This window comes from Gobius niger (assembly GCF_951799975.1).
Source record: "Gobius niger genome assembly, chromosome: 8".
In the NCBI taxonomy this organism is placed as follows: domain Eukaryota; kingdom Metazoa; phylum Chordata; class Actinopteri; order Gobiiformes; family Gobiidae; genus Gobius; species Gobius niger.
Window position 1 is genome coordinate 17044990 of NC_136859.1, and position 282326 is coordinate 17327315.

The window sequence follows — 282326 nt, forward strand, 5'->3', positions numbered from 1 at the left end:
CAGGTGCAAAAAGTTTGGACACGCTCCTGTAGATAAGATATGATGAGACAAGATAAGAGATATAGGACTTTACTGATCTCAAAATGGAGAAATTGTTGTTTGTTACAGCAGCTTTGACAGGAGGTGCAAATAGGCAGAGAAAATAAATGTGCAATCAAAGAAGAACAAGGTAATGTGCAAACAAGTTATAGTAAATAAAGGTATTTTCAAATAAATACAAATAAAAGCAACTTTAAAAAGCGGGGGACCAAATATTAAATAAAAGTCGTGGTCGTAGTTTTAGTCTAAAATGTAATTACATTTTAGTCGAGATTTAGTCAAAAAATCTTTTCAATTTTAGTCTAGCTTTAGTCGACTAAAATTGCATGTCAATTTTCTCGACTAAATTTAAGACTAATCTAGTCGGCTTTGCTTTTATAATATGTATTTTAATCATATTTAATCTTGTTCCTCTGCTTCATGGAGCTGCTCCCACATGAACAAATCTCAGAGCTGATCCTTTGGCAGTGACTGTAAATGATCTGAGGCTCTTTCAAACTGGCAATAGAAGTTTGGATGATTTTAGTCTCTCTTTTTCAATTTTATTTAGTCTTATTTTAGTCGACTAATATATCTGGACATTTTAATCATAGTTTTAGTCTCATGAAAAACTTTTAATTTAGTTTTAGTCCAATTTTAGCTGTCAAAAATATCACTTTGACTAAAATTAAGATTCAACATTTTAGTCGACGAAATTAACACTGTCGTGGAGAGAAAAAAGTCACTGTCAAAGTTGTCTTTGCAAAGTTAACAGTCAAAGTGCAGGTGATAAAGTGACACTGATTGCTGCAGATACAGAGGTTATTGCACATGAATCACTGTTCAGCAGAATGGTTCAGTCTGACGAGGACCTGCAGGAGCGCTCTTTACCCCTGCTCAGTCTTCTTGACCCCGTACGTCTGAGAAACACTGCCACGCACCAAAGGCACTGAGTTTTCTGCTGAGGAGAAAGTCTATCATCAGCCATCAAGCCTCGTCTCGTCTTTTGACTCCAAGGTTTCATTGACAGAGAAGGGGAATTTCGGGGCAGGCTGAAGAAAGTGTCCTCTTTTGTTAAGGTTAAGGTTTACTTTATTGTCTCCGTAGGGAAATTTGTCCTCTGCATTTGACCCATCCGTGTGTGTGGCCAGGCTGATGGTCAGAATCCCCTGGCTGGAGGATTCACCTATTGTACATGTTTTGCCGACACGGGCTGAACAAGCAAACTCCACACAGTCCAGGCGGGAATCGAACCCGAGACCGTCTGTGTTTTTGGAAGACACTGAGCAAAGAGATCTTTTCAAACAGCTCCTCTTCTCTGCCCCAAAGCTGCTGCCTCTGTCAGTCAAAGAGCAAAGACTCCAGGCCTCGGCAATTATGGCATTTTTTTGGATGACATCAGACCAGAAAATGAATGATTTCATTTCGCTGTCAATTTTTTTTTTTGGATCTAGCGGAGGATGCACAACCTGTAATAGAGCGTGTCAAAACAGAGTGGGAGAATTGTTTGGACGTTCACATGAGCAGCTGCTTCGAGGTGACTCCTGGCACAGTGTAGTAGGAGTTTGCCAGTTAATAATGACCACTGTTCGGCACTTGTAGAAAGGTAGTGCCGAGGACCACCCAAAGACTTTAAGAGCATCTCTGTGCCTTCAGCTGTCTCCGAGTCTCTATTTATCGCCACACACACGCCAAACCCCACCACATCCACGACTGGTTTGGCGGTGCCACCTTTACATTTGACCAAAAATAACCAGTGGTGCCAGTGCTAGACTCAACCAAACCAAAATAACCGGGGCTTAATGACAAACCGTGCTAAAAATTACTATGTATTGAGCAACAGATGTTTGACCATGAACTTACAGTAAAAAAGACAAAGAGCACTTACTGGCAGAACAAAAAGTTGGACAAAAAAGTAAGAATTCCCATCACTCTACATGGAAGAATTTAGAAAAATAGATGAATGGAAGTAAGATAGGTATTATATCCTATCCATAACAGTCAATTACACTTTGGCAGTGAACAGACACTGAGTCATTTGTTATAGAGTGTCTGCAAAAAGATCCTGTGGTTCTTCGAAGGGCTGCCATTTTATCCAGAGCTCTCTTCATCTGAGCCTCTATACTTCACCAATGTCTTCACAAGTGTGCAACCTCTGTGTTATCTGGGCCAGCTGGATGGAAGAAGGTGAACTGTATGAAAATCCAGTTCACTTTATTACTGGACAAAATGTTTTGAAGCAGAGAGCAATAGAGAAGTAACAGATTTAGTAGAGTAGTGGTATGGGCAGTAGTGGCAGCAGAGTTATTATGTGAGTAGAAGAAGCATAAAAAATGTGACAAAAATGTGACAAAAATGTGACAAAAAAGCAACAAAAAAGCAATAAAAATGTGACAAAAAAAGCAACAAAAATGTGACAAAAAGTATAAAAAATTTGACAAAAAGTATAAAAAATGTGACAAAAAGTATAAAAAATGTGACAAAAATGTGACAAAAAAGTGTAAAAAATGTGACAAAAAAGTATAAAAAATGTGACAAAAATGAGACAAAAAAGTGTCAAAAATGTGTCAAAAAGCAACAAAAAAGCAACAAAAATGTGACAAAAATGCGTCAAAAAAGCAACAAAAATGTGTCAAAAAAGCAACAAAAATGAAACAAAAATGTGACAAAAATGTGACAAAAATGTGACAAAAAAGCAACAAAAATGTGACAAAAAAGTGTCAAAAAAGTGACCAAAATGTGACAAAAAGCAAAAAAAAAGCAATAAAAAATTTGACAAAAAAAGCAACAAAAATGTGACAAAAAAGCAACAAAAAAGCAACAAAAATGTGACAAAAAAGTGACCAAAATGTGACAAAAAAGCAACAAAAAAGCAATAAAAATGTGACAAAAACTATAAAAAATGTGACAAAAAGTATAAAAAATGTGACAAAAAGCAACAAAAAAGCAACAAAAATGTGACAAAAAAAGCAACAAAAATGTAACAAAAAAGCAACAAAAATGTGACAAAAATGTGTCAAAAAAGCAACAAAAATGTGACAAAAAAGCAACAAAAATGTGACAAAAATGTGACAAAAATGCGACAAAAATGTGACAAAAAAGCAACAAAAATGTGACAAAAAAGCAACAAAAAAGTGACAAAAAAGTGACAAAAAAGCAACAAAAAAGTGACAAAAATGTGACAAAAATGTGTCAAAAAAGCAACAAAAATGTGACAAAAAAGCAACAAAAAAAGCGACAAAAATTTGACAACACAACGAAAAAAGTTAGGATCAGTTTTGCAGGCCTTAGCTTTCGAATAAGGCATTACAGTGGCTCTCCAGTCCTGAAGCTTTTAGATTTGGCTTCTTCCAAACTAGAGAAAATGCACTTGGCTAAGAGGTTAAAGTGATATTCTGTATGTTTAGATGTTTTACAAAATCTAAATCTGAGGTAACATACAAAAATCCTTCCCTTTGCTGATTTCAGACACATTTATCAGAATGCAGGGACACCACCAATGATGACCAATGAGACGAGCTTTCCTGTGAAGCAGCTTCTCAGGTCCAATCACGAGGGAAGGGGGCGGGAGCTTGATTTTGAAAATTCTGTTTCTTCTCTCCTCATTTTCCAAACTGGCTTTCTGGTCCACACTCACTCTTTCCTCACTTTGCAAACTTACAGACTATCACTTTAAGTCGGGGCAGTGCACGAGACACATCCAAACACGCCCTGCCCGGTTGGAGCCATCACCTTGTTTGCATCCATTGTCCCGCATTCACAGACACATACAAGTGCACACCATTAAAAAGAAAAAAACACTGAATCAAAATTGAGGATTTCACCCAAAAAGCAAATCATCAGTGTTATCAGATTTCGATTCAGGCTTTCAGTGGGAGGAAAAAGTGAGTACACCTCAAACAATGTGGTCTGATCTTTATTAAAATCACAAGAATGAGTAAACAGTGTCTGCTTCAAATACCACCCTAACATTTACATTTGATCATATTTGTATTGGCCATAACAAGTAAACATTCACAGGACAGCATGGAATAAGTGAGTACACCATCTGGCTAAGGAGGCTCCAAGAGCTAATTAGACAAGTTTATGCAGACATTTAGTCAGTTGTGAGCCAACCTGAAGTCCAATCACTGAGGTGTGGCTTAAAGCTTCTCTTGCCACTGAAAAACACACACTAGTTAAGAATTGTCTCTTGTTGAGAAGCATTGTCTGATGTGCACCATGCCTCGCTCTAAAGAGCTCTCTGAAAACCAAGATCAAGACTTTTTCTTCCCACTGTGTATAGCCATATATCCTGCTATACCCACATGTTTTCCCATCCAAGGGTAATCAAATCAGCTTCGAAGACCAGCTGAGATTAGGCATTCACAAGTTGGCATTACCCAAATCAAACGGCGACGGATCAGACTGTGCAATAATTGCCGAAACATGGAACACAAATTGTGTTAGTGTGTAAATCCCTGCTTACTCCCGTTTCCTTTTCAATTAGCCCCTGATCCAATTAGAGGAGCATTGAAACCCGCCGTCCCGTCACAGTCAGGGCTGATGTCTGACGCAGCAATGCTTTCTGCAGATATATATACACAGTAAAGAGGGAACATTGGCGCTTTAGACAAGCAGGGATTTGGAATGAAATGACACACTTTCAAGTTGTCACCGGTCATTGACTTGTCGGGACAGTTGGACGCAATGTTCCTGATTTTATCATTGTATGTTGTTTGCATTCAGTGTATTTTTTTTATTGCTGCATCTGTTACTATTAGAGGTGCTACTCAATAAATATTTTTAATCTAGTTAATTATGGCCTTTGTAATGAATTAATGGTTATTAATTGCATTTAAGCCTCATTTATTAAGGCTTATGAAAGGCTGTATTTTTATTTTAGAGATATATTATAGATGTATCTTTGTATTTTCCTACATTTTGACTTATTTGAAGTGGAGATGTGAGGCCTGTGTGGTCTTTCAAACACTTCAAAGACAATAGCAGTCTTGATTGATTTATTTTGGAGAATGATTATGTTTTGTCAGATTATGTCAGCTTAACTGTGTGTATAAACAAGTTTGACGGTTACATTGTTTTTGGCTTTACGCCGTGTTCGTCCCTAAGCAACGTCTGCAGGAAAAGGGAAACTGAAAGAGTGTCTGTGCCGCTGAAGTATAGAGTGATTACGATTACTATTTTTAATCGCACTAAACCTTATGTAATTAATCAATCGTAGTTAATAAAAAAAAAAAAGCCATATTTACATTGTTTCTAAGACTCACAATGGGAAAAACAAGTCTCCAGTCGACTTTCGTGACTGGAATCATGTGCAGGATTAGGCCTAACTATATAAACCAACCTTAACTAAACAGAGAAGTTGATCAGCAGTGTAAACCTTCCACAGTGTTCATCCTTTTCTAACTTACTACCACAAATAAAAGCACACAATCCCAGTGAACAGAAGAAAGTCTGTTTACGGGTCCAATAAAGAAGTCCCTGGGGGGGTCTTGACCTTGGAGTTGACCTTGAGCTGCAGTGAACATGTGTGGGTGCAAACACGTCTGTGAGATTATAAAGTTATGTTTCCCACTTTGAAATTATGAAGTGAGGAGCGAGTGTTTCGAGAAGAGGACTGAATATGTAGGATGTATGTGTAATGTATGTGTTTTTTATGAGGTTAGATCAGCAGCGTAGGACGGTTTTGGGGCCAAGTGGGTGTTTTGTTTTGTTGGGGTTGTTTTGCTGTGGAGACATTTTGCTGATTGCGAGTGATCTCATGCAGGAAGCAACAATTCCCAAAGTGAAGAGGCTCTCACCAAAAGACAAAATGTTTCAATTCATCGGCCCAGGTTCTCTGCCAAAAACCTACAAGGATGAACGCACAAGGCTGAAGAACACATGAGAAACTGATACATTAGACAAAATTCTGAAAACAAAAATCTGCATTGCATTAGGTACATGTTGTGCTCTCGGTCTCTCGTCATTTGGGCTGTGTTTCTCAATAAGCTGAAGATGTTTCACCTTTTATCAGGTCATAACTTTACAATATGTTACAAATGTTACAATAACTTGAATTCAGACTTTCATTTCCTGCTTGATTTTGTCTTTTGGGTTGAGATTGATTTAAAGTGGGCATAGACAGTCAGAGCTTTTACCTCACAGCAACAAGCTTGTGGGTTTGATTCCCAGACTTTGCAATGCCAGTTTGCTCCAGTAATGTTCTCTTTCTGCAAACAGTTCATGTCTTAGTGGTAGGTTGTTGTTGTTGCGTCACCCGAGACCTGCTGCCAAAGGTCACAGGCAGCTCAGGTCAATTCAACAGATTTCTTGAATGAGAGTCACACTCGATGACCCTCAGAGTAATCTCACAGGAGCAATTGCAGGTTGTAGTAATTGTCGCACACAGTTCATTCATAAAAACAATGATAATGATGCTTTATTGTGATACTGAAGTATTTTCCATTTGGCTTCGGAGGTTATGAGGAAGTATTGGTAAATGTCATGACATGGCACGATGGCACTGACCTATATCACCCTCGAAGTTCAGTGTTTGTTGACCTTATCTCTGCAGAGCAATCCACAGTGTCATTTGGAACCCTGAAAAAACACAGCTGCTTTATGTATTTTGGGGGAGTTTTTTCCAGGTTTTTCCAATAAAACATAAAATCACATTCTCTCAGAACAGGAGACAAATCCTGATAAACGTTGGGCCTTTGCTGTCCAGGGTGCGACACTGCGTAACTCTTTGTGTCCTGAACTGAAACAGGACCTAGATCTGGGGGCTTTTAGAAAATGAACTGAAGCGTGTTTTAAAGAGGGACCAAAATCACTTTTAGATTGGATTGAAATGCACTACCTTTGTGTCATGTCAGAAATAAAGCTGAAGTAACTTGTGCCCCTAGAGGCCATAAGTGCCACAGCAGGTGTCGCAGCATGTTGCATTTTTTTTACTCATTATTTGTCTGTGAGAGTAAATACTACACTGATGGAAAAGATAAAGGGTGAGGGATATTGTACATCCACTTACTCAATGGAGATCATTTTTTTTCACTGTAACTTGGCTGTAAATACTGCTTAAGTGGCACCAGCCCACAGTTAGCTTTGCCCGTTAGCCTGTTAGCTTCTTCTTCATGAGTCCATTAGTGTGTATTGTGGCTCCGACCCGGTGGCTTTCTGGCCAGAGACACCAGGGGGAGATGAAAGACCCCCCAATCACAATCAACTTGAATTACCCCAAGAGGGACTAAGTAAAGGATTTATTAAGGTAAACAAGTTAGTACTGCTTTTATTATATTGTAATTGCCTATTTTTGTGAAGACTTAAATAATCTAAAAGCCCTTCATTGGACGGGTACTGCAAACTAGCTTTATAAATAGATGAGGAAAATAGAATCCATCTGTATGTGTGGAGAATGTGAAACAATGACTTTCACTGATCCTTGAATCAACAAACCTAAAGCGAACTCGGCTCCAGTCCATGTGCATGACTCAGTGTGAAAACCTCCTGGGACATTCCCTCTGTCCATTGAAGTCAGGAGCCCCGCTGCAGCTTCCCTCTGCACTTGGCACTTCCTGTCCCATTGAGAAATGTATAGGGATCTCCACATGATGTTGCCCTGCTGCAGCCTGGCACAGGGGTATAAAGAAGTTTATCACAAAGAACTTCTGTATATCCAGCCTTTGGCCTAAAACAATGTCTCAAGAATCATTGCACTTTATCCTCAACCTTAAATGTTTCTACCCTGTAGCTTAACCTGTTCATCTATGAGCTGCCAATGAGGCCAGGTCGAGGATAGGATGCAACCAAAGACAAAACATACAAATACATTATACAGGAAAAAAAAAGTAAATATGTCCTTAGCTATTGTATGTTTTCGACGTATTTTGAAAGAGCAGATTAAGCCATGGTTCTCACGCGTTGCAAGCATGAATAAAATGGTAAATGTAAAAACAATATAGATAAGCATCTGTTCAATAGTTTGATTTAAGAAAAATGCATTTATATCATATAGAGTATCTAAAATATGAAACATGAACATTGTAGTCCAAGCTTGTATTGGTGGTTAGGCATCTATTACAATAACATCCTGAAGGTAGGACGTACCTGTTACAAACTATCTGCTGAAGTTGCCAGTGGTATCTTTTGGACAGAGACAGGGCGGCGGATCGGGGCACTTCTCAGCAGTTAAACTCGACACACTGTGGCCATTGAGTTGGCCCAGTGCTCTGGATAAAGTTAGGATTGTTTGTCAGCGGCCTGTAATGCCAGGAATGCTCCGCGCGGCTGCCTCTGCTGCTGCTGCCACTGTCTGCTCACTTTATTTTGCCTCTTTGGTCCTGCTGCGGTGACTATCCCCACGCACTGGAGATCTGGAGTTAAATAACAGATACCATTCCCTCTGGTTACTTTAGGGGCTGCATATCCCAGGCACACACTGCTCACCTGAGTCAGCTCACCTGCAGGCCTCCTTCTGACCACCTCCTGCACTTGTGCCCAGTATGACTTCACAGCTCTTTAAAACAAAGGTGTAGACAGTAAGAAAATGTTCAGTCATAGAACAAATGACTCCATTAGAACGACAAAACAGAAAACCTGACTTTCTGACCCCCTCAAAAAAAGATACTAAGCTGAGGCAGTATTGTCCGCCTGCTCCGATCTTGCACCTCAGGGACATGTGTTTCCTGTTTGCACCATGAGGATGATCTCAGCTCCGCCGAGTCATGTGCTCCTAAAATACAGTTTAATAAAAAACATCTACATCTCCTGATCAGGTCATCCCGCTCCTACGGACTGCTCCCTTTGCCACAAACCTACGCGTCCCTTCATAGAAACATAGCATGGATCGTTTGCTTAATCAGCTTGTGTCACTAAATTTTTCCACATTTCTTAGAAACATAACAATGAAGCAAACAGCTACCCCAACACAGAACAATGACACCGTGCCAGGTCAAGCTCATGTGGAATTTGTCATCAGTGCAATTCATCTTTCCTGTTTGGAGTTGTATCTGTATAACTTGTTTGTCAACTAGAAAATTGCCAGTTTGTGTCAAACACATGAATTCTGCAGATGTTCACTCTCATTGGTTCAACATGGGCGACTGATTGGCCAAATATACTAACATTGTCTATAAGCATTGGGCAAAGTCATATACGTTAGCCTGAGGAATCCCATAATCCTTACTGAGAGATTCCGCCAATTCTTTGTGATAAAAATATTTAAATTTACATTGAAGGGGCTAGATGCAAGTTGGCCATTCTATGCTCACTACTGCCACCTCAGGTCATACGTGTAACTGCACCTTCTATATTAAGCTCGTGCATGAGGCACTTCGGACACGAATTAACAACCTTTTGAGCGACAGTGCAGGATTTTAGAGGCAGTTGTGGTGAACAGGTCTGGGCTCATTCTACACCTCAGGACATTGTTGGAACATGTAGGGGGAGGAAAATACATAATTTCAAAATGTTTAAACTCTGTATAGTCCCTTTAATTTCTACTGTCAATATTAGGCCAATACAACTTCCTATATTTCCGTTTTCCGTTGCCCATGTTGACATACACTTTCACTACATGGCCAAAAAGAAAGTAATCACTTGGATCTAACTAACTGTCATGATCTTGCTGTAGTTGGTCAGGCCCATAGAAACACATCAGCGGACTACCTGAACTTCCTGAATAACCATCAAAGGATTTTTTTTTCTACTTTCCTGATGGCACGGGCATATTCCAAGATGGCAATGTGAGGTAGAAGTGACCCTGGGTGGTTTCGGGGTCAATTTATGCTTTGTAGGGCTTTGGTGTATTGTGTGTGCATTCATGGTACAGCCTACTGTAACAACGTAACTGTAACAATGTATCTTTTGCAGACTGTAACTTACACAACAATGACAATGCACCAGGCTCACATCATGAAAGAGTGGCTCTGGAGCATAATTTTCCCACATGGATTGGCCACCACAGACCAAAGATCTTAACCTCATTGAGAATCTTGCACTCTCCCATCATCAACACAAGATCTTGGTGAAAAATGAAGGCATCACTGTATCGAATGTGTGTCATAATTAAAGCTAAAAGGCGGCCCAGCCAAATATTAGAGCCTGTGATCTTTCTTTGCGGCGACTGTTTTGTTCAGGCAGTCTCCAATGTATTACAGTTTCATTGCCTGGTCCATGTTTCTGCACCTTTGCCACCGAGCCGCCTCTACAATGGTGCTGTTCCTGGTATACTTTTTTGTTCCTGACTGTTCCTGAGAACGGGGTTTCCAAGAGCGAACATGGGTCCAAGAACAGGCCAGCCTTTGTGAACAGCTACAGTGTCAGAGAAGAAAGAGTGGTCAGTGTACCTGAGCAAAGCCTCCTCATAGTTCATGTCCTGAGATCGTAATGGATCCGAGTAGACGTTTCACCAAATCCGACTATGCATTTCAATAGCGCCAATCCACGGGCTCACGGGTCTACACCAACAAAGGGTACGGGGTACGGGGTACAGACATCCCCTTGGGTACACAAGAACTTACTGGCAGGGACTTGGAGAGATTTCAGATTTAAAAAGTTGAACCCGGACAGTGTTATTTTACGGTAAACTGTATAAACTTGATAGTGTTTTAGGTGTTTTATTTGATCACTTTCTAAATAATCGGAAGCACCCTTGATGTAGGGACCACTCGGAAAATATAAATGAAAGGCCTGAGGGTAAAAAAGTTGGGAATCACTGGTCTAGACAACAACCACGCTCCCATCTCAACTCCAAATGTAAAATGCCATAACATCATAGGCAGAAAAATGACCACAAAACAAAGGCTGTAATTTTGTTGTTTTTTAATGTCACAAAATTGAATGCTTCTGTTGGAAAAGCGAGACAGTAATCTACCATACACAGCAGATGTTTGAGAACTTGTCCAGCTCGGATTTAGGCACTTGGAAAAATACATCACACTTGCTTTGAGAATAACAAATACATCTTTGGTCCAGTAAGTAATCAAAAAGCCAGTGTGAAAATACCAGCTACGTCATTATTACTTCCAAAATGTACTTCTGTAAGAAAGGTTCATCAAGACATTCACACTTAAATAGAATGCAGTCGCTACATCTCAGAAATGACCAGCAATCTCACAGATGTTTTGCGAGTGTCGATCAGGAACGACATTATGACCACGTGCCTGTTACTACGTGAAGGAAATCCCATCGTTTTCAAATACCGGGTTTTATTCATTCATCTATATAGACTGCTGTAGGTGCTTGGATTCACTATATAGTTTAGACCAGTGGTTCTCAACTGGTGTGGCATCACGACACAAATACGACTTAAACTGGGGAAATGTAATGTCAAGTATTACTCGGAAATTCATGTTGAATATGCATTAAATACGCCAAAGCTGAAATTATGATTCAGACTCATGCACCTTTTCTGCAAATGAATATTAAAAGAAAACCACTGGGAGACACATCCCACAGCTTTGGAGCTTGATGTTCAGACCCGGTTGTTTAGCCAATCACCAATTGTCTCTTACCAAACTTAATCCTTGCCCATTTTCTCTCAATTTAAAACATTATTTAAGAGGACATGCAGCTCACTTAATGTTCTTATATCGAATAAGCCAGTGGTTCTCAAACTTACCACCAGCACTAAGCCTGTGCTAAACCAGTTCCAGGCAAAAACAGACCTGAAGTGGGACTAAATAATACACAAACCAGATCTAAATAGGGAAATTTTGAATGCAACACTAAAGCATCAATTGAAACTGTTTGAGAACCACTGGACACTGGCTATATCCCAACCATTATAAACATGTCAAAGGTCACAATGTCACGCCTGATCTGTGTAGGACGGCTCAATCAGATGCACAGCAGTACAAGATTGTTTCATTCCAGTCACATTTGGCAACTTTTTGGTTGTTGTTTATGGTCCATTTTTTCACAGTCTCTTCAGCTACAGGGCAGCCATGTTTGATATGAGTTAGCACATGTCGCCACCTGCGGCGAGTGCACGTGTGCAATATAATAGTTACTGAAGTTGATGTCCTGCACGTATGGCGCCGGTTGGTAGTAACACGTGACATTGGTGACAGTGGGTATCGCGTTTTGCTCGGCTAATACCCTCAGTGCTAACATTGAGATGAGGTTGAGAGTTTGTCTCCGCTCGTGGCCCATCAAGCAAACAGTGCTCTCGTTCACCACCTGGTGCAGCGTCATCAGGCACTCGTAGCGCTTGTGCTCCATCCCCGCAAAGTGGTTCTGGAGATACGTCTCTAGTTTCCTCTGCTGTTCGCCAATATCAGGGAAGTCAATGAAAAACCGCGAGCACATGTAACGCTGCATTTGCTTCATGTCCGTTTCAGAGACCGGCCTAAAACCCCGAACCAGCAGGTGGCAGTATTTCAACAAACCACCACCACGGATTTCCTCAGGACTCCTCGTGGCTATGATTCGTTGACAAAGGTGCTCGATGGCAGCTCCGAAGTCCCCATAGACGCTCTCCCCGATAACGGTGGGATGGAAGCTCTCTGACATGGCTGTTTCAGAGCAGCGGTCAAACAAAAGCAGAGAGTCGAGGCAAATCTGGAAAGAGTCCACGCTAAACTCAAACTGACGTCGCAAGGAGTCCACGAATTTAAGCTCCACGTTTTTGCCGGTGTTGTTGGACAGAGAGATGAGGCTCCACCGATCGGTGTCGTTGCAGACTTTGACCAGTTTTTGCACATAAGCCTCTTTCAGGGTGAGAGCCGATATCCGCTCCTTACAGACGCCCGGAGGTAAAAAGTCTAGCAGACAATCCAACACAACGTCCTTCACGAGTTGAAAAGCCTGGTCGTCCTTGAGTGAGACCCCAAAGATAAGGTCCAGGTCCTTATAGCCACGTCCGGAGTCCTGGTGTAGGACATGGCTGGCCGCGGAGCCGTTCAGCCTCACGTCCTTGACACAGACGCCCTTCTCCTGCAGCCGCGCCCTCACCACCTGAAGACACAATCAAACAAGGGAAGATATTGAATTATCTCAGATTAAACAGTTATGGCAAGATAATAAAAAGCTTTGTTAGTGAAATGCGTAAACGTAAACCCATAAGTAGCACCAATGCTAAGAGCAATTAGCCTGATGGAGGCTAATAATGTGAATGCTGCCAGGTCACTCAGCTCCCTGAAAGCTGTGACACGTGTTTAACCTCATTCTCATGAAGAAATTGGAAAGAAGTAGGAAAGTAGGGAATATGTTTAGACCACAACTCACAATTATAGATGTTCAGTTGTTTTTTGTTGTTTCTTTAAACAGGAAAAATGAGGAACAATGCCTTTTAGGGAAGGCCTATTTATGGGTTTCAATCACATGACCTCTTCTTGTCATAGATGATGTGAAAAATAACTTCTTTGTGACTAACAAATAACTGCAATAGGCAGGATTGCAGTTCAAGGACATGTCTGGGCATTCACATAAAGCAGAACTAAGTGACTCATGCCCCTAGAGGCCATAAGCAGCACTGCAGGTGTCGTAGAATGTTACAGTTTTTTGCTCATTAATTGTCCTTAAGAGTAAATACTACGCTGACAGAAAAGACAAAGGGAGAGAAGGATATTGTACATTCAATAACACAATGGAGATCATTTTCACTCAAACCTGGCTTTAAATACTGTTTAATTGGTGCTAGCCCACAGTTAGCTTTGCCCGTTAGCTTCTTCTTCGTGATTCCATTAGTGTGTATTGCGCCTCCGATCCAGTGCAGGGAAAGCTGCAATGATGGTTTTCTGGCCAGAGACACCGGGGGAGATGAAAGACCCCCCAATCATCCCATTAAGACTTATATTATTCCCAGAGGGACGATGGAATGGCTTTATTAAGGTAAACAAGTGACCTAAGTTTAATAGTTGCAGATAAAGCTGTTCTAACGCAGCAATAGTAAATCAGCAAAATTATGCTGATTCTGAAATAAATGAAAAAATCTCAAGGTGAGCATGAAATAGTCAATATTCAGTGAAGCCGCATCAATAAGGATTGAACACAAGCTCAGAGCTTTCATCAAAGGACTGTCGGCCGTGTCCAAGTACAGATCACACAGGAGCGCTCTTATCGGGACTCTGCGATAAGATTAACATTTTTGTAAATATGAGAGGCCTTTGGAAAAGAGGAGCTTCAGAGGGTTTAGGTGTTTAAGCCATGGGGTCAGTGGGGTCAGCACTGGGGTCGTCCTGTCACACTGACCTGGGCACCGTCTCTCCTCCATGTGAACTCAATGGACCAATACGTAGTCATCAATGCAATCACAAGATATATTTTAGTGGTGTCTATTTTGAGCTTGTCACCTAAACCTCCTGTAGTTACTCAGTTATACGTCATCAGTTCCATCAATGCATCTTATGCTTTGTATACTGGAAAATTAAACATATCTGTGCCATTTGTGCTACAGACAAGAAAAGCAGAAAAAGGTTATACGTGTTTATTAAGCAAATGGTTCTACTGCAATGACAAGACGAGGCATACTAAGCATAAAACACAGGCAAAAAGGAGAAAAAAATTATAAAAGAAAAAGCGAGACATTTATTTTTTTACTGAAACTCTGCTGATAATATTTGAGATTTAATAAAGTGCAACACGATCATAAATACAGGTTACAACTTAAAGCGCACCTGGACCAATATCACTCTACATTATTATATGAGAACTGTAACAATACCACATGGAATACATGCCCTAAACCAGAGGTCCCCATAGTGGGGGTCAGGACACCCTGGGGGGTCACAGGACACTGAAGTGGGGGTCGCAAGATGATTTTGAGACAATAGTTTATACATTTCTGACATTGAACTTGATAGCATATTTTATTATTATATTAAGCCAAATATCAAAATACAGTCTCCAAACTAACATAATTAAACCAGATTTGAAATGTTTTGCACCTTAAATTATTATAAATGATAATTCCATTTTGCAAAAGAGGTCCTGAGTTTTAGTTGAGTGACTTCGCAGAAAACTGAAAGGTTTGGGAACCCCTGCCCTAAACAATAGTAAAGGTAGTCTGAGAAAGTACAAGCCATTAAATCTATGAAGATTGATACAAACATAATGGTTTCTAATTTGAATGAGTTCTAAAACTGTAAGGCCTAAACCATAACTATTGCTGCACAATGTGAAATGGTACCTGTTGCACACTTTAGCTGAACAAGCACACACCTAAATCTCCTGGCTGGCCCTGGTCAGATTAGTGACCCTCTCTCCCATGGTGATCAGATAACCAGCCAGGGCTATTTATACATACTGGGTCAGGAAACTGACAAATAAGCAAGGAAGGGCATCAGAGTTAAAATGTACTTATTTATTTATTCATGGACATATATTTATTGGAGGATCAACCCCATGAGATGAATCATCTTGTTTTCAAAGGGGTCCTTGAAATAAATGTATTAGTGTGGAGATGATAGCATATTGCTTGTGCTGAGGTAACTTTCACCACCTAAAACCACAGATATGTCTGAACTGGCTCTAATTGTTAGAAATGCACCTCTTGCCTTCAGTTGGAAAGTACATAAAGTATAATTAGAGGTACAAAGTGATCTGACAATGCAGTCACGTCTGTAGGCTGTAATACAATTAAGGTTGTTAAACATTTACAGCTCAGTTGCAAGACACTCACATCCCCATCTCATGTCCTAACTGGAGAGTCTCGCTTCAGGAATATGCTACATGATGAGCTCAGATCTCAGAACAGAAAGAAAATCTATAGAAATTACCCCTGTCAATGGCTCAGACTTGGTTTAAGTTTCTCCGCAACCAAAAGCATGGGTTTCTAGGCCTCGAGTCCCTGCTCTGCTCTGCTGGCATATCAAAACATATTACCTGACGACGGAAACTGTTCTGCATGCTCATTTGAAATTTCCATCATGGTTTTGGGATGCAGAGCCAAGCTTGCAGAGTGGGGGACCACAGTGGGAGCAGAATATGACCACGTCAAAATGTATGAGTGGCTGGAAATGTGGTGGGTATATAGTATCTGCTGAATCCATTTGAAAAGCAAGCGGGGGGGATGTAATGTCTTGAGAATGTGGACAGGGGAGAGACGCATGCCCTAAGATGGAAAATGTCCATCTCTCTGAAATGACTCATGCATTGATGAGCTATACATGTATGGCTAATAAAGACTGAAAAGTAAAGTAAAAAAACAGGCTGTAAACTAATTTCTCACATACAGTTATACAGTATTGAAAGAAAGTAGTACAGTCAGGTAAAAAAAAAAAAAAAAAAAACTTTTATATAGGCCTATATATAGTTTGATTCAGTCGCTTTATGAGCATGTGAGGGACCCTTTCACTCAAGTCTAAAACCAATGTTGTACAACCACAAAAAGTGTATCTAATCTACAAGCTGAGGGCTCATTCAAGCCATGATCCAAAGTGATGACACAGGCTATAGTTAGTACCTGAACAATCTGCCGGGGCTGCACGGACAGAGTGGGGAAGTTCCCTCGTCCATGAATGGGTATCGCCTCTCCAAGAATCGAGTCCAGCCGCTGCACCTGATCCCACGACAGCACGCAGAACCGCCGGCTGGGATCCAAGGCTTCGCCGCAAGACATGACGACTTTACAGGATCACCACACAAAAAAAAAAAATCAAACTCTGTTGAAAGTAGGAAAGTAGTGCAGCTCTTCCTCTCGAGGTCTGGAGTGAGATATATTCCTGTGTTTGTGGAAATTAGATTGTTTTAGCGGAGTGAGGTGAGACCGGAGTGGGATGAGACGCTCCACTGACGCAGCGCGCAGCTCAAATCCGGTCACTTTGCAAAGAAGTGATTCATAAGGACCGGAGGGTTTAAAGACGCCTGGAGCGTGCGTGCTGATTGGCTACTGTGTTTGGTCATTGATTATGGACGCCTGGAGGAACAGCCTTCTTGTGACGTAGGCTGACAGCGTCCTGCCTTGGTCACGCTCCGCGACGCTGGCCAAAACCGGACTAAACGGTGCGCACTAATGAAGTAAGTAAGCAGGCCACTTGATGGGCTGTTTCTTTATCTATGTTTTATTTTATTTTACTTTAGCTATGCTGGCAATCATAATAGCAGCAGTAGATGATCTGGTAAAGACTATAAATTAGGCTACTTCCGGTAAGTTATATGACACATAAGACACAATTTTTGCTAACACAAAGTTAACACAATTATGGTAAATGGTCTCAATTTATATAGCGCTTTTCCACCTACATTAGGCACTCACGGCGCTTTACAGCAAGGATCCACTCACCCATTCATATCTCATTCATACACCAGTGTACGCAGACACTGGGGGCAATGTGGGTGAAGTGTCTTGCCCAAGGACACAACGACAATGTGCACTTTCAGGAGGTGGGATTCGAACCCCCGACCTTCCGATCATGAGACGACCCTCTCTACCATCTGCGCCACTGTCGCCATTATATTCAACATTTTGCTTAAGATTGTACCCAGCTTTCTTAAGTTTGGCCATGTGATGTGTGTAGTTTCTTTTCCTAAATTTTAAACTGTTGCCGTGCCGACCACGTTAAGTCAATGGGAAATGCTGCTCTGTAACTTTACCTTCATCTATGTCACTTCCTGTCAGCAGCTTAAAAAATAAAAAAAATAACTTTTCTGCTCATTAAAATAGCTGCTTCACTGAAATAAAGTGATAATTATGCAGCTGAAATCCTCAAAAGCATTAAAACCTGTCATATGCACTTTAACGCCCCCACCTCAGTCTTCTGTGAAAATAGATAGTTTGAAGGGTGTTATTTTCTCAGGTGTGCGCAGGTTTTTCACATACACCCTGCCTACAACAATGGACCAATCATGACACAGCCATATACTATGCTAATCCTATTGCACAATGTAATCAAAACATTTGTAAAGCCTAAGGACATAAAGTAAACAAAGAAACTAGACACTCCAGCACAGGCAAAGGGCACAAAATTGAGAATAAGAGAATGAGAATAGTCGCCTACACCACTGCCACATTTTTCCCTTCACTATCCCCTTGCCTTTGTTGTTTGCTTTGGGAGGAGCAAAGACTACAATAAACATTGTTACAATCTGATATGTTACATCTCTTTGACATTTAGGCCTTGTACAAATAGACCGGGACTAAAGCTTCATTAGACACTATTATACTCAGAAAGTTTCCAACAGCTTTAATGAAAGCTTGCACCCAAACGCAGACATTACTCACAAAAGCAGACGTTACTATTTCCCTGAAAGAGCTTAAGATCCCATGCAATCGTGACAGGGTGCTATTTGCTGAAAACAGGCAAAATCCTTAGAAACTTCCTCTTTCTTATCAGCAATCTGCTTTGAAAATCATCTTCATGCGTCATTGTTTCTGAAATCCCAAACAGTTATGGTGTTGGCATTGGCGCAGCAGTGATGTGTTTACGAGATAGACTTGTCCTTTTTATTTTGCGATTGACCTTTAGAGGCTGCACAATAAAATAGGGCTGAAAGATCAGTTTCTTGTCACTTACTTCGTGTTTCCCTCATCAGACAAATGGACTTTATTTTGTTCTGATGCCGTTACTGCGGCAGGTACTGCTCTCAGGTTGCCAGGCGTCCACATCCAGCCAGGTTTCCAGTGCAGTGTCTATATATACGGTATATATAAGTACAGATAATGGATTGCATTTAGTATTCAAGATTTTAATTTGATGTCATGAGCTCAGGCTGTGGCTTACACGTGCATGGGGCAGAAAGGATAGTTCCTTTTTTCTGGAAAATATCTAAAATAATAACTTCATGTGTGCTGGAAGAGAAGAAAAATAAACTTTATACCAGTTTTGCTTGCTGTGGATGGGCTCATTAACTACAGAGATATTAAATCTCACAGTTCAGCCTTCTGCAGTAAGCTACTTCAGAAAAATATAATCATCAATAAACCTTTTTCTGTGACGCACTGGCACCATGTCAGGAGCACACACTTATTTGACCTTTATTTAACCAGGAAAGTCCCTCTGAGATTAACAATCTCTTTAACAGGGGAGTCCTGGCTCCAGATGGGAACCTATTGTACATGTTTGGTGGTAGGAAACCTACGCAGACACGAGCGGAACATGCAAACTCCACACAGAAAGGCCCTAGCCAGTATACACCACAAGGATGAGCTCCCCAATGGTAGGAAATCAGTTGTTTATGCACTCGAGTCTAGCACAGAGGGGTGCAACAGGATATACATCGAGCATCTCCACCAGAGAGAGGAGTATAGAATGTGAGAGGCCCTCAACAGACATGAAGGACAGATGATTTCCCGGACTTGGTTTGGCTCGAGACCACGTCCAGGGCCCCCTCCAGTGATGTCATTTCAGCATCTATATCTGTCAGCTGAGAGGGTCACCAAAAACGGCCAAAAGTCCAGGTGACCTGTTTAAACCTTTCAAGATGGAATTAAAGAACAAGGAACATTTGTTTTTAGATATCTGCTTTTGTCAATATCAAAGTTTATCTTGCTTATTTCCTGACATGGGCTGTGCCTCTGTTGACATCCTGTTAAAGCTGTAGCATCTACACTGTGAGTCTAGTAGGTGCGGTGGAATATGCAGTATTGAAACACACCTTAAACAAATTACACATTAGGAGGATTTTCTCCTCTGTCAAGGAGCAACGAAGAGTAACCAAATGAAATTACAAAAGCAAATGAGTGGAGTCTTACTCATTATGTTTTGTGTATTTAGAGGATGACAAGAAAGACCACAGATTACTCTGACTTGTTACGTGGCTGGCTCATCTGTGGCACGGTGGGACAGCGCTCGTTCTTCAAATCTAAAACGTCTTTCTGTGTGGAGTTCTCCCCATGTCTGCACAGGTTTTCTGCGAGTACTCTGGCTTCCCCTACCACTAAAAACATGTACAATAGGCCCGAATGAACATAGTGTGTGAGTGAGTGGTTGGTGGTGGTTGGAGGAGCCGATGGCACAGACTAGTAACCTCGCTTCCGTCAGTCTACCCCAGGGGGCAGCTGTGGCTTACTACCACCGAGTATGGCACGAATGAATAATGAGTGTAGAATGAATGAGTGTAGCGCTGTGAGAAACTTGTAGCGCACTTGTAACTTGGCAATACAGGCTTGTAAAGGGCAATACAAGTGTAAGCCACTATTATCATTTTAAATTGGAGACCAAACATATTTTCTCTCAGCTAAAGCAGCCACATCTGTGACTTCTCCATGAAAAAAAAAAAAACTTCCCCCATTCCTGAGTGAGCCCTCTCAGACATGATATGACCAAGTGCCGGCTAAATTTAGAGAGTGCATCATGTGTGACTTTAGGACAGCGACATAGCGATAGTTGAAATCGTCAGGCAGCTGCAGCTATTTTCTCAGTGTTGCTGTGACCAGGTTGACTTGACCAGAGTGGGGGCACGAGCGCTGCTGCTGCTGCGTTTGATAAGACGAGCGTTTACTTTCCCGGATCAAGAATCTTATGGACACAGCGGTGGAACAATTGCACAACCTTTCCTGACGTCACTTTCTGCTTGATCAGTGACAAGCGGCGTCAAGTGCTCCTGGAAAATGTCTCCACACCAAAACACGCCTTGAACAACATGAGCCCACTGACGGCACACGTGAAGAGTTTGAATTTACAATCTAAAGCCACACATATGGTCTGTTTACTTAATGGCACACATGTCCAAAGGGCAGCATTGGGACGAGGCAGAGTTTATAGTATTTGGCCTTTCCAGCTTTGTGAAGCGGTTTAGCCAAGTGCACATCTACAGTGGTCCAGGTTTTTATTACTTTGGCGGGACAATGCCAGTGATATAGATAATGTGCAGTTTTAAAGTGTTTCCAACATAAGTGAGAAATTCCTTTGACCTCTAACTCGCACATGGCCCATTAGTACAGTATGCCAGGAATGGGCCATGTGCGTTCTATCTCACTGTGTAATAAACCTCATGAAAAAGTAAAACCAGGAGAAATTAGGTAAAACGTCAGCTAAATTATCTGAATAAATGGGAAGTATATCCTTTCAAATGCAGTTAGCAAAGTTACTCAAGGTTAAGATAAAAAAAAGTACTTATGTTTGCACTTTCTTCATGAGGCCTGTGCTCTAGTGTCAGTGTGAAGCTACAGTGCATTTGGCATTAAATGAGGTCTGTATTTTCACTGACACAACAAATACTGAAATGTATTATTTAGCTTTTACAATTGCCAGAAGGCGTGATCAAATTAAACAATCATAAAATGGTAAAAGAATTGGCTTGAACAGCTCCCTTGCGCTTTCAAAGTGAGAGGGGAAGACCTTTTTAGTCGTGCGCTCTTGTTTCATTCCCATAAATACTGCAGCTTCCCCCACAGGCCCAGAGGAACGCGGTACAGGGGCGAGAAAGAGTAGGCCATGTCAGGGAGAACTTATGACAGTTCACTAGTAACCTTTGCTTCACAGATACGCCCTCAGAGCAGGCCTGTTGAGGTCATGATTCAGATTCATTGCAAAAAAAGGGGGCAAGTAGCTCGGGGTGCACTGTCTGCCATTCAGTCAGACTTAAAAACAAAGACGCAAAGTTACATAAGTTTAAAAAAAGAAAAAAAAAGAAAAGAAAAGTCGGCACTATAACTTTTAAGAGCTGTGATAAATGTATGATTAAGTTTAACAATGTATCATTATAAATATTTCAGAGCCAGTGTTTCATGTCTGATGGCTTGAGGCGCTTTTATATATAAATCAACATTAGACAACAATGATGATGGTATCAGTTTATTTCGTAAGTTTTACATAAGAGTAGATTTTGTGCTGCATATAAATTAAAGCAAACATTGTCCTGGAGCTTTATTGCACCATTTCCTCTCATTATGTGACTGTCTTATGACGGCAAACATGATAAGGATTTTTACCTCCACTGGCCTCTAAACAGAAATATGTCTGGTCATGTCCTATAGTGACTCAGCAGCAGCCTGTCCCCCGCCCCTTACCACTTTATTGTGCATGAAATGGGCCACTGCTGTCTCAAGTTCAGGAGCTGTTTCATTGTGTAACATAGATATTGCTTCCCAGGATTTTTCTTTCTTTTTTTCTTCTACTTTTTTTTTCTTTTCTTCTACAACATGCCCATTTTGTGTCCGATATGGAGAGAATCACAGTGTTTGCCAAGTGATGGTTCTTGTGGGCTCATGTTGTTCATATTCAGGTTTCCACAGTTCTTAATTTCCACGTAGCCAATATGACTGGAGCAATAAAAGTTTCTATTACATAAGAACCGTGCTTACATTTTACAGTAATGATAGGATTGCCTGTGCTCAGATTCCCTAGACGTTATGGCAGAACAATAGGCCCTACATCGCCCAATTACATTATTAGTAATAATAATTATGGCAATATTATTATTATATCGCTTAAAGGCACAATACATTGTAAAATCACTGAGGTTTTCCATCCGATTGAGATTTACACATCTACAAAAACGCATGGAAAGGTCAGGCTAAAGTCCAAACTTAATTTTAAAAGAACGAATGTCAAAATAGTTCAGTAAAATATTGAAAGAAAATAGTTTCTCCAATATTCAAGGCAGTTATAATTTTCCATTTATAATTATTGTTCATATCATCGCGGCCCAACTTAAAGGTAGAATATGTTTGAGTTTTAAAAAAAATATTTCATACATGAGGTAAACATGTTCAAATCAAACATTGGTTCAATTGTGATGTTGATTTAGTCACAACTGCAGAACCAGGGCTCGGCTGTGGCTAAAGGGAATCCGTACCTGGAACCCTCCACACGTGAAGCCCCTCTAGGTGTAGCCTATAGGTTATGGGGCGAATCACCTGTGGACCCCAGTTACCTAATGTAACTACGGTTCTATGAATAAGTTGTGAAGCCCTTTTGGGAGAAATGCAAAAATGTGCTTAAAGGGACTATAAGGAGTTTAAAAATGTTAAAATTAGGTATGTTCCTCCCCCTACATGTTCCAGCCATGTCCTAATGTGTAGAATGAGCTCAGACCTGTTCACCACAACTGCCTCTAAAATCCTGTACGGTCACTCAAAAATGTGTCACTTCGGCCGAATTGCCGTCATGCGCGAGCTTAATATAGAAGGTGCAGTTACACATATGGCCTGAGGTGGCAGTAGTGAGTATAAAATGGCGAACTTGCTTCCAGCCCCTTTAAGTTACAATGTTGTTTAAACAATTTGTTTAAAACACTACTAGTACTACTACAGAGGCACTACTAGTATTTTATAATAACTTAAGAGGGGGTATTATGCTTTTTTCAATCACATAGCACCAGTCTTTATCACACTACAATGATGAAGAAACCTTCTGTTGGTCTGTAAATGCAGTAAATTAGAATAACTGCCTTGTATAAAATTGCTCTCTCAAAATGGCTGTAGTGAATGTCTTGAAATAGGCCTCTGTCTCTTTAAGAACCTCTGACCCTTTCCGCCACGCCCACGTGGTTGGTGACTCGGCTGGTGACGAAAGCTTGGAGGCGTCTCCAGGAGGTGGGGGCGTTCCTAGGAGGACTCAGGCAAACCTATCCCTAAAATGGCCGCCCTCAGAGTTTTTACAGATTACTCATAAATACGTGAATGCGCCATGGCAACACTTTAACGAGGGAATGACATATAACATAATATAAAGCTTGAATAAGCCATAATACCCCCCCTTTAAGAAGAAGTATTTTATCTACACTTTTACCTCTTACTGTAATTGATTAATTCTATGTTTATGTTTTTATTGATTGTATTTGTTTTCTTATATTTATGCAACTGTGAAGCACTTTGAATTGCCTTGTGTATGAATTGTGCTCTACAAATAAACTTGCCTTGCCTTAAGTATAACATCAAGTAAATCAGTTTGTACATTTCCTTGTATTAAAATGACCAGTCCAGCATCTGTGGCCCTGAAGAACAAGCTCTGCCAGCTGTTATTAAGAAATGATTTGTAATGGAGGAAATTTGAGTGCTGTAAGGAACAGGACGAAGGTGTATGAAGCCGACTCTAAATATACAGGATTGCCACCTCGTGACATCAGCAGGTGGAACAGAGAGTTTGAGCTATTAAGAAGCAGACTGAATATGCACGATTTCCCATAAATCTGAATGAAACAAAACACAGTTACGTCTGTTTGACATAATATAGGATAATCTTTTAGACATAAATATGGAGGTTTAACCTGGAGAGAGAAACAAATACATGTTACACCTGGTGAAATGTAAATTGTTTCAGTGTATATATATTATTGTTTTAATCAATGATTGGACCCCAGGAAACTAATGGGGATCCTATCAATAAAGATAAACAAAACAGTCAAATAAAGTCATGGATGAGCTGTGTGCATGTCTGCAAATATAGTAATGAGCACTGTGACGTGTACAGTCTCTCTTCTATATTCAGCCTGTCGTTCTGTCCTATAAAATAAACCTAATATAATAAATAATGAACGTATAACAGCAGTTCAAAGATTTTGTGTGTGTAACAGTTGTGTACTCAAAGATAAGCACGTTTTAGCCGTTTAATCGCCTAAAACCAAACAAATCCACCCATGTGTCTTTAGTAGAATCATCCATGTGGATAACTGAGGGCTGTCTCCTGTCTGAGCATTATGGTTATTATGGCACAGGCGAGCTGTTCAGTTAGAGAAAACATGTTACTTTATTACCTTATAATGCTCAACAATACACAAATGTGTCTCAATCACACGTTGCCTTTGCACATAACAATAATATGGCAGATTTCAGCTGCAGTATTTAGTGTGTGAAAATTATTATTTTTTAGTGTATAGCAGAAACTCACAAAAATATAACTGGAAAGTGTTCACTGAAATCAGATTTGTCGTTAAATTAAGTTTTGTAATGACGCCAACCTTCAAAAACAAGTTTATTTCAGTTACATTCTACAAACGTGTTACAGTACAAGCACTGCTTGTACCTCCACCAAACTTCTAAGGCTTCAGGATTGTTAAATGAGAGTAAAGAGCATCTTTTTGATCTTGCAAAAGAAAAAAGAAAATACTATATTTTGTTCAGCCAGCAATATTTACTCACACAGCGACCTCTAGTGGCGACAAAAGGTGCTTGGAAAAAGATCATGTTTCAGAAAGTGAATAACAGGGTGACCGCCATGAACAGACACATGTTGCTGAGGCCACTTCAGTCTCCTCAATATTGCTTTTCCTTCTCCGCTCATAACGTCGACAATATAAACTGTAGAATAATAAATGATTATAACAAATCTCCCTTCTGGTGCTTAGAATATAAAATAAACAATAGTAATACATCCACTGCAATCCATGATCCAGCAGGCCGCAGCAATCGGGACAAAAACAAGAAGCGTAATGAATTCAATTTTTACCCACGTAAAATTAAAACGTTTCTATATCTTTAATAAAATGAATGGACACTGAACATACAAAGTAAAAAAAAAGGTCAATAGTGACATCTCTGTGTACAGTATTCACCTCCCCTGCTCTACATCACAGCACATGCCAGTTAAGGACTAAATAACTTATTCCTGTCTTCATTTGAGACATTTGCATAAGTTAAGAGTTGTCTGGTTTTATGGCTCGAGGTTAAGTAAAAGTCTGGGCACAATGACAGAGTTTGGGTAGATTGCTGTATTGTGCTGATTATATTACTAAGATTTATTTGTTCAGCATCTAGGACAAGGACAGAACCTGTCAACAAACACTTCAATCACAAATGTAACAGTAACAGTCTACCTAGTCCACCTCAGATCGGACTTTCACATCTCAAAGTTATGTGGGTCAGAGTTTCTCTTGGAGGGATATTCTTTTTGGACGTTTTCCATGGCTGGTGAACTTCAACTGAGTGACATCAACCCATCTCTAAAAGCTATATTTAAGGGAGAGGGATGAACCCATCTTCCCGTGTGTCACTCAGAGCCATGTTGGCACGAGTGAGTGAAGGGGAAGGCGATGCCAAACGGAAAGCTGGGTTGATTGAGTGTAAAGAGTCCTTCCTGCTCCGGCCACACGTGGTGCACGAGTTGCCTGCAGACTCAGGAATCGCGCGTCGTGGGCAGACCGCAGGCGCTCGAGGCGGGCCCATCGAACCAGGTACTTCCAAGCCCAGAGGAGTCGTCTTTGAAGGTCCCACGGGGCACACCGCGTGAAAGTCAGAAGAGTACAGCATCCTCTCCAGCACATCCTTAGTGCTCTGCGTGCACTGTGACAAAGACAAACGTGGCGTCAATAAAAAGCATTAATGCCCTCAGATAACGAATATTTTAGATTATCAGATTAGTGGGAGGTGGAGCAGATGAGTGCTGCCAAGATAGAAAATGGAGGAGTGTTAATGAGTTTGAGAGGAACAAAAGAAAGCTGATTTTTGTACGAGAAGTGATTAATTTCTTGGTTCGTCCATGTGTTACAATTAAAATGGTGCTCTCTCGACAGTCACCGCATGCACAAGAATCCCATCAAGAGTCACAGAGGCAATTTTCAGAAATGCAGTGGCTGTGAAAGTGGAATGAGTTGTAAAAAAGCATGCACAAACAAAAACAGCCAGAGTCACAGTTGAAACAGATCACACATCCCATAAAAGACAAAGTGATTTTAATTAAGAAATTAGTAGCGTAACTCCAACCCTAGCAGCAACAAAAAGAGATTAATGAGGGCAGAGTCGATGACAGCTGGTGAGAGGTGATGGTGGGACCCTACTCTTACCATGAACCAACAGGGGGCGCCCTCAGGCTGTGCAGGACAGAGAGAAGTCCTGACAGTTCCCCTCCTGGAGAATGAACCAATACAGCACATGCCGCGTTAAGTCCTCCATCTGACATTACTGTTGTAGGCATTAGCAATTACAGCGGCCAAATAACAGAATACAGTAAACATGTACCTTACTTCACACTTAAACTGTATATACAAATGAAAAAGTAAACATTGTGAACACAAAAAATCTTTAAAAGCTGTATATGGTAAATTTCCGTCATATGCATAGATATTCCTAAGCACAACTACGTAAGAGCAAACTCAGTAGTACAGCAACCCAGATGAACATGCAGCAACACCACACAAAATGTTACCACTAGACTTATTAAGTGGAAATGGTTCTACAAATTGGTCCTCATTTCATTTGCTGTTGATACTACGCACCTCAAACATAACCTAGAAAGATAACAGCATTTGGCAATGAGACTTTTCCACAGATAAGTGGAAGTGAAGGCTAGAGGACACTGGGAATAAGCTGAAAAAACACACTTCATCCTACCATGTTTGTGTCATTCTTGGCTGTGAACGGAGGCAGCTCGATCTCTGCAGTGTGCGAGGCAGCGGCCGCCTCTTCAGGAGGCACAAAACCTCTTCTGTCAATCAAACTGAAGATGAAAACGGAAATTAATGCAGAAAACAGATTTCAAATCATTTTAAACAGGCATTTGACTTAGATTCATAGTTTTTACAGTTGTGAATGAAACACAGCGTAGAGCCGTTACTCCATTTGAAGTGCATTAGAAGCAAATACACTGGAAATATAAGTGCAGTTCATTCTAGAGTTAATAGCCAAGACAATATTTCAGCACAATTGAAAAAAAAGAGAAAAAGACTTGGGTTTCCTCATTACACTGTAGTATAATTACTTAAAATATATGTTCATAACAAAAAAAGAAACAAAGTGTGACTTCTCGAGCGTAAATGTAGAAAGCCTTTAGAGAGGTACTTGTAAAGAGGTACTTGTAAAGAGCTACTGGTAGTTCCCCAGTACGTGGAGAGCCCTGTCATAGAGGACACTGTTCTGAATGTTTGAATGTGTTCTGATGTAGATTAATGTGGTCACATACTCTGGTCATCCTGACAACGTTCCAAAGAGCGACACACACATTTTTGAATAATCATGAATGACTTCATGGGATAAAGATAAGTGATATAACAGTACAACTACTGGTATTAAATAAAATATGCATCAAAGAAGTGTCTTACCTTGGAGGCATTGGGCCACACAGCGTGGCGCAGCAGTTTATTATGATACTGCTGTAAGTGTATGGGTTCCCAGAGTCCTCTGTACTTCGTTTACTCGACCATGAGCCTTTTATCTGCGGCAGCACAAGCAAAACGAGTCAGACACTGGTTTCAGAATCCCTAGATATTATATTCAAACTTACATCTTCATTTGTTGTAAGGTTGGAGGCCACCAAGTATGTATGGAAGCCTGACAGGCCCAATATAGACCACACAGAAAAAAAACAAATGACCAACTCCACCACAGTAGACAAATGGTTAAGGAATTGTTACACTGGCTACGTGTGTGGTATTATGTAATTATCATCCAAATAAACAATAAAAATAAACATTGAAATCTTCAGTGTCCAGTCACTGACACTGGTCCAGTCACATGAGGCAGCAGATTTACTGCTGAAAGACCAAGTGCCTGAAAGCGCAGTTAAACTGTGATCCTCTTAAGTGGCTTAAGAGCAGGAGCACAACACGGTCTGACCATCTCAAAGACAACACTGAACTGCACTACACATGGTTAAACACATCAGGAGTGAGACAATGGTAAAGGATATCTGGCAGGGCTCTCCTGAATGGCTTGAATAAGGCTTTTGCCAGACTGAGAACCTGAAAAAAGACAAACAATCAATGGTCCTTGTGAATAATAACACAACTGCCATGAGAGAGAAAACTTACGAAGAGTAAGGTGAGTGATGACGCAGCCAAAGATGAAAGACGTCAGAAAAGACAGGGAGATGATGAAACTGTAGAAAAAGCGGTAATTGCGTTTGCCCACACAGTTTCCAACCCAAGGGCAGTGATGGTCAAATCGCTCTGAGGGTTAAAACACAAATATGGTCCGAGGTGAGGACAGACAAGAACAACAATGCATTACCCAATACATTCACGTTGTGTTCACCGCTTTCCTTATAAAAAATTAACTACTTTTGAGGTTTTTTTTTGCCTATTGCTGTAAACTATGCCATTAATTCATCTGCTGTTACCTGTCATTTATATTGCATATACATTAAAAAAAAAACGTTCTGTTCTTACTCTGCAAAGAGTTAGAGGAGGCTTTCAAGGCATGACTGACTCACCAACACAGTTGTCACACAGACTGCAGTGCGAGGTCCGTGGAGGCCGGAACATTTTACATGTGAAGCAATATTTGAGCTTCACCACCTGCTGGTTAATGAGGATCTCCTTGGTCCGAGGAGGGGGTCGATATGAAGAGGAGCCTGAGGTATCTTAAAATAGAGACGTACAGAGACGTCACTGAGGCATGTTCAGTTCAAACAAAATGTAAATGCAAGGCCCTCGGAGGTCCCTGTCTGCTGATGCACTATGCCTCACCTATCTGCTTTTCAATGTCTGCAGCTTCATCTGGTGTGGCCCTGGGGAGGATCCCGGGGTCTGTAAAGCTTGTCCTGAGCAAGGACAGTATCACAAACATACAAAGGACCCCTCCGATCACAGGTATGAAGACGGTCAGATGCTCCACGAGGAACGGGCAACTGTACGTAGAACAAGGACAGACATGTTCAGTGTATATTACGGTATTATAAACATTGTACTGTGGAAAGGTTTGTCATTAAACACACGTAAGCAGCACTTACTCAAATGCAAAGAACAGGCCACACGTGACAACAATAAGGCCCAAAGTGAGAGGAAGAACTCCGCTATGACTGGACAAGATGATGCGTCCATCGCAGAAAAAGCGATTCTTTCCAGGAAAAACTTCCCATTTCCTCCGCGGCCGCTGCGCTTTGGTCTCGGGGTGGCTCTGGGCGGACTGCGGGGACACGGACAGCGCTCTGGGGTCGATCTGCTGGTACTCACAGCTCTTCATCTCCGCTACGAGGCAATGGACGAGTGAACTTCAAACTTTTTGTAGATTCACAACGATTTTACAGGAACTAAATGTTTTGTCAGTGTCTCAGACAAATGGACTTCTCTCATTTTAGTTGACCACCATGAAGCTAACGTTAGCTAGCTACCGAGACAGTACAGCCATTCTCCATAATCGTGTTTAATAAGCCACATCTTCTTCATCGTTGACGCCGCATTGTCCATCATTCTGTGTGGGAATTATTGCTTCTTTGAACTCGTCGCATTCATCTTTGATTGTCGTTTCGTCTGGAGCCACGAAGCCGTAGCTACTTTGCGACTGCTTACGTCGTTCCCCTTTTACAATATTTGGCTACGTCACGACGAGCTCCTCGTGACGTTCTACTCACGTGAGAAATTCTCAAATTCATTTATTATGGCCTATGAATGTATCACATGTACATGGGGTGTAGTGGTCATCATGGAGCCAACAATAATATATTACATGTATCTACTACAGTTCAGATGAAAACCGAATTTGACCCGTATTTTAGATTTTGTATTGTTAAAATATGGGCATAAGACATATGGCATGCGGAAAAAAACAGACACACAATCTGTATCAATACATTGTTTTGGTATACATCCCATATTTTACAAAATTACAATACATTAGGTTCATAGTGCAAAGTATGCTATACAAACATGCAGCCTTAGTTGCTTTTCAATGATCCTAAATGTACAATTGAGGCAAGAATGAGGCATCATGTACTCAACAGCAAATATACAGAAACAAGTAGATATGTACAAACATGTTGATTTAGATTTATTGCAAAATTGTCTTTCCTAGTGCAGTTTTATTTAGTGCTCCGAGCAATGACATCAAGTCCAGGGCAAAAAGTTACAGTGCATTACCAAACCCAGCAACCAATAAGAGAGAAAATATCCCAAAATGCATTTAGTAATGGAAGAGCAGGTACTGAAGTTTAGCAGCAATGCTACAATGGGATTCTCAGCCGTGTGTTTGCATCCGTTATGATGATGGCTTTGCAGCTGCACACTGGGAGTGGAAGTTTTTCTTCTATGAAGCAGTGGCTCATTCAGCAGTAACAGATGAGCACTTATCCAGAATGGCACAGGAGATGAAGATGCCATGAACCTGGTAAGGACCTCATGGGAAACACACAATTAAAAAAAATTAGAGTACAGTCTAATTGGCCAACTGCATAAATTAAATGTTTTCTTACCTGCACATGCATGCACAGTGTACCAAACACTAGTAATACACTGGCGTGAACCACATACACAAAAACCCTGGGGTTGAAAAATCCTGGCATTGGTTTCTCAAGTCCTTTATTTTCATTTGTTTCCCAAAGTCCAAGTCTAAGACACAGCTCTGGGTTTGCCTGAACATATGCATATGCTGCCATAATTCCAAGAGTAGCCATTGGTAAGGCCAAAATAAAGTTTGGTATTTGCTTCAGTTCAAAATAGCGGAGAAACCCTACATCCCAGTAAACATCTTGAATATGAGAGTAGAGCATTGGTAGAGGCCTCATACACCAGAGCGGTGGAGGACTGTTATCATCTGGTACTCGATAGCCTTTCCTCTCAGCGAGTAAGAGCAGAGCAGGGGGAATGCGCTCTAATGAGACCGACGGTGTGCAAAACGTCCTATAGCCATAGTACTGGAAAGCAACAAATGGGAAAGCTATGGTGGCAGTGCCTAATAAGGAGGTGAGCACCAGACGAAAAATAACAAAACTGTAATGAAAGACTTTGGCATGACCTTTTGCTGTTGTTCGATAAAACCGAATCTGGGAAAGGGCATATAAAGATGGAAGATAAAGCAGGAATCCTATGTTTACTAGTCCATTGGATCGTGCTGCTGTGGCTATGCTGAGTGCCAAGCAGGCTCTGAGTGTGAATCCTTTCTCCAAAAGATATAATCCCCCAAAAGTGAGAGCTGCAAAAAGACTTTCAGAGTAGCCAGCAGTCATGAAAACATTAGCTGGAGTGATACAGTAGAGGAGACTGGAAAGCAGAGCGAGACGCTTGTCCTGCAAAACAATTCTACCAAGTGCATACAAGGCCACCACACTTAGTAAGAAGAGAGTCGTGTTTCCAAGAGCAACGGCCACGAGCAGTCGTCCGCGCACAGTCAGCCAGCTGCTCAAGGGCCAGAGTACGGTCTCAGCTAAGCCTCTGAGAATGACTGGGAAAAGGGGGAAAAAAGCAAAATTATGTTCAAACAAGTATCCCTTCTCAGCAATGAAGAGATAATGTTCAGCATCCCAGCGTGAGAGCCCACTAAAAAGCCAGTCCACTGAAGAGTCCAGATAGAGAGACTCTTCCATCTGAGGGGGCCTGAACGCATCTGCGTCATGATCAGGGATGGCAGCATTCAGAACGGCCTACAGAGAAACAACACTGTCAAGTAAAGTCAACAAAATACACTTATTACTGTTGTTTTAGTGGATACATTGTTGTAATGTCTTCCAGGGACCCCAAGCTACTTGTAAATATGGGGGAGTTCATTACAAGTAGCTGCTGCTGGCAATGCAGCAACTTGGGGAGGGTCTCAAGGAGTCAAAGTACAAAGTAAATGTGATCAGGTGCATTTGTGCATTCACTAAATAACAAATCATTATTTTGACTGCATTTCTGTGGTCACGCTTCCTCTCTTTCCTCACTCTACAATCTAAGGATCTGAGGATGTTCACACTGCCATTAAATGTGAACATCCTCAACCTAAAAACTAGGTTTCACAATATATTTCCGCGTTACTCCGAGAACATGCCTTCAACCACAAAACCTATTTTTTCTCTCTCAAAGTGTGACAATCGACATAGCAGCCAATCAGAGAGCAGCATTTTTCTGATTGGCTCTTTTGCAAGACCCCGGTGTGACATCTATGAACAGTACACCCCGCCTGCGCTAGATTACACCCCGGTTATATATTTGGATAGATTATACTCCGGGTGCATTATGGCCCAGATAAAACCCCCATTAAAGCCACACTGCAGAACATGAGAACATTGTAGCTTTAATTCTGTTCTGATGTTCCGCAGTGCACGTGAGCATCACCTCATCTGACATCTTTGTGAGGAGGTCACTTTGGGAACCACTGGATGCCATGTCGCTTGTCACACTTTAAGGGCACGTTCACACGGAGAGAACACTGAGAGCGCAGATTTACATTGACATTGCGGACTTTCACATTGAGAGGCAGTTCTTAGATGTGAGAGCGCAGGCAAGGAAAGAGAGGAAGCGTGGTTAAAAAAAAATGACATTGCAAGAACAAAACAGCATCACACACTTGAGCTATTGGCTTCCTCTCTCTTAAAACTGGCAAATATTACGCCATAGCAAGTCACATTTTTTGTAGGATATGCAAAGCGCAACGTGGGTGGGGGGAAATCAAATAGTAGCAATTTTATGAACATGCCATTGTATTTCATAATTCCTAAGCTACACTAACTCAGGGGTTTGTATACCAAGGGGACAAGAAAACTCAAATTGGCGAAACTTACTTGCAAGAACAACGTTGTACATCTTGATACTGCGGCAAACTGAAGGACAGCTTTTACATCCATAGTCATTGTTTAGAAAGACAAAATCCGGAAAAGCCGGTTCTAATAGGCCCAAGCATTATCGCTGCTATAAAACAGTGTGCAGTAGATTACTGTTCTCCACAAAGCATAGCAACTAAATATTTGACAGTGTGAGTCAGACAGAAATGATCCCCCCACACGCATCGGGGAAAAATAAACAAACGTGAAAACAATACGTACGAATAACCTCTCTTCCACCGCAGCGCTCGTGAAACACTTTTACTTCCGGTATTATTGCGACGGTTATTTCAAAATAAAACACTGCAAGTTTCCCCAGCAGATGGCGCTCAGAAACACAAATATGAACAATCTTCATTATGGAAACCAGAGCCCAATTGTGTTGTGTGGAACCGTTCTCCCTACACTGTGTGAAGCGCTCACTTGTCATGTGAAAAGTGCTTTACAAATACAGTTCCATTGATTCCAATTCTATATTTTTCCAGTCATCTCTTCTTGACAGAACACAACCATCAAACAGCTTAAGAAGATTTCATGTACATTTATTTTTACCACGTGGAACATATAGTATAAAGATTTCATACTGAATAAATGGTATTCATTGAGCCAAAAGGGAAGGGGAGGAATTTACATGTTGTCTCAGCTACATAGTTTGAAATACAAATATGCAGAATCCATGACTGGAGAAAAAAATGTCAAATGCGTTCATCTAATTTATTGTTGTACCAGTGTCTGCTGTTCTACAGAGCTGTGAAGAGTCCATTAAGTGTCTAATCAGGGACTGGAGGCCATGGATCAAACTCTTAGCAGCCTTTATCCCTCACCAATACAAGTGTGAGAATAGTGACACAGACAGAGACAGACGAAATAAATGTAATGTACAACATTATATATACACCACAGCAACGCTGTATTTGAAGCTGAAAACCAGTCCCAGAAGGTGATTTCTTTTCATAAGGGTGTTCATACAATCAAGGGATAAGAGGAGGTAAGGGTGTTGTAGGTTCTTGATACTTTGGGGAAGAAAGCCATTTTCTGTTTAACACCAAACTAAATAGACCTCAGAATTCTAGTAGAGCTGCATCACCAGCTTGTGTGTGAAACTTATTACAGAATGCTTACACTCAAGAGCAGTACGGTACAGAAAATGTCCTACAATCTACTGCACACTGCACAGGCCTCCCCAAGAAGACGGTCTATGGACAGCTTGATTTTTACCGTTAGCTGGCTGGACTCCAAACTACAGCAACTTTAACCAGTAGGTCACTTGTCAGTCTGCTCCACCTGTGAACATTACCCAGTCAGACTCACTGTACCCTCAAAGGGACAACTAGGGCACACTGCGTCTCCCAAACTCGCTGTAAACGAGACAGCAACTTTGGTTACAGTTTTTGTTTTTCAGCTATTTATTTATTAATTCATTTATCAGTTATAAAAGTACTTTTCCCCCAAGTGCAGAACAATCTCCCAACTGTAGCGCTTCGCTGTGTCATCCAGTTGGCAATGCATTGCAAGTATTGTCAATGTCTGGGCATTTTCTTGAAAGTCAATTACCACAGAACTGATTAACTTCCTTGAGCAAGGGCAGCCAGAGGAGAGCTCAGAGTTTGGGGATCTTAATTGTTTTTATAAATTAAAACAGTTATTTTCTTTGCCCCGTTGCTTACACTTGTCAGGTTAGCAGGAGAGAAGGACAGGGCAAAAGCCTGAAAAGGAGCCACAGCTCCCTACAGCTGTCATGACTGGCCAATCAAAAATAGTACATCACAGATAACATTGGACACCAGAGAGTTCATAAGAGGAGACACAGAAAGGTCAAGGAGCCGAGACTCATGTAGTGTGAACTCCGGGTGGTTCTCCTCCACCTTAGCCAAGGCGTGCAGAGCCCGCGCTGCTCGACGCATCATATCCGGGCTTGTAGGCTCGAAGTGCATCCCCTGTAGGTGTAGTAAAGAGCTCTGGCTCTGCTGCAGCTGTGTGGCTGCAAGACTGTCCTCAAGAAAGCCCAATAGGTTGCCCACACTGCCCTTCTGAACAGCAACTGCTCTTGCTGCTAGTGTGTCACCCTGAGCCAGATTTGCCAATAAAACTACTGCCATCTCCCTACAAACTGCCACCTTTCGGTCACCTATTAGTCGCACTAAGTTCCCAAACAGCTTCTCTAACCGACTAAATGGTGCAGTGGCCAGGATGAGGTCCACATTGTTGTCTTGAATGCTAAGTTTGCTTAGTGTCTCCAGTACTAGTCTATGAGGTGACAAAGCACTATGAGAGCCCAATGTGGGGAATGGGTCCTGGGCCTCAGCTGAAGGGCAGACTGCCCAGTGAAGAAGGCCATCCAATAAGGGCAAACAGATGCTCTCAGAGTAGACAGACAGGTCTAACTGACCTGAGATATTTGCCAAAGTAACCAGTGTATTTTCTCTGAGGAGCTCTAAACAGTCCCACCACCATTCATCTCTCTGGCCCGATCCCTCTTCCGAATCTTCCTCCTTTTCATATGTAAGTGGGGCCTGTTTACGCTCAGGATGTCTGTGATGAAGCAGGATCAGACGCCCCAGCATAAGAAGCAGTCCTGGGTGCTTTGACATTTCATGGTCATTACCAGGGACAAATGATAGGCTTCGAATAATATTTGAAATACAAATGCAGCGCCTCGCTAAGGAGTCTTGCCAGTTGTTGATGGTGACAAGAGGACCCTCGTCTTTACTGTGAGGTTCGTCTTCCAAGATAGTACCCGTCTGCTTTGACAGTTGTGGTAACTCACTGGCCAGGAGAAGACTAGATTTGGCATTTTGTTGTTGACCAATATCCTTTGCAACAGCAGGTGACTCAGAATCAACATTGCCATCGTTTGTGTTGGGACACTGCTTCTTTTCTATGCCAGTTTCCTCTGAAATCTTCGACGTTTGCTTAAGTTCTCCTCCATCCTTTGGCATTTCACCCCCCACTGCTACAAAACTTTCTTTTAGATCGTCTTCAAGGATTCGTCTTTTGAACAGACTTTGAGGCACAGGCATTCGTTCTCGAGGCGACAAGAATTCCTTGCGTGGTTCAAAGTGCGTCTGGATGTGTTCAGTTGAGTCTCCACCTCCAGCACTCCAATGAAGCAAGCCACTGTTGAACTCTTGCACTTTGCCATGGTTATTGGACTGGGCAGCAGAAAATTGGTCTTTTTTTCGTACCACTTTTAGAGGGAATTTATCAAACTTGCTTGCCTGTTTGGGTCTTTCATTTTCTAGTGAAGACTGAACAAAGCTTGCCTGTAGTGATGAGACCTTGCTCCTTCTCTCATCATTTTCAGGTTGTTCTTGACCTAAATACTCAAGGCATTGTTGCAGATTTTCCTCTTTTACATGAACTTGACCCTCACTCTCCTGTTCTTCATCCTCCGACTCTTCCTCCTCCTCATCCTCCACGTCCTCTGTCTGGAACTCCATTTCTGTGTTGTCCACATCTTCTTTCAGGGCATCAGGATCAAGTAGCGTCCTCTGACCAGGGTCTCCAACCTCATACTCCCGCAGTATGCCAAAAATTTCAATGAGGCAACGTCTGAAATACTCCACCACAAGCTCAAGTAGACCAGGCAACTGGAAGAGAGAGGGAAAGGAGCACCATAAGACACTCAGAAATGTCAAAGGGGTTTGAGCTGGATAGAACAATTCTTACCGTATTGAGATCGAAAGTAGTAATACTACCGTCGTCATACAGGAGAATGTTGATGGTATCTAAGGCCCAAGTACTTTCGGCTAACAGACCGGACTTAAGAGACATCATAACTTTCCATGCTTCTGGTGTTCCTACAAAGCAATCACACGGCAAAGTTAGGGACAAATCTAAGATTTTGTTTAAAAGCCGCATAGGTCAAGCTGATATAAAGTAACTAAAAATGATGTTGGAGAGAAAAAAAGGACATACCAATATCTTTCATGGTTAGTCTTCGCCTTGGTTTTAGAATGGGCTGGGAAGCTTCTATAGAGCCCTGGGGAAAAGGCATATCTCTTCTTATTAAAGGCGATTGCACTGAAGGGGGCACTATATGAGATGCAGGTACAGGGGGGCCAGCTTTCTGCATCTTCATGACTCCGTGCATATACTGAGTTTTATTTGGCGACACGCCGCTGTCCATGCTTCGGGGCATAGATGCTGGACTGGAAACCTGTGGAATGTGGTTCTGCACACCCTGAGGCGGCTGATAGTTGGACTGCGCAGAACGGGACATGGGCTGTCCTGGCCCTGAAGGACCATAGGGAGGCTGTCGTGGGCCCATCTGACCACTCCATTGGCCATCATGATTCATCCGCTGTTCAGTCATCATGTCTTCGGAGCGGTTCATGCCAGCATAACTGTGCCCTTGTGGGGGGCCCCCAGGACCTCCCTGTCGATTGGGGTAGTTCTGATAGTTCATGTCCCGTGGCCCTTGCCACATGCCACCTTCAGGGCCTGGCTGCATCATTTGAGGAGGCATATTGGGCTGAGCATTGGGCCCTGTGGCCCCCTGCATCCGTTCACGGCCATAGGTAAAAGGGAATTGATTGCCTGGACCAGGTGGGCGGCGGTCCGGTCCTGAGTACGGCCCACTGGCACCATACTGATTGTAGGGCTCCTGCTGTCCTGAAGATGGAGCAGATGAGCCTCCTTGCTGTTGCTGCGATGGCGGCTGACCGCTGGGGTAGGGTGCATTGTAGTCTGCTTCATGACGCTTTGACGGCGGGTAGCCACCTTCAACAGGACGCTTGTAGCTCTGCAGACACAAATACAGAAAGAGTGTTTAGTCAGTGACTAATGTTGAATAGTTCAATACAACAATAACAAAAAGTCACCTGTTGTTGTGGGTACATTCCTGGCTGTTGATTAGGGTAAGAGCCAGTAGGGGGCGTTCCCTGTCCAGGATACTGATTACCATAGGAATCATGCCTGTAAACATAATGTGTCAGCAGCACTAGAAAGCATTCTACATCATCTAGTATTACAATAAATAAGATTTAATGCAGAAACAAATAATTTGTTGTACAAAGTAATGCAAATGTATTAAATAAAGAAGTACCATTTTCATTGATTTAAAGTATTAAACATGTTGGTAAAAAGGCTCAAATAAATTTGATTTTGTTTTATATAGTGCACACGTTTGAACTAAAATCATACTTTTGTTATTAAACATTACATTGCCACAACCCACAATTACTGTAAAAACTAACCGTGGCTGCTGGGGTGGGAAGCGATTTGGCGAATACATCCCTGCGTCGGCATTGGCAGGCATCATCGAGCTTGGCTGAGGTGCACCAGATCCCATGTTGCCTTCTGGGCCCATACCTTGCTCTGGTCTGTGACAACAATAAGCAAAGGTTTGAGATGCACAACATTTAAAAAGGTAGGGTAAGATATGAGATAATAATGTTCAAATCAAATATTGGTTTTACTAATGTCAATTGTGATTGATTTATTCACAATTACAGAAATATTCTACATGATGCAAACAAATGTTAAGTTTACATTTTTGCTTTTGGTTCTCAGGACTATAATCCAAGCCTAGACCTAATCCGTTTCAAATGAATATAATGGTACTCTCCACATCCACAATCTCAGCACCTGTCCCCGAATTAGTGCTGGTGCAGTCTCCAGTAGTTGAAGTCCAGAGACGGACTTCGAAAAGTTCTTTCAAATGATGAATGGCATGTTCACATACAGTGAAACGTTTATGCCCCGATTGTCTCATATGTATCGTTATAAGTGCCTTTTTCAAATCACCAAGAAGACGTCCTACAGCCATTGCCTTTAACAATCAGCAAGCCCGTATTTCAATAAATGCTGCACAGTACAATTTATTTATTTTCATCAATTTAAAAATGTTCTTTATCTACATGTTGTCCCTTTACACCCCGGACACACCGGCCACATTTTCTGCTTCTGCGCGTTCATGACCCGGTTCTGCGTAAACGCATTGACTTTTTGACGCGTTTTGACATCGAACCATTGGCGGTTAAAATATATATATATATTTTTTTGGTGACATCTACGAAGTATCATGAGTTTGGGGTCTTAAAATAAATTGGTTCTATCTGCGTCCCGAGTTGTTCTGAGATCGTTTGGCTTCAACTTTTGAAGTGAAGGCACAGCCAAAAGGTTCTAAACTAGCTAAAACTTGGTCAAATAAATAGATTATTAACTGCTGTTTGATACATTTCTTATTCAACAAAATGTAGCCAAACGAAAGGTTACATAAATAGAGTTGATAATGTTTTTCATATTATTATGAGTCATATTTTCAAAACTAACTCAGGATCAGCTACTTGACTTTCTCCCATTCTTTTGGCTAGTTTCTGTGTTGTATGCTAATGCACGTTACACCTTTGCTTTTAAAGTTCAATCACGTGACAATTTATATTTTTACATATCTAATCCCTTTCTAATTTAACATTAGAAAGTGTTAGACTCTTTCTACATTATGTCCAAGTTAGAAAGTCATTCTTCCTCACAACCAAGAAGCATCATAACAAAATTCCCCACAGAGGCTAACTTTGACAGGCAGTTAGGCCTATTGTTAAAACATCAGTATATGATCCAGAGAGCAGTGTAGAAAGGTATGAATTCTTATTGAAAACTGGCCTTAACTATAAAATACTTGTTAGCAAATGTTTTCAAAGGAAGACAACTTAAGCTTCCATTCATTATTTTCATTGACACATCACCACTAAATACAACAAAACAATCACATGAATTTAAAATATAGATAAAATGTCCTTTTTAGATGAAATAGAAAGCCTGGCCCAACACATACAGAGTGGTCAGAGTGGCATCTCACCCAAAGAGGTGGCATGTGATTGGTCGGTTTAAAAACATAGCAGAAAGAACCATATGTTTTTACCCATAAGAAACTCAAATTATGAACAAAATATATACAGCATACAGATGGGGTCCCAAGAATAAATGAATAAAGCCTTTTACAAACAGTGCACATCATTTATCTGTGTTTTTTGTAGACTGATACTCTCCTGATTATGGTGTACACATGTCAATAAAGCCCATGGTACTTTGGTATTTTGTTTATGAACAAACACGGAGCCTCTAGTCTATAGCTTCATGGGGTTCAGGGGGGCAGTGAGAGGAGCAGCGGATGACGCTTCAACAGAAAATGGCTAACTGGAAAAGTTCTTGACAGTCACAGCAAAAATAATGGGGAGCATAACTAAGCGGAAAAAAGTGAAGCACAAAAAAAGTATAGCTGAAGTTTTACGAGGAGCCCACTCCTCCCAAAGTAGAGACATGCTCTGTCCATCACCAGCAGACCATCGCCTTTCTGGACAAACAGAAGTCTGAGCCGCACTCGGTACTTCAGCGAGGATAGCATCTCCTCATATAAGCAGCTCTTCTCGAATGAGCCGTACAGTAGCCATCTGAACGTGTGTGTTAGGAAAAGGCTTAACTCAATTTTGACAAAAATGTCAGATAGGATCTTAATTCTAAGGAGATGATGTAGTTTATCTGCAAACTGGTATTTCGAGACACAATATGATCTAACCTTCTGTCATAGCCTGGTCCATACGAATACTGTGGTCTGGGCCCCATTGGCATGGAGCCCATTGCTCCAGGTGGTCCTCTGTACGGAGGCTGTTGCTGCTGTGGCTGCTGTTGCTGAGCATCAGTGTTTGGGCCCTGGTTCGCAGGTAGAAACTGCTCACCCACTGGGTGACACAGAGAGAATGTGAGCAAATGAACACACTTACAATAAATATGTAGCAGTCACCATTCACCTTTCCGCATGTTACTGAATGGATCCTTGTTGGGTTCGTAGGGCGCCAAACGTCCTTGCAAATCTGGATTCCCCATACCAGATTGATAGGCCGAGTTAGGAGTCATGTTCCTCCGCGGGAAAGCAGGGTCACTACTTTCAGAGAAAGGGTCTTGCAGGTTAACACTGCTCCTGCAACAGAAGATAAGAGATGGAAGAGATGGAAGAGATGCTTTAATTCAAACCAAACAAAGAGGAGCAGTGGCAGTTTCAACATAATTATTTCAATAGAAACAGAGAACACACCGTGGCCCTGATGGCACTGGAGGCATCTGTGAGTGAGGGGTAGAGGCTGGGGTTGGAGGCTTTAGGTCTCCACCCTCAGCCATTGAGCTGCTGGTGGACTGGGGGGTCTGAGGGCCCTGGAAAGACCCTGACCCAGCTGTGGAGCAGAGGGACGCTTCAGTTTGAAATGAAATGAAAAAAAAAAAAGGAGCAGACAAATACAGTACATGATTTTAGTTTGTTGAAGTGGATTGGGTCATTTCATGTGAGCAACAGACAGGGGTTCATACCTGGAGAAGGTGGCTGAACTTTAGGAGCTTGATTCTTTTTGTTGTCTGAAACAATCTCAGGAGGGGGATCTTCTCCACGTTCAATTTTGCACTCAAAAGCATAAAGACACTGTATGTACTGCTTTTTCAAAGAACTCGCAGCACTACTCGATGTGCCCACATTCAGAGAAGTGGACAGATCACGCCACTTCTTATTCTTGTTGACCTGAACAAAGAATGAATAGCAGTTTACAGAAATGATCACAAATGCATTTTACTCAATGGGTTTAAGAGTTGTATTCACCTGTGTCATGCCTCCAATCTCCTTAACAGACATGTACAATCGGAAGAGGTCCAGAGGTTTGCGCCCAACAGCTGGCAAGTTGGTCATACTCATCGCTTTTTCTTCAGTAAAGGCCAAGAAACGATCAACCCACATTTTCCTCTCTGGTTCCGGTCCTAATTCGTACAGCCGCGTAATCTTCTCTCCAGTTGTGGTTGATGAATTTGATTTCTGTTTAAAATAAAGATTAAATGTTAAGTCGCAACATTACTTGGGGGTCATATCAACAGTGAGAAATGAATGTAGGTCACAGCACCTTGGATTTAGTCTCTGGTTTCGGTGTTCCACTTCCATCTACTTTGTTGTTCATTTTGTTGTTCATTTCAGGACTAGGCGCCATTCCTACAGTTCAACAACATAAATGAAAAATACATTATACTATTTAGAAATATTATAGGGAGCCATATCACCAAGATCTGAGAATGTGGTATGTCACACTTAAAACAATAACCTCAATGTAAGAAAGCCTCCATTTCCTTTTTGCCTTTTGAATTGGACTTTGAATGTTATAAATAATGTTTTCAGCTATTGTAACAAGGTTCATGCACATTTTTCAATGTGAAAACATAATGTGTCATCAGTGACGGTTTAAGTTTTATATTTTATGTTTTATGACTTTTTAAGTCATGGAATTACAAAAGGCCACAGGAACCGGAAGAAGACTATTCAAAATTAAAAACTTTAAAACAGAAACAAGCAACCTACATCGTATCAATTAACAAATGGTTATAATAATAACAACAATAACAATAATAATAATATTATTATCATAAATATCATCAGTATTAGTAGTAGTGTGGGAGTCAATTCTTTACACATGGCCTCCATTTGCAATAAGTGAAATGTGCATTGTACGGATTATGTGTAAAACTATATATTAGATTGTTTCTATATAAATTACAATCATTTATTACTATTCAAATAAATGAACTACAACTAAGTTCCTACTCCAACACTTTGCTGTGGAATTAAAAGGAAAAAAAAGTGCGCCAGACTCTCTTGACTGAGTTCAGAATCCATCCACTCCACTCAAGTTGAGGCAACCGTTGTCACGGTACCACTGTGGTGCACAAAGGCAACGCAAAACGAGACTTTTCCACTGCAGAGCATCACCAAGCACCACCGCACTTCACTCAGGTGTGCACCCTGTGCCCCCCGTGCCTCTGGACGCTCAGAGCCCTGCCCACTGCTCATGGCGCTCAGATTGCCCAGACACATGAACCATGCAACATTTGATACATTGTTGTAATAACTTCTGTAAGCCAGCTGCGCCGCAAGATGCTAAGGCTGTAGCCAACCTGATGCCATCTCGTGCTATTACAAACTGACCTGACCTGCTTTCGAATGCGAATCCTGATCTTCTGATAGAGAGACAACTACCTCCGAAAGTTAAAAAGGATCCAAGGAAGAATGTCTGACCTCTGTTGTGCATCATCAATATTATAAATAACTCGCAAGAGGAGCTGGACTTAAACTCACCTGTTTCAAATTCAAGACCTAAACCCACATTTTCAGCAAATTTAGACATTTTAACGTGTTAAAAAGTCAGACTTTTCAAGACCCTGCAGGAAGCCTGTATTTAAACAATAGTGTATACATATTTCACTCAAACTTACCACTTGCATTATTGGCCATGTTCGGTCCCATGGAATAAGGAGATCCACCTTGAGTATTCATCATCCCAGGCATGTTGTTCATGGCAGGACCGTATGGGGGACCAGACCCCATCATCCCTTGAGACATGTTAGGGTAGCCAGGCATCCTGAATGAAAGAGTAGGAAAAATTGCACATTTCAGTTTATTAACCATTGCTGCGCGTCAGGAGGCCTCACAACACCCCGTATTCCGGCAACACTGGAGAAAGTAGTGTAAAAAAAGTCTGTTGTTAATTTCGTGTGATTTGACTGGATAAAATATTGTTTTTGAAAATGATCAAGACAGGTATAGGTAATAGGAAATGTTAACATTTCTACTGCGCTATTCACTGGGCAAGTGAGAGCATCTTTTACCCACTCGCGCATTTATGCCGATGGACGTTTAGCTCAATCTGCAAATCATCCCAGAATACTGGGGCTTGTATCCTTCAACTATCACAGGTTAACTTTTCACATTACGCTGTCTCATCTTATTCATTAATCCTTTTTTTGCACATGGGTCACTGAAGCACAACCTTTTAAGCACCAGCCATAGCAGCACATCAGCAACCCCCAGGAGGGGCAAGTCAAAGCAGGAAGAGTGTTACCAAGGCACCGCTGGCCATGCTGAGGCAGCGGTGCATCAGCCCAGGCCGCACAGTGCAGTGTGCAATTTGATCCCTGACGCTGGCCCGGCCCAATTTGGTATCGGGCAATCTACCGAATGTCCTGATGGCTTCTGGTGCACACAGGCACTGGGGGCAAAGTGGGTTAAGTGTGGTGTTCAAGGGCACAATGGCATCACTGTCAGGAGCCAGGATCAAACCAACAACCTTTGGATCAATAAGCGAATGCTCTACCAATAGTGCCTGCTGAGTGTGGCATCAACGCATCATAACAACCTTAAAAAAACGAACCTGTTGTGCATGGAATTGGTGCCAGGATGTTGCAGGGCGGCTGGATCCTGGGGCTTTCTGTTCATGCCTGGAGGTGGGCACATTCCTGCTCCAACCTGATGCGACATGTTCCCCATGTTTGGAGCCATGTTAGGGTTTATGTTAGGGGTCATATTGGGGCCGTAAGGTCTTGCCCCCATTTGATTTGGAGGCATTCTTCCAGGAGGTATGCTACCATATGGGGGCCCCCCACCTTGTCCCGCCATGGGGTTCATTGGGCCCATTCCGGGTCCTGGGTAGTTGGCATTGGGAATATAACCAGGCTGTCGTGGATAACCTGAAGCACAAGATAAAAACCTTTAATTAATGAGAACAAATAGAAAGCATTAAATTGATTTTACTGTCAATCCTAAAACAAGTCTCACAAAAATTACATTCATAGAAATTTCAGATTCCCTATGATCACTGTGCCACTGAGGTCTCATTTGCATGAGCAATTAAATTGATATATTTATCTTTTTCACTTCAGAAATGTAATGAACTAGAGTTAAAGGCTCTGAGCAACAAGCTTTCGTCACAGTCCCAGCCCTGACAGGAGGCTGTGCAACGTCAGCTGACTCTCTGCTTCACAGCTATAAATAGCTGCAACCGAACAGTCAGAGGGAGGAACCAGCAAAGGCATGGTATGAAACGAGAACATACACTGTGGTCTGTGGGTTTATTTTATAAAACCAAGTTGTATGCAAGAAATAAAAAGTGGGATCAATACAACACAATAAATTAAAAGACAATGTACAAACCTTGTGGGCCATACTGTCCACTAGATTGCCCATAACCACCCATAGAATTGTTCTGCTGATATGGGCCCATACCCGGATGCATCTGCCCTCCAGAGGACTGGCGAGGCGACAACGCTGAGGCCGACTGGGGGGAGCCGTAAGCTGGCATCTGCGGATTTCTCTGCATAAAACCTTTAATGAGACACAATAAAGTGTTAGTCTGCCATGCAAAGTACAAATTTATGATTGGCTGAAGTTAATAGAAGTATACCTCTTTCTTGGGCCATGGGAGACTGGCTCATTGCCGGATGCAAGCTTCCATCTGATTGCACACTGGATGGTCTTGGGGGCATTTGAGAACCTACAACAATGAATGCAAAATTGATGAGTGTTTGGAGACAAATGAAAACAATTGGCTTCTGGCTAACTTCAGGAAAAACATAATGCCAATAAAGTAAATGTAACTTCTTACATACTCTAATGTGTTTTTTTAAATTATAAGTATACTGTCATTATAAACTAGCGTGAATTGTCTGACGCACCTGGAATATTGGCAGGTGAAAGTGGCCCTGTTCGTGGTGTGCTGGCACTAGCAGGAGAACCAGCTGGGGATGGTGAAGGCCCTCGAATGCCTGGCAGGTGGGGGGAGGTGTGGGGGGAGAAAGGTGACTGAGCGGGGTTGCTCTGCTCTCCTTGGCTGCTTGACACACCTGAAGTGCTCACACCAGGACTCAGGGCACCCTCTGTCCCAGTAGGCAAGTCATCAATGGACCCTGAGAGGTCCTGAAATCCGCAAACACATGTTAGTAAAGTAATGAATAAACAGTATCTAAACCAGTAATTATTGACTTATTAATACAATAAATAAAGTATATTTTAAAGGAATATCATTCCTTGCATAGTATATCCCCCAACTCATCATGACATCCTCAAATTTGACCAGACTGTAGTGGATGGCCCAGAGTACCACCTGTAGAATCTGCAGTACCACTAGTGATACACATGCTGGTTTGAGAAACACATGCACATTTTACATATGACCCCAGAGTCTCTACCCATAAGCTGGCTCGGCATTTAAGAGCATATCTGCTTTATAGAATTAAAGATAATTTCTTCTTCTTCATCTTAGAATCTGAGCCAACAAACATCCAAAGTTTATGATTTAAATTTACAGCATGGCCTCTGTCACGGTAAATCATAAGATGGCACAAGTAGAACTTACCGGAAGGCTTGAGGGACGGCCTTGACTGTCGTCAGTGCCAGATTTAGGTTGAGAAGTTGGAGGGACATTAGACTGAAACGAGTCCTGGGATATTTCCTAAAATGCAACATAAGATAAAGCTCATGTATAGAAAAACTGTAGTCCAAAGAAAAAAGCCCAAAGATCCAACGAAGGCCAGTACCTGCTGCTGTGGAGGAAAGCGCTGATAAGGTGACTGTTGTGCTTGCTGCTGTGACTGGGGACCCTGTGGGTACGCAGGCTGGTTCTGTGGATGAGACGGCTGAGACGGGACCTGTTGTTGCTGTGAGGAGGGTGGCTGAGAGCCTGGAGTGGCGCCCGGGTAGTTGGACTGTGATCCAGGAGGAGCTTGTGAAGTCTGTGGTTGGCTTTGTCCAGGGGTAACTTGCTGTGGGGCATAGGGCGCCTGGCCCGACTGGGAGGCAGGAGCTTGGGAATAAGGAGGCTGAGACTGTGGGGGTCCCTGTGTCTGTGGGGGCATGTGTTGCTGCTGATAGGGCGGCCCACCCTGTGCATTAGGGCCAGATGCTGGAGGGTGTTGCTGCCCTGGGTACGGTGCCTGACCTCCAGGTCCTGGCGGAGGCTGGTTATACGGGGTTTGTTGTGAGTGAGGGCCTTGGCCAGGCTGGCCATAATAAGGTGTTTGACTCTGAGAGCCATAGCTCTGTCCCTGCTGTCCATAAGATCCCATCTAGAAAAATAACAACGCATGAATAAACACGCAAGAACAATTTCACTTAAACATGACAAAAATGTTTGAGAAAGGGTTATTACCTGCCCATAAGGCATGTTTCCCATGCCTCCAGGGGTACGTCCTTGCATTCCCATAGGATATCTCTGTGGTCCCGGAGGGCCATACCCCTGGCCAGGGTATCCTGGCCCTTGTTGGGGACCTGCTGGAGCCCCCTGCTGTGCCTGCTGTCCATACGGACTTCCTGCAACGTATGGCTGTCCCCTCATCTTCGCCATAGGGTCCATGGGACCAGTTGGCTGGACAGGAGAAAAACAAGGAAAAGCAAAAACACACAAAATTACACAACATGAAAACAGTTGGCATCACTCAGGAGCAAAGGGACATCAAACAGTCTTTATTCCCCTTATTTCACCTAGTTTAGTGGTTTCATGAATACATCTACTTTCAAATGGAGGGCAGTGTGCCCAAACTTAAACATATCCCAGCTGTGCTTCCGTTTTGAGTCAGATCCAAGTAGCCTTTTCTCAAAAAAAGATTTCTTGGCTCTGAATGAATGAATGTTGTAACAGAAACAGAAAATAATATGAACTCCTTCACATCGTCTTTTTGAAATCAGAATCATTGCAATTGAACATCTTTAAATGAACCAATATTACTTATGTAATGCTGATGGCCTTCTAACAACTTCTATCAAGCTTTTGCCAAGAGCAAATCAGATGACCTATGTGATTCAGTGAAGCCAAACAAATAAGAGCAGCACATGGCTAATCTGCATAAGCCATAGAGGAAACTCCCTTGGCCTGAGCCATGATGGTAGTAGATTTGTTTGGGAGGAGGATGGCGGGAATAACTACATTGCTGCCAAACACAGCAGCCCATTACATCCTTGCAGGAACAGATTCTAACATTCTCCCCTGACTTCAGTGTTAAACTGAAGTTACATTTCAAGATGGGAATACATTTAAAAAGCTGTGCTGTGTGGTGTCTACTGAGCTCATGTTGGTCTGCTCTTCAGTATTTCATTTTCAGAGTCGATATAGTTTCGTAAAATATAGCATTACAATAGCCCCTTTACATTGGCTCGATTGGGTATTTACCTTTTCTGACCCTGAAGAGTTAATGCTCAGTGCGACTGTTATCAGCAACTGTTGTCTGCATCACATGTAATTATAAATGGCCATGAGCCGCGGCTGAGGAGCCAATCAGATTACAGCTCGCATGTCAACTCAAGACCAACTATCTCCAGGCTTTGACAGCAGGATTTTACCTCCACAATTCAAATCCCACAGCAAAGTGCGCTCACTCCCATCACACCGCGCTGTTTACAGCGGCACGCAGACGGAAATGCTGCACATGAAGAACGAGGAGGAAAAGGCTAGATACAAGATTCATACACGACTGAGATGCTTTGAGGGAAATGTTGACCTCTCAAAACCCTAATGATCCTTGAAGTAAAAAACAAAAAAAGAAAAAAGAAAAAAAAAGATACAACGCATACTCTCGTCACCAATTACCGCGTATCAAGAAGGACCAGTCTATAATGTGATGTCAAATATCCCACTAGACTCACGACTGGCGCACATATCAACATGTATAACCTGCACTGGAGACGAAAGAGTACCGTGTGAAGTGAAAACATTATAAAAGGTTACCAGACGAGCAAGCCAGTCCTTCCCCAACATGCATTTTGCCTCTTTTCAAAGTCGGGCCTTCACAGCTTCCCCTTCGGCGTTTCTTGCCTTTTTAACGGCTAACGTCACCTTTTAACGGCTTTTTAACGGCCCTACGCACGTTAGATTTCGGGTAAAACGGGAAACTTTGAGATAGTTTTGCTGTAAAGGAAAACACACACGAGGCAGCCATTTTAGAGTCTTTGCGAACTAGTATCAGACAATGGCTGGCCTACTACGATATGAAAGCGGCTAAGAGAAGGAAGAGCTAGCAAAAGCCCACAAACAGTAGTATTTGTGTCGCTTTACCTGGTTTCTGTTTAGCGGCTGCCCAGCACTCCCAGGGCTCATGGGTGACGGGTGATGACTTCTTTGTTGCCAGCCTGTATTGCTCCCTCCGTACTGAGCGCTACTGCCCAAGTCCGATCCCTTACTAGCGCCTTCTTGGCTACCGTAGTCGTTTGAGGGATAGTTTGGATACCCCCGCGTTGAGCTGGGTGAAGTTAGTAGCTTATTTAGGGTCGGTGTGGATGTAGGCTGTGGATTTCCAATGTTATATCTCTGATTATTGTAAGAGCCTGCCATAGCGGTGGGTCCTCCCGCTGGTGGCTGCTGTTTAGCTGACTGTCCCCCAGCTGTCGGCGCCTGGTTACTGCGCGGGGAGTTCATGCCGTACGCCTGCCCCGGATACGGAGTCCTGTTCGGGAACGGGCTGTAATTATAGTGGTGGTTTGAAAAGCCATGGTCGTGGGAATTGGGTTGATATGGGTCCATCATATTGCCTTGCTGTGCGACCGGACCCGCAGCAGCTGCCATGCCAGGGCTTTGTTGTCCGCCATGTTGATGAAAAGGCCGACCGTAGTGCTGGCCGTATCCGTACGAAGGTGGCGGAAAAGCTGAGCCGTGGTGGTGTACCAAACCCGGATGGTTATTCCCCTCTGGTCCAATAGAGTCATTCTGGTTATTATTGTTGGCTCTGGGTACGCTCCCGTTGCCGTTCTTCATCTCAGGCTCCCCTCCTCCCCCTGCATTTCCACCGTCGGTCGCGTCCTGCAGATCTCCTCGTCCCGGCGAGCCGCTATCCAAACCCGGCTGTTTCTTGTCCGACTGCTTCTCCCCCGGTACCGACTCCTCTTTCGGGTCTCGATCTGGTCTTTTAAGCTCGGAAGGCTGGCTGTTTAGAGTGGCAGCGCTAGCGACCTGAGCGGCCATGATATCCCCCCCCGCCTCACTCCCTCTCGGCGAGTCACTCACAATCAAAAGCGAGCATTGAATAGAAAGAATTGTTTAAAACCATTTATCCTTCTGTCGATTCATCCCGCCCTTTAAACCGGACCGAATCCGGCCGCCATCCGCTGGTTCCGGGTCCGATAAGGGCTTATAGAAGTGATGGAGGCTCCATACAATACGTAAAGAGCGAGAGAAATTGTTGTGGGAGTTGTGTTACTGAGCCCGGGTTGAGGCAGGGAACGAGCCCAACCAACACGAGGCTCTGCGAGATACAGCCATTTTACTGAGCCGCGCGGGAGCTCGCAAAACACGGACCGGAGTCAACCCACGCGGACTGAACTGTCGTTTCTCACTCTTGAATGTTTTCAACCTCATCACAGTTGTCATCCATTTTTTGTAATGTCCTTATAGGAGTAAGGCGACGCAGTTAAAACACACAATAAAAACGAGGTGTGGGTTCATATATGGCGAAAGTATTGTTTGTTAAATTACTAGATGTGGCATAAATCTCCATTATATTTGAGCATAGATCCTTCAGCAACTTTAAATTGTATGTAGGCTGTGAGTTAAGGCAAAAAAAAACCTTCCTTAAATTGAAGTTAAAATTGGAGTTGTTATTCTTTAAATGTAATTCATGTCAACTTTGAGCCAGCTTTACCACCACAGCAAAGTGCTCATGTTTTTTGACGTCCCCATTTAAAGAAGTAGCTTTTGAAGGAGGCAATGCAAAAAGAAACACTCTTTTCGTTTCTTTTCCAGAGCAGGAGGAAGCCTTGCAGCAAACGAGACTACCAATGTACATTCCCTGTTCTTTCCTCCCCTGCCTGCTCTGCCACCCCCTCTCCTCGCTGTCTGTCTCTCACTCCGGTAGAAGCACTCTACTGTGGGGGATGGGCGCAGACTCCAGCACTCTCTCACCCTGCAACATTGAACTGCGCTCACACAAAAACCACGCTTATCTTGTGACAGAGAACAGATATGGAAATAGTTTTAAAAGTCTTCAAACAGCTTCATACGCGTTCTCACAGCGTGGAGCAGGCGGTTTTAGGACAAGCGCATAGAAGAAGCAGGGGTGATAAAGAGTGTGTATGTGTGCGCTACAGTGGTTTGTATTTGCCCACGACACATTCAGGGCTGCAGAGCGAGATAAAACATGTGTATAGACATAGATTTCGTAAGTAGAACAGCGAGTGTTTGTGGCTCTCTCTTTTTTGTATCACACAACAGCTCGGTAAATTGGTTCTCGTCGTTCTGATAGTTTGCACACACTCACATACCTCTAGGGGGCATGAAGGGAAAAAGACAGGAAGTAGCAGTGAGAAGGCATAGCCACTTGATCACATGCACAAACATAGGAACACAAGTTAACATTCCGCCTGACACACCCCCTAATCACACTCGGAGTGCGCATGTATTTCCAGCGAACTCCAACGCGACTTACGTATAGTTCACTGCAGTGTGCCACGAGATACAACAAAGGGTTAATATAGTTTCCCACAACACATGCGAGCTCATAAAATAGTCCAGCTTTATTATAATAGCCTTGAACTTTTAAAAAATAGCTAAATGCTTGTTCTTAAATTGGAACATTGTGCAGATCCACAGCAACACTGGATAAAAAGGAAGATCGTTATTGCAGCTTTTGCAGAAAGACACTTCCATCAGAGAGACCAGACACAGAGCCAGTTGTGCAGAAACACAGATTTAATGTGGCTTCCTCTCCCCGCCTGACTTAATTTTTCAGCTTTTGGTCGCTTGCAAAAGTCGGAGCAGATTTTTTTGGACATGGGAGAAGAAATTTCAACCACGAGTGCCATCTGCTGGGCGAAAGGTAGATTTATCCTGGGTTTTGCTCTTGGTCAAAGTCATTAACGCTTGGATGTTACCACCTGCAGTAATAGAGGGTATATGTTTAAATCTAAACAAATGAAACAGCAGCAAGTTGAGGGGACTTTCCACTGGTGGTGTTCAGGTTTTAGAATTTGATTATATCATTATCTCAGTTGGAGGGCAGGGGCCAAAATCAACTCTGGGAGATAAACAGTTATTGAAAAAAATCTCTAAAAAGAAATTGACAAATTATTTGGTAGTGATTGGATTCACAAACCTGCCATATTCCTCTTTTGGCTGAAAGTCCTTAGAATTAACCAACACCACTTTTCAACACTTTCATGAGAAACTAATTGGGCTGTAGTTCAATTGTGCTGACAGACAAGGCTTTGAACTTTGTGCCAGTTTTTGTTTCATGTGGATTATCACAGTAACGACTGAATTATATTAGCCATAACCAAACACAAAAGAAATCTGCATTGACAGTTACCATAGTTACCGCCATGAAATTTTCATCTGCCCACTACGTTAATTTTAAATTATAGACTCTAATTTAAAGAATGTGACGTCACATGAACGCAACCTATATGCTGCTGTTGTGATGATGCTAACTGTTGCTTTTTGTGACATTACACACAAAACCTCTACAGAGGGTAGTCTGTGCCCAGAGCATCCGTACTTTTCAATCTGATCAGAACAATCCACTATCTCTACTAGAAAAAATAAAAACATGTTGTATACTTGCCAAAGATTGCCACTCATGCAGACTCCATGCAGTTACCAGGCTGTTACTATGACATCAAACGCAAACCTCCACACTGTAACTAAAAGTACATATGGTATAAATGTGAACACCCTTGCCATATAGCAATTCACTCCCATGTGCAAATCATGCATAATAATAATAATAATGATTTGGTCTAAATGCACGTTTACATATGCTCAATCTCAAAGTTACTCACGCACTACCCACACTCAGTGGTGCTACGTGTAGCTTCTCTGGGTAGACTGACGGAGGTGAGTGTCTCAATCATGAATCCTAGAGGATTTTGATAGATAAATCCTATTGGAATGCTTATGTGATTTAGGAAACAATGCCATAGGAATCATATTAGAATAATATAGGATTCTTTTAATAACACCAAGTGCCACATGATAATTTATTTGATCTTCTAAGAACCATCTGATGAAATTACAAAAAGGCATTAAATCTTACTAGTTATAACTTATGACTAAATGAAGAAACTTAACAAGAGCTACACAATTAAAATGGGATGAGATGTGTCTAGTCTTCAGATTAGCACTTAAAAACTCGTTTGGTATGTTTAACTATTTTGCAAGGCACATTACAGTTCCATCAGTTCTTCTTCAACACTCTTTCTGCTGGTTTCCATATACTTCTCTTGCACTCCAAGTGATCTATAGGGTCAAGTGTTAAGGAAAATCCCATTTCATTCAACCTAAATGAGTAAACATGCATGTTACTATATCATGCAGTCACTTCCTGTGAATCTTTAAAAAAAAAGTCCAGTCACCATGAATCACATGAATGATTAGAAAAGGATACGTGTCAAACTGGAAGTCTGCCCCCACGGCGGCTGACATCATGGCTTGCAGATTTCTCTCCTCCAGATCTCCAAAGCAGTAGCCATTGGCCTTGTCCACAGTTTGCAAAACCTGAATCATGCTTTTTTTGTCCTTTGAAAACAAAGAGAAGTTCCACGACGACATATTAGGCCCGCGAGCCGTCAGGGCAGGTGAAGGGATAATAATTGTACAATAGTGCACAGAACGAGCATGAAGCATTTGCCACCTCTCAAACACTCATCTTTTTGTGCACATATGATAGAAAACTGAATATTGTGCAGCAATTCGCAAAGCAAAGCGTACTGCTGTGTAGGTGTCAGTTTGTAGCCAAGCATCATCTAAGTCTAAACTGATATTTTGTTTGTATTACAATACAACTGTATATCAAAATACACACAAAGATTAACACAATTACCTGTACATTTAGAGGTACAAAGGAGACAAGACTGTAGTCTTGAATGACCTCTGCTAGTTTTTCATTAAGATGTCGAAATTTCTTAAAGAATGGGTCTGAAGCAAGATGGTCAAGAAGATAGGTCAAGTCCATAACTTCTGTATAGAAGTCAAGATTGAAGGCTGTAATAAAAAAATATAATAATTAAATAAAAATAACTAATAAATTGATTATTAATTTAATTATTATTAATAAATTAGACTGTGGAAAATGTATGTTAACTCACCAAGTTTCCCGTATTGCTCAATTATATCCATTTTGGAGAGGACATTGACATGAGGAAGCTCCACATGGAGCATAGTGGACAGAGAGGTGCAGAGCACAGAGATGAACTTAGCAGGGTCAGTGCAGTAATGAGAGTCCACCAAGTGCACAGCTGTCAACTTAGCAGGGGAGAGAAGCAATTCATAATTACGCCATAAAATATGCAATTTAAAGGGGGGAATTATCTTACCCTGAAATTCCACTTCCCCAGCTGTGTAAATATGTCTTTCACAGAACTTTGGTGAGTATATAACTCTACTTGCCCAGGGCAGTCAAACAAAAAGTAACAGTCACTGTGTTTCTTAAGTTTGTTTTCCAGCCAGTCCAGGTTTGCTTGTAAATATTCCATACAGTACAAGAGGCCACCATTAGGTCCAAGTTTTAAACTCTCCATGACATCATCCAGAGTGACCAACTCCGACACATCCACTTCACAAGTGTAGGGCAGACCGTCGTTTGCAGGGTCCATGTTCACCACCACCACTTTCCGTCCCAGACCAGTCAAGAACTGCTGCATCCCTTGGCAGTAAGTCGTTTTGCCTGAACCTGGCGGTCCAATAACTACCTGGCCAAAGCAAACCGAGGGCTTTGGCCCTCTCTGGGAGGACATGCTTTAGTTTTTTGTTGTTTTAATTCACCACGAGTATCTTTAGATGTAGGGAAACAACGTCCAGTCTCATCACCTGTGCGTATCACCAAATAAGCACAAGTCACATGAGCTTTACATGTCACTGCCATACATTTGTTCAGTTAACGTGACAACAGTTCTAGCCAAAAAAAAATGTTTTATTGAGGTTAGGAGTTGCTAGTCAAGCGATTTACCTCTTTCTCTCGTGAAGCGACGATACAATAAAGCACTTCCGGGTTATGAGACGAAACTTCAAAATAGTACAAAGCCATGACGGTTGCAGTTGTTTCACCTAAGATGTATTTTATATTTTGTATTATATTTGATGTAAACTGCTTTATGATGTGTTGCTGCCTCTCGGCCAGGTCACTCTTGTAAATGATTATTTATTTTTTTCCTGGTTAAATAAAGGTTACATAATTAAAAAAAATAAAATATATAAATAAAAAATACATTAAAAAAAAGCATCGATTAAAGTTTAATTATACACATTTATAATCATTTATAATCATTGAGAGGCTATACTCAGAATGGCTAGAATAATACAAATAATAAAATATTATTAAGGACGCTCAAGAAACAGTGACAAAAAGATGTTTTTCCTTTTTTTTATTACAAAAATGTTTAATTCTTAATTCCACAACATGACAACCTTAAAAATAAAAATAATAAAACAAACAAACAAACATTAACCTTTCCGGTCATCTCAAATTTCGCAGGTTTTCTGTATGATTTACTGGTTTTCTCATAGGGCCAATGCTGCCCCCAGGCTGCCAACCTCGGTATTTCATGGTGGTTGTCGGTTGACGTCGTAATAAGGTATCGCCTCTATCTATGTCCTTTGGTTTATCATACACTGTCGTTATGAGAAAATCTGGTTTAGACTTTTTTACTTGATGCAAGAACAGTTTCTCTCCATGATACCTACAAGAAAACAAAGACACCACATTACAAATGTATTTGTTTGTTTAAGACACACACAAAAGGCTTTACTTAATACTTACCCAAATCCTCTTTTGCAGTTGGGATGTTGTCCTTCACTTTCTAATGCTTCAGGAATTCCAATTTGACTGCTTCCTAATCCTTCACCATCCTTCCAACCTTGCTTCTCCATCACACGACGTCCAAAGCCCTGACAGTTTAAACAAAGTAGTGTTTTTCAGCTACTGCTCAAAGTGTGTAGGCTACTCAATGTGGTGAACAATAGGACAGCAAGTTTAACTAAAAAAAAAAGAGTTCAGTGACTAAAGAGAAAATTGGAATACAGTTCAAAAGTTTATTTATTTCTGTAATTCAACTTAAAATGTGGAACTAATGATATTGACTCATTACATGCAAAGTGACATATGTCAAGCCTTTGTTATAATTTTGATGATTATGACTTACAGTCCATTTTCAAAATATTCTAATTTTACGAGATTTTTAATTTGGGTTTTTTACAAGCTGAGCCATAATAATCACAATTATATATTTAAAAAGAAAAAGCCATACATGTATCACTTTGTATGTAATGAGTCTATCATATATTAGTTTCTATTTTTTTTTTCTGAGTTTCACCTGTATTTCCTGTGTTCTACTTGTTGGGTGTCACATCATCAGGAGTGAGCTCTCTAATGATGATGACATTCAGAGGCAGTACTGTAAACTGTACGCACCAGCAAACATGCTGGCATGAACATTTTGAATGTGTACAGACAATGTGAAAATCGCCTTGTTTAAAGCCCACAGCACACCGCTCTATACTGCCCACTTGTGGTGCTGCTATGCTAAAGCTAAATTCCATAAGCTGCAAGTAGCATTCAACAATGCTCTCAGCATTCTAAGTCCCTGAAAGTCCCTCTCTGGACAAGTGCTATTTGTGCAGAATATGACCACAATAAATGCTCTCAAAAGAAATGTTGTATGTTCACAAGGAGATACAATAATAATTGTTCTAATAAGGCCTGACCAAAGCAGTCTCAGATACAGCTCGGTGCTTTGGAGGCACTGGAGAAGTTTTTACATGTTCTTTTATGGACCTTTTTGAGTCTGAAATAAAGATTGATAGCATGAATAAGTTATTTTTACCTTGGTGAACTTTTCAAATCTACCGATAGATTGGCTTCCATCTGGTCCATCTTCAAGCCCATCTCGCAATCTGTTTTCATATCGCATGCGGACAAAGTCACGAGAATCCATGTCACCACCATCTGTAAAAAAATAAGAGACAATAATGTATAACTATAATAATTTAACAAGGGTTATTACTGTAGCATGAGATACCTTTATCATAGTATACGCTCATGTCGACATCCCAGTCATCAGCAGTTTGTTCATCAAAATCTTAAAAGTAAAAAAAAAAGTTACAATCTCTTGAGCAGAATTCCAAGACTACATTATATTATTACAACAACATTTTAGATATTTGAAAATCACGAGGAAGAACCATGTCTGTAATATAGTGGTATATAAGGCATACCTCCCTCCTCCTCCTGCCAGTATTGGGCATCTGTGTAAAACACCAATCCAGACCCTCCTTTCTCCCACTTTAATTCAATTTCTTCTTCAAATAGCCTCTCCTTTGTCCGATCCTGACTGGTTACATCTTCATGTAAAGCCTCATGGCGCTCCCATTCCTCGCAGCAGTCATCATCCTAAATGTAGAGAAGTAAATTACAAAAAATGCATAGAACCATTTTTTTGGTTAAACCCGACTAGTATTTATTCTTGCCCCAACAATTATTTTAAACTCACATCATCAGCATCCGACTGTGGGTCTTCTTCCTTTGTTTCAAGCTCTTCTATATTTCCCTCTTCAGAGTTGTTAATTAGCTTCCTTCTTCTTAAAAGTGAAGGCGCAAAAGTGCCTGGCCCGGATATCTCATGTCCTGCTGCAGTTATTACAGTCTCCTCAGTGGCTTGAGTTGTGTAAGTGTCCTGGTAATGAAACGGCACATTCCCATAACGTCGACTGGAGCCGGTCATGGGAAAAACTAGACCCAGCTTTTTTATAAGGCGTGGAGGAAGGCGACATGACTGAATGAGCTGAAGAAAGACTTTTACCGGCGTGCCGACATTTCCATTTGGCATCAAAGAAGGGGGATTTAATTCACATAAGGTTTTCAGGTCATTGTCTGTGAAATGCTCTGTTAAAGATACCCGGCGACGCTGTTCAGATTTGGTCTTGTAAGGAAAAGACCCTTCACCTGAAAAGAGGGGGAAAAGATAAAGTCACAATGGAAGAGACTCATGTGCGATAGTATCTAAGCGTGAAGAAACTAGGGTAACCACACTAGTACAAATAGTGAGATCAGTTGAGAAATTTGGTGGGATATAGGATGGGCATGAGAAAGAAACGCATAAATTATCAAACTTACATAGTCTAATAGAAAAAGCTAGAGAGACAGAGCCTGCAGATTGTCATTAATCTACACTTGGCCTCAGAGAGACTGGCAGAAGCATGAGGGAAAAGTGTCTCAAAAATGTGAATGTATTGTAAATAGTGGAAATTAATCCTCCAATTTCCAAACAAGAGGGTGAAGTCTCTACCACTGCCCAACCTTCTCTGTGTGAAGCGTTAATGCGACCTGTCACGAACACACATGATGATGGGTTTCAGGTGACATCACAACATTCCAACACAGGGATCAGGCAAAATAGTATTGTTATTATGAAGAACTTGGGTATAGAGTTCGGGAATGTGACGTCATATCGCTAAGCATTATGGGATTAGCAGCAATTGTAAACTAATGGAGATTTTAAAAGTTAAAATACTGGAGTTAGTGTTCACAGTGTTTTTAGCTAATGTTAGTCAATGGAAATGTATGCTAACAGCTGCAAAGATGAACTCTATTGTACAGTGAGATCATAGACTCAATCACGAATATAATTGATCTATTCAACAATTTGTTGATTGTCTTTGGATATTATTTTTGGACAAAAATATCGGCAAAAATATTGTATTGCAAAATTAGAAAATGCAACATTAGTTTGGCAAGACCCCATAATATATTACCAAAAATAGTCTTTCCATCTGACTGAGGTCGACACCTTTTTTGAAAACTCATCCTAATAACAACAAAAAATACATGTTCAGTGGAAAAATTTAGTTCTACATATAATTTTCCTCATTCAGTTCCATTTTAGATTTTATTTAGTCCGATTTAGTGTTTTATTAAGCCTTGTTTTGAGACAATGTGATAAAAAAAAATACATAATTAATTAATTATTATACTATTATAATTAATTATAATTAAATAATAATATTAATAGAGTTCAGGAATGTGATATCATTTCGCTAAGCATTATGGGATTAGCAGCAATTGTAAACTAATGGAGATTTTAAAAGTGTGGTAGATGTATACGGCAGTAACTCAGCAGCTAACGGAGTTGTTCCACCGTTTTTTGTCCACTTTTTATATTGTTTTTAGCTAATTTTAGTCAATGGAAATGTATGCTAACAGCTGCAAAGATGGCGGATCTCCATGGTAACTGTGGAATTAAGGGATATCTTCCGATTGTGGACTGTCCATAGCATTACATACCTTTTTCTTGCGACACCTTAATCTTTTTTATAACACAGCGTCTTGTCAACCAGCTCCCTTTCCCGTCGATCCAGTGATTTCCCGAATACATTTTAAAAAATCTGTCCGCGTCGGCGGCGTGAACGGAAACCACACAGCAGCAGGACTTTACTGCCCTTTTCTGTTGTGGATTGTTCGGCGATTCTTCCTCGCTCGGCGCGGCGGTGCTCGCTGTTTGGCTGCTGTTATCATCCTTTGGTGACTTTTCCGGGTCTTTAAAAACTTCTGGACGGTGGCGAAAGTGAAAACATTTAAATCCGCCACTTTCTATAAATTGGCTAAAATAATTCCTGAGATCTGCGGAGCGAAATACAGGAGGAATGTTGCATATAGCAAAATACACTGAAGGAACCGTTTCGGAATCCGCCATATTTGTTTACTCCTCTGTGACGTCTGAACAGCTAACGTCATTTCCGGTGCTCAGCCGTCCTAAAAAAAAAAAAGTAGTTGCACAAACCAAACCACCCCACGCCCTTTACATTCAAAATAAGGGTAAACTGTTACATTTTTTTGATAAACGGTGGTGTCTGTGCATTAATATTTCCCAAGGTGAAAGCTGAGTAGAATTTCAATATTACTGTCAAATAAAAGTTAGTTTTAATTATGTTTTTCAGTAAAAGGTTTGACTTCCAGTAGTTTTTTTCTTTTTACAGTAATCTGTTCAGTTTCTCTTTGTCCTTTGGTGTCCCTTGTGATGGAATACAATCTTTTGTCGGCATCATGTTGTTTCACCAATTGGAGAATTGGGTCACTTCAGGTAAGTGTCCAGGCCAGTTGGTGTAGTTCAGGGGTGTCCAAAGTGCGGCCCGGGGGCCAAATGCGGCCCTCAGACCAATTTTTGGTGGCCCTCGGCCTTTTTGCTGAATCATCAGAGATAGTCCTTTATATTTGAAATATAATAATTCTACACAATCCTAGCTGAACAACTAACCTTTCACTGTGAGACAGAGCTGGCATGAAGGTTTTGAGCAGAAATAAAGGTGTGGGGCACAATTTAAACCTCTGCTAGTCAAAGGTTATGCGGCACTAACCACCAATCTATGGCCCTTCACCCTGTGCACACTTCAGTATGCGGCCCCACAGGAAAAAAGTTTGGACACCCCTGTTGTAGTTTTATATGTTGTTTCCAGCTTCCAGCTCTCCCACCCTCCACTAGAAAGGTACATTCTAGCAACATTTAATTTCCAGACACCAATATTGAAGCTATATGTAATAACTGATACAGCAAGGGCATTGATTGCTGTAAATCTACTGGCTGCAATCAGTTCACTTTTCAGAATCATTCAGACTCTCCTATTGTAATCTTTTCTTTAAAGAGTGTGGGATGTCATCTCCTTCACATACTCCAAGCAGTGTTCATTTTGACAGCATATTTTAATTTAGTTTTAGTCTTAGTCTTTTGACGAAAATGTAATTCGATTTTAGTCTAGTTTTAGTAAAAAAAAATATCTTCAATTTTAGTCTAGTTTTAGTCGACTAAAATTGCAAGTAAATATAGTCGACTAAATTTAAGACGAATTTAGTCGTCTTTGCATTGATAATATTCATTATAATCATGTTTAATCTTGTTCCTCTGCTTCATGGAGCTGCTCCACATGAACAAAGCTCAGAGCTGATCCTTTGGCAGTGAATTTACATGATATGAGGCTCTTTCAGTCTGTCAATAGAAGTTTGGATGATTTTAGTCTCTCCTTTTCATTTTTATTTAGTCATAATTTAGTCGACTAAAATATCTGGACATTTTAGTCATAGTTTTAGTGTCATGAAAAACGTTTAATTTAGTTTTAGTCCAATTTTAGTCGTCAAAAATAACACTTTGACTAAAATTAAGACTAAATATTTTAGTCGACGAAATTAACACTGACTCCAAGGTATTTAAGGTAAGTTGAATCTTGCTCTACAGTAGTTTCTTTATCATGGTTGCTGAGAGTTTGATATCATTAGACTTGATAAGTTTCCTTCGTTTGAAAGTAGCCTTTGCACATTGGTCAAGACAAAGCTCCATCTGGATGTCATCCGAAAAATTCTTTATAATTTTGAGGAGTCCAGTTTGTTGTTTATCATCTTTGGCAAACGTTTTAAGATCACCCATGTTTAAAAAATAGTAATCTTATTGACTTGAAATCTATTTGTGATCTCATTGAGAAGTATACTCAAAGGTGCCAGGGCCAGGCAGAATGAAAATGGAGACAGAGTCCTCCTGATCATTCCTCTCCTGATATTAATAGATCTTGTTTTAAGTTGCCCTTAAGTTTAAGTTGCTCTTCCTTCTATATTTCTTGGCAATGCATATCCAGCTGTGTGGCACACTGTGAAATCCTTTGTAATTGTATCCACACTGTTGACAGGTTTCTCCTCTTCTTTTGATTGTTCCATGATGGTTTTATTTATTCAGAGTTGGTCCATACATCTATGCTACCTGTTCTGCATCCTTTCTTCCCTGCATGGTGGTATTATTTGTTTCAAGAGTATGTAGGTAGGTTATTCCTTGAGTCATCAATGACAGTATCTTTTGGGTTGTTTCACAATATCGGTGTGCACTGTTGCTAGGTCATTGCGGATACTTTGCGTAAAAGTTGGGAATAGCATAAATTCTGGGAGTCTTCCAGTTATTGCTTTTTTCTGATTTCTTCAGTGTTGATATCCATTGATTTATTTTGGAAGCTGTCAATAACTTCATTCATGTTTTTTCTTTTATGTAGACACTACAGCATTGGTGGAGACAAGATCATGGCCCAAACTTTCAGGTCAGGCTACGTCACAATGGTAAGTGTACACAGAATGGTAAGAAAACCGTATAGAAGTAAAGGGCCAGCACGAGTATCTACTGTACAATTATAGCCTAGATTGTTGTAATATAAATACATGCAGTTTAGCCTACTTTCTGACCACTGTGCAACTACTGAGCTAGAGTTCATTAACCCCCAGGCTAATGCCTTCGTTGGCCTTCACCTCAGACTTTATCATTGTGTTTTGATAGTAATGGGTAATAAAGTACGACTTGTGTGTCTGAACCCTGACATCACATGTCCCATTAACCAAGATTAGTTCATCACATCTTATTTTATTAATGCTGGAATAAGTCTTTGGATCATTAGTGGTTTATTGCTTCTCTGAAATACTGACAAATAATTTGATTATTATTTATTTTCTTTCCTTCTTCATCTGACTGTCACATGTCAAGTTCTAGGGAGAGGGGTGTTATAACACAGAGAGGGCCAGTTTAAATCAAGTGGTACTAATACATCTGAAATTTATTTATTTATTTAGATATTATTTATATTATCTGGACAGCACACACACATTGTGAATGTGCCAGATCATTGCAAAACTGCTCATTTACATTAATTCCATGGCAGAAAAATCTTGAAGGCACGAAATAAATATTTGTGAGGATTGAGAAGAAGAGTAATGGAAAAAAGTAACTGAAACTGACATTTCTGATAAATGTTATTTGGTTGAACGTACATTTAATTCCTTTAATGAAACATAGAAATTGTCAGTATCATATCAAGAACCACCCAAACACAAACGGATAAACTGACGAATTAATAATATTGTATAAGAACATTTCAAGCATGGTACAATGATGTCCGTCATGGCAGCACAGAGGGTTCAATGACCCATGAGGCCAAAGAAAGTGAAGCAGAAAATCAAGCTTTAAGAAAAGCCGTATGTTTATTGTGTCAACTAGAGTTTACATACAACATTGTCATAAAATAAAAATGCTAAATTAATCACTATCGAATTGAAAATGCTATTTGAATGGTCACTATATGCTTAAGCAATAAATCGACTGCTTTTTTATACATATTTATTGGACACATTGCATTTTTATTAAAAAAATAAAACACACACACAAAAATATCCAATCACAGACAATCAGACTCTTATGTGTAAACGTGTGGAATGACCTCAGGTAAAATAGTATTGGACACAATACACAGTAAAGGTAGATCCAGAAAGGCTTGGAACACCAGCTGAAATCTGTCTGCATCAGTTACAGAAGGATTTCTAAACCTCAGACTATGAGCTAGAAGTGGAAATAATATATTATATCACCATTAAAATGACTATGACCACTGCTCTCTGCAAAATTTCTGACAAGGTAATGAACAAAACCGGTGACAAAGGGCCGCCCTGGCAGACACCAACATGCACTGGGAACAGGTCTGACTTACTGCTGGTAGCCTAATGCGAACCAAGCTCCTGCGGCAGTCCAACCGGGAACGGACAGCCCTTTGCTGAGGGCCCCATACCCCATATTCCAGCACACCCCCACAGGGCACTAAAAGGGACACGGTTGTACGCTTTCTCCAGATCCACAAAGAACATGTGAACTGGTTGGGCGAACTCTCACGAACCCTCAAGCACCCGATGAAGGGTATAGAGCTGGTCCAGTGTACCACGACCGGAACGAAAACCACACTGGTCCTCCTGGATCCTAGGTTCGACTATTGGCCGGATCCTCTTCTCCAGCATCCTGGAGTAGATCTTGTTGGGGAGGCTGAGGAGTGTGATCCCTCTGTAGTTGGAGCACACTCTCCAATCCCCCTTCTTCAAGAGAGGGACCACCACCCTGGTCTGCCAATCCAGAGGCACTGTCCTTGACCGACGATGTTCCAGAGACGTGTCAGCCAAGGCAGTCCTACAACATCAGAGACTTAAGCGACGAATCTCTTCCATCCCCAGAGCCTTGCCACAGCGGAGCTTTCTAATCACCTCGGTGACTTCAGCTTGGTTGATGGGCAAGTCCCCCTCTCAGTCCCCATTCGAAGATGTGATGGTGGGATTGAGGAGATCCTTGAAGTACTCCTTCACCACCCGACAACATCCCCAGACGAGGTCAGCAGGCCGAGTACTCTGCACCGGTGTTGGGCCCGTAGGCCGAGACAACAGTGAGAGATCTGTTCCCAACCCGAAGGTGTGTTCACTGAGGTGAACTCCCCACACGACTGTGCTGGGGCAATAAGCATGCCCACCGCCTGTCACTGTGGGTAACGTCAGAGAAGTTACCCCATTTTCTGAACTGCTCTTTGTCTAACCCGTAACCTAGGACCTGTTTGCCATGGGAGACCCGACCAGGGGCATAATGCCCCAGACAACATAGCTCTTAGGATCATTCGGGCGCTCAGACAGCCCCACCACCAGTAAACCAATATAAAGTAACCAATATACAATTTTTTAAACGTACACATTACAAGATCATTTATCCTAAAAATGTAAATCGGAAATGTTTTAGTCGTGATGTATTTCATATAATCCTAAAGTGCCACCCATTGCATCATCTTAAATTTGTCATGCTTTGATTCAGGAGACAGTGGCTGTTCCAATTGGAGGATGAAGGAGTTTTTACAGCCCTGGCTGAGATAAGTGTTTGTCCTCCGTGCCCGTCTCTGACTGCTCCTAGCCCCTATAAACACCAGCCTTATCACAAGCATTTACAACTACGGTGTGTGTCACAGAGCTGTAAGCTTCTGGAGTGCATTGTAGGTCACTGTGCTGTAATGCTCACATCTCCGAACCTGACATCTTTGAGTCTTCACTTTGGAAACATCGTCTTTTACCGATGATTGTCTCAATCACAGAATGATTCAATTATGATTTATTTGGACAGTTCTGAAGAAAATATTGATAAGAAAATTAAATGTATCATTTGTTCACATCACGCATAAGATAATGACGAAATATGACAAACATTTGGTGCCTGGTGCTGCCACTCGTGTCTAGCCTGTAATCATTTTATTGCAGTCATTACGTTTATTGAGTGACCTTGACTCATCAGCACTACTGTTCACCTGCTCTTTCCTGTGGAGTTCAAGAGTTTGTAGAGTCACAAAAATTATACATTGTGTTATTCATGATCAAATAATGAAAAGCCTTTCTGAAATAATGCAAAGGATGTCTACAGCTGCTTACTGTAGGTAATATGCATTCCTTTTGTTTATATCCTCAATCATAAAGTCATTTTCTTATCTGTCACAAACCTTGGTGCCTGGCACAGAAGAGATAATGCATTGGAGTGAACTAATTTGGGTGACTACCTGAACTGTTAGCCATAAATGGGATTCCTCAATTTCATATCAATTAATGTTGGTACAGTATGTACTTCCAAAAAGGCAAGACATTATTAAGACTATTTCAACCAACCGTATATACCTTTAGTTTATGACTGACTCACATTTTTTATAAAGGAGAAGATTATGTCTGTTTTTTTTTAAGGCTCGTAAAGAAAATGTATCCACCGTAAACCGACATTTATTGAACGGAAAATGCAACTTTTCTAAGTTATATTTGACAAGAGTTAACTTGTAGGTCATTGCCCCGTACACTTTGGCCTCTTTCCAGTTTTCCAGGTGTGAGGTGGCATTGTGCATGAGCACATGAGGTCAAGCCCTGAAGTCCTTGGTAGCCTGGTACTGCTTGGGTTAATGACACTTATAATAGATAAGGCCCAACCTTTCGATACAAGCTTTACTCCAGCCGTGTCTTTTCATTGAGAAAACCTTATCTCTTTCCCAGGGTTATTCCATCTGTCACCTGGCAGAGCACATGCTTGTTTTTCACTCTGTGTATTGACAAGTCAAGGTCCAGTAGGCTGGGCCAGAGGGCCTTATAAATATAGACACATCACATTCACCTGACAGACCTCCACAGCCTCAAAATGAATTACAGATGCCACTGCTCGCACAGTTGTGATAGGCTTTCAAATCCTATCCTTTACAATATTCTAAGCCAAATGGACAACAGAAACTCCAATGAAAATTACCATTCCCTTCCTCACAGATGCAACTGTGAGACGCGACGAACGATTGGTCTGAAAAGACCATCTGAGATTTGCAAAGAAGCCTCTGCAGTACTGGTAAAAACAATCCACTTCATGAAGAATTTACCAGCATTTAACCAGCTTCCACCAAATGACCAGTACCTGCTACTTAAGAACTGTTGGTCACCTCTCTTCATCTTGGGCTTGGCTCAGGAGCACGTGGACTTCGATGTGATGGACATGCCTGCAGACAGCATGCTGAAAACGATACTCCTGAACCGAGAGCAGGGGACTGACACAGTGAGGGAACAGCCCACTATGGCCGGTGTCAGCAAACTCAAGTCCTGCTTGAAAAAGTTCTGGGGCTTAGATTTGAGCCCAAAGGAATATGCATATCTTAAAGGAACAACAATATTCAACCCAGGTACGGTGATACAGTTCATTTTTTTTCTAACTAGTTACATGTCCGGATTATTGTACATTGACCTAAACGTTTTTTAATCTTCTCCACAGATGTCCCAGACTTGAAGGCTGGTTTGTTTGTTGAAGGGCTGCAGCAGGAGGCACACCATGCACTGAGTGAAGTGGTGCAGCTCCTGCACACAGGAGACAGGGGGCGCTTTGCTCAGATCCTGCTCACAGCCTCTACTCTGCAGAGCATCACGCCCACTCTCATCACAGAACTCTTCTTCAGACCAGTGCTAGGCCCCACTGAGCTGCTTGATATTATGGTGGACATGCTCTTCTGACAACCTACGGTTTGAGACCTTTGACTGCGAAACAACTTTTCAACTGACCAATGACATTTTTGTACCTTGAGAGCGTTTTGGTTTTATTTTGCTTTTTTAAATAAATATATTTTTGTATTTACTCAGCTTGTATTTACCCTCTGCAGTAGCTTGTATCTATCCAATGGCTGGATTTGTGATGTTGGCACATTTTTGACATCGACAATAGACCTAAAGGCTATAGATTAGAACAAAATCAGTCTTCCTCTGATGGTTACGTTAACCTTTAAGTTTAGAGAGTTGTGCTTAAACACAGATTCAACTTCACTTTAACTCAATTGTGTCATCTGTTGAATAAGACATTGCCATACAGTAATACAAAGAAGGGTTGTGTTAAGTGCAGTAAAAGAGTCACTGTATTTTTTAGAAGAGAGCCAGTGATCCTGACCTGCATGTTGTGCATGCATGAAGAGAAAACAAAATTACCGCCCTATGCTGATTATAGCAAGATTTCTAAACTGCATGTAGACCCACAACTCCGCTGTGGTATGTTGGTTGTGAAACATTGAGTTTTAACATGACACCTCATACAGGTATAACAGGAATGTGTTGGTGGGGGCAGAGCCAAAGGAAATGGGGTTACACACAGCGAACAACCCTTGCAACTTTTGCTCGAGAAGAATTTGCTTTAACGGCATGTTTTCACAACATGAGAAAACGCAAAGGTGTCTTCACTGTCTGTGAAAATAGACAAATAAACTAAACAATGGTTAAACACATTGAAAGGTTTTGAGGTTTAAACAGCCAGTCAAATAAGTAGAGACAGACACATAATGGCTGTAATCTGTCCTAAATGGTTTAATAAGCTAATCTTTCTTTTGCAATAAAAGACAAAGGCAGCCATTGGATTTTATTTCCCTTTTGTCAGAACAGGCCAAACAGGTTCCTTCTGTGGCCAAGAGCGGAAAAAGCCTGCCTCTAACACAGTGACCTCGGGGATATGATGAGCTCAACGGCAATCTGCACAAGCAAAATATTAAGAGCCAAGAGTCTTAAGTAAATAAGATAAACGGTTCAACATACTTTATATCAAGCATGCACAAGTAATATCTCCAGAGAGCCAGAGAGATGGCAGGTTGTAATAGGCTTTCCATGAGGAAACACTCGAATGATCAGGTGTAATGTCGATGGCATCACATTGCAAGGCAAGCATCAAAATGTTTATTTTGTTAAAAAATATAAAGGACCACTCAAAATAAAACTGTGGCCACATGGCGCAAAAGGCCTAAAAACCCAGAGAGTAACAGTTCAATCTGTACATTTAAAATATGGCTTTTCCAGTACAATGCAAAAACAAGGAAGTGTAAATGGCGTTTGTCCACACATACAGTATAGGAACAATGACTTACATAAACAGTCACAAAGACAAGAATGAGGACTGTTGTTATGTTTTGTCATCATTTGTCCAACCCTCCAGCTTGACAGTGAGAGGCAAATAACATTGCACACAAACAAAAAATATTTTGGCTTTCTCCTTTTAAAGTAAAACATTATCCAGCCATCTATGGAGTGATAAAGGACCATATTGTAACAAGTCACTTAATAGACAAACTAGCATAAACAACCACCTACAATGAAAAGTGCAGCGCTCAGTAACAGTTAGATGAGAAGCAGAGGTGCTCCAGACGAGTCTGCTTCAGTGTCGTGATGGTAGTACGGCGAGTAGGCCGTGGTCGTGCTAGAGGTGTATGCTGTTGATGAAACAAAACATGATTAATTGTGCAGCATCAGTTAGAATTTCATTGACAAATATATTACAGTTTTTGTCATAGGCCACTATGACTAGTATTGTATTACTAGCGTTAAACATTTGTAATGTTTAGGCAACAGTGGCTTGACAGGATCCAAAAGCGGTCAGCTCCTGGCTCATACTCGTTCATACCATAGTTGTGTAAGTAAGACACACACAAGTCCTGTCTGTGTATGAATTTAGTGAGTGAGCGTGTGGTGTCTCACTTCCACAAGTCTATACCCCAGGGCAGCTGTGGCTACATAGTATCTTATCACCACAGTGACTGTAAAACGCATTATCCTTTCCTGTCAAGTGCAATAAAAATGTAAGCCATTCTTATATACATTTCCGGCTACAATGGGTACAATTACTTAAGTAAATTTGTTTATGTCTGGACAGGGTTCTATCGAAATGCATTTAAAAGAAAGCACCTCTATAGTATAACTTAACTTCAACAGCCCGGCTAAAGTAAGTGGCTTGCAAAATAAGTAGCATGTGCAAAAGTGGAACAACAGCAGAGTCATTTGTGCATTTTTTTGACTGGCGCAGCATTCTCTAATTTACATATCAGATTTAGGACCCTTCTACAGAAACACACAATTTCAAGTTAAACATTTGGTGCAACGTGTCCACAAATAGCCACATTCCATTTTCCAGCTTGCACTTGTTATTAAGCATCTGTCTGAATAAATTACCTCTTACTTTGCAAGTAAAGCCCCGGGTTACAGTGTTTGCAAACTGCAAAGTTTGGGGAAGTAGCCACAGAAGTTCCCAGGCCGTGATTTGAAAGTTATTGAAGCACAATGACATGTACTTTATTCAAAAACATGTAAGCAGACACCATCCCTTTCTAACAAGCTCTCCGCAGTATAACAAAAAAGGAGGCTACTGCATTAGTAATCCATCTGTAACCCAAGTTTGCTTGGTAAAATTGCATAATAAACCAACAAGACATGATATGGTGTAGAATTAATGCTATGTGATTGGCTGGTGATGCAGGAGGTGTAGCATGACCACACCAGCCGCAGGGCAAAGTGAGGGGCACTGATAGATGGGTGTAAGATGCCAGATGATGGGAGGAGGGAGGCTAATGAATGGGGGAGTGGAATATGCAAAGAAAAGGCAGGAATGCAGGACTTTCGCTGCAAAAGAGTGCTATGACATAGTGGAAAGTAGAGGAGGAGGTGAGAAAAAGCCTGGAGCTACAACAGCACACAAAAGACACCTGCTCACAAGGATGGTATTTATACCTCAATGACCAGGGGAAATACGCAGTGTAACCCTAGCAGCTCAGTCATTACACGATTTTTGGCGCTAATCACCAGTGTTAGTCATTCAGGCTTTAATTAAGAGCTACATTCATTCACACATAGTGGGAGAGAAGCTGCTGAATTATCCTTTGGCCAAACATGTGTATAATCATCATATTAAAGCTGCATGATATTAGAAAACAACAACAACAACAACAATAATAATAATAATTTACAAAACCATATCATTTGTCAAATTTAAACCAAAATAAAAAGTAATTGATAAGTTTTGTTTTTCATTTAAATGTTAAAAAACATTAGAAAGGAGGAAAATCTCAGTCAGATAGAAGGCATGTGGTTATTCAATGTATTGTGAATTCTTGTGATATTGGTATTGTATCACCTAATATTACAATAGTGTGGCAATATACTGTAATGCATTTAATTGCATTTGTTTTAGTGACTGCATTCATAGGTGTTTGTCATCACTTGGAAATCTCTAACCTTGTGCTGCCAGCTGGATTGCTAGATCTTAAAAACATTTCAGATCTCATGAAAGCTGATACACTTGGGCTCAACTCCACTGGTGGTTTAGACCAATTGCATGGCAGTATTGCAGTGAGTGGCAAACAACAAGCAATGTTGTCGATTAACAACTCAGTGATGCTGGAAAAACACAAGGTATAGTGCTAAATTCTTACAAACATGAATAGCATTATTGTTAAATTGCTTCATTGTTTTGATGTTGGCTGTGATTGGCTAATACAAGGTGCACTTGATCCAATCAGCTGCAAAAATAACGCCAACAGTCCGTACTCTTCACGTACAATTTAAACAGGAGCCATCCCAGATTGATATTACTGTGCCAATGGTATTTGCAAAGCACTGCAATATCAATCAGGTTCTTGCCAGGATAGAAAATCCCCACTCACCTTTCCCACTGTAGTGCCTCATTCTCCTTGCCAACTCGTCTGACGGCGTCTCCTCTGACACTTTTACCTCTGGAACTGTAGGCGGATGAGAAACAAATTAAGCTTAGCCCAAACTCATAAAAAGCAGCTTCCGTAGAACGCCACACTCCTCCCGCAAGCCGGACAGCCTCTTCCTCCGGCAGGTATTGTGTTATAACAGACGCAAACCTGTATCAACTTGTCTGAGATTAACCAACCACTATTGGGTCAACTACAGACTGATAGGCATAGCACTATGAGCTGAACAAAGAAGCTCCTGTATGACTCATTAGTAGATCATAAGGAGATATATTTAGCATGTTTCAGTTGAATATGACAATGTAGGTCAGTGTCACTTTTCTTGAGCGGTAACAACAACTTCCATGCATAAGAAGTTTCAGAAAATGTGAGCAGAAGTATGAATCCTTGCCTCACGTTTGAACTGTTAAGCCATTTAATCCATATAAAATAATGTCATGGTAAAATAGGTGAAGCCTTTAGACCAGTGGTTCCCAAAGGCCTCAAAAGGTTGTCAGACACATCAAGCAAATAAAATCTATTAAATTTGAAGTGAGCTTAACCTGATCTGTATTATTAGTACTTAACCTCTCATCCACACTTTCACCAAGTGTATTTTCTCCAGTTCGGGTTTACCAAAATCTATAAACTTCTCGATGCCTATAGTCCAGTGTGACGCCTCATTAGAAAGCTAAGACCTGCATAACTGATCCTAAAGAGTTATTTATGTCATCTCTTATGCTCCGTCCACACCAAACTCGATTTGGGCGTCAAAAACGCGCGTCATGCCCGTTGTTGGACGCCTGTGCTCATTCAAGTCAGGTGTGGACGCAGCATTACTGTTCCTTAAAATGTGGACAGTCTATTTGTCGTTATAGCCTATGATTTTACAGCTATTTGTTGGGACCTTGGGCTAAGACCTCAACCCCTCATCGCTCTAAACTGTGTGTGTGAACTTACAGTCACTGCTGAAGGTGTTGGTCATGGTCTCATTGCCGCTGTCAGGGAGGGTGCCATCGTGGGCCGTCCTGCCATTTGTGCGCTGTCCTGGTGCAGCCGGGTGGCTCTTGTTCCTCTTGCCCTTCCGTGTGCTGATGCGGATGACCCCATGCACCAGTTTGCACTCAGCCTCCTGCTCCTCCAGATTATAGTCCTGAGAAATTTTGTAGATGAGCTCACTAATCTCATTGGTTTTGCGGGAGAACGAGGAGTCAGAGGTGCATTTGGCAAGTTGGTCGATTTGATGCAGGGCGTACAGTTCTAGCAGCTTTTTGGTAATGAGAGAGTCTATGTCTGTGCCCGTGTCACTCGGGTTGTCCAAGTCAAATTCATCGAAAAGGCTTGTGTTGCTCACTGGCCGCTGGCACTCACCTTTGCCCGTTGCTCGGCTCCGTTTTGACTGCGGAACTTGATACTTTACTTTCTGCCCTGCTATGTGCACGTCCCGGTAACGGAAGCTGTCAAACGTGGGCAGTTTGGACACTTTGGTGGGTTTGCTGGACTCCAAAGGCATGCCACAAGTGGGATTTGAAATAGCCACACCATTAGGAGGGTGAGGCTCAGTGTTTGGTTTAGGGTGGTCAGTGGAGCTCTCGTTGACGGGCAGGCACGGCTCACGGCTCCCATAAAAGCCACAAGTCAACACACAGCAAATAAGAGCCTTACAGCTGCTCCAGCCCACAGACGCACAGGAGCCGCAAGTATGCCTACTGCTGCCTGCATTGTCTGCCGAGCCAGGGATGAATCCAATTGTCTCTGATCCTCGTGCAGTCCCATTTCTCGGATGACCACTGCTGCGGCCGTACTTGCTGTCGTAGGGACGGGAGTGGTCAGTGTGGGGGTCATGCCGATAGTCTCCATGGGGGTCTTTGTAGGAGTCCTGGCTGCTCTCCCTGGAAATAGTGCGGGCATGTCTGTTTTTGTCTGGCCTTGAGCTGGAGTTTTTGGGGTGACGAGATGATTGGGGAGCCCCTGTGTAGTGGCCAGTCCCCGAACTATGGCCAGGCATGGCTCAGAGTGCCTGGGGCCTGCAATGGGAAAACATTGAGTCAAATCTCATGTTGCAACATTGGCTGTATTCGAACACAGCATTGCACTGTGCGCACAGCCTGCAATGCGCACGATTAAAAGCATTAACAGGTAAAGAAAAGCACTGATTTGAGTTTGGCCAGCCAATAGGGTCACTTTTCTCGTGCCCAAGTTAGTTTGAATATAGTGGCTCAACTATGCAAAGAAAGTATAAACAAAGGTGTAGTCAAATCCCACAGTTTTCATTTTACTACCAAATGGAGATAAACTTACCGCATATGAAGAAAAGTGAGCGTTGTGTTATTGTCAAACAACGTCTTTGCGAAACCGCGGAAGTCTCCGTAAGAAAATTTGCCTCCACGGCGCCTCAATCCGTGGAAAGATCGGTATTTTGTCCGCCCACAGTTTTCCAGGTGCGTTTACTGTCACAAAAGCAACATCTAGAGCGAAGTTAGCGTTGTGCCTCAAGCGCTTTATTAACTTTACCGTCCTCATTCGCGTCCCCGACGTTTGAGCTCATTCTCTGCCTCGGACTGTGTCGAGTCACCCAATGTTTGGCTTTTACCTGCGGCTACAGCTAATCCCCGACCATGCACCCGCCCACAGGTGAGCGGTGACGTCGAGCAGAGCAGCGCAGGTGAGCGTAGAAGAAGAGAAAAGAGAAAAGAGTAGAAATCTGTATATTATGTTAAAAACACTACCAGGAACGGCATTTGAGTCAAAGAGGAAATTCAAGGTAAATCTATCATGGACAGTCTAAGTCAACATAGCCTTGCAGTGTCATCATTTATTGAGTTGTTGCAAACATTCAAAAAGTAAATAAATAGATCATGTAAAAAGCTAACAACAGAGTTGTATAGCTGCTGTGCCAGCAGGTGCGTTTTCCAAACTATTTTTCATTCTGCCCTATTTTTCCTCTATAGAAGCACTTAATCACACTCTCATTGAATTGAAACAGCAGAGCCACCTGGAGCAAATAAATCAGTAGTAAAGGGGTCTCCTCATTTTACAACTACAAAATATTGAACACCTACAACAATATTAAACCTGTCGAGTACTTAAAAGTTTAGGTTGCTTTTGTGCACTTAACCACAGGCTAGTAGGCTATAGTTTAAACAAAAAGTAGAAATCTTTTTTATGTTGTTAATCACAATTGGACAATACATTTATTATGCTGATACACATTATGTGGATCTACTCACTGCCCACTACATATTAACAATATGTCTAGGCCCACAGGTATTATAGGCCCATATTTATCGGCATAATGATTTTCTAATAACACAAAGCATTTTCTGACTTTATTATTTACACATTGCAGAGGTTTTATCAAAATGCTGTACATGCACAATTCTTATCAGCACATTATGTTACGTTTACAGATTTTCACCGCCGGAGATCTTGCCACCTTTTTGACCTGCATGTCTGTAGGCTCCTGGTCAATGCAGGTGTCACTTGGCAGGTGTTGGGATAGTCCAAGATGTCCTGGGGCTCTGGTGCCACCACTCTCCGCTGAAATGGAGCCAGATGTGCGCCGAGGATCTGTATCTATCTCATATCTGTAGTGGTAACCCTCTAAAACGTCCCGGCAAGCGTCTCTCATTTCAATTATCCACTTTTTCATGCCTTTGCGGTTGAGGTAAAGCACAAAGAGGAACACCATTCCCACAAAGCCAAGCACAAGCCCCAAGAAGACATAGGATGTTTGCAGGGTCAGGTCGGTGATCTCTTCTTGGACAGGAGCTACACAACCAATGGCGTCCTCCCCCAAACCACGGAGCTGGGCATCATTTAGCTTCTTTGGTGAAGAGCACCTCACACTTTCTACATCCACATCTGCTTTAGACTCATTCAGCCAGGTGACAAAGGCGCGGATCTCACAGGAACAAGCGTAAGGATTTTCTCCCAGAAGTATTCGGATGTTTCCGAGCTTCCCCAACTCTTGCAAAGTGTCCGCTTTGAATGTTCTAAAGGCATTGTTGCTCAGATCCAGCAGCTCCAGGAGGTTCATGCCTGAGAATGTGCCACTGTAAACCACCACCAGAGAGTTGTTCCGAAGAAAAAGCTGCTGCAGGTTAGGCAGATGAGAGAACATCCCTGGTGGAAGAAGAGCCAAGTTGTTCCCGGAAAGGTCAAGTCGGAGGAGCCCCCTGAGGCCACCCCACCTCAGGGCTGTGGTGAGATCTGTGAGGGCACTAAAGTTGAAGATAGCACAGCTGAGGTTGAGCTCCTGGAGGGGACTGCCGGGGATGGTCAGAGCCTCCGGGTGGATGAGCGCAAGCTGGTTCCCACTAAGGTCCAGAAAACGCAGGTTGATGAGTGCAGAGAAGCTGCGAGATGCCATTTCAGAAATCCTGAGAAAACAATTGTAAGGTAAGTGAACCCCATGAACTGCGTTTTTACAATAAAAAACAAAAAAGAGGGCATATAAATAAACTGTGAGTGTGTTAAAAACATTCATTAGATTTATTTTATCTTAAGAAATATACACATTACCTATTGTTACTTAAAATGATGTTGGTCACATTGTCCATCTGTGTGAATGAATCAGCCTCAATTCGTTGTATATTATTCCCGGTGACAATGATAGTCCTTGCATACCCCGGAATACTTGGAGGCAATGTTGGAAGATCTGCCGAAACACATTTCACTGAACGAGTAATGGCAAAGCACTCACAGCCGAAAGGACACTCCAGGCTCTGACCACGTCCACAAAAAATAATTCCCAAAAATGTCAATGCCACAAAAATGCACATCTTTAAATCAGACACGTGAGGCAAAATCATTGTAGTCAATCAATATTTACTAATAATGCAACAATAATGTAAGGATACTGCTTGCTACGAACTAATACAGAAAAGAGCTCTCTGGCAACAATCTTTCCTCATCTACTGCTCTCAGGGAATAAAGGATCCTGTAAATTGATGGTGGTAGATATCACGCAGCATCTCCTGGATGAAAAAGGTGTGTGGTTCCCTTAAAGGTACAGAGGACAATTAGGGCTTACGCAGCTACAGACACTCACCACATACTGCCAGGGGAAACAATCACACAGCCCATGTCCCTTTTAAACCACCCCTAGGTAATTGGTAATGATATTGCTTCAAAATCATAGGATCATTGACACAAACCAATCATGAACCAATGAAATACTTAACACTGTGTTTTATTTTTTACATGCTCCCTGTGTGGAGTTTTGCGTGTTCCCCCTGTGCCTGCATACATCGCCTCCGGGTGCTCCGTTTCCCTTTGTGAAACAATAGGCCCGGGTGAATGAGAGTCTGTTTGTGTTTGTGAGTATGAGAGGGGACAACAGATGAAATTAGTCCATGGCTACAACCTGGTGTGCCGTGTTTACATGCACATCTAATTTGAGTTAATTAACTTGCATTGTCCCAACCAAATAAATCAGAATCCCTTTAATGGCCATTGCACAAATGTACAACAAAATTTTAAATGCATGAACCAAATACATAAATAAAAACTACAGCAACGTTTAAGAGTCATTCTCAAATTTCAATAAATGTCGCATTTGTACACAGATTTCAGTACAATGTTTTATTATGACACTATGATTTCGGTCTTTGGGAGCCATATTACCATTCTTGATAATACTGTAATTCATAGCATTCTTATGGGCTTTTATGAAAAAGATGTGCTGAACTACACAATGAAATAAAAATTACTTTTCAAATAATTAAGAGACTCCCGAACAGGGACCGGACACATATATAACACATACAACAAAATAAGAATAAAGTCATAATTTAACTGTAGTGTTGGGTTGTAAATGAATGTTAACAATAAAGGACAACAATTGTTTTCTACTCAAAAAAACTATAACCTTCCTGAAGGCAAAGTCTGGAGTTGAAATATGTAATCAAAACACTAAAACGCTCCGTCAGCATCGTAATTTGGCATTTCAATAATTACAGTCTTTGAGTTATTCTGCTCATTAGTGCAAGTTGAATGTCAGGATAAAAGTGGTGAGGACTCCGCTGAGCATGATGAAAGGCAGCCAAGTCTTGAAAAATGCTGCCCAGCTGAAGGAGACAGAAAGGAGAATGTCTGTGTTAGAGTGCCCCTGAGCACCTAGAATACCCTCTGTCTAAATGAACACACAAGGACATGAGATAAAGGGCCAATCTGTCTCCCTAGGGGCACGCAGCGCCCCCGTCCTGCCTAGGTCCTACTGTCCTCTACAGCGCAGGGAGCCCTGACAGAGGGGTGACCTCCAGTGGTAGCACAGAGGGGAGTGCTGCTGTCAGTGATGAATTATACGACTCACCTTCCCTTTAAAATTGTGTGCTGCTGTGGGAGTATATTTGCAGAGGCAGCACAAACTGTGACGCCAGCTTTCCCTATGTGGGTCAGGGGAGAATAATGAGGGGAATCTCTCTGCCATATGTCTCTTCTTGCCGTAGCAACGCAATCCAGAGTACTGCATCTGAGTACTGATCTTTTTGAGTTTGAAGATGATAATTACTATAAAGCAGGGGTGTCCAAACTTGGGGTGATGTGGTGCTGTGAAACCTTCAACTTGGTGTATGTAGCATAGGTTTAAATTGTTCCCCACACCTTCATTTATGCTTAAAACCTTAATGCCAGCTCATTGTGGCTACAGTACTAGTCTTTGTTTAATTCAGAAGCCAGATCTACTTTAATCATGGTATTATCCTCCTTAGTCCTAGTTCAGACTTGATTGACCCCAAGTTTCGAGCTGGTACAAGTTTGTTATAGACCTCACCTGGCATAGATATGGTAATACTTAAAGGTGCATTATGGAACTTTTAATGCCAAAGAAAAACTTGATATTTGTTTGTAATTCACTTTTGGTGACCCAGTGGCTGTATGTGTGGTTAGCATGGCACTAGGGCTGCACAATATATCGCAAAAAACAAAAACGTGTCCATATCGCAAGGAGCCACAAAATAATACAACATCACTAAAGTCGCTTTCTGACTTAGAGCGACACATTTTTTTGAAAACTCAGCCAAAAACAAACAATGCATTGAACTTATAAGTATGTAAAAGTTCATTTTTTTCTCTAATTTAGTTCAGTTCGGTCTCGTTTGGGTCCTGATGTAGTGTTTCTTAAAGGAATAGGCCACCGTTTTTACACATACTGAGATATGTTCTTACCTGAGCATAGACGGGTTAATGCGTACCTGTCTGGTCTGTGCGTGTGCCCTCAGTCACACAAAACGACCAAAGATGTTGTAAGTATTTGGCCTCCTCCAAACGGGGATGAAGTTGGAAGCTACCACACTCTTTCACGGGCACAAAGACCAGACAGGTACGCATAAACTCGTCTAAGCTCAGGTGAGAACATATCTCAGTATGGAAAAACAGTGGCCTGTTCCTTTAAAGAGAATAGATGCAAGTTGGTCATTTTATGCTCACTACTGCCACCTCAGGTTCTATGCGTAACTGCAGCTTCTATATTAAGCTTGTGCATGACGGCACTTCGGACCCGAAGCAAAAACTTTTTGAGTGACAGTGCCGGATTTTAGATATTTCCAATATCGTGGAGCCCTACATGGCACCATTGGATCACGGTGGCCTCTACAACGCTCTAGGATCATTTGTTTGGCAGGTTTTCTGGTGAGAGGGTCTGTTAGCAGTGAACCTACCAGAAACTCTAACACTATTGATCCTGGAGCCACTGTGATGGGAAGTAAAGGCGCCTTGCTAACCACTCATACAGCCGCTGGGTCACTAAAAGGTCAAATACACAATAATAAACAGTTTTTTCCCCTTAAAAACTTGGGGAAGGTGGGAATTGTAATCTATCTTCTTGCATCTGGCAGAACAGTTATGGATAAGTTGGTTTGTTTGGCTTACCTCACATGTTTTCCGTGAATCAGAGACAATGCACACAGATTGACCATGTTCCAGGATGTACTGTTGTCATAACGCATCAGGTTCAGAGCCAATGCCACGTGGGAGTGGCAGTTATCAAAGCAAAGATTGTGCTTTTGACAATAAGAGAAAATAGACTGGTTACTGTGTGTAATACGTACCAAAAAAAAGCATTGAATTGATCATAATTGTGCTCTTACCGGCCTCGACTTGTACTCCTCTGATGCATCATGAACAGCTTTATCCCATGTAGCTGCACCATTCCCACAGACCTTGTCAACATCTAACTTCCAGTATCTAGAGAAGAGAAGTAGAAGAATACATGACAGGTCAGTTGCACATTTTCACACAAGCAAAAATATCAAATTATGAAATACATACTTTGTCGGTCTCCCAAATCCCATGCTGTCCTCCTGTAAATTCAAATAGGTTTTATTGAGATATAGTTAATTGTTATATATATGAGACTAAAATGCAACTGGAACCAAATTCACAAAATGTGGGTATGAGGAGTGAAGACTGCGGCATTTTGTTATCAGCTAATAAAGATACTCACTGATACATAATATGATCCTGCAAAATCCCGTATTACTCCTGTTGAAGTGCATATGCCCATGTGACCTACGAAGGGGAGCACCCACCTGCAGGAGGAGGCACCACAACAACGTGCACATTATTTTGATTGAGCTAGATAATAACATGACATGTACGGAGAGCTTTTCAAACACGTAACATCGCAAACTAAGCGCTAAAAGCACACTTGGCTAGCATAATCCTGCGTGACTACACACAACGATACGACCAAAGCGTGTCGGTTGGCCGTAGTACAACCAAAGGACCAGTAGCGTCTTACGATAGTAAAGGGATCGGGGTCCAGACGATGCAATAAGGGAAGCGGCAATGCTTTCTATCGCCTTTCAAAAAATCCGCTTGGTAGTTCATCATTATGTCTGTTTCATCCACCTCCGCCATCACTGCTGTGACAGATGAGTGACGCACAGTCGCACGTGCATCGCGTATCGCGTACGCCGCGCACGCAAACTCTACGTGTAGTCTGCTGTTATTTAATATCATCATTAAACACATAACTCACACTATAATTTACCTCACTGTGACTTACTGCCCCCCAACAGCTGCTGGTGTTTCATTTATGGCCTTTTCTAATTATGGCTACAAATCACAATCAGCCTCTGAGACACTGTGGCTGAATTATGGAATTTGGTATAAAATATGACCATGATGAGGAGAAATTAAAGTTCATCAAACATTAATACTACGAAAATGTGACAACTGTTGATTGTGTAGACAATCTGCCTCTACATGGAGCTACGTTCTGTCAATGTGTTTGAATTTCATTTGTGAATAGCAAACTTTAGCTTCAGAATAAAGTGACCTCTGTATTTTAGATACATTTGTATCTAAAATACAGGAAATATATTGTAATAATATTGTAGGAAAATAATCTGAACCATTTCAACAGAAACCCATAGAAATGTTACAAAGATTTATCCTTTAGGAAGTTCTCTTTATACTTACCCAATAATACTATTTAGTTACTATCGATATCAGCATCGTGTTAGGATATTTTGTACAACTAAAAGGAACTAAAAGCAATGATGAAAGTGAGAAATTGTTCCACAGTTTGGGGCACCCTCATTATTTTGAAACGCTCTTTGATAATGGCCTACCCATTAGAAAGAAAACTGGAGTGATCTCAGATTGATATCAGTGTGAATGTTATTGACACTTTATCGATCTGGTTCTTGCCAGTTTAACCTAGAAGTCGGCAAACTGAGTGCAAATTATAAAGCAACGTTCATGCAATAATTTTACCAACAGTTTCATCATGCCAACCAGCATGTGTTCAATATATTTTTATTTTCTTTGTTTACAACAAAGTCTATGAAATAAGAATCTCAAAGAAAATGTAATGAATATACAAAGTAAACTTGAGAAACCCTAGTGTTGCATGTTTTAAGACTCACTCGGTACAAAAGCAAGCGATGGACGGGCGGCTTTCTGTTCTTTTGGCTCAAGTCATTTGTGCCAAAGCAAAACAGAAACCTCATCATGACCAAACCCTTAGAACACAGTTGTTAAATTATATAATTTGTATTTGTATCTCCCGACCAACAGAAGCATTTTGCCCAGTAATTCATTACTGTTTTTTGTTGCTTGTTTAAAACAAATATTCTTTGTAAATAAAAAAATGCGATCATTCCCACGTTTCATGTTGCTCATTTCAACATTTTGACCTCATAATTAAAGATATGCCCTGTAGGCCAAAATTATGTTACAGGAAGCAAAGTAAAAGTAAATCCTTGGCCAGAATGCGGCGATAACCTTTGGTAGAAAACTATTTGCTCAAAGTTTAACGGAAAGTTCATCAAAACACTTCATGGCAACGTTTGGTGACAACAATTACATTTCTGTGACAAGTAAAATATAACCAGATCGATCATAACGGATCATGTGGGTTTGCAGCCTTTTTTTCTTTTTTTTTTAGATCTGTGGGCACTCAACTGTGACTTTCAGCTTCAACACAAAAGCGGAGATAATGCATTCACAAGCTGTCAACTTTGTCAGCAGATCCTACATGGGGGCCGGATAACTGTGGCTTTGACCAGAAAATAGGTCACCAAATGCTGCAGCCAACTTAGGAACTGCATCTCGCAAACATAAACCAGAGCAAATAGGTGATGAACTCCCCCCTCATAGTGATGTGGGAAGTGCTCCTCTTCACCGACCCCTTGTACAAAGGTGCAGAGAACGACTGGGGTGCTGTTGGTGCATTAAATGAGTGAGATGGCTGCTTAGTGTACACCATGTGAATTACTTTCCCCAGTAGACTCCTCTCTTCAGACGAGGGAGGCTGATGCATAGTGCAGAGAGATGTGACACACCTTTCACTCAATGATTAGGGAATTCACAAATCAAACGCTTCAAACACTGCCTTTTAGTGTCTACATCTTCTGTGGACGGCTGCCGTTTGTTTAACTTGGCCGACATTGCACTTGTCCATCTGAGCTGCTTTCATCGTCAGAGCCATCGGGGCCGACCCCTCGAAGTCCTGTGATGCGGTAGCCCATGTGCAGCAGCATTACTTCCAAAGGATCGGCATTCATACGCCGCTGGTTGGCCTGAGCCGCACTCTCCATATCCGTCACTATACGGACGTTTTCACACTCCATCTGGGTTAAAGGATGCAAATGAATTAACATCACATATATAAGACTACCATTTTCTACAATGCTCTTATTCACTCAGTGCATTTTTGGTATTCCTGTTGAAGATGTACCTCAGGTCTGGGAGTCCATAACCGAACAACAGGGTCAATCCCACTGGTGGCAAGGAAGCAGTAGCTGGGGTGTGGCTGTAAACAATTGACTATTGACTCGTCACCCTGCAGGATCCTCACCAAGTTAGTGGTTTCTTTCTCCCAAATGAAGAAAGAACCATCATCTGAGCCACTCACAATGTACTGGCCCTTGCTAAAAAGTAGAACACACAAATTAAGATGCATCAATCCCCGAATTTGAATAATCAGTACTTATCAATATTTTATTTTTAACTGAGCACTGAGCACTATCCATTGTTATGTATCAGTATAACAACAACAAAGCAGTTACAAAGTACCATACCAAGTAATTTACTGCCCTCTAGTGACATGTGTGTAGAATGCCAAGAACATGCCTTCCAAAAAAGTTGGCCTCCTTGATGTCGGTGGTTGTATTGCAGTGACCACAATATCGGTGTTTGTAGTCCAGACTGTGCTCTCTCAACACGATCTCATCTTCTGGAATTGATTCTTTTCGGCTGAACGAGTGGAAACGAATAGAGCTGTTGGCCTTTTTATCTTCTGTGGATTGAAAAGGCAATAGTTAACGTACTACGGTAATAATTTTTTTTCATTCTCACCTGATTCATTTTTTGCAAATAAAGCAGCTTTAATGTCCTTATCAAGGGCATCACATGCACTACTGTGAGCCTGCTCTGGAAATTTCCCTTTAAAGTCATCCAGACACTCCAGAGCCTCAGACACATACTTGAGCTCAAACAGACATCTCGCCAGCCTAAAGTGAGCTTTAAGATGGGCAGGGTTTAGCGTCAGAGCCTTCAAGCAGTCCCTGAGAGCATCATAATGGTCACCATCCCTTATTGAAACACAAAGAGCAGTTAACTTTGGAAGGAAAACATGAGAACGGGCAATGTGAATTAAAGGCCTACCACTTGCGTTTCATGTAGGCCGCAGCTCGGTTACCATACAACATTGCATTGCAACTGGCTTGATGAATACCTAAACTGTACAACTGGATGGCCTGCGTCCACTGCTGCCGTGAAAAAGCATCATTTGCTTGTTGCTTTATTTTCTCCAAGTGAGGGGGAAGCTCTGAACTACAAAATATTTGCATTTAATAAATGGTGCTTCTTCAGGTTAAAAAACAATAACAAGTTACCTAGCATAATTCTCGTTTCCAGAAAATAGGATATGGCTTGTTGGCAGGTGAATACCATTAGATACACCATTAGTCGTCCTGCCATTCTGTAAATCTATACAGAAGATATTGTTGAGAAAAGTGAATGAACTTACCATCAGTTACACAAGCACAAAAAGCAAAAACTGTACCTGTTGAAGGCTGGTACGTCTTTTGAAGAAAGAAGGTGTAAGGTTTCTGTTTAAATGTGAGGTCAAACAAATACACCTGAGAGGAAAAGGAGGGGGAAAAAAACTTTATTTTAGAATTTCCCCCCAAATATTTTATGAGTTTTACAAGTGTTACCTGTTCACCACCCATGTTGACAAGCAGCTCAGTGCCGTCCGGACTGAATGTGACATATGTTGCTACCAGGACCCTGAGGCGGTTATTGTAGTCGGGTAGTTTAACAGGTAAATGACCTGGTATACAGAAATACAAATGTTACTTGTGCAATAACTTGAATACTAGCAAAGATACTAGTTAGAACTCAAATCCCATCACACAGGTCCATATATTGACCTGCAACATAATACTGTCCTGCTCCCTCTGGAATGGGTTTTTTTCTGTCACAAAATGTGTGAACAGCAGCAGATGTGTTCTGAACCATAGATTTTCTGTGTAAGAATGAGGAAGGAAAAAGTTTAAACCTCTAATATCAATGCTGTTGACCAAAAGTAATGAAACCAACCAAACCTATAATTGTGAATCATTCGGATGTCATAGAGGCGCACAAATGGCCCATTAGCCCCCACTGCCAGATAGTTGTTGTCCCGTGGATTAACAGCTAAACATTTAGCTTCCACCAGCTGACCGCAGAACTCTGTCAAGTCAATGAGAACCTCTGAATGTTTGCTGCTCTCCCTCAGATCATACTGTCTGAAAATATTAAATACATTTTTAGGCATCATGCTGAGGAAATGAACAACTATGTAATAGGCTATTTTGTGTTTTCTACCTAATGATGCCATCTTCTGCAGCACTCCAGAAGGTGTTGGGCCACATGGGAGCAGTGGCAATGCGTTTGACTCGGTTTGTATGATCAGAAAACATGTGGATAGTTTCCTTCACAGTCAGGTCATGCACATGAACTTTCGTGTCCGCAGCACCTGTCACCAAAATCCTGTCACCAGAATGAGGAAGGAACTGTACAGAGAAAAAATAAAGACCCAAAAATTCTTAGATTCTGGTCTTTAAAAAAAATTGCTGGGCTGTATAAAATGAACACAATCCTTGATTTGAGAAGGATTTTATGATTTTGTATTCTTCACCTTTACAGAGAATATGTTTGCGGCATGTCCAGTGTGCATAGTTGTGAGCTTCTTGTGTTTGAATGGGTCCCAGATGATAGCATGTTGATCATCGGAGCCCGAAGCCAGAAGGCTGGGGAAAAAAAGAAAGAGGCTGAGCTATTTGGTTTGTAATATGTAACCTGTGCTGAAGAACTTCCAGTTGTGGTGTGTGCTAAATGCTTAAATTGTTTTGATTGTAACAAAGTGGGTGACACTTAAACCTTGCACTGTAAAATGGTACTGGAGTTTACAAACTCTGTCTTAAAGCTGGGGTGCCTGATCTTTTGTTGCTGAAAAGTAAATTTGTTTTTACCACCTCAGGGTTAGTTATAAATATAAACACAGCAAAAGACAGATATTGTTAAATTGTCTTCACCTAATTATTTATTGAGCGATAGAAGATAGATTTTCCCACTCTAAATGAATGATTTTTTTAGGGGTGGTCACCCCTTTTCCACTTTTCCACTGCTCAAAGAGCTGTACAGGGGCTTGAAACGTGCATATAAACAATTTGCTAGAACAATGAGGACATGCAGGAGGGATTGTGAGTGCTAGAAACGAGTTTGGGCAGAATGAAAAAAATGTCAAAGTTTGTGTGGGAAAAATCAGGTACCCCAGCTTTAAGAACAACAGAGTGCTTGATGTGTGTTGTACTTCTGATTAAAGCTTTAGCAAAACAAAGAAGACAGGCTTACTCGCCACGTTCATTCCACTCCAAACAGTTCACACAGCCAGTGTGACCCTACAAACAAAGGACGCTTTTAGTTTAAATAAGAATCTTTACACTAACACTAGTACAGTATTTATTTAAAAGCTTACCTGCAGTTCAGTCTCAAGTCCAAGTCTCTTAATGAACGGATCCGTCACATGATAGAGTCTTTGGAAATTGGATGCTTTTTTATCCTAAAAAATAACAGCGTCTCTGATGATTGAGCAACTTGTGACTTACGAATAAAATGTTATTTTGAGTAAATGTATACACACCCTGATCTGCCGGTGGATAATGTCTCTGGTAATGTTGACAGCAGTCATGGTCTCTACACAAAATCACTTTGGGAAACCTGGGATCATATATTAGGCAACATTTGCAAAGTGTCCTTTGAAACTGGAATAGAAAACGAAGATATATTACTACGCATACTGACTTAATATCTCATGTGTGTCAATAACAGTGATATTAGAGCACAATGTTTTGGAATACGGTTATGAATTTACTATATATTGATAATGATAATATGCATGCTCGTGAAAGTTTTAATAACAATAATACATCCCTCACTTCCTTGAAAGGAACTATTGACCCAGTCCAAGAAGGCAACTTTGTTAGCTACTGCTAGTTGGCTAAATTTTGCTACTTTGGAGCCTTGTCAAAATTAAAATCAAATGCTGCTGCGCCAGACATTACAAAATGTTTTTCTTTGAGAGGCTAGCTGTTTATAAGAGTGTATATCCAACAACACTGTCTGCACCTCTTGTGCATATGGACCTGCGTTTTCCATGTAGCTGGCGTTAGCGCATCATATAGCTAGCTAAACAAAATATTTACTTCACATGACGTTCATGTTGCAATAATTTTTATACAATAAGATGATATATTTAACTTACCTGTTTCCTCGACGTAAAAAGACATGTGTCATAAGCTATCCATTGAATATATGTAAAAAATACTACCTATGTGAGTTTGTTGACAGCTATTTCGCTAATGCCTTCCAGACTTGAACACTGCCCCCTCTGCAAAACTGCGGTTGCCAGATCAGGTCCGCAGTTTTCAGGCTAAAAAACGACCACAAGGAAAATTACTTAATACGAAAAACAGTGTAGGATCCATCGAACTCGTGGTGGCAAAATTATGAGTTTCCGATCTACTTACTAACATTTACTCAATCAATTCTACAGGTTTCAGGTTAATCAGCCGAATCCTTGTCTCATCAATGGTTGTCCTCCTAAATCAGATCAGATCGCATCTTCAACCTGGCAGCCCTGTACAGAACACAACGAAGGCTCAAGTGTATGTGTGAAAATATGAACGAATACATCAACTACGAATTATTTAAATATAGCAAGATGTGAATAATATATATGCACCAAATAAATACATAAATCAATAAATATACATACATGTACATGTAAACATATAACAAGGAATGTTTACGTTCAGTAACTTACATTCATTCATGATTTTCAGTTTTATATTCAGTCTGACTCAGGTTATCCTGACCTGTTTTGTTTTTTTGTTTTGTTTATTTTGTCCGGACAGAGCATGTTAATGAACGCACATGGGATTCGTTCATTCATTCATGCCTATTAACATTGTAGCCAATGCGTTTTGAGTTTACTTTACTGAAATGCTTAATTCCGTTAATTATTTTGCACATCCTACTGTCACAAGATGGCGTCTGCACCAAACGGGTAGCGGCCGGACAGCAGTTGCTATGGGCGTTCTGGAGCAGTGTCTATGTGCTCTGCGATGACTGTCTGCTGCATCTCTGTCCACCAGCGCACGCAGTTGTCGAGGCGAGCGGCGGAACAACAGCGGATGGTACGGATTGTGTTACCAGTCTGTAACCGAGATTTGCTGCATCCTCTGTCTTTGCACACCAAAAGGTAGGTCTTCTGTCAAATTAATATAAATTGTTAATACAATACCATTCCCGAAAATTTGAACGGTTAGATTTAAAGGTCTGTGATAACTTTTGTTTCTAAACAAGCAGCAACGTAGCGCTAGCTTTTTAGCTGTTAGCATGTTCGAGAAACGGATTTGTCATGGATTATTCTACTCGGTTAACGGAGCAGCATAGCATCTTTCAGCAAAATAGGTCGATTAACGCTTTGAAGTGGAAAAGGATGCGGTAGGATCGATCAAATTTATCAGTTTAAAATTTCGCGCATTATGCTCGTGGCTGTTACAACTGACGAAGCTGCTACAAAGGATATGCTGTGGCTGTGGCTTGTGCTGTTTTTTTTTTTTAACTCCTTGTTATTTAATAAGTCCGATTGATGGCCCTTTTTAATGTATCTTCGTGAAATATGATTTAATGTTATGGTTCTCCTACTTCTAGTTCGCCATCAGGGTAAATAAAATGTTCCTGCACATATTATGTAACTGTGCCGCGTGTGTTCATGTTGTTATTTTTGTTACAACTTACGGAAGGCCAGAAGGATGTTTATGTCGTGTTAAAAGACAAATAAGCTTGTTTCACTCAGCTTAACATATTCGCTTTTGCAGTGAAAAGGGTCCTCCACTTCAGAGTTTATGGTTACTACTTGAATTGAGCTTACACATGTTGTCATTAACCTATAAAATGAAATTTCAACAGTGCCAAATGTATTGTTGACTTTGTTTTTGTTTTTGCATGATGCTAGATGAGTGTCTCTATGGAATGACAACATCTCAGAAATATATTGATTCAAATTCAGCAGGTAATATTATTTGTGTAATTTTTCAGAAAACAATTGATTTAGTTGTATTAAAATGATGAATTTATTCAATTTCTTTCTTAAAAACTGTAGCTTTGTTTGCTGACATGGAGTGGCAAACGCCAGCTGTGTCAGAAAAGTTTCAAAGCCGCTTTGGCCGTCGTCCTGGGACTTCAGACAGTGGGGATACTGGTATTGGCACTTCAGTGTCTGACAGTACAGAAGGTAAGGAGTATTTATAACATCCTAATACATATTTGCACCTTTATAGCTTCACTCCAACCAAAGCTGTTATTCTACACATTAACTGTGAGGTCTTCACATCTGTTTTGATGATTGGTATTTATAGAGTAGGTAACATGTTTATGGTACACTCTGGGTCCCCTGCAGACTTTTAGGGGCAGATTAAAGTCCAGACAAATAAGCTCTTAGGCTCTACGGCTCTGGCTTGGTTTATCGGCCAATTAGGAACATGGGGTACAAAGACTCTGTTAAGTGGAAACAGGCCTTGATACATGCATACATTTTACAACTTCCTACCTATCAACTACACTTCCTTGTTTGTTATTTTAATCCAGTAACACTGCTTCGTCCGCATGACTGATTGTTGTTTGCTTTAATGTGTGTTAGTAATGTTCAGATGGATTTCTTCACGCAGACCGTTTTAAAAACTCAATTTTGTTGATGAGAGGCCTGCTGGTGTTGGCAGCGGTACTTTAACTGACAGGGATGCTAGGCAACCTAACAATTACCCCGAACTAAGCCACTGTAATGAGCAGCTAGAGATGATAAAGCATATTTAGTTAGATTAGGGCTTTTAAACCTTTGATTTCAGTGTTATTTCTAAACTGAGTTTGAGTTTCTTTATGTATTGCTTCATAATCCTCACATAGTAGTTATTAAACACTTTGCATTGACAGGAATGTCTTAAACCCAACATTTGTTGTGTGTTTTTGCAGCAGTGTAGCTAAGACTTGTTCTTGCCTGTTTGAATCCCAGAAACCCTTTGCCATTTGCTCATTCAAATACATTTTTTAATTCTATTTATTTCATCTTGCGTGTTAGAGCTTGGAAATAAAATATTTATTGAAGTCTCCCATTCACTTGTTGACTTTGACGGCCCATGTTGTGTGTGACAGGGATGGGAGGGGCAAGGTGCCTAAATAAGCGTGTCCACAGATCACTCTGTAACTTGAGAGGGGGTCTATAAATACCCCTAACCTTTCCTGTGTCTGCCTCTTCGTGTACGTTTGCTCAGAGCTCGGCACGGACCACATCGGCTGTTCGAGGACAGGAGCGTGGGTTTGTTGATCTGTCAGATTTTGGGCTGCCCAGAAATGCACACGATCGTCTCTTGTTATGATTGGAAGTGTGCTGCAGGAGATAGTCAAAATGCTCTTCCTAATTACATGCTTGTTGGCTCGGAGTGAATTACAGGTTTCTGCACTTCAGCAGGTTTCTCAGGTAATGCTGTTATGTAACTTTTGACTTGGGTAGAAGTAATGTTGGCATTTCTGCACCTGATTGTGACTTGATTTGTTTGGGGTGTGAGGTGATGACGTGATCTTATGTTGACCACATTTAAAGACCTAATCTAAATTCATTCCTGCATGAGGTTAAATATAGCATTTTCATTTACTCCGTGGTGACGGCTTAATACCCGAAGTAGGACAATGAAAAAAAATCTTGGTATCATGACACGCAAATACACAAATGACCTGCAGAGATTCACATACACAAATGGCATGAGTACTTCATAGTTTATTAAGTAGACAATCTCTAAATATTGTGTCTTTTTCAGATTTCTGCAGTTCTAGCAGCAGTCCATCCTTTCAGCCGATTCGCAGTCAGGTCCCCATTCCCACTGCACATGTCATGCCATCCACGGCCGGAGCGCCGGCCTCAAAGTCCCAGTCTGGACTCCAGGACGAGGGATTTTCTTCAGATCCTCGCAGGTTTTCATCTGGCTCACGAACCCCCAGTGGTTCTACCTCAAAATCTTCATCTTTGTCCAAATCTGCATCTTCACCAAACTTGGACCTGCCTCTCAGTGTTGTAGCCGAGTCTGTGGTGCCCAAGTCGGACTGCCTAAGTCGCTACAGAAGCCTGGTCAATGGGCTAGACCACTCACTGTTCCCCTCCGATCACACTCGTGTGGACGAGGGCCAGCGCTTTGACACCCCTGCAGTGGAGCCCACTCTGAACCAGTCTGCGCTGCTCGCGGGGCTTTCGTCGGATGTCAGGTTTCGGTTACAGCCCGCTGGGATTAGAGACAGTGCAGACACTGTGTCTGATGTGTACAGAGGAGCAATGGAACACAGCTATAAGGTACTACCGGAGGCACGCCCCGGGATCCCCAGCACTCAAGAATCTGCTAATCGAGTCGGACAGGCCTGTGCTACGGCGTCCTCTTCTGTCTACGGCAACCCATTGGGCCTTCAGACTCAGACTCTGCTGCGGGAGCACTCGACTGCTAAGGGATATGAACCACTGCGACAAGAGCGCTGTAGTGAACTGTCCAGCTGGCAGCAACAGCAACAAAAGCACCAACTGGACAGTCTGCGACTACAAGTCGAGCAAATGCAGGTAAGATTTTCCCTTCTTTAATAACTTCAATAAGTTATAGAGTATTGTATTGTTGGTCATGCTCATGTGATATCACCTCTGGGTGGAAAATCAAACATTTATGTGTTGGATCTCCACCCAAAGGGAAAAGGAAACAAGTGAGAGGTCAGTGAGCTGCAGCTGCTGAATTTGCCAGTTTTTAAACAAATCAAAACAATTGTTGATGCTCTCAGTTTATAGATTTAAAAGAAACTTATGATTTTTTAGATACATGACATTCATTTGCAGCAGATTCCACTGGTGCTGTGGCCCTTTGTAACCATCACACACATCTGTTTGTCTTGCCACAGTTACTGGGAGGTGGAGTTGGTCAGTACCCGTCTTTGTACTCTTCAACTGTGCACTCAGAGTCTGGCAAGTGGGATGCTCTTGTTAAAGCCAGTGAGAGTTTACTGAAGGAGAAGGAGCTTGTCATAGAACGGCAAGTCATTTACTTACTTAATATTCTGTAGATCTATGCTCACGGCGCTCTGCAGACCCATGCAGTATGTGATAACAGTGTTGTGTATTTGTGATACAGACAAAAGCAGCACATGGCCCAGTTGGAACAGAGACTACGGGAGAGTGAACTCCAGGTCCATGGTGCCCTTCTTGGTCGGGGTACGTCCTATGGAGACATGTTAATGCTGAGGCTACAGGTTAGTACGAAAAAGTCTTCAGTTTTTTTACAAAATCAAAATGTAAAATGATGATTATATTTGTATTATGTAATCTCAGGAGGCTCAAAGGGAGAATGCATTTCTCAGGGCACAGTTTGCAGAGCGCACAGACTGTGCTGCTTTGGAAAAGGTAGAGGCAGAGCGCAGACTTGGGGCTGTGGAGGCAGAAACATGCCGCCTCACTGAAAGTCTGAAGGAAACTATTGAAAGGCACACAGAGGAAATGAAGAAACAGGAAGAGAGGGTTTGTGCACATTGCAACACCTACAAAGCAAATGTCACCACTTTCATTTGAAAAGACAAAAATATAATAACATCTTTGATTCATTTTCAAGACATTTCTCATTTATTTGGTTGTATTTTTTGCACCAGATTCGTAGTCGAGACAAACACATCAATACTCTCAAGAAAAAATGTCAAAAGGAAGCAGAGCTGAAGAGGGAGAACCAGCAGAGAATTGAAACTCTGGAGCGGTATCTGGCCGACTTACCCACACTGGAGGACTACCAGAACCAGAACAAGCAGGTGAAGATTGATCGGCTTCACTTCCTCTAGAGCGAGCATTTCAAATACAGTTCTAACGTGTACTGTGTGGTTTGTGTCATTTCAGCTCCAAGAAGCTGAGCAAACTGCAACTGAGCTCCAAGAAAGAGTTAAAGTCATGGAAAACCGTGTTGAAGCAACACACTCTCAGCTACGAGAAAAAGACACCCATTTAGAAGAGCAGAAACGCAGAGAGAGAGACCTGTTAACCACGATTACAGAGTAAGCACGACTGGCCTGAAACCACATCCGCACACTTTTTTCACTTGTGCACAAAGTGACATCATGTGTGTGTCCTTGTTAGTATGCAGCAGCGTGTGCGGCAGGGCCTCGAGGATGGGGCACGGCTCCCTACTCTGGATTTTGATAAACTCCGCGGGGAGAATGGCGCCCTGAGAGAAGAGCAGCAAAGACTGAAAACGGTTTGTGCTTTGTCTGTGTTCTGTTGTATTCATTTTTACTCCTGTGACTTAAAGGAAGTATAAGTGCGAACATAAAAAGCTTTGCATTGTCGGTGTCAAACAGCCAAAAGCGAATTGGAATATTTAATGATTTATTTTTCTTTATTTTTATTTTTTTCATTCTTTAAATAAGCTCTCAGCCGCTCTCAGGTTTCAATCGATGGTCATGGGATTCTTTGTAACTTTTATAATGTGCTCTATTTTTAAGGTGATTGAGAAGCAACACCACATGATGCAACAGCTTGGCTCTCAGATCCAGGTATTAATTTCATGCCTATAAAATCTTTACTTTATATTATGTTGTTTCACACTGAGGTTTGTGTGCAGTCTTTGGAAGAGCAGATGTCCCAAGAAGAGAGCTGCTCCCAGGCCCTTAGAGAAGACGTTCTGGCCAAAGAGCAGAGTTTGTTGGAGCTCCGCACAGCCATGAAAGAAGTGAGTAACTAATCAAAGTAATCTGTCCTTGTTCCTCTGTCAGTTGTCTGTATGAACCTCTGTATTCACTGTTGTATCACAGCTGTCAGCCCACAACCAGGAGCTGATGGAGCAGAATCTGAGCCTCCAGGAGCAGTTGAATGAGCCTGAGCTCAGGGATCCCTCTGCCTGCAGCCTGCAGCCGGCCAGCGCCCGCCTCACCCACCGCCTCCACTCAGAGCTTGCCTCCTGTCTCAGCGACCTTCGCTCACTCTGCAGCATCTTAACCCAGCGTGCACGGGGACAGGACCCAAACCTCTCGCTGCTCCTTGGCCTCCAAAGTAAGAGTTGCAGCAGATATATATAAGCATTCTCGTCGGAGTGTTTCTTATTGTTTCCTGTCTTTAGCCCCTGCACCATCGTCTGAGCAGGATGAGGACTGGACCTGTCCTGAGGTGCTGCAGAAGAAACTAGCTGAAGCTCAACAGCTCCGGCGAGATGTGGAGGAACTTCGCAATGTGATCTTGGACCGCTATGCACAGGACATGGGGGAGAACTGCATTACGCAATAACCTGTCCTCCTGCTTACACAACAGACAAGTGTTCACCACACTTTATCTGAAGCAGCTCCAGTCAGAGTCTTTGAATGTCAAGGAGGACAATTAAATTCTTCAAATGAGGACAGAGGAAAGCCCAAATGATTTAGTTTCTTCTTGTCAGTGGAGCATGTGGCTCATAGACCCTCCCTTCCCCCAATGAGTTCATCTATTTCAGTCCAAGGGCTAATGGAAAATAACTTACCTCCTATACTTGACCCTAATGTTTTGTTTGTGTGTTTTTGATAATTAGTGACACATTAATTGTCCGTTATCAACAGTCTTATTTTATTGTCATCTAAGTGCTTTGTGCGTAGAAGCAGCGAGTCTAATTTATTTAATGCGTATTTCCACTTTTGGGGAAATTATTAGTGGTTGACAATCAACTGGAAGTATTTAATCTTCATCGCTTTTAACTCGCAAAGAGAAAGTTGCCACGCGGTCATTATTTAAAATGACTAACCGTGTAACAAACATAGGACTCTGTACTTTCTAATACCAAAACAGCACTCTTACATAACGCGCTGTACACTAGATTTACTACCAAAGAAACCCTGGTTGAGCGAGTCTGTGAATGTTATGCTTTCTCCGCTGCAGGCCCTGTTCAAAACGAATACCAACAAGTGCCTTTCCTTTACCTTCAGCCGACCAACCGTGAACGGCTGTCTGCAGCGAACTCTTCCAATCTCCCTTTTCTCTGTTTTTGAACTTGTAGTACAGTTTATACATTCCCTGACTTTGAATGTAGTTTGTAAAGGCCCGCACTGCTGTGTACCCTAAGAAACAGTCGGTCGAAATGCTGTTGAATTTGCATCTTGTACAGTGCGTAGTGTAGAGTATGGCAGACAGTTGAGTGATAAAGGCTGACCTGCTGTAGACCGAAGTGTTAAAAGTGACTGAGTAACAGTATTAATCCACAGTGTTATTTATTGGTTCTGTTTGCAATGACAAATCAGCGTGAGAGGCGTCCTTCTGGTTTGTCCTAATGTGATGCTGTAATGATGAGCTAAAAGCGTTTGAGGAAATTTTGCAATTGTTTTGTGAAAAGGTCCCACGAAGTGACTGTATTTTCTATGTTTGTGTGTTTGACACGGGGAGCAGTATTAATGTGGCAGCAGTCTCTAATGTTTTATCTTGAGACTTATTTTATCCCAGGTGTCCGCAGGGTTGGCTGGATCATCCCACAAGCACCTACGTTGATATTTTTCAGCCTAGTTGTACAATAAGCCATTGAAAACTAGACACTTTAATAGGTGACAAAGGGATTTTTATCTGCAAAAATACGATATGCAACATTTTTGAAGCGTTGGATGAATATTGTACAAAACAGGGACACAAGCCATTTCTCATTTCATGGGACCTTTGAACTGAACTAGCACAAGATTTATCTTCAGGCTCCGCATGCCTTAACATCTCCATGTTTTGCTAAAGGGAAAAGATGTTTATATTTTCATACTTTGTTCTTGTTTGAATTTTGACTATTTTAGCAATAAAGAATTACAACAGTTTATTTGCTCTATGCAAATTTTATTTTTTAATTGAAGCCATTTGGCCATCTTTTCACCATGTTTTAGTGACTGGTCTTGTGCGTAAAAGGAGAGCAGTGTTCGCCGTGAGTCCACAGGCCTCAATCGTCTGACTGTCGTCATAGATGTGCAGAGGATGTGAACTGGTGATCTCATAACTGGGCAGATCACACCCTCTGTAACAAACAAATCAGGAATAATCATCTAATCCACTTTAGCATCAATAAAGCTTCACTGTGGAACATAATAAAATAAAAAAAACTAAGACCAGAAAAAATAGAACAATACAATTATTTAATCAAAATAATAAACATGATTAAAAGAAATGTATTATTGTGGATGGTGATAATGAATCCTATAAACTAAAAAAAGGATGAAATGTGCTCCATATCAATGACGTCACTGCTATAATGAGGCTACCGAAAAAAATAATCAACTGTGGGAAAGTGTTATTGAGGAGCCTCACCTGTGTTTGTCCAGGTACTGCCGAATGTGCCCAATCGTCTCTGAGAAGCTCATTCTCAGAATGTACATGCAGCTTCCATCTTCAGACCTTATCTTTAGTGTGGTCACGTTGCCATGAGAGGGAGGAAACTCTGCTTCCACCTGCAAACTGTTTACAAAAACACTTTGTAAGTTGCAGGCTTAGTAAAAAGAAAAAAAAGGTGAAAGATTGAACCAAGTCCGAACTTCATGACTGCATATTAACTAAAACTAAAGATTTTACACTGGGGGTCCTGGATTATTTGCATGGTGTTTTTGGAGGGTCCCGACCTAAAAAGTTTGTGAACTCCTGATGTAAACAACAACCAGAATTAACCAGCTGGTTCACACGCCTTTCAGTAGATGCACTCTTCTTGAGAAAAAATAATCAGGTAGCCTATAGGGCCTTTAAATACAAGTAAATACTTGTCATGTTAGAGGTTGGGCCCTGCACACCAAGCAGCAAGTGAACATTTTGTCCTCAAAGTTCTGTGTTTCTATCATCATAAGAGTTTTTTTTGGCAGATGGATAAAGTATTTTGGGCTTTTGCTGTCTCTAAAATGTGAATGTGTGTTATAAGATATTAGGATCAAAACCATTCATACCTGTCTATCCCAATTATGTTATGTTGAATCTGATACTTTAAGTGCACATTACAGGTTTTAATACTTTTTTAGAAGGAAAACATCATAATTTTCATTTTATTTCAGTGAAGCAGCAATTTTAATGAAGAAATGTTATTTGTATTTTTGAGCTGCTGACAGGAAGTGACATAGATAAAGGTAAAGCTCCATAGCAGTTTGACTCATTTGCCATTGGCTTAACGCGGTTGGCACGGCAACAGTTTACAATGGTTGTCCTCTATGTATGTCACTTCCTGTCCCTGTCCAATAAGGAAGTGAAACTATAAAACGTCACAAAAATGGCCAAACTAAAGAAAGCTGGTTGAATCTTTAGCAAAAGCTTCTGCCATATGCATTTAGATGTATATAGATGTACTGTTCTGTATCGTGGCAATGAATGGAGTCTGCCGCAGTTCTCAAAAACAACTATAGGTCTGCATTTGTTATATACGATGTAAACCTTTTTCTCTATGAAGTTTTGTTTTTTTAGGGTTGCAATAATCAAACTCTTATCAATGGACAATTAATCAGTCTGCTAAAATAATAATCAGTCTCTCATAAAATAATAATCCTGTTAAAAGGTTGGAGAACTCTGCACACACAGTCGCTAAATCACCTCTCCGTTGCCTGCGGCGCTGGTGTATCGACGAGGATCATTGAGTCGCTGCTGAAGGCGTCAGAGGATTCCTAACAAACACATTAAGAAAAACTGCAGCAAAAGTGAACAAGTACAGACAGGACGTGTTGTAGTCCATGTCATTAGTTGAGCACATAGGAACACGGCCAGAAATGCTCTCATTGCAGTCGACCCGGCCTGCTACTGGTTACCTTCGGGACCCTGATGTTCTGGATCTGCCCCATCCTGAGTAAGCCTTGACTCAGATGACCTTTAAAAGAAATGCGAAGAATGAACCCTAAAGCTACATCACGTCTTAAGTTTTCACAATCACATTAACGGTTTTCGTCAGTGTGCAGCTGGGGAAACAAAATGATGTGTTGAACTGCGAAAGAGAGAAGCCACTTTTACCTTACCTTTGTAAAGTTAAAACACTATAAACAAACGTCCTCCTCATGGTGATGTCCCAGCAATGTTCACGAGAGCCCAGTCACAGTACAGGCATGTTTTTAAAGGTACTTTACACCAATGAAAACCCATAATTACATAAAAGCTGGGTTATTATCATATTTATAGACCCTTTCCCTGCCTACATCATCAGTGACATCAGCAGGAGGCAGGAAATAAGCAGTGGAAAGGTGATAAAAGTAAAAAAAATAGCGATAAGTGCAAAGTTACAGCTTTAAATGGCTCCCTGTTGGCGCTGTAAATGTTGTCCAACACAGGTGAACAATGTGTTACCTAATACAATGGAGTGATGTCAAACAATGAAAGGGTCTATTGGGTGAAATGTTACGCAGTGGAGCTTTAAAGGGACTATACAGAGTTTAAAACTGTTAAAATTCTGTATTTTCCTCCCCCTTACATGTTCCAGCAACGTCCTAATGTGTAGAATGAGCCCAGACCTATTCACCACTCAAAAAGGTGCTACTTCGGGTCAGGCACAAGCTTAATATAGAACCTGCAATTACACGTACGACCTGAGGTGGCAGTAGTGAGTATGACACGGCCAACTTGCATCTAGTCTCTTTAAAGCAGACATGTCAAGCTGGCAGCGCACGGGTCAAATCCGGCCGCAAGATGATTTAATTCCTGAGTATGTCAAAAAAAAGTAAGTCTCCGGCCCATTTATATGCAGAGTTATGAATTTTGAAGGAAAAAACCAGAATGCTCATTCCAGCCACTATAGATCAGGATATAAACAACACATTATAGCCAAGTGGTAAATTGACAGTCTGCCCCAGGGCGACAATGACGACAGTGTAGTATGAGAAACGTGTGACCCAGGCTTGTAAAGCGCAATATAAGTGTGAACCATTATTATTACAGTCCCGAGCTTTTGACCAAATCAGCACTATTTTAAAATCACAGCTCAATATTATGCATTTATTGGAAAATTGTTCTCTCTGTAGTATTTTCTTGTATAAATTATATTGCGTTGCCAAGGAAGCTGGATTTGGGCCCACGACCCAAATGAGTTCGACACCCCTGCTTTAAAGGAATGGACGTTGGAAGGAAAATGATCAGGGAGTCGTGATAAGAGAATGCACTATCTACTGTGAGATCAATCAAGTTCCAGTTTATCTTACACCTTTGCAACTCCCCAAACGACCTAGTACTTCATCATCAATTCAAAAACTAGGAAAGTAGAAGTAACTCCGCATTACCCACCGTGGCCAGGTACTGCTTTGGATAAATGTGTTGCTTTTCCATTGTCCCCTTGAATAACATTGCCCAAACCAGGAAATGTTTGTCTCTGTAGCTCGGGGATGAACTGCTCATCCCTCCTGACGTGGACCTACACGATGACGATGCATAACTGTTTTTATGTTTGTCACATTTGTTGAATGGAAAGTCAGGGACACACCTCAAAAGGAACACCATCAGGAAACCTCTCCTGTAGCTCAGATGGAAAATACCCGTCCATCAGATCCTGCATGAACTGCTGTAGGGACAAATCGATTCATATAACTACAAATGCAAGCAAAGTGTGTATTTTTACTACTAACTTGAGTTTTCTGCTCCCGGTATGTCCGAAATGGGCCGTCCGACATCCTGATGCCGTTCTTGTAAAGCCACAGCTCCATTGGTTTCCTGTGAGCCAGCTGAGCACCTGTCGTTGTAGCTTTTACATACGTCTCACCCTCCCCAGCGAGAAGGTTGAGCTCTCGTGTCCTGTCCAGGATGAGGTCAAAGTTTACACAAAACCCTCTGTCCACTGAGTTCTCTGTGAAGAAAATTGTTTAAAAAAAATTGTCACAATGTGATCAACAAACAAAAAAACACCCAACCTGGAGGCGTCCACAGCCTGTTTGAGCAGAAGAGTCCAGAGTCTTCTGCATCTGTGCTTTCAGATCCAACCCAGATCATGTTATAGTCCATCAGAAAGCTCTGTTGGGTAAGGCCAGCTCTCATAGTAAAATCAAAAAGGCTTTTACAGTTAAGATGGCAATTTCACACATTATTCTCACCTCCATTTCATAGACCTGCCGCTGTAACATCATGTACCTTCTCTCAAAAATCTCTACAAAGATGAACAGATTAAGAGTAATTCGTTAGTTGGCTTTATGCAGCTTAAATACATTTATATTTATGTGACTCCTTTTTCCACTGGATTTCTTCTATACTAAAAATCAGAGACTTTCGTTGATCACTTTTTGAAATGATCTTTCAGGTATGGCTGTACTTGGAGTTCAAATGAAAAACCCAATTGGTATGCGAGTCATTAAATGCACCACTTTAAATTTTCACAATGTCAATGAATAAAAGCTCACACACCTTTCTTTACCCTCAGGGCTTCCTCTAACGCTGCGATCCTCTTGTCCTATATTAATATCAATGTGTTAGTTCAGTTTATTTATTTGGTTGTTCCCATTGAATGTTGTTAATATACCTTGCATCTAATCTCTTCTGCCTGAGCCTCCACCCTCTCCTCCAGCTTTTGCATCGCAGGTGACACGAGGTCAGCGCTGCAGGGTTCGCTGCCTGAGAACAGAAAAGCAAAACGATTGATTCTTTCCCAACTGCATGACTATGATTGATTTTGTTTTAATTTAACAAAGCCTACAGTGCACCTTTCTTTTGTGACACGTCGGTGTTGTTAAGAGAGGTCACAGGAAGGTGTTGGTCAGAAATAGAGGAACTGTTGGCAGCAGCTGCAGCCTGAAACTCTGCACATGTCGAGGTAAACAAAATGTATTTCCTCTTTTTGCACTATTGCATTACAAAGCTACATGTCAAAACTTAGCTACCTCTCAACAAATTCCCCCTGGGATGGCCATCAGATTTCCCCCTGTGGTTCAAACACAAACAGTTCAAAGCTGGTGCATCTTAAAATGAGCAGCCTGATAGAGGAATGTGCTTAAAGTGATACTAACCATGGCTGCAGAGGAGTGCGCTTGAGTTTCTTCAGCGTGGACAAAGGTGAACTCATGTTTAAAGACGCAAAACTTGATGAAGAGACCTTGTTTTTCTCTTGCCAAAGTTTGTCTGTCGTCAATGGCAACATGAGCTCATCTATTTCTATTGTAATACCACGTGTGTCCGCTGTGCGCCGCTGTGTGGACCATGTTGTGTACAGACATTCATTATTTTCGGGTCAGAAAAGCAGAGTGGTGGCTGCAGCGTTTCTCACAAACCTATGGAGTGAGTGCGTATCCAGTGTGACAGCCCTTACAAAGCTCCCTCAGTGGTGGTTAGTCTACATGTGAATGCGCCTTTTGTGACCAGTGGCAGCTGGAGCGCAGCGGCCATACTGTCCTGTACAGAGGAACGTAAACGGGGGATGATGCGGAGGCCTGCCCGTCCCGCAGCATCATGCCGTCTTTAACCCAGGGCTGAAGGCAGGGCCGGGCAATGGCGGCACCCATCGCGCATTTCGACGACGACTGGCCGCATGAGGGTGAGCTGGGCCTGCTGCCGAGGCTCGTGGTGCCGCGGAAAGGCTGTGCTCCCGCGGGGGGGGATGCGGAGCTGGAGGAGGATGAGCTCCCTGACGGCGGCCTCTCCCCCGGCGGTGACTGTGGGGGGTTTAGATCCATGGAGGACCTAGTGAAGGATTTTGACGAGAAGTTATCTGTGTGCTTCCAAAATTACAACGCGAAGACGGAGAGCATCGCCCCAGTGACGAAGCTGAGTGAGGACACGCTGCTGGGGAGAGACGAGTGAGTGCCGTGGCCTGCAGCGCTGCCTTCTGCCGCTGCTATTATGTGTTTACACTGGCATTCAATGCTCCAAAACTGTCATAATGATGGGGAATAAGTGTATGACTTCATGGATAGGCCTATAGACATGTTTTTCCACGCGCAAAAACGATAAGCTATTGCAAATCTGTGTTGTTGTTGTTGTCTTCTTCTTCTTCTTCTTTTTCTTCTTCTTCTTCTTCTTCTTCTTCTTCTTCTTCTTCTTCTTCTTCTTCTTCTTCTTCTTCTTCTTCATCTCTTCTCTTCTTCTTCTTCTTCATCTCTTCTTCTTCTTCTTCTTCTTCTGCTTCTTCTGCTTCTTTTTCTTCTTCTGCTTCTTCTTCATCTCTTCTCTTCTTCTTCTTCTTCATCTCTTCTTCTTCTTCTTCTTCTTCTGCTTCTTCTGCTTCTTTTTCTTCTTCTTCTTCTTCTTCTTCTCCTTCATCTCTTCTTCTTCTCTTCTTCTCTTCTTCTTCTTCTTCTTCTCCTTCATCTCTTCTTCTCTTCTTCATCTCTTCTTCTTCTTCTTCTCCTTCATCTCTTCTTCTTCTCTTCTTCTTCTCTTCTTCTTCTCTTCTTCTTCTTCTTCTTCTTCTCCTTCTTCTTCTTCTTCTTCTCCTTCTTCTCCTTCTTCTTCTTCTTCTTCTCTTCTTCTTCTCTTCTTCTTCTTCTTCTTCTCTTCTTCTCTTCTTCTCTTCTTCTTCTTCTTCTTCATCTCTTCTTCTTCTCTTCTTCTTCTTCTCTTCTTCTTCTCTTCTTTTTCTTCTTCTCTTCTTCTTCTCTTCTTCTTCTTCTTCTCTTCTTCTTCTCTTCTTCTCTTCTTCTTCTTCTCTTCTTCTTCTTCTTCTTCTACTTCTTCTTCTTCTTCTTCTTCTTCTTCTTCTTCTTCTTCTTATTATTATTATTATTATTATTATTATTATTATTATCTATATGTCTCTGTAGGTCTGTTATTCCAGGATCAACCTCAACCCCTGTATTATTCAACAGTGCGTTTGTTTCTAACATTTCTGCCAGTCTGTAAAAGTTAAAGTTAAATTGTCATTTCAAACAGGGTATAGTAGTTATAGATATCTCCTACTACAATACCATTACTTGCTACAACATTGTGGAACAGCTCTGATGCTTTTGATGAATTACACTGACATCTCTAATCTCTATTTCCTTAAATTATCCTCATTTCATTACAATCCTTCACTGGTGGGATTATCATAGCATTAAAACTGCTTAATCCGATTGAAGTATATTTTTAGAGGTTTGCCCTAAAAAGTTTCTGCAGAGATTCTTTAATCCTTTGGCATTTGCAGATGTTGATGTGAGTGTCTTCTCTTTCGCAGGATCTGGACTGCTTTAACACAGAGCTACAGCCAGGTGATGCCGGTGGATTGGAAACAGTCCCTGACCTGCTCCCTGCGCACACCAGCATATAACCCAGAGGACCAAACAGTATGACACTTTCTCCACGCGTGATGTGACGATCAAGTCTGAGTTTGAGAAGAGCTTGTGTTTTATTGTTAAAGTTTCGAACCAGAGCTGATATGGGATAAGAGCTAGACATTTTTTCCCCTCAGGTTATCAATCTTACTGTGATAGATACACAAGTTCATTTAATAAGAGCAGATCCCAAGATACAGACGGCATCTCGTCATAGAAGGGGGCGTGGCTTCACCGAGGGGGAAAATAGAATCTTTAGAGAAACACAATTTTCCCTCTTTTTTGCCATTTTCTGGTGGAATATGAACTTATTTTTCACACATAAATAAAGTCAGGTCTAAATCGGGCCCATATGGATGTTTTCTCACAGCAGATTGTGCAGTAGAAGCGAAAAAACGGCCGTTGCAGCAAGCGCTAGCTAACCGTTAGCATTAGCCCGATGCTAACATGTAGCATCAAGTTAGCATTCTCCGTTATTTATGTATTTATGGGCTGTTGAACCACTTTGCTCCTCACCATGTCTTTGTATCTTTATTTAGTAGAAACTATATTCATAATTCAGCATTTGGTACAGTAGTTTTTGAATAATTAGAGAAAATTTACATTTTTTCAAAATTGTTTTCCCCCTTAACTGTTTTCAAAAATGACCATATATGGGCGATTCCAGAGATGCCGTCTGTATCTATGTTTATGTCTCTTCCCGCCCTGCTTTCCTTTAGACCTCTGATGTTTCAAATCTCAGTCATATTATGTCAGGGTTTAGAGATTTTGATTACATTTGTTTTCCCCCGACAGTGTGAGAAGGAGGTCCCATTTGAGGTGTCAGATGAGGAGGAGCTGAGGGAGCAACTGGATATGCACTCAATGATTATCACCAGCCTCACCGACGAGCCGCTCCTAACGGCCGACCAGGTAGCACTTGTTTAATGTCCCCCGTGTTACGACATTAGGTTATTTTAGTCTCTTAACACCCACCTGAACCGAGCACATTTTCTCCAGTTTGGCTTTGCCCAAGTCTAAAAGTCTCTGGAAAAAAAGTGTCAAAATAAAGACGGAAACGAGGATGAAAATGCAACAAAGGGGCGACAAAAGCGTGACAAGAAAGTGATGGAAGAGTGACTAAAATGTGTGATGAAAATGCTACAGAAAAGCTGCAAAAGAGCAACAAAAAAGAAACAAAAAGTGATGAAAATGTGGAAGAAATGTGGCGAAAACAACGCACAAGAGCATAAAAAAAGTGTCAAAAAGCGATGGAAGTGCTACAAAAAAGATGCAGAAATGAAATGATAAAGAACACAAAAAAAAGGTGACGACGGTAGATTTAGAGTTTAAGAAGTTAAATACTCATACCTGTAAATATTGTAGAAAACAAGGGAAATACAAGGTGCTTCCTCATCGGATGCTGGAACTGCGAAGAGTGGCTTGACTACAGTATAACAATATCAATAACTCCTTTGCCTTCACTTGTTCTTTTACCAGCTAAGGGACTAGATGCAAGTTGGTCATTTTATACTCACTACTGCCACCTCAGGTCTTACGCATAGCTGCAGCTTCTATACTAAGCTTGTGCATGACTTTTGAGTGACAGTGCAGGATTTTAGAGGCAGTTGTGGTGAACAGGTCTGAGCTCATTCTACACAATAGGACGTTGCTGGAACATGTAGGGGGAGGAAAATACATAATTTTAACATTTTCAACTCCACATAGTCCCTTTAAGTAATAAACAGATCTGGCTGCTTACACACTTTAGCTTGTTTTTGATGTCTTTTATAGATTCATTTACGTATAACCATCAGTAGCTTTTATTCTGAATTAAAGAACAAAACACAGCATCAAACTAATTCCAATGTGGCTAGTAAATGCAATAGTAGTAGTATTGTTTGAAAAAGATGATCCACAGTGTATTGTGAGCATGAAAAGTTAACGTCAAGCCCTGAGTGTAGGCAATATGAGTACTGAAATGAGTAAGGCGAAGCTCTCTGGACTTTAACCTCTTAACTGAGCACACTTTCAAAAATGAGACGAAAAAGCGACAAATGTAACAAAAGAAGCTACAGAAAAGTGACAAAAACAAGGGCAAAAATGCAACAAAAAAAGTGACAAAAAGGTGATAAAAATGTGGTGAAAACCCAATAAAAAAGCAATGGAAAATGAGGCGTTACACTGGCCAGAAAGCTCACGGATTTGGGTAACGCTGAACTGGAGAAAATATGCTCTGTCAAGGCGGGGGTTAAGAGATTAAAACATAGCATCAGCTCTTGACATCAGCAGGTGGAGTTGAGTGTTTTGAGCTCTTGAGGAGACAGGCTGATGATGCAGGATTACTCAGACACGATTGGGCGAAAGAAAACCTGAATCCAAGCATTTTTTTTTAATAATAAATGGTCAAAAGCTCAAACAAGTCAGTCTAGTAGCATATGGGCTCACAGAAACATTTACTTCACGGCTGCCAACTTCGCTCATGTTTGTCAAAGGCGATGGGGCAGTGTGTGTTGAGCTTGCCCGTAACCAGGCTGTGAATATGGAGCAGCGTGTTAGCGGGCCAAAACAGATCCATCGGCTCGTCCGGTGGGACTTACTGACGGTGTTGTTGTGGCTGTAGGTCATTGAGGAGATCGAGGAGATGATGCAGGAGTCTCCGGACCCGGCGCACAATCCCTCGCAGTCCCACCTCACCCTGCTCTCAATGGATGTCCAGCGCATCACCAGCCCCCAGTACAAAGAGAGTAAGTGAAGTAAACACACATACAAGGACATTTATTTAATACATGTGTTACTGTTAACCTTGATGCTCAGTCATTAATAATAAAAGGGACAAAATAGCTGTAGTAAGTCCCATGAGTAGTTAATATTAGAGCACATGAATCACATGAATAGTGTTTTTTGAAATGAAGACAATAGAGCGTGGGTCTCCAAACTATAGCTCAGAGGGCAATTTATTTGGCCCAAAAAGTTCAAGTTTCCTGCTGAATTGGCCTACATTACTTTAAGGTTGTGCATTTTACTGCTAGTTTCAAAAACACATCACCTCATGTTACTAAGGGCTGTCATTGCTGCGATACCACCCCCTAGTGGCGACTCCAGAAGGTCTGTTATAACAAGGAAACCAATAGGGACTTTACACGTGTCCGAAACAGCTTAAAAGCCTGGCTCCAAAGAGTGTTTCCTCCTGTGACAACTCTGAGGGTAGTATCATATTTGTAAGGCAAGGCAAGGCAAGGCAAGTTTATTTATATGGCACATTTCATGTACTTGACAACTCAATGTGCCTCACAGTAACACCAAACATAGTAAAAATAGAATAAAAAGCATTAAAAACACAATAAAAAGCATTAAAAACACAATGAAAATCAAGAAAACAAATCATTAGTTACAATTACATTAACATTTCAATCTCCATAGGCAGCAGTAAAAAGGTGTCCTTTGTAACCAGACTGTTTTTGGTTACATGGAAATAAATTGATTGAGAGGCCCTGGAGAACTGCAATAAACACAATATTGAAACCGAAAACCTGAACACATGCAAAAAAAAATGCTGCAATTGTTAATACCTTGTGTCAGGGTAAGTGCAGTCGAGCAGGGGTTCCCAAAGCGTTTTTGCACATATAAACAACTCTAGGGATGGGACGATAAACAATAATATCAGTAATTGCGATTAAAAAATAATCGATCACTCAAGATAATCGCTAAATCCATCAGACAACCAGTGCCAGTAAGTTTACCGGGAGTGGGTACGTCTCCATGGAGATGTGACTTAAATCAGCAGTATTTAAGATTTCAGTAGGTTAGTTCCTCATCCAAATCCATTCTTTGATTACCCACTGCAGAGATAGCATTTTCTATATGGAGCTGCTCGTGAGCTGCATGTTTTGTATTGATGACAACAGTATGGTCCAAAATGTCACACTGTGTGCCTTTAAATACTTATGCATGTCTCACTCAATATGACATTTACTGACAATTTACTATTGTCCCATCCCTACTCGGGACCCCCATTATATCAAGTTATTCCCTCTTATGCTACTTTAGGGTTTTAAAAAACAAACACATTAAGAAAGTTAGTATTTAAATTGTTTATTTTAGATATTTGAAAGGATACATAAATGTAAATAGAAATAAAAATGTATGCATGTTCTCTGTGTGTTCCCAAATGTGTGTCTAAATTGAGGGTGTGGGATTCAGCACAACGTCTGTGGATCACTGCACTACACTGTTTTTGTTTCTGTGCAGGAATAAGAGGCTTGACCGTGGCCGAGCTGAACGAGCGTCTGGAGGAGACAGAGTGCGCCATCCGCAGGCTGTCAGAGGAACTGGTGCAGCAGCTGGCGCTCAGGGACGAACAGGACTTCGAGAAAGAAGTGAAGAACAGTTTCATCTCAGCGCTCATCGACGTCCAGAACAGGCAGAAGGAGCACCGTGAGACGCTCAAGAAGAAGAAGAAGCTCAAAGGGGCCGCTGGGACTTCAAACAGCCACGTGGAGAAGTCACTTGGAGCTGTCAGTACCTGCTCTAAACAGTTTACTTACATTTACTCTATCAATCTATCAATCTATCTATCTATCAATCTATCAATCTATCAATCTATCAATCTATCTATCTATCTATCTATCTATCTATCTATCTATCTATCTATCTATCTATCTATCTCTTTCCTTTCTTTCCTTCTTTCTTTCTTTCTTTCTTTCTTTCTTTCTTTCCATCTTTCCAACTTTCTTTCCATCTTTCTTTCTTTCCTTTCTTTTAATCTTTCTTTGTCTTTCTTTCCTTCCTTCCTTCCTTCCTTCCTTCCTTCCTTCCTTCTTTCTTTCCATCTTTCATATAAGGTCAGCGCACAATGTAAATATTGCAGAAAATACCATAAACATTGTTTCCCATCTTGTTCCTCAGGATGTAACAGGAAGAGAGTAGGAAATATTACACAAACTGCAAAAGCCAAAAACTGGAGATGACTCTATAACTACAATAACTGCCTTAAAGGAGTCACAATAACCAGACTATAATATTTATGTCATAATACAGATTACTTTTACTTTTTCCCTTTTACTAATTTCATGTTTTTTCTCTGTGCTTCCTGTTTCCTCAGCGCTTCAGCATGGAGGGTCTTTCTTCTGTCATTCAGAACAGCTTTCGACAAACGTTTAGGGGCGGGTGCCCTGAAAAACAGGTTATTCTCTCTCCTTTTCACTCTTAACCATCAAGTCTGTTTGTAAAATGTCAACTCTCGTGTCTTATGTCCAGCGCTTTGTTCTTTCTCGTAGTACTTGACCACTGTAATACCGTATGCAAAAACAGGACACCCGCCGGCAAATGAAGACTTACAAGTGCTCACCAAAAGTAAGCAAATCAAGTCGTTTTGGAGAAAATTTATCCTAAACTGAAACTGTTCCTGTTGTTTGCAGTTCTGCTCGCAATGAGAGACGACAGCGACAAGGTGCCCAGTCTATTAACAGACTATATTCTCAAAGGTAAAACTGTGTAAATACAATTAGACAATAGAAATATATATGGATGTATTGTTATTCATTCATTGTTGTTGATGTAGCAATGATGACTCTCCTTTCCCATATTAATTACAGTAACACAGCCTCATAATATAAAAGATCTCCTTATGGCTAGTGGCTAAAACATGAAATATAATGTCATTTGTATCATTAACCTCTTAACCCACACCCTGAACCGAGCACAGTTTCTCCAGTTCGGCAATACCCAAATGTAAAAGCTTCTTGAAAAAAAAGAAGACAAAAACGAGGATGAAAATGCTACAAAAAGAGGTGAAAAAGTGACCAAAAACTCAACGAAAATATGACGAAAAGGCAGCAAAAAAGTGACAAGGTGGCAAGACATGGGACAAAAAAGTGACAAAAAGTGACAAAAAATGTGACGAAAAGGCAGCAAGATACTGGCATAAAAAGCGATGAAAAAAACATGGCGGCCTATAGTCTGTAAGCTCCAGTGAAGAAGCTTTTAGATTTGCGTAATGCCGAATTGGAGAAAGTGCACTTGGCGGGTGGTAAAGAAGTTCAATCTTCTAAATATTTGTGGATTGGATTTAGTAAGTTCTAGTAAGTGCACGTGACAACTGCAGGTGAAACTCGGAAAATTAGACTATCGTTCAGAAGTTCATTTATTTCTGTAATTCAACTTAAACTGTGAAACTAAGTTATGATATAGACTCATTAAATCTTTAATTTTGATGATTATGGCTTAATTATCAACATTATAACAAATAAAGGCTTGACATATATCACACTTTGCATGTCATGAGTCTGTATCATATATTAGTTTCACATTTGAAGTTGAATTACAGAAATAAATGAACTTTTTCTCGATATTCTACTTTTCTGAGTTTCACCTGTATATAACTGATTGCTCTCATAACACGTTTAGACATACCTTGTGTTTACAGCATGTACCATATACCACTTCTGACTTTAATCCTTGTCCTAATTTGCCGCTTCCTTACACTTCGCTAGCTCTGGTGTGAGAAATGGACGAAGGTTTGTGATAAGTCCATTGTTTTTAGTACTAGTGTTGTGATGTGGAAGAACTACTCTCCCCGTTGGCCACTACGTGTTATTGCAGTCTGACCCCAAACGCTTCACACACACACACTCCCCCTCACGCGGAACCCCTCCTCCTCTGTCCCACGATGACTGGCAGCAGCTTGGATGATCCCTGTTTCATGTCTAGATATGACCACACAGTGTTGTACGTAGTGTGTGGATGATTTACTGGTTATTGGACGCTTACATTTGTTTTCTGCTCTTTCCCCCCGCAGTGCTTTGCCCGACGTAGACCAGAGCCGCACATTGTCTCCCACTCTGAAGAAGTTGGCAAAGACGAAAAAGATCTGCTGTATATTTTGAAGTATTTTATTTATTTGTGCATGTATTTTAAGTGTTTTGTCTTCCATGTTCATTTGACTGCCATTGTCTTTTGATTCGCCGCTCAGTATTTCGAACATCAGTGTTTTCTGTTTTTAAAAGTATCGTGCGATGATGAATGATACAACTGACAAACATGTGGATTGTAGGGATTATTTAAAAATGAATGGGATGCAAGTGAATGTGCTTGTAAAAGTACTTGATAGTTATCAGGGCAAACGCACCAAGTAAAAGTATAGCGCTCTAATGGAGCTCTTTATACAGTGCACTGCAGTAATTACATATTATCAAACAAGCAGAGGTGGGTAGAGCCAAAATATTTACTCTAAGTATGTAACGTTTCTTTATAATAATTTTAGAAGTGACATTTAGAGACACAAATAATTACTGCAAAAGTGAAAGTACTGATTGAGTATTGACAGTACAAGTAAAAGTCCAGATGTTTTAGTTTTGTAATTCGCCGAACAAAACAAAATGAAGGAAAATCCTGATTTCCAAAGAATACACTCTGACATCAGATAAAACAAATAATTCAATTGATATAATACAAGAACATTATATAAAGTTTAATGAATCTAAACCTTGATAAATTTCCATTGGTCAACATGAAACATTTATTGTTAGAGTTTTCTGAATAAGGGTCCTTATATTTCAAAACAAAGTTACTCAAGTAAAAGTAAAAACTACCGTGTGAAGTGCGTGGAGTAAATGTAACTAAGCTCTACCCACCTCTGGAAGCAAGAATGTAAAACAAAAGTAAATATAGACATAAATTACTCCTCGGTGGGGATGTTGCAATATAAAAACACATATATTGAAATATCTAATTGAATGCACATTTTAAAACCTTTTGAGTTTTGCATAGTATTTTTGAGTTTTATGAATTTATGATGATATAAGAATGTAGTTTGGGCAACAACAAAAAAAGGCGAACTAACTATGCATTTTAGTGAATTAAATTTGACCTCTTTACTGTTTGCATTGTCACAGCAGAAATAATCAGAGTTTCCTGCTGAGAACTGAGCAGCTTTCTATCGACTTTTATACTGCTGTATGTCCTGTTAATACAGACTGCCTTGACCTCAGAGGTTTTTTTTACCTTGTAATAAATGACGTGTTTTCAACAAATGTATTTAACTTTCTCAGTTGTTGTTTTGTACACTATAAATCTATTGTTTACATTTTCCTCAGGAGCCTGTGCCATATTGAAGTATCTGGACTATGTTTTGAGAAACGTCCGGACCAGGTCAGGGATGATCCAGACTGTTTTATAGAGAGCACAGAGAGAGAGATCACAGTTCAGTGATCAATAACATTTAACCATGTGCTTTAAAACCGTCCCCCACACCTTTGATAAGGCTTAGAACCATAAGATGAGATGTTTGCCAATTTATCAAAGAATTTATCTATTTGGCCCTGCACTTTGGGCACCCCTGATCGAGTTTCATGTTGTGGGCCAGAAAATGAACAAATCCTTTTATAACTTGATGTCATTGTTACATAAGAGTTGACCATGTGGTGTCTGTCCTCACTCCAGTTCAATGAGGAGAAACAGATGTGATTCTCTGGAATAACATGCACTTTCTTTTTAATAACAAACACACACACAAAAAAACAGAAACATTTGCTGTTAGTATAAAGTTAATGGGACTTGGAAAATGTGCATCTGTTGATATGATCTGATGATATGCCCTGCAGACACGTGAAAGACGGTCACGGTTGTCTGAACATTGAACCAGTTACATCCATCTTTGTGCCACACTTCTAACACCCCCCCGTAAAACATCTGTGAAGCATTAGTTCTGATAAGACTTCCTCACACAAATATGTGCTGCTCGACTGGCTCAGTGAACAATAACAGAGAGGGTCAGTCCGGCCCCTGGAGCAGCAGCAGTGCTGACTTTAGAACCAAAGCTTAGATCAGTGGAAAGTAGAGAAGTGGTGGAAACATGATGGATGCCAAACAAGCTGCTGTGGTGTTTTGCCTTCTGTTGTTGGGACAGTGCTCACTCCAGCAGACCACCTCAAAGAGAAGAAACGGAAAGAAAGGTAGGAACATTATCCAAATATGACACCTGTCTAAAGGTCCTTCTTTCTTTTTAATTAAGTTTGGAAAGTAATAAGCACATTTATGGCAAATAAATAAACATTGTGCCTTTTCAGATGCAAACAATGGTGCAATAGAAGAAATAAAGAAACAGATAAATGACATCATCCAGGAGCTCAACGTGCTGAAAGAACAGCAGGCTTTACAGACAGGTAACGATTTGGCAAAACATACATGATGATTAATGAAAATCACTTTTATGTAGATGTAAATATAATATACAACTGTGATGCACCTTGTATATTCCACAATTCTTTTAGATTACCAAAGAAGCAAAACAAATAAAAGAATATTGTGTGGACACAGGTGCTGCTTTTTAACACTAACTTCGCTTCTACTTCTCAGTTTGTTTGCGAGGCACGAAGATCCTTGGCAAGTGTTTTCTGTCCGATCAAATTAAGAAGAACTTCCACTCTGCCAGCGACGACTGCATCGCCAAAGGGGGCACTCTGGCCACCCCTCTGAGCTCGGACGAGAACCAGCAGCTTCATGACTACGTGCGCCAGAGCATCGGCCCAGAGGAGCACGTCTGGATCGGCATAAACGACATGATAACTGAGGGGGTTTGGTCCGAAAACACCGGGACTGCCCTGAAATATGCCAACTGGGAGACAGAGATCACCCATCAGCCGGACGGGGCCACGCGCCAAAACTGTGCTGTCATGTCCACAAGATCCAAAGGCAAATGGTTTGACGAGAACTGCAGAGAGGAAAAGGCATCTGTTTGTGAGTTTAACATTGTCTGAGAGTTTGTGTCGATGGGAAATTCTACATAAATGTCCTGACATTGTTTTATCAAATATTTTGCCGTTTTACAGATTTAGAAGCAGCAGTAAAGTAGCTTTCATAAAAAACATTTATCTTTTTAATAATGAGAGTTATTCCTTCTGTAATAACTACTGTCAACATGAATAAACATATTTTTGTATAGCTTTGTTCGTGAACATGCACAGACACTGCATGTGGAGGTCAGCCTAGTATAATTGGGTAATCTACTATATTTATGTAAATCCAAATGGCCCGTTCTTCGATACAAATCATTCTATACTGTAGGCCAATGGTAAAACATGTCTGCTAAGTGATAATAGCAAACTGTCTCATGCGTAATTATACACAATTAAAGAAACCAACAATGATGAGCCATTGATCAAAACATAAAAATCCCATTCTTCGGTCAAATCCGCTCCACGTAAACTTAATCTCTCTGAAATGATTCATTTATTTAATCACAATAGGCTGGCTCATGTCCTCACACATACAGCATATACAACTGAAACACTGAACACACACTGTATGTTAAAATATACGATAATGAATTGAACTAAATCATTTCTAAACTGGTATGCACTCTAAACAAGAACACACACAATTACTAAAGGTTTTACTTCTGCAGCTGTCACCTCAAGTTTAATACACAGTAAACATCTCTCCATTCAAAGGCGATAACAGGCGGCAAAAGGACAAATGTCTCCCCTTCTGTGTAACAGCAGATTTTAACATGTGTTTGTGTCATGCTAAAGAAGATAAAATTACAAAATGGACGTCTAGAAATAATCTTTGGGTTGAGAGCGGGACAGTCGAGACAAAGTTTTGCCTAAATGAACCGAGTCCTCCTGAATCTCAAGTCTCGTCACAAGTCACTGCCCCTGAGTTTTATGTCCAGGTCGAGTCACATGTCCCGGAAATGACTTGGGACTTGAGTCCTGACCTGCCTCCCACCTCAGTCGTCCTGTATGGGCTCTTTACAACCACACATGAAAGCAGCGTGTACCTGAGTGTGGAAGAAGAAGTCCCCTCACGGCGTCAGCTCTCCCCCCTCCGGGTCAAGTCGTGGGCCCAGTGAAGGTGACCGCTCCCCGTCGCTCCCTCCCATCTCATACAGGTCATTGTCCACCATCGGCTGCACGTGGCTGGCAGGCCTTTGCGGCAGTTTAGGTTTTTGCTGTTCAGAAAACTCCTGGTATTCGCCCACCTCCATGTCGCCGCCTGTACCGCTTTCTCTGGCCTCTAGAGGCATCTGTGAGTCCGTATGGCCAGGTTCACTGTCTCCGTAGATGCCCATCTCAGCCCCCTTCCTCAGCAGGTGTGAGTAGACCAGAGTGTCTTCAATGTCCTCATAAACATGATACTCATCCTCCTCATGAGATTTGGGGAAACCGTTCTGTCCAGGCAAGAAACTGGTGCCATTTGGATTATAGATAGAAACTTGATGATTGAGCTTTTTCTTCTTTTTCCTGTTTAAAATGAATGAATACTTCAAAATGCTATTTCACACATTTACATGGTTAACATTTACAAGCATGACTCACCTGATCACCAAACACACCACCACCAGCACCACAATGAAGATGACCAACAGGACAGCCACTATGGCCACTATGATTGTCATCAGCTGATCTGAAAACGATTCAAAGAATTGTGAGTAAAATAGGAACTATAGAAACTCATCAGTGATATTGTTCAGTTGCTAAAATGTGCATCATGTTTTTGTTGTATTTCTTATTTGGAAATGATCACCTATTCCAATATACAGTAGTTCAGAAAATCGAACTAAACAACACTGTAACATTACAAATAAACTGTATATAAGGTCATAGAGGAATAGGCTTCATGGTTTAATATAAATGTTTTCCACTAAAACTTCATGTGACATACTCTTCTTCAGCGTGACCTCGGTGAAGACACTGAAGTCATCTTTCTCAGGCATACAGTTGGACATGTTGAGGTAGAAGCTTTCAGAAACTTTGAGATGATATTCAGGTGGCTCGTCCTCCCTGCGGCTGTACTCCTCCTCCAGGCTGCCCATTTTCTGGACGCGAATGTTGGTGTGGCGGTTGCTGCACTTGGGCTGGTTGAGCTCAGTGAACCTCAGATGTGCTTCCATCTTTGGAGGGACAGTGACGATCCAGGACACAGTGGAGTACGGAGGCATTCCTTTGGGCCAACCAGGAGTAGCCAAAAACAGAGGGGTGTTCTTCCTCGGGGAAACACTAAATATGTATCGCTCTACAGATGTGGAGTTAGTTAAAGTTAGACACATATGGCCAAAGTCTGCAGTTAATCAATACACGTGAAATACTGTACCTGCAATCTCGTCTTTTATACGTGCATGCAGTATCTTAGACGGGACGAGGGTGTTCCCGGCTGTCCCTCTGACAGTGATGGTTATGTTGGCGTGGATTTGGAGTTTATTTATGGACCCGTTGCGGCAGAAAGTTCCAATCGTCGAACCATCATCCTCTGCCATTTCGATAGAGATGCTATCATTGCAGCGCTGGCCCGGTAGCTCCTGAAAGAGAGTGCCAGACGCACAGCCCAGCTCCACTGTCCCATGCTGAGGGGGGCTGAGGGTCCACGTCATGTTGCTCAGTGGGGCAGGGAGGCATTTAGGCAGTGGAGGTATGGAGAGGGATAACTTTTGGCAAGCTCTGGCTTGAGAGCAACCTGTGATAGATAACAATATTTGATTAAAACTAATTTAAATTCACAGATCTGTTCACATCACTTCTGAAGTAAGCTGAAGTATTATGGGACTATGCAAAGGTGAAAGGTCACACATTGTCAGCAGCACAATGAACTAAAACAGGAAATACCCATTTTTTCTGAGGCGGTGATTTGTATGTCCTCTGGGAGGCAGGCCTCAAAAGACAACTGCGTGAAGCTGTTTGGCATTAGTGTCGTCTGATCGATGGGCACTGACTTCTGCTTCATAACACAGCGCGGATTCAACTTCTTCAAGTGCAGAGAAAAACGCAGTCCCCTTAGGTTTACTTCACAGGGCACTACAGAGAAGAAGACAAGACAAAATGTTGAAATGACGCTAACAGATGACGCTTGTTAGTTTATCATTTATGACTCAGTGATGATGCAGCTCCAGAGCGCCCCTAAAACACCTGAAGACACAAAAAGTTACAAAGCCTAATTCTTAGATTTTGTGTTATGACTAGGAGAGTGTGAGTGCACGGGGTTGCAACATAACTGAAATAACATTTAGCAATTCCATTTCCTGTCATAACATGTTTAAAGTAAACGCAGTTTTCCCTGTCATGCTTTCAAATACGTCATTCAGGAGAAATGTCTGTGGGGAAATCAAGTTATTTTTGATTTTTTGTTTATGAGTAAATGCGAAGATCTTTAAATGCTCAAAATATTCAGAGCTAAGCTAATTTTACTTCTTTATTTTTTAATCAAGTTTTACACGCCCTTGTGGACTTAAAGGGACTATAAGAGTTTAAAAATGTTAAAATTATGGATTTTCCTCCCCCTACATGTTCCAGCCATGTCCTAATGTCTATGATGAGCCCAGACCTGTTCACCAGAACTGTCTCTAAAATCCTGTACTGTCACTCAAAAAGTTGTTACTTCGGGTCCGAAGTGCACGAGCTTAATATAGAAGGTGCAGTTACACATATGACCCGAGGTGGCAGTAGTGAGTATAAAACGCCCAACTTGCATCTAGCCCCTTTAAAGCAGTACTAAGTAACGTGTTTACCTTAATAAATCCTTTTCGTAGTCCCTGTGGGGGTAATACAAGTGTTTATGGGATGATTGGAGGGTCTTTCATCTCCCCCTGGTGTCTCTGGCCAGAAAACCATGTTTGCAACTTGACTGCCACCGGTCCGGAGAAAGCAATACACACTAATGAAATCACGAAGAAGAAGCTAACATGCTAACGGGCAAAGCTAACTGCGGGCTAGCGTCACTTTAAACAGTATTTACAGCAAAGTTTGAGTGAAAAAAAATATTTCCATTGTATAATTGGATGCACAGTAACCCTCTCTCCCTTCGCCTTTCCTGTCAGCGTAGTATTTACTCTCCAAGACAATTAATAAGTTAAAATATCGTAACTTTCTACTACACCTGCAGTTGCGCTTATGGCCTCTAGGGGGAAGAGTTACTTAGTACTGCTTTAAAGCCACACTGCGTAAAATGTTACCCAATAATTTTTTTTTAAATACAAGCATTTATTTTATGATGATCATAAATGTACAACCAAACATTTATGAGGCTCACCCCTCCTAAGATGTGACTGTAAACTTTACCGGGAGTGGGTAAGTTTCCAGCTCGTTTCCATGGAGATGTGATGAAAGGGCAGTAGGATTTGAGATTTAAACCGATTGCAGTCATAGCATTTACTGTGTTGAGCTGGTCCTTGGGAGCAACAGTTGTAGTATAGTATAGTTGTATGTAAGTGTACCTTTACATAAATCCTAGTTTAACAGGAATGCAACTTCACTGACAATGGCAATAAAACCTATTCTGATTAAGCAGTATATTTACCCTTTTCATTTCAGAATTATTCATTTAAAAAATCTTCTCTATTCTGATAGAATTTTGCTATTTCATTTCTAGTTCAATTTATTTACTCATACTGTATAAGGTTTTTAGTGTATTATTCTTATTAATGCTTATTATTTTCAAAGCGACTGTGGCTTAATAGAGAGATTTAACTGTTTTATTGATCAACTGTATGTAAAGAGAATTGGCTTGAAAACGTCAGCGCACGAACCTTGAGTATTTTCCCTCGACGTCGACACTCTGAAGTTCATAGAGAGTCCAGGGGAGCCGGCTCTCTTGTGGTCCATCCGACAGTTCCTCAGGGTCATGGTGAAGCCCCCCTCTTTCTGCTTGGGCTGGGCCTCCGTCAGACCCACCAGCTGCGCCGTCCGACTCAATCGGTGGTACTCCACGGCCGCCTCGTCCCTCAGACACAGTGGCTGTGTGATGTTGAACAGCTGAATGGACGCCTTGTGTTTTTCCGGGACCACAAAGTACCACTCCATCACGTCGTTGTCGGGGAAACTGCCGGGATAGTTGGGAGAGAAGAGCTCCAGGGAGGACAGGTCTTGTTGTAAAGACACTGATATTTTGGCAAGAGCTGAAAACATAAGAACAATTAAAAATCATGTATTGGTCAAACGTGTTGACAAAATGGTTAATATTAGGGATGTGACAATATTTGCAATACTGTTATATTGTTTAGTGATTTTTAAATACTTCTTTCTAATATTGTCCCACAAAGATTGACATTTAGGCTTATCCTTATAAATGTAGTTTCACAAGTTTCACAATATTATAGTGGAACATTTTAAGTGGTAAACTTCTGGACCAAGCCTCCAGTACCAGTTTTTTTTTTCTACATTTATTCGATATTATATATGCAGCCACTCCATACTTTTTATCTGACAGCCCCACAGAGATTGAGCAAAGGGTTTTTAGGGATGAAACCCCTATTGTACATACGTATTAACATTTTTAGTGGGAAACTGAAGCACCCTGAAGAACAGACCTCTCCGACACAGGGAGAACAGACCTCTCCTGGCCTGGGAATTGAACCTAGGACCGTCTTGCAGTGAGGTGAGAGCCATGTACACTATAAAATGTATTTACGTAAAGTTGCACTTTCATGTAAGGGTATTGAAAACACAATTACTTTCCAAATACCAAAGGAGCACATCCCAGGACTCAATCATTACATTTTAGCTTCATATTGTGCAACATCAAGAGAGGAATTTTAATGTTTTTCCTCCTAAAATAAAATAAAGATTTAAAACGCCTTATGCCACAGTAGTTAATGCAAACACGGCACATGCGTCACATGATGCTGTGATCTGCTGCTCCTGTGCATTTGCCAAGAGAGTTAAAGAGTTCCTAATTAATGGTGACTCAGTTTATAACAGGCTTTCCAAAAATCATAGTCTACATTTTTGTAATTATACGCCATATTATATATACAGTTAATAGAATGCCTATCAATGTGACAGTATTCTTAAAGTATTCTGAATACAATACTCTGATTAGACAAAGGAACGGAATACTTTATAAAATACATTTCAAGGCAAGTATTCAGTGTTCAGTCACTACATTCAATTTCAAAGTATTCTCCCCAACACTGCATGCTATAATATAGTTATAGTGTATGCATACTAAAGTGTCTTTATCAGTGTAGACAACATGAAGAAATTGCTGTTATTACGCACTTTTCGTTTCCTTTATGATAAGACAATAATGATTGGACTAAAGGAATAGAAAGTTATCATTCGTACGCCACTGGGAGACTCCACAATGTTGCAATGAAATCATAATGTGAGGTTAAAAGCCTGGTAATTATCAGTGGATAAACTAAAACAATTGACTTACATTTGATTTCTTCCCCATTGGCGACGTCAAAGTGAATCTCCTGCGGCTTCTGTTCTGCGGGAAGCTCGAGGGAAAACCTACTGGATCCGAGAGCCTGTGCATTAGTGATGGGGCCAGAGCTGCAGTACATGCCCACCAGAACATTCCCCGAGTCTGGGAAAACCTCGTAGGTAAAGACGTGTTTGTCGGGACAGGACTCAGATGGCTGGATCTGTCTCAAACCGGTCCTGCCAAAGTCTATTCTTGCTGCTTTTGGGGCAGATGCAGTTAGATCCCAGACAAACTTGCGGTTTAAACTCAGTAAAGCATCGTAGTTGGTTGTAGTTTGTATATCACTGCTGCAAGACTTCGTGGTGCAGTCTGGGAAGGAAACAGAATTTGTGGTAAATAAATAAAATCAGGAGAAAAGCTGTGTATCAGTATCAGTATCAGTTCATGCATCGAATAATAAACACTTTTTCATTCATTCAACAAATAAAGCTGATAGAATTTAAATAATATGGTCCTTTACAGAATGGTATTCAGCGTAACTACAAGGAAACAGGACACACACCTCATTTATTATATGGTACAAAGCCAGTACAAACACTGTAAATAACCAGGAAACATGGTTAGTATTTTCTTTCCATCCTGATAATGTGTGCTTTAAAGTAAAGTGCAACCCTATATCATTGTTGCCCTTTATCCTGGTTTAAACATGCGCTGGTTTAGGCCCATAAATGACAGATGTCTGTGGTGCTAAGTGGTGAAAATAATCTGAGAATCGCTGTATTGCAGAATTCAAAACAACAATACCAATAGTCCGAGAGACTTCAACATTGAATGGCCCTTGACGTTTGAGGCACTCCAGCTCCACAGAGACAGGTCCAGTGTTGAATGTCTTCTGTGCATCACATTGTCGCGAGCTTTTGACCCGCGTGCACACCTTGCACCCTGAGCCTGTAGAGGGAGAGCTGCTGAAGGAGAGAGTTGTTCCTCTGTCAGGCGTAATGTCCACCCTCTGCACCTCTGGACAAAGATCAACATTATACAATGCTTTGGTTAGTTTTGATTGAATAATTAAAACTACTGTGTTGTGATGTGCTTCATTTGTAAATTTGTATTTTCAGGAACATTTTTGGTCAGATGTGATGGATTCAGCAAAAAACATTTGCCAGAACACTCTCATTAAACACCATTATATCAGATTAAATCCTTTGCCGGATCCTCCTAAATTTTTCCTGGATCCTTTAACCTGAAAAACTGGAAATTCGGGGATTGCGTCCCCCCAAATGGGGGATTAAATTAAGCACTGCTGACGAGCCTTCATGCTTACTGTGCATCCCCCACTCCCAAAAAAACAAAAGAAAATACCGAGGCTTCCTGAGCTTCTGGTCTACAACAAACTACCATTATGTCACTGTACATTTAACCAAAACCAAAAACTGAAACAACTGTGACACCGGTGATACATGACTCATCTGTGGATTAAGACTCCTCAAATATATGACAGCAAACAGGACAGACTTTAACAACAGCTTTGTAACATAGTAATACGTTCATGACTCCATGACTACACCAGTGAAAAGATCTACTGATTAAATGTGAAAAGAATCAAACACAATATGTTCAATCCTCTCCACAATAAGCAGGTATGAAGATAAATAAAGTAGGCCAACGTGGAATTTATTACCTGAAATCACAAGAGTGAAACACGTCAGCGAGAAGAGGGTCCGTGCGGCGCGTGCTGCCCAGAACATGCTCTTTTTCCGTTTCTTTCGTCTAGTTTATTTCCAAAGGCAGAAATGTGAAGCCGCTGTCATATTTCACAGCTTCTGATTCACGAGGCAAAAGACAACTTTCTGTTCGCCCAAGGAACAGCGCAACACCTCCACTTCCTGTTGAATGACTGGAGCCTCCTGCAGGTAAAAGGCGTGGTTTTTGCAGGTATCGGCCAATCGTGCGATAATGTCCTTGTTTGTTTTGGACTCGACATGTTGTGCTTTGAGTAAGTGACATTATGATCAAGTGTAGCCTATTTAACTCTTTCATTTGACAAAGGCTACTTTTGTCATTAGGGGCTTTGTTACACTGTAGTTATCTGGGCCATTGCATTTTGGGGGAAAATAGCCATTGCCTTATTTATTGTGATGAAGAGGGGAATAAAGTCTATTAATAGGTAGAATTTTCTGGTCAGATTTTAACCTTGGACAAATCACTGCCCAACTTCAGGTTATAACAAAACAATCGCAGACAAAATCTGAACCAATGTTTCTATTTGTTTTATTAATTAAGCAGTTAAACAGGAATACAAATAAGCAAATATATTTCATCTGATATTATAAATCTACAATATTAATAATAGCAAAACTCCGAAGTCACCTTGTTATATTCAGATAAAAACTGTTAACGAGCCTATATAGATATGTTTATGACCACACATTTCAGGTAAAGAGTCCTACACACCAAATAAGGCAAATATTCTAGAAAGATTATAAAATATACAAACACCATTGTGCACAGTTTACTCTGACTAAAGGGAGAAGGCAGGTTTACAAAATACACTGATTTTGGTCCCATATTGACATGTTTTTTTGGCTTTTTATATCAGGCCTACTGCCAAAGCGAACCGTTTGTTCCTCCGGAGCCCAGACACGCGTAATGGCTACAATACTTAAGTATATGGCTGCAGAAGTACCAGACTTATCTTATCTGGGCCTTCTCTGCTCCATGCCGTTGGGCAGAAACCCTGCAATGATGGGCACTGGCCAGATGAGGGCAGCAACGCTCCACACTATAATCACCAGAGTCATGAAACAGGCCACAAGAGTGGACTCTATGGGCTTTCTGTTCAGCCTCCAACTTTTGTCCCCTTTGAGCTCATCCAGGTTGAAATCTACGCAGCAGAAAGTGATCTGATCTCCGGTGTGCTGCCCCCGGGACCTGCCAAACCGCCTGTAGCGGGACATCCCGCAGCCCACGCATAGTCTCAACTCCTGCTGACCCCCGCTGATCGCCAGGTGCTCAATGACCACCGGGGAAATGCCACGGTTGACGGTGGCGGAGAAGAAGGCCCGTCCGTGGTTGTTGGTGGTGTAGACCAGCACGTCACACTGGAAGCCGAAGCTGCTGTCCCAGCGCGCCACCAGGGACGTGGGGAGAAGTCTGTGTACGGTCACGTTGCACTGGTTCGAGGCTGAGGGGTCATTCTCCTCCACGGAGCGCTTGGAGAAGTGCACGTCCACCTCCAGGTTGGCCAGAAACCTGTTAGAAGAGTTTATGGGAGGGAGTAGCAGGTCCTCGTCGCTCCATCCGAGGCAGAGCTGGGCGAGAGCGACCACAGCGCTCACAGCGAGCAGGGTCGCCCCAGTGTTCAGCATGGCACAGGGCGCGTCTCCGCTGCCATGGCGCTGTGTGGAGATGTCGCTCACCAGGCACCAAGTACGGGGAGATGTCCTCCTCCTAGTTCATCTCGGTAGAGTCCTGAGCAGGGCTTTGCGCGAGGAGGCTGAGCTGCCCTGCGTACTTCTCTGTCGCTCGCCACAGGTGTGAGCGCTCAGCATCAAAACACTGAGAATCAGCTACAGGCTGGAGGGAGGGAGCCACCAGCGCGCAGGAACACACCGACACAGCGAGCAGCAAAAAGTGAGCCAGTCAAGCATGAATCTGCTGTAACTATTCTGTATGACCACTGAGAGTGGGTGTGGCTGCTGCTCGCATCACATGGGCACCCAAGATCACAACTCTGTGGCCTGCAAATTAAAAGAGCAGGCAACTGAATGAATACTAGCTGAACGAGTCAATTAACAGTAGGCTGATTCATTCGTGTATTTTTTTCCATTAACAGCCTAAATACTGCATTAACCTATAAGAGCCTACAGTAATTGAGTGATGTATCTTTGGACATCCTAAGACAAACCACAGACCAAATAAAATCCAGCCTATGGCTTTTTATATTTCTACTTAAAACATTTTGCTGCCATATGGGAGGAGGGAATGGTTGCACAATTGCTCTGTAGACACTAGTTGGAGTTATGATTCAAGCAGTGATAAAGATAACCATCAAAAACAACAAATGGTGTAAAATACCTTATTCTTTTTTTACCCATCTAAACACACAGCTTGATATGCACCTGCTTGCAATGATGTTGTGTTTCACTGGAGTGCAGAGTTAATCTCAGGCCTGGACAGAGGAGATTAATTTCTGATTTCATTAATTTGAATTGTGCCATGCAGCCCATAATCCAGCTCAAAGTTACTAGAATCTATGAGGTCATTTTGTATAACCAAAAAGGCAGACACCTTCCATTTATGACAACCACATTGACTTGACATTTGAGAGTAAGCTGACCCATTTGTGTTTCTCTTTTGAAGTTGCTTTGCTCCGAGCCTTAGTTGTTTGCATGTGTTGGTTTACAAAAGCTTTGATGTTTGCCATAGGTTTCCACTCAGTCCAACATCGGCTCATCTGTGTTGTGTTTGTTCATCTGTTCTCCTCTTTCTGTCTGTCCGTGCCTGTTTTTCCACCACCGTGTTGTGCAGCCAGACCCATCGACAAACACATAACACTGGTTAAGTCTGTAGCAGCGGGTGGTTTGGTGTTTTGTACACAGCACCGCTCACTGGTTCAGCTGCCGGGTTCAGATAACTCCTTCCTGAAAAGTATAAAGCAGAAAACACCAAATGAATATCAGGCCATACTCTTTAACCTTTTTCCATTTGGTAACATGGCCAGTGGTGTTTAGTTATTTTTGACTAATGACATAAACAGAATTGTGTTTATCCTTTGTGAAAATTACAGCTGGATAGATATCACTCACTTCTGAAGGACATATTTAAAAAAGTATGTTCTCCTAGGTCTGTATCAACATCTAATGCAATGTGCAAGCTGATATCAACGGCGGTGATAATTCAAAATGTAAATAGGAGTCTCAAAGTAGCAGAGTCACTTTTTTTTTGTCTCTTCACCTAGCAACCACATTTCTGTATCTGACACAGCCATATAGTATCTCTCCTTTCTCCCCTAGATTACAATTACTGATTACTACTTAACTTTTTAATGGTTACGCTTCCAACTCAATGCAAACATGACGCACCAGAAGGGATAATAAGCTATTGACACAATTGGATCATTGACCGCGGGCTAAATGGTGATGAATAATTCTCTTTCATCTTTGCCACGCTGTAACTACGAATGACACTGGCTTTAAATGGTATAATTTGCTGTAGTGGCCTGCCTCTGTGTATTTGATGTGCTGAATCAAAAGCAAACCTCATTAGCTCCTGGAAGACTCATCTCTTTTTTTTCAGTTTTACCCGTAATGAAGACAATGTACGCAACTGCACAATTTTTGGAAAAACGCAATAACCTAGATAACCAAGAACAGGGTTAATGAGTTTTATTACCGTAATGATGAATCTATGGAGACTGATCTAATTGCGACCAAGAAGAAAATTGTGACTTCGACTCTTTGAGATAAATTGTGCTGCACTACTGTAAAAGAGGGTATGCCGGTGATGTCACAGGACAGCAACAGGATAGATTCAGGCATCTCTGAATCGCCCATATATGGTCATGTTTGAAAACAGTTAAAGTGATAGTCTGTAAGTTTCAATATTTTACAAGTTGAACAGATTGTGTATAATTGACCGCCTGGAACATAAGTATTATTAAATCATAGTAGTTTTTTTCAAAAGTCCTTCCCTTTGTTGATTTCAGACACTAATTAGAATCGGATACCACTTTGACCAATGAGACGAGCTTTATTGTGGCTCGTCCAATCAGGGGGGATGAGCTTGATCGTTTACCTCTGAAAATTCTGTTCCTGCTCTCCTCCTTTTGCAAACTAAGAAGTGCTTTCTGGTTAAAGAGGGGAGGAATTTGACTCTATCTCCCCTCACTTTGCAAACGTACGGACTATCACTTTAAGGGGGAAAACAATTTAGAGAAAAATCTAAACTCACCGTAATTATTCCAAAACTACTTTAACAAACACTGAAATATGAATATAGTTTTCTACTAAGTAAAGATACAAAGACATAGAGAGGAGAAACGGGGTTCAACAGCCCATAAATTCATAAATAACAGAGAATGCTGACTTGATGCTTCATGTTAGCATCGGGCTAATGCTAACGGTTAGCTAGCGCTAGCTAAAACTGCTTTTTTCACTTTTACTAAACAATCTGCGGTGACAAAATATCCATATGGGCCCGATTTGCACTTGACTTTATTTATGTGTGATAAATAAGTTCATATTTCACCGGAAAATGGCTAAAAAGAGTGGAAAATTGTGTTTCTCTCAAGATTCTATTTTCCCCCTCGGCGAAGCCACGCCCCCTTCTATGACGAGATGTTGTCTGTATCTATGGCAACAGAAGCCAAATGAGTGTCAGTGCTATGGTGTCAGTGCGGAGTTATTTGTTGAGGGTTTTTTGTTTAGAAATAAAGTTGATCCCAGTGCAAACCCTTAATGTAACTCACTAATATAGTTGTTTTATAATTGAGTCCGATGTAAAGTGACTGTGTGCTCAAAATTTCATGGTGGGCAGAGACAAGAACATGTAAATGAGTTGCCCGTTCATTAATTATGCCACAAAAAATGCAAATTCTTTTGGCAGGAAAATGCAAATGAGACGAAGATAAAAGTGTCTCGCGCATACAAGATTTCTTTTCCCTCTGAAGTGTAGTTTTATATAAGCAACGAGAAGCAAAAAAAACAAATGTCTGGGCATTTTATTATCTTGGCACACTTTACTTTAACTGGTCCATTAATTAGGCTTTGAGGACTGACTTCTGCCGCGCTCAAGTTTAAGTTGGCTCATTAATTGTCTCTCTGTCTCTCGTCAAAATCACAACCAGGACTCATCACCACGGCAACCGGGCAGAGGAGCAGGGCAGTGCTCAATGGGGAGATATGGCAACTATTGAAAACTGTAGATTTTACAAGATCTGGGATGTTTTAGTCATGCTTGATGTCGCCAACATTCAGGCTATAGTATTGAAGCTTTGATCAAATAAAAAAAAAAGTGAAAAAAAAATAGTTTCTGATAGCTGTATGTCAATGTTTCATGTCTGGTGTGGCAAATAGCAAATGAAACTTACTCGATTGCACATTTCCCTGTCTGTTTGCACCCCCTGAGTGTTCTTGAAATCAATAAAGTCCTTGCTATTTTGAAAACTTTTCCTCTCCACAGATGTTTTTGGGTTGAAAACATAAAAACATAAACCGGACCCCATCTCGCTGCAAAGTGAAATCTTCTTTTTGGGCGGGGTGGGAATGATATCACACTTATCAGGCATGTGATTCTCAGCCAGCCGCATGCCTAGACCTCTGCTTTTCTTCCTGGGCTCACAGAGATGAGATGGTGTGAGATTGCATTGGCCTACTTCTCACTGTGAATCACAAAAGGGTCCATGGAGGGCCTGGGCTAGAGACGTCACCCGGATGTGGCCTGGTCAGCTCAGCTCTGGGAGGTCGTTTGTCTCCTGGATCTCTGCCGCTGAAAAGTAATCATCCTGCAAAACAGCGAGAGAGGAGGTGATTATCATCTAATGTTTGTCGATGTGGGAGCCGGAAAGCGGATGCAAGCAGAGAGAAGGCGCTTGATTGGTTGCTATCACATGTGATTTGCTTGAAAAACAACAAGGCACGGTAATACCTGAGAGCCACAAAGGTGCAGTTTTACCCTGTAACTAAGTGAGGAACCTAACATCTATTAAAATGAGAAATTGTGGTGGTGAAGAGGAAAGAGTTTAAAAATCATTTGCTTGGTGTTTTATCTTTATTTTCCTCAGCAATAACCTGGATTTGTTCAGGCAGACATCCCCCCAGGGCATCAAAACTCCATCTGCTCAACCAATAATTCATTGAGTCTAGGCACTTTTCATTTTGGTTGTCAACTATTTTCTAAAATATCACCCCAGGGTAATTCAATTTAACCTTGCAGCACATACAAAAGACATCCTTACTGGTTTCACAATGTAAATATCGTGTGCATAGCTGATTGGAATTACATTTTTCATAAGGAATAATGAATTGCTGTATCACACTTCAGACCTGAGTCTCAGCTGCAGTGTCAAAACCTCATTTCCACCTTCCCTTGACCTCTGCCTTCTCCTTTGCTCCTTTAAGTGTAAAGAGATTAAGAGAACCTGCCTTACTGAACTACCATGCTGCAGCCAGAATAATAACATTAATGTGTGTTACTGCATTATACACAGGCAATGATTATCACATTTGTTTCGAAGGGTTAACTCCTTACCATGCAGAATTCATGTCCACTCGTACGCTCATGTTTTACATGCAGTCCATATAAATCTTTATTTCAATGAGGAATACTTTGAAGATAGGTTTTGACTAAGAATGTTGCTCTGTGAATGTGAGATTCCCCATAGAGAATAAACAGAGAAAACAATTTTCTCTACTTTTCTGTTAGCGTGGTTGAAAAGAATAGGGTTATTGTAGTTGATAGCTCTGATAAATATGTTCCAACTTCTTTCCAAAATGTATTAGTTATGGAACATGTAAAGACGAGGTCGATTTTTTCAGTATTTTTACGGCAAAAGCTGCAATTGGGGTCATGTCAGTAAATTTGGAATTAATTAATTAGATGGATTTTATTTTTATTTTTTTAAATTTAAATTAGAGAAAGTACATTCCAGTAAGCTTTGCATTTAACTTGAATCACTTGGGATGTTGAATTTAATTTGATTTATTTAATTGTTTTTTTTTAGATCCTGAAATATCAGATGTCGTCACGTCTACGTCAGTTTGTCAATAAAGTTTTTTTCAAAGCAATATGGCGCCGCGCATGGATAAGTCGTGAGCAACTGAAACAGGTCAAATGCGCCAAATTATGAAGTAAATGTAACATTTATGACATGAATCGACCCGTACGTTTAAATACGTACCTCACGCGGTTGCGGAGAATATAAATACATTCAGAAAGAAACGGTAGGTGGCAATCTCTTTAGATTCTTGTCGTTTTCGCGTGATTTGGGTTAGAATTAAAGGTATAACTGGATCTATTAAGGTGCATTTTACACATTGTAGTAGCGATGTAGTTGACTTTTGTCCTCTAAATCCTGGAATTAGCGTAATACATAGGCTAAAATCAGGAGGATCCTATCAAGAAGGTCCTGGATGTTGTTTTTGTTGTTTTTTGTCCTAGGTATTTGAGCCAATAAATTAAACGGGTCCTTTTAACTCATTAATATTCATTTGCTTAGTTGACAGGGAAGCTAAGTTGCATCTGTAGTCCCTGAGCAGAGGCAGAGTGACTGGTCTCATGAGAACTGATCCTTCTTACAAAATCTGTAACATGTAAAATACATAGAAAACATCACTAATACAGATAAAACACAACAAATACCTCAGATCTTCTTATGATTGTGTATTATTGCTTTTTCCCCTCAAGTTGGGTGCATTGTGTGTACGAAATGCGCGGTATAAATAAAGTTGCCTTGCCTTGCCATTTACAGGACCAAATACTTGCCAGTGTGGGCATGTATTAGTTTATTATATATTTATTATATATATGCCTGAGTGGGCATGTTTCGGGGAGGATGCCCCTTGGAAGAACTTGGACACCCTGCAGGGTATATATGTCTCGTTTGGACTGGTTACAACTTTGGAATAGCTGGAGGAAGTGTCTGGGGGTGAGGGAAGTCTGTGTGTAACTGTGCTTGCCCAGGGAACACTTAGCAACGGTTTGGAGAAGTTTCACAGATTTTTTTTTTTAACTGAATATGCCCTGGTGGATGAGCCCGGTCACCATAGAAACATGTCTCCGTCTCTCACCTCAGCCCACTCAGTCAGTCACTCCACACACACTGCCTCCAGGAGGAGCGGCTGCTGTGATATCTGCTTATACTCGAGAGGGTTAAGTGAAAAACACATGATCACCTCATAAGCAGGTGGGAGGCACCAGTGGGAGAGGGCCATAGGGCTTTGTACAGGTTCCTGTCATTAAAGTAAGGAAATAGATCCAGTATGTTTAAAGTTTCAAGCCCTGACTACAAACATTGATACACTTAGTCCATTTTTCTGTTTCTCTCACATCAACTTTTTTTTTTTTTCACTTGCTGCTGATGTGATGCGCTTTGATGAAGATATTATGTCAGTAATTGACAAATGTCTGAAAGGGGGTGCTTTGTAATGGGCAAAACCATTAGTTGGATATTCTTTGTCGTCTGTTCAGTTTTCAGGAGTCATTGCCCAATTACTTCTGCCTCATGTCTCACCTATGTCTTATGACTGAGCATTTGTCTTTAAATTTGTCTTTTACAGAGTTTAAAAATGTAAAAAATCAAGTATTTTCCTCCCCCTACATGTTCCAGCCATGTCCTAAGGTACTACACCCAGCCCTATTCACCACAACTACCTCTAAAATCCTGCACTGTCACTCAAAAAGTGGTTACTTGGTTCGAAGTGCCGTCATGCACGAGATTAATACAGAAGGGGAAGTTACAAATATGACCTGAGGTGGCAGTAGTGAGTATACAATGGCCAACTTGCATCCAGCCCCTTTAATAACTCAGGTGTTGTACTGCTGAACGATCTTTGTATGCCTGTTCCTGTCTTGCAACAGAATTAAAGGGAGGATGCTGGATGTTGAAATTGTATAAACATGGCCTGTTTCCCCAGATATGAAGTAATCATATTTAAATCCTAATGTTGATCGTAAAATCTGAATGCACATGTCCCCGATCAAGCCCTAATTAGTGCTAGTGCAGGTCTCTCATTAGTTTTGTCAGGGCTTTCGAATGAGGTTTACTATGCACTTATATCCTGGGATGAATTGTGATTACAATGTTTTTCTTTCCACTTAGATCACATACTACACAGTTTTAATCAATCACAGCCAAATCAAGAACAAAAACCTCACTTTTGGGTTAGCAAAACCCTAAACCTGGAAGCAGTCTGACTCATACTGTTTATTTCTTCAGTTATACAAAGCTTTGTCTGACCTTTTGCTGAAACCCAAGTTTTATTTACCTCATTTACATTTTTATCGGACAGTAGTGTGCACTGTGGGCATGATCAGTCCACGGACAGAAAGGTCTCTCCGTCTCAAACCCAGATAAACGCTCTCTCCGCAAAACCAGGTCAAGCACAGTTGCAAAAGAAAACATACTATAGATATTTCTTGTTACCGTGGAAACTGTTTACATCCTGGTTTGTCTGTGTCTGTGTAAAAGATCATTTATGTCAAATAATGAGTGTGTTGTTAAAACTGCAGTCGAATGTTCAAAGGGAGGTTTTTCTTTTTTTTTTTTTTTTTTTTTTTATATTGTTTTTATTATGCAATTAAAACATTAGCACAATGGCAGGGCAGACAGACATCTGGTCTTCCATCCAAGTAAACAAGAGTAAACAATGTCCCCTAACAATAGGGGGAGGGGAAAGAAAACCAAAATGTACATTCCCCTTCAATTTACAAACACTTTTTTTCTTTATTACATATAAGACAAGGGACATTGACAAGACAAACAATTTAGACAAATAACACAAAAGACTAGACACAAACAAGACGAGAAAAAACAGACAAAAAACAAAAAAAACAAAAAAACAGACGAAAAAAACAAAACAAACAAAAAGAAAAATAACTCATTCATTCACACATTCACACAAAAAACGCACACGTTACACTGGTGGTGCTTCTTTGAATGAACTGTAAAAGAAAAAAAAGGAAAAAAGAAGAAGTTTAGCATTACAAATTAGAATTAGCAACCACTAAAAGGAAAAACAAAAAAAAATGAGTTAATCTGAGCTAGAGTTGGGGCAGTTACAGGGCATCAAATATTGCTTTCCACACAGAGTTGAACTGTTTTTGTTTATTATGATCTACTGACATAGTTTCCTCAATGTTTAAATAATATTTCATTAAGTTTTTCCATTTATCCAACCCTGGGGTATCTGTGCTTTTCCAGTTTTGTAACAGCAGCTTCTTATAGACTAATGAGGAAAGTATTAATTGCCATCCCATAGGATATTTCATTTTTGTCACATTTTGGAGTAAGCAGGCTTCAGGTGTGAATACAAATCTCTGCTTACAGATGTTAGAGAGCCATTTCTCAATATCAAACCAGGTTTTCTTTATTTTGTCACAGTACCAAAATGAGTGAGTTAGCTGGTCATTATTACCGCACTTTAAGCAGGTGGGGGGGGAGGATGCATCAAACTTGTGAATTTTATCCCTACTATAATAAATTCTAGTCATCAATTTATATTGAATCAATCTAAGATTTTCATTGGTTGTGGCTTTATATGTTAGATTTAAGCACTCCTTCCATTTTGTTTTGGCATTGAAGTCCTTTATATCCCTGTCCCAGTTTTCATATATTTTACTTAACAAATCACAGCTGATTACAGCATTGTTGAGATAATCATAAATAACACTTATACATTTTTTCTTTTTCTTACTTTGTTCCAAAAGGGTCTTTATCTTTTCTGGAACATCATTCTCTATATCACAGTTCTCTTTGATCCAATGTTTTAACTGCATATATTTAAATATCTCTGAGTCTTTTAGTTTAAATTTAACCTTCAATGTGTCAAATGTTGATATATTACTTGAGCTAATAATATCTGACAGTGCTTCAATCCCTCCATCCATCCAAGTTTTCCACATTAATTTAGTACCCTGAATTTTAATAGACGGATTATTCCAAATCTTAATATGTGTTGGAGTACCGATCTCCATCCCCAAAATCTGCTTGGTTTTTTTCCACATATTTAAAGTACTGTTGATAACAAAGTTATCAGTCTTTACTTTTTTCTTGGAGAACACGATCGATAATAAAGTGTGTGGTTGTAGTTGATGATTTTCAATATCCAGCCATTGGTCTTCATTAGTGCTATTAATAATACGGTCAATATAAAACATCTGAGCTGCAATCTGATACAGTTCCATATTAGGGAGATTTAACCCTCCTTCCCGTTTGGGGCAAAACAATAGGTTTCTTTTTATTCTTGGGGTTTTTCCAGCCCAAATGAAAGATGAAATTATCGAATTTATTTCCTTGAAAAAGGCTTTTGGTGGTGTCAGCGGAATACACTGAAACAGGTAAATAAACTTAGAAAGCCACATCATCTTTATCAAATTTATTCTACCAATTAGGTTCAACTTAAAATCATTGTAGTTATTGAGGCTATGTTTTAGGTTATTTTTCAGTGTTAAAAAGTTACTCTTGTACAATTGTTTTTTATTTGCACTGATGTAACAACCTAAATATTTAATTTTACAACTTTGTACCTTAAATTGTTTAAATGTCTCTGGGTTTATTCGTTTTTTGCCAGTAGTCAAGATTTCAGTTTTACCCATGTTAATTTTGTAACCGGAGTTTTTTGAGAATTGACTCATTATATTGATTACACTAGGGATTGAAGTGTCCACATTGCTTAGATACAACAACAGATCATCAGCAAATAAGCTTAGTTTATATTCGTTTTTGCCTATAGTAATACCGGTTATGTTATCTGTCTGTCTTATTTTTTCAGCCAGGGGTTCGATAGCCATCGCGAACAGCGCGGGCGATAACGGACAGCCTTGAGCAGTGCCGCGGCTTAACGAAAATGCCTCAGAAAGAACGCCATTAGTATAAACTTGTGCTTTGGGGGCTCTATATACAGTTTTAATCATATCAATAAATTCTGTTGGGAATTCAAATGTTTCAAGTACTTTATACAAATATGACCATTCAAGGCGATCAAATGCTTTTTCCGCATCGACCGCCATCAAAGTCAAATCCATATGATGTTTTTTTGCATATTGTGTTAAAGATATACATGTTCTAACATTAGTTCTAAGATCCCTATTAGGAATAAACCCAGCTTGGTTATGGTGGATGATGCTAGGTAGGATTGGTGCCAATCTATTATTCATTACTTTTGTTATGATTTTCTTGTCACAATTGATTAAACTGATAGGCCTGAAATCCGAAGTCTTATTACACTCACGACCTGGTTTTGGTATCACAGAAATAGTTGAAAGGTACATAGTCTCTGGCAGCTTTTGCTGATAAACAAATGAGTTTACAACTTCCAGGAACAAAGGTCTAATATTTGACCAAAATGTTGAGTAAAACTCAATAGGGAGGCCATCTGTTCCTGGGGCCTTTTTTTCGGGAGATGCCTTAATTGCAGCTTCAATCTCAGAGATTGTAAAGGCTTTCCGAATATCTTCCTTTTGACGATCTGATAGACGCTGTAATTTAACTGATTTAAGAAAGGAATCTGGGTCGTCATTTTTAATCTCTGATGTATACAAGTGTTCATAAAATTGCTTAAATCTTTTATTAATAACATCATTGTTAGTAATAACATCATCTGATTCTTCCTCTTTTAAAGATATAGACCGGGTCTTTGTAACCCTTTTGACCATCGATGCCAGGTATTTACCCGATTTATTAGCTGAAATATAATTAAGCTTATTCGAATTGTGTCTAAAATCGTTAACTTTGTCTATTAGCATAGTGTCCAATTCCATTTTCTTTTCTTGTAATTTATTTTTTATTGTTTGGTCTCCGTTTTTAAGTTGCATTTCCATTAATTTAATGTCCCCTTTTATTTTAGCCATATTTCGCTCAGAACTAGCTTTCCTTTTCGCTACAAAGGCTATCATTACCCCCCTTATATATGCTTTAAAGGAGTCCCATATGGTGCAGATATTTGGCTTATCTTGAGGATCAGGTTGCTCCACATTGGTTGAAATAAAAATATTTATTTGTTCTTTAACATAGGCAATAAATTCCATATCCATTAAGTATTTCCTATTAATTCTCCAGATCCTATGCCGCAGAATGTTTTCCTTCGGAGTCATGGTGCAAACAACTGAAGCATGGTCAGATATCATAATAGTGTCAATTTCACATGATATACAGTTATTAATACCCTCTTGAGACATAAAAAGATAATCCAATCTACTGTAACTATTCTGGGGATTTGAATAATAAGTGTAATCTTTTGAGTTTGGATGTAAGGTCCTCCATATATCTTGAAGAGCATTAACAGAAAGGAATTTCTGTAAATGTTTTGGAACATTGACCTTCCTAGTTTTTGTTGTGCTGTCATGAACACTGAAGATACTATTTAGGTCTCCTCCCATAATTATCACACCTGTTTGTGAACTGTCCAGTCTTGTTTGAATATCCTTTAAAAAAGCCATATTAGAAGCTGGAGGCCTATAAATACTCAAAAGTGTATAAAGTTCCCCAAATAGTTCACATTTGATTATAAGGTATCGACCATATTGGTCCGAATATTGTGACACTAGTTTAAAGGGTATTCTCTTATTAATCAATATCCCAACTCCTCTACTTCTGGATGTATACACTGCCTCAAAGGCCTCCCCCACCCATCTTCTTTTCAGGTACTCTATTTGACCAGCTTTAAAATGGAGTTCTTGGAGAAAGACTATGTCAGCTGACATTTTTTCTAAGTGATAGATAACTTTGTGTTTTTTTGGGCCCTCCTGTAGTCCATTAACATTCCAAGTTACTACTTTAAAAGTGTTTGACATATCTTTTTTTTTCCTTGACTGCATTTTTATTTGATTTTGTATTTACTTTTATATATAAGTGGAATGATATATGCCGACCTGCATAGCCCAACCCCATCTGAGGACTAACTTTACTCAAAGGTAATAGGAAGCACCTGAAAAATTCAAACAGACATTCATCCATCCATACCAACATATAACATAAAAACACATAACATATACCCCCTCCCTCCCCCCTCCCCTCCTCCTTCTTCCCAGGGAACATGCTTTGTTAGAGCTTCAACTCCCAACTCCATTTGACGTGAAAACGATGACTTACAGTTAGTTCAAATAATACCCCCCTCCTTTTAAATAAATAATAGTAAAACAAGCAACTAAAAAAATAATTAAAAAAATGATGATAATAATAATAATAATAATAATGCAAGTGATTCTATAAAAATAAAATAAAAATAATAAAAAAAAATAAAATAAAAAAAAACTGCTGTTACTACAAAAAATGAAAAAAATAAAACAATAATAATACGATATAAGATAAAAAATAAAAAAATACTGAAAATAGTGACGCCCCAAAAATAAGTAATAAAATAAAATAAATAAATACATAATAATAATAGTTAAAAAAATAAAAAATAAAATAAAAATAAAAATAAAAAAACATATAAAAATAAAAAAGAAGAGAAAAAAAACAAACAAATACAGACACACACACAGACACACACATTTAAAAAAAAATATAAAAAAAATAATGACTGATAAAGGAAAAGTAGGCTACAGCCAGAATAAATCTAATCGCAGCAATCTGCTTGGTTTTACATAAACCTGTGTCTATATTCCTTGTTACCTCACGAAGAGGAAAATTGATAAAATAAATAAATGAGTACAAATAGAGAAAAAAAAAAAAAAAAAAGAAATAAGTGAACGTCCACTTGCCCATCTAGCCGTATTAGCACTGTCTCTATTCACATTAGATATGTTAAAGAGGGGGTATTATGCTTTTTTCAGCCACATAGCACCAGTCTATATCACACTACAATGATGACGAAACCTTCTGTTGGTCTGTCAATGCAGTAAATTAGAATAACTGCCTTGTATAAAATTGCTCTTTCAAAATGGCGTAGCAAATGACTTGAAATAGGCCTCTGTCTCTTTAAGAACCTCTGACCCTTTCCGACACGCCCCCTCCACACGCTGTCTGTGGCATCACAACAACACTGCGCTCGTTGTCTGCGTACAGTATTGAAACTACGATCGGTGCATTTTAATTTTTATTGTTGGAAAGGACCTACTGTTTATCACTTTGTGAACAATGGCCACACAGGATATTATTTGGAAACGAACCTTCCACACCGGACGCTTGGAAGGGGCTCTTGCCTGAAAAATAACTGCTGTTTGGAGGCTATCTCTTTGCATCTGCCATGCCCTATGGATCTCTAACTATACCCCCATGGACGACACCAGGATCTGCAGGAGCCCATACGATTCAAAGACGGACATTATCTGTGCAGGTGGACAATGGTTTTTCGAGGTTACCCGTTAGCTTGTTATAATCGACTACAGCTCATTGTTGATGAAAAGTCTGTAATAAACCACAAATGTGTAAAGCCAGGCTCATTGTGTGATCATCGTAAAGGCTGCTTCGAGTAGTTGCCGGTTTTATTGACGTTATTTGTGCATAATATGCTGCCTGTTTTCAATGAATGTTGTGAAGGTGAAGGTTGTTAGCTTGTCGCGGCTAATAGTGCCTTAGCTCCGGGAGAAAACCACTCGGCTACGACTCACTGTTGATGAAATGTGAGCAATAAACTACGAAATCAACAAGCCAGGCTCCGTGTGTCATCATCATAAAGGCTGCTTCAAGCAGTTGCCTGTTTTAGTGACGTTTTCAATGCATAATATGCTGCTTGTATTCAGTGAATTTTCCCGTTAGCTTATCGCGGCTAGCTTGTTAGCTCCGGGAGAAAACCACTCGGCTACGACTCACTGTAGATGAAATGTGAGCAATAAACTACACAATCAACAAGCCAGGCTCCGTGTGTCATCATCATAAAGGCTGCTTCAAGCAGTTGCCTGTTTTAGTGACGTTTTCAATGCATAATATGCTTGTATTCAGTGAATTTTCCCGTTAGCTTATCGCGGCTAGCTTGTTAGCTCCGGGAGAAAGCCACTCGGCTATGACCCATTGTAGATGAAATGTGAGCAATAAACTTCCAAATCAACAAGCCTGGCTCCGTGTGTGATCATTGTTAAACGGTTCTTTATGTGTGTGGTGGTTTTATTGACTTTATGTGTGCATATTTCTCGTTTTCACGTGATGACTCGAGGTTTAGCTTAGCATTAGCTTTCTCCGGAGGCTCTGTGCATCATCAAGGCTCAGCGCAGAACCAGACACTGAAATAAGTGTTCTTGTCACCGGTTTTAATCCTGGGTGTTTCGGTAACAGAAACACTGATGTGTGTCTTTGTAAAAGTCTGCTGTGGCTCCGGTTCACAACACATGGAGCTAATCCTCCATTATGACTCTGTTTACATCTTAGGGCTAGACACTGCGGGGAGGGGGTTCTGCTGAGGAGCAGTGGTTGGTTACTCGGCTGGTGACGAAAGGTCGGAGGCGTATCCTGGAGGTCGAGGGCGTTTCCTGAAGGAATCAGGCGTTTTATCCCTAAAATGGCCGCCATCAGAGTTTCTACAGATTACTCGAAAATACGTGAATGTGCCAAGGCAACACTTCAGGCATGGTTTTAATGAGGGAATGACTTAATAACATGATGTAAAGCTTGAAAAAGTCGATTTTGCATAATAGGCCCCCTTTAACATCCAGTCTCATTTCTTCGGCGGAGGTTTAAGAGTGTTAAGTGCTCTTACCAGGTTCTGTAGGTTCAGGTCATTTTAGACTTGAGTACTTTTTTTTCAGTTCCAGTCTAGCTTTCTCCGGTGAGGTGAAGGTAGTGACGAGGTCTCCATCCTCAACATGCAACGTCGCTGGAAATTTTAGAAATGTCTTAATGTCGATCTTATGCAACTGTTCTCTCAGAGGCCAGAACGCCTTCCTCTTCTCCCGCACCGCTGCTGACATGTCAGGTACCACCTTGAAGTTACAGCCCTGTATTTGTCTGCGGGTTCCTTTCAAAATGTACATCTTCTTCTGATAGTGGTGTAGCTTGAAGATGATAGCGCGCGGGTACACGGTGTCATCTCTCCTGGCACCAACGCGGTGCGCCCGTTCAAAGTCCTCTTCTTTAAGCTCCAGCTTCCACTTTTCCGCAAAAGTTTTAACCAAGAAAGCGGGCATGGGCAAATCCTTTTCGTAACCCTCCAAAACATTCAGCAAGCGCAGGTTGTTCTGGCGATGCCTATTTTCCAGTTGGTCAATGCTATCCAAAGCATCTTGTAGCTTCTTTTCGAGCGCACCTGTACGGCTCTCCTGCGCCTCCACCAAAACACCGTAGTCATGCACGTCTGCCATGGCGCGCTCAAATCGGTTTTCCAAAGCCTCAATCCTCTTCACAGCGGAGTCAAGCAGTGTGTTTGTAGAAGTATTGACTTGCAGTAGCTTATTGAGCTTAGACTCGAGACCATCGAACCTGGCGTTGTAGTCGATGCCTGTTGCTACCGCTGCTGCTTCTGCGCCTGCCATTCTCAGCCGTTGTTGCCTCGTGTGTGGTTTCCCCTTCTTCATAAAGTCGCTTTCCTTCTTTTTATCGCTTCTTTGTTCCCTTCTAGTCAATCGTCTGGGTTTGCTTGTTGTTAGACGTACGTTTTAAGGGTTGGGGGACTTCAAAAAAGACGCATTTTACGCCAAAGTTTCACACGCCGTGAGGAGCTCTTAGCCCTTACGACCTCTCACGCCGCGCATGCTCCCCCCCAAGGGAGGTTTTTCTTATAACAACGGTGGATGATGCATTGATTTTTATTTATTTTTATATACGTAGTATGTATTTGCCTCCACAAAACGATGTGTAATTCTTCATGTATGAGCTGTAAATTGACACTGGCAAATGGAAAAGCAATTTACTGTCTCCAAATGTCAGCCAGTTTAACAAGAACATGCCGTCCACAGGCCACGCATTACCACATCAGACTGAATGTATAATTTCATGTCGAGAAGTCAAGCTGGCGACGAGGTGCGAGAGACACAGACTGTGAAGCAGCAGTTGTTAAAAACAATCCCGTGGGCTGCCTGTCACTCAAATCTTTAGACAAACTGCCTTCATCACTTAGCAAATTCACTTAGAAGATGCACCGGGACAAATACACTGAAGAAAAATGTAAACGCTTTTGTTTTTGGTCCCATTTTTTCCTTGCGCTGAAACCTCCCAGAATCTCCAACTCCCCTGACAACGCGAAACGGAACATGTCTTTTTATTGTAGACAGCCTAAGCCACACCCGCGCAATAGATACAGATGGCATCTTGTCATAGAAGGGGGCGTGGCCTTGCCGAGGGGAAAATAGAATAGAAACACAGTTTTTGAGTCTTTTTAGCCATTTTCTGGTGGAATATGAACTTATTTATCACATACAAATAAAGTCAGGTCTAAATCGGGTCCATATGGATGTTTATTCACAGCAGATTGTTCAGTAGAAGCAAAAAAACGGCAGTCGTAGCACGCGCTAGCATTAGCACGACGCTAACATGTAGCATTATGTTAGCATTCTCCGTTTTTTTAAATGTTTTTTACTTTACTTATGTCTTTTTATCTTTATTTGGTAGAAAACTATGTTCATAATTCAGCATTTTGTAGTTTATTTTAGTAATTTTTGTAGTAATTTTCAAGTAGTTTTTGAATAATTAGAGAAAGTTTAGATTTTTCTCCAAATTGTTTTCCCCTTACAGACGGCATCTCTGGAATCGCCCATATATGGTCATGTTTGAAAACAGTTAAGGGAAAGACAATTTTGAGAAAAATCTAAACTTTCTTTAATTATTCAAAAACTACTTTAGCAAATGCTGAATTATGAATATAGTTTTTTACTAAATGAAGATAAAAAGACATGGGGAGGAGCAAAGTGCTTCAACAGCCCATAAATACATACATAGCGGAAAATGCTAACCTGATGCTACATGCCGTTTTTTTTCCGCTTCTACTGAACAATCTGCTGTGAGAAAATATCCATATAGACCCGATTTACACTTGACTTTACTTATGTGTGATAAATAAGTTCATATTCCACCAGAAAAGATTCTATTTTCCCCTCTCGACGAAGCCACGCCCCCTTCTATGACGAGATGCCGTCTGTATCTATATCTATGTCATCCAGCCTTGATATACCACACCAGTACTGTGGTTATTGTGCCTTGCTGCATATGAGATCACCAAAAATGTAGTTGTTGATCATCTTCATTGTACCATTCTATTGCTTGCTTGTATCCAGGTGAAAGATGGTGACACCTCTGAGCAGCCTCGCCAAGTGTCCCCTCACTCTGCTCAGATGTGGCTCCTTCAGAAAAACTCCTCTCGGTCACTCCGTCCTGTCCCGTGTGACTCGCACCCTCTTCAGCCAGACCGGGGTGTGGTACAATGACTATCGACCCGAGATCCGACAGAAAGTGGAACAATGGTGGCATCCACGAATCATGGAGCAGTGGAGGAAGGATTCACTCGAGGAGGTAGGAGGCTTTCAATCTACAAATGAAGCAAAGGTTCTCAAGAAGACGTCATCTGGACATGTTGCTTGGAGAGAGGATGTTTGGTCTCATTCAACTCCCTTCGTTAGCACTGCACTGATTCTCACACTGGATTAAACTGTACTATACACAATGTGTCCTACCACAACTATGCAGATGACACTCAGATCTATGTGTCACTGACGGCAGGTGAGCATGCGCCTGTAGATACACTCGACCAATACGACCATAATAGTTTCTGCACTGGCTTCTTGTTGATCAGAGAATAGAATATAAAACAGCTCTGCTTGTGTCTTTACATGGTTTCGCACCAAAGTACATCTCTGACATGTTATGCCATATGAACCATCACAGACCCTGAGAACTGCAGGGAGGGGTCTCCTGGTGGTTCCCAGGGTAAGGAACAAAGTTACGTTATGTTAAAGGGATATTTCAGGATTTTTGACATAGGGACTCATTTCCTAGTTATCCAGAGTGATGCTGATTTCTGGAGATATTATTTTTGTAATTCATGCAGTTCTTATATTTGAAGAGTTTTCTTGTGCTAGGCTAGTGCTAGGCTAGTGCATTTCTACGGTAACAGCTAGCCTGCATTAAAAACAGTCTGACACACTCCACAGTGCACCTGAGGCAAATCACTTATAACGCCAGACTAACCATATAAATGTCTGTGTCGATAGAATAATTTTAACCATTTTGCATTTAAAATAACTTATATTTGAGCAGCATCAGCTTCGTGGTTCTAAGCTACGCAGTGGCGGAGTGATCTGCTAGAAAATAGTCCCTCCGATCATTCATGTGATGCAAGGTCAGTTATATTTAAAAAATAATTCTATCGACACAAACATTTATATCGTTAGTCTGGCGTTAACAAGTGATTTGCCTCAGGTGCACTGTGGAGTGTGTCAGACTGTTTTTAATGCAGGCTAGCTGATACCGTAGAAATGCGCTAGCCTTGCACTAGCCTAGCGCCACGAAACTCTTCAAATATAGGAACTGCTTGAATTACAAAAAAAATATCTCCAGATATCAACAACACCCTGGATAACTAGGAAATGAGGGCCTATGTCAAAAATCCTGAAATATCCCTTAAATTTATACTTAAAGCAGCACTAAGTAATGTTTACCTTAATAAATCCCTTTTGTAGTCCCTACAAGTGTTGATGGGATGATTGGGGGGATCTTTCATCTCCCACTGGTGTCTCTAGCCAGAAAACCATCCGAGTCGGAGCCACCAATACACTCTAATGGAATCACGAATATGAAGCTAACAGGCTAACGGGCAAAGCTAACAGTGGGCTAGCCCCACTTTAGCAGTGTTTACAGCTAAATTTGAGCGGAAAATTAGCTCCATTGTGTAATTGAGTTGTGGCACAATGTACAATATCCTTCTCTCCCTTTGTCTTTTCTGTCAGCGTAGTATATTATTCTCATGGACAATTAATGAGTCAAAAAAACACAAAATGCAGTGATGCTTATGGCCTGTTGGGGCATGAGTTACTGTACTTAGTTCTGCTTTAAACACAGTGAGGCTGCGTTTCAGTTTCATGCTGCTAAAATCCAGGCTGAAAACAGATTTTTTTAACCATGACAACTGAAAGTATTTTATATGCACTCTTGCTTTTTACTGTAATTTATTGTTTTTTGTGTTGACGTTTTATGGATTAATTTTTTTCTGCTTTCTTGCAACTCTGAAGCCCTTTGAATTCCCTTGTGTATGAATTGTGCTCTACAAACATTTTCGTGCCTGAATGAATATAACGAATGTATTTACTTTATTATGAGTGGGAGAAAACTTATTCAGAGCTATTTAATCCTGCCACCTCAAAATTAATTATCAGTAAATTACAATGAAAAGACCAAATGAGTTTGAAACAAGAAAAGTATTATTCACTCTATTGGTACAATGGAGCTCTTTAATTTTCTGTTAATGATTGCTAACACGTTTTTTACACCCACTGACTGGAACATTCTTCAGATGCAAAACTGTAGCTTTGTGACAATCCTACCAAATGTTTTCAGTTGTGGCCAAATCTAGACAATTATTGATATTTTGTCACACTTAAGTAATATTCTAGCTTCACCTTCACTGCGCATTACCCGTTAATCGGTCATGTACATTACTGTAATGGACTGTGAGTGCTCATCTTGGGTCATAATATGGGGTAATGGCCTTTTTCCTGTAAAAGTCTGACGATGACAAATTGTTGGCGTCAACCCCAGAGGGTCCTAATTAATATCATTTTATTCATAACTCTAATAACGATTTCCATGACGATACAGTAGCTTGGTCTGTTGCTGCGGTAACTGTGACATCCTCCTCATATGCAGATGGGGCCTAAGTCTGTCTGCAACCAAAGACAGTCTGCATAAAGCTCCTGTCATCTTCAGGTTAATGCGTTCTTTTAAGTCCCGCACCAGAAAACAAAAGTGCCCGTCTTGCGCAATAACAAGGAAAGAATTGAGCTTTTGTTATGCAGGGAAGCTATGTTTTCCAGCAAATCTGACTGACGTGATCTCATTATTTCCAGGGCTCAAACAAGAAGAAGTTTTACGTCCTGTCCATGTTCCCGTACCCGTCTGGGAGACTTCACATGGGTCACGTTCGAGTCTACACCATCAGCGACATGATTGGCCATTTCCAGAGAATGAGAGGGCATCAGGTACAGTCTGTGAGCCTTGGGCTGCACTGTTATGAGCCTCTAATAGACTCATTTCACTGCAACTCACAGAAAACACATTTGCTTTGTTTGCTCGTCATGATTTATTTATTTTATGCATTACTCAACAGCCGTTAGTAATGTCTTGCATTTGTTTTCCGACGCACTTGATCTCATTTCCCTTTGGCTTTTCCCATCAAAGGGATTTTCATAAAAACTGACGAACTGGTTTGAATCCAGATGCCCATCCAGGTACATACTATTTGTTTGTGGTACTATGTTGACAAAAATCTGGCGCACTTTGCACTTTTACACTGTGAAAGCATCAACATGCATAGGAATAGAGTATGGTTTAGGTATTATCCCCATTATCCCCATTGCCCTCATTTTTTTTGCTTTAGACACCTTGACACGGGTATTCTATATGTTATAACTTATGGTATGAGTTATTTAGGACTATTTGCTGCCAGATATTATCAAGAAATGCTTTGAAGGGGAGGTACTTCCAGTGCTCAGTGTTCATTGTTTTGTAAATCAGCTACAATCTGTTTGAAGAGAGTGGAGCTACCCATACATTTACTGATCTACAAGCCGAAATCTCATCTGGTTCTCTGCAGTACATGATTATAGTACGAGCACTTTGACGTTGTAATTGTGGATCCCCAATCCATATCTTTGAGCCGAGCTGTGAGCATGTTATTGATGTTTTCGAACCAAAGTCTTGCAGTTGACTCTGTTTGAGTCCTTTTAAGAGCAACAGACATGAAGCTGTCACCAGAGCAGAGCCTGACACACTCTGTTTTGCCATTATATTTTGTGTCTCTTTGTTTTCTTCACTCTCCCCCAGTGGGTTTACTGTGCTTTTTATTCTTATTCATTTTTTACTTTTGTCTCTAAAGATGAAATGCCTACTGCTTCTGTCAGGTATCCCATTGAACAGAAAACGGTTACCCACGACTTCCTGCCCAGGAGTGCACATTTCTTCAGCATCTGCCACACTTGTTCTGCTTTATGCCCACATACTCCTTTTCTCTTGCTAATTAGGAACAGCTCACTGGCGTTTGGCAAGTTTTTTGTTTTTTGAGACTTTAAGTGAGGGCAAGGTATTGTTCTTCTTGCAGGCAGTACAGTATCACATATACTAGTCTATTCTGATATTCTAACAGGATATTTCAATGTCAGATTGACATGACGGTATGTCCTTATATAAAAAACTATACTCTACATTTTACCCATCCTTCAATGCTGCTGTGGGATTCAACTACACTGTGTTCCAAATTATTATGCAAATGACATTTTTCTAAGATTTTGTAAATTGTCAACTCAAATGAGAGTCAGCATAATTTTCAAGTCTTTAACTGGTAGAGGATCATTTAAATGTGGTTTAAAAAATTTTTGAAAAATTTTTTTTTCAAAATCCACTGTTCCAAGTTATTATGCAACTCATCGTTTCAATAAATTTTTAAGCTTGTATTTAACTGAAAATGGTCATTTGTTGTATTTGTAGCATTAGGAGGTCATATTTACTGAAATCAAAAGCTATTTCAATCAAAAAAATATTAACAGGTCAAGTTATATTGTACCATAGGAGCCCTTGTGTGATAGCAGCTTCAAAATTCTGAAATCTATTAAACTTGTGAGTTTTTGGACAGTTTCTGCTTGGATTTCTTTGCAGGATGTTAGAATAGCCTCCCAGAGCTGCTGTTTGGATGAAAACTGCCTCCCACCCACATAGAAGTTTTTTTTGTTGAGGCTCTAAAGGTTCTCAATAGGGTTGAGGTCAGGGGAGGAGGGGGTCCACATCATGAGTTTCTCTCCTTTTATGCCCATAGCAGCCAGTGATGCAGAGGTTTTCTTTACAGCAGAACATGGTGCGTTGTCATGATGAAGATGATCTTGTTAGGGAAAGCACGGCTCCTCATTTTGTAGAATAGAAGACAGTGGTCAGTCAGAAACTCCACATATTTTTCAGAGGTCATTTTCACACCTTCAGGGATCCTAAAAGGGCCTAAAGGGGCCGACCAGCTCTCTCCCCATGATTCTGGCCCAAAACATAACTCCGCCCCCTCCTTACTGACGTCACAGCCTTGTTGGGACATTGTGGCCATTCACCAACTATCCACTACTCCATTGATTTGACCATCCAGGGTTACACGGCGCTCGTCAGTGAACAAGACTGTTTGAAAATGAGTCCTCATGTATTTATGAGCCACTGCAGCCATTTCTGTTCATAAACATTCAATTAACCGTTTAGGGGAGGCCCGGATAGAAGGTTTATGCACAACTGCTGCCTCTGGAGGGTCCTACACCTTGATGATCGGGGGACTCCAGAGGCACCAGCAGCTTCAAATACCTGTATGCTGCTTTGTAGCATCTGTTCTCTTAATCTGATGTGTTTGTCTGTGTGTGCTCTGAATCATCCACAAATCTCTTATCAGTATGATGATTATGTTTAATCTTTCATACCTAGACCAAGGCATTCAACACTTTCACGCTTTTCATCAGCAGAGAGACCCTTTTTCTTTCCCATATTGCTTGAAAATGATGATCTGCATAATAAAGTGGAACACCCTTTTTCAGTAGTTTTTCCCTTAACTGGGCTTAACCTGAAAACTAATCATCCCAGGTCTCTGAGATTAATGTCAGTGATTCATAGAGCCCCAAGACACAATACCATGCATGAGTTTCATTATTATTGTTTTTTTTTTTTAACCTTTTTGACACAAAAATCCAATTTGCATAATAATTTGGAACGCAGTGTAGACCTTGAGCTGGGCTTGGTCAGGACCACCTAGTTGAAGGATTAGCCCATAATGTGTGAAAAGTTAAAACCATAATTGCAGGACTATCTGACCAAAAAATAATATATTTATTATTATGCACATCTTGGGTAATGACTTTATTGATTTTAATTAGAGTATGAACGTTAAAGTGGTGTCCGCTGGTTTTCTAAACAGGGGAAGCCCATGATATTATACCTAAGCATTGAGGCAGCAGGGGAAAAGTACATAGCACACTCTCAAGACTTTAAAGGTGCATTATGCAACTTTTTAAGTAGACCCGAAAGTTAACATTAGTCCTCATTTCACCCCAACCCTCAAATCAATGGATCCTGGAGCGTAATAGAGGCCACTGTGATGGAAAACAAAGGCGTCATGCAAACCGCACATAGTGTAGCTGCTGCGTCACTGAAAGGTCAAATACGCTCATCATTATTCGATTTATCGCAAAGCCCTATGATCGCGTCTTCTACACAGGTAAAATACGGTTTGTATAATGCAGCAAATGAACATTGTGGAGTTGACATGTTAAAATGATGAAAATGCTAAAAGAGATGGGTCACTATTACTAACGAGTATAACATGATGCTATGATGTCTCAGTCGGCCATGGTCATTGCTAATTAAAAGTGGACAAACAGAAAGGAACAGTAATGAACTCTCGTCAGGTGATTAATGTTCGGAGAAGGGCTGGTCTGATTGGCCGTAAGTTCAATATCTTCAAAAGAGCTGTTTTTTTTATATCTAGAAAGAAGGCATACTAGACGTCTCTTGTGTTATGACCAACATCAGTAATATACAATCAAGTAGTCATAGTGTTTGCCTGATTGGCGTGCTTAGCTTTGTTGTTGGCTGTGTACACATATTAAACAATGATGTGTAAATGATACATGAGCAAAAGATTAGTTGTACAACATTGATCATTGTATCAGTCTTGAATAAATTGCTTTCAAAGAAAAAAAAAATGTGCAAGTGCTGGCAACGCTGCATGTCTTAAGCTCCCACAGATGGAGAGACTGTGTGGGTGGACACTTGTGTGACACCACAATCACAAAATCATTCTGGCAGCGCTCCGGTCCCCTCTTCTCTGTCAGAGCGAGCATGCTGCAGCGGTGAAGGACATGTCTTGTCTCAGGTTCAACTTTCTTCACAGAGATCATAACAAGAACATAATACAGTAAATAAAAGGGACGCACTCCCTCCTCACTCATACTGCAATAGCCTTTGTTACATCAAGCCAGGTAATAGTCGGGACTTGGGATTTACTGTGACATGACGGGGCAGTAATTGGAGCCAGGACAAATGGAAATTTATGCCAGCCACTTCGTACAGGGCAATATTAAATGTCAATCAAAGTGGTATTTTTTGCACTTTGCAGATTTCAGTGGCACACACATATGATTTACTATTTGAATTGAAGGTGTCTTTTATTAACAGCCATGTAAAAGCAGTTTTCTATAAATTCTTTAGATTTACTTATAGTTTTAACCGCATCTAACATCTTACCTTCTCACCTACTATCGGATGTATTTTGAAAATGAAAATACTGGGTGTTCTATTTTCTGTTTTATCCCATGTTTCTATAGAAGCTTAAGTTATAAGGGACATTACGTTATGGCCTTGGGAATGTCTTTGCACTCACACTATGCAATATATATGCCGTGCTGTTGACACATGGCTATTGCTCAGCCTGTTTCCGCGCCGAACAGATCCAGCCGTCTGGTTCCAGCGCAAACCATCGAGCACTTTACAAATGATGCCCAGGCTGTTACCAAGGATACCGGTTCGTTTGAGCATGAGATCCGCTCGAGTCCGCGCGATGATCCTCTCCAGCTCCTCTTGTTTTCCCCCTCTTTACTCGTGCCTCCACTGCCGCGCTTTCATCTCTTTTCCCTCTCACTGAGCAGGAAAACAGATGAAGAAATAAACCGTAAAGAGACTTCATCGGTAGTTTGCTGTGATGTGTGTGATAAAGGGGAGAGGGGGGCGGATACGAACAGCAAGACATTCAGTAGGCTATAGGATTTTAGAATAGCACAAATGTTAGGGTCAGATTTTGAAATTAAAGAAAAATCAAGATTCACTTAATGCATGTTTTAAGCACACAGAGGGACATCAGCCTTTGAGAGAAGAATAAACTAATATAAGAATGACATACTATATTTCAAGTTAGTTCTGAACTAATGGGTCAGCAGGTTTCATATATGATGCATGCACAGTTGATTGTTTTGTTGTTTGAAAAGAATGCTGTAGTTTAGTCAAATTTTATGTTAGTGCAACAAACAAAAGCCACAGTTGGTCTGTACAATGATACAAAAGGACAATAGTGAATTGTCTTCAGGCCAAATAACAATGGGCATTCTGAATAAATATGACATTAGTCTGCCCTCGCACAGGGCACAGGGCCTATGATGGAGCGTAACCCCTCTACCAAATTATTGCAGCTTTCGCAAGTGGCCAATTTCAACAGTTAAAATTGAGATGTAGAACAAAATCTTTTTAATCATGCTCTGAGAGTTGAAAATACCATAGTTACCAAATCGTGGTGCTTTGTTTTTCCTCTCCAATTGGGAAATATTTTTCTGAGCACTTATGCCCGTGAGGGCTCTTTCAGGATTTCATTTTAGCCTTACAAGGAAAAGTGCAAAAATAAATTGTATGCATTTATTCATCGCAGACTGATGCTTATTTATTTGTATTTGTTTGTGCTTGATTTGTCCCAGTAACAAAATATCTATTGTAAAAGAGTACTCTGTATAACTTGATATTTTTACCTTGTAGGTGCTTAATCCGATGGGCTTTGATGCATTTGGGCTGCCGGCAGAAAATGCAGCTATCGAGAGAGGGCTCGATCCTGAGGACTGGACCAGGAAGTATGTTAATAAACAACAAATCCTATTTTCTGCTACTAATTGGGCCTTTCTGTTTTCATAGGAATATTGTGTCTATGCGGGAGCAACTGGACAGCCTTGGACTCTGCTTCAACTGGGATCGGGTAAGAACATTTACAAAACATATAAACACAAACCTCATTTTTAGGGCTTGCCAGTTGCCATTGTGGTCAGTCTTTTTCTGAATGTTTCTAGTCATTTATAGCAAGCACAAATAAGGTTATTGTTCAAGATTTTTTACATATAGGAAAAGGTTTGTTTTTTCTAAATATGAGGCCAGTTATCTTCTATAAAATTGGTCATCCACTAAGAATTTATATAGTTTCAAATTGAGTCTAATGTAGATGTCTTTTGGATTGTGTCTTTTTATTCAAAGCATAAGTTCCTACAGCATAAATCCAGTCATCCAAAGCTACAGATTGTCTACAGTTCATATAAATGTGTTCCAAGTCAAAGAGAAAACATGCCAGCATTTGACTTTTTGTAATATTGTGTTTTCCATTTGTTTGTTTCCCATTGCAGGAAGTGACTACTTGCCTCCCAGACTACTATATGTGGACCCAGTATCTTTTTGTGAAGCTGTTTGAAGCAGGCCTGGCCTATCAGAAAGAGGTACAGTTTGCACGTTCGATCTTCAATGGAACAATGTGTGCCCCGAATGACCGGAGCATCGGAGCTCGTTCTGACTGAGATGAAAGAGATCGATTGATTTAAGCCTTTTAATATTGTGCAGTGAAATCTAGTGACCTTTTTACTTTGTACTGGAAATGTTTCTAGTATCTGACAAAATTAAAATGTTCTGATGAAACATCTATTTTTCCTCCTGACTGTGTTGCGTAATGTTGGAATTGAATTTAGATTGCACTTTATTACTATTATTATGTCCCACCCAGCAGGCTTTTTGCGTTAAGACAGTACAGTAGGAAAGGGGGGTGAGAGGAGGTGAAGGGAGGTTGTCAGCATATTGTCAAGCCTGGAGTTGTCCTTACAACTCTAATTAGTCCAGACTACTCTACATTATGTTGCTGCCTAAGCTAATGTGCTGTAGAAACTTAACACTGTGCCTCCTATAATCACATTTAAGGAAATACATCTTTGACATCCTGCATTCTAGATTGGATGAGAGAAGCTTTTTGCCAGCCTTTTGTCTGTAAAAGCGTGCTTTGCAGTAGATCGATATATTGTGTTATTATCTTCATTTATGAAATGTTCAGGCGGTGGTGAACTGGGACCCTGTAGACCAAACGGTCCTGGCCGATGAGCAGGTGGATGAAAATGGCCGCTCCTGGAGGTCTGGAGCTGTGGTGGAGCAAAAACTGCTCACACAGTGGTTCATCAAAACCACCAACTACGCCAAGGTCTGTACATGCGTTCTTTTGTACATACATGTGTGTGATAAGAATTGTGAATAGTTTTCCAAATGCAAGCTAAAATGAGCCGAGCAGTAGGGCTCTGTGATAGTAATCATGGCTAACACTTCAGTAGCAGCAGCTGCAGCTACCGCGCCTTTCTGGTTGTGCAATCAGACCCCTGGAGACTGTCATTTGTAGGTTTCAACAAGCGCCGAGAGAGAGAAAAGAGAATCGCGGAGAGGGGGGAGGCAGGAGTAATGGTGCTAGGTGCTGGCCAATCTGATGAGAAAACTTCTCTGTTCAAAGGTGAACGAGCTGGCATGAGGGTAAGCACCTGCTTAACCCAAGGCTGTCACGAACATGACATTTCTGTCGTGAATATTGGTTTAATTTGTTTTCCAACTTGCTCGATTATATTATGAGTGATTGCTGTTGTACCTTTTCCAGTTTCCAACTCTGGCTTGCTTTTATACCAAGTGGGTGGAAGTAAAAAGCTGAAAACTAATATTCATTATGTGGCAACAGGAGAATAATGACTTCCATGAGAATATTGCATTTAAATAAGCACACTGTAAAATTGAAGTTAGAAGCTTGGAGACTGTTTGATTCAGTAGCAGATTCATGTCCATATTCCAGAGTAGTTCCATTACTCTGAGTGACCACTGATGATCATAAATGGAGAGGTTTTTGCCCATTTAGTCACTGATATTATCACCATCCACTTCTTGTTGAAATTGAGTTATGGTCAGCCCTCGGCTTCTTGTCGCCGCAGCTTTTCCAAATGCGCCTGTTTGTTCAGATCAGAGGTGTGAGTGGAGGAGGAATCTGCCTGCTGCGACAATGTGTTCTTGCATTTCTAATTTTTGTCGTCAAACAGCGACGTGCAAAGGAAGGGGAAGGTGTAAAAGAGCCGAAGGAGAGACAGATGGAGAGTAGAGGGGACAAAAGACTCTGAATGAAAGTACTGTAATTGGACTGTGATTTCTCGCCTGCGCATTGCCTGTTTGGTGTACTTCACCCTGCTATGGTAAATTAAGTACAGATGGGATTTTCTCAGCAATAATTCATTTCTATGTGGGTTTAGTGTTGCATTGATTTGTTTTCATGAATTACCACTACATAGACTAATGCACATGATACTAAGATGGATTTAAAGACACTCAGGCTCATGTACTGCTAAAAAGTGCAACTAAATTACATCAAATGAAAAATGATGCATTAGAGAGCTATGGCATTGACTTGTATAAAAAACACTTTTTTTTCTGTAGAGGCTTCTGTACATTACCATCAAAGAGTAAACAGATAACCTTAAAACACATTATTGACAGAGGCTGAATAGAGGAACGGACTGTGCAGTTTAGACAGAGCTTCTATCTCGAGTGTCCAGTGTGTCTTGTCTCCACACAATATACAAACATCCACAATCTTCAAGTTTCCATGGAGACTACCGTCCTTGTGGTGCCCTACATAGCCTACTACATCTTTTTGCCAAGAAAGGGAGAAACTTTACTTTCAAAATGCAATTATCTCAGACAGTGGAGCTCTCTTGCACATTCAAAACGCCAGCTCACACCCCGATACACATATGTCACGAGGCTTCTCTAAGCTTTAATACTTTCTGCTCACTCAAAGAGGCCTGAGAGTGTTTGTTTAATATTTAATAACATCTTGGAGCATTTTCTAGTTACACGTTATTTTAAAGGTGAACTTGACCTTTTATTGACCCAGCGGCTTTTGCTTTCCATCACTGTGGCTCCAGGATCAATTGTTTTTAGAGTTTCTCGTAGGTTGTCACTGCTGATTGACCCTTTCACCTGAAAACCTGCAAAATAAAGGGCCATACAGCCAGTGGGTCATAAAAACTCATTTACGAACAAATACCAATTTTATCTTCCCGATAAAAAGTTCCATAATGCACTTTAATTTATAAGTTGCCCAAAATAGCCCAAATAAGACAATGAATAGGATCTTCAAGAATACTGGACTTTACTGAATGTTTCATGTTTACAGTTTATCCACTGTTTGTTCGCCGTGTTTTGTGATGCAGTTTAGTAAGCCGACAAGGAGTAATAGGTTGTGACGGAATAAAAGGGAATCGAGAACTTACAACATTTCTGGCCTAGACCCAGCTGTGGCTTTTTGGCCTCCTCCTAGTTAATATGCATAGCTTTCTTTAATCATGCGAATAACTATTGAGGGAGAGGAGCCGGAAAGGGAGGCAGTGGACTCTTGAATGTGCTGCATTTGTCAGGAAAATGGGGCAAAAAAAGGTCATGAGTTCTATGTGGGCTATATAATGTTTCAAGGTCAATTATTGTACATTATCAATGCACAATGCAGCTTATAAGACTGGAGTCCTTCCCACCTCGTGCTTGAGAGTCATGCCCGGAGACCTCCACGTTTTCCCATTTTTTGTTTCCTGTAGCGTTTCTTGTGACGCCTCCACTGTGCTACAGGTGTGGGGGGTGTTATGGAAAAAAAATGTGCTTTAGTTTGGTCTAAGCAGAATACAAACTGGACAGAAGGTTATACATACAGACTGTATAAGGTCATACGATCAGAGTGGACCAATGGTGTAACAAGTAGTCTTAAACTGTGGAGATGCACAAACACAGCAGACACATAAGGCGCCATGGACAAGGACATCTCCATCGATTAGAAATGATGTAATGTAGAAGGAACAAATGAAGTAATGCTCACTGGATGTAGGTCACTGTATGTAATGGACAAATGCCCAGAAACACATGTGACATGATGAGAGGAATAAACAGTTAATCCAGATTTCTGTAATGAGGGCTCTTGATGCCTCTTCAGTGTGGATTTGTAGAAATGCTGGTCAAAGAGCTGTTTGGTTCCTTTAAAAAAGCTGTTTCCTTCATTGTTGGTAAGAGACTCAACAGTCCATTCAAAGTAATGTGACTGACTTAAAAGAGAGCAGCCAAATGACATAAATGATAAAGAAAAATGGACATAACATAGAAAGCATTGACATTGATTTTCGAAAAATGTGTGAAATGTCTTTGTTTTTTATTAGCCTTTACCAAAACAAAGACTACTCTTCCTGAGGTTCATTCTCTTTATACAAATATTACAAAGTTAAAGCATTATTTATACAACAACACAGTCAATTCAATATTCGAGGTAAGACATAAGAAAACAGCAAGTCAAGTGCATTACAATTAGCAGAGCAACATTAAGTCAGGTTAAATTTTTGACTGATTGCTTTCCTGAGGCAGCATATTCCAGTGTGAGATGGCTCGGTATATAAATGTACTTTTTAGTGCATTAGATCTTGGCAGAGGCAAAGTAAAAGTAGCATTAGAGGCTCGCCTTGTGTTAAAGCCATGTCTGTTACAGGTGGGCTGCAGTTTGGAGAACAGGCTAAAGGGTTTGTGTAAAGTCTAGATTTTATGCAAAGGCGACACAGTTACAGACCGATCTGTCCTTGACTTTCATCCATGACAGTTTTTGATGCATTGCATTAACATTTGTTCGAAAAGGACAACCCGGGGCAGGTCTAGTAGCCTGAGTCTGAGCTATCAGGAGTTTGTCGAGGTGTTTTTTTTGCAGCACTCGACCACACAGCGGGACAATAGCCCAAGAGACATAGAACTAAAGACTGTAATATGAGTTTTTTGGTTTCTATTGTTGTTGTAGCATGTTATTGACCTGGTCCAAGGTAGAGGCAGAAACGTATATACTAGTTGTATATACAGTCATACAGGTCTTACGTAAAGCAGACAACATATCATTTACATAAACACGGTAAAGAAAAGGACCTATAGGCAACTGCCCTGTGGGATTCCGCAGGTTAGGGCTATAGTGTCTGAAAGGGAACCACTGAAGGAAATGCATTGTGTTCTGTCCAAGAAACTGGTGAAATAAATTTGTATTACCAGATATTTAATGTGACATGCATGTTGATCTTCAGATAACATTTTGTTTTCTTCTTCGTTGTCAGTCTCTGTTGGATGCCCTGGCAGATCTTCCCGAGTGGTATGGGGTCAAATCCATGCAGGCCAACTGGATCGGGGAATGCACCGGCTGCAATTTTGATTTCAAGCTGAAGGTGATTGTCACACATTTAGTTTTCATCAGATCACTTTAAGATTTGTTTTTCCTAAAATGTGGCATAATTTTGCTCTTGGGATGTTGATTTACTCCCTTGGTACTTGCTGATTGCTTCTTGTCTGTTTATTGATATGAGCCCCTGCATTTTACAGTAAATAGCCTCACAAATATTGGAATGGCACTTTACCCTCATTAGTTCAGTGGGTAATTAGTGCTTGCTGAATTTGTGACAAGCCACATCTAAAGTCCTTGAAATTCTAAGCTGGATAGATTTAAAGGCTCCCATCAATCTTTTAGGTCTTTCTGTTGCTCTCTTTCCACCCAAAGAGACGCTGCCTTTAACCGAACCAATGTTTTTATATGGAACCATTACAGATAATAACTTCACAGTGTCTGCCCCGGCCTTGTATGTGTGAGCCCATTACTTGGGGTCAAAAGAGGGTTACATCTGTATTGTGTATCAAATTGTTACATAGCTATTTCTCTAAATTGCATATCGAAGACCAATGTCAGATCAGCTTGGGCTAACTCCCCAGCAGGATTGTAAATGTTTTTATGAGGCACCATTTGTCATTCACATTGATACCTGAAGAGGGCGCTCCTTGTCAGTTGTCAGTTTACTACCTGAGGACCTAAGAAGCCGAATTGGGTCGCGAAATTCCAAAAGGTTGTTTTCATTAAGAATTGTTGATTTTCCCAGTTGAATGGGGAGGAGACCGGGGAGAGCCTGTCTGCCTACTGCTCCTCCCCTGAAGCCGTGTTTGGAGCTGCATACCTGGCCATCCTGCCCTCCCACAGACTGCTGCATGGGTCCAGCTCTGTTCGCTCTGCACTGGAAAAAGCCCATCGTCCTGGCAAAGGTGAGTAGAGTTTATTTTGCCTAAGTAAAAATACACAGCGTGACCAAAAACAAGTCGCTACCTTGGGCAGTGCATGTAGCTCAGATGGTAGAATTGATCTCACAACCGCAGGTGTCGATTGTCGTGTCAATGGCACAGATTGGCAGCCTAACGAACTGTTTGTTCTGTCTGTGTCTACCCCAGGGCAGCAGTGGCCATAATTGTAGTGTACCGCATAAGGACTGAATAAATAATGCAATGCAAAGCGAAAAACGGTATATAAAAGTAGTTATTATCATTATCATTATTATTATTATGCATAACTTGTGTGTGGAGTCTGTGTGGAGTTTGCATGTTCTCCCCGGTTTCCCCGACCACTACAAACATGTACAATCGGCCAGGGTGAATGAGGTTGCGTTTGAGTGTTGAGTGGCGTACGATTGATGGAAATTATCCCATGGCTACAATCCGGTGTGGCATGCTCTATTGTTAAAGGAACAGGCCACCATTTTTCCATCCTGAGATATGTTCTGACCTGAGATTAGACGAGTTGATGCTTTGTGCGTGCACTCAGTCACGTAAAAACACCGAACATGTTGTTATCATTTTGCCTCTCCTCCTCTTCTCCTATGGACCCAAACGGGGGGTGAAGTTAGACGCGACCAAGCTCTTCCACGTTTTCCCTCTTTAAATACGATTACGTTTTTTACATGATCGAAATATAGTCACACAAAATTAAATATGTCGATTTTCTAAGCGGATAAAAAGGGGGGTACTTAGCCTTTTGTCCATAGTGTCCACTGTTTTACCTTGAGTGTGTATTGTGTGCTTATGTGGTGTGTCTCTGGGGAGGTGGGTGGGGGGAGTGTGAATGCGACGATGTGTCTGTATTTTTGGAAGGATGAAGGGTGTGAGAGAATGTTTTTAAATCTGTAAAGCACTTTGTGTTACATGACATGTATGAAAAGTGCTATACAAATAAAATTGATTTGATTTGATTTGACTATATTGTAAGGCTAAATAACACCTTAGAAGCACTTTGACTTTACTGCGCGGACGTCGGTGGCCTATTCCTAACGAGCAGGTCCTGTGGTGAGTTTTGATAAAGATTTACACCTTGTCTATCAGGAAAGTTTATTTGCAGATCACAAACACACTTTAATGTAAGTGCCTCGCAAATAAGGATAAAGCAGGATTAATTAAAAGTAAAATGAATGTTATAAAGAAAATAAAGCATTAGAATCAGCATAAGAATCAGTGTAAAATTTAAAAATGAGTGAGAGTGCTGATAAAATGCTTGCTTAACAGAACAATGCTGCTAAACTGAACTATTATTGTCTGAATTTCAACATTATCAGGGGACACAGACTCAGACAGACAGTTCCACATTTTAGTTGCATGAAACTGAAACAGCCTCCCTCTGGGCACCAGACGGGAGACCACTCCCTGAGGCTCTCAAAGGCAGAGATGGTTCATATAGCAGAATATGTCTTAGATGTACTTTGGCACTGCCCATGGGGAGACTTGTGGCAGAACTGCTTTAAACTCTATTCTTTGAGTGATAGGAAGCCACTGAGAGGCCTGAGCACTGGACTAATAAGGTGCTAGTTTTACTAGTAGTCTAACCTGTTGGAGACAAATACGTGGATAAGTCTCTCAAAGTCTAGTCCAGACACTTTCTTTGATACTGGAAATGTTTTTAGTTTGTAAAACCCTGCGGACTAATATATAAGGTCCATTATTAACCCTACATCTCTAACCTGGTTTTTAGATTTTGATAATATCTATTATGTGTTTGAACACATGCACTGCTGTTTGTCAGTGTAATGTTAATTGGGATTCCCCTATGGTCGATTGTTGATGATGAACAGCAGGGCCAACGGGACGATCTTTCAGGTGTGTTTTTGACCTTCCTCTCCTCCCCAGACTCCCTCACTGATGTCACCGCCTACAGCCTGTTCACTGGTCAGGACTTGCCCCTCGTCATCTCAAATAAAGATGCTTTCGATGGCTACCTCGATGCTGTAATTGGTGAGTTGTTTCCTAAACACAAGGCAATTTACAGTGCTTACACTACATAACATACACATACACTACCACACTGCATTACAAGGGGCTGACAGATTTATTGTGTTAATTTTAAACTGCTACTGGTCTTCAACCCGATGATTAGATTTACTTATATGAAATACCTCTGTTTTATTTCACTTTATGTTATATTATCTTATAGGTAATGGCCAGCAGTGTTATGAAATTTAACAAGTTTAAAATGCATCGGGCCTCTAGAAGTGTTTTAGACCAGAACTCGTCATTTTATCAATAATGATGAATCAAGATGAATTTTATTACATGGCTCACATACACTCCATTACATGTTTTACTTTTCTGCTTACTCAGAATTGTCCTCCATCTGAAGTGACAGTATTTTCCATATTGTGCCTTGCTCTTTAATGAATCCGTTTGCGCTCAGCCACACGGTGATGCAGTGGTGAGTAGCCATGTGTATTAGACAGCCTGCACATGCTACCGCAGGGACCTTTAACAAGCTGAAGCGTTGCAGGTTGATGGCCATGGTTTCCGCTTGTTCCCATGGGCTCCAAATGTCCTGAGCAGATGGTAACGGACCACGTGTGTCCCTCTTGTTTGTTTACGCTGTGTCTTTTAGGAATTCCAGACAGCAGTGAAGAAGATTTGTGTTCTGCCCGAGCGCTAAACCTGAAGTGGTCGTCAGTTCTCAAAAGTAATCAAGATGGGACACAAACGTTGATTAATTCTGCAGAGGTTTGCACTCTTTCATTAATACTATGTACTGTTAGCCCGGCTTATGTGTCTCAAATAACTGTATCACTCAGAGCAAACTTTATAACCAGCGTTTGGTGCAGGGGTTAGTTTGCTTTGTAGTGACAGGCAGGCCATTTTTTTTTCTCTTTTCATTATCAAAATATGCCTAGCTTCCCCACTGTGCTCCCTCTCCATCGTAATTTTGTAGTAGAGTGATGGCGGTTCTTTCAAGTTTATAGATTTCTGTTGTGTACAATTGTTTTCATCAAAATCATCTAGCTTGTTACTGTATTTGAAGTTTTCAGGTCTCAGCAGAACTGAGGCTTTCGACTCCATTACCCAGAAGGCCAGAGAGCTTAAAGTGGGTGGTCATCTAACAAGCTCCAAGCTCAGGGACTGGCTCATATCAAGACAGCGATACTGGGGAACACCTATTCCTGTGGTGCATTGTGGATCTTGTGGTCCTGTGGCTGTTCCTGTCACAGAGCTACCAGTTACTCTGCCAAAAATGATGTCATTATCAGGAAAAGGGGCATCACCGCTGGAGTCTGCTCACGACTGGGTCAACTGCAAATGTCCAAGGTGAAGGAACTTAAGATTTTTATATTTCATTTTACTATCATGACGAGCATGTTACATTAGCAGATTGGAAGGGCACTCATTTTCTGATTATTACTTTGTTCTTATGAGGTTATGCAATGAGCAGCATTTGTCACAGCACAAACCTGATGCTGAGATGATGATGGCAGTTACATAATCCCGCTGTGCCTCTATAGGCAAATTTGCAGTGCACAGTGCACCTTGAAAAAGCCTAATTAATTACACACACACAGCCTACACAGTCATGTGTCTGAGAATGATGGAGAACACCGAGTGCCTCCTTAGGCGCAGTCTCCAGGGTCTTTGCTGATGAGGGAATTCCTCTCTGAATAAAAGTAATCACTATCGCTGCACCATGTTGATTAAAACAATGGCCTCGTCAGAGGCAGATGGCAGGAGTCATCAGATTAATCATCAAAATCATTCTTTTTACTACGCAACTATCATTCCTTCTCTGAGCAGTGATTGATGGCTTTAATTGTGAAGACACTGTTATCTGTCGTCTGTCCCTCTTCCATTGTTAAGTGTTGGTGGAAATATGTTCTCACTCGTGGATTATGTTCAATTAAATTTTTACTGAACCCAAGTGACTAGCATGAAGAAAGATGCAACAAACATGATTTTATCTGTCCTTGAAAAAGCCATTTCCTGTATCCTCATCTAGTCTCTGACCCTCTGTACCAGTGTCAAATAACCTGCCAAGTGAAGTCTGCCTCAGAACAGACTGGCAGTGTCTGCAAGGTGCATGTGAGTAGATGCTGTTCCACAAATTGACTGATAACAAGTCTCCAGCAGACGTGCTCATCACAAGCAGTCCAGTGCTTGTGATGAGCAAATGGAGAGTTATTTTCCACGGGACAAGGGCCCATACAGAGTGGGCAGCTGCTTCTTTTTTCCCATCTGTTTGAGAGCCTTTTGGCTCTTTCCGGGTGGTACCAGAAACGGCAAAGGGGTTCAAGTTGATGCAGATTTATGAAGCTAGCTTTTCAGTTCTGTAGTACAGGAGAAGAAAAGTTCTTCATCATTCATTGAATCAATTAAGCCTCCACTATTGTCTTGGGAATTTATGGGTAGAATTTTAGGCATTTGTTATTTTCTTTTTCCTCACACTTGTTATGTAATTTCATGGTAGTTTGGTGAAACAAAGGGCTTTCCGTCAATGGCTGAGGTTTTTGTGATATGAAATAACACCTGGCTCCAAATATTAACCTTGCTACACCTTATCCTTGTTGCTAAGCAACCTCCTTTCCTTACTTCATCAACACTGCCTTATTACAGGGGGATATGATGGGTGGTCAAGAGGCTTTTTGGTTTCACTGTTATTTTAGAGCAAGTGAGACGGGGCTTGAACTATTATTATTTGTGGAAAAAGACATTGCAGATACAATCAACTTTAGTACTTAGGTGTGAGTTATCACGGTTGTAGAGTATGACGTACATATTGAAGTGTTTTTTCTGTGACAACAGAAATTCCAGCTGTAAAACTGTAAAACTTTCAAGTAACTGCATATTTCATTGGCCACTCAAACTATTCAGTTTGTCTTGTTAAAACTTGATCACATGTTCTGAATGTCTATTAAGGCATGTTGTTAAATGTGTCCTTGTGCCTATGAAAGTGGGGCTTGCAGACCAGCTTCACAAACCATGATTGGCTCGGACGTAAAGGGGGCATGAGCTGTTTCTTTCCAACACAAACACAAGCATCAGTCTGCCAGCGTGTTCCCTGTTAGCTCAGCCTGTTAGCCGGGGCACAGAGGGAAAGCTTTGGTGCCAGCCTGGCTTCAGCTGTGTGCTCTGCAGGGACATGACCCTTCCAGCCAGATGGAGATCAACAACTGTCTCACAAAGTCAAAAATTCATCACAAACCCACAGGCCCTTTCCAGACACTAAATGTGACCATTCTTACAGTTGTAGTTTCTCAATGTTGCTTTGCTATTTCACAGATGTAATGGACCAGCGAGGAGGGAGACTGACACCATGGACACATTTGTGGATTCTGCCTGGTATTACTTCAGATACACAGACCCTCGAAACACACAGAGGTACTGAATTATTCTAAATATTAGACACACATTGACATGATAATAATCTCTTGGGGACACACACTGCTCTTCTCTTTGTCCCTTCAAAAATACAACCTTAGTAAAAACTCTTCCAATCCCCGATTATGGCGGCATGGCTGTCTCCTACTGGGATACCAATGATACTGTAAGCCCTGTTAGAGATTAATTTTCCCTTGCCCTGACCTGACCATAATTCTGCTTTGAAAAGAGGAAGGAAGCTTTACCCTTCACTCTTGTAGCCGAGCAGATTATTACACAACAGGGAAAGTAATTACTCTTTTTGTGCGGTACAGGTGGCCCGCTGAGATGCCCTGGCCCCTACTAAATGGCTTCAATTATTTTCAGCTTTTACAGTTTGTAACTTTATCCCCCTCATTCCATATTTCCTGCAAGAAATGGGCCACAGAATGGGAGTGATGGAGTGTGTAAGGTGACGGACAGAGATATGATATCAATGTGGTGTGGCCGTAAAAATCATTATTTGGTGAAAACCTGGTTCTGCCCAGCCCTGTCTGTGTGTGAGTGTGTGGGTGTGTGGGTGTGTGTGTGAGAGGAGATGACTTTTAAGGCGAGATTCCCTGTCTGTGTATTAGATTTAGCCTGCCCTCTAGAGGTTTTGAGTGGTAACATCACCCAAAATAAAACAAAGTTATAGACATTATTTGAAATCAATGTTTACACAATCTCATGTATTAATTCTATGCAGCAAAACGTATAGCGTATAATTCCCATTGTTTTCCATTTTACAACATGCTCTGTAAGTGCATTTGTTTGTTTATGTGACCTTTTTAATGTACGTAAATGCAAATTTAGAGTTTCCACAGATGAAAACAGCTTTCACATGCGTTGTCATTTTTTCCTAGACCATTTGAGCGCCACCTTGCGGATCACTGGCTGCCTGTGGATGTCTACATCGGAGGGAAGGAGCATGCCGTTATGCACTTGTACTACGCTCGCTTTTTCAGTCATTTCTGCAAGGATCAAGGTTTTGTGACTCATAGGTGAGAAAATTAAGAAAATACAACTTCAAATCTAGTCCAATAATTACTCATGTTCAGCCCATTAAACTGATGAGGCCTTTTGTTTCCAGGGAGCCGTTTCGAAAGCTGCTGGTTCAGGGCCTCATCAAAGGACAGACGTTTAAACAGGCAAAAAGTGGGCAATACTTGAAGAGAGAAGAGATCGACTTCACAGGTATGACGCAATCCGCAGGCTGTCTATGGTACTTATGATGATCTATGAACAGTGTCTAAAAATTGCCACGGTGTTGCATTTTGTCTTTTTATGATTCAAATGCATTCACCTTTACTTTGCTGTGAGCTTGTAGATGCACTACATCTATGTAACTGAAGCCACAGACTTTGAAAGCCAGTCTTTTTTAATCATCCTCACACACACAGATGCTGCCAACTTCTTTCCATTGCCTGGTAACAAGAATTGAGTCTGTTGATCCTTGCATTATCAACTTCGACAAACCGGGTCTTGCGAAAAGCCGACAAATTATTACTTTTTTATGATTTATTCACACAAAATGGTGGTGCTATGTTCCTTTCTTTGTAGGCAAGGAGGCTGTTTCTCTGAGCGGGGATGAGCTTGAGATCACATGGGAGAAAATGAGCAAGTCCAAACATAATGGACTCGATCCCCAAGATGTGGTGCAGCAGTATGGGGTGGACACCCTGAGACTCTATATCCTCTACGCTGCGCCGCCTGAACAGGACATCCTCTGGGACGTGAAGAGTAAGTCGATGTCTTCACTTTGTAGTATTGAGTTGAATGTTAAAATCTTTTATGTCTGATGAAGGGCTGAACTGACATTTGAAACTTTGATGTGCCTTTGTCTTATTGCTGTCTTCAGATCCTGCGCACTTCTCAGATTTTGAGGAAGTGCTCAGCTTTAGGCTCTGTATTAGTTCATGGATGTTAGTAAAAATGAGGAGAAACCTGTGATTTTTGCTTGCTAATCATTTTATTTTTTCACATTCATTTTGTTTCTTACTTTCTTGTGTGACTCTGGTTTCCCATACCACTAAAAACATTTGCAATAGTGTCATGTCTCACCCTGTCCTCCCGGGTAAGTAAGCTGGCCGTTCCTGGTTCAAGCAGTACTAAGTAACTCATGCCCCTAGAGGCCATAAGTGCCACTGCAGGTGTTGTAGCATGTTCCTTTTTTTTACTCATGAATTGTCGGTGAGAGTAAATACTACGCTGACAGAAAAGACAAAGGGAGAGAGGGATATTGTACATCCAATTACACAATGGAGATTATTTTATTCACTCAAACTTGGCTGTAAATACTGTTTAATGGCGCTAGCCTGCAGTTAGCTTTGCCCTGTAGCCTGTTAGCTTCTTCTTCGTGGTTCTGTAGTGTGTATTGTGCCTTGCAATTGTGGTTTTCTGGCCAGAGACACCAGGGGGAGATGAAAGACCCCCCAATCATCCCATTAACATCCCCTTAAAGGATTTATTGAGGAAAACAAGTACTGCTTTTAGTGGAGGGACAAATTAGCTTTTTATTTCATACAAATAGGACCACATATTACAGAAAAAATAACCATAATCCAATTGTTTACCACTGCAAATTCTTCTATAGAATACTGTCCTCAATTTTTGCAATCATATGACATTGTGTGAACCCATAATGTGTGTGTTTTTTTAGGATAAATATCAGCTATGGAGGGTATATTTATCCTGTTTTCCTGTATTCTTGCCTCCTCAGCTGACGCGCTCCCTGGTGTTTTGCGATGGCAGTCCCGTCTGTGGCAGTTAGTAACTAAACTGAGGAGTGCTCGGAGCCTCGGAGATCCCCCAAACCCGTCATTACTAATGAAGAAAGGGCAAACAGAGGCCAGAAAGATTTGGCAAAGCAAGAATTATGCCATTCAAGAGGTGTGTGATTGACAAGCCTGTAAATTTCCCTCGATGATTAGAATTGTGCTTTTTATAAAGACTTTTTATCCGTGTGTCACTGTGGGAGGTCAGGAGGTTATAAACTGTGATATATAAGGGGCGTTTATGATTTGTATTGAAACCATAGATTCCTAACAAGCTCTGGCTGTAGCCCGGCAGTATATAGCAGTCAGGTCAATCCAGTGTTAAACATCCATTGGTAACATGAGCCCCCCAGAAAGGGTAAAAAGAGAGGGCATGGAAATTGATTTTAAATCCACTCTGTCTCCCTTCACACTCTTTAAATAGTCTGCTTTGGCTGCCAGGTTTGATTCTGTCCCTGCGCCGCTCAGGGTCATCTTTTAAAGGGCCACAGGCTGTTTGCCCTAAGCTCTCAAAGCCAGTTCTGTCTTTTGATCTATTTCTCAGAAAAGCCTCGGCCATCGACCCTCTGCTCCCTGGGTCCCTTCCCAAATGGGTTATTTTTACCCCAAGGCGAAACGACTTGTCATCTCCTCTAAAGCATTGTTTATGTTTAGTATAGATTTAGAGACGTTCAAAATTACTCTCTGTCAATAGGCGGTAGAGTGCTTGTCTGAAAACCGTAAGATTGGTGGATTGATTCAACAAGTATCGATTGCTCCTGCTTGTTCATTCTGATGTTGTGTCCTTGGGCAAGACATGTCTTCTCCCTTGGCCAAGTATGAGTGTGGGCTGTGAGTGATGGGTGATGGTGGAGGGCTTGTTGTTTGTTGACAGCCTCGCTCCGCCAATCAACCCCATGGCAGCTGTTTCCAGAACACATTCTCATTTAGAGCCTTGATCAGACATGTTTTCTAAATATAAATCCAAGTTGTTGTTATTACATCATAAATAAGCTTGTCGACACAGGTTTATATCCAAACTCTTTGTCATTTTCACAGGTTACTGCCTACTTCACTGAGGACTTCCTGTTCAATGCTGGTATTTCTCGTTTAATGGGCCTGACCAACACTCTGAGCGTAAGGATCTAGGTGCTTAAATACGTCTTTTCTTTTTTTCTACATTAATGCATTGTGTTTTTGATGGTATTTCAGGATGCATCCATCAGGGTTCTGCAACACAGTGTGGAGTTTGAGGAGGCTCTGGCTGTTCTCATTTTGATGACGGCACCTATGGCCCCTCACCTGGCATCTGAGCTCTGGGCAGGTATAATACAGAACAAAAATAATCTTCATACAAGTGCAGAGAACAATAATATAAGTGCTCGGGCCACACAATTTTGCAATAGTATCTAATGGACATTTTTCTTTTACGATTAAAGAAGAACTAAGTAACTTGTTTACCTTAATAAATCCTTTTCGTAGTCCTTCTGGGGGTAATACAAGTGTTAAAGAGGGGGTATTATGCTTTTTTCAATTCCATAGTCTATATAGTCTATATGGTATATAGTCTACCAGTCTATATCACACTACAATGATGACCAAACCTTCTGTTGGTCTGTAAATGCAGTAAATTAGAATAACTGCCTTGTATAAAATTGCTCTCTCAAAATGGCTGTAGCGAATGTCTTGAAATAGGCCTCTGTCTCTTTAAGTCTGTGGCATCAGTGGGGGGGAGGGGGTCCTGCTGAGGAGCAGTGGTTGGTTACTCGGCTGGTGACGAAAGCTCGGAGGCGTTTCCAGGAGGTGGGGGCGTTCCTAGGAGGACTCAGCAAACCTATCCCTAAAATGGCTGCCATCAGAGTTTTTACAGATTACTCAAAAATATGTGAATGTGCCAAGGCAACACTTCAGGCATGTTTTTAATGAGGGAGTGACATAATAACATGATGTAAAGCTTGAAAAGTCGATTTTGCATAATACCCCCCCTTTAATGGGATGATTGGCAGGTCTTTCATTTCCCCCTGGTGTCTCTGGCCAGAAAACCACCCTTGCAACTTTCCCTGCACCGGGTCGGAGGCACAATACACACTAAAAGTATCACAAACAAGAAGCTAACAGGCTAACGGGCAAAGCTAACTATGGGCTAGCGGCACTTAAACAGTATTTACAGCCAAGTTTGAGTGAAAAAAATTATCCTCATTGTGTAATTGGGTTGTGGCACAATGTACAATTTCCCTTTCTCTGTCAGCGTAGTATTTACTCTCAAAGACATTTAATGAATTTCAAAAAACATGCTGCGACACCTGTAGTGGCACTTATGGCCTCTATGGCGTTACTTAGTTCTGCTTTAAAATCTAGATTTGGTTCACTGTGCTTAATTTGGGTGCATTAAAATTTGTGAAAAGACTTAAATATGCACTACTACATTAATATGCATGTCTTACAGCAAATGCTTGTAGAGGCCTAAACTACAGAGTCAGCAGGTTTTATAGTAGCACTTTATGGATATTTTGCTGTTGACAAAGGACATTGAACAGTCTTTGAAATGTGCAGCTGCATCATTCAAATGACTAGTTTCTTTAATTGGTGTTATTTAGTTACCAGCACTTGTTTTAGTAATTGTAAGATAAGATATTTTGACAGGGTCTACATAATTATGAGTCTGATTTTAAGCACTGCTTTCACTTTGTCTTGTTATGGTCTTCCAGTTTTGTTATTATGAGTAGGACGTTGCTTCAGATCACAGAATAATTGCCAAACTCGCACTAGCTAACGATCACAAGTGATGCAACTTCCTGCAAGGGAACAAGTAAAAACTCCTGTTTCTGTTAAATGTCATTATCAAATCACTGCTATTTTTACAAATCAGATTCTCGTTCTATTGAACAAACCACTGGCAGCTGACTCTTAATCTTAAGAGGAAAACAAACAATACAAAGGAACATCGGCGTCACTTTCCTTGCCCCGTGCTATGACCTTGGACATCCCCTGACTGTCGCTGACACACACGAGTTCAGAACTAACGCCTTTGATAACCTTCGGGTTTGCAAAATAGTCAGCAAATAAAAATAGTATATATGTTCTTTTAATTCTGTCAGGTTCCTTTTTTCACAATTAAATTATATTGTATATTCTTTTTTCAGACAACTTTTTACATTTATGATTTGAATCTATATTTATTGGGTAATCAGTGTAGGATTTTCATTAACATATATATATATATATATATATATTTGAGTGTGAATTGTTTTTGTTCTTTCCACATATTTTTGTTGTTGTTGCTGAATCCCGCGTGGCTTGTGGTTCCCTGATGTCATTGCACATTTCACTCTCGCTTGTTATCTGTAAAATATTCGCAGGATAGAGGAAGTTCACATCCTTCCCCTGTCGCCCCTTTTGGGAGGATCTACAAAGGGGGATTAGAGGGATAACCACATTGTCCCATTGTATGCACTTACTGTACATCATTTTCCTTCTAAAAAGAACTCTCACCGTTCTGCACAGAGTGTCAAAATAAACAATAACACTTCACAATTGACACTCATTTGGCATCTGTTGTCAGGCTGTGACATCGTTGGCATTCCCTACTGTATATCTTTAAAATATAGAAATATGATGAAAAAAATAAAACATTTTGTTTTTCCTCCAGGGGTTTGCCAGATAAAGAACCCGCTGAGTCCGTTACTTCAAAAGGGAGATGTGTTGCAACAGCCTTGGCCCACAGTCGACCCTGAATACTTGAAGATCCCGGACTTTGTGAGGGTGACTGTTCTGGTATGTCTAAGCACACAAGGTGACAAATGCACATCTTTACTGATCGACGTAGGGCATGATAATATTCCTCATTTATAAACTTTAATACTAAATTACTCTTTATTCCAGCTTTTACAGCTGCTTTAGGACACTGTATCATTGCTGTATTGCATTGAAAACCTTGTTCAAGCCTAATTTCTGAGAGGAGTCCTCTGCTGGCATAGGAAGGAGTGAAGCAGCTTGACTAAAGCTAAAAGCAATAGCTGCAAGGTTTGAGCAAGGAACATGATGTAATGAAGTCACTTTTACCCCTTTATAGGGCAAGCGACTACTTTTGGTAATTTCCGCACACTTTACATATGGCCTTCCTGCTGCACATCAGTAAGGTAAAGAAGCATGTAGTCCTCACTCAGCCAATCAGAAGAGATCACCCGACATCACAGATCCCACCTCTGCGGCATTTGACCAATCAGCAGAGACCGGTCGCGCTCCCAGCTTCCTGTTTTCTCTGAAGTCTGAAAAAGACCCAAGTCTGGGTAAATTCATTGTACATTTCTTCACATAACTTGAAAACTAACCATGAAACTCACACATTTCATTGGTGAATAATTGTGCTCAGTGATGATATATGTGTTGGTTTTGGAGGAAGTGGAGTGAAATAAGTAAAATTACAGCATGAAAAAGGCAGGCACCATATTTGATCATACGCCCTGTTCACTTAAACCTAAAGTTAATTAGTTTTGTCCATATTTGGACATGCCCGTTGCACCTATTATTCATACTCACAATATTTTCTTGACAAAAGAACCAATAAACTCTAGGAATATGTTATGTTGCTTAAGTTATTTTTTGTAAAATGTTTAGTACCAGCAACCCCGAGACCTGGAACTTCTTTTTGTATATTTTATGTATAAACCTTTGTATATGTTTACCCCTTAAAGCAGTACTAAGTAACTTGTTTACCTTATTAAATCCTTTTCGCAGTCCCCCTGGGGGTAATACAAGTGTTAATGGGATGATTGAAGGGTCTTTATCTCCCCCTGGTGTAATAGAATCACAAGGAATAAACTAACATGCTAACGGGCAAAGCTAATTGCGGGCTAGCGCCACTTTAAACAGTATTTACAGCCAAGTTTGAGTGAAAAAAAATATTTATATTGTGTAATTGGATGAACAATATCCATCTCTCCCTTCACCTTTTCTCTCAGGGTAGTGTTTACTCTCACGGACAATTAATGAGTTAAAAAATCTTGCTATGACACCTGCAGTTGCACTTATGGCCTTTAAGGGCAAGAGTTACTTAGTACTGCTTTAGGGCAATGAACTTTTTTTTTTTACCAGTTTAGGGCAAGGAACCAAGTATGGTAACTTCACCCACATTGTTTTTCTGCATGATAATGAACAATTCTGAAAAATGTTGCAACAGAAGTGGACTTATGTTATGTCCATGAAGCACTCTAAAGTTGAAATTATTTATTTCAAGGAGTGCCCTAGAAAGGGTTAAGCGTTAAAAAGAACAAGTTCCATTAAGATGTGACATCAGAAGGTAGGAGGCAAGTGATTTGAGCTCTTACAAAGGAGGTGGACTGAATATGCAGGATTAGTCAAATGTGTGAATGAAACGACAGCCAACTTCAGGTATGTTAAAACCGCTAAAATTACACTTTCAAGATCTTATTAGTCACTCTCCCCGCATGTTTAAGCTTCCTTTAACATTTTCATTGAAACCGAAGCTTAGGCCCATCATTACTTTCACAGCCTGTAATTTCCAGCTGAGAGCCTATGATTTGTTTTTGGGAGGCTCATGCCTGACCCTGTGTATGCGCTCAATGACAAGTGCAGGTCAATAATTGGAAAAAGGAACTATTTCTGATTCACTGTTACTTTCTCAGTGTCACTCGTTCTATTTATGTTCCCTTTTGCTCAGCCTCAGCAAATGGTAACTTAGTAACGAAATGCAGTATCGAGTGCGTTTAAAAAAATAATAATAATAATTGTGCTGCCTGATGTGCTATTGGTTAGGGCGCTGTGCACATTCCGGGGAACAGGTCGAGTTCATCCTCAATAATATGCCAAATGTCTCTCTGAACTCGTCACCCTTTCGTCCTTATCTGTCATGTCATAAATCCTATAGGCCTAATGACTTACCTGTTTGTATTAGAATTGAATATGGGACAACCAACTCTTACCTCTTCTTTTTATCTTGGTGCCTCTTCTGAGAGCATAACACTGTCTCATACTTCAATTCACATGATCTGGCAGGAATATAACAACAGTCAGCTGACAGGCTCCTGCTGACGCACAAAACCAGTACTGGCAACAAAACAACATGCAATATAACTACAAATGGCTGTAATCCTCCCACGATTACGACTATCTGCCAGTATGGCCTGAGCATTGGGTGAAGCAAGGGCGTTTTACACAATATTTAAAATAAGGAAATGGAGTGCATTGAAATACAGCAGGGTTTCCGGGGGCATTAAAAAGCATTGAATGAATTGTGTCAAAAAGCATTAAATAGGATTCAAACTGGCATTCAATCAATCAATGAATCTTTATTTATAGAGCGCTTTTCATACACAGGTGCATTGCAAAGTGCTTGACATTTAAAAAGACATTAAAAACATTATCGCCCGTCAAACCCTCCCACCCTCCCAATATATACAGTTATCACAATACACTCACACACCTACACCCCCTACCCTTTACTCTACACTCACACACAGAATCAAAATCAAGTACATAAGGCTGACGACCAAGGTGAGGAAACCCCATCAGAGGAGCCGTCCTCTGATGGGACACAAGGGTCCACATAGGAGGTACGGCAGAGACACCACACCTCCACCTGGGCACCTACAGGACAGCACCCACACAGCCACAGCCAGCCACCGCTCCCGAGGCAGAAGGCTCCTTCAGAGGAAACACAGGAGATTCTAAAAATATAAGAAGCAGTATAAAAAAAGTTTAAAAACAAAGTGAAAACCACTAAGAAACTAGAAATAAATATCAAAATATCAGTAAAACACTTTTTTACTAGATATGTTAACCAAAAATACCAAAATGATGGATATTCAGTCGCCATTTTGACTGGAATTTACCACATTGCTCTAAAGTTGCCCGTTTTGTCCAATTCTCTTTCCTCTCTTTGATGAAATGTTGACTTGCTTCTGCCAGTATAAATCCTGTATACAGGCATACGGCACAACAGAGCGGCGGTTAGCACAAAGTACTTTCTCCCGGTGCCCACGCGGGTTTCTGGTTGCTCTTACCACTAAAAACATGTACAATAGACCACGATGAGTGAGCGTGTCTCTGTGAGTGCGGGAAGAGCGGGCGTGGCATGTGTAGAATTCGAATACGTGTTGGTACATTCACAAACTAGTTAAAGAGACTAGATGCAAGTTGATAATTGTATACTCACTACTGCAGGTTCTGTATTAAAGGAACAGGCCACCGTTTATCTATACTGAGATATGTTCATACCTGAGCTTAGACGGGTTGATGTGTACCTGTCTAGTCTTTGTGCTCGTGGAAGAGCATGGTAGCTTCCAACTTCACCCCCGTTTGGAGCTATAGGAATACATTGGGAGAGGCCAAACGCTAACAACATCTTTGGTCGTTTTGCGTGACTGAGCGCACGCACAAAGACCAGACAGGTACGCACCAACTCGTCTAAGCTCAGGTAAGAACAGATCTCAGTATGGAAAAACGGTGGCCTGTTTCTTTAAGCTCGTGCATGGCAGCACTTCAGACCCGAATTAACACCTTTTTGAGTGACAGTGCAGGATTTTAGAGGCAGTTGTGGTGAATAGCTCTGGGCTCATTCTACACATTAGGACATTGCTGGAGCATGTAGGGGGAGGAAAATACATATTTTTTTTACATTTTTAAATTCTATTTAGTCCCTTTAAGTCATAAAGGTATAGCCAAAAAAATAGAAACCATATGTGTGTTCATGCACTGTCTTGATCAAATAAGCAAACAAACAAAACAAACAAGCATAGAAGATATTATTTCAAAGGAAAAGAACTGAAATAATTAAATTACCCTGAGTAAGACGTGCAGTATAATTGTTCTCATATGCAGTAGTGGAATACGTTGTTGGTTTCCTTCAAACTCCTCTGTTGTGGCTTCCCTCAGCACAGTGTGGTTTGGCCTCACTACCTCTATCCTTTAATCACATGTGATTTTGTCTCAAAAGTAAGGCCTTGGCCACAAACAGCGCACAAACGACTCAAAACATGATCCATAAACATACACAGACAAAAGGCCTTGAACCATACCGATGTTCTCATGTACAAAATGCAACTTACACAAACTCTTAGTTATTGTAGCCTTCCCATAACTACCACAAATATTTTTATAACATACACTGAGGGAGGTGGAGGATAGCATTGTGTGGCTTACTGTGATGCCAGTTGGAAACAGCTCAGACGGATAAAATTAGTAACCTTTATCTTTCTATCTTTGCCTCTGCTCCTTAGGTCAACAATAAGGGCTGTGGGAAAGTGACTGTGCCTGTGCAGGTGTCTAAGGATTTGGAGACAGTCCAGAAGCTGGTCTTGGACAGTGAGCTTGGACAGACTCATCTGAGCAAGCGGAAAGTCAAGAAAGTCTTTCTATCTCCAAGGACAGCACTCATTAACTTCCTTACAGATGAATGACTCTAAGGCGTTCACGACTGCTTTCTTTAGGCGACATGGAGCATCTACAGACGGCCGACTTCACTGCTTTTAGAGCTGCATAATGTTGTCAAAATTCAGTTTACTCCAAATCATTTTGGTTTCACTCTTGAAAGGTACAGTACATTATATTGGAAAACAATCTAATGTCAAAACAAGATATATTTTTAAAGATTAATGTAATGGCAAGAAATCCTGTTGGAAAAACTTCTTTACTGGAGCCAAATGGTGCCTCATTTTTCATTTCTCATTTAGTGTCATGGTATAAGGAATATTCACTATTACCCATCCCTACGCCCTCACCCCATAAAGACTATTGTAACTATGTTTAAAACTATTTATATTTTTAATTAAAAGAAAAATGAATTTATCGTGTAGCTTGTTCTTTTCTTTCTCTCCCAGACTCCACTTTAGATGCCAGTCATTGTTGATATCTCTGTATCCCACTTTTGGCTTCACACCTTCTCCCCACCATATGCCTGTTCGCTTGAGTCATTTCTCCTAATCCGGCTTTATCGTTTTTTTTTTTGTCTCTGGCTTCTGCATTTAGCCACTCAGCGACTCTGATTACACACAACACTAAGTGGCTTCATAAAGTTTTCAGACCTGTTCTTTGTCTTACCAAGTAGCATTTTGTAAGTCTAATTATGAAAAAAGAAACTAAAGTTGGATTACATAAGTATCCATTGCATTGTTTTAAATTGGTTAGATTATAGTTGTGCTGCCCATTCATTTCCTATGATGCAGAAAGTTTTTTATAGAGCCTGTACCTATCGACTTTTGGGCATCTGTGCAGCATCACACTATCCTTTGTTGCTTGTTCTCTCCACCTACCTGTTTCTATTGACCTTCTCACCTATAAGGTCAGGCTGATTCAGAGGTACGCTCTCGATCGGTAGAGGACAAATGCCAGTGGCTCTGAAACGGATCCGCGGGGACTGCTCACTGAGCTATCTTTAAGTGCAGTGTGTGAGTCAGCACTCCTCCTATGCTCCAGCCATCCACTACAGATCCCATACTCTTTGATAGTCTTATAATAATATACAATAATGAAGAATCAAGGGAGAGGACAGGCTGGGTTGTATCTCCTGAAATTGCACAGTAGGGAGAACCACGCGCCACTTCTGCACACTCAGCATTTCAAAAAGGAAGTGGTTTTATTTTTTTTTATATCTTGCCATTGTGTGATTGTTGAGTTTCAAGTGGTTCAGTTTTGAGAGACACACGTAGATTTATTTCCATTGCCTAATGTTATTTTCCCCATTTCTTTGCTGTGTTGACAATGGTCAGGTGACAGGAAAAGGGCCCTGGAGACCCACAATAACAGGAAAAGCAAAGCCTATGTATCTTCTAGATTTTGCCACATTGGGAGAAATGTTTCAGACACCTTATATTATTCATTAATATTTATGCTTTTTTGTGCTTATTATACTCTAGTTACTATAAATAATCAATCTTAGAAATTTGCCTCAGCAAAATCAAAAATATCACAAAATTTCTGGTGCTGCAGTTTCCGTGACGACCAGCATAATTGAATAGCCGTCATCTTTATAATGACTCACTTTGGACGAAAGCTCTTTGCGTACAGTATGACACGCTCCGGTTGTCGTTAATGAGTTTTTTAAAAGTTTTTTTTTTAAATCTCTCCTGCTGCTGCTGCTGCTGCTGCTGCTGCTGCTGCTGGTGGTGGAAAAGGGTGGGTCGCCTGTGCCTGCATTCAAGGAAACCGTCCCAGAGTAGTTCCTCCATACAATAATGCTCGGTTCCCACTACTTTCACTGAATGAGCTCATAAAATCAAATACAAGCCTATTTGGTTTTGGGGCAAGAGTAGACAGGTTTTGCAGACTATTTATTTACACAAATCACCACAGCAACCCTCATTCAAGTGGGCAGGCTTGATGTAGGCCACCATAAACAATAATTAGCCTTGGCTTTCACTGCTGTTACCCAAGTGGCACTACTATACTACTACTACCATTACTACTACTACCGAACTATTTGTATTATGCTGTTTTATATTAATGTAACTGTCACTTTTTAGGGTTTGCAGTGCACCTTTGCAGCCCAATGTAGTGTAGATGGAGGTTATACAGATGATTTCACAGCACAGCAACAGCACGGCAACAGAGGTGATTTGAGTGTCACATCTGATCTGTTCTGACATTCAGTTCAAAACATTGAAGATGAAAGGGTGTAAGTGCACCTTCTTTAAACAATTATAAAGAGCTCATAAAGAGTGGAACTGCAAGTGTAATTGTTTTTCCTGTACAACAACATCTCTTTGTTGTTATGACAGTATAAATTAATAAGAGTGGACAAAGCAAATGACTCCTCAAACTCAAGTGGAATATATGCCGCTGAATTTAATTATAAACTAGCCTTCCAATTGCAGAAGGTAATTACACAAATGGCTGTATGAGTTATTTGGTCTAATTAAAGTCTATTTCTTGGAGCCACTTTGGGTTTGTTGTTTTATCATATCTCACAGCAGCATAACACTCAGTGGTGCCTCTTTTGGCCACTTGTGTTTTCCATGCCCTGGAATGCGTGACGTCACTCAATACTGGAAAAATCAATTAAATAATTGTTATTCATAACTAATTACATGGGCGTGTTCGCCAACATCCTGCGCTGTGTCATAAAGCTGTAACCTGCAGCATGTGTAGCCTGTATCTATTATAGAAAACGCTATCTCCATGGCCGCCGCCTGGGCGCCGCCATTTTTATTTCCCATACCGACTTTGAAGCTAAGCAGGGACGGGCCTGGTTAGGACTGGGATGGGAGACCGTTTGGGAACCTGGCGACAGTAGTGAGTGTGTGCGTGGTTGGTGGTGGGGGCTGATGTGCGCAGTGGACTGAATGAATACTGCAACAAATTGTACACCGACGAGCGTCTGGAAAAGCGCTATATAAGACTTGCCATGTTCATTTCCCAAAAATCCGCGGCCGGCCCCCACGTGGCGGTCCCACCGGCCGCGGGCATTGGTCACGGGTCCATATGGACCGCGGTGCTGCTGGCCGAGGACAACCCGCCGTCACAACAACGCGAGTGCCCGAGATCTGACTGCCGTGCGTGTGTGTGTGTATGTGTGCGTGCGCGCATCCTAACAGGGCGCTGTGTGTCATCGTCACTCACCCTAAACTGCAGCTGCAGACGCTCCGCAGGTACAGGTACATCCTCCAAAACACATCTACGCGTCTTTGTTTAAGTCTCTCCTGCAGTGACCGAGGCTGTGGTTCATTACAGATCCAGTGCTGTCATGTCAGAAGCTCAGACAAATGCGTCAGATCCTATCCTGGTCATATTCCGTCTCCAAAGTTTTGTCTCCGAAAAAAAGTACACGCAGAAACACGAGCTTCAAATGAAACGCTCTGCTCCGAGTGCTTCAGCCTCCGTATGCGGAAAGCGAAAGTGAAACCACTTAACGAGCGCATGGCCTGCACTGTTGCTTTTTTTTTTTTAATGTTTTTTTTTTCTTTGCTGCTGTACCATTTCTTCTCTATTTCTTCTTTACATTCTATAAATCGGCTTTGAAAGCATTGCCAATTGTATTATAAGGATATAAATACTGTCTAATAAAAAACAACTTCTTATTTTTTAGATTGCTCCAAACCACGGGTCCTGCACCGTGAACCGAACCGTTAGAGCTGAACCGCTAATATTTCTCCATAAATATTCCACTGTTTCTTCATTTCTATTCCCTGAGTTTTGCAACATATTGTCGATGTAGTTTATAAGAAAGGAGTACGGGTGCAAACACTCCAATTGCAGTTTGTTTGAAATTATTTTTAGCATTCATTATTTTCAACATTTGGAGTGGCCATAGTTTTAGGAATGGGTTGGGAACCACTGGTCTGCTTACTGCGGGTCTACAGCTGTACTGAGTGACGGGTTATAGGGACTATACTGGACATTTCTTTGTAATAACTCATTATCTCTGAATATCAAATGTGGAGACTAGCGAGGCCCGGCCAAAGGCCGGGTCTCAGCTAGTCTATTATAGAAAACGCTATTTCAATGGCCGCCGCCTGGGCGCCGCCATGTTTATTTCCCATACCGACTTTGAAGCTAAGCAGGGAAGTGCCTGGTTAGGACTGGGATGGGAGACCGTTTGGGAACACCAGGAAGCCTGGCGACAGTACTGAGTGCGTGGTTGGTGGTGCTGCTGTCCGAGGACAACCCGCTGTCACAAACACGCGAGTGCACGAGATCTGACTGCCGTGCGTGTGCGCGCATCCACACAGGGCGATGTGTGCGTGTGTGTGCGTGTGTAGGTGTGTGCGTGTGCGTGCGTGCCCAAAACCTGCTCAAACACGAGCCTCTAATCAAACGCGCTGCTCCGACTGATTTATCCTCCGTGTCAGTAACAGCGAAAATGAAACCACTTAACGAGCGCATGGCCTGCACTGCGCAGTTTTTTTTCTTTTTTTTTTCTTTGCTACTGTACCATTTGTTTTCTATTTTGCTTTCACGTATTGTGAGCCCTGTGGTACATTTTACTCTAAAGCAGCTTTGAACGCATTGCCAATTTTATTGTAAGGTTATTAATACTGTCTAACAACGATCATTAGGCTATTTCAGTTCAAAACCTACTCATTCTTTTTTTTTTTTTACACTACCGTGATGCACCAAACCACAGGTCCTGCACCGTGAACCAAACCGTTAAAGCTGAACCCCTAATATTTATCCATAATTATTCCACTGTCTCTTCAATCCTGTTCCCCGAGTTTAGCGAAAATATTGTGTCGTAGTTTATAAGAAAGGAGTACGGGTGCATCAAACACTCCAATTGCAGTTTGTTTGAAATTGCTTTTTGCCTTCATTCTTTTACTCATTTGTAGTGGCCATAGTTTTTGGAATGGGTTGGGAACCACTGGTCTACAGGTGAACTGTGTGACGGGTTGGACATTTCTTTGTAATCACTCACAATCTCAGAATATCAAATGTGGAGACTAGCGAGGCCCGGCCGAAGGCCGGGTCTCAGCTAGTAATGTTAGAAAAGGCGACTGTGTGTAGGAATAAATGAAAGGAGCATATTTTGCATGAGCTCATATTTTAGACTCTAAAGTTTAAGTCCTTTATTTAAAACTTTGTGTTGAACCTTTTTGTCTGGACAAATTATGGAAAACGAATAGCGCTTGTGTGGTCTCTGCCCAGTAAGGCGTTGAGTGTCATATTTTTGTTTTATTTGACATTTACATTTTATTTCAAGACGACACTAGTTCCGCGCTGTCGGTCAGCTCACATGCGCCAAAGCAGTGCGCACTGCGCCTTTAAAAACAAACTGTTTTCAGTGGCAGCTCTCGACCGGTGGCCACGTACGGCAGCGCGCTCCAGTACCCGAGGTCTTCTGTCAAGGCAGCACTGATTTAAGCTGTTTTCTACTTGGATTAATCGACGGAGAGGTTTTATTTTCGAGTCTGGTCAACTTTGTGACGTGTTTTAGTCAGAACAAACTTTTGAATGAATCTTTCCCGGTGGGACTGTAAAGCGGGAGGAGGGAGGGGGCGCTTATAGCGGGTCCAGGATCAGGTCTGGTTTCACACAGGCGGTCTGTTCGAGCGGAGCTGAGCTTGGCACAAAAAGAAGTTGTCCAGTTTGTACTTTTCTACTTGGCACCGCGGATAACGGCGAGAGGAAGAACAAAGTTGCACGAGGACATTGGACTTCTGCCCTCTACAAGGACGATCTATAATTGTGAGCAAGATTTCTAACTGGAGTAATTACAGACTACTTTTGTGTTGAACCTTTTCATACCTGCAAAATGGATAAATACGAGGATTTGGGACTCGAGGCAAGCAAGTTTATTGAGGACTTGAACATGTATGAAGCGTCCAGGGATGGTTTATTCCGAACGAGAAGAGACGCAGGAAATAACCCTGACTTTGAAGAGACTCGGAGGGTCTTTGCCACTAAAATGACAAAAATACACATGCTGAAGCAGCAAGAAGAAATGGCAAAGAACAACCAGGCTTTAAAAATGAACGGGAGTCACAACAGCACGTATTATACCAAAGACCGGCCGCCTATTAACAGCTCCAGACAGTCTGGAGAGGCAGCCGCCAAGCCCCCGATGCTCTCTGCCCCTGCGGCTGCGGGTCAATACGCGCACTTTGACGTGCAGAAACACCAGACCGCGGTTCAACCTGAGCCTCCAGCCTCCAGAGCATACGGCTACGGCAACAATTACGATAACAGAGAGAGCCCTGACCCGCAACCATACCAACAGAGCCCCCCCATGGCCCCCAGCCTAGGAAATGCGTCTCACAGCGCGCCTATTCACCGTCAGCCGGTCGGTCAGGCGACTTCCTGGGCCCCATCGATTGAGGGACAACTTTCCCAAACTTTGTCTGGGGGCAGTAGTGCACCTCAGCCTCCACACGCTGGTCTTCCATTCAGCAATAACCTCTCATCTCAGCACAGCCAGCCCGGAGTCTCACCAGTGAACCACAGTAAAGGATGGGCTGATGATCACCCCAGCTCAGCCAAACCAGAACCCATCCCCACCCTGCCTCTGAGTGCCTTCACGGGAGGAGTGGACTTCAATGTGCGCCACTCCACTCCACAGCAACCCATAACTCTGTGTTCTCCCCCATATCCAGTTTCCAGACCTTCAACCAGCCACAATGGCTCTTCGCGCATGTCCTCAGATGCTCTGAACACTTCGGATGGCATGCCCCCCTCTGTTTTACCTGGCAGCAGAAGTCCCAGTCAAGGGCAAAGTCCGACCCACATGCCTAACAGCGGGCAGTCCGGCATCCCTGAAGCCTCAAAGCCCGGACAAATACCCCGCCAGTCTCCTGTCACTGTACCTCTCGACCAGGGGCCCACAGCAGCCGAAATAAAATTAGAAGCCATCACTCAACGCCTGGAAAAGGAGATGGATACACAACCAAAGCAGGATTACTTTGGTAAGACTTTGTTGTGACCCGACACCAACCAGGGCGAGAATCCTGCCCTCAACAAACACGATTATAAAAAAAATACTGTGCTCCCATTTACATCACATTCAGTCTATTTTACTTTTGTAATAGTTGTAATAGATGAAATTGCGACTTCAATAGGTGCAAAAAGCATATTGCAAAGGCTGCCATCATCTTGTTCTTGTGTAGCCTGTTGCCAGATACTGAAATGCCTTACAATACAAGATACACTGAGTCAACCCTGTGATGTAACGGAGGATAAGTATAAAAAATGGCCCTGAATGCAAAGCTGTATTCAAAGACAGGTCATGACCACGCAGTTCCGCCACTGCTTTCACTCTGCGGATAAGTCAGGAGTGCATCTCTGCTCCCATCAAGGCCCCCTGACGAGCTTGTATTTGTGTTTTGAAGCTAAGGTCACAGTCACGAGAGCAGCGCTTTGAATATTAGACATGTGTGGGAGGGTGCTGTGTAATCAGCGGAGGTTTTTAGTGCTTCACTATATGTCTATTTTTATTTAGGTGATCCCACATAGAGCCCACACACAGTTCCTGAATTAAATTTCCCACCAAGGCCCATCCGCTGAGTCATGCCTCTACGCCAGAGGAACTTGTGTAGGCTAGTTTTCCACATGCAGCATAAGGTAAATTAAAGGAAGTTGACGGAGCATTTGGATCCTTTTTGGGGTTAACCACATTGGTTTCAATTGTCTTGATTGGGTTAGTTAGCTTACCAGTCAGTGAACTCTTTGGATCAGACTCAAACCGGAATAAATCGGGATCAGATTGTTTAAAAAAGGCTGGCATAACCTGTGATTATGTGAAAATCCTTTCCCACGCTCTGGAAAAGTGTAAATAAAGCAATACTTGTGGCATTTATTAGATACAGTAATAGCTAAGATGCTTCATATCAAAAAAAGGGCTAGATTGACAACCAAATTCTGGACTGAACAGCTACCTTATGAAGGCCCTTTTTAACTAGTTAATCTAATAAAATTGGAATGCCTTTTGCAAGTAATATCGAGTGTCTATTATGACTGTAATTTGCCATTTTGCACAGCTGTACGGAGCTAATAGTGCAACAAGTGGAGTGCTGATTGGCAGAAGTGCAGATGGAGGTTCTGGGAAAAGTGGTCTGGTGCCAAACGGCTGCACTGAGGGAGCGCAGAGGAATGTCTGGAGCAGGACAGGGAGGAATTAAGAAACGAGTCTTTAATATACATAGGTCCTGATCAGTTAAGAGTTGCTCGGGGCGCAGCTGAATAGATCAGTGGACAAGCGAAGAGAATCATGGGCATGTTATTGACTAGGACTTGAGCGCGTGAGAGATTTAGACAAGTTCACCCCGGAAGGCGCAGGGCTGGTGGGGCATCTCCGTTATGTGCTTTTTAGACACGCATTGACTCAAGTGTTTAGTGCAGTGTTTACGCAGGACATTAATTTATCCCATCTGGCAGTAAAATATAATCCCAACGTCTTCCCAGGGTTTTTGGCTTCTTCTCTAGTGGTTTTGTGTTAACGTGTTTCAATCGACTTCCTGTTCATTGCAATGTTTGTTCTCAGTATGAGACTAACATGAGAAGACACTGCGCCATTCATTTCATTTAGCAAACTCAAAATTGGTTTCAAACTTGGTTCTCATGCAAGTTGTTTTCTCTGCGTTACAGTGGCATTTGGGGCAGAAAGTAGCCAGTAGAATTTAGTTTTGACAGCTGGAGAAAGAGGGATGTGATGCTTTGCTTCCCTTCCCCCAATCTTACAGGCATGAATCTATAGTCCATGAATAATATAAATATTTTTGGATTATTGGACTAGAGGGTCAAAAGCAGATGTTTTTCCAGTCAAGTGTAGAGAGGAAAGTCAGGTACTTCAGACATGAGGAATATCACTGAACAGTAAACTTAAATAAGCCCTTACCTGTATACAGACGTTACGCTAACTATGTAATATGCGTAAGGCTTAATCTCGGAATATTTGAAATATAGAAAAGCACAATAGCTTGATTATTAATACATTTGTTGCTTCCAAATTATTATGTGAAGCTAATTTACAATTTCAATAGTTTTCAATGGGCATTTGTTGGTTTTGGAGAGGTCGGTTCAAATTATTATTATGTAAACATAATTTCCCTCTGTTTTCTAAAAATACCAAATTGTTTTCTCTAAATCTTTTTTCCAGTCACTGAGGCCTCCGGCGATGTGTCCACACTTAGGACATTACAGGCAGTTGAGTGTTTTTATTTATAGAGCTATTGTATATTGAGAGGAAGCATTTGGAGAACGGCATTAACGTAACGCTGTTTTTGGAGTCAGCGTCCGCGTGATGCTCGTTGGTCACACTGGAAACAGAGGTGCCTTTGTCTGTGCTAAAGGGCTTGATCAGGTCAAATCTATGAGCTGTCACATATTTGTCTGAAGAATGCATGTAATTATAGCACAATTAATTGTGATCAGATTGAAACTGTCATTCGAATGGTTGCTATTAACATGCCATTGCTGTTATTTGCTAAGAACAAAAACATCTACAATTCTGTCTCCCTGGGGTTTTATTAGGTGTAAAACCTGCTTGCTGTAGTTTAGACATGTGAGATTAGATAGTGGTGCTCAACCTTTTCCTCCAGGAGTGGACACATTAGCGCATGAATGATTCGGAGTTTAGCAGTTCATCATTTCAGTTTACTCTGAAAGGTTGATGTGTTTAAAATATAAACAGTGGCCTGAATCTTGTTTTTAAAACTAAAACAATTTGCTTACTACAAGAATATCTAATCGGTTTATAAAAACCTCTTTATCTGTAGACAGACTTCTGTCTGGATAAGTTCATGGTCAGTGGTGACGGCGCTTTGACGTAGTTAAAGTTGCATTGTCGTATATATATATGTATATATATATATATATATATATATATATATATATATATATATAGTTGTGTTTAACAGTGCGAGGATGAGACTCGTCTAGAGCAATTTCAGACTTTACAAAACACTTTCCTTGAAACACAAGACTTGTAATTGGTTTGTTTAATAACGTTAATTAGATCCTTGTTTTCTATTACATTTGCACTACTGATGAAGACATTTAGTAATTTCAAAGACAGAACAACGTGAAAAACATTTCCTCTTTTATTAGCACACATCGCTTCCAGCTTCCAGACTTTGGAGACGTGTTTTATGCCTCTTTTCATTGTTGAGCTGATGTGATGTAAGATGGGTTATTGTGTCCATATGTGTTTCTCCTATTTATTTCAGGCTTGATAATACAATATGCATGAGAACACAGCTCCTTACTCCCTTCTTTGACTTGGCTCTGTTGTGTTGCAGGGCTCTGTGCTAAGTGCAACAAAGCGGTGTATGGAGCGAGCCAGGCCTGTCAGGCCATGGGCGGCCTGTATCATGACAGCTGCTTCACCTGCAGCGCCTGCAGTAAGTACACCTCCACACAATGCACCACCCATTCATTCTTAAAACTTTAATCCTTTGTCCTGCTTTGGTCCTGTGCTGCCAAAGACCCTGTTCTTTTTAGAAGTGCTTCCTTTCTGCACACTCTCTTCCGCCCCGAGCAATACCACACAATTATTCTGGGTTAACTATACTGGTGTTTGGTTTCTGGGTGTGTCAGTCACACCTCCAGGAAAAGTAAAGAAGAAAAATGCTTTGGCTATACCAATTTGAATCTTCGTTTGTGAATTCGTAGTATATTATGCTAAATATCTGTGGCACTGGGATCTCTAAAAACCCTATTCCACACCACCTTTGACCTTTCTCCTCAGAGCTTTGACCGACACCAACACCTCTGTATTTGCTCATGCCCTCCCTCATACGTGATTATTTGTATGAGAGACAGAAAAAGGGTGAACTTTGCATCTTAAAGTGACCAGAGGAGTTTACACACCACATACCTCTCATAGCTGGCCTCATGTGGGGCCAAGGAGGGTTATGCACGCCGCAGCTACCAGCTCCATGGGAATGCCTGTGAGCTGGGGCGGTATGCAGGCATGGCGTCTCGTCCAGTGAGCTGCTAAAGGACACTGGGAGCTGTGTGCCAGAGAGGCCCGACATGACAAAGGGTGTTGCTATTGAGGGAGCACGCACTGCCCACCTCAGTGCGCTCACAATGTTCTAACATTTCATAGTGGTTTCAGATGGAGGGCAGAGGCCTCTCGAACGCACTGTTTTTTATAGATATCAACAACAAATCCACATATGATGAACCTTTAAGTTTTCTTAAGTGATTGGGTGTAAATGAATTAATCAAAATGTTTGCTAACCCTTGTCAGTGTTTGTTTTATGTGGGCCTTTGCTCTGCCCGATCCCGTCAGATCTCGGAAGCTGAGCAGGGAAGGGCCTGGTCGGTCCGTGGATGAGAGACTGTTTGGGAACACCAGTGAATGTACTGAGTGAGTGGTAGTGATCGGAGGGGCCGATGGCACAGACTGGTAGCCTTGCTTCCGTCAGTCTACCCGAGGGCAGCTGTGGCTACAACAGTGGCTTACCACCACAGAGTATGGAGTGAATGAATGATGCAATGTTAAGCGTCTTTGAGTGTCCAGAAAAGCGCTTTATAAAACCAATGCATTGTTATTATTGTTAGTATTTATTTTTATTTGCCCAGTAATAACAGAGATATTAACCATAAACAGATAAAATAAACAATATATTTGCTGTGGTGGAGGTGAGGCATTTTGGTCTTCCAGGCTAAATTTATGCTAAAGCTTAACTTCTGCCATATCTTCCTCCTAAATATTAAACTCTACGCTCTTTAGATTGATGTCACATGAAGGCAACCTATTCAGCCTGTGTCAAGACTGGATCGTTTGTTTCTGCGTCTCACTTGCTTCAGTGTAGTTCCCCTCAGTGTACATAACATCGTGTAGGAGGGGAAGGGCATTCCTGCTGCCTCCAGAAGCCCATGTTCTTCGTTGCAGGGGGTGACTCAGCCGGCGAATCATTGACAAACACTTGAACATTCAACCTAGTGCTGCTGAGATTGAGGAAGTTGATAGAGGAGCTGGTTTACACAATAACTTGTAGAAATAACTTTCAGTAGGCTTGAGAAAGTTTGATAAAAAAAATAAAAAAAACTATCTGTAACCAAGTCCATCATTGGAATGCTTTCATCTGGTCAAGCGTTTTCTATGGCTTTGACTAATCGCCCCAGATGTCGCTCATTTTTGAAATACAGAAATGTTTTTCCTAACGTTTCAATGAGGTATCTCTGACTGAAGGAAAGCAGGGTTGGAGCATCATTGTGAATTCCTGGTTGTGAAAATTGCTATTTTTTCCATATGGGATTATACAAATCAAATTTATGTTTAATTAGAGCCTTGTGTTTCTGCGTGGCCTCTCAGGTGTTTTACATTTTCATGAAGGCGCAGTGTTTTTAGAGGCACCTCTCGAAGTGTCTTCTGTGACTCCTGACTTTAATTAAGCTCTTATCTCCAGCCTAAGCTCTGGGCCTTTCTCCTGGTCTCATTGGAAATAAAGACAGGAATGTGAAAAGAGGGGTGGCCCGCATCTCACAGTCATCCCCTCTTCCCTTATAGGAGGTCTGAAGGTAATTACCTCACATGAAGGTAATAACCTCACATTGTCCGAGTGGCTCCTCTATTATATTTGCCCCAGTCAGTTTTAGACTAGGCTATTTTAGACATTATTATGTTGTGAATGAGGATGATTCTATTGTCAACACGTCTTTCCAAGAATTCAATGAGTTATCTTCTTCTTCCTCTTCTTCTTCCTCCTCTTCTTCCTCCTCTTCTTCTTCCTCTTCTTCTTCCTCCTCTTCTTCTTCCTCTTCTTCTTCCTCCTCTTCTTCCTCCTCTTCTTCTTCCTCTTCTTCTTCCTCCTCTTCTTCCTCCTCTTCTTCTTCTTCCTCCTCTTCTTCTTCCTCTTCTTCTTCCTCTTCTTTCTCTTCCTCCTTCTTCTCCTCCTTCGTTATATGCAAGACATTGTATTCAGTGTGCTTAAATTGATTATTTGATTGTTCATACTTTGTTGACAGTGGTGCATTTGTATTGGTTTATGTGGGCCCAGTAAAAGGCGATTTCTATTGAACTCTATTAGTAAAGCTACTGTGTTGGTTTAATTTAAAGTACAAAGAGGCAGGTATATGAGGCACGAGATAAACCGGGGGCCCATGTTTTCCGCGGTTAACCCCTCGTTGCTCCCCCTCCGTTTGGAAAATGTGTGGAATGTTCCTTCTTCCTGTGGGACCTGAGAAAGCGTAGTTACATAAAGGCCACTATGCCTGTAAGTGCATTGGTGTGTGTTGCGTTTGTGTGAAAAGCCAGATCTCAAATATAAACAGCCACAGACAGACCGGAAGCACGGGAATCACATGGAAAGTACATGTAGTGAGCAGCGGGCCTGGTGTAGCCATGAAATCTAATATAGCAGGTAGTTATATTCGTTGCACCTGTCTTGTAATTGGATTAAATCACCAATTTCCCACGGCATGTTTGGTGCAGATGTGGTCCTGGTTCTGCAGCAACTTGTGTTATATTAAGACTCAAGAAGCACATCTTAAGTCTGCTGAGTTGATGCATATGCAGGATATAATTAATATTGCAAGAGGCTCCATTACCTTCCAATGGCTGCTATTAATCATCATAGTCATTATGCATAAGCGTCGGAAAGACTATTTTCTGTGTCGGGGGAAAATCCTACCTGGAACTAGACTTCCAACAGGCACTGGAAAGGTTTATTATGTAATATTTTTTCACCCTTTAGTGGATGGATTATAATCTAATTACTCTATTTGACTTCACATTGTCATTGTGTTATAGGTCGAAGGCTGAGGGGTAAAGCATTCTATTATGTCGGAGGAAAGGTGTTTTGTGAAGAAGACTTTCTGGTAAGTAGGGTGATATTTTGCATTAATTGTATAGACTCAATGCTTGCTTTATTCTCATCTTTTACTGAACTCTTCATTTTCTTTATGTATTGGCTGTGTGTTGAACCTGACATCTATTTGCCCAAATGTAATTTAGGTCAGGGCGTATGACCCTGTGAACCCCTTTCAGCATCTTATGGTGCCTATTCATATCAGTTTCCTCTGGTGGGTGGCACTGAAAGGAGGTCAGCAACAGGAGACGTGCTTTATTGCATGAGGGCATGTCAGGCCGATCACACTGGGAAGTCAGTTTTGCCAAAGATGATCACATTTAAAGTGCACATGACAGGTTTTAATGCTTTTTAAAAATATGACTTATTTAGATGAATTTGAAGCTACATAGAGGAAGGTAAAGTTCCATACATTTGTTAAGTGATAACGTCATCACTCTACTTCCGGATCCAACGGAGCTTCAGCCGTATTCATTATAATGGGATTTAGCTGATTTTAACCTGCTGTAGAGCCGACTACAAGGCTCTTTCTACACATCCGATCACAAAGAAATATTACTGAATTTTCATTAGTAATGCTTTTCTGGCATTAATTATTCCATACAAATTTTAAATATAAAATATCTTTATTTTACCTGGAGAAATGATGAGCGATATTGTTCGAATCCGGTGGCCTTTTATCTGTTGTTAGTTCAGCAGGAGATTCAGATAAAGTTGTGAACTCTAAACAGTTTGGACCTGGAAGTAGATAATTACTGTGTGTGACGTCACAGTTAACAAGCGTATAGCAGTTTGACTCATTTCCCATTGACTTAACATGGTCGGCACGGCAACGGTTTAAAATCGTTTACCTTTTTCTACGCCACTTCCTGTCCGTGTCCAATAAGGAAGTGAAACTATAAACATCACCAAAATAGTCAAACTAAAGAAAGCTGGGGACAATCTTTAGCAAAACCTTAAATAGTTAACAAAAATGTGTGTCATAGGCACTTTAACCATTTTTGTCAGTATTGACACTAAAGAATATTGTTCTTATTCTTTAATTCCTGTAAAGAATAAAAAATAGGCTGCTACACATCAGTCCAACTTTGGCATTGCTTGTCGGTGATAAGCTATGAAAAAAAAACCACAACCTTCCATCTGTATCAAGTTTAATTTGCTCTTTGCTCACATTTCTCTGCAGCTGCCTTGTCGCTTTGGACTTTCCACATCGAAGCCAAGTACATGGTGGCACATAATAAACTTAGGACCCTGGGTCAAGTACAAATGCCAGCCTCTGAAAACACACCATTTTAACATTCAGAGAAATGTGAAACTAAGGAATGAATAACCTGAGGATTTGAAGAAATGTACAACAGTGTAAAAATAGTCTAAATGAGAAGCTGGTTATGCTACAATGTGGAGAATCGGGTAGTCTACAATAATCATTGCTTCTGCCTATTACTATTTTGGTTGTAATGTAATTCAGTATGTTCAAAAAGCACATTGGGTTCAACAACCAAAATTAAACCATTCATTCATGTGTTCTTGCCTCTAAAAGCACTGCAGTTAGAAGAAGAATCTGCTGCAATATAATGAAACCTAATGTGGTTTTATCTCTTCTTGTCTTAATTGACATCACTGTGGTCTTCTCTTTGTCGAAGTACTCAGGCTTCCAGCAGTCTGCAGACAAGTGCAACGCATGTGGACATCTGATCATGGACATGGTGAGTGTGAGTAACCTTTGCGGCGTGTGGCTTTTGTGTCTGTGTGTTCATTTGTGCGCCGAAATATTCACTGTGGATGGGTTTTCTGTTGCCACATCTGGATAAAGACTTAAGATCGATGTTGGCTCAGTGCTCGCATTCCCTATCCATGATACTTATAGGTCTTTCATCATATAAATGAGTCACACAAGACAGATTAAGGTTTTTTTGTGTGGATGCATTTTTAATAATCATAATAATGAGGGGAAAAGTCTATCTAATGATTATGAATCTTTAAGTCTCTTTCTGAGTGTGGAGTTTGCATTATCTCTGGGTGCTCTGGCTTCTCCTACCTCTAATGATAAATGAATCTAAATATGTAAATTAGGGTGCCGGGACTCCTCTGAAAAAGAGATTTTGGAATCTCAGTGGGCCTGCCGTGGCTTAATAAAGGTTAAAGGAATTTAATGTGCACTTAGATATTAAACTTATCTTGCTTTTACACCGGAGCTTCCTGTGCATGCATGCGTGTGATTCATACAGTGTTGGGGAGTAACGGAATGCAAATTTTGGGTGATTGTATGCTCCCCGTGCGTGCCATGATTTGCCAGTGTTAAAATCTACAGACTGGAGCGGCTGCACATTTGCCACAGCAGATATGTCCTGTTGTCCCGGTGAGCATTAAGCACTTTTTTTTCTTGTGTAATTCTGGGTAAATAAGCAAATTAAGCATTAAAGGAACAGGCCACTGTTTTTCCATACTGTGATGTGTTCTTACCTGAGCTTAGACGAGTTGATGCGTACCTGTCTGGTCTTCCTGTGTGGCTCAGTCACGTAAACACAGCACAGAAGCGTTAGCATTTAGCCTCTCCTAGTCTTCCTCTATAGCTCCAAACGAGGTGAAGATAGAAGCTACCAAGCTCTTCCACGTTATCCCTATTTAAATATGGTCACATGAAGTGCTACAAGATCCAAGTGTAATTACACAAAATTAAACAATGTGGATTTTCTAAGTGGATAAAAAGGGGAACTGTATTGTAAGGCGTAATAATACCAGGAGTACTTCGACATCCGACATCTTTACTGTGCAGGCGCCGAAGTACTCCTGGGATTATTACGCCTTGCAATATAGTTCCCCTTTTATCCGCTTAATAAATCCATATTGTTTAATTTTGTGTAACCATCTTTGGATCGTGTAACACATGTAAAACATGGAAGAGCTTGATAGCTTCTATCTTGACCTCGTTTGGAGCTATAGAGGAGAGGAGGCTCTGTTTACGTGACTGTACAAATGAACTCGTCTGAGCTAAGGTAAGAACATATCTCAGTATGAAAAACGGTGGCCTATTCCTTTAAGCATAAATAAATGTCAGTGCAAATACACTTACACATGTTTTTAATCCCACATCGAGTGTATGAACCACCATATATTGTGTGTTTAAGTGAAAGTATTTAATGTATTCAGAATACAGTACTCTGATTGGCCAGAGTAACAGAATGTGTTACAAAATACATTTTAAGGCAAGTATGTCTGTAACTAAATGCAATTGCAAAGTATTATCCCCAACACTGGTTAATTATTCATCAACAGGAGACAAAAGTAAAATATGGTACTTACTGTATGTTTCTATATTTCATTTGTTTATCACTTACCAGATCCTGCAGGCCCTGGGGAAGTCCTACCATCCTGGTTGTTTCCGCTGTATTATCTGTAACGAGAGTCTGGATGGAGTGCCTTTCACAGTAGACACTGAAAACAAGATCTACTGTGTCAAAGACTATCACAGGTGAGAACAGACCTCGACCAAATCCTAAAAATGTCTGTTCAGTCTGTGCTAAGTTAGTTTAGGATTACATTATTAAACATGTCTTGCTTCAGTCTTGTCTATTATGAATCAAAGCTTATGTTTTTACTGCTACGGGTTGATACGGGGTGGACTCAGTGGACACGTGTAGCCGACACATGAGAAGTGCAGTCAGGGTTATGTGGAGGGGCAGGGGAAAAATCACTGTCTGAAGAGTGGTCTGTCACACCATGTTGACACTACACTCTGTTGGCTCTGGACAAATATAGACTTAGTTTGGGGAAGATTTCAAATACTCCTTATTGTAAAGAGTTCTGTTGGGGTTGTACAATATAACAAACATATCATGATTTAATCCTATAAGCCACAGTTTAGATTTTGACTCACTTGTATTGTCAACAGTGTGAGTGTCTAGCAGATTTTTTTAAAAAGTACTCTGAAGTTTTCTTGGGACATCATCTACAGAGAGAAGCACACGGCCCTCCACTGTCGGCCAACGCTCACATGTCCACACAGATTAAATCAGACAGCCCTTATTGTGAATACAGCTGCGTGTTGACTTTTAACCACAGTCATGCCTATCCACCCTCAAAGGCCTTTTGTTATTCACTCAGAGCTCCAGGTGCCTGCCAGCTGCACACCACTGGCAATAATAAATACATTTACCCCCCTCTCCTTTATTTTTGAAGAAAATGGTCACATAGTTGAAGGAAATCCAGCACATCTGCAAACCTGGCACTGTGTCTGTCCAGTTGAGACTGAGAGTTTTGAATATGGGCAGAAAAAGGGGAAACTTGCTTGTACTTTTAAAATGAGTTTTATGTCTTCTTATTTTTGCAGAGTTCTTGCTCCAAAGTGCGCCTCCTGTAACCAGCCTATCCTGCCTTCAGAGGTAAACTGCAACCGGCGCTTAATTTAATGCTGACCATTTGAGCTGGTAAACTTGGAGGGTGTCATTTATCGAGACAGGAGCTGAATAGAGAGTGTATGCTGGGGGAAAAAAAGCTATTTTGTGAGCATGTTGCACAAAATTTACCATTTTATATTGCCTGTAGCAGAAGTGTTAGGCCCCCAAATCTGATGTGTAAATGAGAGAATGCTGCAAAAAACAACAACAACACACACATGAAATATCGCTTGGCAAATGACCCCCTTAAAGTGATAAAATGTGCAAAATCGACCACATGATCTTGCATTTTGATGTAAAGTATAAGTAATAATATAAATTATTTTTGTAAAGTCCCAACTTCCCGGATCTAAACAACTAATCAGAGTCTAATATCCTCCTGCGTTGACCAATGAGATGAGCTTTCCCTGAGAACCAGCCTCTCAGGTCCAATCAGGAGGGAGGGGGAGGAGCTTTGATCATTTACTTTTGAATATCATGTTCCTGCTCTCCTCATTTTGCAAAATAAAAGGGGTTTTCTGGTTAAAGTGAGGAGGATTTTAATTGTTTACTTTCACATTTCACTCACTCTCTCTCTTCACTCTGCAAACTTATAGACTATCACTTTAATGTGTTGTTATAATTGCTCATGAGCTTATTAATGCTTAGTAAATTCTTAGTTCTTCTTGTAACTAGAACGATGTATACAACACATTTCAAGATAATGAAAAGTAGTAATCTTATAATGTGCTGAACTTGTTCTTTATTTAATATTTAGGGCTCGGATGAAACTGTTCGAGTTGTGTCCATGGATAAAGACTACCACGTGGAGTGCTATCACTGTGAGGTGAGATATTATTTTCTCGATACATATATTTAAAAATGGATGTCGGTCTCTGTTTAGGAGCTTAAAGCATCCAACCATTTGTAACAGTTCTCTCATGTATTTTAACAAACACTGGTATTTTCCTCACTACTTGTAGGACTGCAAAATGGAGCTGAATGATGAGGAGGGTCATCGCTGCTACCCTCTCAAAGGCCGCCTCCTGTGCCACTCCTGCCATATGAAGCATTTAGAGCCCAACAGCGCCTCTGCTGCCCCCGTGGCCTCTTACTAATTGTACTGTAGATGAAGAGTGACACCTGGTGGATGGTTGGGGGTAACAGCCAGACAGTAGTTGGACAGTTCTTTTATGATGGAAAATATATAGTGGACTTAAAGCACTATGTTTTGATACATGTATATGAAGAAGGACTACCCTGGAAGGTGTTTATAGCTATAATGAAGTATTCTCATGCAACCCAAAGCTGCCTTGACAAATATTAGGCTGTTGTTTTGTTTTAATTTTTTTATATATAGTTAAACATGTGCCTTAAAACTTGAGATTCAACCTTTGTGGGTATTTTTTTTTCTATCTTTCTTTTTTGCTCAGTTGGAGGTTAGATTGTTTTGTTTCTAAAGCTGCCATAACGTTGGTGGCCCGAACAATAACAATAATCAAAATATCCACATTTTACTATGCGATTATCAACGACACTCTATAAACATAGTGTGAATTTCAGCACTTAAATATTTTATTTTTACCTGTTATTATGTAGGTAGGCTGTATTGAATTGAAGTTGTGTGAACACACTTGCAAGGACATTTTTTGTATATGCATTTGTGTCTATTTAATTTTGATAAGATTTTGCTGTTTCCTTTCCCTGTTTAATGCACTCTCATACGAATAGCAAACCTTCTACAGTTAAGTAGAATATTTTACCTTAATGACTGTAAAGAATATATTTAATAAACCTGTTGTGCATACCACTGTGTTTGACTTTCTGAATTAGGCGATCATAGATTTGCAAAAGAACTTTCGCTAATCACTGTAGCCAAAGCTATTGACCTTTGTTATTTAACAAAATAATTTATTTGGTTTTATAACTTAAAAAAACAAGAAAAACTATTAGGCTATTAACCTATTTTTGCCCTCTTAAAACACTTCCAGATTAAAGTGAGGCTAACTCAGCCTGTGTTTGGTTTAGTTTCACTTTCGGTTGTTAATGAGCCCTTTAGGTGCGGTCTGAAAAGAGCATTTTATTGGAAGATTTTAAAAGGTTTCGAGCCAGCCAGGAGTCGAACCTAGAATCTTCTGATCCGTAGTCAGACGCGTTATCCATTGCGCCACTGGCCCTATAAAAGCATAACAAGTTATTATTTCTGTAAACGTTGCTCCATAATTAACACGAAGAATTCCTTTAAGGACTTAAACGCGTCGCACGAGCGAAGAGGAGCTGGATGGGAAAATGTTCTAATTTCTGAACAGCTGTGTTATATTTAACCCCATCATAACGCTGAGCCTACCGGGCATACAGAGGCTTACCATTATACACTAGTCTATGATACTGCTTTACTGTTGTAATGAAATATGTAATGAAAGTCAGGATGAGCCATAATAGATGTTGGTGAGCGTTTTCTCTAATCAATGTAATGCTGTATTTGACCGGCAGATGTCAGACTCATGTTAAGAATCGTTACACTTTTCAGGCTGAGATCGACACACTGGCTCAAGAAGTCATTTAATCTGATTAATGTTTCAAACCACGCACACAAGCAGAGAAAAGGCACGTTTTACACGGAGGAAACCCTTTCCATGTGCCAGTCAGGAGACCTGCACAGTTTATTTCATTTGATGACTATGTGTAGCCATTCAATCAGTCCAGTAGATGGCGGTAATGCTCTATTACACATTATGTCCGGAAGAAGAAGACACAGCTTCAACCTTAACCACGCCTCTGAGGTTTACTCCCCCCTGACGTCATGCCAGTCCTCCCTATGCGGGGTTGTGGATGTTACTGGGCACAGCCTGCCTTGCATCGTCCGTGGAGAAAAACGTGCCTTCATCCCGTGTTGTGTCAGTGGTAAACTGACTAACCCCCGCACAGAGACCAGTGTTTTATAACAGCAGCAGAACTGGACAGATCGATGGATCTGTAGAGGATGCATGCACGCGGGTGTTTACACAGGCTTAAAGTGGACACTATTTTCTTTGACCTCATGGAACCAGCACAGAGGCGCTGTCACTTCTGACTGCGGATTTATTCTAATATTCTTACAATACGTTGAGGAATTTCCAAACTCCCCATGGTACTTGAAAGGTCAGTAATAAGCTACGCACAGATGTGGATTTGTTGTGTGGTCATGTGTGCAGGGACATGTGTGTGCATGCTTTGTTTCTATTTGCACAGTATGCATTTTGCACATTTTACAGAATGCACAGCCAGTACATTTCCCAGAGTGTGGTCTTTTGTGTGGAGCAACATTTCTTTTGCGTTTAGTGAGATGGATGGCATTGGGAACACCATGCAGAAGAAGGCTGCAGAGCTCGAACGCCTGGCAGAAGTGCTGGTGACTGGTGAACAGCTAAGGTAAGTCACTTGGTGTTTTATAACCAGTTTCATATTGAGACTGCGGTGCAGCATTACATCTAGAAAAATAATATTTCTACTTGTTATACAAGATACTAGAAAATAATCCTCTTAAACAGATTTATATCTTGGGAAGTTCACAATGAACAAGGATGTGGCCCAAGACAAATCCTAACACAGTTCACAAAAACTCTATGGATTTCTAATGTAAACTATTCTAGTTGAATTGTGTATATCATATTTTCCAAATATCTAAATAAACTTGCATTTATTTTAATAATGCCTAATGTCTTTACTTGCGTAATGTTTTTGACAGACATTGAGCTTAACTCGGTAGATACACTTTTTACTTTACATTTGTGCAGATTTTGTGCACATTGCAAATATTTTTCTTTCTTTCTCTTTTCACTATGTTGAAGTTCATAAAGACAATCCACCAATTTAAACTAACAAATAGACTCTTCTTTTAACGACTTTCAATCCTCCACACAATACTACCACTCTGTATCTGTCTTGTGTCGGTCACATTATATTTTGATCGATTTTGTGCGTGCTGTTTCCCAGGTTGCGTCTTCATGAGGCGAAAGTGATCAAGGACCGGAGGCACCACTTGAGGACTTACCCAAACTGTTTTGTGGCCAAAGAGCTCATTGATTGGCTTCTTGAGCACAAGGAGGCCACAGACAGAGAAACTGCCATTAAGATTATGCAGAAGCTTCTGGACCAGTGCATCATTCACCATGGTGAGACACGGTCACTCTCCCGCACCTTCCTTCTCTTACTCGACACTACTGGGGACCTTCAACTTTCCTTACCTTAATATACCTTTCCCTTCCCATTACCTGCCTTAACAGAAAAGTTAAATAACAGTTTGAAGCTCTAATCATATGTGTCAGTCAGGTTTTGCTAAAGTAATGTTGGACGCCTTGGTTGAACTTTTTACTGCACATGATAATAATAGTATGGAGATGGCCGGTAACTATGATTAACAAGGGATCATGCTTTTTGTAGCACTGTTTACAAACAGAATAATACGAACAATCTCTCCTGGTTATTTACATTTTTTATTTATAGCGGCGTAGGTTTATCATCAACATTTTATGGTAAAATAATGCGTAGGTTGGGAATACAGGTTAAAGCTTAGACATTCTTTGCATAAAAAACTGCCATTCTTGAAAAACACAGAAGAGAAGAGCGTCACCCCATGGCATCAGCAGGTGGGAGGAAAGTGTTTCGAACTTTTGTGAAGGAGCTGGAGTGAAAGTGCAGAATTACTCAACCACAGCTCACAGAGAAGCTCAGGGATGCAACTTTATAGATTGTATTTACATCTTTTTGTTTCTTTTCAGTTTGCGATGAGCACCGTGAGTTTAAAGACCTGAAGCTGTTTTACCGATTCCGCAAGGATGACGGCACATTTCCTTTGGACAGCGAGGCCAAGGTCTTCATGAGAGGACAGCGGCTCTATGAAAAGTAAACACACTTTCTTGTTGTGGTGAAAACATTTACTTTGTGTCAGTTTTTGATGAGATTGTAACTGGACATTTGCCAACGTTTTTGTTATATTTTATCTGTTTATCTGTCGACTTCTCAAACTTTGGAGAAAGAAAAACCTGTTTCAAGACTGAATACGATCATTAAGCGTAGTTAAAATGTTTTCCAGCCAAGTAAGAAAATAATATTAATCATTTGTGAAATCAAAAAAATAGAAGAGATGGTTAAGGATATAAAGAATTGAACATATTTTGTAGTAAAATGTTTAGTCCCTCGGGATCTCTCTCCATTCAGATAAACAATCTATCTGCGCTGTTTACTCTTGACACAGTGTAACTGCTGAGACATGTTTCTTTTCACTATTATGTCCTTAAGTCTCTTCGAAGCTGTTGCATAAGAGGAAGAAACAGTCCGAGAAGTGGCATCTGTGTTTATGTAATCACCCCAGTGAAGGCCACCACAGGGCTGTGACACTGGCCCACTTTAAGCTTTTCAGGAATAAATCTCATCATGGCTCCTGTCTCTGCGATATTAAGAGTTAGCCTTGCCAGAAAGCCTACTGCTCTACATACTGTGTGCCTGTGCTTTTGAAAGATAGGACACATCTAAAAAGCAGGAAAATTGCACCACAAAATAAGAAAGCTGACCTTTTCAGTTTTAATTCGATTTGTCTTACAGCAATAAATCAACAAAACGTTTTTTCTTAACATTTGCAGTAGCTTTAGTGTTTTAATCGTCTTTAAAGCACATGATCATCATAAGGAGACAGCTGCCTCGTGTGTAATCACATGTGAGCGATTCCGTTGGAAAAAACACTGAAAACATTGACAGTCTTTCGTCATAAACATGGATTTTCTTCCCTCATGTTGCATTAACCACTGTTCAATAACTCACTCACTGCTGCGATCTGATTGATGTTTGGACAGTGGTTTCTAAGCAACATTAGCCTAAGGGCGTGTTGTGTAGCCTATAAACCGCTGTTGACGTGCTCCAGTGATCAGAAAACTCGAGGAAATATTTGACATGAGAAAGTGTATTATTACATTTATCTAGCATTATAGGCTGTATTGCATATAGAATACAGTATATATTACTTATTAGTGTTTTACTGTGTGGAAAGGTTATGAAAGCAACAACTTTGGCGGAAATTTACTTTACTTAAGTAAAAGAAACTTTAAATATTAAATAATGCATTAGAGACAGATGAGTTCAAATAAAATCCTGTGGCAATAATGATTAAGAGGAGGCATGTGTCTATTTGTTTTCTATGCATTTGCTTTTCTCTAATCTTCCTGTGTCTGGGCTGATCAGTGACCCAAAAGTTTACAGAGTCACTGTGATGCTGGTCTGCCCTTTTCATCACAGAAAGACACCGATTGCTTTGGTTTTGACATTTTGTCCTTAAAAATTCAGATTTTTGTTATGGAATAATCAAAAAATATATATTTTGCATTGAAAACAGCAAAGTTAAAACCTGCAGACATTTTTTCACCTGCAGAAAACAATTCTGTCCTAAATACTGTCCTAAATATTAGCATATATTATCCTCATCTCAGCTAAAACACAATAAAAGTAGAGAACAGATCTGTGGAACAACAGTTTTGACGTCACAATCCGCAGTTTTATATAACATTTGCAGGATACAGCACTTACAGTATGTGTGTGTTAAATAATGAATAACACCAGTAGCGCCAACACTCCCATTCCCTCCTCACTCCCATCTTCAGCCGACTGCAGAGAATGAAGCTAAACACATTACTGTAGCTCTAACATTCAGATTTGTCTTTCTGAAGTCCTAAGAATTACCCAGCATTGTTCTTTCACAGTTTAATGGTTTAAACAAAACTTCTTCACTCTGCAAATAAGAGAGTCGTCCTTCAACCCAGTGCCCAGCACGCTCTGCGCTGCAGGTCTGGTATTTTCGCTGACTGCACAAGTCTGCTGTGGACATAACCAGGACAGGGCCTGGTCCGACCTAAATTACCATGCTGCTTGCACACTGCCGCATACAGTTATAAATATACAAATTGTAAAACTCTTCTTTGTTTTGATTAAATGGGTCTAACACTAAGTCTCAGTTCAAATCAACACATACTTGCCATAATCAAGGGCTGCTTAAAGGGACTATACGGAGTTTAAAAATGCAATGTCCTAATGTGTTGAATGAGCCCAGACCTATTCACCACAACTGCCTCTAAAATCCTGCACTGTCACTCAAAGTTGTTTATTGGAAAAAATACAGCAATACACATATAGAAAAAATCAGTGATGGAAAATAAGCAAATAATAATGTTCACAATGCATTGTATTTTAGGTAAATGGTTTAGAGGAATTTCAATAATAATTTGTCTCGAGCCGACCGGGGATATATGTTTTTGTAATCGTTGGTTGCTATGATTAAAATCAGTTGAGTAATTTGATTAATTGCACAGCGTTACCTCACACGGTGCAGTTTAAAACAAGCAAATTCATATAATCCTAATGACATGCTCCACCTAGCTAATTATGGGAGATTAGATTACTGTTGCACTCTGTTTGCTTATTCTGTCGTTTTAAAAGATCCACATGATAGACTTCATTGAATATTCATAACATGTTTTTGTTCAGCCCTGTAGTTTGTTTCAGTTCTCGGTTAGTTTAGTTTATTGACCTATGGAGTGGCCTGCTTAAGAGCTGTGCAGTTCAATCCCTGGTCACAGTGACATTTGTTGGATGATTTCTTTTCTCTATCGCTGTGACCTTTAATTCTTGTGTCCTAAAACGTAAGCACAGGCAACTCCTTAAATTCCAACTCCCACAGCTATCTGCAAGGACAGTAAAAAAGTATGTGTCTTAAAATGTAAGCACAGGGAACTCCTTTATTTCCAACTCCCTTGGCTATCTGCAAATACAGGAATGGGTTGATACTTTTTGAGACAGTAGAACATGCACGAACAAGTCCAACAACAGGTTCATGATGGCTCTAAAGTGTTTTTGTTATACCTGCAGTGTCAGCACTTGCACTGGTTTTGCCTTTTTATTGTTGCGTGTCATTTTTTTTAACTTCATTTTCAATATTTAGTTGTATTTGCAGATTTTCCTCTAAATCATTTTCTCAATCACTTATGTGTAAACAGGTTGATGAATACAGAGAACACCCTGTTACAGAGCAGGGAGGAGGAGGGCGGGTCGTTTGAGCGGTCCCTCGTGTCGTCCGAGTTCATCGACTGGTTGCTGCAGGAGGGCGAGACGCCGACCCGAGGGGAGGCTGAGCAACTGGGACGACGCCTGCTCGAGCATGGCATCATCCAGCATGGTGGGTGCACACAAACGTTTTCATTTCATTGAATTCACCGACACTCACTTTTACAACAACACTTTTATGTTGCTACTCTTTGGGTGAATGGAGGAGGTTGCAATAGAAAGGGTTTCTGATGTGGAACAAATGCTAAATCACTGGGAAATATGCTACATTCTTGAATATCTTTTTCCCTGCAGAGTGAAGCCGATACTCTCATGGGTAAGGTTGATGCACATATGGCAGAACAATGTTTTCCGGCTCTGACAATTTGCTGAATGTCTCACTCTCCACCCTTTTCACCCTGTGCCTATCCAATAAAGCCTAAAAGAAAAGACCAGACTTTGTTATGGTGGGGTGGCTCAGTGGCTCAGTGGCAGATTATTCACCCATTCGTTTATAGGCAGGCAGTTATGCTTCAAAGTCTATATCCTGAGGTGAGGCACTTCTCTCAGGCTTGTTTACATACAGTACATGTCGTTAGCCACATATCATAATTGCCTAAGTCACTTTGTATTGTTACAATGGCAATAAGAGAAAACAAAAATGAGTTATGCAATTATGCTATGTGGCTAGCGATGTGTCTCATGTAGGTTCGTTCACATGGCCCGTTCCAACCAATTTAAGTTATAATAACAGTCTCTTATTGTGGCCTAGTTTGAGTTTCCAGGTTCTCTTGTCAGGTCAGTGGACCAAAGTAACATTCTTTCACAAAGTCCTCTTAACCTGGAAAACTGCCTATTCTTAACTACGACCTGTGTTCTAGACAGAAATATCCATCCACGCAATGTTGTCTTTCCTCTCAGTGCTCAGACAAGTTTCACAAGTCCCTAATTCCCACTGAGACGTAGAAAGCATGAAGTCTCTCCCTGAATGTGGTTTCGAACAATCCTCAAAAGTAAGTCATTAAGCCCCATTTTAGTCTGTTAGAAATTACTGTTCCCTCTATATTCTTCATCAAAATCATCAGAATGAATAAACAGTGTCTGCTTAAACTAATACCACCCAAACATTTACATTTGATCCTATTTTTATTGGCCATGAAATGTACACATTCACAGGACAGCGTGGAATAAGTAAGTACACCGCCTGAATCGTGTGAAGAGGAATGGTCCAAGATTCATCCTGATTGTTGTGAGCGTCTAATCTGCAACTACAGGAAAGCAGGTATTGCTGCAAAAGAAGGAGCAGCAGCTATTTAATACAGGGGTTCACTTACTTACTCCATGCATGTTGTGAAATCTCAGGTCTTTCTCCAAAATATCGTGATAAACTTGTGAATTCATTTTTCTATTGATGATAGCAGGTTGTCCAGGCCCTGAGGCAACAAAACAGACCCACACCATGATTCGCCCTGCTCCATACTTCACAGTGAGCATAGTGTAATTTGTCCTCCACTGCTTTTCTGTAGCTGCAGATTAGACGCTCTCAACGATCAGGATGAATCTTGGACCATTCCTCTTCACAAAACTGCTGCAGTTCAGTGAGTTTCAGGCGGTGTACTCACTTATGCCACGCTCTCCTGTGAATGTTTACATGTTATGGCCATTAAAAATATGATCAAATGTAAATGTTTGGGTGGTATTAGTTTAAGCAGAGACTGATTTTTCATTCTTATGATTTTGATTAGATCACAGACCACATTTTCTGACCAATTTACGAAATTGTGAGAAATTGTGAGAAATTCCAAACAGTGTACTCACTTTTTCTTCCCACTGTAATTGTAATGGAGTTTACAATAAAGTGTCTCTCCTTGAACAAACTGCCTCTCATTACATGGGAGCCCTCTCTAAGTTCAGGCCTGTCAGACTGCCAGTAATGCCGTGGTGCGTCTCTGGGGCTTAGGAATGTGTTGCCTTTCTGCAGAGACACACTGCTGTTGTTTGTTGTCACTTGGTTAATGTTGTACAGAGCGAGCTGCTTCCTGCCACACACTCACTAACTGGGAATTGCTCCCATATACAGATGACAAGAGGATCATAACATGTGGGCAATCTGCTGAAAAAAGGTTTCACTGTTCATTTGTTTACAAGGCTTAACAGCCACTGAAAAAGTAACAAGTCTGTCTTTACCCCATCTGTTTCTTCTCGAGATGATTTAGATAATGTGGCTGTTTGGTGTTTGTTCCTTCAACAGTGAACCGCAGTCGAGCAATGGAGATGTAACATTTCTTTAAAGGCTTTATTGGAAGGGACTTTCTGCAAAAATGGTTGTAACCACTTGACTCTCAACAGCGCCGACTTAGCTTTCACACTTAGGTATTCTGATGCTGTGGCTGTTAAGTGTATTTACCAATAGTGACACAGCAGGTAGTTGTACCTGGGCTCCTCTCTGTACCTTTGTTTTGGCTGAATCACACCCAAATTTGTGCCATTTACACTTTACGGGACATGGTTAAAGTAGGAAAGCTAAATATTAAACCTGTGCCCAACTTTTGTGTTGTCATGACATGCCTTTTATGACACATTAGACTTCATTTTTTGCAACAACATTGTAAACACAATTATATTTAAGATTTTGCTTACATTTTTTACCCTGCTTTCTTCAGTTTGACATTTTTTTCCCTTTTTATTAAACATGTGCTAATTGTAGGGAATATAACAGTCCATAGCAAGTCAATGTGCATTTGGTTGAGTAGTAAAAAAAAATACACAGAACAGCGTAAAATGAATGCAAGTGTAAAAATGGTAATAACTGACACAACAAATAAAAAAGAAAATAGATACATGAATCATCCTACTTCCGGTTCAAGGGTCAGTTCATTTATCATGCTGTATTTGATTTAGAAGCTCTATTGCTTTTGCCAATTTCCTAACTTTCCTAACACAGACAGGAAATTACAACAATAGAGGCAAACAATGTTAACCTGTTGCCGTGCAACCACGTTATGTCAATGGGAAATGAGTGAGTCAAGCTGCTATGGAGCTTTACCTCTATCTATGTCATTAACTTAAACATTTGCATAAAAATAACTTTTCTTCCTAACGCCCCTTCCTTAAAGGAGCTATACCTGATTGTACAAAGAAACAGGGTCACTCAAATTTCCAACTGCTATTTTCTGGTCCAAACTCATCTCAAACTTTCCTAATGCATTTACAACATTCAGTTTTAAACCAGGTTTCTCAACTTTCAGGGAGGAAAACTGCCACTTCACTGTAAAAAATGACTACTAGCCTGACATTTTATGACTGTTTAAAAGGATGAGGACATTCATCCATTTTTGGATAAATGTCTGCTTTCACCATATACTAAAGGGCAAGACCAATTTTATTCCAATACAGAAAAAAAAAAAAAATCAAGGATAGTTCCTTTAAAGCCACAGACCGTGTAGAATTTTACCCGATAAATAAAATTAAAATGCAAGGATTTATTTTATGGCAGATCATTTCATCATTGAAAAATACCTCATAAATGAACAAATGTCTCTCCTAGACATGACTGTAACTTTACCAGGAGTGGGCACATCTTCTCCAGCTCGTCTCCATGGAGATGGGACTAAAGTCAGTAAAGTTTGAGATTTAAATAGGTTAGATCCTCATCCAGCTCCACTCTTTGATTACGTACTGCATTTTCTGTGTTGAGCTGGTCATTGGAAGCATGTTTTGTGTTGATGGCAGCAGTACAGTCCAAAATGTTATGCAGTGTACCTTTAAATTGCTGCTTCACTGCCGAATGAAAGTCATGTGATTATTTTTCAAAATGGCCCTTGAAGTTTCTTTGACCGAATGACATGGAAGGAAACTGGTTTTCCAGGACGAATGTGTTTTAAACTTTAATAATGGTTGTAGTGTGTTTTTAATGCTCATGCGTGTTCATGTCAAGACTTGATGAATGATGCCACAGGGAAAATTTCGTCATTTTATCCTCTTTTTTTTTTTTAAAGCATTTTCAGTGTAAATTCAAGTTTTGGGTCCGTTAGACTGAATGACATTGAAACATTTAAACCTGTAATATTTTGTCAATGTACATTTTTTCTTCCTGTTATTATTTGGCATCACTAAAGTATCATAAACTTTATCAATTGCAACAATATCAAGCATTTTATATACATAACTACAATCGCTGTGACTTCAAGACACCTGACCCTTTTTCCAACAGTTACCAGTCGACTAACGGAGATGTAAAAGTTAGCATTCACATTTTTGCAATCAACAGGACTTTCTGCAAATTGTTGTGACCACTTGATGATCCACTGTGCCGACTTTCACACTTAAGTGTTCTGAAGCTGTGGCTGTGAAGTGTATTTAGCGTTAAAAAAGAAAAACACGCACATCCAGTCTGAAATGTGTGCAGGACCAAAGTAGACTACAGAGCTGAAAAAGAAAAAAAGTCCGCACAACTAGGTAGCTCCCAGAAAAAGTATTTAATGATGACTTACACCGTGTAACGTTTCGGGCCTGCGCCCTTCCTCAGACATGAAGGGCCAGAAAAATACTTTTTCTGGGAGCTACCTAGTTCTTTTTCAGCTGTGAAGTGTATTTACCCATTGTGACACAGCAGATAGTTGTACCTGGACTCCTCTCTGTGCCTTTGTTGTTGTTTTGGCCAATTAATGTAAGATCCCAGTCTCCATCACGACTGAAACAATTGTAAAACACTATTGTCACTGATTTCATTGGCCGTATGAGACTGACTGACTACAATGTGCATCAGGTCAGTCAGTCCGTCCACTGTTGGCCCTTTGTCACTTGTATAAAAGGTTTTTGTTTGCTCCACAAAAGCCAGCTCCCAGTGACGTACACGCAGACTGACCCCGACCTTCTTTGCTCTATAGGCAGCCATGGGTTATCTCATTATTCACTCAGGTACAGTCCATTTAACCCAAAGTTAAGTGCCTATGTAATATAGGACATGTTTCCAGACTGTGCTGCCCACTTCCCCTGTCTCTAATACATGTTCACCAGGTCTCCAGCTGTAACACGTTGAAGGTCAGTGCACTTTGAGGCCAGTTTGTTTGTACAACAGGTGATCTCTGCACTGAGGACTGTTTATTTAATACTGCTCGTTTCAATGCGAAGAATTTTTAAGGTCGTCCGCAACTCAAGCTGGGTCAAGTGAGGATAATATCTGAAGCTGCCCTCGCAAAAATCTACTGGAATAGTTTAGATTTAGATACGACTTAGAGAATAACAACCTTTTGTCTTTTCTCATCAGTCACCAACAAGCACCACTTTGTTGACGGGCCCCTGCTGTACCAGTTCAGGATGAATTTTAGGCGGAGGCGGCGGCTGATCGAGCTTCTTCACGAGAGGAGTCGGACCATCCCCGAAAGTCACGACAGTCCCTTCTGTCTACGCAAACAGAACTCAGACGGGAGCAACACCAGCTTCCTCTCAGGTACCAAGGCAATCATCCCATTTGGGAATAGACTGTGCTTTGTTTTGCAGTGTCGACTAGAGCTTATAGACACAGATTAACGCAGGTGATGATAGAAAAGGATTTTTGACAAAGGGCCTCATTTCCTAGTTATCCAGAGAGTTTTTTTAAATTCATGCAGCTCTTATATTTGAAGAGTTTAGTGGCGCTAGACTAGTGCTAAGCTAGTGCATGTCTATGGTAACTAGTAGCCTGCATTAAAAACAGTCTGACCCAAGCACAGTGCACCTGAGGCAAATCACTTATAACACCAGACTACTGATATAAATGTCTGTGTTGACTGAATGATTTTTGAAATATAACCATTTCGCATTTAAAAGAAGTTATATTTGAGCAGCATCAGCTTCGTGGTTGTCAGCTACGCACCGGCGGAGTGATCTGTTCGGTTACCAGATCTACAGTAGTTTGTTTACCTGCGGCCGGCATTACTACACCTGGAATTCGCAAAGGAGCTTTCTACAAATCAGATATGGCAACATTTGGAGGACTACCTGATGATTTTGAAGAGGTTTTTAATGCAGGCTACTAGTTACCATAGACATGCACTAGCCTAGCACTAGCCTAGCATCACTAAACTCTTCAAATATAAGGACTGCATGAATAAAAAGGAAAAGAAAATCTCCACAAACAACACTCTGGATAACTAGGAAATTAGGTCCTATGTTAAAAATCCTGAAATATCCCTTTAAGGAAAGTTTGTATGTTGCGGCATTTATCCAACTTTATTCCAACCTCATTGTCTTGAGTTCAGTTTTGGCCCACTTTTTACACTTTTTCACCCTGTGCTGGCCTGTCCTGACTGTGTTATACCCAAGTGGTTTGGCTGGAGGCTGCAACGCACATGCTAGGTGCTTTGCCAGCCTCAACCTCGTCAGTTCGCCAACACTGAGGCTTGCGGTCTTATTGTTAAAAATAAGATTGTTTTCGCCCATAGGCTTTGTCAGACAGGACAATAGGGGGAAAGGGGGAAACAACATTCAAGAAATTGTCACAACCGGGCCCGCCATCTCTAAGCCTGCTCTGGCTCTGGAAATCAATTTTCCATTAATTTGTCCCATAAACATTAAGAAAATAAATACAATTGACAGCTCGAGTGAATTATTGATACTGATCAGCCATGTGGTAACTCATGATTTTAATTACGATCATGAAACTTTATAAACCAAAGAGTTTTAAAGGAATTTCTCTGTATTTTATCTTAACCTCGCAACCCCCCCATAAACAAGTGCATTTTCTCCAATTAAGCTTTACCCAGATCTAAAGGTTTACAGCCTATTGGCTAGTGTGACATCTCATTTGAAAGCTAAGGCCTACAAAACTCATCTAAATAGATCTTTTTCCTTGCGTTTTTGCCGTGTTGTTGCAACCTTTTTTGACATTTCTTTTCATTACTTTTTATATTGTTCTTTTGTGGCATTTTTGTTGCTTTTTCGTCACTTTTCAGTTACTCTGCTGTTGCTCTTTTGTGGCTTTTTTGTTTCTTTTTCATCGGGTTTTTGCACTTTTCTTTTGCTTTTTTGTCTTTTTATCGCTTTCATCACACATATTTGTCACTTTTCTTTTATTCTTTAGTTGCTTTGTCGTCACGGTTTCGTCACTCTTTTGTAGCGTTTTCATCCTCATTCTCATCTCAGTTGTGATGCTATTTTTCAAGAAGCTTTTATATTTGGTCAAAGCCAAACTGGTGAAACTTAGCTCTGTTCGGGTGGGGGTTAAGAGGTTGATATTTACATTTTTGTAAACAAACACTTTCCTCGTCCCCTTGTGCCAGTGAGTCCGACTCGAGAGATCAAGGTGGCGGTCGGGGTTCGCCGCAGCAGTTTGAGCAGCAGCTGTGGAAGCAGTGGATATTACAGCAGCAGCCCGACGCTCAGCAGCAGCCCACCCGTCCTCTGCAACCCCAAGTCTGGTAAGATCACACAGACCCAAGGAGTGTGTGTCAAAGGTTGCAGTTGGAGGTGAAAACATATATGCTATATTATTGTTTATACACATGATATGGTATAAATAGGATCCTCCACTAAAGGTTTCCTGAGATCAAAGCCGTGCCCTTGACAGAGTTTTCTTTGTAGTGTTAAACATAAACACTCACACACAATGTAGTATAGGAAAAGGAAGGCAAACACAAACTAAGGATTTCTTCTAGGTTTGTCAGTCAAGCTTTATTTGTATCTCATATTAGTAGTTTAATTTACTATGGAAACTAGCGCCAAATCGATGAACACTAAACCCTGCCTGAGTAAATAGTTAGGTTCATGCCTATAAGTAATAATTTTCCTCATGACAGTTACACAAATTTGTGGTAAGATGGAAAGTACAGTTTATTGTTGCCATAAGAAAGCCACATAACTCTGAGTACATACTTAAGACTGGGAGACAGGGCAAAGAGGAAGTTAAAGAAGGCGATGGTTGGCTTTTCAGGAAGTAGGGAGCCCCAGGCCCTAACATGTGACTCACCTCAGCACTTTCCACACATGGTTTCTGCTTCATTCATGTAACTCCACTGCTCTTGAACAAGTCAGCTGCTACAAATATATCGACATAAGTCTAATATGTAAATGTTTTTTTCTTAATCAGTTTTGAAGAGGCAAGTGAGTCCAGAGGAGCTACAGGCACCAGGAGGACCATTTATAAAGAAGACATTCACAGTATGTCACCCACTCACAAACGATGCAGTCACACATCACTCGTGACTTTTAAACTAAGGATCACAACGGAGAACATGTGCAGCACTGTGCCAAATGCAAGAATCATTATATAAAACCACAACCTTTATTCGCGGTCTATAGAAATATCTAATTGTACTAAAATGTTTCCACTTGCATGAGCTCAAATACTAACAGATGCTTGTTGGCATGCTGCACAGTGGGTTCAGAAAGTTTTCAGACATTTAGTTATTATGTTATTTTGTTTTGTATTTGTCTGATAATAAACATATTTATTTTCTTTTGAAAAAAAAATAAAAAATCAAAATGGATGGATGGATGGATGGATAGGATACAATAGAATAGTCATGTATAGATAGATTGATAGTATGGTCATGTATGTATAGCCAGACAGGCAGGCAGACATGTATAGATAGTGAGACTCATGTATAGATGGCGAGAGTCATGTATAGATAGCGAGAGTCATGTATATATATATGGGGAAAGTCATGTATAGATAGCGAGAGTCATGTATATATAGTGAGAGTCATTTAAAGTTCAGAAAAACTATGACAGAGGAACAATCTACAATGGCTGCATTTTCCGTTCTTAATAATAGTTGTGCTGGTCAGTGAAAGTTTAGGTTTGTAATAAATTGCACTTTTTTCTCATGAGACAGGAAGGTACAACTCCTGAATTACCCTGAGTATTGAGGTTTAAGACAAAAAAAGACAATTTTCAGTATCAAACATCAAACAGTATCAGCATAGCAATGATAAATATAGGAGTATGAACACTTTCTGAACCAATATTAGAATGTATGTTTTTGCTTTCAGATCGTGGGTGATGCTGTCGGTTGGGGATTTGTTGTGCGAGGCAGTAAACCCTGTCACGTTCAGGCTGTGGACCCTGGCGGCCCAGCAGCTGCTGCCGGCATGAAGGTAAAACATGCTTACCGGAGTAAACTCGATGAACTACAACCTGCTGTAAATAACAAATGGAGTACTTGCTGCTAAATGCTGCTTTAGACATTACGTAATACACCATCACTACAAGTTTTCCTGCTCGGTTTGAACAATATTTTGCCAGTAGGAGTTTGACCAGTGTCTTTTTACACTGTGTGAAATATAGGAAGTGTCACAATTGATGGATGGGATTAAGGAGAAGTTCGAAGAAAAAAAAAGAAAACAGGGCAAATGAGAAATAAACAATGTCAGGAAAGGGGACAGAATAGGCTCTGAAGCCACAGCTGGCATGTTGGTATGTTAGAAGAGTGGCAGCAAGGAATTCTGGGAATGCAGATAATTGAGCCACTCTTTGGCCACAGCTTCAGAGAGAGGCAGGACTGTGAGTACATGACTGTGACATGTGAATTAAACCATTGATCCAGTCACTCGAGGGGTGTATTTATGTACAGTGGGTTCAGAAAGTTTTACAACCTCTTTAAATTATTTTCATTTCATCATATGTGTTTGTCTTTTTTCTATTGTTAAAAATTCTTCAGCACTGGTGTATTTGTTGCAATTTTAAGCAAAAACATGACTAATGGAAGAAGTTTGTCAAAAAGAGGAAGCTGTAATGCTGTCACTTCTGCTTTGGTTGCTGTCATGTTTTATTGCCATAGAAACAACAGTTGTCCGCTCATAAAAATGAGAGCTTTATGTCCTTGTGAGTGATTATCCGTTAACCTCAAAGTGACCGAGTTATGCGTGTAGCATACGGACTATTAGTACTTTCATTAGGATCATTAGGCTTTATGTGCAGTGGAAATGATCAACCAAACATAAATGAATTTAGGCAACGGCAAGTGCTAAACAGTATTTACTTTAGTTTTTTTACGGAGACGTTATTCCTTGCGCTGACGACATTAGTGTTGTTAGTACTTTTATTGGCATGTCATAAAGTAATGAGGTAAGTTGAGTGGTAGAGCAACATGTTACCATTGCAGTCCAGATAAGAATGACCATTTACACGCTGAACTCAGACGAAAGGTCACAAAAGTATCGCTTCATATAAAAGCTTTCAGACCTTTCACCTTTCCCCTCTATTCTCTATTAAATGCTGATTCAGCCTCAAACTAAGCCCATATGTTAAGGCCTAATGCATCACTCTTGGACTGAGGCTAATGGTCTTGCATAAGGCTTTCGGGAGAGTGGAGTGTGCCATCTGCCTAACATGACAGTGTGAGCACTTTAGTATGCATTTAGAGGGCACATATATATATATATATATATATATATGTATGTATGTGCCCTCTTTATTTATTTATTTTTTAATTTCTAGTGTGTCTTGTATAGGTTTAAGTATCAAAAGCGGGTAAGAAATAAAAAAATCTGTATATTCAAGTTTTATGCTGTTCAAAAGAAAAAAAAAATTAAAGACAACATTTAAATGAGAGGAAAAAATTTGGAAAAACAAGTGGAGAAATGGGGGTAAATTAAAAACAAATGTGGGCATAATCGGAAAAAAAAGTTTAGGTTTAGGGGGAAAAAATAGAACATTTTGGAGAAAAAAACAGGGGAAAATTAGTTAAAAATGGGGGGAAATAAGAAAAACTTTTTTCGCCCTTTCGATGTTAACGGAAGTATCTTGGTTCTGTCACTCAAACAAATGATACAAATGTAAAGAAATTAAATGGAAGGAAAGGGAATAAATTAACATTATTTATCTATTTTATGGTTCTGTGGGACAAATATTTTAGTATATGTATCGGAAAAAGTATCGTTTAGGTATCGGTATCGAAAACCAATATCGTTAAAGTACCGGTATTGAAAAACAACTTACGGAACCGAGCCCTAGTCTTACATATATTGAGCAAATTATGTTTTTCTCCTTGTGCAGTGGTATGTGTTGTCATTATCTGTCAGTTATGTTACATTCACCTTGAAATCCATTATTTTTCTCTTCATTTCGGCATTTAATTGAATTCCAACTTTTTCATTGATTGCTGGGGAAAGGGGAGATTAACTGTTGGTCTCTTTTTCCAGTTAGCTTTCTTTTCTTCAAAAGAACTTCAGCTGCCTTTGTTGTCTGTGGTTTGCTGATTGACTTGGCTTTGGCTTTGCTGCTTACGTCCTCCCCATTTCAACTTTGATGTGTGTAAAATGGAAGATACAACCGATATTAATGATCCACTTTCATGCTTGATGCATAAAAGTGGTTTTGATTTAGTAGTTTATACTACAAACAAAAGGATATGTGGTTTCATACTCTCAATTCAGATATCTCCTCTCTCCATCAGCTGAGTGCAGTGTGCAATAATGCACTCGCAGTCGCAGTCATACTGGCATAGTGTGGTTATTGCCTCATGTGAGTTGAAAATCACTGCCCGTGCGTCCTCTTCTTCCTCTCTGTGTGAGAGAGTCACTTTAACCCGCTCTGTGCAAGGGGCCATTCATCGTGGGCAGCTGGGCCTCAAGCCAAGTCTAACAACCCTCCTGCCTGAAAGGGAACAACTAGAGGGGAGAGTTGGACCAAGTTACAAAATCTCAAGGTTTAAAGGAAACACATGAACAGAAACAAAGAAACGTGTCCAATGCATGTGTCAGAGTTTCTTTTAAACTATAAATAGGCCTGGACACTCCTCTTGTTTATGGTTTTATCTGTTGTTCTGCAGTTGAGATAACACTCCAGAAAAAAACATGCACAGGCAATTACTGAAAGAAAAAAAAGGTGAAGCGCGATCTTTATTCTCTCTTAGGAATATTAGCTGGTACTTATTGCTAGGCTTTGACAGCAAAGTGTTCAAGGTTTACTATATTAACCTTGTCTACAGTATGGGTTTCAAGTGGTGGTAAAATTAGAGTTGTTGCCATAGCGATAGCTCTTGAATGGTCAAAAGTCCTTAAAGGCACACTGCGTAACATTTCGGATCGTACTGTTGCCAGCAATACAAAACTTGCTATTTTTTCATTGGAAATCAAAGAATGGATTTGGATGAGGGTTTAACCTATCTCATGTTTGGCTGCCATTAGTCACCATGGAGACGAGCTGGAGACGGTCCCGCTTCCAGTAAAGTTACAGTCAGGTCTTAGGAGAAGTGACCCTCACACACATTCATTCTGATGAAAATAGCTGTAATAAATTAACTAGTTTTATTCTAATTGATCGGAGAAATGTTGCGTGGTGGGGTTTTAAGGGGAACAAAACATGTATTTGAAACCCATGAATTGGAAAAGTTTCACCCATCTTGGTTCAGCCTGACAGGAGCAGTAGGTTGATCCTCGTGCAGTGTAGAAAGAAGTGGATACATTTCATGTTCGTGTTGCAAAACCAAACCACCGCAGCAGCAGCAGCATCATGTTGCAACATTCACAGCTCACGGCGGGACACAAGTCTTATTTTTATCTGTGCCAGAGCAGTGGTGAAATAACGATAAGGAAGGTGGAGTCCTGGCGTGACACAGGAGTGATTGGAGCATGCTGTACCCTCTGTAACACCCTGATACTCATTGATGAAATAGCAGTTGTGTAAAATATACCTAAACATAGTTAAACCAAAATATCGCAGCTTGCTATATCGAGAATTAGTCGCACTCCTAAATGTATTACTTGTGCCTCATTTTCTTTTGTTTTGTCCCTGCAGGTTTGCCAGTTTGTGGTGTCTGTGAACGGCCTGAGCGTCCTGTCTCATGACTACAGAACAGTGAGCAACCTCATCCTCACTGGACCTCGGACAATTGTTATGGAGGTGATGGAAGAGAATTGAGTTTAAAGACGTTTGGAAAAGGCAAAAAGAGGAACTCGACTCGTCCTGGAAACCAGAGCAACAGTGACTTTGTCTTTGTTCACATTGTTTGGACAAGGCGCATGATGGAGCAAGACTATATTTAACAGTGTGTGAGCTTCGTAAATCATTCTTAGAAGCACAGGACAGTGACGCACAAAAAATTGTTCAAATCTTTGACCAGGTTGCTTTAACCTGGCTGGGAGAGACGTACAACCTTGTCAATTTTGATTTTAAAGAGAATTACAGTGTAGCAGAGATTTCTAAGTATAATGACCACAGCTAAAGACAAACCAGGAAGAATAAATCACATGCAGTCAGTTTTCCTGACGCTGCACTGCCCTCTGCTGGAAAAACAGAAGGATTGTCCAAATACATGTTGAAATGACAACTTCAATTCAAAGATAAGGATTTTTTTTCTTTTCAGACATTACTGACAATTAATAGTTGTATTCAGATTGATTGTTATTTTACAGCTATTAAATTTAAATAGACATAAGCACTTAAGTGGCAAAAGCTTTTATTGGATGCAATTTCTATGTACATAGTACATAACGTGCAATCATGGCATATAAATATAGTCTGAAGAAGTCCTGTTGGATGGATGCATGTATAGTACACATTATATGTTTACTGACTTACTGATCTCAGTATTTTGTCTTATTTGTGTCCTAAGGTTCAGTGCCAAAACTATAATGAAGAGCATTGTGTTTTCTTTTAGACCTAGTAACCCAAAAATATATATTTGCTCCAAATTACAGTCCATGTTTTTGTAAGTATCATTTTTAAACCTCACTGGAAAATGACCTGAGCGTTAATTCTGCGGTGTATTCAGATTTCTAAAAGAGCTTTGCTTCCCTGTCGGACTGCATTTTGAGTAGTTTGAGTAGTGTCAGCACAGAGGAGGAAAGTCTTTTTGTTTGCAAATGTCTGACATGTCCCTTATGTCATCTTGGAGTCATTGTGCCAGTGTTGTAAGCTGTAACATGCATGACTCAAAATCTATGCTCATTTAGCATTAGATTAACTGCCTCGATTTTGTACCTCATATTTCAGAAATTGTAGAACTGAAAAACACACAGTAGTCGACTGGTTTTCTTAAATTGTCCTGAAGTTGTTAGTCTTAACTTCTTACAATTTTGTGCTGGTATTTTATCGAAGGGATTTTTGAAATGAAAAGGAAAGGCATCATAACTTCTTTCTGAACTTCATGTGGCTATAGAGTAGATACAGTTATTACATGTTCATAAGCTATTCTTCCTATACAAACGATTGTGCCTGGGAGCGTTTCCTAAAATGGGTTTGTAAGGAGGACATCGGCTGCACTGGACAAACACACGAATGCCAGAATGTCCAGTGTGGGTTATGAACGATCCTGAACGGGTGTAGCTGGTCCAAGCTGGTGAAAAATGTTCTTTGACTGTTCAACTATACAGACGCATTTGCCTTAACGTTTTTTTGCTGCTAATCTCTCACACTGTTTTATTACAAAATCAATCATCTAGTTCAACCGACAATCAATGTTTGTGTGGAAACCATTTTCAAGAAGGACGAGGGAAAGCAGTAGAATGATGTACGGATGGAATATTTGCATTTATGTTCATGTTTATTGCATACTGAACATGCCGATTTATTAAACCTTTCTGTGGGACTTTGTACTTTTAGACAATAGCGTCACACCATCAGCAGCTAATGTTTGTTTTGATGTTCTAATACATTAAACACAAAAAACTAAACAGATTGAGTGGCCTCTACTTAAACCATATGCTTTTACTGTTGCAGGCAGATTTACACTTGCTCTTAAAGCATCAAGTGTCTCATATAAGATCTGATATAGACTTAATCTTATTTCCACAAAGTGATTATTATAACATAGGTCTGGATGATATGGCTAAAATAAATAATTGTTGTTATTGCTTGGGTACATCTGCAATTTAGACTTCATTATTATTTTTTTTAAAGTAAAGTGTAAGTTAAGTATTTTTCTGGTTTATGGTTTAGACCTAAAGTGTATTGATGTTTTTTCTCGATACAGCTGGACTTGATTTAGACGGCAGGCGATTTCAAGTATTAGGCCTCCCACCTGGTCATTCTCTAAACCTTCAGCCATTTAAATGAAATCGATTCAATACACGTCCTAGCGGTTTGCAGCCGAGTGTGAAGCAGCCGGGATGAGGATCACCTCCAAATCCTAGGCCATGGTTCCGGATAAGGTGGCTTCCCCTCTTCAGGTCGGTGGGGAGTCCTTACCTCAAGTGGAGGAGTTCAAGTATCTCGGGGTCGTGTTCACGAGTGAGGGACGGATGGAGCGTGAGATCGACAGACGGATCGGTGCGGCGTCAGCAGTGATGCGGTCGCTGTATCGGTCTGTCGTGGTGAAGAGGGAGCTGAGTCGGGGGGCAAAACTCTCGATTTACCGATCGATCTACGTTCACTCTCACCTATGGTCATGAGATCTGGGTAATGACCGAAAGGACAAGCGGCCGAAATGAGTTTCCTTCGCAGGGTGGCTGTGCGCATCCTTCGAGATCAGGTGAGGAGCTCAGTTACTCGGGAGGAGCTTGGAGTAGAGTCGCTGCTCCTTCACGTCGAAAGGAGCCAGGCATGTTCTATTGGGACAAGGGCTCGTGGAAGGCCCAGGACACGCTGGTGGGACCATGTCTCTGAGCTGGCCTGGTGTCGCCTCGGGGTCCCCCCAGAACAGCTGGAGGAGGTGTGTGTGGATCAGGAAGTTTGGGCATCTCTGCTGAGACTGTTGCGCCCGCGACACGGCCCCGGATATAGTGGAAGAAAATGGATGGATGGACACATACCATCCAAGATATCCTGACAATTCAACACCCAGTTTAGTAAGAGTTTAGTCCAATGTAAGATCAATTCACTTAAACTGGACGCCAAACAATGTGCTGTTACAAGATTTACTATGTGCTATTGATTTTTTAAAAGGCTCTACAATAATTAACATCTTATTAACCAGGGATTTGATCACAGTTACACATCCTTCTATTATAGCTGTGAGAACATCAGGGTAAAATGATTTCCCAAATGTACACTCAAGACTGTCAGGCCTCAATGAACTCGAGCCTGTGCGTCTCTAACCCGCCCACAGGGGGCAGTGCTACTCCGTGCTACCACTCATGTCGCGTCCAGAAAAGTTTGCGTTGATTCGAGTCATATGTTGTCCTGCTTTGTTTCTAAAGTAGGCCACAGCTTCAGCTCATCCTTTCAAAAGCGGCTGGCTATTGTTATTTTGTTGCTAGTCCCTGCCACGGCAAAATAGAGACATCACCTTCCAAAGTCGTGCGTCATTCAATCTTTAATTTCGATTATTGCGCTATTGTTGAGACCATCTTATCTACTGAATGAGACGCGTGGCTTTCATCTGACCGTCTGCCGTTCATTTGTCTAACGTTGTGCACACGGGGTTTGATTAGCTGATCCTCGTCTTTGTCAGAGAAAAGCCTATATTCAAATTGAGCCATATATGCGCAGGCAGGATATGAGTGTCTGCTCACAAAAGGTAAGGGAGAGTCCATTTTGAAATGTAATAAAATTATACTTATTCAATTAAACTTAACCCTCCAGGCTAGTGGCTCCCAAAGTGGAGTCTGGGGCCCCCGGAGCCTGTCTGAAAAACAAGTAGATTGCAAATATTAGTTTGAACGGAAACTAATATGAATTTGTTATTCCATATGTTAATTTAGTAGAGCAGGTCGTCTTGTGACCAGAGGGTCGGCGGTTCGAACCCCGTAAGTGCACACTATCGTTGTGCCCTTGGGCAAAACACTTTGCCCAAGGACACACCCGCCTTGCTTCCAGCGTCTGCGCACGCTGGAGTGTGAATGAGAGTGTGAATGGGTGACTGGTTCCTTGATGTAAAGCGCTTTGGGTGCCTAAAGCGGGTAGAAAGGTGCTATATAAATGTGACCATTTAAGTCACATGATAGGAAGAAGTGTTTTGGGGGTTCTGGAAATTGTTAAAATTTCAAAACCTGGTAAAAAATAAAAAAAATAAACAGTCCCAAATTGAAGATAGATGTATCAAAGCTTGTACCAAAGCCTTAGGTCATTAAGGATCGAAAACCCCTGTTGGACCAATTAAGACAATGCAGAAAGATTCAGCTATATTATTTTAAGAAAAAACAACAGACCTGTAAATCAAATGCAATGGAGCAATTCCCTGACATGTCATTAATGATTTATGTAGATTTAGTGTTTTTATTTATAGACAAAGCAAGAAGTGAGATAATGGACTGTATTAATTTAAATGATGAGGTGCAGCAACATTTGTGCACATTCTTCTGAAATACATCGCCGCAGGAACACTGGCACCTGCTCCCATTCGAAAGCGGGACATTGCCGCAGTAGCAGTGTGCCCCTCTGCATGCAGGATGCCTTTGGGCTGTGATTACAGTGTTTTAGGTGAATTGCCCCTAACTTCCCTCCCCATGGGCTCAGGGCGAGTCAGGGCAAGACGACACTTTACCCTCTTATTCAAAACGATCCCCATAAGCGCTGTCACCATCAGTAACCTCTGTGAGCCAACAGCAAATTTGCCCTGTAATATTAAAACACTCGATACCTTACTGGGAAAGCTGTTGGACCATTTATATTCATGTCAAAGGAGAAATATTTATTCCCAAAGTGAAGTAAAGGTAATGGGGCTGACATCTCATACTGGCTATAACCCCGAGGTGTTGAATGTCGCTAAAGGATCACATCGCAGAAAGGTGGAAAATGAAAAATGCAATATACTATAGGTGAATGAATGGTTTGTCAAGAAAAAAAGAGAGTTTAGTTTAAGTGCTTGAGCAGATGTCCAGTGTCATGTTTGTAAATTTGAGCAATACCAAAGAAGTTTGAATTTTAAGTTATTAAAGATTATAGCAAAACTCTTTAGAAAAAGCAACTGTTGTCCCGAAAAAGAAGCATGTGGGGGGAAAAATAGACCACAATCATTGCTTTAAAGGAACAGGCCACCGTTTTTATATACTGAGATTATGTTCTTACCTGAGCTTAGACAAGTCCAAGTGATACATACCTGTCTGGTCTTTGTGCTTCATGTGGAAGAGCTTGGTAGCTTCTAACTTCACTCCGTTTGGAGCTATAGGAATATATTGGGAGAGGCCAAATGTTAACAACATCTAATTGCGTGACTGAGGGCACGCACAAAGACCAGACAGGTACGCATCAACTCGTCTAAGCTCAGGCAAGAACATATCTCAGTATGGGAAAATGGTGGCCTTTTCCTTTAAATGGTCAAATTGTGCACATTTTTTATCACGTGTGGTGGACACACAAGACACAAATCTGTATTGATGAACAAACTTGGAGAAATTAAAAAGTTGCAACACATATACATACAGCCCAATCCCTTAAACTACACACATAACTGTTAACTATGAAAGACAGTGACTGCCAGTTAGTGTTTCTTCTAGGTTTGTACAAAATCTCTAACAGAGACAATTTCAGACCGAGTACCAACCATATAGTATTTTTCTCTCTAGGTAAGAGCATGGCTTGACCTAGAATATATGGACTGAACTGCATCGCTGTAATGGAACTAAAAAGATATGGATAAAAGGTTTTATTATTTATTCTAAACGAGGTAAATCGGAAGAAAAATGCCCCAACATTCAAGCACCAATGACCCTACACACCCATCACACAGTCTCTTCAAGGTAATGCCTTCAGGGAGGAGACTGCGCAATCCACGAGCCAGGTCCAGTCGACTGAAAAACAGTTTTATCCACCAGGCTATCAAGAAGCTGAACTCCCTCTCTTCCCTTCCCTCCCTGTGCTTTCATCCCCCGGCCCACACCAAGAGTTTATGAGAACTTCAGAAAAATCTTTTTAATCATTATAATAACTTTCTCGTTCCTCTGCATTTGACCCATCCTCCAGGAATAATGGGTGACTGTTGCAGCGCCTGCGAATCCTGAGCCAGGGATCTTGGTCAGGACAGAGGACATAACTGGAGGATCGGGGGATAGAGCATCCGCAGGACACTCATCCACACCTGGGATCTTCTTGCCCTCATGAATACCTATCTGCTTGTCTTAAACAGAGATATCTAATCCATACTTGACGGAAACAAATCTCCCTGTTGAATAAAGATGAAGAATGCGGCAGAATCCCTTGCCCTGTCCAGAGTGCAGCTGCCTGGGAACAGCCTGGTGCCAGATGAAAAGAGCCCTAATAACCGTGTCAGGTTGGACTAATCAGAGGCCGTGGGGGTCACTGCAGTTTACCAAAGCCTTCACATTATTAACCCCGCACTTGTTATTAACACTCCACTCACACCAAGGAAACTCTCAAGGTGTGCCTGCGCCTCTGTATGCAGCCAAGCAGCTCTGTTTGAACTCAGGTTTGTGCCTTTACAACAAACACTTCTCTGCAACGGAGCGTGGGGTTGAAATGCAGTTCATTGTGCAGCAGAGGAGTTTGGTAATCAGTAACGCTTACTCAAGTCCTTTTACTTCAGTAACAACTTGAGGATTCATTATACTGTACCATTTACAGCTTGATTGATTTTATTACATACTTAAAACACTTTTGTCAATGAGTAAGTTCATAAATGACAAGAGCTTCATATGTTTTGTCTCTCAGATTCCATCAAGTAGTATTTTCACCTATGTCTTTTCTAAACCTGAGCATCTTTGGATGACTACTTTTGATTTCTACGTAATGCTTCTCTTAATTGATTGACCCTTTTGGTCACTACCCACTTCTTTTGTGGAGAATGTGAGTCCTGTGGTTATCTCTGCATGTATGCAGGGCGGGAGGCTTCAGGTGTGGCGCTTGTGAGCGTTCAGGCTGAAGACAAGAGGCGAGGAGGGGGAGGTGTTGACTTACGGTGATGGTTATTGGTTCAGTCAAGTGGGTTTGACTGTGACGGATAGTTGTATAATGATGAAGCTCCTAAAGTTGTCGGTGCGGCACAAGTCTGGAGATGAACACAGGAATAGCCTAGTGTCTGTGAAATGTCACACCGCAGTTAGCTCTGCTTCATAATACAGTCTAGGCTGTGAATCTGTTTAGAAATATAGACATCTGTTTGCTCGGGTTTAAAAATGAAATATGTGATATCGCTGATCTATTACCACATAGATAAGAAGTTACAAAACTCAAGGATTTATTTCCAGGCTTACTGCCAAAAAATCTCTCTGTGTGGCGTCTGCATCTTGTCTTGGCGTTTGACAGCGAGATTTTACTGGTTTCATCTACATTCAACCAATGTAGAGTCAAGGCTGCAAAATTAATTGTAATTAAGATTACTGTCCAAACTCATGAAAACCAACCGAGTAGAAAATGCAATTATAACGGTCATAAAATATTCTGTCTCTATGGGGTCTCATAATGTACATAATGTTTTGGAGTTTAGACCTCTCAAACATGATGTGAAATGCATGTATCATCCTGTATTAGTTCATATTTCAGTGTTGTTCCAGATGTTTAGCTACAATCATGCTGCTTTAGTTTAATGAACGTGTGAATTCAACAACTGTCACTAAAGTCAGTCAGTGTCACAACTGTCGGCTTGTCTATGTTCACAGCAGGTATTTCCCCACAATCCACGACAGGACCAGGTTAGAGTTGATATGTGTTAAGTAAATCACATTTCTGCACCTGAACTGAGCACATTTTCTCCCATTTGGCTTTACCCAAATCTGAAAGCTTCTTGAAAAAAGTAGTGATGTAACAGCGACAAAAATTAGACAAAAACGAGGATGAAAATGTTGCAATAAAGTGGCAAATATGCAACAAACAAAGCAACCAAAGAACAACAATTAAGTGACAAAAAACTGAACGCGACGAAAAAGTGACAAAACTGTGACAAAAAAGTGACAAAAATGTGACGCAAAAGCGACAAAAAGGTGATGAATAGTGACAAAAAAGTGATAAAAATATGATGAAAAAGTGACAAAAAAGTGATATGAATATGATGAAAAAGTGACAAAAAAGTGATAAAAATATGATGAAAAAGTGACAAAAAAGTGATAAAAAAGTGATGAAAAAGTGACAAAATACTGATAAAAATTTGATGAAAAAGTGACAAAAATATGATGAAAAAGTGACAAAAAAGTGACAAAAAAGTGACAATAATGTGACAATAATGTGGCAATAATGTGACAAAAAAGCAATAAAAACGCTACAAAAGAGTAACAGAAAAGTGGCAAAAACACAAGGAAAATGATCAGTTAACATTAGTTTTGTCTAAGCTTTCAAATTACACTGGACTATAGGCTGTAAACTTTTAGATTTGGGTAAAGCTGAACTGGAGAAAATGACCGGCGGCGATTAAGCGGTTAAAGGTGCGCAGGTGGCGACTCATGATCGGAAGGTCAGGGGTTCGATTCCCACCTCCTGAAAGTGTACACTGTCGTTGTGTCCTTGGGCAAGACACTTCACCCACATTGCCCCCAGTGTCTGCGTACATTGGTGTATGAATGAGAGTATGAATGGGTGAGTGGATCCTTGCTGTAAAGCGCTTTGAGTGCCTAATGTAGGTGGAAAAGCACTATATAAGTTGAGACCATTTACCATTATGCAACTTTTCATGTAAAAAAAACAACTTTCTATTAGTGCGTGTTTGAGGTTTTAGTGACCCAGGAGCTGTATGGGTGGTTCGCTCGGCGCCTTTACTTTCCATTAGTGGCTCCAGGGTCAATTGTTTTTAGTTCCTAGTAGGTTTTCACTGCTGACGGACCCACTCACCAGAAAACCTACAAAACAATTGACCCTGGAGTGTTGTAGAGACCATTGTGATGGAAAGTAAAGGCGCCATGCTGACCACTCATACATATGGGTCTCAAAAAGGTAAATATATGTTTTTCCTCAATGAATCCTGCACATGTTGCTGCTATGTGAACTTCTGAGAATCAACCTCTTTCATATTTTACTCAAACTGAGCTATAACTGAGCAATGTATTATGAAACACTATATCCCATAATTAGGCACATATTCTGCTCTCATCATTGACGAAAAGCTCCTCCGAAAAGCACCAACCACCATTTCTTGCACAGAAATGGTGGTTGGTGCTTTTCAATGCAATAATAGTAGCCTGTCATAATTATAGGTGTTATCTACAGGATGCATAGGTTGGATCATTATGGTGCCTTTTCAATGTAACCGGAACCATGCAACAACAGCTAATCAGGCATTGTGGGTTTTCTTAAGTGTAACTTATCTAAATCCTTCAGTCCAGCTGTCCTACTGACCATTTCCTAATTCCTTCTGGAGACAAACCTTAACCTCCAGTCCATGAGGAGCTTTTTTTTTTTGGAAGAAATTGTTTGTTTACTCATGGGGCAGTTGAAAAAGCAAGAAAAAACACCAGGCAGATAACCTTGAAACCCGCAGCATTTTTTTTTTCTCTCTACAGAGACACAAACTTTCAGGAGGTGTGCAGGTGAACCATATGGCGCTGAGGAAAAAGTGACCCATGGATCATCTGCGCCACGTGACTGTTGCATTTATTCAACAGAAGCTGCACAGAGGACGGTGTGGCTTGGAGGAGAAGGAGGAGGATAAGCAACAAGACTGAGGGAAGACGGGAAGCAAAAACATTCACAAGGACAGATGCAATTTGAGCCGAAAGAGCAGATCGAGAGATATAAGCGGTCTTGAAAAAGTGCCATAAAGAAAAAAATCGGGATGACAGCAGCAGCGGCGGCAGCAGCAGCAGCGTGGTTCATCTGTGGGGCATGTCTTTAGCTTTGTTGGCCTAAACATCGGCAGTGAAGAGCTGTCAGAGCAAAGACACCTGGCACCGCAGCCTCCACGAATACAAAGATGTGCAGCAAATCATCACACCCGGCAAGATTGTGTATAATGAGGGTTTTTCTACTGCAACACTGTCTGATTTACTGCTGCACCGTCAGTGTTAGAGCAGGCAACCTTTGGCAGCAACGGCGATGTAAAACAGTAGAAACGCAGCTCCGATGCAGTGTGTAATGGCTAATTAAATAAAACATGAGACCTCATAAGATTTGTCATCCACATTCAGAAACAGGGCCATTTCCAAAAGCAAAGCCATGATAATAAAGGTGTCCAACTGAATACATCATTATACAGTAGAAGAAAGAATTAGAAGAAACTGCATTTCATCCTTAAAAATAATATTAGATAAAACTTTAACCTGTTAATGCTCGGAACAAAATTCAAGCAGAAATTCTGTCAAAGAGAATTTCCTACACAATCTTGGCTTTGTCTTCATGAAGCGGTGAATAAAGCGTCATTGTCTCATTGATTTTGTGTGTGGTCCGTAGCTCGTGTGAAACAGATGAATCCGAGGAGGAGGCAGAGGGACAGGAAGAGATGAAGGCGCTGCAGGAAGAGAGCGCAGCCTGATTATAGTGTTTTGGAATGTGGACAGTTGTTTAGCCAAGGCGTTATGTGTGTGCACTTGTGAAGGGTCTGTGTGTCTGTGTGTGTATGGGGAGCCTCAGGGACACACCTGGAGTAAAGCTATTCAGACTTTAAACCCACGGCCACTGGCACATTTCTCATGCCTCCCATCCATCCACATCACTCCTCATGACTCCAGGCAAGTGGTTCACTGTGGTGCTTTATAAACAGGACGACCACAAAGAGCACTGAGTCCCAGCTCACCACAAACACAACAAGAGTGGATCGGGGGTGACTGAGCCAAATATGTGTGTTATGTGTGCCAATGCCGGGACAAAAATGGTCAAATGTGTTTTTCGACTTCCTTTGGAGTTGATTTACTGAGGATAGCTGATTGTTTACCCACTCTTAAAACAACAAAAACATTCAACAAAAGCTGCACATACAAAATCACACTTTCACAGAAAAAATAAGTGTGTCTGAGTTTTCAATCCATCTTCAACTTCTGTTTCCAAATGGCTACTAAGAGTCAACTCATCTTACAACCGTAGCAAGCACAGAACTGTATTTCTTGCATTTTTGTTATAAAATGTAATAAAGCTTATAAACTGTAGCCCAGGGTTTGGCAAGTTTGTGTGGTGGAGGGTCCGTTTTCATCATCGCCAAATCATCCAAACTCTTCTCGAAAGCTTCTCAACTGCAGAGCAACAGTGTAGCGCCTCATTTGAAAGCTAAGGCCTAACTTTTTGTTGCATTGTTAACGCTCGTTTTTTTGTCTCGTCACTTTTTTCTCGCTCTATAGTCATTTTTTTGTTGTATTATTGATGCTTTTCTGGCATGTTTTAGTCACCCTTTTATTGTGTTTTTGTCGCTTTTTAGTCACTGTGTTGTTATGCTTTTCGATTCCATTTTGATGCTTTTTTTCAAGAAGCTTTCAGATTTGGGTAAAGCCAAACTGGAGAAAATGTGCTTGGTTCAGGTGGGAGTTAAGAGGCTAAAAAACATACTGTGTTTTTACACAAAAACCACCAAAGCAAAAAGATGCTCATCTTCCCCGACTTTGGCAGGTATGTGATCTCGGAATCACTTTACATTAAGTTGTGCTCATTAAGGAATAATAAGCATGAGTAGTCATTTTGATAGGGTAAGGGTTAAGGTTCGGGTTATGTGAAGGGTTGGCTATGAATAAGTGTATTATTAATGGCCTATTAGTATGTTAACAGATGAAAGTACAATAAGGAGTGTGTTAATACTTTACAAGCATATAATTAATGCTTATTAATACTTAACGAGCACACTTTAATATAAAGCGTTACCGTGATCTCTTAGAGTCGTAGTACTATTGATCAAATTAATCTTGGGGGCCAGAGGTTCTGTGCTGGAGGGCCGGATTTGGCCCCCGGGCCTGACATTACCTACCCCAGCTGTCGCCTTTGCTATTTGTTGCCACTTAATGCAATTTCACCGAAAAGGCTGACTACATCGAAACCAAAAACAAGTCTATACATTAAAAAATGAATACAAAAAAACTATCTTCACACCGTTTATGTCTGAGGTAGCATAATAACTATTCAGTGAAAACTTTCTTACAAAGAGCCCTGCGTCATTGTGCCCTGAACATCCAATCCCCAGCGCAGATGGATGCGCGATCAGGCACCTGCTCAGAGCGCACGGGAACGCACGAGTGAAACGACTCCCTATCCAGCGGCGGCACATGGTCAGTGTAAAGAAACCCGAAAGACCAAGTTGAAGCGCACAGGTTTGGTTATGGCTTTCTATTCTCTGCTCTGATGCGCGGGGAGAAGGGTCGGGGGAACAACAGAGGAATAGCTGGAGGGAGGAATGGCTGAATAACAAGCGGAGAAACACCCACTCCGGACTGACCGAATTGTATCCGGACAAGAGTGAGAAGAAAGAGGAGGCAGACGGGCAGAAGGACAGAGGGGAGCAGTGTAGCCACGGCAGAAGCGGCGCTTATGAGGATTTTCACTGGGAATAAAAGGACGCGTGGAACTGATGTTTGGACAGGTATGGTGACGCTTTCCATTCACTGTGTTTCACTTGTGCGGCTGGATAAAGTGCCCAGGTGCGCGCCACGGGGCTTGCATTGATTAAGTCAGATCAATACAGACAAATCTGGACCTGGGGACGGTTTCTGAAATCAACACGACGGAATCAAAGTCCTATTTTTTGTATTTATTTATTGTGTATTAACCGTATAACTTGCTCAACAAAGGTAAACAATTTGAACATGTGCTCGTTGCCATATGGCCTTGGGAAGATATGCTCGTAAATGTTGCTTTTCATTAACTCCTAGTTTGCTCCCAAGTTGCCCTCTGAACTGTGTGAGCTCAGACATGAGGTAAAGTGCACAAAAACGACCCCCATTGGCTCAGTCTGTGTATGTGCTTGGATCTTACAGGCGTTTTCAATGTAAACATCATAGAAAAGAGGTGTAAAAACAGTAAAGAGAAAACATTATTTTGACTTTTTAGTTCTTGTCCAAGTAAATAGGCCCATCTGTCTTATTGCTGCTAAAATCATTGGTTGAGTAAGTACAGATTTGAATGGGTTGAAAATATGCCACACACTTTTGAAAAATGTGCAACAAGTTTGGCACATGTTTTTTTCATATCCCTGGTGAAAACCGATAACGTGGGTATGTAGACATAGGAGGACCAGCAAATGGATTAGATTTGAGAGGGTAAGGAGCTGCCCCTATTAGCCCAAATCTGCACTCACACAGCTATAAGCACTCAGACTATGTCCGCTCTATCCCAGGTCTGTCGATCCCTCTGTCTGGGTCTTGTCCATCTTTCGCAGCTCTTTTGTGAAAAATCTGTTCTTCTTCTTCTGAGACAAAGTGGACCACTGTTTTCCCCCGTTTGTGTAGGCGTGAGCCCTAACCGCGCTCTGTGGTCAGTCTAGACTGTTAGGCTGCTGCTCTGTAATTGTATCAAAGTGGATATAAAACAGAGCGACTGACTCCAGATCAGGGATTAGGGTTTTGAGGCTGTAAGGTGTGTGGTTGATGATCCTGCGTCTAAAAGGCACTTTATACGAGACTGGATGCGGCTTCTAGCAAGTCATGGTTGTGTCTCTTTTCTGTAGGGCTTCACAATTACTGCAGTCAGGCTTAAATTTCAATACCATTAACATATCAATTGGTAATAGACTCTAAAACATCAAAAATAATCAGTCTCGATAATCAGTCTCTATTGGGATTTGTTGGATATAGCTTGCTTACACTTGTTTACTCCTAAACGCATTTGGCTCTTGAATCCACAGTAGTTTCCATTTCAGTCTTGCGTTGTCTTAAAAGTGTACCGTATTTCCCGGACTATAAGTCGCTCCGGAGCATAGGTCGCACCAGCCACCCTGATGCACCGTTGACAAGCCTCTCCCGGCAGCACGTTGTTCAAGCACCCATTGGCAAACTCGTTCCTCTCACTGCGGCCATCAAGCTTTTAGCCCGTGATTAGCTTTTTAAGTTTTCTTCATTGCAGTAAGAGTAACCTTCCTTTTTTTGCCAGTCCCTCACAAGTTTCTCGCTCTGTCAAAACTTACTTTCTGCCACTCGATTACCGTTTTCGACTCCATATTCCACTGCTTGCAGCTTGTAATCTGCAGAATATGATTTTCTTTTTGGGGGTATTTGTGCTCAGTCTTAGCAGATACCTGTATATAAATTATATACTTCGATATATAAGTCGCACCTGAGTACAAGTCGCACCCTCAGCCAAACTATGAAAAAAAAGTGCCACTTATAGTCCCAAAATACGGTACTTCTTTGACTTAAATGACAAATCTAATCCCAATTGCAAAACTCGTCCCGAAAGGAAAAAGATATCTTCCAAAACAGTTCAGCGCCTGCTTTTCTGTGTTTACTCATACCATTTTTCATGTGTTAAGGTCTAGACTGCTGCCCGTGAGGATGCTGTCAGTAGGAAGGATCAGGTGGTGTTTTTGGGCTTCTCTGCTGCTACAAGCCCTGGTTTCCCATTCACCCTCCAATGCGCAGGAGCAGGGTGAGTATTTTAAGGAGGTGCTCTGCTCTTTTTGTGCTGCCGTCGCTCTCCCACATTCACGGTCATCCGATGTCCTCCCATCTGTTTCTCCACTCTCCTTGCACCGCCTCGAGCCTCACCTTTGCTGACCTTCAAAACCCGAAACCCCCTGTCTCTTTCCTCACCTGCGCCCTGTCTTCCACATTACTCCCTGAATATCCTGGCTATCATTCAACCATGGAAACCATGCATTTACGTTGTTTTAGATGATTTCATATGGTGGGCAATATATCTCAATGGCTGATTGGCTTAAAGTAGTAATCTCTTCTGTGTGGTTGAATATTGCTGGAAAAAAACCCAAACCTTAGTTCTCCAACCTGTGGCACAGGAGCAACCAGCTGTTAATGAGTAGCTTTCTATTTCTACAGAAGTTTAATGAGTCGAATACGTTCACTGTCTGGCTTCTGTTTTTTGTCAAGGCATATTTATAGATGCAATTTCCCTTTGTGCAGCACTGAGATATGAACACGTTCAACATTATATGCATTTACAGGTGTTGAGAGGAAACTAAATTCTTCCTTTTATTTCTTTACTTTGAAATACCTCCTTGGCTACCAACCGTCCGGGGTGCACTCCGCCTAAGTCCCATAGTTAACTCGAGTATTTTCAAAGCGTAAGAAACTCTCTGTTGTTTAAAAAAAAAAAAGAAGCTCACAGGGGGGGAGGGAGGAGGGAAACGAGAGTCCCACCGTTTAACTTTATGCAGTTCTTGTCTCATGTAGGGTCGCTGCTCTGTTATAGGGAAAACGATAACTACGGTTATTTGGAGATCACAATTGTTCTTACAAAACAATGCAAAAAATGGGCAAAATGTATTGGTTTGAGAATTGAAAAAGGGCAAACTCTGGTGCATTCGGTTGAGGCGAACAGCTTTGTGGGTTTGAGTCACGGCTCCGACAATTCACTGAAATGCTGTCTCTCTACCCACTCGTCCTCAACTGTCCTTTCTAATGGAGCATAAAGGGGCCAAAAGTCCTCAAAATAAGTGCGAATCATATCAATATATGTTCACTTTTGCAAACAAATGATGTGTCCGATATTGAACAGTTAAACAGTTGCACAGCGTTAACATTTTTTCACAGTTATACATGTTTTTAGTTATGCAGTGGTATGCATAAGTATGGCCCCCCTTTAACTTTTCCACATTTTGCCAAACTATGGACCATAAACATAAATATATTTAATTGAAATTTTATGTGAAAGACACACACTAAGTGACACACAATCGTGAAGTTTATAAATAAAAACTGAGAAGTGTGATATGCAAAAGTGCCGTACTGTCAGATTTGTGCAGTGTCCGACTAACAGTTTCCCTCACCTGAGCTGTAGCTCTCTGTAGTTCATCCAGGGTTATCATAGGCTTCTTGGTAGCAGCTGTGGTCAGTGCTGTCCTTGTTCAGTCAGTAAGTTTAGGAGGATGGCCGGGTCTTGGTAGATTTCCACTGATGCCATATTCTTTCCATTCCTGGATTGTGTATTTAACTGTACTTTGAGAGATGTTCAAAGCTTTGGAAATCTGTATATAACCTAACCCAGCTTTATACTTCTCAATAACTTTATCCAGGACCTGTCTGGTGTGTTCTTGGACTTCATGATGCTTCTGCTCCACAATAGTCTCTTAACAGACCCCTGAGACCATCACAGAGCAGCTGTATTTGAACTGACATTAGATTACACACAGGTAGACTCTACTTAGTCATTGGGTCACCATGTAATCATTCAGAAATCATCAGGCAACTTCTGAAGGCAATTGGTATCACTACAAGGAAAGGGGGCCTGTACTTTTGGAGTGTATTTTTTCCGGCCTTTTGTAGTTGAAGGAAGTCTCTTGGTTCTTTCACCTCAAACAAATGATACAAATGTAAAGATATTAAATGGAAGGAAACGGAAAAAAAATAACATTATTCATCACTTTTATGCTTCTATATGACAAATATTTTAGTATAGGTATCAAAAAAAGTATCATTCAGGTACCGGTATAGAAAACCAAGTATCGTTAAAGTACCCGTATCGGAAAAAAAATGACGGTACCCAAGCCTTTTAATTACACGCATAGGTTTAATAATGACAGCATTATTAACATAAACTTGGTGAAAACATCTGTGATACGGCAATAAATCATTCTGTCTTGTCCTCCACTTCAGTTTTAAACTATATTATGATGTCACATGAGCCTAACCAATCAGAACGGATCACACTCTGGATCATTTTGCGGTGCCAGTTTCGCCCCAGCAGCATGGCGGCTCTCTCCCTCTGCCGCTGCTGCCACGCTTCACAGGAGTTTTAATAAATGTGTTGTACAGACGTGCCTCAAGCCGAGATGATTTGCAGTGCAATGTGCCGCACAATATATATCGCCTCACTTCGGCAAACCTCATTTAATCAAACTGGGCTCGTTCTGCAGGTCTGCTGTGGTTTAAGGTTTGTGGAGGTTTCTGAGCGACTGTCATAAATTTTACTTTTAACTTTGGATAGTAGGCATTATGCTTTGACATGCTGATCAATATTGTTTAAGAAGAAGAGAAAGACTTGGGTTTAGGCCACTGACAGCATAATGGGCTCAGAGAGTTTTCAGACCAGACTTTCTTATTTCTATATAGTTATAGTAGTGATAAACTCAAATCATATGCACTATTTATTCTGGATACAAATTCAAACAGAGTCGAACACCGGTAATATATTAATTTTTGTCATCACTTCAGATTAAGGTGGACTCATCAAGGATTAACAAGAATTAATCTTTTAAGGGTTAAGGTTATGAATAAGCATATTATTTATGGACTATTAGTATGCAGTGGATTACAGTATAATGATCAACCTGTTAATATCTTTATAAGCACATTATTATTAATGTCCTACTAGTATGTTAACAGATAAAAGTATTATAAGCATCTTGATAATGCTTAATAATACCTTATTAATACTTAATGAGAACACCTTAATTTAAAGCATTACCTACCTGCATGTTTGTCTACATTATAATCGGCAGGCCTTGCTGTCTGTGTCTCATTTCATTGGTGCCAATCTTAGTTGTGCATAATAATTTGCTGAGAAAATCCTTGATAGAAGTAAAAGTAATCGTTGTCGGGACATTGGTAGGAGTTTTAGTTGTAGTGATCATCAAAGAGAGATAATTGCTGACTCCGTCCGGCAGACAGGTAACTGAACTTGCGGCGATATGGAGATCTTCAGAGTTCAAATTAGAAGCAAAAGTGGCACTAAGTCCCTAGTGCTTAGTGTCCTTTTGTATGGTTTGGAAACATACTGTAGAAAAAAATAATAAAAATAAATAAGTAGTTGTAGTAATAAACCTCTAGGCACAGCTTTAACTCCTCACTGGAATACAAGTAATAGTAGTAGTAATAATGAAATTTATTTATTTATTTGAATTAGGACAGTACATATTGATCAACATGTCAGCAAAGAGCATCAATGTAAATATGCCGGAGTTCGCACAGTAGCTAATTTTCATCTGTTGTCCTAAGGCAGGTAAGATCAGCAAACATTAACTTAGACAATATACAGAAGAAATATACACAATACATGCAGACATTTCAAGGAAACACACAATCAGCCTCAAAGATGCCCCCAATGCTCCAAAAAGGGACAATCTACCTGTGTGCGTGTAGTTTTCAACCAATATTTCAGAGCACTTTTAAAGGTAAAATAACTGCGACAGTTCCTGACTTGGGTTGGCAGTGTATCCCATGTTTGTGAGCCTCTAATGGACAACACCATTTGACCAAATTTAGTCCCGCACCATTGAACATTACAGTCGCCTCTGGATGATGCTCTGGTAATTACTTGATTACTAGTTTTTTTTACTTCTGCTAGCGGAGGAGGAACGAGACCATTTAAAACTTTAAAAATGAGGCAAGCATCCATAAATATTTTATAGCTGTCAAACTATATTAGCCATATTGTCGTGATAGTAGCAACAGTAATATAAATAATAGCCTAGTTTTAATGTAGTAGTAGTAGTTGTAGTGTAGAAAAAGTAAAGGTTAGTGAAATTGTAATTAACTTACTCAAAACAAGGTTTTCAGGTCTCAGCTGAGTAGGACCTCACTTTAAATTCTGTCTTATTGTTGACTTTGCAAACCCCTCAATATACAGCAATTGCTCCAAAATGAAAAGGCCTTTTATTTCACTCCTCCACAATATTTATTCCCAGGCTTTCTTTGTTCTGTTTCTCTACGTCACTCTCCCTCTGTTTCCTGTTAGGTATTTAACCTTCTCTTTTATTTTATTCCAACTCATTAGCAGTTCTATAGGTCACGCTTTTCATATTAGCCAGACAGAAGCCGTAGGTGAGATAAGGCTTTGCGGTATAAATTAGCATTAGGTTAGATCTCAGAGTTTAGGCGGAGCCGGGCGACCTCACAGGACTGTGCTGCAAAGTCCCCTCAATAAGCACCATGTGATAGCCATTAATTTAGCTCAGGCTGCCCCTTTAAGCTGCAACATCTGCTCAGAGGGGATTTGAGACTACTTTGTGCTCTCCTCATGGAGGATGTTTGTGTATACAACACAACTGCCTGCTGATAAGGACTCCCTCTAACGAAGAGCGGGCCAATTCAAGAACCTTTCCATCAAGAAGCAAACACATATGCGTCACTTGCCAAGGCAAATTTATACAGAGCACAAGTCTCACACAAGGCAATTCAAAAGGCACAGTTGCATAAAGTGACAAGAAAGCAGACGAAATCAATCTATACATCAACATAAACATGTATTACAGTAAAAAGCAGATCAAATACTTTCAGTTGTCTTATGCACGAGTAAAAGAACTGTTTTCAGCCCTGATTTGAACATTGTCAGTGTTGAGGCCTCACATCCCCATGAAGACTGCTCCAAATTTTAGCTGCATAAAACTTAAGCCTCACCGTGTTTATTACGGACTCTGGAAACCCCTCCCTGGTTTATGGCTCTAACATGTCTTTGGTTATTATAATCTGAAGGAGAAAATCTTAGTTATCACAGCCTCTATTTCATTCTTTTTAAATTGGAGATTTCTGTAGTGCTGTGAAATACAGTTTACCCCCTTTGATAAAGGAATTGAATAATTATTTGGGACTTCAGAAAAATGAATATGGCAATTGCCCTATTGTATTCATATAAAGAATGACTGCTTTTGTGAAAGTGGTTTTGTCAGATTTGTGTTTTAGTACCTTTTGTCTGTTGTCTTAACATTGAAGAGTCTGGAGTAAGAAAATGTAAATTTTGTCTCTCTGAGCTCTTTGAGGAGCCGATCTGACCTGGCAGCTTTTGATGCTGCTTTCAAAGCCACAGAGATTGAGAATAGAGGAGCCATTATTTCTACTGTGGACATTTGCCAAAGTTTTAATCAAACTTCTGCAAGTTTTACAAATAAAGTGGACCTCTATGCCATTGGGTTACCTGAGTATTGAGTTCCCAGTTTCCCTGAACAAGTTAGCAGGAAAGCATGTGTGTCTAATCCTACGTGAATCGACTGTGTGCATAGTTAATTATTGGAATTGATTTTGCTGATTGGCTAACAGCTGGGTCAATACTGTACTCCAGGACACAATACAGAAGATTATGTGCTCAGGAACAAATGCAAAAAGGTTTACCCAGTTTCTGTTTTGCCTGCATATGTGAGGGGGCCCTGGTGAATTAGTATGAGTGAGCGTGCTGGCCAATAACGGCGCGTATAATGAACTGTAGAGGGGTAATGATGAGAAACCATTTAACCATAAACAAATAGGTGATGATTTAGAGCGACCTGTTATGAATTAAAAATGATCTGAACCTCTGAGGATGTTACCCAAAGTCTTGACACTGAAGGACCTCCTCAGTGCCTTTGGACAAAAATGAAATATTTGATCATATTTCTGGATGTTTTGGCAACTCAGTGATAAAAAGTATGGCAAGGATTGAAAGAATGATTAATAATGAAACCAATGGACTTATGTTACTTCCTCTTTGGTATTAATTAGACTAAGAAACACGTAGATATCAGACCATGTTAATATGCAGGGTTTTTACATTTTCAGAGGCAGGGATTAAGCATCGACCATCAGTGGATTAGGGCAGCGCTGCGGCACAGCGGTTAGTGCTCTTGCCTCACAGCGAGAGTCTCAGGTTAAATTTGAGGCCGGTGTGAAGATGCATGTTTTCACCTGCATATATTTCCTGCGGTTTCTCCTTCCACTAAAAATATGTAGCTACAAAATGCAGGATCAATGAAAGTGTATTGGTGAGTGTGAGAGTGGGACATGGACGGAAATTTCTGGCTACAATCCAGCGTGCCGCGTTTACATGCATGAGTCCCGTGTGTTCATCAACATGCACTGTCCCAACCAAATAAACTAAATAAATAAACAGACACACATTTAGACGAATAAGCCTGCAGTTTTCCACCCGGCCTCCAGGGCACAGTAGAGGCAATTGGCAAACTCAATAAAACTCCTTTAAAGCAGAACTAACTCGCGCCCCTAGAGGCCATAAGCGCCACTGCAGGTGTGGTAGCAAGTTGCGTTTTTTTTTTACTCATTAATTGTCCGTGATAAATACTGAAAGAAAAGACAAACGGAGAGAGGGGATATTCTACATCCAAATACCCAATGGAGATCATTTTTTTCACTCAAACTTGGCTGTAAATACTGTTTAAGTGGCACTAGCCTGCAGTTAGCTTTGCCCGTTAGCCTGTTAGCTTCTTCTTCGTGGCTCCATTAGTGTGTGTTGGTGAAAGACCCCCCAATTATCCCGTTAACACTTGTATTACCCCCAGACTACGAAAAGGATTTATTAAGGTAAACAAGCTGCTAAGTACTGCTTTGAATCTTGTTGAAAATGCCTGGCTTTCATATTTTGTCACTGGATGAACCCACTGGAACCATAATCCATCTTTGGATGAACCCAATCTTGAGTTCTGTGTCCAGGTCCACATTCCTGCGAACACCTGTTGCTCTGCTCCTGGTTCCAAAACAAAAGCAAAGGTAAACAGTTTGCAAAACGCCTCGTGTTTATTCACTTTATTCCGTTATCTGTCAGAGTGGCTTCCGTCACACCCTCATTAATTTAAGTTTTAGTTAATTAATCTGGTGCACCTGTGTGAGCGCTTCTGTGAATAATTAGGCTAAAAAAAAGAAAGAAGTTTTGGTTGCAGCTTAGCCAAGATAAAGCTCTAGGCAATAGGATAGACAAATTGCCGTTTCTGTAAAGTCTCATTAGTTGATTTGATATGAGACTTTTCTTATTTTTGCTGAACGTTCTTTAAGAAAGCGGGAAAGTATTTCACTGCCTCATTCTATCTTTTTTTCCCCATTCTCCATCCAGACAGAATGAACCTATTTGGCACTGAGCTCGTCTTTCAGCCATCCGGAATATTCTGGCCTTTTCCTACAATACAGTGCACATGGAGTGGGCTCATCCCGCAGACTTCTAATGTTCAGTCGCTCTTTGGAGATTTCATACTTGCGTACACACACAAAGCAGCAGAGATATAAGTGCTACGCAGGTAAGCAGTGAAAAATAGCAGAGCGACATTCAGCCACTGAGAATAAGGAGCAAGTGAAGAGCGAAGGATGCAGGATGAAAGAGGGAAGGAGCGAAGGAAGGAGACAGTTTAAAGCCCGGGATAAAGGGGAGAGAGCTGCTTCTTGTGAGCAGCTGAGGAGATAAAAAACGGCAGAGTGGATTTGGGTTAAGCACAATCTCTGTGAGCTGCGTCGATGTGGTACCAATGAGACGCACTCCGTGACATCAAAAGCGCAAAGAGCTGCATAGGCGCAAAAACACACTCACTCCATGTACAGTAGTTATCTGGTCGTGACGGGAAAGCTTCTACTGTCATCTCTGAAATCCAATGAGCGGGACTACTGTAACCTGAATACGTCACAGCAGGAGTGGCAGTATTGGGTTAATCATAAATGAGGAGGAGGAAACATGGAAAAGTAAAGGCAAAAGTGTGGATGAAGTGAAATTTGTAGGAATGCGCTAAGAGCTTTAAAGGAATAGGCCACTGTTTTTACATATTCTTACCTGAGCTTAGACGAGTTGATACGTACCTGTCGGGTCTTTGTGCCCGTGGAAGAGCATGGTGGCTTCCAACTTCACCCCCGTTTGGAGCTATAGGAATACATTGGGAGAGGCCAAATGCTAACAACATCGACCAGACAGGTACAAATCAACTCATCTAAACTCAGGTAAGAATATTTCAGTATGGAAAAACGGTGGCCTGTTCCTTTAACTGAAAGAGGCAAAGTCAGTTAATTTCGATTTATGTCAAAACGTGCTTCAAATGTGTGTGTCTCTCAGGGTGAAGCTGAGCCGGAGGTGTTGGCGACCAATGCAGGGGCGGATCTAGAAAAAAAATCACGGGGTGTCAAGCAGGGTCAGGGTTCATTTCTGGGGTGGCAACACATTTTACAGTGTTGAATGTTTATAGCGGGCGTTGCTTGATCGCAAGGCAATTTTTCCATTTAGATGCAGGCTGAGCCTCACAAAATTATTTATAAGTAAGGGGTTTCTAACTCAATTAAAATTTAAGCTTATAAAAAAAAAAAAAAAAAGACAAAGAAGCATCACCTGGCTCCTTATTTAGCTATAAAGTTGTTGTAATTCTTTGTCCTGTCAAAAAAGCACTGAGAGTGAGCCTCTGTAAAGCACCCAACTTCTAGAGCGGATGTGACACATTACATCACATCAATGGGGTGGCAGCTGAGGTGGCAAGACCTTTACTAGGGGTGGCAGCTACCCCGTGCCACCCCTCTAGATCCTCCCCTGGACCAGTGCTCCCAAACCCTGGTGTGCATGAATGTAAAACCCTGGTGCCGGTAACCACTGAAGACACACAGACGCATGGAGAAACCTTTTGGATATTTGAGTACCTCTTAACCCTCACCTGAACCGAGCACATTTTCTCCAGTTCAGCTTTACCCAAATCAAAAAAGCGTATTGAAAAAACCTTATAATAGCGATGAAAACAAGGATGAGAAAGCGTCAAAGGAGAGACAAAAATGTGACGAAAATTTAATGAAAAAGCAACAAAAAAACAAAAACATGACAAAAAACGTTGCAAAAATGTGACAAAACCTCCCCAACAATGCGACAAACCAAGTTACACGTTACACTTTGGGTAAAGCTGGAGAAAATGCACTCAGGGGGGTAAGAGGTTAATAAAAATACATCTTGCTTATTGATAGGCTTTAACAGATTTGTATATATAGAGTATACAAAAGGGGACAAACAACCCTTTTTCTTGGCGATGCAATTTTCAAATCACTCAAACTTTGGCGACTGTCGGACTCAGATGTTGCTCTTGGGTCAAAATTGAAGTTGTATTTGGCCCAGGGCGACATCTCGAGAGTTATGGAACCAAGATCTTGGCTATAGCTGCAGAATGAGAGGATTTTTTTGTCATTTAAAGTTGACATTTTACTTGCAGATGCGTTAACCATTTGGGATTAAGGCTGTAATTTCCATATTGTCAGGATTTAAATTTGATCATAATCAGTCCATTTAATAGATGAATGTTCGCTTTAAGAAGTAAATAAAACCACATCGTTAGAGACTCCACACTCCTCTGTCATTCACACAGAGCAGAGGCTGACTAATAGGGGTGGTGGAGGGGAAGAGTAGACAGCAGGTGTCTGTGTTTGAGCATAGCACTGGATTAAAAAAGAAAATCCTTGAATCACAAATACAACGATTTCTCCACATTTCTCATTGCCCAGTCATACACTTGATACTGTATACTGTATAAAACAGCTCAGTCAAGACATTTACTCGAAGACTATGCAGTTGAGGCGTTAAAACGGATTATAAAGCAAGTATTTGATTGGCCTGCCGCCGCTTTGTTCTCCAGCATGTCTTCCCTGGTCTTGCTCTGTTGTTATAATCCATATTTCCAGTTTGCGATGTGCTGACATCTTCAACTCTGCTCCTCGCACCGACTGAGGATGAGATTACTCGCTCCGTACCCCAGATCAGCTCTCATTTAAGCCGCGCTTGACACAGACACGGCTCCGAACAGATTGATGGGTTTGCAATATTTTCATTAAGATTCAGCGACTCAATCCGCAGTATTTACCCCGGTTGCTGTTGCTAAGCACTAGTCACTGAGGCTGAGCCAAAGAGCTTGGGTTTTAGCCTCTGGCAAAGAAGCTCTGCAGACAGGAGCTACTGTGGGGCTCACCAACTCCACAAGTTTTATAAATCAATGATCCTGGTTTTTGTGTGGAGTGTGCCCAATTTATTTAATATGAACAATCTGGAGCTCGCCACAGTTGGAGTGTTTTGTATTGTCGTTGTCCATAATGATCTGAATTTTTCTGAAATTTTGTAAAGAGGGAAAATTGCAATTGGAAAATAATGTGAGTGCTGGTATTACCTCTTTCTCAGCGAACAACAGGCTCCCCTTTTGTAAAAGATGATGTATTCCGGACATCAAAGCCTTCTGGTGGCCATTGTTTTCCGCGCATCCATTAATCATTGTTGCTGTCTGACACTTGTTGACTTTGACGTCTCTGAGAAAGAGAGGGTCACATTGCTGTTAATTGTGGATGGTAAATCAGTGGGGTGTGTGTGTGTGGCTGAGCGGCTTCATTGACATGCAAAGCAAAGATCACTGTATTCAAGGCAATTTTCAGCCTGTTATTAGTATCCCGTCTGCCAACTTAATTCCCCTACTATCAAGCACACATTAAATGATAGGGGAGTCATAATCTACCGGGCGACCCAGCTAACTTTAATTATTCATAGATTCTTATTGTGGAGTGTAATAACGCCACTTCCGCCTTATGCATTTTGAACAATTGAAAGGAAAAAAAAAGTTGCAATGTCAAAAGGCAAAACTTAACTAAAGTTTGACAATAGGGTTTGTAGGAAATATTGGAAACTTTGTTCAAATCAAACATTTATTATAATAAGAATTTGTTTTTTTCAGGTTGTTGAGCCAATCATCCAAAATGAAAGCAGATAAAGCCCCACATTGTGAGTTGCCAAATCCTATGGCTAAAAAACAGTATGCAATCAACCAGCCCAAAAAGAACTCATATCCAGGCACGTGTTCCCATTCAAGTTCAACTCAGTGCCCTCAGGCTTCCTTTAATAAAGCTCAGCGACTATTAGAGCTTTCAAATGGTTTAGGGCATGTCCAAATACTGTGTTTGTGTCCTCACTTCGCTGCAGCAACTCAGGTTTAGCAGTCATTTTTGACATTTGGCTTCTAATACACTGTAATTCACAAGGGTTAGTGAGATCATAGCGTGACTGAAATCATGGGGAAATTTGGTGACAAGTTGTATCAAAATGATTAACCATAGAGTTTGTTGAGAGTTTTTTAAGTATCAAGAAGACTTTTTCCATCAGTGATCAGAGATGTAGATATAAATTATATGGTCCTTTCGGGTACAGTAGAGAAGCACATTTGGCTCTGCTCTCTCAGTTTTTATGATGAGTTGCTTGTTTACTTGACTGCAGCTGTTTTTGTTCTATGCAGTTTGGTGCAGTCCTATTTTGACCTTCTTTTTCACCAACTCCCCATTTTAAAAGATGGACCTCCAAGTGTGTTTGTAAGAGTTTGGACTGCACACAATCCGGCGTATATACACCGAGGCAATGGTTCCTGTCACCATTTTTAACCACTGCAGCCCAGCTTTACTGCTAACCTCAGCCTGCAGGACTACTGCGGTCCATTCATTTCTTTGAAATATTGTATAGATGGAATACACATCACTTCCTTATTGCCTTAAGCCCTTACTTTACCTCAGAGCGGGGTCATGCTTCCTGCTGTGCTGCTTTCTGCTCTCCCTAACACTGAACCGGACTAGTTTGCATGTTTGTTTATAAAATATGTTTTTGGCTTCCCTTATTTCAACAAACGGCGCGCCTCCTAGTGTGCAATGAAACATAGCTTATTGTTGGATCTTGTTTTTTATTACGCCACTTTTGTACTATCATCATTTATGTGGGCTTGGAATTAGCACAGAAAGCAATTTTTCATGTGTTATAAATGATCTTCTGTTGATAAATTATAATTAAACTGTCTTACTAAATTATTAATTGTTCTTTCTGAGCTTTAGTGGACACCCTTTTATCAAATCTTTTCCCATTTTTTGGGGACTGTCACAAGGCTTGTAAACTGAGTTCAGTCTTTGTCATTTCTTGTCAGTAATGATAACGCGACATGACTATGGTGTCAGAGGTTTGACTCCCTGGCTGTGTGGCTGACATTTTCTCCCTGTTTCCTCCGTGTGCTCTAGTTTCCCCACAGACTAACGAACATGTACAAATAAACCCCTGAAAAATTGGGACTATCCTTGTGAAATAACAATTCAAACTCTTATAGATGAACCTGTTTTAGCATTTTACCTCATAAATTCATTATCTGAATATATTCCTATTTTTTTTTTTTAGCTCCAGCTCCCAGGCGTCTCAAGTTCAAAGTGCTCAGCTCCAGCAAACTGCTTGTGACATGGAAGGAGCCCAAGGGAGACTTTGAGAGCTACCTGTTCAGCTACAGCACCTCAGGTAACGTCACCTCACTGTGAGACATACAGTACACACACAGCCCCTCCCTCACACCCCATGATGAGTAAGCCTTTCTGATTTGACACGAGGATCCCATGTATTTAGTGAGTCTGTCAGAAAAAGGATTATGTAATTTTCTCCTTATCAAAACACCGTGAAGGGATTACAGTGTGAGCGATGTGGACGGCTCTACATTTGTTCAGCCCTTCAGCCAAGTTTTGAGACAAGGCACAGTTATTTCTGCACACGTGGGCCCTGTCAGCACTTTACAATGAGCCTGATAGCACCTGCCGCAGCCTGATGGAGTTCAGACAGGGACAGCTTTATGTGGTTAATTTTAAAGGCTCTTACGTAAGTGCTAAATCATGGTATTGTTCTCGACTGTAGAGGAGCCGTTTTCAGACTTTCTATTGTTTTGGATTTATACTTCCTCCAGTAGGATGATATTTTTGTGTCTATACAAACATTTGATTAAAAATAGTATGGCATTGCAAGATTAATGGCAATTTGAAACATCATTATTCATCTCCAGAGAAAATGTGGGGTCTAAAAAATAAGTCTGACAAAGGTAAGTTTGACCGAAACAAGCTTTTGTTGCCCTGCCCGGGTGTCGCCTCCCGGGTGTGCGGCGTCTTCCTTAGCAACTGGTATATAAAACACTAAGTCTGTAGTGTAGACCCCTACAAAAAAAAGGAGAGAAAAAAAAGATACCTGTACTTTAAAGGAACTTGGTACCTTTTAAGTGCCTCTACTATTATTCTTTATCCAATATCCAGAGCAATATTACTCTATGAAGAGACAGTTTCTTTGAGCAAAACCAGTAGTAATTACAGTATAAGTTGTTGTTGGAGAAACCAAATAACTTTCTTTATTGCTGTATTTTTGAGATAAATTACTTTAAATTGTTTATACCGTGTTACCGTGTTATGGTGCCCATCTCCAGACAAACTTGTTCTGAAATGCATGTGATTCTTTTAGCAGTAAATATCTCAGTGTTCCCTCTATAGTTAGTGCTCCTGGAAGTTTAAAAATTGATCTGTAATCAATATTTTTCTCAAATCATTCACCCCTCCAGTATAGCCCAAATCACATTCATTCATTTTAATGCAGCATAAAGTATTATTGGTGTGTATCTGGAAACTACTGTATATACAACAGTCTGGCTCAATATAAGATGATTGTTTTGAGAAGCAGAAGCACCTTTTTGACCTTCACAATTCCTCCAAATGTTTAGTTACATACACTGACTTTGTTTTAGAAACAAAGCTTTAGCCTATGGTGCAGTGGTGCTGCTAAATATGTTTTCCACTCATGACTAATGGAACAAAGAAATTACTCCGAGACATAACCAATATGTATCCTAATAAACACAAAGCAGTAACAATAGATTGGCCCAGTTAGTTTATTATTCTTATATAATGTAATATGAAGTGATTTCTCAAACTTTTGCAAAGATGCTGCAAGAAAAATCATTATGTGTGCGGCTATGCATAGATTACCTCCTTTGTGCTTCATCAGATTGGAGTTGACATGTTGCTTTGTTCTCCATATGAATTTGAAAAAGGAAAAGAACATGGAAAAATACATAATAACAGTTAAATCAGATTGATTGGCAGCCACTAGATCCTAGATTTGAGTCTGTGAACTGGCTGCACTTGCCCCCTGCGACCCTTGAGTGGGATTTATCTGACCACTCGAGCACCGTCATCCGTCATCGCGGGACAGGGGTGTGGAGGAGGCGCACACACACACACACCTTATTGAGAGCCAGATTGATGCAGGGTCACGATTAAAACGGGGCCGATATTGTGACCCGAGGACCTGGCGGGATTAACTGCTGAGGAGAGGGCTCTGCCACATGCTGCTCCTCTGTTTGTGGGGAGCGAGAGTTTATTTTAGGTGAAACTGTCAAAGTCACTTTCATTCGACCTGCAGCCTGTGATTTATGAGCCAAACCAACTGCAAATAAGTGGTACTTGGTATAGTAAAAAGCAACGTGACAACAACAGGCACATAAATATTGTGTCATTTTAGGTTATTACAAAGTTGCAACTGCACTTTTCTGTTGCATTCTTATTCTACCTTTCAATAGGCGGTCAAAACTTTTTACATCCAACATTCACCCAATCAATCACTTTGTTTTTGTATCAGTGGCCGCACTCAGGTAAAACAAGTATCTTGCCCAGGAAAACAACAACAGTTGCACTGGTGAGATGTATAGAACCGCCAACTTTTGGGCCTGTGGGTGAACATTCAGAATCACTGCAAGCAGCAAACCTTTAACTTCTTACCCCCCCGTCCAGCACATTTTCTCCTGTTCGGTTTTACCCAAATCTAGAAGCTTCTCGACTGGAGCTTACAGACTATAGGCCAGTGTAATCATTCTCATTTGCGTTCTGTCCACATTTTTGTCAGATTTTTGAGGATTTTTTGTCATGTTTTTGTTGTGTTCTTCATCACTTCATTAAATGTGTTAAAAGTTGTTAAAATCTTTATTACAATTTAGTCGGAAAAACAGGTCAACATTAAAGCTTTCTAAATAATTTAATATAGACCAAAAATGTAATGATTGATTTTGGGATATGTTCCCTTGATATTTGGAAAGTAACTGTATTCTAAATACTCTCAAATGAAAGTGTAACTTTACCAGAATACTGTTAATTAAAATGAGTATTCTAAATACTTATTCTAAGCACATGTATTTAGTTACTCCCCAACACTGACAAGAATGCACAAAAGATGAGCATGTCATTCCTACTGTACATTATTAAGTTGTCCTTTTCGGACAGCCTAATCTAAAATGTTCCTTATCTAAAATGTGCCTAATCTAAAATGTGCAAAAGGATTCGAGGAAAGATTCGAGATTCAAGATTTTTTTATTTGTCAAACCATGTGAATGATTTGAAATTATAATTCTCTCATCCTTGATTGTGGAGCTGGGGATGGGGGAAGAGGGGTGGGAGGGAGGGTAGGGAGTTCAGCTTCCCGATGGCCTTGTGTATGAAACTGTTCATCAGTCGACTGGAACTGGTCCGTAGAATCCGCAGTCTCCTCCCTGACGGCATTACCTTGAAGAGACTGTGTGATGAGTGCGTACGGTTCCTAGTGATTCTGACGGCTTTGCGGGTGACCCGGGTGGAGTACTTGTCCATAATAGTGAATGTATTGAGCTGCACATTTGATATTGAGCTCACAACTGTCTCAATCATGGCAGGTTGTATTTTGAGTTCATATAACTATAAGTTTGTGTTTTAATGTTTTGTTTATGGTCCAAATACATATTTATTCATTCATTGTTCCTGGACATGTGGAAAATAACTCTCCTGCGAACTGACTCTTGACTTTAAAACATAAATGTTTCCCAAATCGTACAGCTCCACAAAGTCATAATGCAGCTCACATTTTCTCTTGTTTGTCTTCTATAGACGGTCATCAGAAGGAGATTGCTGTCCCCAAAACTGAGCACCGGGTCATAATAACAGACTACAGCCCGTCCACTGATTATTCTGTGAGCGTGATCGCGGTCAGCGGCAGCCTCCGGAGCCGACCACTGCAGGCCACGTTCAAAGGTGGGGCGCTGATTTTAAATGTTATCTTAAAATTACAGTTTTCTATAATATTCAGTTTCAATTTTCTGCTGCTGCCTCAAATGATTTTTTGTTTCTGTCTAACAAGCAGTTTTCCCGCACTATGTAATTTGCTCAGCTCCAATTTCCTCTATGTAACCCTGTTTTTCTCACTTCATTTCTCATCTACATTATGAAAAGGAACATGTTTAGTAATTATCTAGTTCTTTTGCAAACACCATTATTATTGTTGTTATTATTTTTCTTCTTTTGCCACAGCGGAGAAAAACGATGGCAGAGACCAGAGTGAGCCCCAAAAGCTGACAGAAGGAGTGGCGCCGCCGGACGAAGCCAATGAGATTTCTGGAGGTAAGACAAGCTCGGTTTCCAAAAAATCTTCTGCTTTCATAAACATAATCACGAAATAAGTATAAATAAAGACGTATTTAGAGGGTCATTCCGTCTGTTGTCATGGTGATGCTTGAATTCTTCCTGTAGCACCAGATTAATAACAGTCTGAGTCAAACTATCTGGTCGTTGCAAAATCACAAGCGGAAAAATACCAATATCGTGAATCATGGTGATTATAGAGCTCCTCTTTTCAGGCTCACCTTTAACAAGCAGAGAAAATTCCTCGTGTTTCGTGGCAGAATCAAAGTGTAGCATTTTTCTCTGTCGCTTTACGTTGTGTTGGGTTGATTTATGGAAGCGTGGCTGCCAATCTGTGCCACCGCCGCCACTGCGGGTCACCCGGACCGGTATGTTTTTGGAAGGAGAGGATCCGGTGTAACTACCTTCAGTGCCGCCTCCTCGGTGTGTTACTGTTTCAGAGCGTGGTGTCCTGCACTGGTCAGCTCCACCACCTCCTCCTTCCTCTACCTCCTGCGCAGCTCCTTCTTCTCCACAACAGTCTTTCAACAGCTTCTGGAAAGAGTGTAGAAGACGGATATAATCTGTCTTATTCCCCAGTGAACATAACAATAGATACACACTACAAAAAGTAAAGATCAAGCATTGGTTTAAATGACTTTAATTGAGAATATTAATCTTGTTTTGAGCAGTTTTCACTCATTTATACTTATATGTATATTTATTTATTTTTCTTGTTTGATGACATTTCAGATTGGTTCTAAGGTAATCTCGCTTGAAATAAGAAAGTAAAACTGCCAATGGGATAAGACCAATTTTCTTCCCCAATTGGCAAAGAAAATTACCTGAAATAAGGACAAAATGTATTGAAACGAGTCAGAAACATCTCAGAACAAGTGAAATAATCTAGATCACATGCCCTTAACTAGTCAAGACATCTTAAATTTGGATTATTATGCTCAAATTGAGACATTTAAACTAATGTAGTTCATTACTTTTTGCAGTGTCGAAGATTTGTGTGGCTTAGCTGCGAGTCTTGCCCGGATACCTCCTTGTTTGTCCCTTTTTTGTTTCCTGTGGCTCCTCTTGTGGGGGCTCTTGGTGCTTCTTCGGTGTTTCAGAAGAAGAAATGTGTAGGTCTGAAATCTCTTTAGCTCATAAACTAGCTGTTTGTTTGTTTTTAAAAATGTGTGTCCTTCGTAGCTTGTACGGATTCTCTGCAGCAAGAAAAAAATCCATTGAACCTCACAAACGATTCAGTGAAACAATGTGGAACACAATATTACAAATACAGTTTGCAGAAAAAGGCTATATAGTAACTGTACTTTTATTACATGGTACTTCAATACTTTACTTTTCTCTTCCTACTGTGGCTAAAGCTTTGTGATGACATGCAAAAAAGTAATGCAAAGTTCTTCATGTCTGCTTATAAACAATTAATTGTATACATTTATATGGTGTGTCCCTACTTCTATTTGAGTTAAATTTCTTTTAAAGCAACATTACTCTTACGTGAGTCAACATTTTGGCTGCTTTCCTTTGGCAGGGCTTTTGAGTTCGCTCCATAGGTACCGGTTTCTCGGAGGTGACCTTCAGTGATTCAACTTCCGAGATTATAATCACATTCAGACAGCTCTTTCCGACAAAAATAGGCTCAAATTTGTGGGGAAAAGTCTGTGTTTCTTCCCCTCTCTGGGTTTTACTGCCAGCAATATTCATAACCTCATTAAAATAGGCGTGTGGATTACTTTAATGAAGAACTTGAAATCATTCCCTGAGAAAACACAAAGAGCAGTTGTTCAAAGACAAATGTTGGTACATCTGCTGCCTCAGGAAAATAGCCACTCCTGTCTTTCCTAAATTGTAACTTGCAGATTGTTTAACTGTGTGTTGTGGGAATAAGCAGGGGTTACGTTGAGCAGAAACAGACTGTCCTCCCAGCAGCTTGAAAGGAAACTAATTGTCTGTCTGGTGTTAAGCTGCCATTAGCGGAGACTGGCCGTGGGCACACACGGACACTATCGTCAAATAAGTGGGAAAGCTCTGGTTGGAAATCCAATCCGAGGCTCTAAAAGCACATCGTTCAGTTTGGGACGTCTTGCTTTATCTATGTAATCATCTTTCTGACTCAAGGAAAAGAGATAATAGGATTAGCTACTTTATTTCGCAGCTTCAGTGTGATTGAAGCCATGGACTTTTCAGATGACACTACCATTTATACATTGATTTTATCTACAAAAATTAGCTCATTGCGGTTTTTAAAACGTTCTTGTTTGTCTTTTAGTTTATTTATCTCTCTGTTTGGTCTATTTTCAGTAATAGGTGAAGATGGCTCTCTCGTATATTCCCGCAAGATGTTATAAACTAATGTAATTCTGGACAAAATAGATGACTTTATTAGAAGATAAACAGGGCTCCACAGTCATTTTGTAGAATTGGATGTTTGTGTATTTTCCTGGTCAAAGTCGGACAAATCCTATGGGCTCTGTCTGTCGTCGGGAGCGCTTGCATGTTTTCATTGGAAATTGAGCCTAAATAATATTTCCTCAAAGATAATGGTGTTATTTAGACAGCTGCGTGATATTAGAGTGGAGGTCGTCTGGGTGTTTGTGCGGCGCTAGGTGTGTCCATGACTATATTTGTTTCAAATGTGGGTCAGTGCCTGCAGTGATGAAACAGATGGCTGTCCCTCCGTAGCTCAGGTCGTTTAGATCCTGCCCACAGAGTAAATCAGTAGTGGATTCTTCTAATAAAAGCCTCACTCTTGTTTGATATGGAGGATTAGTGAAGGGCGAACAAATTGATTAAGGGGTAGAACCTTTTTTATAAACTTCCTACTCTCTTTGAGCATCACACACTTGAGAGTTTATGATCTCAGACATCCACAAGTTTTGTCCAGAAGTTTTCCATTATATTAAAGATTTTCAAAGCAACTGGACTGGGATGTGTTAAGTTGAGGATGATTCGGATTCTCAGTATTTTTTCAATTCAAACAACTCAGTCCAGTTGATGACTTTTAAAGCAGAACTAAGTAACTTGTTTATCTTAATGAATTATTTTTGTGGTCCCTCTGGGGGGGTGTTAATGGGATAATTGGGGGGTCTTCCATCTCCCCCTGGTGTCTATGGCCAGAAAACCACCTTTGCAACTTTCCCTGCCTCCAGGTCGGAGGCGCAATACACACTAATGGAATCACGAAGAAGCTAACAGGCTAACGGCAAAGCTAACTGTGGGATTGCACCACTTTAGCAGCACTTTCAGCCAAGTTAGAGTGAAAAAAAAAATCTCCATTGTATAATTGGGTTGTGGCACAATGTACAATATCCCTCTCTCCCGTTAGTAGTAATATTTACTCTCACGGACAATTAATGAGTTAAAAAAACAACATGCTACGGCACCTGCAGTGGCGCTTATGGCCTCTAGGGGCATGAGCTACTTAGTTCTGCTTTAAAATTAGAGAATGCACAAAAACGCTCAATCAACTAGGGAAAACAACTGGGGATCTTTAGTCTAAAGGAACCTCCCAACTTCAGCACCTGCCTGTGGAAATCAGCTGATCTGGTCTTTTATCTTTTAATGTCAGCTTTATTTAGTTTGTTTTAAGGTTGCTATTTTCTTGAGTTTAGTGTGAGCTATCGTTGTCCTTGGAGTAACATAATTGCGAGAGAAAAGCCTGACATCAGTGTTAGCAAAAAGGAACATTTACTTACGGCTTTTTTCATCTATCAAAACAGCAGAGTATCTGTTATTTTATTGGATTAAGAAGTTAATTATATTGTAGATAAATATTCCATGCCAACCACTCACTGTCTTTATTTCAGCTAATCAGATATGAGCACCGTGTGGCTTGTTCGTCTGAAGATGTAGCCTTCCGTGCTTGTAACCCCTGGGACGGAGCTGTGAAAGTTGAATGGGAGGCCAATGAGATTCGGTTGATTCAGTGAGAAGCCTGATATCCGTCACCTGCGGAGGGGCTCACACACTCACCTGGAGAGACACTTTCTCTATTTATGGCCAACCCCCATCGCCATCATGATCATTCATCGGAGCGCTGCTGGGGCTGAGGTTGAATTTCAAAGCATGATATGAGTTTGTGCGCGTCTATCTATCATCTCTGTGATCCCAGTGTAATAAAATGTTTGGTGCCAGAGTGCAATGCGGAGTGCTGTGTTATTAGTTAAAGAGAGGGTATTATGTTTTTTTGCGGGTATTTGGTAATAATGCCAAACACATCTCTATCCCTGCTTCTTCGTGGAGGTTGAAGCCTATAGGCCAGTGTAACACCTCATTTGCGTTTTCACCCTCGTTTTCTTCCGTTTTTGATTTTATTTTGATGCTTTTTTCCAAGAGGGTTGTAGATTTGGGTAAAGCCAAACTGGAGAAAATGTGCTCAGTTCAGGTGGGGGTTAAGATGTTAAGATGTATTTCTTTTGCTTGTGATGCTTGTGCTAGGTTGGTGTTCACGAAGGTTAACCTGTTGTGCATGTGCACGGGGGGAAAAAATGCCAAAATAAAATCTGCAATACAATACAATACATTTACATAATTGTGATGGTGTTTTGGTCGCGTTGGAAGCCCATATTAAGAGAAAATTCACAAAAGCAGAAAATAACATTAGGGAAAAGAGATGTTTTGTTGTGCTACTTGCAGAAAGATGTGGACAGTTACAAAATATGGTAAACTTATTCACATTGTTGGGTGGGTATTACACCCATTAGTGCAAATGGACAAAGAAACCCCTATGAATTTGTGTATTAATAATCGAGACAGAATATTATTTTAAACATTTGATGAATAATAAAAATTAAAAAGCTGTGAAAACATTAGATATAATTTGCATTGACAATTACTTGCGTTGCATAAGTTTGTGAATATAGTCACTGTTGCCATGGAGACCCGACATTGTTGGTACTGGCAGGCGTTGTCCATATAGACTAACATTGGTAGCAGTATAAAAAGTGCAGAAAAGAATAATGCAACTGTGAAAAGAACTCTGAATTACCATATGTCATTACGATCCTGAACAACTGGTATGGCATGGTAGGGTAAGTTTTTTATTTAGATAGGGACAGTGCACTATTTAATATTGACCGAAAGGAAAAATGCATTGTACCAGGTTATTGCAAAAATGCTTATTCCCACCTGCAGTCCCTGGGTAGGTTGATGTTACAGTACAAAGCTGATTTTAAACGATGAGCATGGATTTATACATTTTAACATCATTACTGACATACATTTAATTGAAATACGTTTCGGCTGCTCCCTCATCACGCCGTTACTGATCACGAGTTCAAGTTTGATTTTCTAGAAGCTATTTTTTAGTTAAATGCCCAAATGTTTTAAATGCAGTACATGCAATAATCTCTGCTGGCCGTGTGTGGCACTGACCCATTGCGATTACAGAGAAGGCTGATTTAGCAAAAGCGGTTTTATATTTTGGGATGCTGCATTCTCCTCTAGAAATACAATACATAAAATTATACATTTTCACAGAGGAGGTGCAGTGACGCCATGAATTATTTAAAAAAGTAAGCAAACATTCGATGATAACTTAAACTTAACAAGCAGTATAGCCACTTTTCCGCTATAGCTCAATGCGTTCTTACATAGCATGTGCTTCAGGATTAAAGCATTTAGAGTGAGATAAATAGGCTCTAGCACCAAACGTGTAAGAAGCCAGTGATTATTTTTGCCGCTGATGTGAAAATGTCGTCCAAAATTAATCTTAAAAGGTCTGGGGGGGTATTTAGCAGAAAGGTAATTCCACAAATGAAAAGTGAGGTGGCTGAGAAATGACTGCAAATAAAACTTCCTCACAGACATCGCATTGGCCCGACATTCATCTCGCCTCATTTAGTGCTCTTCCCATCGTACATATTGTTTAACATTGAGTGCTGGACCTGAGCCAGATATTAAATAATTGCCCTTTGAAGAGCATTCGGAGAAGTATCCCACTCACAGGCAGCCAATGTGCACTCAGAGACTTGGGCCGGAGCAGCGGACATTGCTCTTTTTTGACATGAATGGGGTCTGGCCAAAACCCCGTCCTTGTCCCCTGTTAAAGGAGGGGCGCTGAACTGATTGTGTAATTGTGGTTAACAGGGTCATTTGTGAGTGACAAGTGCATAATGTGTTGATGACATTTAGACCATTAGGGGCAAGGACTTCTTAAATGCAGAGGTCAATTAGCAAAATTAGCTTCCACTTGTCCCTCATCTTTGCCACTTTGTTTCCACTTACTGTGCTGTGTGTCTGTGTGCGTCTGTGTGCGTCCATATTCTGTTGTTTTTGCAGATCTGTTTTAACATTCTGTAATTACTGCCAATTGTATATACACAGTTTGTTTTACTGTACCTACGCACAGTGCAATAATTATAGACACTATTTGCAGTGTACAATAAAAATGAAAGGCATTCCTCCCCAACTGCAGACTTCTTCCACTTCTCTTTATCTTTGTTGTGCTGTTTTTGGACGTTCTTAAAAGTTTTACATAGATACAGACAGCATCTCTGGAAACGCCCAAATTTGGTCATAGGCTATATGAAAACAGTTAAGGGGCAAAACAATTTGGAGAAAAATCTAAACTTTCTCTAATTATTCAAAAACTACTTTCACAAACGCTGAAATATGAATATAGTTTTCTACTAAATAAAAAGATACAAAGACATGGAGAGGAGCAAAGTGGTTCAATAGACCATAAATACATAAATAACACGAATGCTAACTTGATGCTTCACGTTAGCATTGGGCTAATGCTAGCGGTTAGCTAGCGCTAGCTACAACTGCCGTTTTTTCACTTCTACTGAACAATCTGCTGTGAGAAAATATCTATATGGGCCCGATTTACACTTGACTCTATTTATGTGTGATAAATAAGTTCATATTCCACCAGAAAATGGCTGAAAAGAGTGGAATATTGTGTTTCTCTAAAGATTCTATTTTCCCCCTCGGCGAAGCCACGCCCCCTTTTATGACGAGATGCCGTCTGTTTCTATTGTTGGTAAACTTATTCATTGCCCATGATTCAGAAAGTTACAGCGAACCTCTGTTGAACTGTGAGTGAACATTTTTAATGACTAAAATACAAAAAATACAAACTTGAACTAATTTGAACATTTTCAGCATCAGACTTCAATGTTGTAATAACACTGTAATAAACATAGGGGTGTGAATACTTCCTGAACCCATGGTTTACGTTTAGTTGTCCTCATCTCATCTGAATAAAATCACTTCCCTAATACAGCCTTCTCTTTCAGACGGCTGAAATTAATGACTTTATACCGCTATTTCAATCTGGGCTTGTTCATTTCCCAGAAGAAGACTTTTAAAAATACAAATTTATCATTTATGGAAAGCAGGCGAATCATAACACTGCTTTGCATATATTTCCATGATTTTCCTGTGGCTAATAATAGCTGGTTTAGCTGCAATAAATTCTCTGGTTCTGTTCGTTGGCTCATCCCCCCAGTGCATAGAAACACACATCTGTCAAGCAAAAGTAGCCTGTGTTTAACTTAATGGATGAGAAATGCATGGATTTGTGTTGGCAACGAGGATTTGTGTAGAAAACAATATGTTGCTTGGTACTGCCACAAAACTTGAAGTTTTATGTGCTTTATTTATTTATTTATTTATTTTTTTTAAATTCCTTTATTTAAGATTTAGCAATTTTACATATTCATTTTCAATACAAATAAAGTGCATTTCATTCATATAATACAAAAGGTACAATACAGTTTACAATGTTAAAATGTCCCAAGGAAGTTGTTTTGTAATGTCCAGTGATTGTCTTCTTTTGAGTTCTGTAGAGATTTGTTTACAAACTGTTGAACTGTCTATAAAAGTCTGTGTCGTGGTTAGTTTTGATCGTGTCTTCCATATTTTTATTGCAGCTATAGCGATGACCAGTTGGAATAGTTGAGTTTTATCTGAAGTGAAGTTTTCTTGAAAGAGTCCATAGATCACAGAGTTGTAATTAATTGTGAAAATGAGTCCGATGTTTTGTAGTTGAGTCCAGATTTCTTGAGTTCTATAACAGTCTAAAAACAGATGATCTTGTGTCTCGTCTGCTCTACAGTTCGGCATGGGGCATGTTTTTGTTTTAACGTAGCAGCTCCACGACACTATGGCTCTTACTGGTATTCTGTTGTGGGCCATGAGCCAGAGGGTGTCGCGGATCGACTCATCCGTCCGTTTACACAACAGTTTCTTAATTAATACACAGGATTCATCATCGTTAAGGTGCTTGAAGGACACAGTGCCCGAATACATCACATCACAGATTTTACTATACAACATTTTAGACGTCAGACCATTCCAATCAATGTTAAATTTATCTTTAAATTGTTTGTAAAGCAAATTGTTTGCTTTACAAACAATTGTGTTGCTAAAGTTGAAAAAGTTGAAAAGTTGAAAAGCCCTTCTAGGGACGGACATTGCAAATTAGCCTTGGCTATAAATGTTGTAGTGTGCTACATGTTTATTGTTCACACATGTCCCTATCAAATAAATAAATAAATAAAAAAAGTTGATGGAGTGCTGTAAGTACCAATTGGGGAAGCAAAATTAATCACAATCAAATTACAATCAAATATATCAATTTATAAATTGGAAAGGCTGCAATTATTTTGATGATAATATCTTCTGCTGACAATACATCTGCTCATGAGAGCCGTAATGTTTACAAGAAAAATGCTTCCCCTGTGGTAGAGCTCGACACGCATCAGTCTATCAACAATCAATCAAATTGTTTTGTAAAACCCAATATCACAGCGCGAGCTGCCTCACAGGGCTGCACCAACCAACCAACCAACCAAACCAAACCAAACCAAACCAAACCAAACCAAACCAAACCAAACCAAACCAAACCAAACCAACACACGAAATGCATGATTCTTGTATTAGTTTAGCGATTTACGTATACTGTAGATGTGCACTATGAACTGAATCCCTAAAGCAAAAAGCATCACAATATTTCTTATGATGTCATACACAACATTATGTGATTGCAATTTTCAAAAGTGTTCAGAGTTTGTTTTAAACCCATGCCTCAGAAAATCCAACATTAGGGAAGAAACTGGCCAGAAATGTTAAGTGGGCTTTGGCTTTTAGAGCGAAGCACCCGCAGTGTAAGGAATGGTGCAGGCCAGACAGGGATTTAAGAAGGACAAATAGAAGGAACAGAAAGAGCAAAGCAAACAAAGTCAGGATTGTAGCAATTTCTAGTTCTTGTTTGTCTAAGTAAAGAAAAAAATGTCTCTGTCGTTTTAAGCACACAATCAATGTGCCAATTATTAGAAAAATAGATGCATTTATCTGTGGGTTAAGTTGCGTTAAGTTAGGACCATTGCCCATGAAACCAGTCAGAGCAAATATACTTTGATTTTCATGTTTAAAAATGCTGTTCATAGCCATGACCTTTGCAATAATGAGGACATGGAGCAGACCAGAGTGCTTTACGTCAAAAACCCCAAAAAATACAAACAGTTTATTCAAAATATGTGCCGGCATGTTCAATATATAAAGTGCATAAAACACACCGACAACACAGTGCTAGGTCTTGAAGCCATCCTGAATAGTGTCCTGCCTGGGATCAGCGTGTGCCCATTGAGGGGGAACAGAGCAGGTCGATGGATTATCAGCAGGCTGTGGCAGAGACAGGTCCCACTGTCCCAGTGTGAGGGACACAGCTCGGATTTACGCCTAAATAACCTCATGCTCCTTAAGAAGTACAGATAAACACGGGGCCCCTCGAACCCGCGGGCGACAGCGGCGAATATCAACATTTTGAGTCTGTTGTTCGAAGAGGCTCTGAGCGTCAGGTGTATCAGACCATTCTGTGACTGAATAAACAACCCCATAGACAAATGTTTTTGATTTGAGCTTTTGGTGCACTCCTTGGATAATATTTGTTTTGGGGAAGGAAAAAAAAAACTCGTCTCCTTTAGGCAGCGCTGAACAAAGATGTGACGTTATATCAACAACGGCTTCATGAGGCAACGTTCTTTCTCCTCAATGCATTCAGTTGTAAACTGGAAAATTGGCTGAAAAACTGGTATTCATTTCAGGCAAGAAGATAGAGTTCATATTCATTTTTAGCTTGAGCTTTTCTTATGCGTTAATATGCCCAGACTGACTCAGCATAAGCTCTGGCAAAATGGGAAAGTATAAATGCAGTGAGCACTCTTTTGGAAAGCCTCCTGAATACAAAAGTAACTTATAGCTGTAGCAAAAACAGCTATAAGCTATAATTTATTTGTGCAATCAACTTTCTGATAAGATATTTTAAATACATAAACAACTGCACTCTGTGTGGCACAAATTGTAATTTTAATTTGCCTGAAAATTAATTGGTTCTTTTCAGGTTGTGAGTTAGGATGCATTACATTTTCGCTCGTGAAAAAATTTCCTCTCAATTTAATCCATCTTGTGATGCCGCTGGGGCGACTTGCAGGAGCAGCGGGCAACTGCAGTGCAGACTTTTTTTTTGTCAAGGGAACCTCGGATTTGAGCATATTCTGCATTTTTTTCCAAGGTTTTAACTTAAGAAAAGTAGGAATTTAGAATGCCATGTCGGACTGTGGCTTTGTAAAACTATTCACATGCCCGTCGATTCACTTGCAGTATAATAATAGCATTGTGTGGGGGGGGTGCCAGAGCCTGCACCCATTTATCTGAATGCCTGTCACTGACTTTGCTCCTGAGGCTGGGACACAATCACAGCGGCCAAGGGGGAAATACTAAGAGTTAACCTGAGACTGGAATGACAGTGCTCTGTGTGATCTCCAGCTAAACAGAGGTCAGCAATAAATCAAGACTAGACAAAGCCACCGTTAATGAGCAAAGGGAAGAAACAACCCAGTAACCAACACTTTTTGTTCCGACAAACCTCATTGTATAAAGTTTATATTCTCCTTTGTTATGTTTATTCTACTATCAGCACTCTGCACTTCAAAAACAGCCCAGTTATTGACTTTGCAGATCTATATGTTTGTCTTGGCAGCGCGTTCTTCTGTAATGACTTTGTCTTGCTTAAGAAAACCACATTGGCTTTGTGTCTTGATGTGCTCTATTTGTGTGCGCACGATCAATAACCGATACTTGGCATAGAGTTGGATCAGGAACTATGTATTATTTCTTATTTCTTTGTATATATTTGACATGTGATATGAAAACAAAAAAAGGTTTACACATTAGTTTATATATAGATGCTGAGTTATGTTTTTGGAGATTCTTTTCAATATTCTATTTAATGTAATATTGTAGTCTACATTGTTTTATTGTCCCAGACTGCTACATAATATCGTGCATTTGTGGATGTACGTCTCTCAGTGCTGTGCCTGAAGCTGCAGCCGTTCGCCAGTGGCATCCTTTAGTGGCAGGCACCTTCTAATAACCAATGCTTTGCTCCCTCACACAACTTAATTCAATTGTCTCGGAGCTTTTCCCACAGCACGGCAGATTGCTCTGTGGGCTGTGGGTTGTAAAATGTGGCTGCTCGCTCGCCGGCACCAGGTGGACAGTCTGTCGAATCACGCGCGGCCATGCCAATTAGGACTGGGGCGCGGCCAATTGTGTGTTCACATCTAAATAGGTCTGCGGATGGCAATGCCTTCTCTGATCTCGCGCTTCTATGCAAATCAGGTTCATGTGCAGTTCAGCCAGTGCCTTATGTTTCCTCTGCAATATTGCAATTTAAGAATGTGCAATAAAATAGAAATGGAGCACAAAATGAAGAGCAAACATCCTGCGGGCTCTTCAGAATCACAATTGCGAAAACTGATTTTATTAAGGCCATATAACAGCATCTGCAAACAAGGCAATATCCTTTAAGCACGAGGTGTATAAAACCTGGCAACCCGATACAAGCATAGTTTGAAATGGGATTCTTGTGTTAGGAGATAATTTTCCAGCCATCTCTCAAAAATTAAAGTGCATATGACACATTAGACCCAAATTTTGCTAAAACATAAATAACACGATTATGTTTAAGATTTAGTTAAATATTGTACCCAGCTTTCTTTAGTTTGGTCATTTTTCTGATGTTTATAGTTTCACTTCCTTATTGGATATGAACAGGAAGTGACATAGAGGAAGGAAAACAATTTTAAACTGTTGCCGTGCCAACCATGTTAAGTCAATAGATACAGACGGCATCGTGTCATAGAAGGGGGCGTGGCTTCACCGAGGGGGAAAATATAATCTTTTGGGAACACAAGTTTTCACTCTTTTTAGCCATTTTCTGGTGAAATATTAACTTATTTATCACATACTAATAAAGTCAATCTAATCAAGTGTAAATCGGGTCCATATGGATATTTTCTCATCGCAGATTATTCAGTAGAAGAGAAAAAAAGCCGGATATAGGACATGAAGCATCCTGTTAGCATTCTCCGTTATTTATGTATTTATGTGCTGTTGAACCTCTTTGCCCCTCCCCATGTCTTTGTATCTTTTTTTAGTAGAAAACTATATTCATAATTCAGCATTTGTTAAAGTAGTTTTTAAGAGAACGTTAAGATTTTTCTCCAAATTGTTTTCCCCCTAAACTGTTTTCAACCATGACCATATGTGGGAGACTCCAGAGATGCCGTCTGTATCTATACGTTTGTTAAGTAGTGATTTATTTGCTCTACTTCCGGCCCTATTCACTATGATGGGATTTAGCAGATTGTAACCTGCTGTAGAGCTGACTACAAGGATCTTTTTAAACACATGATCACAAAGAAATATTACATGTACTCTGGATTTTAATTAGTAATGCTTTTCTGGCATTAATTATCAAATTATTTTTTCCATACACAGTCAAGGCTTATTTCAGATGCAAAAATATCTGCATTTTACTGGAGAAATTGTGAGCTATATTGTTCGAATTAGGTGTAGCAGTTGTTGGCCTTTTATCTGTTGTTATTTCAGCAGGAGATTCAGATGAAAAAAGCAAAAACACATCCAATCTGTGAGTGAGAGGTAGGACATGGCCACACTGCAGACCCTCCAGAATATCCTGAAGGACAGTTCCTCTCTTCTGCACACCTTCATGACTCAGGCCCCCTCCATTGGACACCAGCTCAGGCACCGAAGACCATATGCAGCCCAGAAGATATATTGCTGTTTTTTTTCTATTATAATTGACACATTTCAGGTTGAACATTTTGTTCTTTCCTGCTATGTCAATGTTTAATGAACCTAAACCTAAAAACACTGATAAAATATTTTGTATATAATTGGAAATAAATTCAGGCGTCAAGGGGCTAATTATTGTGTGTGATGTCACACTTCACAAACGTATGGGAAATGAGTCAGACTGCTATGGAACTATACCTTCTTCAATGTTACTTCCTGTCAGCAGCGTAAAAATTCAAATAAAAATAACTTTGCTGCCCAACATTTCTTCATTAAAATAGCTGCTTCACTGAAATAAAATGATAATTATGCAACTGATAACTTGAAACTGACGTTATCCTTCTAAATAACTCATATTTTCAAAAGCATTAAAACCTGTCATATGCACTTGGACTCATGCGCAAAATATGAACTATGGACGAAATATTGCTTCTTCAGAATAAGTGCAATTTCGAATACCCAAATTTGGGATTAGATTTTTGTGAAGCTCTTGCGTCATTTTCTTAAACGGTGATCAAATTGTAACTCATCATGAAATTGTGTTTAAAAGTAGGTCAGTTATTTTCTGGCGCTAGTGGGAAAAGGATCCTGAGAGCCAGTGTGTTTCCAGGCCTTCCCATCAATCTGCTGTTAACTTAGTATTTGCCAGTGAGCTGTAATTAGCTGCAATTACTGAGCCTCTAATTCTGTGTTAGCTATCTGTATCTCTGCTTTTCCCCACTGCTCTATAACCCCCTCTTTGTCAGATCGCTGATTGTTTGTCCCACTGTAAAATGCTAATACCGTAAGTGACTTTCAATCGCTCAGTAGACCCGGCTCCTCATGCGCGCTGTTTGTTTGTCTATTTGAGTTCTGTGGGAGAGCCGTCTCTGTGTTGGGGCTTCTATTTGAAATCCTAAATCTTAGAGTTGCTTTAAAGGTCGTGGTCGTGCTGGTTTGTTTTTGGCTTCTCACTCTTTTCCCTCTTTCTGAACTTCTCAACTACGATATGACACAAAGTGCTTCTGTTCTCTTTCAAGGAGCAAGCCAAACATTCAATACACCAACTTTTATGTTTTGTATTCGGAGAAAGTTTCCTCAAAGACTATGAAATGTGTCCTGAATTTGTATCAGCAGCTACAGTGTGTTACTCGGTACATTATTTTACAGCGTGACGGTGCTCGTCTCTTTATGTTTTATCTTAATTTTGAACAAATTTATGCATAGGAGCTGAATTTCTAGAGTCAGCAGTCTCCTTGTCTCCTTGCAGCATGTTCGGTTTTGTTCATTAGGAGCGCTGTAAATAAAGATGTATGACTTGAATGCTTGTTCGCTTTTGGGTGTCATCTTGAGCTGATGAGAACTTTTTTTTTAACAAGACAAATGAGTCGACCTGAGACAGAGAGGTGATCTCAAAGTGTAAAAGCATTTTGCGATATCTCTGTCATTCATCGCCTCTACATTAAGCTTTAAAGGACTAATGTAACCCGTTTTTTCTTTAGGCGTAATGGACTTGGTTTATTCTTAAAAACTCTATTTGCATGCACATATACAATAGGTATTCATGCCATGTTTGCTCATTCATATAAATAAGGTTATTGCTGAAAAGTTGGACATTTATTTAGACAGAAATAGTCCTCTATTTATTCCTATGTTATTATGCGGAAGATGTTCGAATTATTCTACTGTATTCTTGAAGCAGTGCTACTTGTTAGCTTAATAAATCCTTTTCGTAGTCCCTCTGGGGGTGATACAAGTGTTAATGGGGTGATTGGGGGGGGTCTTTCATCTCCCCCTGGCGTCTCTGACCAGAAAGCCACAATTGCAACTTGGCTGCATAGGCATAGGAGGCCCCAATACACACTAATAGAATTACGAAGAAGAAGCCAAAAGGCTAACGGGTAAAGCTAGCTGCAAGCTAGCGCCACTTAAGCAGTATTACAGCCAAATTTAAGCGAATTGTATGATCTCCAATTAATGAGTAAAAAAAAACGCAACATGCTACGACGCCTGCAGTGGCGCTTATGGCCTCTAGGGGCATGTGTGGGCATGGCACCACAGACCTGCACTGTGAAGAATGCTCAAAGACACTACAAACTACAGTATAAGTGAGTGCAATGGGCAGGTCTTAACCCCCCACCCGTCTTAACCAAGTGGATTTTCTCCAGTTTGGCTTTACCCAAATCTAAAAGCTTTGCAACTGGAGAGCAACAGCTTAATGCCTCATTTGAAGGCTAAGACCTACAAAAGTGATAGTAACCTTTTAACCGCTGTCGCTGCGTTTTTGTCACATTTACATCTACTTGTCCTCCGGTTCATTGAAATCTCCCCCATCTTTTTTTTTTTTACCTCTAGCGGACCAGTTTATGTGCCGCACTGAAGCGATTGCCGACATCGTGATCCTCGTTGACGGCTCGTGGAGCATCGGTCGACTCAACTTTCGCCTGGTGCGAATGTTCCTGGAAAACCTGGTCCATGCTTTCGACGTGCAATTTGACAAAACACGGATAGGTCAGACATTGCTTTTGTTCTTACCACTAACTAATGGCGTATTCTGTATTTGGTGAAGTACTGCATAGTTCTTGTGCTACTTTACATTTCAGGTCTGGCCCAGTACAGCGGAGACCCTAGAATAGAGTGGCATCTGAACACCTTCACCACTAAAGATGCCGTTTTAGATGCTGTCAAGAATTTACCGTACAAAGGAGGAAACACTCTTACTGGTAGAGACTTTCATTTCATTTCTTGCCATTTTTTGAAACTACCAGTCTGACCCAGCTCTGCATTTTCTCCCAATCACTCTCCTGACAATATCTCCTGTATTTTCTAGGCCTCGCTCTGACCTACATCTTGGAAAACTGCTTTAAACCGGAGTCTGGCTCTCGAGTCGGCGTGCCTAAGATTGGGATCCTCATTACGGACGGGAAGTCTCAGGACGATGTTGTACCTCCGGCTGAAAGTCTGCGAGATGCTGGAGTCGAGCTGTTCGCCATTGGTAAGAGATTTTCTCACAGTTTGTAATTTGTCATCAACTCAACAGTGCTTCTCAAACTGTTCACACCAGGTAGACGCCTAAGAAAGACGAGATCTGAGCTCGGGCTGAATCAGGCCTAACATATAACTAAAGTATGACCACAGACTCAACTCACAACAGTCAACAGACGACACAAGAAACATTTGTGGAAAATAAACTGTAGTTCTGCACAATATGAGGAAAAAAGTGCAATATTTGATATACTAACCTCTTAACCCCCACCTTAACTGAGCATATTTTCTCCAGTTTGGCTTTACCCAAATCTTAAAGCTTCTCGACTGTAGAGTTCTTACAGCCTATAGGCCAATGTAACACCTCATTTGAAAGGTAAGGCCGACAAAACTGACTTTTTTGTCACCATGTTTATGTCCAGTTTGAAAAGTTTTTTGTCATGTTTTCATAGTTTTTTTCATCATATTTTTGTCTCCTTTTTGTGATGTTTTTGTCAGTTTTTCTGTCTCTTTTTTGTTGTGTTATCGTAGTTTTTTCATCATGTTTTCGTTTCTCTTTTGTCGTGTTTTTGTCATTTTGTTTTCGTCTCTTTTATGTTGTGTTTTTGTAATTATTGGTTGTGTTTTCAGTTTTTTCATCATGTTTTTGACGTTTGTTTGTCGTGTTTTCATAGTTTTTCAGCGTTTTTTTGTCATGTTTTTGTCGTATTTTTGTCTCTTTTGTCGCGTTTTTGTAGTTTTTTTGTCATATGTTCATCTCCTTTGTCGTGTTTTCGTTGCTTGTTTATTGTGTTACTGTTGTGCTTCCGGGACATTTTTGTCACTCTTTTGTTGCTTTTTGGACGCTTCACTTTTTTCCGTCCAGTAAAATTGTCTCCAAATCCCCATGTACCACCAGAGGAACACACTGGTCCAGTAAAATACCCAAACTTGTCATTTCAGGTGTTAAAAATGCCGATGAGAATGAGTTGCGCTCCATCGCCTCTGAGCCCGACGACACTCATGTTTACAACGTGGCCGATTTCAATGTCATGAGTTCGATTGTGGCGGGACTGACCAGGACTGTGTGCGAACAAGTGGAGCTGCAAGACAAGGATATTAAATTAAGTGAGAGAAACTTAACACGGAGACATATGCATTGCATTATTTCTTTTTATTGAGTTTTAATCTTCCTGCAGAATTTGTACCAGAGCCGGTGGGGCCGCCTTTAGACCTGGAAACATCAGAGGTCACGGCCCGCAGCTTCCGGGTGTCCTGGAGGCACGCTCCTGGAAATGTCGAGAAATACAGAGTCGTGTATTCTGCTCAGGAAGGAGAGCTTCAGGAGGTACAAGGGATTTTTTCTGTCAAAACTAAGTGAATGGCAGTGCTTTTTGATGCTTATAATGCTATCTATGGCCCCTGCTTGATAGACTGACCACATATAGCCACACTGCGAAACTTTTCACACAATAAACAGAATAAAATGCAACATGCAGACATTATTAATGTTGAAAAATACCTAAAAACACGTGTGCGCTTCACCTCTCCTAAGACCTGGATTGGGGACGTCTCCAGCTCGTCTCCATGGAGATGTTGACAAAAAGGCAACCAAATATGAGATTTAAAAACATTAGGTCCTCATCTAAATCCATTGTTTGATTATCACTGCAAAGGTCTTTCAGAAAATGTTTTCTATTGCTGGCAACAGATGAGTCCTAAAGTGTGCCTTTACAGCAGTACTGAGTAGCTCATGCCCATAAGCGCCACTGTAGGTGTTGTAGCATGTTGCGTTTTTTTACTCATTAATTATCCGTGAGAGTAAATACTACGCTGATAGAAAAGACAAAGGGAGAGAAGGATATTGTACATCCAATTACACAATGGAGATCATTTTTTCACTCAAACTTGGCTGTAAATACTGTTTAAGTGGCGCTAGCCCACAGTTAGCTTTACCCGTTAGCCTGCTTCTTCTTCGTGATTCCATTAGTGTATATTGGTGCCTCGGACCCGGTGGCAACGAAGTTGCAATTGTGGTTTTCTGGCCAGAGACACCAGGGGGAGATGAAAGACACCCCCAATCATATCAGTAACATTTGTATTACCCCCAGAAGGACTACGAAAAGAAGTTACTTAGTACTGCTTTAAGATGGACAAATGATCTTTTTGTGAATAGCTGGCTGACTATATATATCCATAAGAATTGGGTTTTTAACTTAAAATTGGGAGCACCCATCTATATTTGAAATCAATAGCTTTTAAGATCATTTTAAGCTTCTTAAATGAGGAGAAATGTCCACAACACTGTACTTACCCAGTACAGATGACTGCTTAACTTTTGTCTATGATGGAAAACTCCTGTTCTGCTGACTTACACTGACATTGACTTAAGGGTTGTAAAGTAAAAGTACAGCATTGGATTGAAACAAAAGCGTAAAATGGTAAATGCATGCAGTCATTTAAAGTTTGTAACTTTTTAAACTTTTATACCAGCTCCACTGTGTATTGCGTAGCTTCAGTAGTGGAGTATATAAAAATCTTTCCATTGTGCGACGTTAAAATGTTATAGCTTTATAGCAACATAGCAGGATATTTGGTAAATCAACCCTCCCTGCAAAAAAACATGTGGAATGCATTACATTGTTTTTTCAGCATATTTGATTGTCCCAAAATACAAATGAAAAACAAAAAAAGGTCTTAAATTTTTAATGACTCCACATAACAGATAGGGGTGGCTTTAGGTCGTGGATGTGCGCCGCTTTTCCATTATACTCGCTGCATGAGTGGGAATTATATGAGCCTGGTGTGAGGTTGAGCTCAGTCTTTCCTTCAGACTTGCTGGGATCATTCATCTTTGTTTCACGATCATCTATCTATTCATGAATCCCCTCAGCCCCTATACAAACCAGCAGGTAATTAAACCTCGAGACCAGAAATACTTGTCCACGCACCTGTTTGATTTTCCACTTACTTTTACCAACTATTAATCTTCTGTTAAATCGTTACGTAGAAGGCCTCACAGGAGCCTGCATGTGGTCTGACCTTTCCAGGAGGCTCGAAATAAGTATTAACTGTCTCCTAGCTGTCATCTATAAGCTTGTGGAGTCAAAAGTAATATCAGTTTGGGGCATTTTTATTAATATTACCAAAATGTATTTTTAATTTTATGGCTTCAAGATTCATTACAATACAGCCAAGATCATGAGACCTTAATCTTCCTGTGTCTTTATAAGATTTTATTGTGTTACCTGATTACCCTGTATTTAGACGTCTATACACAAGATCTGAAGGGGATTTCAATCAGTGGTTCCTAACCAGAGGTGTCCTCAAGTGCACCCCTTGGTGTACTTGAGGACTTAGCAGGGAGCACTTGGAACTATTTCAGATTTAAAAAGAAAGTGAGACTGAACGTTATTTTTTAAAGCTAAAATGTATAGTTTGAGGAGTATTTTAGATTTATGTGGAAGACAAGATTTTTTTTTACTTCGGAATAGTCCTGTTAAGCTTTCTAAATAAAGTGCAACAACTTGAGGGAGAGGGTACACAGAGTACCACTAAAGGGTCTGCAAAACAAAAACAAAAAAGGTTGCGAAACAATGATTTAATTGTTGTGTTTGTTTAGCCTCGTCATCTTCATTTTTAATGTTTTTTTTCAAATGTTGATGTTTGTGGACGTGTTTAAAAATATGAGCTTTTGACTTAGTTTGCGATACAAAAAAATATCCTGGTATCTCGCTATATTAACGGGTGCTTGTTTAGAATTAATAAGGTATTAATAAGCATTAGTAATCTGTCTAGTGTTATGGGCTAGGATTAGGATTAGGTTTAAGATTCATATTAGGGTTTAGATTAGGGTGAGTAGGGTTAGTTGGGTTTAGGATTAGGATTAAGGTAGGGTTAGGGGTAAGATTGGGGTTAGGGATAGTGTTAGGTTTAGAGTTAAGGGTTAGGGTTAGGATTAGGGTAAGGAACAGGGTAGGCCATGAATAAACATATTATTTGATATGAGCATGGTAGTTGATGATAGTATAATGAGCCACTTATTAATATAGTTAAAAGCATGTTTTTAAGGCCTATTAAGTACTAATTATTATTAACACCTTAATCATACTAAACAAGCCCCCCTTGGTATAAAGTGTTACCAAAATCCCAATTAGATATTTTTTCTGAAACCGTTGAGCCCGACTGAATCGTTCTAATATTTACATATTAGGAGTTTCTTCTGTCCCTTTACATCAGGGCCAGTTTGCTTGGTGGAGGGCCGATTTTCTGCATTGTAAAAAAGAACCAACCCTGCCAATTATAGCCCAAAGTAAAGCACCACTTTCTACAAATGCCAGTGTTGTGCATAATATATCACCTCATTGGATGTTCTGTTTCAACATTTTGAAGCAATTGACAGTATTTCTCACATTTAACTCACTTTTAACTCTAAAAATGTTATTAAAGTACTCTCTGATTTGTGTAATAATGTTTCTCAAAATCATCTCAGGAGATTGAGGTTCTATGCTGCCTGATGTTGCCTACCTCTGCTTTCCATGTTTCTAAACTGACTTTGTGAACATCAGGTTATTGTGGACGGCAGTGAAACATCCGTGTTATTGGAGCATCTAAGCTCCTCCACTGAACACCAGCTGGCGGTGTTTGCTGTTTACGAGAGTGAGGCGAGCGAGGCTCTCAGAGGAACAGAAACTACTTGTAAGTTTATTCCTTCACACCCAAATGTTTACAGAGGGGTTCACTATCGATGTTGAGTGCTTGTTCTACCATTCTTGTAGTGGCTCTTCCTGGCGTGACTGGCCTTCAGCTGTTTGACGTCACTCACGGCTCAATAAAAGCTCGTTGGAACAGCGTGGAGGATGTGTCTGGATACATGATTTTATACGCACCACTTACGTATGACGGTGATGCGATTGAAAAAGAGGTAATGTTTATAAATGTGTTCTTCAGGGAACAAAGGGGCATAAGTGGCATTTTGGACAAAATTGTGTTTTCACTGCAACAATATTACAATCCACTGTAACCACTTGAAAGTTAGAAATACAATTTTAAAAGTGTGAAAGTGTGAGTGTGAAAAGTGTGTAGCTGCTAAAGTATAAATGAAAATGATCCTTTACTCGATGAAATTTGAAGATCATTTAAAGGGACTATGAGGAGTTTAAAAATGTTAAAATTATGTATTTTCCTCCTGCTACATGTTCCAACAATGTCCTAATGTGTAGAATGAGCACAGACCTGCTTCTAAAACCCTGCACTGTTACTCAAAATGGTGTTGCTTCGGGTCTGAATTGCCATCATGCATGAGCTTAATGTAGAAGGTGCAGTTACACGTATGACCTGAGGTGGCAGTAGTGAGCATAAAATAGCAAACTTGAATCTAGCCCCTTTAACAAATATACTGTATGTGCTGTAAAAAGGCAAACCATTCATTTCTAGGGTAAATGTGTCTTTTAGCAAGAATACATTTAGAAAAGTAATGAGACACATTGACACACTGTACGCCATGTTTGCACAGGTGAGAGTTTCAGATGCAGTGACCGAGATCGACCTGGAGGCGTTAACTCCCCAAACAGAGTACACCGTCACCGTGTACGCCATGTTTGGAGAAGAAGCCAGCGATCCCATCACAAACCAGGAAACCACGTGTAAATTCCACATCTCATCTTAATCACTCACGATTACCAGTATCCTTTCATGACGCTTGTTATTTTGTATTCCAGTGCCGCTGAGCCCACCAAGTAATCTCCAGTTTTCTGACATCACACACAACTCTGCGCGCCTCAGCTGGGACGCCGCCCCGGACGGTGTCAAAGGATACCGCATTTCATGGGAGAAGACAGATGCAGCGATCACAGAGGAGGTAGCGTACACACCTTTTTATTGGCCAATTAAAACACTTTTTTATAGGCAAATAAAAAACAGAAAGAGGTGTTGTTAGTGCAGTTATGTTCAGGGCAGAAGAGCCGGGTAGGAAGTGGGGGTTTGTGGGTCAGCAGTGTTTCCCAACCAGGGGTACGGGGACCCCTGGGTGTACTCGAGGACCTAGCAGGGGTACTTGAAACAATTTCAGATTGAAAAAAAGGGGAAAATTAACATATTTTTTATGGGAAAAGCTATATTTTTTCAGTAAAATATGTTGCCTTGGGAGAATTTTAGGTTTATTTTGACCGCAACATTGTCCTTTTTCTTACAAATACCATTTTTAAGTAATTACTTTCTAAATAAACTGCAACACCCCTGAGGTAGGGGGTACACGGACGACCATTGAAAGGCCCAAGGGGTACACAAGACAATAAAAGTTGGGAACCACTGGTCTAAAGTGATCGAATGACAAAATCTAGCCCTCAAAATCGCACCCATGACAGGAAAAGTGGCTGAAATCCCTCCATAGACATTCAAACAACATACTTAATTTCAAACAGAGTATTGGCTTCCACAGCAGAGCTTTGATTCTATACAGACGGACCAACAGAAGGCCGTTATTACATTATTGTTAAGTTGTATTGTTAACGTCTGACATTGCCAATTGATTTAAAACGTGACCTTGTTTTGGGGTGCAAACAAACTTGCATGAACTTGTTTTCTGCAGGTTGTCGTGGGCCCCGTGACCTCGTATGACCTCCGCGAGCTGACGTCTCTAATGGAGTACTCCGTGGCCATCTTTGCTCTGTATGACGAAGGCCAGTCAGAGCCTCTCACTGACGCGTTCACTACCAGTAAGTCCTTTTCTTTTAGATAAACACATCAGATTCTCAAATGTGGAAAAGTAACGCTTTCCTTTGCCAAGTGTATTAGAGATAAATAACTCCAGGGCATTTATAACTCCTTTTTCTTTTGTTATTTCGGTCAGGTTTTTCAGTCACATTGTCCCCATTTCTCAATTACCATGTCTGTTGTGGGCAGTTTGTCTTAATTTTCTCAGTACAATATATGAGAGCGATTAGAAAGCGTAGCCGTTAGCCCTGTGCGGTAAAAAAAATAAGAGAAAAGTTTTAGACAACTGTGAATTTGCCTCATTTGCACCGCAGCAAATAGCCCTGTCGCATTAAAAGGTCATTTCACTGTCTCTGAATATTCCATCACACTAACGCTTATTGATTTGTGGAAATATCCCTTTCAGCAACAAGCATTCGGACTCTGGTGCTGACTCAGCTCAAAGAAATGTTTTCTGGCAGAGAGCTATTAAACCACTGCCTCTCAAGGGCATTCATTCATTTTTTTTGTCTTTGGGTAAAACACTGGTCAGCGTCATTGTCACTGCACTCCGTAATGGAGCGATCGCTGTTCACAAATTCGTAAGTCTGGGGAATGTGTAAAATGTGCATTAAAAAAAGAAAACAGCTGTGACGTATTCGATTTGAATCACTCCTTCTTGAAGGCCGATAGATTGCTGGCACACTCCAGATATAAATAATTTTAACCTCAAGTAAAAGCATGTTGCAAGTTGACCCCCCCATAGTTTATTATACAAGTACAGTATATTATAATCACGCAGTATTCCCTCAAAGACTGAATATCAGGCTGTCATTTTTGGCAAAGGTTTGCGATCTTCTGAAAATGATCTGAGTCCTGCATTGTGTTTTGAGATTATAATTTTATGCACCTTATTCCCGGGCCGCTGTGTAGAAATGAAGTAGCCCTGAGCCGTTGATTTCCAGCGGTTTCCAGGATGAGTTTTGTTTCCCATAGCGGTTTGTTTTTTTGAACATTTTTAGTGGATTTTCTAAACAATCAGTCCCTGTTTAATGTAATAAGATGCCTTTGCGCAACTTTGGAACATGTTGCGCTGTTCATAGTGAGATTCTCGGGCGACTTAGAGCATGCCAAATGTGACGGACTCTACAAGAAGAGCCTCACGCACAACTGGTCTGTCCATCCATTCGCTCAAACAGAAAGGGTCAGGTTTAGGGTCAGGGGTTTTTATTAAGGTTAGGAAGGGCAAATGTGATGTAAGTTGTGTTTCACTCACACGGATCTTACACATAAAGTCTTGGCTTTTAAAGGAACAGGCCACCGTTTTTCCATACTGGGATATGTTCTTACCTGAGCTTAGACGAGTTGATGCGTAACTGTTTGGTCTTTGTGCCCGTTGGAAAGTGTGGTCGCTTCCAACTTCACCCCGTTTGGAGCTATAGGAATATACTGGGAGAGGCCAAATGCTAACATCTTTGGTTTTTTTGGGTGACTGAGCGCACGCACAAAGACCAGACAGGTAGGTATCTACTCGTCCAAGCTCAGGTAAGAACATATCTCAGTATGTAAAAATGGTGGCCTGTTCCTTTAAAGGAATCACACTTCCATATAGGATAAGCTCTCCTGTCAATATGCTTTGAGATTTGGATATGCATAATTTCTAACCTAAAATCTAACTCTAAATCTAACCCTTGCCCTAAGATGGTAGATAACAGGTTCACACTCAAACACTTACTGCAGTTGGAAAGGATATCTTTAGAAATAAAAAGGGTAAAAAGCCTAGTTTAAATTACAGCCAACAGCCATTAAACTTCTGCAGACTTTATTGTCTGTGGTGATATGTTGAGGAAGACGTTATCAGCGGTGTGTTTGCCCTCGCTCACCTCTGTGCGCTCTGTCCACCCTGTGTTTCCCCTCCCACCGGTTCCTGCAGCTGTATTTTACCTGGTATGTTCTGCTTTCACTCGGCTTCAGCTGCTCTTGGAATCTGCAACACATCTCAAACTGGTCAGAAAACCCTGCGACAGTGCGATTTTCAATACGTTTATTGTGAGCAGCTAATCTCAGCTCGTAGTCTCGTTTCAGCGGTGACAGCTCATGTTCCCACACAGTTTACTGACACTCATAAGAAGTGGATTAGTTTGGTTTGCATGTACGTAAATATTGCATACATAATTCATGCAAGGGCTCCTGGGCTGTAGGAATGAGGTGGATACATTTTAACCAGAACTTGCACAATGGTAACAGATTGCTAATTGTCTGAGGTTATTTTAATGTTTTATCCTATATCTGTTTGTTCTAGCCCCAGTCCCAGGCCCCCTGAACCTCCGCTCCAGTGATATTTCAGCAGACAGTTTTCAGGTCAGCTGGGATCACTCCGCCAGTGACATCGTCCTGTATCGACTCTCCTGGGCACCCTTCAACGGGGGAGACACAAAGGAGGTCAGTGCTGCCAATAAACTAAAAACATATGTTTGTACCTGTTGAATAATCCAATGTTTTTGACATTTTTTTTTAATGAATTTCCACCAGAATCAATGAACAATGTAGTCTGTAACGCACTGACATGAGTCCCAAATGATTTTATTATAAAATGCATCTAGGGCACAGTTTTAGCCCAGTCACTCTGTCCTAATTATTTTTTCAAAGGCATAATAGACATAAATTGATGCCTCATTGATTTCAATCTCTCACATTTGTACATATGTGCTATTCTTGTCCAAAATTCCTGTCTTGAAAATTAAAAATGTATCTATTAGATGAATAAAATACAAGTGATATTTGCGTGAAAGTCTTACATCACAATATTACAGAAAGTAAAGAATAGGAAGTGGAAAACTTTGATCATTATGTTGATTTGCTCCAGGAAAAACATGATTTCTAATCCTGTCCAGAGACATTTGCCTGTAACTACTCACATCATGTCATTTTCAGTAAATTCTTCTTTTAATCTGTTTTCTGGAAATGGCGAGCAATTGACCTTGTTCTATTCACTTCAGCTTACATTTCACGTTAGAGGCTAATTTATTTACTGCCGGTTTCAATGTTAACAGTCAGGGCTGCATTATTTTGAAAAAAAAAAAAAAAGTTCCCATTTACTTTTTATCCCTTGAAGGTGCATTATGCAACTTTTTATGTGGTTGAAATAATAAAAAGTAGATATTTGTGCATGTTTGACTTGGAGTGACCCGCAAGTGGTCAGCACGGCGCCTTTACTTTCAATTACAGTGACCTCTACAACGCTCCAGGATCAATTGTTTTGTAGGTTTTCTGGTGAGTTTGTCTGTCAGTGAAAACCTAGAGACCACTATCATGTAAGGTAAAGGCTAATGTACTGCAGTGTTTCCCACCCAACCAGGGGTACGGGGCCCCCAGAGGGTACGCGAGCACTTTGCTACTTGGATTTATTTCAGATCGAAAAATGATTGTGAAACTGAACAGTATTTCAATATTGAAAAGAAAAGAAGTTATTTTCAATATTTGTTTTCAGTTTGAATTTCTGAGTGTTTGGGCTTTATTTTGAACACAATACACAACCATTTGAGTTTAGTTGATCTTCTAAATAATTGGCTGCGCCTTTGAGTTTCGGGGCACTTTCAGAAGAAATGGAAGACTCAAGGTTGGGAACCACTGATGTCCTGCATAAATAAATACAACAAGTAGTGATTTAAATTCAGTTGTGATTAATCATGCAGCGCTATCGACAGTCATAAGGCAGAGTGTGTTTTTTTATTCGCATGTTTTTTCTTTCTGTTTCGTGCAGGTGATCCTGAGTGCCAGCGATAACAAGTACCTCCTGTCAGGTCTCGGTCCGTCCACTGAGTACGAGGTGATGCTGACGGCTGTGTTTGACGATGAATCTGAGAGTGACACTGTGTCGGTGATCGAAACCACATGTAAGACTTAACATAAGCACCAGATTAATGTGCTGCTGCATGAGCTGTGTGCACCTCTTTGCCTGCGACTTATTTATGTTAAGTGTTTGCCTAATTATTACTTAATCTATATTTCCTCAGTGGCCAAGACAACAACTATTGCTACTACAACTGCAGGTGTGCTTTGCTTTCTAACAATTAAAGTTGCATGTAAATACGTAGAACGGCATGATTAAATGGCTGACAGAAGCATTAGCTACAAATCAAAGGGTCTTACTTTGTTTGTTTACTTATTGCTTAAGATGATTATTAACAGCGAACAAGAGCGGTTCAACTATGGCGTTCATTTTATAGATTGAGTTTCTAATTTAAATGTTATTATTAGACCTTTCAGCATGTTGGCGTCCAAAAGCAAAAGGCTGGATTATGTCAGGAGCCATCTGGACTGTGTTTAGCGTGAAGAGCAAGCTACAGCTAATTCAGTCTGAGTAGTTTTTCCACTCACTCAACAACTTAAAAGCAACATGTCCCCTTAAGTCAGAGCTTTCATTTACTGTCTTAGAAACGTTAAAACAACAGTTGTACCCACTGTAAACAAAAACTTAAAATAGCAGCCAGCCTTAACCTTCAGTGACAGGTTACGAGGCTGCGTCTTTAGGAGGTCGCTGTTCATCAGTGAAACATTAGTGATTGCTCTTGTTTAGCGCTTCTGTTGAATTTTTGCTTTATTATGTGATATTCCTAATCCATGGTTATTAGCAGTGGACTAGGCAACGCTCTAGTGATAAAACCATCTACCTTTTTCTGTCATTTGGTTTGTCAGCGGCACGGCAGTCGGTCCGAAACCTTCGTTTGAGGGATGAGACCACCCAGAGTTTGGAGGCATCATGGGAGCTGGACGACCCCCATGTGGAGAGCTTCAGAGTGTCCTACTCGGCCTTCGGAGGCGATCACAAAGAGGACACAGTAAGTGCACAAAACAAAATGCCCTTTTCTGTTGAACCTAAAACTCAACATTGCTGTCAATACAAGAAGAGCCAATAATCACCTTTAACCAGACGCATACTGTATATATTCCTCAGTCTCAGGAGTTGTGGTTCCAACAAGTTGAGATTTGCAATCAGTTCATAAAAGGAGGTAAACAGAATGTCTTATCACTATGGGCATTTTGTAATCCAACCTTGTTGTTAGAAATGGCGTCGGATATTAAAAGCATTTGAATTATGGTTGAAATTGATCACTCTCTTGTGTTGTAGAGTTGGCCTTAACATTTTCAAGGCTTCAGCTCTTCATAGAAATTAGTAATCACATCAGATTTACATTTATTTACTGATTCACAACAAGCAGTAAACAATATTTTATTGCGTTTTTTTATGGGCACATTATTTCAACTTTATGGGAACAGTGGCAGTGGGTGTATAATTTGGATCCAGTAAGTTGCCCTTTATTTATGACTGTGTACATTTTTATTGTATATCAGACAGATATCCTTTTTTGGTCCTCAAAGGAAAATGTGTCCTCTGTATTTGATAATGATAATACTAGCATGCCCCAATCACCAGCAACCGCTCACACACTATATTCACACAGGCAAGGTGTGTGTCCCATTATAAGATGATCTACCTCTTGGCCAACCTGTCCGACACTGTGGGCGACAAACCCTTGCACATGTGAATCCTTCTCCAGATCTTGTTCAAAATCTGGAGTTCCTACCTGGATTATTTGCCTGTTGTGCACTGCAAAAAGGAGATATCAAGCATTGTCTTAAATGTCTTGAATTGAGGAAATGTATCTTGTTTTGAGCAGTTTTCGCTAATTTGGACACTTTTCCTGATCGGACCAAGTTTACTTTGCTTGTTTGAGGACATTTCAGACCAGTTCTAAGGTAAATCTCGCTTGAAATAAGAAAGTAAAATTGCCAATGAGATAAGACCAATTTTCTTTCCCCATTGGCAAAGAAAATGACCTGAAATAAGGACGAAATGTATCGAAACGAGTCAGAAACATCTCAGAACAAGTGAAATAATCTAGGACAAATGCCCAACAACAATTTACCGAGTCAAAACAACTAAAATTTGGATTATTATGCTCAAATTGAGATGTTTATACTGATCTAGTTTATCACTTTTTGCAGTGTGTATGTTTTGGGTTGATGAGGTTTGCAAGAGAACCCAGAGGAATCTAACTCTGCTAACCACTCAGCCCATGTACTCTAGTGCCTAAACATTATTGACACTTATGAACATTTTTAACCACATCAGGTTTATCGTTAGATGAGGGAAGCTATATTTATTACCATTACATTAGGTTTATTATTCGGACAGTGGATGTGAAATATCAATCCAGTAACTTGCCCTTTATTCATGCTTGTGTGCACGCTGCTTAAGTGTTTACTGCTTTTTCCCACTATCTCTAACCTCTTCTCTATAAACACTAATTATGTACAATTGGCACACCCGTGGATTTGTCTTAAGTGCGACACTTGTAGCACTTCTTCAGATGCATGCTGCTCGAATGGTCACTACGGGTCATCTCCAATCATAAAACTCATTATACTTTTAACCCTCCTGCTCTCTGTACGTTCCTGTCTAATCCATCGATCTCATTGCTAAGAGCCCTTGAGGCCGGTGCCATGAAGCGACCCTGTTAACCCGTGCACAAATGCGCACATCTGCATTCTCTGGTTTCCCCTTTTGACTTCTCCTTCTCCAAAGCCAGACCTTTATACTCACTCTATCTACTTCCCTCTTCTTCTCCCCCTGTTTTTAATTTCCGTCCTTGCCGTAGAAGATGGAGGGCCAAGGCGAGCCAGAAGACATCCTATTATCTTTTCAGCAGCCATTTACCTCACTGGGGGCAGCGATGGGGGGCAGCAGTGGAAAGTGCAGAAGCAACAGAGAGTTTGAAACAGAAACAATTACTTAACAAAATGGGACTTAAGCCTTAAACTTGTCCACGGGCTCATAGATAGGGGTTATCCCGACTTTTTTCTTTAAAGTTTAAATGGCTGTTTTATGCAAGACAGGCTACTTTGTTATGGAAGTTTAAGGCACTTTTTCATAGGCCAAAGGGAACTTTGAGAATGAAGCTCTGCAGCGGATTGGATTTCTTCTTCCCTGATGTGTATATTTCAAGATGACAATGCTCGAATTCATCTGGCTCACATTGTGAAAGAGTGGTCCAGGGAGCATGAGACATCATTCACACATTGATTGGCCACAGAGTCCAGATCTTAACCCTTTATAGGGCAATATATTTTTGATAATTTCCTTATACTTTACATATGGCCTCCCTGCTGCACATCAGTAAGGCAAAGACACATGTAGTCCTCACTCAGCCAATCAGAAGAGATCACCCTACATCACAGATCTCACCTCTGCGGCATTTGACCAATCAGCAGAGACCGGCTCTCCACTTCCTGTTTTCTCTGAAGTCTGAAAAAGACCCAAGTCTGGCTAAATTCATGGTACATTTCTTTACATAACTTGAAAACTAACCATGATAAAGTTAATGAAACTCACACATGGTTTTGGAGGACGTAGTGAAATAAATGAAACTACAGCATGAAGAAGGCAGGCACCATATTTGATCATACGCCCTGCTCGCTTAAACCTAAAGTCAATTAGTTTAGTCCATATTATGATATGCCTGTTGTGCCCATAATTCAGACTTACAGTATTTTCTTGACAAACGAACCAATAAACCCTAGGACTATGTTTTTATGTTGCCAAAGGTTATTTTTTAGTAAAATCTTTAGACAAACAATATTGGCGGTGACTGAACCCTCCCACTGCAAGTAAAGCACAATCACATTAAAAAAGCTCTTGCCTATGACGTGTGTGATCATTCAAACATCCATATCACAAAACACAACGCCTCCTGAGTACCAGCAACCTGACCTGCAAGTGCTTTTTGTGTGTTTTGGTCAGGCAGTGTAGTTTTCCCATGTAAAATGTGTGATTCCTTTAGATTCTGTGTTTTGTGCCTTGTTTAGGTGTTCGTACCCGGTGGTCAAAGAACAACAGTGCTACAACCCCTGCTTGCGGACACACAGTACAAAGTGACAGTCACTCCAGTGTACACGAGTGGAGAAGCAGGCGCCACTGTGTCGACTCTTGGCACAACATGTGAGTGTCTTTTCTGTTTCTCCTCCTCTGAGATGTATGCTTATGCAGCCCCAGGTGGGAAAACACTGGAAAATCCTTAAATTTAATGAGCCTTGCTTTATTGCATCATATTGTGACATTGCATTGAAGTAATTGTATTTTCCTCTATGTTCCCAAAGGACAATGCACATTAAAGGCGTACTCCCCATTGTCTTAATTAAGGCGTTCATCATTATGGCTGCCTCCTTCAATAATAAGCTGATTGAGTTATCGGTCTTTGATCTAATTGATTTTTTAAAGTAATTTCTTCTCTAAATTGCAGGAATTATCGTTTCACTTTGTGCACAGAATAGGAACATCACCCACCTTTTCAAATGGCATACTCTTCGTTGTATGGCTGCTGTCATTTTGTTTGGTGCCTTAGACCATCATGAACTGAACTGTAGTGTAGTTTGTTTTCTGGTCATGACACATCTGAGGTTTGCATGAACTCTGCCACAGATGCAGGTGGATTGTGTCATTTGATGTCTCTGTTCTTTTGTCTGTTTTTTTGTGTGCTCCTGCCCTGGTTTGTCCGAGATAAATTCCTCCGCAAGGGGAAAATACAAATCTAATCTAATCACCAAATCGCATCGACTGCAGTTATTTACTATATCGTCGGCAGTTTAGCAGCTCATATGTTAATGCGCTTGGGTGCAAAATGCTTAATACATTTCTGTTTTAAACTTGGGCAGAGCCAACACACCTCTGCAAAATGGAGCACGTGTCTGGAGATACCGCTGCATATTATTTTTCACATGTGACTATCCTGGGGTAATAATGAGACCAGTCGTTATTTTTGGCCTCTTCCAGTGCCGCTCTCGTCCCCGAGTAACCTGCGAGCATCAGAGGAGTGGTACAACCGCTTCAGGATCTCCTGGGACCCTGCGCTCTCTCCAACCGAGGGATACAGGATCGTCTACCAACCCATCTATGGTACGTCTGTCTAGAGACACAGAGACACGCACGCAGTGTTGTTTACTTGGCTTTGGGATAGATGCTCTAAATCAGTGGGTCCCAACCTGTTTCCCCTGAAGCCCTCTCCACTTGTGTTGGTGCCTCTTTTTTTTTTTTTCTTGTCAAATAAAAAGACATTGGTGTGTGTTCTGCCCTTGTCCTCCTTTTCCGATCATCTGTCCTGTTTAATTTGCTCAAATAACTAATAATAAGCTCTGGGGACCTCTAGCTGGGAACCACTGCTGTACTCTTCTAATCAAAGCCCAGGCGCCAATCAAATAACATACAGACTTTGAAGTTTATACGCTGTAATGATTTTTACTTTCAAAGAGAATTGTTGGTGATAATATTTGATTTTGTTTTGCCTCTTCGATGCAACCATTCACTTTTCCCCAGTTTGTTGCAAGGCCTGTGTTGCAACTAAGTAAAGCTTTTCTTATCTTACTCGACTGTAATGAGGCAACATCGCTGTCAATCATATCAGAATCCAGTTTTAAAGTGCGCTGGAGATAAGTTTTGTTTGTGAAAAGCCCCTTCTTTCACCACTCGATGTGATCCTCGTAAATGAATGACCTCAACCGCTTCTCTCTCTTTGACCTTTCCTTTTTTATTACTATGTTATGATTTTACAGCAACTTTATTAGTTAGTTAGGATTTTGGTTATACAAGTCAATTCAAATCTTAATATAATGTGGAATAAATTAGCTGAGACAGGCTTGTAGAACAGCTTGTGCTAAGTAGCGAAAGCAGTAAAAAAAGCAAAATGTGTCTGTTTAATCCTGGTTCAATCAATTAAGGGTAAAAAATTGACTGTACAAATAACCATCTAATGTCAACTCTGAATTTTGTCAATAGAAAATGTCATGGGGTCAGGGTCCAGGGGTGGTGGGGGACGGGGGGTGGCAGTTGGGTCCCAATGGTTGGGGTGGGATAGCATGCCTTTGAGTTTGCAGTATGTACCTGTGCTATATATATATATTTTTGTGTGCATCTCTCGCTGTACTATATACATGCTGATTATGTGGATTCTCACCCCTACACTTTAATGGAAAATCACTAAAAAATTGATGGTGATTTTAACATTTTCTCCTATAAACATAAGCTCACTTTTGGACCAGTTTATTTTATAACCGGATATTCTACCAAAAGAGTCTTAAAGTAGTTTTAAAAGTAGTGGTAATGCAATTTCTGGATCAGTAAGTGTAACAAGTACATCATCTGCATAAAGTGAGATGAGACTCTCTGATGAGCCCACTGGAAATCCTCTAATATTGGGGTTCATTCTTAAACCAATAGCCAGTGGTTCTAAGGCTAAATTAGAAAGTAAGGGAGAAAGGCAGTCGCCTTGTCTCACTCCACGATGCAGTTCAAAGCTGTCCGATACCATATTGTAGGTTATGACATATGATTTTGGTGCAGAATAGATAATTTTCACCCATTTTATGAAGTTTTCTCCAAACCCAAATAGTTTGAGAGTATGAAATAGATAAGACCACTCAATTGAATCAAAAGCTTTGTGAGCATCCAGAGTCAAGACGGCTGCCTTTTTGTTTTCTGTGCAGTCTGAGTACAACAGATTCAACAATCTCCTTCATTCGTTACCGAATGAAGGCCTGTTTGGGATGAAACCAACCTGATCCGGATGGATAATTTATGTTATGTGGTTGTTTAACCTTGTTGCAAGTACCTTAGTTAGAACTTTATGGTCTAAATTGAGCAGGGAGATAGGCCTATAATTGGCTGGATCTAGTGGATTTTTCCCCTTTTTCGGTATTACACTATATGGGCTTCATACAAGGAACTTGGAAGCTTGTTGTTTGAGAAAGAGTCATTTAACATTTTAAGTAGTATAGGAGACAATATTTCACTAAAAGCTTGATAGAACTCCACTCCAAATCCATCGGGACCAGGACTCTTGTTCACGGGCAAGGATCTCAATGCTTTTACAAGTTCTTCAATGGAAATACTATTGTCTAAAGAAGTCTGCTGATTTGGACTCAATTGAGGTAGAGTTAATGTAGTAAAGAAATCACAGAGATCATTAGCCGATGTAGCTGAATTGGATTTCTAAAGTTCTGAATAAAAGTCTTTGAAGACATTGTTATTATCCTGTAAATCTGTACATATTTCCCCTGTTTTTGAGCATATTTTGTGAATAGCAGTTTTGGCTTGATCTCCTTTGAGCTGTCTAGATAAAAGTTTTGTGGTTTATCGGATATTTCAAAGTGTTTTTGTTTATTTTTTAGTGAAAGTTTGGATATTTCCTCGTGAAGAAGAGAGTTATATTCGTTTTTTAGTTTCAGTAATTTATTGTAGTCAGACTACTTTTTCTAATTCTTTCTGCCTTTTCCTTGTTTCTTTTCGTTTAGAGCTTTCAAATGAAATGATGTATCATCTCACAGTAGCCTTTAGGGCTTCCCACAAAGTGGAGTCTGAGACCTCTCCGTTATCATTCACCTCAAGAAAATCTTGGATAATCTTATTCATATAGACTTTAAAATCTTGATATAGTAATAATTGTGGATTAAATATCCATTTTTGTTTAATTTTAGGAAGATCAATTTGGATCTGCAGACTCACGGGGCTGTGATCTGAGATGACTCTACTGTGATACTCAGGGTTACTGATATTGGAGAGCGCGGAAGCTAAAAAAGTAATCAATTCTTGTATAAGAATTGTGTACAGCGGAATAGAATGAATACTCTCTTTTATCTGGATGTTTTGTTCTCCATATGTCTATGATATTTCTTGATCTCATGATATTATTGATTGTTTTAGTTGAATTAGCAATTACATGAGATTCGGATGACAATCTATCTATAGTGGGATCTAAAAGGCAGTTGAAATCACCACCAATGTCGATATGAGAGGATCTATCATCAGGAAGTAAACCAAAAATTCTATGATAGAAGTTTGGATCATCGGTATTTGGTCCATAAATATTCAAAAATGTCACTGGGTAGGATGTAATATGACCATTTAATAAAACAAATCTCCCATTAGGATCCATTATTTTTGATGCAAGTATAAAAGGCACATTTTTATGAAATAAAATGGCTACACCCCTAGCTTGTGAAGTAAAAGGTGCACGATAGACCTGAGATATCCAGCTAGCTTCAAGTTTGTGTTGATTGTCTTTACAGAGATGTGTTTCTTGTAGGAATAGAACGTCTGCTTTTAATGAATTGAAGTATGAAAAAACGTCCCTGCTTTGATGTTCTTAGCTAACCCCCTGACATTCCATGAAACTAATGTGATTTTTTTCTTATAAGCTGACATTATAGTAATTTGAGATATCCTACCTTTACATGAAAAACCTTAGTAATTGAAATAAGATAAGATAAGATAGATAAACCTTTATTGATCTCACAAAGGAGAAATTCACTTGTTACAGTCGGCGTTCAAGAAGAAGAGTTAATAAAGTGCAGCTGATACAGAGATTATTGCACATGTTATTTTACAGTCTTAATGTACAGTCTGACAGCAGTGGGGATGAAGGCTTATGTGATTGTGCACCTCTCTCCTCCACATTCAAACCCAAATTCACACACTCACAACATTCACACCCCGTTGTTCCCCCCTCCCTCCGTCCCCAGGTTATTTCATGTAAGCTCAGCCCAGTCTTTGAAGAGTCTACCTTTTCACTTTTTCCCAGACCATTGATGCACTCGCCCTATTCTGTTTCCTCTTATTATAATGTGTTTCATTTTCAGTTTCGGGGCCAGTTTTGGAGACAACGGTTGGCGATGATGTGAATTCTCTGCTTCTTCCCAATCTCCTCACCGGGACGGAGTACAGTGTCCAGCTGACTGCCTCCTACCCCTCTGGACAAAGCGAGCCCCTTGTGGTTGATGCCAAGACGCGTAAGTCAAGTTTCATCGTGAGGGAGCGGGATTGTGTGGGGAAGGGGACGATTCGAGCTTGACTGTTTGTTAAGACAACAGTCAACTATACAAGAGAGATCGGTTCATCCTGTCGCCTGCTTCTCTTCTGATTTTACTTTCACATTCAGATTAGTGTGAAGTTGTTTGGCACTGGGGTGTTGCGAAGGAGTGGGATGAAGTGAGAAAGAGGTAGCGCACGTAAATTAACAGCCTGCTGAAAGCCATATGCTCTAATTTCCAGCGAGACATTAGCAAACAGACAGAAGGATATTAATAAGTTCCCTTCAGTGAGTAAACACAATCTCATTTTGCATCTAGATTCAGTATCAGCAAAATAAGCCAAACTTCCCTCCCTTCTAAAACAAATACAGCCTAATCGCAGGTAGGTGCATGAGCTCGTTTGTTGAAAGGAGTTTAAAATAATATCATAAACTTTCAAAATTCCAGACACTTCAAACTGTCTTTGAAACTTCTTAAAGAGTGCAGAGTTTACTTTGTGATCGACTCGACAAACCTAATAAAGTAGGAAATCCTTCATCAAAGTTCGACAGACATTCCATAATTTTAATGGCTCGTTAATTCCTCAAAGATTTTTCTGCCGAATGAATGCGATTTATGATAAAATATCTCCTGAGCTAAGAAACAAATGGGAAGATAAACAGTGATTTTGTGCCTGAGTGAAAGATGAATACTTGAAAGATGAGAATATATTGCATCTTTATGTCAAACCAAGTTGAGATTTTAGACTTGTTTTATAAGCATATATTATTTTAATGATCTATCTGTCTTTGCCCGCCACTGTTGATAGATTATTCTTGTTTGCATCTTCATGATGAAAAATGCATTTTCAAAACTGTAGACATCACAATTGATATTCCTATAATGTAGATTCAATAACAACCCAATTATTTATCTGAAAAAGTGTTTATGTAACGGTTTATGTATATTTCCCATAGGCTGATTTATGTTATTCACCAGTTTGAGGATGGAATTGCATACACAGTTTTTTCACTTAAATTTAAAACCTGCTGTTGTTGCGCTGTTCCCTGTCAGTGCTCATAGTTGGCATGTTATCAGGGCAATTGTTTCAAGCAAATTTAAAAGCATCAATAGTGAAGGCCAGACAACCCGGTCAGAGCCACTCTGTGGAGCATCTGCGTATTTAAAAAGCTGAAAAGTGGTGAACTTCACTCAGCTTTCTGAATAAGATACATTTGGATAAGATGTAAAGGTTCAGGAATATATTGTGCTTCAATTTGTCTTCGTGGATCTTCATTCCTCATATGTTGGGCATAATCTTAATGATTGCTTATAATAATGGCCTTTACAGTGCTATTCTGTTTACATTTGTCATTCATCGACCGCCACCAACCACTCATTCATGCACACACCACATTGATACATAAGTGCTTTATTTGTGGTCTGAGCGCAGTGTCATTGTGGGCCAGCCTGAGCAGCATGTTTTTATGGGGGAAACCGGAGTCCTGCCTTCACTCTCCTCTGATCTCCTGAAATGGTGCAACGCCTCCTGGATTTGTCCTTCTTTCAAACCGTGGTGTCCCGCACTGGTCACCTTCTCCACCTCCTCCTTCCTCTTCCTCCTGCGCAGCTCCCTCCGCACCACAACAGTCTTTCACCATCTTCTCCTCGTTTGTCCCTTCCTTGTTTCCTGTAGCGCCTCTTGTGACGCCTCCACTGTGCTTAAGGTGTGGGGGGGGGCTTCCCCGGTGACTCTTCAGTGTTTTAGAAGAAGAAATGTGTAGGTTGCAAATGTCTTAAGCTCATAAGCTAGCTGTTTGTTTACTTTTTAAAACATCTCTGCAGTAAAAAATCCACTGAACCTCGCAAAAACAAAGCAAAGATATAGATATCCAGTGAAGCAGTGCGCCTGCAGTGTCTTGCTCAAGAACACACCCAATGCTCAAACCGCTGAGCCTCTGTCGCCCTGAATACTCATGTATCTTGATTGTCATCGAGCAGAATGGAGCAAACAGAGCGGTAGCTGAAGGCAATGGGTTAATTAAGGCAGAGGAAGTCTCATGACTATATCACTGTAGATAACAATCCTCCGTTATTTAATCCTGTCTGAGACTGTTATTCCCTTTAGTTTGCGCGGGGTTATGTGCTTGTCAATTAAAGTGCAGGGAGCTGTTTCAGAAGCCACAGATCAAATGTTTGAGTGTTGTAGATTGCTTGTTAAATGTATTTGAATTACGGCAGCACAACATTTTTTTAAATATACATATATATCTAGAAGACTGAAGTAGTTATTTAATACAAGAATCACAGGCATTTCACTGCATGTTTCTAATGGTTTCCAAGTTTTGCACATTGTAAATCCCAATGGAAGTCGATTATTTTGTTTTTTTCAGAGGGAATTGATCAGTATTACCTCAGTAATTGTAGCCTTTGCAGCTTCCTAATTGCGGCCCACAAAAGTGTAAATTTGAGTCAATCCACATGTGTAAAGCTAAGCTATAAATGGACAGACACTGTATGTTTGCTGACAGGTTTACTTTTCAATTTGCTGGGAATGTTAGTGCTATGTTATGAATTATTCAGTATTTAAAATAAGGTTTACCCGCCATATGGTTTGGGACATTACGCACTCAAGCCAAGCAACTTTTTTTTTTTTACACCATCAGCAAATTCTGTTATCAAGAGCAGAGAGAGAGAGAGAGAGAAGTGTGTGTCCTCTGAGATCTGCCTGCACACAGTCTTTGTTATTTCAATTTCTCACCATTGATTTTTGAGTTAACTGCAGTGTGTATAGAGCTAACATTGGTGTATGAATTGTTAATGATATGGTTACTCAAGAAAATAGATGCCTTTTCCTTGTTCAAGCTATTTTCTCTCTTGGCTCTCTCTAGTGTCCCTCGAGGTGTCTGGTTTGTCGACGTACCAGGTGCGACCCAACAGCATGTGTGTCCAGTGGCAGCCGCTGCTTCACGCCGCAGAGTACAGAGTCTCCATACAGTCCCCTCTCAGTGAGTAGCCACTGTCAAGGTGTATACTTTTCTTTGAACTTCTTCTTTAATGCCTTTGAGAATCTTTGTAGAGGAACTTACCTGACAACAGATGGTCATCAAATACTGTCCTTGACAATAGTAGTCACGTCCCTGCTGTCATCCCAATTCAAAAGTTTAGTTCAAAGAGATTTAGCTTGTCTTTGTAAACACTTCATTTTCAAAACAAAGCATGGGCAAACCAGGACAAAGGATAATTAGTTTTCACTTAAGTTGTTTCTACTTGTTTTTTTGTGTGTTGGGGAGCTAAAATGTTTCAGTTTGTCTGCTTTATTTTTTGTTTTTAAAATCGTGTTGTTTAATGGTGCTGTTATTATATTTACTTTGAGTCTTATTTGCTGAGATTAAATATTGATGACTTGCCACAGACAAGGTTTCTCTCTTGGATGGTTTGACAGCTGCCAAGAAAATGATTGCTACTGGATGGAAATCCTCTCATTTGTTGTCACATCTCCAGTGGATATTATCTTTTATGGATGCTGCCGCGTATCGGGAGCTCACAGAAAGCAGGAGCCCATTTGTCTTTGGTGCCGAACAGTGACTGACCGTAAATGAACTGACCTTTGGTGTTGATTGCCGTAGATCTGATGCTTTGGCATGTTTATGTTTGTTTGTTTTGTTAACCTCTGTTAACCTCTGAGCCGAGCAGATTTTCTCCAGTTTGGCTTTACCCAATTCTAAAAGCTTCTCAACCGGAGAGCAACAGTGTAACGCCTCTTTTGAAAGCTAAGACCTACAAAAGTGATCGAACTTTTTGTCACATTTTTGTTGCATTTTTCATTATGTTTTTGTTGCTTTTTTGTGACCTTTTTGTTACTTTTGTGGCTTTTTCATCGTGTTTTTTTGGTCACTTTTTTTCCTCATGGTTTCGGGTTTTTTTGTCACTTTTAGTTTCTATTTCATTGTGTTTTCATATCTTTTTTGTCACATTTTTTAAGCGTGTTTTTGTCTCTTTTTTGTCTTGTTTTTCCATCGTGTTTTCGTCACTTTTTGTCACTTTTTTGTTGCGTTGCCAAACTGGAGCAAATGTGCTTGGTTCAGGTGAGGGTTAAGCGGTGCAAATGATAGTTAAAATGTGAGACAAAATCCCCCCCAAAAATAAAAAAATACAGCAATAAATATTTGGTAGGAACAAAAGAACACTTCATGCATTAACTCCTGTTTTGTTTTCTCAGATGGTCAGAGGCAGGGGTTGAGCCTGGGAGGAGGGTCTTCGCGGCAGTGCTTCTCTGACTTGATCCCCAGCACCCAGTACGAGATCAGCGTCCTCGCACAGCTACAGGAGCTGCAGGGGCCGGCTGTGACCATCACAGACATGACAAGTATGTTACAACATTTTACTTATTTTTAAATCGTCAAACCCGGCATCAATTTGCACAAATAATCAGATATTAAATGGTGAATCGACATTTATATAGTGGGTTCGTTTCCACTGAGCATTTCAGCTGACGATACCTATTTCCCTCCACTGCCGTCCTTCGGAATTAATATGAGACGAAAAAGGTAAACCCCTTTCGTTACATATTGACTATTTGGGTTGACCATTCACAACATCAGCAGAACAAAATATGGTGCAAACTTCACACATCAGGCTGATTTTTTCACAATTGACTACTTTTACAACATACTTTTTATGGGGCAAAAATAATATTACCCTACAAAAAGAATATAAATCCTTTTCATAGTCCCTCTAATGCAAGGGTTAATGGGATGATTGGGGGTTTTTCATCTCCCCCTGGTGTCTCTGGCCAGAAAACCACAATTGCAACTTTCCCTGCACTGAGCCGGAGGCCCCAATACACACTAAGAAGAAGCTAACGGGCCAACGGGCAAAGCTAACTGCGGGCTAGCGCCACTTTAGCAGTATTTACAGCCAAGTTTGAGTGTCATTGAGTTGCGTCACAATATATAATATCCCTCTCTCCCTTTTTCTTTTCTGTCATCGTAGTATTTACTCTCACGGACAGTTAATGAGTAAAAAAAACACAACATGCTACGACACCAGCAGTGGCGCTTATGGCCTCTCGGGGCATGAGTTCTGCTTAAAAGCGCTTGACATCTTGACACATTTTCCAGAGTGCGCAAACACAGGAAGCAAGTTAAAGCAGGAGACTGTACTCATACTCAGTACATGAAGTATACATATAATGAATAGCTAATAGTAAAAAAAAAATGCTGAAACATAGCATCCTTTACTTTACTGCTTCTGCCTCTTTGTGACACTGAAACCTTTCTTTTAAACCAATGAACTAACATTTTTACATTCCTGTTTTGTGTCTCAATCTGTGAAAAGAAGAGAGTTTGTGAAAGGTTGCAGTTCCAGTTCGTTGGCTGGCTGATGAGCTGAGGTGAACTGCCCAGCTCCAGAGGGAGCCAGGTCTCGGCTTACAACCAGGGTTACAGACACAGAGAAATTGCATCTGTGCAGCACATAGTAGGCACACGGCACTACTGGAATATCCTCCAACGGAGAACAAAATAGCACTGTGTCTTTTAATCTAACATTCTCTGAAATACGCGTGACTCTCACTCTACACATTTCAGTGTTGAGTTTAAAACATTAGCCACGAAGCTGACAAAATGGAAATCTACTTTTTCACAGATTTATTCAGCCCTTGTAGCGATTGCAGGCAATTCAATTTAAGCTAAAATGAACATCAACGCCAAAAACAAACAACTATATAGCTTTGTTCTGTCCAAGTCCTCACCTGTTGGGGTTTGGAAATTGGATCAGGAAAGTTTCCGCTCATAAGAAAGTTATTGCTGTCTCTCGCACTGCACTTTATCAACTGGGGCTAAGCCTGTGTGGTCAGCAGATACACCCCAGATGATGCCACTTGTAGCTGACATTGTGATTGATGACTGTGTTGTTTCTGTTTCGTCCAGTGCCCGCTCCAACTCAAGCTCCGACCGAACCTCCGGCCACTGAGCCCCCACCGACCATCCCCCCTGCGAAAGAAGGTGAGACAGTTTGTGCGTTTTATTTGAAAAAAGCACGTGTTGAATAAAGGGCTGCACAACAAATCATCATTATCTCAATATAGGGTAGCACAATGTCCACACAAGAAAACATAATGAATTGCAAAATCACGGAAGTCTTCCATTAGACTGAGATATGGTAACATAGCCTTTTTTTTTAGTGCAAAAGTTCAATTTTAGTCATGGTTTTCCTAATTTAGTAGCATTTTTAGTTT

At 40.7% G+C, this 282326-nt stretch overlaps 21 protein-coding genes across 28 annotated transcripts in view; 8 read left to right on the forward strand and 13 right to left on the reverse strand.

Moving 5' to 3' along the window:
* Positions 1-11514: 11514 nt before the first annotated feature.
* Positions 11515-16745, reverse strand: tent5ba (terminal nucleotidyltransferase 5ba). The gene is made up of 2 exons (XM_079560893.1): positions 16406-16745; positions 11515-12957 (listed from the first exon to the last, which is right to left on the reverse strand). Exons 1-2 carry the CDS (start codon positions 16559-16561, stop codon positions 11929-11931), a joined length of 1185 nt encoding a protein of 394 aa, XP_079417019.1. The 5' UTR covers positions 16562-16745; the 3' UTR covers positions 11515-11928.
* An 8025-nt stretch (positions 16746-24770) lies between these two features.
* Positions 24771-30081, reverse strand: zdhhc18a (zDHHC palmitoyltransferase 18a). Of its 2 annotated transcripts, XM_079560987.1 has the most exons (10): positions 29487-30081; positions 29224-29384; positions 28968-29117; positions 28567-28704; positions 28446-28497; positions 28041-28143; positions 27859-27971; positions 27152-27257; positions 26605-26668; positions 25965-26104 (listed from the first exon to the last, which is right to left on the reverse strand). In XM_079560987.1, exons 1-9 carry the CDS (start codon positions 29717-29719, stop codon positions 26627-26629), a joined length of 1098 nt encoding a protein of 365 aa, XP_079417113.1. In that variant the 5' UTR covers positions 29720-30081; the 3' UTR covers positions 25965-26104; positions 26605-26626. The 2 variants fall into 2 exon arrangements, with proteins under 2 accessions (XP_079417112.1, XP_079417113.1); XM_079560986.1 differs by lacking the exon at positions 26605-26668 and having other exon boundaries at positions 24771-26104.
* A 287-nt stretch (positions 30082-30368) lies between these two features.
* Positions 30369-33683, reverse strand: pigv (phosphatidylinositol glycan anchor biosynthesis, class V). The gene is made up of 3 exons (XM_079560910.1): positions 33231-33683; positions 30945-32111; positions 30369-30867 (listed from the first exon to the last, which is right to left on the reverse strand). Exons 1-3 carry the CDS (start codon positions 33297-33299, stop codon positions 30580-30582), a joined length of 1524 nt encoding a protein of 507 aa, XP_079417036.1. The 5' UTR covers positions 33300-33683; the 3' UTR covers positions 30369-30579.
* A 193-nt stretch (positions 33684-33876) lies between these two features.
* arid1aa (AT-rich interaction domain 1Aa) lies at positions 33877-50323 on the reverse strand. 2 transcript variants are annotated; one of them, XM_079560909.1, is made up of 20 exons: positions 49118-50323; positions 47219-47434; positions 46608-47135; positions 46427-46522; positions 45747-45987; positions 45476-45565; positions 45226-45396; positions 44447-44762; positions 43512-43657; positions 42152-42237; positions 41857-42066; positions 41574-41778; positions 41305-41440; positions 41021-41190; positions 40789-40951; positions 38468-38593; positions 38093-38186; positions 37188-38013; positions 36939-37069; positions 33877-36859 (listed from the first exon to the last, which is right to left on the reverse strand). In XM_079560909.1, the coding sequence occupies exons 1-20, from the start codon at positions 50018-50020 to the stop codon at positions 35006-35008; spliced, it is 6708 nt and encodes a 2235-aa protein (XP_079417035.1). In that variant the 5' UTR covers positions 50021-50323; the 3' UTR covers positions 33877-35005. The 2 variants fall into 2 exon arrangements, with proteins under 2 accessions (XP_079417035.1, XP_079417034.1); XM_079560908.1 differs by having other exon boundaries at positions 33878-36859; positions 41305-41458.
* A 2677-nt stretch (positions 50324-53000) lies between these two features.
* gpn2 (GPN-loop GTPase 2) lies at positions 53001-54993 on the reverse strand. Its single transcript, XM_079560735.1, has 5 exons — positions 54364-54993; positions 54136-54292; positions 53871-54031; positions 53436-53566; positions 53001-53287 (listed from the first exon to the last, which is right to left on the reverse strand). Exons 1-5 carry the CDS (start codon positions 54781-54783, stop codon positions 53215-53217), a joined length of 942 nt encoding a protein of 313 aa, XP_079416861.1. The 5' UTR covers positions 54784-54993; the 3' UTR covers positions 53001-53214.
* Positions 54994-55395: 402 nt separating this feature from the next.
* gpatch3 (G patch domain containing 3) lies at positions 55396-59743 on the reverse strand. Its single transcript, XM_079561194.1, has 7 exons — positions 59325-59743; positions 57535-57986; positions 57260-57434; positions 57064-57123; positions 56869-56990; positions 55806-55933; positions 55396-55725 (listed from the first exon to the last, which is right to left on the reverse strand). Exons 1-7 carry the CDS (start codon positions 59731-59733, stop codon positions 55503-55505), a joined length of 1569 nt encoding a protein of 522 aa, XP_079417320.1. The 5' UTR covers positions 59734-59743; the 3' UTR covers positions 55396-55502.
* A 2321-nt stretch (positions 59744-62064) lies between these two features.
* Positions 62065-66944, forward strand: nr0b2a (nuclear receptor subfamily 0, group B, member 2a). Of its 2 annotated transcripts, XM_079561202.1 has the most exons (3): positions 62065-62129; positions 66150-66553; positions 66643-66944. In XM_079561202.1, the coding sequence occupies exons 2-3, from the start codon at positions 66244-66246 to the stop codon at positions 66876-66878; spliced, it is 546 nt and encodes a 181-aa protein (XP_079417328.1). In that variant the 5' UTR covers positions 62065-62129; positions 66150-66243; the 3' UTR covers positions 66879-66944. The 2 variants fall into 2 exon arrangements, with proteins under 2 accessions (XP_079417328.1, XP_079417327.1); XM_079561201.1 differs by lacking the exon at positions 62065-62129 and having other exon boundaries at positions 65645-66553.
* A 1473-nt stretch (positions 66945-68417) lies between these two features.
* On the reverse strand, positions 68418-72934 carry kdf1a (keratinocyte differentiation factor 1a). The gene is made up of 3 exons (XM_079561204.1): positions 71828-72934; positions 70832-70906; positions 68418-68608 (listed from the first exon to the last, which is right to left on the reverse strand). Exons 1-3 carry the CDS (start codon positions 72873-72875, stop codon positions 68517-68519), a joined length of 1215 nt encoding a protein of 404 aa, XP_079417330.1. The 5' UTR covers positions 72876-72934; the 3' UTR covers positions 68418-68516.
* A 751-nt stretch (positions 72935-73685) lies between these two features.
* On the reverse strand, positions 73686-76324 carry LOC306967148 (trophoblast glycoprotein-like). The gene is made up of 2 exons (XM_079562055.1): positions 75392-76324; positions 73686-75249 (listed from the first exon to the last, which is right to left on the reverse strand). The coding sequence occupies exons 1-2, from the start codon at positions 75679-75681 to the stop codon at positions 74253-74255; spliced, it is 1287 nt and encodes a 428-aa protein (XP_079418181.1). The 5' UTR covers positions 75682-76324; the 3' UTR covers positions 73686-74252.
* Positions 76325-76475: 151 nt separating this feature from the next.
* Positions 76476-79769, reverse strand: LOC306967106 (transmembrane protein 222-like). The gene is made up of 6 exons (XM_079562005.1): positions 79611-79769; positions 79314-79398; positions 79139-79170; positions 78958-79054; positions 78740-78870; positions 76476-76938 (listed from the first exon to the last, which is right to left on the reverse strand). Exons 1-6 carry the CDS (start codon positions 79727-79729, stop codon positions 76851-76853), a joined length of 552 nt encoding a protein of 183 aa, XP_079418131.1. The 5' UTR covers positions 79730-79769; the 3' UTR covers positions 76476-76850.
* An 846-nt stretch (positions 79770-80615) lies between these two features.
* On the reverse strand, positions 80616-86278 carry wdtc1 (WD and tetratricopeptide repeats 1). The gene is made up of 16 exons (XM_079561160.1): positions 86130-86278; positions 85509-85629; positions 85344-85427; positions 85220-85266; positions 84504-84615; positions 84191-84378; positions 83929-84111; positions 83755-83849; positions 83539-83654; positions 83385-83460; positions 83215-83308; positions 82985-83152; positions 82676-82911; positions 82451-82616; positions 82056-82248; positions 80616-81948 (listed from the first exon to the last, which is right to left on the reverse strand). Exons 2-16 carry the CDS (start codon positions 85554-85556, stop codon positions 81751-81753), a joined length of 2004 nt encoding a protein of 667 aa, XP_079417286.1. The 5' UTR covers positions 85557-85629; positions 86130-86278; the 3' UTR covers positions 80616-81750.
* Positions 86279-87005: 727 nt separating this feature from the next.
* Positions 87006-94665, forward strand: cep85 (centrosomal protein 85). Its single transcript, XM_079562007.1, has 14 exons — positions 87006-87128; positions 87888-87944; positions 88035-88166; positions 89743-90527; positions 90857-90987; positions 91087-91204; positions 91284-91469; positions 91598-91750; positions 91836-91990; positions 92073-92190; positions 92438-92488; positions 92557-92664; positions 92747-92984; positions 93052-94665. Exons 2-14 carry the CDS (start codon positions 87905-87907, stop codon positions 93213-93215), a joined length of 2379 nt encoding a protein of 792 aa, XP_079418133.1. The 5' UTR covers positions 87006-87128; positions 87888-87904; the 3' UTR covers positions 93216-94665.
* Positions 94666-94792: 127 nt separating this feature from the next.
* Positions 94793-100250, reverse strand: ubxn11 (UBX domain protein 11). 2 transcript variants are annotated; one of them, XM_079562001.1, is made up of 15 exons: positions 100127-100250; positions 99866-100044; positions 99740-99780; positions 99563-99658; positions 99382-99473; positions 99267-99312; positions 98960-99012; positions 98780-98879; positions 98498-98715; positions 98356-98430; positions 98160-98286; positions 96701-96759; positions 96489-96559; positions 95232-95378; positions 94793-94941 (listed from the first exon to the last, which is right to left on the reverse strand). In XM_079562001.1, the coding sequence occupies exons 2-15, from the start codon at positions 99994-99996 to the stop codon at positions 94800-94802; spliced, it is 1398 nt and encodes a 465-aa protein (XP_079418127.1). In that variant the 5' UTR covers positions 99997-100044; positions 100127-100250; the 3' UTR covers positions 94793-94799. The 2 variants fall into 2 exon arrangements, with proteins under 2 accessions (XP_079418127.1, XP_079418126.1); XM_079562000.1 differs by having other exon boundaries at positions 98356-98433.
* On the forward strand, positions 100053-109345 carry fez2a (fasciculation and elongation protein zeta 2a). The gene is made up of 9 exons (XM_079562002.1): positions 100053-100651; positions 102007-102115; positions 102899-103015; positions 104706-104829; positions 106334-106599; positions 107187-107267; positions 107362-107437; positions 107503-107568; positions 108882-109345. The coding sequence occupies exons 1-9, from the start codon at positions 100344-100346 to the stop codon at positions 108896-108898; spliced, it is 1164 nt and encodes a 387-aa protein (XP_079418128.1). The 5' UTR covers positions 100053-100343; the 3' UTR covers positions 108899-109345.
* Positions 109346-110473: 1128 nt separating this feature from the next.
* On the forward strand, positions 110474-111939 carry clec3ba (C-type lectin domain family 3, member Ba). Its single transcript, XM_079561676.1, has 3 exons — positions 110474-111036; positions 111151-111246; positions 111440-111939. The coding sequence occupies exons 1-3, from the start codon at positions 110937-110939 to the stop codon at positions 111838-111840; spliced, it is 597 nt and encodes a 198-aa protein (XP_079417802.1). The 5' UTR covers positions 110474-110936; the 3' UTR covers positions 111841-111939.
* Positions 111940-112765: 826 nt separating this feature from the next.
* Positions 112766-120117, reverse strand: cdcp1a (CUB domain containing protein 1a). Its single transcript, XM_079562058.1, has 9 exons — positions 119907-120117; positions 119030-119242; positions 118235-118594; positions 116604-116972; positions 114688-114876; positions 114179-114538; positions 113750-114100; positions 113404-113491; positions 112766-113328 (listed from the first exon to the last, which is right to left on the reverse strand). Exons 1-9 carry the CDS (start codon positions 119971-119973, stop codon positions 112890-112892), a joined length of 2436 nt encoding a protein of 811 aa, XP_079418184.1. The 5' UTR covers positions 119974-120117; the 3' UTR covers positions 112766-112889.
* Positions 120118-120698: 581 nt separating this feature from the next.
* tmem158 (transmembrane protein 158) lies at positions 120699-121843 on the reverse strand. Its single transcript, XM_079562004.1, has one exon. It carries the CDS (start codon positions 121591-121593, stop codon positions 120922-120924), a length of 672 nt encoding a protein of 223 aa, XP_079418130.1. The 5' UTR covers positions 121594-121843; the 3' UTR covers positions 120699-120921.
* On the forward strand, positions 121771-170898 carry lars2 (leucyl-tRNA synthetase 2, mitochondrial). 3 transcript variants are annotated; one of them, XM_079561997.1, is made up of 21 exons: positions 121771-121858; positions 139088-139322; positions 141872-142003; positions 147561-147652; positions 147714-147774; positions 148193-148282; positions 148885-149028; positions 152984-153091; positions 153794-153953; positions 155859-155963; positions 156598-156713; positions 157012-157295; positions 159258-159356; positions 160241-160378; positions 160468-160571; positions 160938-161117; positions 162097-162266; positions 163190-163267; positions 163343-163454; positions 165780-165904; positions 170368-170898. In XM_079561997.1, the coding sequence occupies exons 2-21, from the start codon at positions 139095-139097 to the stop codon at positions 170545-170547; spliced, it is 2706 nt and encodes a 901-aa protein (XP_079418123.1). In that variant the 5' UTR covers positions 121771-121858; positions 139088-139094; the 3' UTR covers positions 170548-170898. The 3 variants fall into 3 exon arrangements, with proteins under 3 accessions (XP_079418123.1, XP_079418122.1, XP_079418124.1); XM_079561996.1 differs by lacking the exon at positions 121771-121858 and adding an exon at positions 127018-127167 and having other exon boundaries at positions 170368-170896; XM_079561998.1 differs by lacking the exon at positions 121771-121858 and adding an exon at positions 127034-127052.
* Positions 170899-175874: 4976 nt separating this feature from the next.
* limd1a (LIM domains containing 1a) lies at positions 175875-190435 on the forward strand. Of its 2 annotated transcripts, none has more exons than XM_079562368.1 (8): positions 175875-177480; positions 180811-180912; positions 184275-184342; positions 185976-186044; positions 187674-187804; positions 188663-188714; positions 189487-189555; positions 189692-190435. In XM_079562368.1, the coding sequence occupies exons 1-8, from the start codon at positions 176334-176336 to the stop codon at positions 189824-189826; spliced, it is 1773 nt and encodes a 590-aa protein (XP_079418494.1). In that variant the 5' UTR covers positions 175875-176333; the 3' UTR covers positions 189827-190435. The 2 variants fall into 2 exon arrangements, with proteins under 2 accessions (XP_079418494.1, XP_079418495.1); XM_079562369.1 differs by having other exon boundaries at positions 185976-186038.
* Positions 190436-191505: 1070 nt separating this feature from the next.
* deptor (DEP domain containing MTOR-interacting protein) lies at positions 191506-210708 on the forward strand. Its single transcript, XM_079560752.1, has 10 exons — positions 191506-191849; positions 192030-192119; positions 192684-192862; positions 193469-193592; positions 196730-196908; positions 202045-202227; positions 204038-204175; positions 204844-204914; positions 205748-205852; positions 209496-210708. The coding sequence occupies exons 1-10, from the start codon at positions 191836-191838 to the stop codon at positions 209616-209618; spliced, it is 1206 nt and encodes a 401-aa protein (XP_079416878.1). The 5' UTR covers positions 191506-191835; the 3' UTR covers positions 209619-210708.
* Positions 210709-221621: 10913 nt separating this feature from the next.
* The window catches only part of LOC306966031 (collagen alpha-1(XIV) chain-like), a 100805-nt gene continuing 40100 nt past the window's right edge, over positions 221622-282326 (forward strand). Inside the window, exons 1-25 of the mRNA XM_079560665.1 lie at positions 221622-222015; positions 223900-224015; positions 236439-236552; positions 239978-240121; positions 240398-240487; positions 255944-256099; positions 256192-256311; positions 256419-256583; positions 257516-257680; positions 257752-257900; positions 261121-261250; positions 261331-261476; positions 262068-262197; positions 262273-262412; positions 263142-263268; positions 265548-265687; positions 267009-267141; positions 267262-267297; positions 267944-268086; positions 271115-271247; positions 272079-272201; positions 275936-276085; positions 278977-279093; positions 280308-280454; positions 282019-282093. Coding sequence (XP_079416791.1) covers positions 223922-224015; positions 236439-236552; positions 239978-240121; positions 240398-240487; positions 255944-256099; positions 256192-256311; positions 256419-256583; positions 257516-257680; positions 257752-257900; positions 261121-261250; positions 261331-261476; positions 262068-262197; positions 262273-262412; positions 263142-263268; positions 265548-265687; positions 267009-267141; positions 267262-267297; positions 267944-268086; positions 271115-271247; positions 272079-272201; positions 275936-276085; positions 278977-279093; positions 280308-280454; positions 282019-282093 — 3067 coding nt within the window. The 5' untranslated portion in view covers positions 221622-222015; positions 223900-223921. The remainder of the gene's footprint in view (positions 222016-223899; positions 224016-236438; positions 236553-239977; positions 240122-240397; positions 240488-255943; positions 256100-256191; positions 256312-256418; positions 256584-257515; positions 257681-257751; positions 257901-261120; positions 261251-261330; positions 261477-262067; positions 262198-262272; positions 262413-263141; positions 263269-265547; positions 265688-267008; positions 267142-267261; positions 267298-267943; positions 268087-271114; positions 271248-272078; positions 272202-275935; positions 276086-278976; positions 279094-280307; positions 280455-282018; positions 282094-282326) is intronic.

What these genes read in the sequence shown, in the direction of transcription:
- zdhhc18a (XM_079560986.1), bottom strand. Translation starts at nt 29,719, where the DNA reads ATGAAGAGCTGTGAGTACCAGCAGATCGACCCCAGAGCGCTGTCCGTG. An exon ending in CATCACTCACCTTACTCTTC is followed by an intron (nt 28,498 to 28,566) that starts GTAAGTTTTCTC and finishes GTCTTTTTTCAG; the next exon opens with GTTCTCAGTCTGGCAAAAGC. An exon ending in TGTGGCCCAATGCCTCCAAG is followed by an intron (nt 27,258 to 27,858) that starts GTAAGACACTTC and finishes TTTCATCTTCAG; the next exon opens with TTTGATTGACAGAAGAGGTT.
- arid1aa (XM_079560908.1), bottom strand. Translation starts at nt 50,020, where the DNA reads ATGGCCGCTCAGGTCGCTAGCGCTGCCACTCTAAACAGCCAGCCTTCC. An exon ending in AGTTCAGCCACCTTCTCCAG is followed by an intron (nt 41,459 to 41,573) that starts GTATGAACCCCT and finishes TTCAAACTGAAG; the next exon opens with CGTCCCTCTGCTCCACAGCT. An exon ending in CCAGTGCCATCAGGGCCACG is followed by an intron (nt 41,191 to 41,304) that starts GTGTGTTCTCTG and finishes CTTCTGTTGCAG; the next exon opens with GAGCAGTGTTAACCTGCAAG.
- pigv (XM_079560910.1), bottom strand. Translation starts at nt 33,299, where the DNA reads ATGACTATGGATGTAAAAGCTGTCCTTCAGTTTGCCGCAGTATCAAGA. An exon ending in GTACAACGTTGTTCTTGCAA is followed by an intron (nt 32,112 to 33,230) that starts GTAAGTTTCGCC and finishes GTTTCTCTGTAG; the next exon opens with GCCGTTCTGAATGCTGCCAT. An exon ending in CACTGTGCATGCATGTGCAG is followed by an intron (nt 30,868 to 30,944) that starts GTAAGAAAACAT and finishes GTTTCCCATGAG; the next exon opens with GTCCTTACCAGGTTCATGGC.
- wdtc1 (XM_079561160.1), bottom strand. Translation starts at nt 85,556, where the DNA reads ATGACTGCTGTCAACATTACCAGAGACATTATCCACCGGCAGATCAGG. An exon ending in GAGTGGAATGAACGTGGCGA is followed by an intron (nt 84,616 to 85,219) that starts GTAAGCCTGTCT and finishes TTTTTTCCCCAG; the next exon opens with CCTTCTGGCTTCGGGCTCCG. An exon ending in CGAATGATTCACAATTATAG is followed by an intron (nt 83,850 to 83,928) that starts GTTTGGTTGGTT and finishes ATTCTTACACAG; the next exon opens with AAAATCTATGGTTCAGAACA.
- LOC306967148 (XM_079562055.1), bottom strand. Translation starts at nt 75,681, where the DNA reads ATGATTTTGCCTCACGTGTCTGATTTAAAGATGTGCATTTTTGTGGCA. An exon ending in ATCATTTTAAGTAACAATAG is followed by an intron (nt 75,250 to 75,391) that starts GTAATGTGTATA and finishes TTGTTTTCTCAG; the next exon opens with GATTTCTGAAATGGCATCTC.
- clec3ba (XM_079561676.1), top strand. Translation starts at nt 110,937, where the DNA reads ATGATGGATGCCAAACAAGCTGCTGTGGTGTTTTGCCTTCTGTTGTTG. An exon ending in GAGAAGAAACGGAAAGAAAG is followed by an intron (nt 111,037 to 111,150) that starts GTAGGAACATTA and finishes GTGCCTTTTCAG; the next exon opens with ATGCAAACAATGGTGCAATA. An exon ending in ACAGCAGGCTTTACAGACAG is followed by an intron (nt 111,247 to 111,439) that starts GTAACGATTTGG and finishes TCTACTTCTCAG; the next exon opens with TTTGTTTGCGAGGCACGAAG.
- cdcp1a (XM_079562058.1), bottom strand. Translation starts at nt 119,973, where the DNA reads ATGTTCTGGGCAGCACGCGCCGCACGGACCCTCTTCTCGCTGACGTGT. An exon ending in TTTCACTCTTGTGATTTCAG is followed by an intron (nt 119,243 to 119,906) that starts GTAATAAATTCC and finishes ATCTTTGTCCAG; the next exon opens with AGGTGCAGAGGGTGGACATT. An exon ending in TGAAGTCTCTCGGACTATTG is followed by an intron (nt 118,595 to 119,029) that starts GTATTGTTGTTT and finishes TTTCCTTCCCAG; the next exon opens with ACTGCACCACGAAGTCTTGC.
- ubxn11 (XM_079562000.1), bottom strand. Translation starts at nt 99,996, where the DNA reads ATGTTGCCATTGACGACAGACAAACTTTGGCAAGAGAAAAACAAGGTC. An exon ending in CGACGTGTCACAAAAGAAAG is followed by an intron (nt 99,474 to 99,562) that starts GTGCACTGTAGG and finishes TTCTGTTCTCAG; the next exon opens with GCAGCGAACCCTGCAGCGCT. An exon ending in CAAAGCAGTACCTGGCCACG is followed by an intron (nt 96,760 to 98,159) that starts GTGGGTAATGCG and finishes TTTCTTTTAAAG; the next exon opens with GTCATCTGAGTCAAGGCTTA.
- kdf1a (XM_079561204.1), bottom strand. Translation starts at nt 72,875, where the DNA reads ATGCCTGGCCATAGTTCGGGGACTGGCCACTACACAGGGGCTCCCCAA. An exon ending in CAACACCTTCAGCAGTGACT is followed by an intron (nt 70,907 to 71,827) that starts GTAAGTTCACAC and finishes ATCCGCCTACAG; the next exon opens with TTCCAGAGGTAAAAGTGTCA. An exon ending in GAGGCACTACAGTGGGAAAG is followed by an intron (nt 68,609 to 70,831) that starts GTGAGTGGGGAT and finishes TTTCATCAACAG; the next exon opens with CATACACCTCTAGCACGACC.
- cep85 (XM_079562007.1), top strand. Translation starts at nt 87,905, where the DNA reads ATGACAACATCTCAGAAATATATTGATTCAAATTCAGCAG. An exon ending in TGAAGAAACAGGAAGAGAGG is followed by an intron (nt 91,470 to 91,597) that starts GTTTGTGCACAT and finishes TTTTTGCACCAG; the next exon opens with ATTCGTAGTCGAGACAAACA. An exon ending in GCTGCTCCTTGGCCTCCAAA is followed by an intron (nt 92,985 to 93,051) that starts GTAAGAGTTGCA and finishes TCCTGTCTTTAG; the next exon opens with CCCCTGCACCATCGTCTGAG.
- tmem158 (XM_079562004.1), bottom strand. Translation starts at nt 121,593, where the DNA reads ATGCTGAACACTGGGGCGACCCTGCTCGCTGTGAGCGCTGTGGTCGCT.
- tent5ba (XM_079560893.1), bottom strand. Translation starts at nt 16,561, where the DNA reads ATGTCTTGCGGCGAAGCCTTGGATCCCAGCCGGCGGTTCTGCGTGCTG. An exon ending in AGCCCCGGCAGATTGTTCAG is followed by an intron (nt 12,958 to 16,405) that starts GTACTAACTATA and finishes TTGTGTCTTCAG; the next exon opens with GTGGTGAGGGCGCGGCTGCA.
- lars2 (XM_079561997.1), top strand. Translation starts at nt 139,095, where the DNA reads ATGGTGACACCTCTGAGCAGCCTCGCCAAGTGTCCCCTCACTCTGCTC. An exon ending in CGTTGATTAATTCTGCAGAG is followed by an intron (nt 156,714 to 157,011) that starts GTTTGCACTCTT and finishes CTGTATTTGAAG; the next exon opens with TTTTCAGGTCTCAGCAGAAC. An exon ending in CATCCTCTGGGACGTGAAGA is followed by an intron (nt 161,118 to 162,096) that starts GTAAGTCGATGT and finishes TTGCCTCCTCAG; the next exon opens with CTGACGCGCTCCCTGGTGTT.
- fez2a (XM_079562002.1), top strand. Translation starts at nt 100,344, where the DNA reads ATGGCGGCACCCATCGCGCATTTCGACGACGACTGGCCGCATGAGGGT. An exon ending in ACGCTGCTGGGGAGAGACGA is followed by an intron (nt 100,652 to 102,006) that starts GTGAGTGCCGTG and finishes TCTCTTTCGCAG; the next exon opens with GATCTGGACTGCTTTAACAC. An exon ending in ATAACCCAGAGGACCAAACA is followed by an intron (nt 102,116 to 102,898) that starts GTATGACACTTT and finishes TTCCCCCGACAG; the next exon opens with TGTGAGAAGGAGGTCCCATT.
- nr0b2a (XM_079561201.1), top strand. Translation starts at nt 66,028, where the DNA reads ATGAATTACAGATGCCACTGCTCGCACAGTTGTGATAGGCTTTCAAAT. An exon ending in AACAACAATATTCAACCCAG is followed by an intron (nt 66,554 to 66,642) that starts GTACGGTGATAC and finishes TCTTCTCCACAG; the next exon opens with ATGTCCCAGACTTGAAGGCT.
- LOC306967106 (XM_079562005.1), bottom strand. Translation starts at nt 79,729, where the DNA reads ATGGCGGAGGTGGATGAAACAGACATAATGATGAACTACCAAGCGGAT. An exon ending in ACCCCGATCCCTTTACTATC is followed by an intron (nt 79,399 to 79,610) that starts GTAAGACGCTAC and finishes CTCCTCCTGCAG; the next exon opens with GTGGGTGCTCCCCTTCGTAG. An exon ending in AGGAGTACAAGTCGAGGCCG is followed by an intron (nt 78,871 to 78,957) that starts GTAAGAGCACAA and finishes TATTGTCAAAAG; the next exon opens with CACAATCTTTGCTTTGATAA.
- deptor (XM_079560752.1), top strand. An exon ending in CCTCTGCAACCCCAAGTCTG is followed by an intron (nt 204,176 to 204,843) that starts GTAAGATCACAC and finishes TTTCTTAATCAG; the next exon opens with TTTTGAAGAGGCAAGTGAGT. An exon ending in TTATAAAGAAGACATTCACA is followed by an intron (nt 204,915 to 205,747) that starts GTATGTCACCCA and finishes TTTTGCTTTCAG; the next exon opens with ATCGTGGGTGATGCTGTCGG.
- gpn2 (XM_079560735.1), bottom strand. Translation starts at nt 54,783, where the DNA reads ATGTCCTCCCAGAGAGGGCCAAAGCCCTCGGTTTGCTTTGGCCAGGTA. An exon ending in TGGGGAAGTGGAATTTCAGG is followed by an intron (nt 54,293 to 54,363) that starts GTAAGATAATTC and finishes TCCCCTGCTAAG; the next exon opens with TTGACAGCTGTGCACTTGGT. An exon ending in TTGTACCTCTAAATGTACAG is followed by an intron (nt 53,567 to 53,870) that starts GTAATTGTGTTA and finishes TTGTTTTCAAAG; the next exon opens with GACAAAAAAAGCATGATTCA.
- limd1a (XM_079562368.1), top strand. Translation starts at nt 176,334, where the DNA reads ATGGATAAATACGAGGATTTGGGACTCGAGGCAAGCAAGTTTATTGAG. An exon ending in CTTCACCTGCAGCGCCTGCA is followed by an intron (nt 180,913 to 184,274) that starts GTAAGTACACCT and finishes ATTGTGTTATAG; the next exon opens with GTCGAAGGCTGAGGGGTAAA. An exon ending in TTTGTGAAGAAGACTTTCTG is followed by an intron (nt 184,343 to 185,975) that starts GTAAGTAGGGTG and finishes TCTTTGTCGAAG; the next exon opens with TACTCAGGCTTCCAGCAGTC.
- gpatch3 (XM_079561194.1), bottom strand. Translation starts at nt 59,733, where the DNA reads ATGGCGGATTCCGAAACGGTTCCTTCAGTGTATTTTGCTATATGCAAC. An exon ending in CACAGTCGGATGCTGATGAT is followed by an intron (nt 57,435 to 57,534) that starts GTGAGTTTAAAA and finishes CTCTACATTTAG; the next exon opens with GATGATGACTGCTGCGAGGA. An exon ending in GATTTGAAAAGTTCACCAAG is followed by an intron (nt 55,934 to 56,868) that starts GTAAAAATAACT and finishes TTAAACTGTCAG; the next exon opens with GGCTTTGGACGTCGTGTGAT.